At 28.1% G+C, this 212,500-nt stretch overlaps 5 protein-coding genes across 9 annotated transcripts; 3 read left to right on the forward strand and 2 right to left on the reverse strand.

Moving 5' to 3' along the window:
* The first annotated feature begins 22,722 nt into the window (after positions 1-22,722).
* Positions 22,723-30,041, forward strand: LOC136076772 (uncharacterized). Of its 2 annotated transcripts, XM_065790221.1 has the most exons (4): positions 22,745-22,835; positions 26,096-29,463; positions 29,533-29,684; positions 29,861-30,041. In XM_065790221.1, the coding sequence occupies exon 2, from the start codon at positions 27,260-27,262 to the stop codon at positions 28,133-28,135; it is 876 nt and encodes a 291-aa protein (XP_065646293.1). In that variant the 5' UTR covers positions 22,745-22,835; positions 26,096-27,259; the 3' UTR covers positions 28,136-29,463; positions 29,533-29,684; positions 29,861-30,041. The 2 variants fall into 2 exon arrangements, with proteins under 2 accessions (XP_065646294.1, XP_065646293.1); XM_065790222.1 differs by lacking the exon at positions 29,533-29,684 and having other exon boundaries at positions 22,723-22,835.
* Positions 30,042-49,858: 19,817 nt separating this feature from the next.
* On the forward strand, positions 49,859-50,509 carry LOC136075891 (uncharacterized). The gene has a single exon (XM_065789333.1). It carries the CDS (start codon positions 49,859-49,861, stop codon positions 50,507-50,509), a length of 651 nt encoding a protein of 216 aa, XP_065645405.1.
* A 2,689-nt stretch (positions 50,510-53,198) lies between these two features.
* Positions 53,199-139,879, reverse strand: LOC136076774 (NLR family CARD domain-containing protein 4-like). Of its 4 annotated transcripts, none has more exons than XM_065790225.1 (5): positions 139,702-139,879; positions 123,074-123,378; positions 100,164-100,211; positions 87,007-88,349; positions 53,199-54,086 (listed from the first exon to the last, which is right to left on the reverse strand). In XM_065790225.1, exons 4-5 carry the CDS (start codon positions 88,115-88,117, stop codon positions 53,458-53,460), a joined length of 1,740 nt encoding a protein of 579 aa, XP_065646297.1. In that variant the 5' UTR covers positions 88,118-88,349; positions 100,164-100,211; positions 123,074-123,378; positions 139,702-139,879; the 3' UTR covers positions 53,199-53,457. The 4 variants fall into 4 exon arrangements, 3 of the variants coding, with proteins under 3 accessions (XP_065646297.1, XP_065646296.1, XP_065646298.1); XM_065790224.1 differs by having other exon boundaries at positions 123,074-123,381; XM_065790226.1 differs by lacking the exon at positions 139,702-139,879 and adding an exon at positions 124,114-124,480 and having other exon boundaries at positions 123,074-123,381.
* On the reverse strand, positions 71,220-73,692 carry LOC136076773 (uncharacterized). Its single transcript, XM_065790223.1, has 2 exons — positions 73,078-73,692; positions 71,220-72,939 (listed from the first exon to the last, which is right to left on the reverse strand). The coding sequence occupies exon 2, from the start codon at positions 72,722-72,724 to the stop codon at positions 71,288-71,290; it is 1,437 nt and encodes a 478-aa protein (XP_065646295.1). The 5' UTR covers positions 72,725-72,939; positions 73,078-73,692; the 3' UTR covers positions 71,220-71,287.
* Positions 110,912-112,369, forward strand: LOC136076409 (uncharacterized). Its single transcript, XM_065789821.1, has 4 exons — positions 110,912-111,048; positions 111,330-111,466; positions 111,631-111,808; positions 111,981-112,369. Exons 2-4 carry the CDS (start codon positions 111,431-111,433, stop codon positions 112,238-112,240), a joined length of 474 nt encoding a protein of 157 aa, XP_065645893.1. The 5' UTR covers positions 110,912-111,048; positions 111,330-111,430; the 3' UTR covers positions 112,241-112,369.
* Positions 139,880-212,500: the final 72,621 nt, after the last annotated feature.

The raw sequence follows: 212,500 nt of genomic DNA on the forward strand, positions 1-212,500 counted from the left end.
AGTCCTGCATGTATCGCGTCCCTGAAAAATGATATCATATCTGCACGAAGACCAATGGGCACACCTTCAAAGAGAATGTCAGGTGCAGACTTAAAATCATCCTTGCTGATGAATGGCCACATAGTTTGATATTGTTTAAACAGGCCTCTTTCAAGTCCACTGGATGGTCCAAGAACAGCAGAGAACACATTGGCGAACACGACCTCAAACACACAATAGCCGCAAGCAATCCATACAAGTTCTATTTCCAGAGCTCTTTCAAGTAGAGTGCAGGCACCAACGTTCAATCCTGTGTTGGAAACCGTTGTATCGAAGACTAATCCTTGAATCAATGGTTTGAGTTGCCAGTCTTCTAATGTACGTAAGCAGGCACTACACTGTTCTTCGCCTGTGCCACGTCCAATCTTTGGGACAGCAAGCAATTGCTCCTTTACTTTCCCTAAAACAAGAATGTCTATTCGATCTACAAGTTCTTTACTGTTGCCGGTAATGTCTGGAAGCAATTTTCTATCCCAATGAAGTAGTAACGGATAATCCGGGTTGGCTGAGAATGATGCCTGTTGTGCAGTTGCTACTGCCTTCGGTGTGGTCATACGAGCACGTTTAATAGTACTACGAGACAAAGCCACATCATCTAACTCCACACCGAGCGCTTGTGCCACTGCCCCAACAACAAACATGGCACCTCGATCTAGAAAGTTGACTCGGTAAGTGCAGATGCCACTTCATTCGTGACGATGGATTTCTTTAATTTAGTTTTGCTCATCGGTTTCCTAGTGCTTCATTAGTAGCAGCTGCCTAAGGTGCCACTATATCATTGTTGGAAAATTATTGGCTAGCAACTCATAGCGTATACTACTAATAATCTATTAAGTTATCAATTTACAAAACTCCAATGAACTACTCAAAATGCCTATAGGTCCATTGCAAATCCAATAATGTTGGCTAGGTATAAACATAAACGATGAATGAGTCATTAAATGATTATCATAAGATGAAAAGTTTAGTATAATAGTTATTTAAAATAATTTCAAATTTAACTATTTCAAAAGAACTTTCAAATAATTTCATTATGTATATCAAAAGTAAAAATTTATTTTTATATTGTTAAATTTTAGTTTATTATTTTCTACTCTTTGAAACAATCTTTTGATGTTACACTTTGTAAGCTTAAGGTTACAAAGTGTCACTATAACCTGTTGAAACATAAACGATGAGTTTGAACACAAATAAGTTTTGAAGTTACAAAGATTTTTTGCAAACAAGAAAAAAACATTAAAGTCATAGTATATCTCATTTAAGAGTTTCAGGATGTTATAAAAACCCTAAGAAGAATTATAAAATAACATCGTTCTCTTCAGTCAAAAACATCATCTTACAAGGACATGTTAATGAGAAAGCGGGCAAGACAGTTTGTTTTTTTTTTAATTTATTTTAATTCACCTCCTCAAGACCATGAAGGCCATTACAGTTGAGGAGGCTACTATAGTTGTAGTTACAAACCTTTCTTAACTCTATAACTTCAAACACGAGGCGAGCTAAACCACTACCGCATGGTAATGTATGCAGTTACACTACCGCATGTTGATGATGCGGTTGATGATAGTGTCAGAAATTGGTGGAATTCATTAAAAACCATGCTTAAACAATTTCTTCAAATAAAAGATCCTATAAATAAAACATTAAACAAAATAGGACAACAAAAGGTTTTAGAGAAGAAATTATCAACTTTAAAAGAACAATTAGATACTTGATAACGCTAGAAACTGTAATAAAGAAGTTAAGTAAAAGTTCAGCAACTCTTTCGATTGCTAAAGATGATCGATAAGCGTTTATAAATCTTAAAAAATCGTTAAAAAAGTTTATAAATCTATGTTAGAGTGCTTAGATCTGTTACAAACAAGTTTAAGTAAAAACTTATAATAATGTATAAAAAGCGAATGAAGATTTAAACAAAATCTTTATGACATTAAAAATCATAAAATTAAAATGAAATTAAAAACAAGCAAAATATTCCATATTCTAAATTTAAAAATATAGTTTTCACATTCTAAATATAATTTATATTTTGATTATACTTCAAAATCTGCCCTCATTGCATTAGCAGTAAAAAAATTTTTAAAGGGTTCATACATCTAGTAGTAACAGTAACAGGACTAAATAAAACGAGATCAAGGAAGTTGTAGAAGAAATTGCAAGAGAAAGTGTGTTTGAAATTCAAAATGCTAATAATTTTCTGCAGCAGTAACAGCAATAACGCAGTGATTTCCTCAATTACCATGTTAAAGGTAAAAGTATCAAAATTGCTGCATTACTGAAAAAGATTTTATGCTTTAAAAAACACAAAAACAATTAATAATTTAAATATATTGTTAAACGCAATTCTAACAATAAAATCAATATTTACTGCAACTGTTTTTTAAATGCAGATCCAGCCAGAACAAAAATTTTTGAACTGGCTTGAAACTTTATTCATTCAACAAGCATTCTGATAATTTTTCAAAATACGCATTTTTAAAAATGAAATAAATTTAAATAGTATAATTGCTTTATAACTTTTTAGATTTGGATTTTTGATGAATATAAATAAAATGCGTAAGTTAAACTTAATTAGTGCATTAAAAACACCCTGTGTATTAAATTCAAATTACCATCATTTTTTAAAATTGGTTTTCTGATATCCAGATATATCCAAATGATTTGAACTTTCAGTATTCGATATGCGGATAGTCATTACTGTCGGTTAATTGCAAACCCTAGTTGCACTATTGTTGATGGTGAATAAGCTTTAAATATGTATATTATATATATATATATATATATATATATATATATATATATATATATATATATATATATATATATATATATATATATATATATATATATATATAATGAAACCAGATTGTCGACTTTTTAACTATTATTATTTCACAACAATAAGTGAAATGTCGACAATCTGGTTTCATTTATTTATTGTATATTTCAACTATTATTTTTTCAACAATATTTTCAGATTAGTATATTATTGTTGCATGAAAACATCAACAGGTCTTAATAAGAGTTTATCATAAATACCATTCCAAAAGGGTTTTTATTTTAGATCTTTATTATAAAAATATTTTATATATATATTTCAGTGTTTTTTGTTTTTTATTGCAGCTTTTTTTGTTGCCTTGCCCTATTTGCGCATGCTACATTTAGCAAACAATTAAAACTTGAAAATATAACTCAGCTGTTTTGAAAAATATCAGATTTTTTTGAGTCTCTCTAATTTTAAAACCAACAACAAGTTTATGGTCGGCTTATTGACGGTCAGCTTATTGATGGCCAGCTTATTAAGATGATTCCTACTAGTCTAACTGAAGTGAAATCTTCAATTTTCAATACAATAATTTGCCTTTTTAACTTTTTTTCTCTACTTTTTTAAACTTTTTTATTATTCGTCTCCCCAAGTCCGACTAGGCCACTACAGTGTAGGTTGCAACTTTCATGGTTAGAACCCTCTCTCAACTCTATAACTCTGAAGCACGAACCTCGACGAACAGGCTGCTGCGCGGAGAAACAAGTTGACTATCAAAATTCTTAAAGAGTAGCCAGCAAGTTCAAGGTTTTACAATATAGATAATGAAAAATTAATGAGAATAATTAGCCATACCAAAAAAAGATAACTTAATGCATCAATTTGTTATATTTTGCACAAACAAAATTAATAGAATGCTGGAGTATCTGGACAGGTAAATTCATATATCTAAAGAAAATGTAGCTATATGGTCTATTCAAATGACCGATAAAAAAAATGATAAGTCGACTAATACATACTGATTTACAGGAAGAGCTTACAAGTTGGCAGTTAAGTAAATGCCAAAAAATGGATGAAAAATAAAAATAAAAGTTAGAGTGAGAGTGAGTATTCTTTCAACAAAATTTAAAATTTCATATAAATTATCAACAAAGCAACTTGATGATTTAGATAACATAATATCAGATAAAACTTTTGGCTGATAACTTGTCGTTAATTAAATATTATTAAGTATTCCCACTCTGATGTATGAAAAACTTTATAAAAGAAAACAAGAGAGATCTCTCATATTCAAAAAAATTTAAATTTTCTCATTTCGTTGGCTTTCATTCAGAAATAAAGTTTTTTGTGTTATAACTTTTTTTTTAATTTGAAATTTTTTATTTTTATTTTTAGAATGAGGGATGGGGCAGGAAGGGGTTAAACATGCTCTCGGATAAGTTGATGTTACATTACTTAAAAAAACATAATTTTGATTTTATGTATTTTAAATTGTAAACTAAGATCACTTGATTTGATAAATATTATATTTTGATAAAAGCTTATAAGAATTAAACATTTTTAATACTCAAGTGTGTTCAATCACTACACCACATCCTCCTAAATTTCTAATATACTTTGCATGTGTTTTTAATTTGGAATAAAACTTTGGTAAATTTTGTTATTTGTCAACCAAATAAAAAACACTTTGTGGGGCGCCATCTCTGATTTTCTAAATTTCACGTATTATTATGCGCATTATAAATTTTTTACTTCCAAGTGCAATGGTTTAGAAATTATAACCTTACAAACACAACAAGGTGGCCACTCTTAATTTACAAATGACCAAAATAGACTACTTTAAAACCAAATAACATTTTTCTCACTTTCAAGGAGTCGTCGCATTGGTTTGATGCGACGAAGTTTCTCTCTTTAAAAAATTGGTTTTTACAAATTTGCAACTTATAAGAGAAAAACTATAACCTCCTTAACTTTGAAAAAAATCTAAAAATAGCAAAAATTTGTTAAAATGAAAATAACTGTGGTTTTTTTCTATTCATCCAAAAGCTTTTATAGGTAACTTTTTTGATTTGCTCCTACTGTTGTAGTTTAGAACACAAATATACTTGAGAGTATATTTTTCATTCGTCTTAAAGTTCCAATTTTTATCTATTTATCTCAAAACAATTTACAAACAGCTTTTTATATTAGATCTAGTTTAATTTCTAATAGATTAGTTAAAAATAAAAAGCAACAAATGAAAATTTTTTTAATTTTTTTTAATAAGATAAAAGTAAAACCCTCTTGTGTTTTTGAGTTTAGGCTTATATAATATCACTAACTGAATACTAATAAATATCAGGTGTTATTGAATATTTGAAATAATCGCAAGTATTTTGCAAACAGCTGACACAAACAGAATCAAATTTAAGAACTGTTATCTTTCTAGAAAAAATTCACCAAAATAATACACTAATACCCAACAAGCAATTTAGTTAATACTGATATAGATATTCATTGACTTTAGTGCAAGCAAGTACCTTTCATGTCAAAAATGTCAAATTTTCTGCTTGGCGTTATATAAGCTTTTACACAGCATGCAGCATGATTGAGAAATAATGTTAGTCCCTATATTAAATGAGCAAGTTCCTTAAACAGCAGGAACATTCTTAAACCATTAAGTACTTCATGTGAATTTATTAGCAGCTGTTTTGGCTTCAGATATAAAGAGAAATCTAAGTTTATATTTAAAAATGTATTTAACAAGATCTTGTTTTAATGAACTATTTTCTATAAAATTTTATTTGAAAAAAACTTTTTTAGCGAAATTTCCTTAACGTTTATTCTTATCAGTAACACCTACTCTTTCAAATGCACTTTTTCCGTGCAATTTTTGTAACATAACTAAAGACTGCTTCAGTCTTGTGAAGCAGATGATCAGATATAGCACAAAAAAATTTAATTTCTCGGGATAGGTTTTCTTTTCTCAGTGAGGTGAGGTGAGGTAAAGACCTCACACCTTACCTCACTTTTTTTTTTTAGACCTTTGTTAGCAAAATACACACATTTTTTTGTTTTTTTCATTATTGCAAGTATACTGGACTTTACTATTTACAAATATTTCCATGCATTCTTTGCAAATATATTAGACTCACCTGCAAAGACAGACATAAATATATAAATAGACAATATTTATTTTCTCATTAGTTTTACTTGTTTTTGATAAGATTAAATTTTACAATATGTTAGTCAATTATAGTTTTTTTTTAAATATAAACCGTAATAACTTCCTTTTTAAACTTTTATTAAGTTCAACATTTAAGATTAAAGTATTTTTTCAAATTTTATATACAGCTGAAGCTTTTAATTTTCAAATTCAAACTCATTTACATTTTTATAAATAACTGTTCAAAAATAATATGTTATTATTGTTTTATTAACTTTGTTCTACTTTACATAACTATTCATGACTGAATCCATTTCCAAACTTCAAGTAGGGAAATGGATTCAAAACTAATAATTCATTACACAAGTAACTTGTGTAATGAATTATTAGCAATTTAATCAGTGATTAATCTTATTACAGGTGATTCATAATAAAATAGAATTTTAGCAAATAATGCTTTCAATTACAATTAGTTTTAATGAATCACATTTGAATAATCATAAAGGACAGTATCGTTGCAGACAGTAGTTGCTAATTAGAAAACTTACCTGTAAAGACTTGTGGATACATAGAAAAATAACTTCACTCTGGCATATTTTTGCATTTTTCAGATTTTTTCTAAAGTAATGGAGATTATAATTTTTCTCTTATATAATATAAGTTAATAAAAACAAATTATTTAGTTCTAGAAAAAATGAGACACTTGTTGAAAGTGAGAAAAAAGTTATTAGGCTTTAGAGTAGTCTATTTTGACTATCTACAAACTGATGGAGGCCATTGTATTGTGTTTATATAGCTATAATTTCTAAACCGTTTTTTTTTTTTTTTTTAAAGTTACAAGTTTGCCGTTTAAAATAATTACAACTCTCGTATTGGTAAAATATAAACATGGCGGGGGCAAGAAGAAGACAAAATAGTCTTATCGCCAAGCTCCGAATAATCCGTAAATAATATAGCTATCAAATCTTGTCATTAAAAAAGTTATCAAATATAAAAAGAAAAAAAAAGAAAATTTTTTTTTTTTAAATTTTTTTTTAATTTTTTTTATTTTTTAAAAAAACAAAAACAAAAACAAAAACAAAAAACAAACAAACAAAAAAACAAAAAAACAAAAAAAAAAAAAAAAAAAATAGAGATAATAAATTCTAAAACTTATTTTAAAATATAATTGAACACAAAGCAAAAATGAAAAAGAAACAAACAAACAAAAATGATATTTGAAACTATATATAAATGTTTTATATTATTGCGATTAAGAATTCTTATATAGGAAATATAATGAAAAGAATTTTAACTTCTATAGCAAGACCTTTAGTTTTTCATAAAAAGAAAATAAAAAATAAAAAATAAGTTTTTTAGTGAACTAAATTTTTAAACCTTTGCAAATAAAATGAAAATATACTATACAATATTTTAAAGGCCAACAAATAAATATAGCTCTAGAAGAAGTCCTTCATGTTTTGATTAATTAAAATTATTTCTTTTAGTTTTGATTTAAAAATATTTATGTTTGCAAGCGTTTTGATGTCATTTCTAATTACTTTACTCCATAGTTGTGGGCCTCTATTTGTGATGGAAAACTTAGTGGCTTCAAAGTGATTTTTAGCTTGAACATAATTATTGTTTGCATGTCTAGTAAGGTATTTGTGCTGTATTTTTTGAAATTGCGTTTTAAAAATATTTGGCATTGTATCGTTATTGATTTTATTCATAAAAATTAAATGATGATATATATTTATTTGGTAAACATTTAAGATTTTTAGATTAATAAATAGCGGTTGTGAATGAGAGAGACGGTCTGTGTTGGATATTGTTCTTATGGCATGTTTTTGTTTGTTAAATAGTTTGTTTAGTTTTTTTTTATTGGTGTTGCACCAAGCAATTTTAGCATAATTGAGATAACAATGAATAAAAGAGAAGTAGATATATTTTAAGCAAGTTTGATTTAGATAAGGTTTTACCTTATAAAGTATGCCAATATTTTTAGAAATTTTATTTTCAATTAATTTTAAATGGGTTGTCCAGGTGATATTTTCGTCAAGAAGAACACCTAGAAACTTCATTGAGTGTTCTCTTTTTATAAATTGATTCCCGATGCTAATATTTGGGAGCTTTAGAGGAATTTCGTCTCTTTGATAAAAGTGATGAAAAAAAATATACTTAGTTTTGGTTAAGTTTAATGACAATTTATTTGTATTAAACCATTCAGTTACTTTTGACAGTTCTTCGTTGACTGTTTTAAAAGAGTTTTTATGTTATTATGGGAATAAAATAAATTGGTATCGTCAGCAAACAAAACAGAGTCTAAAATATTCGAAGCTCTGCTTAAGTCGTTAATGTAAATTAAAAACAAAAGTGGTCCTAATATGGATCCTTGAGGAACTCCACAAGTGATTGTCCTATTGTCAGTTTTACCACCATCATAAGAAACATACTGCTTTCTATTAGACAAGTAGCTTTTAAACCAAACTATATTTGCATTCTTAACTCCGTAATTTACTAGTTTTTTTACTAAGATATGGTGGTCAACAGTGTCGAAGGCTTTGCTAAGGTCTATAAAAATAACTAATGTATACTCTTTTTTATCAAAGGCTCGAAAAATATCATGAACAAGTTTAAGAATAGCATGATCAGTTGAATGACCTTTTTTGAACCCAAATTGTTTGTTGTATAAAATATTATTTGTTTCTAGAAAAGATAATAGTCTATTATACATTATTCGTTCCAGTATTTTAAGAATGGAAATAGGTTGGAAGTCTGCAACTTCAAATTTAACCTATCTACATTATGCATATAAAAATATGAATAAGTCAGGAAAATCAGAGATAATACCCAACAGGCTATTGGTTGAGATATATTAAACTGACCCATAAATAAATAAAAAAATCTATTTTAAACCTTTTTTTTTTCATTTTAAACTTTTATTTTTTAACTTTAAACTTTTATTTTTTATATTTATTTTTTAATCACCACTACTTCAACTAAATTTTTGTAAAACATAGTTTCATTTATTTTAATGCAGATAAACTTATTTTTAAAAAATAAATAATTTTAATATTAGGGCATGTTAAAAGCAGGGCTGTGGGTTGGGAGTCGCAATATATTTGCGGAGTCGGAGTCTCTAAACAAAATCGCAACTCCGACTCCTATTGTAAAACTTCTCGGTATTGCACGTGCATGTACAAAATATTCAGCCTTCAAAGAATTTCTGAACTAATTTTCTTGTTGTGGCTTTTTATTATGCTTTCGATATTTTTGGTGCAGCTGTGACTCAATTTGATGGTGTTTCGATTGAATAGTTTACTTAGGGGGTGGGATGTTGGAAAGTGTATGTCGATCAAGTTTAGGAAGATATGTCCGACATTGGTAGCAACGCTTTTACTGTACGGGGGGTTAAACCATATTTTATTTCTTTTTCTTGTCTTTTTTTCCCTTTTTCGGGGGTTATACTTTAAATTAAAATTAGTGAAGCTATTTCTTCTTAATTTATCATCGTATTCTGGTATAGATAAATTAAATATTTTTTCATTTGAGGAATTTTGTGATAATCTGTTGTTGATAGAGATGGGGATTTGCTTTATTATTTACGGAGGGTGGTTGGAATTAGAGTGGATGTAACGTAGATACTCAGTTGGTTTTTTGTAAGGTTAGTAGGAGCTTTTTTCTAAGTTAAAGGATGTATCTAAGAAGTTGACTGCGGGTAGGTTTGTTTGGATCTCTATTTTGAAACCGATCATTTTTAAAACTCTTATTATGTTTTTTCGTATTCTATAAATTTGTGATCCAGTATTTTTACAAAATACCATCAGACCATTGTCAAAATATAGTCCAACGTATTCTCTATTAATTATTTTAGATAATGAGTCTAGTTTATATAGGCGACAACAAGTCTAATATATAAAAAGTCACAACAAGAATGAGCCAGAACAAGAAAGAGTCTAATAAAAAGCCACAATAAGGAAATTCAAAAGACCAAAAGAATGCCCACCTTGCAATTGCATAAAGAAAGAAAACTGCCCTATAAAAGGAAAATGTAGAGCCTCTAATGTTATTTATAAATGTATAGTATCCCCTCCTAAAAACCTCAGAAAAAGTATATATTGGTCTAGCAGAAGGTGAATGGAAGAAAAGATGGGCTAACCACAAACACTCATTCACAAATAAAAAGATGAAAAATTCAACCACTCTTTCAAAGTATATATGGCAGATAAAAGAAAACTTAAAAATAACACCAAAATTAACTTGGTCAATAATTAAACAAGTCCCAGCCTACAGCAACGTAACAATAAAATGCTTGCTTTGCTTTCATGAAAAAATTTGCATAATATCATACAAAGGTACGCAAAAATTACTAAATAAAAAAACAGAAATTATATTTAAGTGCCGTCACGAAAACAAGTTCTTGCTTGACAACCACGAGCCCAAAGATTAAAAAACTAAACCATGCTCGCAAATAGTTATAGTTTTATAATTGCTTTTGACCGCCATGATGTTTATTGAGTATATTTTTTACGAAAAAACAATGTAATTTTTACCAGATGATTGCTAAACGCATGAAACTTTTAGTAGTAATAATCATGTAGTTGTTTTTATTACCTTAAAATATAATTATCATGTCCGTCGAAACACCGCGGACATTTTCTGTGAGTATTTTTGTATTAAAAATGTTTTCTATCAAGTAGAGAATGGTAATCTGAAACTAAACATACGAGCTAAAATAAAACAACGGAGGGTTCTATGTTAAGTAAAGATTTCCTTTCCTCTGCAATTTTTTCTATGTTATACAACAAAATTGTTATTATATATGATTAGAAAATCACTGCCAACCCTTATTTTATGAAATATTATTTTAACACATTAGTGTTTATCTATAAACACTTATGTGTTAAAATAATATTTCCTAAAATGTTCGTGACGTAATGTTTGTGTAAAAGTCCTGTAATTCTTTGTAATTGGTTTTGATACAAACTTTTTTTTCCTTATGAATCTTTTTTTAATCTATTTTAGAATTTCTCCTTTTTTTAACCTAATCTAAACTCTCGATTTCTTTCCGCACAACGGCAAAAAAATAAAATACAAAATAACATAAAACCAAAACACACAAGAAAATATAAAATGTATAAACTATATATTGTAAAACTAAAGAAAACCTGAGTTAATGTAATTTTAAAGAAAAAATTGTAAATATCTATTATTTTGTAAACAAAAAAAAAGCTATTTTTATTTAATCTTGTAAAAATCAAATATATAGCTCTGATATCATTTATTGAGCACTCTTGCTGAATATATGCTCACAGCAAAATTAAACTTATTTATATATATATATATATATATATATATATATATATTATATATATATATATATATATATATATATATATATATATATATATATATATATCTATACAATGAAAAATGTATGTCAAACAAAATCTCAACTTCAAAAAAAAATTTTTTTATATACTTTTTTAAAGGTTTGTAAGAAATTAGTACAAAATATATTTAACACTAGAGGCCTTTCAATGTTTCATCAGTAGTGTTAGTTTAAGTGCTGTTATGTACAAATTTATTTATTTTTTGTTACAAAAGTATTTTTTAATCAATTAATGTATTGTTGCTATTAGTTACCATTGTCTAATATTTTTTAAAACAGGAAGTGTTATTTAAATCATGCTTTTGTTTATGCAAATGACTTTCATAAGATAATAAATTTTTATCACTTTTAAGTTCCATAAATACAAAAAGCTGGAAAAAGGGTTCCATTATTTTTTTATTTATACGTTGGCAATCATATACATGATTGTCAAACCTGTCTGTTGAATGGCCAGTTCTGCAACTTGAAATTTGACCATTAGTGCGATTTCTCAAATTGTTTGTTTTTCCAGTATACGTTGATTGACCATTACAAGACAAACATTTTAGATAATAAATGACATTCTTGCTGTTATAAGTAATGTGACTTTTAATGTTCCAAATAGTACCGTTGGATGTTACGAAATTATTTACCTCTTGTTGGTAAAATAAACAAATTTTGCAACGACTATCATTACATTTAAAAATTCAATCAAAAACATTAAATTAAAAAAAAAAATTAAATTTAAAAAGAGCTTATTATCTCCTACTTCTATTTTTTAAATATATATTGTGTTGCATAATTTATAGATGATCCCTTACTAATGTATATTTTATGTCTGTTGTCTGGCTCTTTATAGTTATATGTATATAGAAAAAATGCCTGTTAATATTTACTGCAATGTGATCCTACAAATATTTTTTGCTATTTTCTAATGATTTGCGTAATTGTTGTGATGTTATTGATATAATGTTGATAGACAGCTTGGCTTGCCGTCCCGTTGGTGTCTATCGTTAAAAATGATTACAGGTAGTTTCACTAACTGCTTTTAATCATTCATTAAAAGCCAAGATAACATTTGACATAACTACAGTACAATTTTTGTATCTCATACTTTTTTTTATCTTAAGTGTAATTAAAAATTTTGCTCTATGAATGAGATTAGTTAAATGAGTTGGCTTTTCATTATTGGTGTTTAATTTTGAAATCATTATTTCATTCTGATTTCAAAATTGAACACCATCGTCAAAATGCTCAGGGTTAAGAAGTTTTTAAAAATCTGGTTTTTCTTTAGTTCTTTTTTAATTTTTACCAATTTACTTTTCTATAACTTCCTAATAATATGGAATCACGTAAATTTTTAAATAAATGTTTAATCATCGTCCCTATCGGTAATAATTATTTTAATAAGGTTTTCTTTACAATAGGCTATGCTTGGCTCCTCAGTCCTGTAGACGGCGGGTGATATAACTGATTTTGAAAAGTGCCTTCAAAGGTAATTGTTTTTTCAAGAAAAATGTGTTTTATATAGGTTTTTTTTTTATAAATATTTTTGATACATACTTAATTATATATCATATAAATTAATTTCTTTTAAAAAAAAAGTGAACACAAGTTTAAATATACATTTTACAACTGTTTTATATGGTTTTAACATATGTTTTATAATCTTTTCAGCTCATTATGCTGGGTGAATAAAAAAAAGCAACTGCTTTTACTCAGCGCTTTTAAACTACTTGGTCACCTTTATGTGAATACATTTATCAATTTTGCTCAAATTTGTATTCACGTAAAGCGTAATAATTACTTCAAAAATGTTGAGTAAAAGCAATTGCGTTCCTGAACAAAAGAATTTCTTTTCAAACAAGTTTACAAGTTATGTATTAATAACTTATATTAACATACAAGTTAAGGTATAATTTTTATGAATATTTAATTTTTAAGCTTCACTCATCAAAAAAATAAGAACAGTTTAAAAAAATTAGAAACTACTCAGTTAAAAGTAAAATATAAGAGGATGAAAAGGGAAAATATATTCCGGATATTTTACCTACATAATTTTCCGCAATTTTAAAATAAGACTTGGATGATCTATGCATATAATTGAAGTCATTTTTTAACATAACAACTTTGTTGTGATTTGCGCATTTAATGTTCAAACGTTGCAAAATAAATGGTTAACTATCTTTAATGAAGCTAAGATTTTAGTTTAACTAGGAAGCCAAGAAAAATAAAAGTATACAAAAATATTAATAAATTTATATTTCATTAGAGAAAATAAATAAGAATTGAATTGTTATTAGTAATTTATTTACTAATAACCCGTATTAGAGGTTGCATACTGCTAGTAGCATATGGGAGCATGACAAACTTAAATATAATATTACTATTAAACTTATCAGGAAAATATTTCGCCAAATCATTTCTTCCAATTATGCTAAGTGCCTCAACAAATGCATCATAGTTATCAACCCCAAGAATCATACGATGTTCTAAAGCTTTAAAAAAATCGGTTGGTTTTTTAATCTTTTCTAATAATAATATTTAAGATCTTCAAAATTTTTCTCCAACAACTTATCTCCAATCTTTAGCAAAGATTGGAAATAAATTGTTGGAGAATGCGGAGTCCTTTTGGGACTCCGCATTCCTGTTTAGAATTTTTTACAATATTTTAAATAAATAAAGATTTTATAATTGTATAATAATATTATTATTATTAATTTATTATAAATAATTGTTTATTAAAATTTAATATTAAATATATTGTTTATTAAAATGATAATAGTGCAATATAGCATATGATACAGGGTGCAGGGATTGATCGACACTATTGATTTTTTTGGAATCTCAAAATTAATATATATGTTTCAAGAATAATTCCTGGAAGCTATTTTAAAAATTGCAGACACAAACTCATTTTGATAACTGACCATGGACTTTCTAACAGGACTCAGCACTATCAACACAAAGCTCAGGTGAACTACGATTAAGTGCAAATGTTCCATTATCTACTTTGTTTAAACAACGGCTGTCAAACTCACCTGATACAATTCCATGGATTTCTTTATTTGGGGTAATCTAGAAGACAATGTATGTTCTAAAAAATGTAAAAGCTTGGACTCATAGAAAACAGTCCTTTGTCAGAAATGGGCTAAAATACCTTAAACTCACATCCGTCCAGCATGTGATTTATTTATTATAAGACTTGATGAAATAATTAAAGCTAAAGGGGAACATATCAAAAAATTAAATTTTATTTTTAAATTTTGACTTTTTAACAATCTAACAATGCTTAGGAAATTAATAAATATTTTTTTAATAAAAATACTTCATTTGCTGCATCCTGTACAATATGTTATTTAAAATATTAAAATATGCAATCAAAACTTTCAAGTTGAGGTTTAATAAAATGTTTACAATGTAAACATTTCATTGCAAATATTAACTAAAACATAACTGTTTTGATGAAAAATTATAGTAAATCAGTTATAAAATAATTTGTTACAAAAAATATGGTGCTTATATTATAAGCACCATATTTTTTGTATCGCAAATATAATAAATCGCTTTAATAAACAACAAAAAAGCTTTAATAAACAACATAAAAACTATTTGGTTTTAATTGTAAAATTTAAAATAAGTTTAAAGAAAATTCAAATGTGATACACACACACACACACACACACACACACAAACACTCACACACAGATTGTTGTCAAATTTAATACGAACTTAGGATTATTAACTTAAATGAATAAAAAAAAACAACAAGGAATATTATAAATTTAAAGCATTACGAAATGTTAAATATGTTTGGCACAGCTAAAAAAATAAAAAAAAACTTACATTTATATTACTTTAACATAATATCAAAAAACTTTTTTTGTGTGTGTTTTTATATTAGTATATAAAAAGTAAGATAATCATAGAAAATGTATTTTTTGCGGCAAATTTGATTTTATCACCGAGCTAATTTTGTTTATGGTTAGGGGTCATCCATAAATGATATCAGTGTTTTTTCTTAATTTTTTGACTCCCCCTCCACCCTTTGTCAAACTGTCAATTTTTTGCCAATCCCCCGTTATATATGATGTCAGTTTTTGTGTACTCCCCCTAAAAAACAATAAAAATGCTTAAAAACTATTGATTTTTTTTCTGACTAAATTATACATTTATATAATAGTAGATCTCATCTAATTATGTTATATAATAGTCGATATCTCATTAAATAATCAACTAAGAAAATAGTATTATATATCTTTAATAAAATCTTCCCATGGGTTGTTGAAGTGTTCATCGATTAAAACAATAGGTTGTGAATGCTCTCCGTACTCTAAAAAGATATCGCATTCTTGAGGTACAATCAAATTAGTTGCGTCAACTTCATTTTCATCTAACCATTCAGTAGTTTCCGAACTCTTCTGCAAAGCGATGACTGCCAAAAATTCTGTCTGACGCTTGGCAGCGATACGAACAGGTTGGACCCTTTTGATTAGAGGAAGTGTTATAGCAGAAGAATGGAATGAAGCGTGCTTTTTCAACATAGCTTGAGAGGCGAAGTAGATAATGCACTTTTTACAGATTCTATCAGCTAGGCTGGACTGAATTGATGGACAAAATGCATCATACGGCAAAATTGGAAATCTTTTGGCAGTACGAGGAAGAATACTTTCAATGTTTGATGCGATGAGCATGAAGACGGATGATGTTAACAATTCTTTTGCTCCTTCTGAGACATCTACTGCTTTGAGCCCGTCTCTCGTTTGGTTGACAGGGACAGGTGGCGGAAGAAATCTTGCTCTAATTAGAGTAAAGTAAGAGCTTCTAATAGTCCGACAACAAGAACAATTTTTCACAATTTGAGTAAAATATTGACTTGTACGAAGATGATCGGCAATCCAACGTTGATCTTGTAATAAAAGGCTCCTTGACTCTAGCTCTGATTTGTCTGGACCAAAATACTCTGCAATGGTTGGATAACCGTCAATTTGTAGATCAGACCAAATATCAGCCAAAGCTTGTCCAGCAAAACCAAAGTTCTGTTTTTCTAAATTTTTATCTATTGTCCTGCCTGATTTAAAAAGATATATGGGTTATTATAGGTTAAAAATTATATTAATATTTTTACAAATTAACTTTTGTCAATGTACCTTGAGAATCAAGATGAGTTCCGTAATGTTCGGGCGGAAGAATCACCCTAGATAATTCCTTACTTAGAGGTGCCATTCGTCGCTCAACTCTGTTGAATGCACTGCGGCCTGGGGCGTTCGTCATGATGAAAAGAGCGTCAAAGTTATTCTTCAAGAAATGGTGAATCCCGACTTCAATTTCTTTCTGGTATCTGGGATTTTCGTCGGGTCCGCCATCGACGCTAAACACAACGATAGGTTTAACCATATTAGTTTGAGGATCTCTGGTAATAGAGTCGAATTCTTTGATATCCAAGAGTCGCTGAAAGTCTAATCCATGAGCGAAGGCGGTTGAGGATGCATGATTTCTTGATCGAACAGCAATGTAGGTACGTCCATAATAAGTAACAGTATCTGTTTTTCCGAGACCATCTTTTTTGATTGTAATTCCAGCGTATACAGATGGTATAAGTTTGTGTTTAGCAGCCATGACCCAGTACTGGTCCGGGAGAGTTACTTGGTACTCCAAATACATCAACAACGGCGCCTGTTTTTTGGCTGCTGTGATTCCAATTGAAACTCTACCCTTGTCGTCTTGGCTAATGAAACACACTTCATCTGGCCCTAAAATAGAACAAACTTCTACCACATATTTTATAGCTGAACTGCAAAAGAGTCCGTGAACATATTTTAAATGAGATTCATTCTGAGGACTGATCAATCTAACAGGGACTGTTTTAACGTGCCTTTTGCCTCCTAATGTTCTGTAACTTCTCGGAAGTAGACGAGTATAGAGGGCGCTCTTGGTCATTGCAAATCCAATTTTGTTCATCTCGGATATTAATTCGTTGAGAGTTTTAATGCTCTAAATAATAAAGAAATATATTTGGCTATAATTAACTTTTTTACAGAAAACGGAATTTATTTCGTAAATTATATTCAAATCAAATCTTAAAATTAGTTGTTAACATTTCAAGAATATTTACAATAGTGCAAGTACTAATTAAAAGTAAAATTCTAACAAATACAATATTAACAAACATAGCTAAGCTTTCATTACCCAAAGAAACTCTGATGGACGTCTTTCATCAGCGGAAGAACCATGGAGAGCAGTATCCATAATCGCCTTCAAAAGAAGAGGTTGATTTACTTCTAATAACGGTCGAACAGGTTTCTTTCTGATTATTAGTTTTTTCTTTGACATCTGGATGCTTCAAGCAGATTTCCTCAATTCTAGCTTTTTTCAGTTCTCTAGTTTTCTTCTGTTGAGCTTGATCATACTTTTTTTTGGCCAGTTCTTTACATAGATGAGCTAGTTTCTTCTTTTTCTTTTTCAAATTATCTTCTTCAGCATCAGCAATGAATCCACTTCTCTTTCTAGTCTTCAGTCCAGCAACTTCACAATTTAAAGCTGCAATCTCAGAATTAAGTCAATCTTGGGCCACTGTTCTTGCATTTTTTTTGATTTTTTGTGGTCAACAAACTCAAAGTTAATGCACTTTGTTGATCATTAATAACAGATCGGTCATTGTTGGGCTCAACAAACTGTGAGGATGTGGAGTATATGTGGGGGCGGACTGTTTTGGAGTATTGGCCAAAATGATAACTGCTTGCTCTTGAACTTAATTGCCTTTTCATTTAATAAATTGATTAAATACATTACTTTGATTCAAGATCCTTATGCACCAGTTTCTCTTCTTTTAATGAGTTCCATATACTATGACTTCCTTCTGGATATTAGCCTTTTTTTTATCGGGATGAGCATTTCCATACGAGACCATCAATAAGTTAAGTAATGCGGTTTTATCCATATTTTAATATTGATTTATTAGTATTGTTTACACCACAATCAGAATAATGATTTTGCTCATCGTTAACGCAAGCTTTTTAAAAGAGTTTCTTCAATCCGCTAAGGAGAAATTAGCGTTTCGAATTTTCAATAGACTTTATGTGTTTGCATTGCATCACGTTTTACAATCAACTAGAGAGCAATTAGAGTTTTGTATTTGAAATAACAACAATTTAATTTCAAAAAATGACAAATTTATGAGTTTCATTTTATGAGTTTACTGTGAACCCCATTTTATAATCCTCTAGGGAGCGAATAACGATTGTGAATTTTATATACAAAGATTTAATATTTCTAACGTAATTTGATTCATAATCAAATGGTAATATATTAATGAAACGATATTAATTTTTATTTTACGTTAGTAGTTGTTATTTATTTAATGTCTCTGGGAAACTTATTATATTAATTTATAATATTATATTATTAATAATTTAATAAAATCTAATATCAAATTCTCCGCATTTAATATTAATTTCCCCACAAACAAAACGTCATTTCTATACTATTTAGTAGATATAAATAACCTTAAAATCTGCTCATTAAAACTAAAAAAAAAATTTAAATTGACATCATTTTGGCCTCAACACCCCCTCCCCATTGTCAATTAGTGTCAAACTCTCCAGCACTCCCTCCCCCCTCCTCTATATTTACTGACATCATTTATGGATTACCCCTTAGTGCCGATGGTGGAATCCTCTTTTATAAAAGAACAAAATTGCAGCCTGAACAAGTTGAAAAATTGTTGTACATTCAGCAAAACTACCCTAAGATCCAGATCAAAAGATGGTTTCTAACCAGTCAGGATGAAAAAGAAGAGGCTTCTACCAATGACTCTGAGAATTCAGCTGCTTCAACTCAGGGACCTTCTACTTCAACTCTTACATCAGCAGTTGAAATGGATGACTAACTTAAATTGGTTCATTGCCAAAGTGGCGTCATTAGTCTATTTCACTGCTTAGAGTTTATAAAATTTGCCATATAGTGATTTAGTGATTTCAATAAACCTTGTCTTTGAGATTAAATTTTAATATTTTTCTTATATTAAGTCACAAGCACAAACCTTAACATGTTAAACATGTGAAGCCAACAATTTATCAAGTAAAACATTGTTATTTTTTGTTTTTAGTTGTTTTTTGCTTTAGCTTAAGTCTTAAATAAATTAAAAAATCAAAATTACAATTAAAGTTTTGTTTATTTCTTTTTTTACATTAAATAGTGCACTTGTCAGTAATTTTGTTAAAGTTATTTAGGTTTTTAAAAAAATTATTTTTTTAGTCGGAAAAAGTAATATTGTAATGAACCGATAAGTATCGTTATCGTTTGAGTTACGATATGAGTTACGATATTTATGGTAATTGAACAATAAATATCGTAATGAATCGATAAAAATCAAAACTATATCGTGCAAATTTTTTGGTAACGATATTATTGTAATATAAAAAAACTTACGGTACGCACATACCGATACCTTACCGTGTCGTATCGTAATAAAAAAAGTTTCGAGACGCAGACCCTTATGGTGGACACCACCTGACTTTGCGGTATGGAAACATGCACCTATCGTAAAATACACTCAATCCGGTCAATATCCGATCCCTCAAAAAATAGGGAGGCGGAGGAGGGCATAGTTTTTTTTCGGACTAACCCACAAAATTTTCGGTAAACGCCTCTGGTCATTTAATTTAAATATGTCGACTCTTTTTGTACTATTTTTGGATTTTTCGAAATGTTTCAATTTCGACTCGCTGATAAGGCTGATTTATGCCTTCTACTTGCTCCAGCTTTTGTGACTCATTTATATTTTTTAAATTGAAAACTTTTTTAAACGGAAAAATAAAGTAAACTAACTATATTTGAAAAAAATATTTCGATTTTCAAATTTTAAGGGTTCTTTTTTTTCAAAATCAGTGAAATTTTAAATATAACTTTGATCACTTATGAATTATGCAACAACGCGTCACTAGACGATAAAAACAATTAACAAAAATGAAAACGCTATTTCAAGGTGGACAATCGGTTACTAGTTTTTTAAGAGAGTTTCCAAAGTGGATGTCACTTTAACTTTTACAAATTTGAAATAATAAAAATAATTTTGTTCAGTATTAAAATTAAAAACATTTATGAAGATTTTCAGATTTTGACGTTTAAAGAAATATTTTAATCCTTCATCGAATTTCCAATAAACGAGCATAACTGGCAGTTTAAGCGAATTTCAATAATTTTGTGCAACTGTTTATCAAAAGTAAACTGGAAATCTATATTTTTGATATTTAATTTTTAGTAAAAACATTTTTTGATTAATTTAAAAGCCGAAAAAATATTACTTAAATCTTTTGTAAACGGATTCAGGTTTTAATAGTCAGACAAAAAATCGTAACAAAAATTTTCGAAGTTATGTCTTTAAAAGGGGCTCTGAAAATTAAATAAATTTTGAAATCATTCAAGCCCTTTAATTTTTTGATTTGATTTTTCCACATTTATAATAATTTGTGTACTTATTCATAATAAGAAGATGTTGAAATGAAAGTCATTAATTCTAATAAATTTTCAATAAAATTATGCTATGTTCAGATTTTCACCTTTCCTCGTCTTTGATCAAAGAAAATTGTTTAACTTAGATCAAAAAGATTTTTCAATAAAAAATTGTAAGGTATCCTATTGAACAAAATAACGGTTTTATTTTCGGTTTATATTTAGTTAGTCCAATAATTACAAGTTCAATTATTCGAAAATTCTTTTTACAAAACACATTAATAGATACACGTTTCTACTAATATGATGCGTAAAGTTATTATTACATACGTTCACGTAACTTTTATTTACTTAAAGATTTAACAACTACAATACTTATACTTAGTTTGTCATTTAGCAAAATGAAACACCAAAACTTATATAATTGTAGAGGCAAATTAGAATCAACTTATTTTAAAGCCAACAATCAAATTAGCATCTAAAGTTAAAATGTTATACATGATGATCGACTATTTCTAATTAGGAAATCTATTTTATTTAAAATAATTTTCCAAACTTAACATTAAACTAAACAACATTAACGTCAACGGTGATGAACATGTAAAAACACTTCATGCAAAGAGTCCTTGCCATCCTATCCGGAGTGTACAAATATTGGTTTTCTTGCATTAGCATCGTACGGTTTAATAATAGCAGTAGACAATTGCTTTTTATATTGTTGTAAAGGTTTTTTAAATCTTTTCTTTCGCTAAACATGAATTGGTATTGTGGTTTATACTCCTCCGGCTAATTGCCATAACGAGGCCGCGAAAACGAGTTCAGGTCACTAAAGTGCATCATAACTTGCTTCGCATACGAAGAGGTGATATTAATAAGAAAATAAGGATAATATTGTGAAAATTTAAAGACTTTTACTCTATTCAGTTCACTTGACATGAATTGAATAATATAAAATTTTTGATAAAATATTGATTTAAATTATTTATAAAAATTTTAATTTTAAGAACAACGATAAAAACCAGACTGTACTATTAAAGAAAAAAAAACAAAGATAAAAACCAGACTGCATTATTGAAGAAAAAAGAACAAAGGAAAATTTTACTTAAACATCTTTTCGCTTATAAACTTTTAAACAACATAAATTTATTATACACCTTGTTGTCGACTAATTATATTATAAATTGTAATATTATTTGATTTCGCTTTTAAAGAACCAAGTTGCTTTTTCAATAAAAACTATTAAACATGACAGCCTTTAACTCAGCCATCATTGTGTAAACAAGCTCGGAAAGTATGTTGTAAATGATATATCTTTTTTTCGGTTTCCAAAAGCTAAGTAAAAAATTATGAATCGAATCAAATTTATTAAATAACTAATATCTTAAGAATTTAAAGAAACTTTCAAAACACTGTTTTAATTTAAATTTTGTAAAATAAAAAAAAATTTATATATAGTATGATGTAAATAATTCCACTAAATTAACTAGGTTTAACCTTTTATCTAGATGCAAGGTTTGGTTTCATAATTGTCGTCGTCAAGATCTCCATACAAAATCATATAAAGAACTTAATCTTAACTATACTATTTGAAGTGAACATCTTGATTCTTCCCAATACTATCTTGCCAATAATGGTGATAAAAGAGCACTTGCAACTGCTGTACCAACAATTTTTAACTTTCCAAATCAACCTTCTACGTTAAATTTAAATAGAAAACAGCCAACCCCAGTGAATAATAAAACCGCGTCCCACATGGGTTCCGCGTGGGTTCCGTGTGGGATTGATGGGATTTACGTGGGACGGTTTTTCCCATGTGGTATCCGTATGGAAATTTGTCACCTTAAACCCATATGGGTAATCCCACATGGGTTACATGTGGGAACCATATGGTATTTACACGCATGGGAAATCCCAAGTTAGTTTCCTGTGGGATTTGCATGGGAATTAATTTGAAAGCCGGAAACTAAAAAAAAAAATTTTTTTTAAATCTAAAAAAAAAATTTTAAATCGACATTGCATTGCGTTACGTTTATATTGTGTGAAAATATTTTATATTAATATAGAGAATGGCAAGCAAGTATGTAAGTACCACGAATAATGTTTATCTTTCTTTATAGAAATAAAATTAAGATTTGTGCAAATAGACTTATTATTAGGATAATATAATAGTTATTTGAATATAGATCTTGAGTAATTTGCAAACAACTGATCTTGAGTAATTTGCAAACAACTGATGCAAGTTGAAATGTTGTCAAAAACCAATCTTGCATGCATGGACACTGCAGTGTCCACAAAGAAATGCAGGTTTAAAAGTCAAAGAATTCTAAATTTTCTTTATTAAAAAAAGAAAAAAATAGGATGGAGATGGGTTTCTGTAACTTTTTTTATGCTCCAAAACTTTTAACTTTAGATATAATAATGTCCCTAAGACATAAGGGACTTACGAACTACATTGAGGAACAAAAACAGGATATTTACAGAAACTTTTCAATTTTTAATCTGGAGTACCACAGTGTTATTGAGAATAAAGCCTCAGGGTCCAGTTTTCAAAGTAAAATGATCTAAAGTCATTTTTAAATAAAATAATATGCTTTAAATTGCATATAGTTATACATATAACTCCTGATAGTTAACTATATGTATAACTAGTTATACATATAATTTGTTATAAAAACTTATTTTTTAAGGTTATGCTTGAACAAATTAGTACCAATTAATTCAAATTCAAGATTTAGTTAAAGTTCAAGTTAAAGTTCTTATTTATTCATTGTTTTTGTTAATTTTATATTTATTTGTTCAAATTTATCAGTTAGTTCTATTTTTTACTACAGTAAGAATGTTTATCATTGTTAAACGTGATTTTATTAGTAACTTAATTTTATTTTCAACATACTTTGACAACACCCTTTATATTTTAAATGATGAAAGCTTTACTTTTCTATTGATGTTAAATTTATTACGTTTCAATAACTCAGATTGAATCTTAACTGAATTATTGTAAGCTTTGTAAGGGTTTGTTGTATATCAAATGGTGTTGTTAATAAAGTAAAAATAATATGTATATATATATATATATATATATATATATATATATATATATATATATATATATATATATATATATATATATATATATAACATTAAAACAATAAAATTTATACAAAATTTCACTTTAAAACGAATACCATTAACACTTTGATGATAATAGCATTGGGAAAGTAGTATTTATGTATTATTATTATACTATAAATAAATAGTTTTTTAATTCATTTTATAAAATAGAGACTGACAACTGATAATTAATGGAAATAAATACAAATTATAAAAATCATGTAAACTTTATTTATTATTTCTAAATACTATATTAATGTTAGTCTACAAAGTTAAAATCAACTTAGAGCATTGTTATTAGTTCTTTTGTGATTCGCACTTCCACTTCTGTCTCTCAAATTTATAAAATAGGTGGTCAAAGCTTGCTCAATAGGTAGGTTCTCAGCATAACAATGCTTTTTTCTTACACTTTCTAAAGAGAAATATGGCAAATTGATTACTTATTTTACCTAAATCATAGGGTCATCTATGCATAATGATGTCAGATGATGACCCGGTTTATTGAACACCTTCACCCTTTATCAAACTCAGTCAATTTTTTTGCAATCTCCCATTGAAAATGATGTCAGTTTTTGTTATCATATTATGATGGTATATCTGAATTGTTAATATAATATAAGAAAGGCATATACCATCAATTTTTTTCTGGTTCAATTATACATTTATTCTCAACAGTACTAAAAGTAAAAAAAAAAAACATAAATTATTCTTTCATATAAGCAAGCTAATTTCTGAATTTAAATTGTTTTTCCTATGATCCTCTACAGTTTTAAGCAACAAAAGCAAGAAGTTTTTAGACCACATTGTTGGTGTAAATACCTCTAAAACCTGCTCATAGCTAGCATAAATTGTTTTACTTTTTTTTTTAAATAAAATATTTTACTTTTTTTTTTAATTCCATTTTTTAATTGACATTATTTTGGTCTCAACATCCCCTCCCCATTGTCAATTATTGTTAAACTCACACTGCCTCTCTATCTACTGGCATTATTTATGGATCCCATAGCCTAAATACTATATATATATATATATATATATATATATATATATATATATATATATATATATATATATATATATATATATATATATATATATATATATATATATATATATATATATATATATATATATATATATATGTATATGTATATGTATATATATATATTTATATATATATATATATATATATATATAATTTTTACTTTATTTACAACACCATTTGATATACAACAAACCCTTACAAAGCTTACAATAATTCAGTTAAAATTCAATCTGAGTTATTGAAACGTAATAAATTTAACATCAATAGAAAAGTAAAGCTGCCATCATTTAAAATATAAAGGGTGTTGTCAAAATATGTTGAAAGTAAATTTAAGTTACTAATAAAATCACGTTCAACAATGATAAATATTCTTACTGTAGTAAGAATTAGTACTAGTTAACAAGTTTGAACAAATAAATATAAAATAGTGAAAAAACAATGAACAAATAAGAACTTGAACTAAATCTTGAATTTGAATTAATTGAAACTAATTTGTTCAAGCATAACCTTAAAAAATAAGTTTATATAATAATTTTTATGTATAACTAGTTATACTTATAGTTAACTATCAGGAGTTATATGTATAACTGCATGCATTTTAAAGCATTTTTTTAAATTTATATATTACTTTAGATCGTATTACTTTGAATGCTGGACCCAGAGACTTTTTTCCCAATTACACTGTGATACTCCAGATTAAAAATTGAAAAGTTTCTGTAAATATCCTGTTTTTGTTCCTCAATGTACTTCGTTAGTCCCTTAAGTTTTATGAACCTTATTATATATAAAGTTAAAAGTTTTGGAGCCTAAAAAAAGTTACAGAAACCTCCCTATCTTCCCCCTATTTTAATATTTTTTTTTAATAAAGAAAATTTGACTTTCAAACCAGCATTTCTTTGTGGGACACTGCAGTGTCCCATGCATGCATGCTTCGTTTTTGACAACGTTTGAACTTGCATCAGTCAATTGTTTGCAGATAATATACTCAAGAACTATATTCAAATATCATATGAACATGTTAGAGAATGTTCATATGATATTTGAACATCACAAATTTAATAATATTGTTGTGATATGTTATATAAATAATACCATAATAGATTATGATATGAAAATAAGATAGGATATGAAGGTAATGATTAAAGAATAAATTTACTTTTAGAAATTTAGATGTTTGTTTATTAGTTTCAGAATATTATATTATGTGTGACCGCGGCCTTCTATAATAACAGGCCTTGACATCGCGCAACAAAGTTGTTAAACTGAAGGCCAATTCCTAATACTGTGTTTACATTTTCATCTTTTAACATTATACGAAAGTTTGTGTTCACGCTTTTTTAATAAATCTTTAAAATTTGATTGGTTTATAAATTAGATAGCGCAACTTCAAGACGATAACGTTGTAAGGTTCAAGGCGTTAACATTGTAAGGTAATAATATTGTCAAACTAACGATAAGTTTTTTTAATAATTAAAATGCCTTATAAATGCCTTTAAAATGCTGTGTATCTCTTTGCAAGTCGAACTATTTCAACTACAACAAAAATATCAATTTATACAACTACAACTACAATATCAATTGCTACTACAACAAAAATATCAAGACTCAACTACAACAAAAATATCAATTTATAAATTCCCGAAGAATCTAGAGGAGAGAAAAAGATGTAGTGAAGCTATCCCAAGAACTGGTTTTATTGTTACAGACTATACAGCAGTATGTCAACTGCATTGGCCAAATGAAGCACCTTTTGAAAGCAAATATGGGAAGCAACGACCTTTAAACCCACCATCTGTTTTTAAAAATATTCCGCCTAGTTGTTTAGCCACACCAGCAAGTAAAGTTAGAAAAACTGTAACTTCAAGCGGTTTTCGAAGCGTTTTACCAGATGAGTTAAATGATTTTCTAAAAGAGGATGAACTTATATTTGACGATATTCAATCTTTGTTAAGTGATAATAATGATGTTATTGTTTTCCAGCTTAATAAAAAAAGTTTACTCATACAATCAAAAATGTACAAACTACGTGTTCCATTATTTATTTTAGTAATTTTCAATGATTATTCATTTGTAGCTAACCATAATGGCACAACTTGTAGTATTTCAGCTTTTTTTGAAGCAGTTAGATTTTTAAAAAATAAAGAAAGTTCGCTTCAGTCAAATATTCTATTCAAACACCTTAATGCTATGAGAAAAGTTAATGTTGGTGAAGTTTTATATACTTCAGATATTATATGTAGAGCGTATGAGTATTTTGCTATGTGACGAAGTTTATATGATTGTTTGTGTATTGACTACAAGTTGCCAAGTATAAGGACTTTAACACGATTGACTTCAAAAATAAGCTCAATGGAGGACCTAATTTTCATAAATAGTATTTTTATGAATTTAAATCCATTGAAAAGAACTTCCATACTACTAATTGATGAGGTCTATGTCAAAGCTTCATTACTTTACCAAAGAGGTGCTTTGTTTGGTCAAGCAGTAAACTACCCTGAAAAGTTAGCTAAAACAATTTTATCATTTATGATTAAATGTCTTTTTGGAGGTCCAGAATTTATATGTAGAGCTCAACCTGTTTCAAGTCTTTCCTCTGAATTTCAGTTTGCTCAATGTCAACAAATTGTTGATACGATAAATAATATTGAAAATAGTAAAACACTGGTAATAATTACTGATGGTAACCGTGTAAATCAAAGATTTTTTGGAATGTTTAAAACAGTTGATAGTAAACCATGGTTATCAACATCAGGTATATATTTATTGTATGATTATGTGCATCTCTTAAAATCTATACGAAACAATTGGTTGACAAAAAAGACTGGCGAACTTCAATTTTTGAACAATAAAGAACTGGCTTTGGCTAAGTGGAGTGATTTAGAAACTTTATATAAAACTGAGTGCAATAGTCTTTTTAAACTCTCTAAACTTACAGCTAAATCAGTTTATCCAAAACCAATAGAGAGACAGTCTGTAAAGTTTTGTTTGTCTGTTTTTTGCGAAGAAACAGTAGCTGCATTAAGAACGCATCCAGAGATTGAAAATAAAGCATTTGAAGGTACTGCTGTATTTATTGAAAAAACAATTTTTTTTCGAATGTTGTTAATGTCAAAGCACCTGGTGCTGGCATTCGGTTTAGAAATGAATTATGCGGAGAAATCCACTCAGTTGGTGATCAACAGTTACAACTGCTACGAGATATTGCTGAACTGTCAAATTTTATGAAATCTACAGGTAAGCGTGTAAAACAGCCTTAAGCTAGATACTAGCAATGCAATAGCGCATTCATGTTATGGCTTTATTGATCTCGTAGAAACTTTGTTGAATAATGGAGCAAAGTATGTCTTATTAGGTTGGTTTTCAACAGATCCACTTGAAAAAGCTTTTCCTAAGCTTCAACAGGGATCTGGAGGTACTTACTTTATAAACGCTAAATCTGTAATTGAAAAAATTAATATTCAACATACTAAATTGATATTACAACTTGACATTCCTGTTGATGGTATTGATGGTCATACTTGTGACATATGTTTTAGAGCTATTTCTACTGATGAAAAAGAACTTCTGGATAATATACATGATCTTGAAAGCTCAGTTAATAAATCTACATTAGTGGCTATAGTTTACATAGCTGGCTATGTGCAAAAAAGCAAAATAAAAATTTATGATAATTCTACCAATTATTATTATAAATATGGAAGTTATCTGTATAGCCTAAACAGAGGCGGACTTGAAATTCCTTCTGATACTCTTTTCTAATGGTCAATATTTTGCTTTTTTTTTTTTTCAAGGTGCTACTGACCCTTTATGCAGAACATTTTGTGTTACTCAGTTTCAGTTCATTGCTGCTAAATATAAATTTAAAATCACAAAAAAACAATGCAGAGTATATTCTAATATTCTGCTAAAGAATTTATCACTAATTACCACTCCCAAAACACTAAAGCTATCATAATTTATGTGAAAATTAGTTTTGTAATTTATTATGCTATTTACTTGTAATGTTTTTTATTTTCTCATTAGCCTATATGCCTCTCAATATGTTTGGATTTGTAAATATTTACCCTGTTGAGATATATTGATAAAACTTTTTTTGCTTGAATCAACATTTGTTGGTGTTTTTTATTGTTGATGATTTTTATTGTTACCATTTTTAGCAAAAAAAATTAAAAATACAGTTATCTTTCTAATATATAGATATATACTTTGATATGGTTCTGCTTGTTATTGATACTATTTAATATTACATAAATATCCTTAATGAATTTGAAATACGAAAAATATGTTTATCTTTTAACAATTTTTTGGTTTTCTTTTTATATTTCCGTCTTTACTAGAGATTATTATTAGAAAACATAGACTGCCATTACACCCTACCTAATATAAAAATATATCAATATAAGTAAAAGTGAAAGTTTAATCGGCCTTCAGTTTTTACGGCATTTTGCGCGATGTCAAGGCCTGTTATTATAGAAGGCCGTGTGTGTGACGAAAAAGTAAAGATACTTTTGCATCCAGTGGCTATTGCACCCAACGTCTACATCATTGAAAAAGTAGGTTTTTAAATTTTTGTTTTTGTTTTTTTGTTTAACTACTTATCCTAATTGATCACTTTTTTTCAGGATTCACCTCATGGGTTCAAGGTCATTACGCATAATATGTGTTCAATTACCCATAATACGTTAGTCATAAATTGGGAAATAATTATTTGTGAAATATTGTAGTCATTAATGACTTCAACCTGGCTTATAATTAAAATTGCTCGACTAATAAGGTTCCTTATTAAAATTTCTCTCTCTCTCACTCTCTCTCTCTCTCTCTCACTCACTCTCTCTCTCTCTCTCTCTCTCTCTCTATTTATATATATATATATATATATATATATATATATATATATATATATATATATATATATTTATATATATTTGTTTTTATATTTTTTTTTTTTAGAAAATGTTTGAAGAAAGTTAGAAGATACTAAAAATTGGTATTATGCAAGCCGAAGCGATTTAATTAATTCAATCGACAAAAAACGGCGTGTAAATCGCAAAAGAAAAAATAATAATTTTAATATTCATTTTGGATGTATTGATTAATAGCATTTATTTTAAAATAAATTCATTTTGCAACACGTTTTTTAATTTTATAAAATTTCGTCATAATAGTTTAAGGTAAATCCCACATAGGTTATAGGTGGAAAACATCACATGTAAAAGATCAAAAATGCTACACATTTTGAATACCAAATGGGATAAAGTACCAAATACCAGATTAAGTTAAGCCTCTCTGAAAGCTTCGATGATTAATTTTAAATTACTATTTAAGTAATTTTTAAATTAAAAGAATTTTAAAAATTATCATAGAAGCATTCGGACTTTCATTTGTCTAGTATTGACTACTTTTATACCATTTGGATTAAAATATGTGGCATTTAAGATCTATAGCATGTAGTATTTTCCACCTATATCCCATGTAGGATTTACCACATAAAACCCATGTGGGATTTACCATATGAAACCCACATGGGACAAAATAATAATCCCCATATGGGTTACATATGGTAAAAACCCACGCGTATCCCATATGGGATTTACCATATGGAATCCATGTGGGATTTACCATATGAAACCCACATGGGACAAAATAATAATCCCCACATGGGTTACATATGGAAAAACTCCACGCGTATCCCATGTGCGCTTTTTCACTGGGACAAGCTGACTTCATTTACAGTAAAAAATGAAGTCTGCTTGACTTCATTTTATCCTGTAAATGAAAGTTTACTTCTACAAAAGAATGAAATCAATGATAATGTTGAATTAAATGAAATAAATAATGTTAAAAATTGTAGTACAAATAATACAACTGTCAAAACTTTTAAAAATAAGTATTTATTATCTCAAGTTGAGATTTGTCGACTTAATAAAACTCAAGAACCTAAAATTAAAGCACGAGATGTTAAAAAAGTGCGATGAATCAATGAAACATATTATTAATTTATCTAACAATTTTGAACATATTATAATTTAACTAAAAAGTCAATTACGTAAGAATAGTCGCGTTAAACAAGGAAAGCCTTGGACTGTTAAAGATAAAATTTTAGCTTTAAGAAACACGTATTGCAGTCCACAAGCTTTTAAAATATTTAGAAAAGTTTTTTTATTACCTGCTAAAAAAGCGTTATTTTAATGTTTCTTAAAAAATCTTTTGGGACCCTAGAATCTGGTTTTTTCAATAAAGTTATGGCTTTACTAAAAATGCGAGTAGATACAAAGAAAAAATTGAAACGAAACTGTAGCCTTGTTTTTGAAAAAAAAATTTTAAAGCAACATCTTGATTATGACAAAAACAATGACAAGATCATTGGAATTCAATCTAATAGCTAACCAGTAAACCAAGTACTTGTATTGATGGTCCGCGGGTTATCAACAAAATGAAAACTACTAATTGCATATTTTTACAGTAATACTACTATGTGTTCAACCAATTTAGCTAAGATAGTAGATAATGTAAGATGTCTTGCTTATGATTGAAGCTGAAGTAATATTAGAGCTCTCAAATTTTTAGGATTTTCATTATTAAATAAACAAATTTCACATCAAACTACAGAAGCAAAAGTTTATATAATATTTGATCCATCACATCTTATAAAAAATGATTTGATAAAGAAAGTCCAAGTATGTTAAATATGCGTACAAGTTCTTTCTAGTGTGACACCCTGTGGAAATAACTTATTTAATACTGATTTTTTACAAAACCTTCTTCACAAAATGGGAACTATTTTTATAACGCAAATCAAACTTTTATTAACCAAAAAAATATTAAGCAACAAATTATTAAAGTAATAAAAAACGATTGCAATTTTAAATTTTTTTACAATGAACATGTTGATCATGCTTTTCATTTAGAAGAAAGTTTAACTAGACACTATTTTATATGAGAATATTTTATTTTATAAGGTTTTAAAATCGAGATCTGGCAACACGAAACTAGACATGTAAAAAAAAGTTAGCTTACATTATTTATGCTTAATATTATTTTAGAATTCTTGAAACAAGATGTTTCTTGTTTATAACTGTTGTTTTTTCTCTCGGTATTATTAACTACATATTTAGCATCAAATTAAGAAGTATATATTTAAACTAATATGAAACGAATACTCTAATAACATGATTAAAAGACTGACGCAAAAACCTATGCCGATTTGTACCGGCCGATACCCATGCATCGTCATCAGCCCTAAATTTGTGTTTGTACTTTTTTTTTTGTTATTAACTTTTTACTAATAGGTAAATTAGGATTTTTTTATTATTGTTCTTATTATTATTTTAGGTGCTCCAAGAAGTCCTTACGGTCTTATCACAGAGCACCGCGGAAGAGCATTTGAAAGAAAGTTTACGCCTTCTTCCTTTCTTACAAGATATATTTTACTTACAAGATTTTTCTTATTTATAATTGCTGTTATTACTCTCGGTATCATAAACTACATATTTAGCATCTAATTAATAAGTATATATATGAAATGAATACTGTGATAACATGATGAAAAGACTTACGCAAAAGCCTAGTTTTTCAAAAATCAAATGTTAACGATCAATTTTATTGCTCTCTTATTTGCCTAATGCTTAGTTGCTTTACTGATTATTGAATTATTTTTTTATATAATTTTATTTCTAAAGTCTAAGATTCAAACTATATTTTAAGAATATAGTTAGAGATTATATAAAATGAAAGAAGAAGTAAATGTCTAATAAACTGTTTTAATATAAATAAAAATAAACGTTTAAAGCAATTTGTAAGTTTTGCAAAATAAAAATATCAAGAAGAAGAACATCTGGAAGAAAACTTTTTTTATCATTTTACATTACATTTTAATTTCTTGATTATAAACTTATCTTCTTGTATAGCTTAAATAATTAAGTTATATAGTTTCTCTCCTAAATTATAAAAAGAGACAAAATGCAGGGAGCTCCTGATAAAAAAACAGTATAAAATAATTAACGGTTTAGTGGTTGCAGATATGTCTATATATGATATAGTTCAGAAAAGTTATTTTTTTACTGGCTATTCATCTGACCTGTAGATTTGCAATAACTGCAAACTGCTTATCTAATAGGCGCAAGTCTTCTACTGTGTTCGAATGTCCAACGGTTTTAGCAGTCCACATTTTACTCATTTTCACATCTTCACTATTAGATAAAGATAAAACAGCATGACAATCTAAAGTCTTTCTTTTTATAATAATTCTTTTTATAATAATCTTTAAAGCTTTAAGGCTATTAAAGATAAAGTAGTAGTATTAAAGATAGTAGGCACTACATTTTCCAAAGTTAATAATGAAACTTACTTTAGAGTTCTTAAGATTCCGCCACGTCTACGACACAAGTTTGCATTGTAAGCCTATTAAAGAGATTGTATTGTTATTCTATGTATTTTATATATTGCAGGATTGTGAGGTATAGAGACATGGCATCTAAGAGATTTTAACTCAATTTGGTCTGTAAAACTAGGAAAGCTAGCAGCTGAACCCTGGTGTCACAAAACATCATTTATGAAATGAAAGTCCTTTATATATATATTTATATTAGTTTCTATTAGCAATTTTACATAACTACCACGAACATTTTTGCATAACTACCACGAACAGATGCAAATTTACGTTGTCCTGTTATTAAATTTTTTTTTTTTTAAAAGAAACAACTTTTCATCTTTTAGACTTCTACTTACTTTTTCAAATTGAGAACTTAATATGTTTAAATGCGTTTTGAAAGCTTTGTTTTAAAAACTTTATTTTAAAATGAAAAACTATCTGCATCGGCTGATTTTTTTTTTTTTTTTTTTTGTGGAGGTTGCATTTTTAAAAATGATACGTTTTTCGAAGCCTCGAAAGTTTTTTTAGCATTTTAACTTTAGACACACTTTATTAAACTTATCAATACTATACAAATCAAATCCTATTGGCAAAGTAATGTATATCATATTGATACAGTTATGTTCGTAGTACATTTATTATTGTGAAAAACTATACAATATCAATACTATACAAATCAAATTTTCGTTGTACAATTTTCAAAAAAAGAAAATATATATACAAAATTATTACATATCAGATTGATAAAAATAGAGAAGATGATAAAAAACATAATACTCTAATCAGAAAAGAAAATTGTTTGTCAGAAGAAAAGAAAACCCTAAAACAAACCAAAGAACAAAAGAAACTTATCACAAAAGATTAAAAAAGGTGGAGAATTTAAAAATTACTTGCTTAGGAATAAAAAACAATGTCAAGTAAAAGCAGCACAATTTGACTTTGACAAATCATGATAATAAAAAAAGATGATCTTGTAAACTTTTGTTTAAATAAATTTGTATGAATCTTATATATACGAGATGTGTTCAAAAAATACCGGGAATTTTCGTTTTTTCGAAAAAATATTTATTAATTCGTCTGCATTAATGTTGGCTCCTTTAAAGTTGTCCCCATTTGATACTATGCAATTGTGCCAGCGCTTCTGCCAATCCTTGAAACACTTATCAAACTCAATATTTGGGACAGCCTTTGATTCATTTAGTGATGCGCTTTTAATGTCATCTAGGCTTGTGAAAGGTCAGCCTTTTAGGGTTTTCTTTATTTTGGGAATAAAAAAAAGTCACACGGAGCCAAATCTAGTGAATATGGAGGTTGGGGAATGACTACGGTGTTGTTTTTGGTCAAAAAATTACAAACAAATAACGACGAGTGAGCAGGTGCATTATCGTGGTGCAAAAGCCATGAATTGTATTACTATAAATCTGGGCGTTTTTTTCGGATTGCTTCACGAAAACGTCGCATAACTTCAAAGTAATACTCCTTATTAACCGTACGACCTTGTGATAAGAACTCATGATGAACTACGCCATTATAATCGAATAAAACAGTAAGCAATACCATTAACATTTGATCAAACTTGACGTGCTTTTTTTCGGTTTTGGTGATTCAAGGTGCTTCCATTGCGAAAATTATGCTTTGGTTTCGACGTCATAACCGTACATCTATGTTTCATCACCAGTTATGACCCTTTTAAGCAAACTTGGATCATCGTTGACGTCATTTAGCAGCTCCTTAGCGATGTTCATGCAATTATTTTTTTGGTCGAAGTTCAGCAGTTTTGGAATGAATTTTGCTACCACTCGTTTTATGCCTAAAACATTTGAAAAAATGTTATGACATAACCCAATTGATATGCCAACGTCAATAAATTATGAAATGAACAACAATAAGTTATGAAATGACCCAATTGATATGCCAACTTCATCAGCAACTTCTCTTATTGTGACTCGGAAACGCTTATACGACTCGCAAACACGTGTTTTTTTCATAGCAGACTCACCATTGGTTTTTTGTAACATTTCCCACACTTTGTTACCCTTTATTTCATTTTTTACACAAAATTTAATACAAATTCTTTGACTCTTCAATTTTTCCATTTTTTAAAACCGTCGAGTTCATAAAAACTGTCCTACCTACTAACTTCAACTATACACATATTTATGTTAATAGTATGTAACAGGCTTATTTTCATAGATAGAAATTTGGTCATTTTTCTAATGAAAATTTATCCTAATAAAAACTATCGGGTTGTTTGCAGTTTACAAAATACTGCTTCGGCTATCGATGCGCCCGCATCTCCCCAACATTAAAATAATATTGATACATTAATATAATATTGATAAAAACTTTAATACAAAATTTGCTATAATAACTTTTATATATAATTACTTTTCCAAACTATAATACCTAAAAAAAAAATTCAAAGAAGATTTAGCATTTTCGGGTATAAAACTGCAAAAAAAATCTTTTCGCAGATTCCCTAAATAGCGCCACTTGGCGTATATCTATGTCTGTATAAAAAGTTAATTTAAGTAAGTTTATTTAAAAAATTTTGCGATTAACTTTGCAATGACTATTTCTACTATTGTTATTTTTTTTTAATAATATTTTTTTTTTCTTTTTAATTTAAAATATGCAGCTTTGCTTGTCGTTTAAACGGCAATATTCCATTTAAATGAAATATCGTGTAATGGAATAAAAAATTAAAAATTAAATATCTTTTTTAATTTAAGTCTTTTAATTTTTTTTATTTAAATTTTAATTATTTTTAATTAAAATTTAAATAAAAGTCTTTTAATTTTTGATTTTTGATGTTTTCCTATGTTTTGGGGCCTTGCGGCAGAATTGAAAAATTAGAATACTGGATTTTAATTTTTTTAAATATAGTTGTTATGGAAACTATTTAATCGCAAATTAAAACTTTGAAATAGTGATGACAAAAAAATGTCTAAAAAAAATTCGGTAGAATATTATTTTTATATTTGAACATAAAATATGAATTAAGTTTTTCCAAGTTAAAGACTTTTATATTTGTCATCGCATTAAAAAGATTGTCAATTTTACTTAAATAATGAATTGCTCTACAAGTATGGTTTTGCAAGCCTTGTTGCTTGATTAATCATGTTTTATGTGAATTAGCCGACTCTATATTAGCATATGTAAGATGAATGTGAATTAGAATAAAGTAAAGTTTTTTCTTCAGAAGAAATCAAGAAATGGGCAAGATTTATATAAAACACCTTTGCGGATGATATTTTTGACTCAATGTGCCCAATCATGGCCTACTGTTATTATACGGCCTGATTTGTTGCATTTTCCGTAAAAAAATTAAGAGGCCAGTTTTTTTACGGCAAATGTTTATTTTATTAAAATGGTCGGGTTGCGTCTAGATCATATCCCACTCGCAACGATTATTTTTATTTTACATTTTAAAAAGCAAGAGAGATAAAAGTTAAAAGAGCAAGTCAGATAAAAGCAATATTCAATCTTTATGACTTACTGTTAGCGAAAAAATTCTCCTTTGAGAACTTCGATTATTAGAAATGGATAAAAAAAACTTTTTAAAAAAAAAAGACTTTTTAGTTTTATAGTTAATAACCCAAGTATAAAATTTTTTATATTTATATTTTGAAATATTAAAGTTTTTTAAATAATTAGTTAAAATATCAAAGCGACAAAATATTACCGAAGATATTATAGAAATAAATAAAAAAAGTCTTTCTTAGATAAAAAGTCTTTTGTGTATTTGTGTCTTTAACAAAATGTGCTCCTTTTGAGTATATGCTTTTTTTTAAATATTTTAGAATATTACCGTTATTATTGTTACTTAGCCTTGGCGAGTGAGTGAGAAAAAACACCCCTGCGTCGCGAAAGGGTTCAATTCATCTATTCAAAAAAATTTTAAAGTACTTACAGTAGCTTTGATAATGGAGCTGACTTTGATAATTTTGCTTGTTAATTACACAAGTATTGGCCTGAAAAGATAATTGTAAAATAACCATCTGTTAAGATTATTTTTTCTGGTACATAATTGTACATAATATCCTGTGTATATTTTAGAAACTATAATGATTGTGAAGTGATTATAACTCGTGCAAATGTGTTTGGATTAACTTGACTAAAACAACAAAACAACGATTTTTATTTTTAAATGTAGGTGTTTATCTACATATTTAACTAAAGGACATCACTACTAGTGTTAGCATTATTTTATAAATGCTAATTATGATTATTTGTGTTCTATAAGGATGCTCTAGATAAATTAAATTGCTATGTTTACCCTAACTTGATACATTAACATTAAAAATATTTTATTTTTTTGTCCATTCTGTTTTGATAACCCAATTTATTTTCTAAATTGATAATTTTGCTAGTGAAATGTAATAAATATGTTTGTATATTGTGTTATAATTTAGCAAAACTCCAAACAACTATCATTTACAATTGTAAGGAAAGTTAAATTAGTTAATAAGCAATTATAAAATATATAAATATATAAACTAAAACCCTGCTTTATGGTAATCAATTGCACATACGTATAATTCCGTATAATATTCAATTTCATTCATCAGTTATAACAGTTAATTTCAGTATAATAGTCAAAACAGAGTAGATTATTTTGTAAAATTAGTGCAAAGGGGAGGAGGCTATTGCCCTAGCACACACTAGTCCTTAAACCCGACTTTTTTACAACGACTAACTCGTCTACCGTCCATACAATATGTTCTTAAATGACAAATAAAGTGCATGTTTGCCTAAAAAAAAAGTTTTTTTAGGCAAACATGCAAATCCAAAAAAGTAAATTTCTGCGGAAATTAGGGAGAATTTAAAATTGTAAAATATTTAGTTTATACTTTAATCCGTTTTTTTTTTAACTCTGTTAGCATTTTTATTTTATCGCTATTCGTATATATATATATATATATATATATATATATATATATATATATATATATATATATATATATATATATATATATATATATATATATATATATATATATATATATAATTCCGACACAAAATCGTGTAAATACAAACGTGTAATGCTTTATTCAAGCATACGACTAATACAGTACAAATTGCTTTCAATTTTTATTGACATCTAGAACACTTCCAACTTCTATTGACATAATTATTATTCTTGAATATACTTGTTGGTATCTTTTGGCATTTTTTATGGTACCATTCATTACAATTTGAGCATTGTGCCATGAATAGGCTTTTGTCTGTCTCGACGTCAGAATCAAAGAAACACATCCTGCATGAACAGAAAATATCTTGAAGTATCATCTTTTGTCTTCCTCGTTTAGTTCGTTTACTGAATGAAGCTTGTGGAAACTGACTCATTAAATTTAGACGAAAGCAATCAATTAGATGTGCCCGCATTTTATTTAGGTCATAATTTGAATCCACTGGATTTTTTCCAAAAAGAATATCAGTTGCATATGCTATCGCAAATAAACCACAATCTGAATCATTTTCTTGCTGTTGTGTAGGCTGTACTAAAATACGTAGCGTGGATTCGCTGCAGTTCACAACATGACAAATTTGTTTAATTGCAGTATGGTGTAGAAAATTACATGATAAGGAGTTAAAAACTTTAATATTACTGGATGTTTCAGCCGAGAATGTTATCCAATGGTTGTTGCTATAGATAATTTGTACCCTGGTCGACTTTAGTTTTGACATTTTTAACAAAGGACCTAATCCAGTCTCTTCCAAGCCTTCCGCATAAGGAAATCGTTTCTGAAGCAAAAGTTGAGCATGGTTTATTTCACTGCAGGTCAACCAATCACCAGTTTGTATTATTTTTTCCATGTTGGAGTCGAAATTTGAATTAAATCGATAAAACTTAGGTTCTGAACTCCCTCGTTTTATTTGAGTAATTGTCACATCTTTCTCTTCAGTTTCTATCTGAATTTCGGCCCGTTGTGTTTCTTCTTCGCAAAGTTCAAATGTAATATCCTCTTGATCAGAGGTGTCAGTATTAAGCTCTAGATTTGCTCTGTAACATTGCTTCATCATGTCCGCTGTCTTTCCAAACCTTCCACTAAATGGATGTTTCCTTTTTCTGGTTAATAAAGTTTCAGAATGCAAATTACTTTTTGATTTCAAAATAATTTTCGATGTTAAAGTGGTTTTCGATTTCAATTTTTTTATAGGAGAGTTTCTTGTTATTAGCCCTGTTGGTTGACTGACATTTTGCATTACTAAAGCTGTAATGGTATCTAGGTCTGTGTTCATATGATTCAAAACTTTTTCATCTTTCACAAGATATGTTAAATCCATTAGTCTTTTTAATTTAGAGCGGGAGTCAATTTGATGACATTTTGAAATCGACTTGCGTGTTTTAAAGTCGTTCACGTATTGCTTTTCAATTAATTTCTTACCCTTATCAATAGTATCAAAATTGTTGATTGGTAATTCAAAACTATTGTTGTATTCAGTAATATTATTTATTGATTCGTCTATGTTTTCTGCTAGATTTTCATTTATTGTTCGTTTTTGTTTTCTGGTAGATTTTCATTCCATTGAGTGTCTTTCTGAATTGCGTGAGCAAAAATTCCAGGATCCAGAACAGACCAATTATGAGTAAGAAACTTGGCAGTAAGATTTTCAAATGTAGACATTCCAGATTTAAAAACGGCAAAAAAGTGTCGACGATAATCTGAGCATGAACAGGAACAAAATTTATCTTCATTACCTATGCGCACAATATATTTTTTATAGTCGTTAGTTTTAAGTTCGGAACTATTGACAGCGAATGTTATCTGATCTATTCTTGTAACTGAATTCACCATTGCAGATGTTACTTTGCTGTCATTGGTCAATAAAATGTTAACGAGCTGCTTTGGGCGATTTCGGAAATATAACGGCACTCCGTCATTATATTTTTTATAAACTTCGCTGTACCGTACATTAAACTTCACGTATTTACGATAATGCTTTGGTATGAAGTGTTCGATAACGACGGTAAGCATTTCACTGAGTGAACAAGATTTATAGTTTGCAAGGTCATCGTATTTTAAGTCTTCGTTTAATCGCTCTGTGCCATTGTTGGTATTATTAAACATCATGTCGTCAGGCCTATAAGCCAAACACCATCTTTGTATTTCTGGTAACCACGTTCCATGAAACCTAGACAAAAATAGCTAATCTTAGTAATTTGCTGCTATGGGATCGCACCGGATCTTTTTTTTTTACATAATATAATACAAACATTTTTATAAAAAACTGAATTAAGCCTGAATAACCGGTTAAAAAAAATTCACAGAAAATGAGAGGGGGTTGATACATTCGTGCGAGCTGGTTCTTAGAATTTTAGCAGCTCATCAATGGCTACTCTAGTTGTGTATATAACATTTTTTTCAATGTACCACAATAAACTACATATATAATAACTTAACATTAAGAACAAAAAAAACAAAAATATAAAAATATAATGTTTAGTATCAAAAAAGTAGACATATCCTTGTAAAGACATATCTTTGTAAAAACATATGATTGTAAAAAAAACATCTTGTTATAATTTGATAGTTTAATTATATACGCAAACTTACCATTTTAGAAGTTTTCCTTTACAGAATTCCCAGGATAAGAAATCAGACGTAGCTTTTTGACAGTCTTCGATATTTTCGGAATGTGCTATACGACGCAAATATATTTTTACATATTGGGCAATATTTTGCACTCCATTATCAGACGTGGAAATCCAACGGTGCCAAGATTGCTCACGATGAAAGTCAAACAAGTACACTTTGATGTTAGGGAAAACTGACTCTAGGGAAGAAATCTCTTCTTCATCGAAATCAACCATGGCATATTTAAGATCTATATTAGGATTCCATGATTTTATGAACATCAAAGCTTTTGTGATCATGGCTTGCGTCTCTTCCTGTAACACAAAAATTGCAACGACTTGAAAATTGACATTAGTTCTTACAACCAAAAAAAACAAAGGCAAAGCATACTTTGTGGTTTTATACGTTGCATCTAAACATATGAAATGTTCTGCATATCTTCGATACAAGCGTTTCATTTTGTCCGATTGATAAACAAAAATCATTTTACCATCTGTATTATGAGTTGCTAAATTTTTTATTACTTTTTTGATTTCTTCATCACTTTGCAAATCTGTGACATTTTTTACTGTTTGATCTTCGATGCGCTTTTTCAAACCCTCAAACTTTATGTCACCCCATTTGCACCATTTATCTTTATGAGCTGTTCAACATTTATTTGGTCTACTTTAGCATATTGATTTTTCAGCTTTTCGGAATTAATAATATTTCTAATTTTCTTACGAGAAGGTGTATATAGACGTCGTTGAAAGTCAGTGTACAATACTTTGGCAAAATAACTAGATTTACATATCCTTCAGCTCTACTTTCTAAATCCCTTATACCCTTACAACCATTTCTTATTTGTTCTTGTAAAAAATCATCAACTCGTTTATCTAACGGTTCTATCAAACCAGCTGCTTCACCAATGTTATGATTTGTATGCGGCTCAGTAGGCCATTTTAGCAAATAAACAAGTTGTCCGATTTGAGGAGAATCTTTAGATCTTACTACTTTAAACTGCTTTTTTAACTGCCGTCCTGCGTTAGTTCGATTATATGTATTATTTTTTGCCAGTTTAATTTCATTAAAGATCATGATTTTTTTAACAGAAAAAGATACAGGACAATCCATTTTTTTTGTCGGTTGCGTGTATTAACGTGATTTTTTGTACACGTGATCCTTCATACGCAGAGCATTGTTTTCCATTCGGTATCGTTCCTTTTTCTTAGTATCGATATCTTTTCCTTGATGGCAATAATATATTCGCTTTCCAAGCAATATATAAGGGTGTCCACTGTACGGGATTGGTAGTCGATCGTTTGCACCACAAAATTCCCAGCATGGTTTTGGTAAATTCTTTGAGGAATTCAAATGTCACTAAGTGAAACTAAACAGAATAAATCAAAACAATAAACAAGATTGTTGGATGCGATCTATGCTGATTCCCACTCCTATACTCACTGACATACCTACGCGTCAATATGTAGTAACTTTATTTCAATCTTATGCACATTACACTTACAAAAAAAAGTTATTTATTAAAGCTTACCATCTTTGGAAAAATCTTTTGATTTCTCAGTGATGCGATACTTTGTAATTGTGTCTTCTTCGTATGTTAGTATAGCATCTGACAATGAATTGTAGCTCATAAACTGGAAAACATCTAAATAAAATAAAAAATTAAATCTGACCTAAATTATTTTTGAATTATGGAATGAGTAACTAAAAAATAGCACAATCACAAATAAGACCAAACAACGGGTTGTTTTTTTTGATATCAAAGACAATCAGTGGTGGCATTCCGCATTCCAATGTTTATTCTATAATTCAAATCATTGTCATGTCATGTAAAAATAATGTAATGTTTGCGGGTTATTAGACATAATCATCGTGATCATACGTAAACATTTGAATTCATTTTAGTATTCCTTTTATTATTTTTTAGTATCAGTATTTTTGCCTGCACTACGTTGGAAAAAACGCAATGTCAGAGACTTTGGAGCTAAGTATGTGTTCTAAATTTATTTCTAAAGTTATTTACAGAAATCAGCGCTGAATATTTTTAATAATTCAACTTGCTTAATTATTATAAATATCAAAATTTGATATTTATAATAATTAAGCAAGTTGAATTATTGCAGTCAAAAAAAGAAACAAATAAATTACTTTAATCAACTTGATGCATAAATCATAATTTTCATTTTATCATCAAATTTAATAAATATGGCATTTGCTTATATTCCTGGTCTTCAAACTAATTTTTCTTCTTGAATCTGACTTTTTACAATGTTTACCTACCTACTTGCACGTTGTGAGACTAATTTAAATTCATCTTTGAATCTCAATGTTGATGTTGGCAATCATGTCACCTTAATAGTCACATCCTTGGGCTGCTCAATAGAGCTCAGGTGTTTCTAAATCTGCAAGTATTAAAGCTCAAAATTTTTGCAATTCGTGACTGGAATCATGTCTTTGATTCAGTGCTCAATCTCTACTCATTCAATCTTAGAAAGCTCTGAATGCAGTTTGATCTAAGTAAAACTTTCTCATTTTTCTTCAATATCTCCATTCTTCCTATCACAGTACATCTTACAACAACCTTACATTTAAAAAATCACAGAAGAAGATGAAATTCCTTCATTGCAACAATAAATGTGCTCCTTTTGTAATTTTAATATACAAGCTGGCATGGATTTTCTTATTCCTTCTCGCTAATTCTATGTTAATCTTCACTTTTCTCAGTGATTTTCTTCTCATTGAGCTGTTGCTATTCCAAATTGTAATCATACTTCCATCTTCCATCTCAAACAACTCTCCTGAAAACAAATATCTCTTTAAAGGCAACAAAGAAACTAAAAGTGCTGCAAATAAATTGCAAGCACTCCTTTTAACACATAATCATTCTATCCCTGATAAGTTTTTTTTATAATAAATACTCAAACTAATGACCTTGTTCAGCTAATAAATTGTTTGTTTGTATTAGTTCAGTTAGTTAATATCGCTACCCAGCACCTTTACAAATTTGTTAACTATTAGAGAAAGCCTTATCTTGAATCTGTTAGTAAATATAATCTTTACGTTTCAAATCATTTTGCTACAAAAAGTCCATAAAATACCAATGCATAAAATGATCAAACAATCTTCCTTCTCAGTTATAATCAATTGACTCAATTGCTGACTTTAAAAACTAACTTTTTAACTATTTGTTAAAAATATACTGTTATATATATGCTATAATAACTGTTGTTATATATTATTCTAATTGTTATTATTATAATTACTATTGTTACAATTATTATTGTTATTACCATTGTTATCTTTATTGTAATGTGGTAGGTTTTTACAAGAGATTTTATTTACGTCTGCTAATTGTTAAAATATGTATAACTTGAACCTAAATTTTTAGTAATGGCAAGTTTCCTACATTTTCTTTTTCTTAAAATTTAATAAAATCTTGTATCTAAAAATTCATAAATGATAATTTCAGTACAGCTCTTCCCTACTCCAGTTTTTATGCTTTCTCAGAAAAATCACAGAGTATTGTCATAAACACACACACACACACACACACACACACACACACACACACACACACACACACACACACACACACACACACACACACACACACGCGCACACACACACACACGCACACACACATATGTATATTTATACATATAATGCATACAATATAAAATACATATAATATAAACTTATATTATTATATATATAATAATATATAAACATATATATTAAGCTTTCATATAAATAATTCTTATGTAAAAATTATGCATATATAATTATGAGCCTAATTTATATATAATTATAGTTATATTTATATGTATATAAATATATATATTTATTATATATAATTATGAGCTTAATTTATAGATAATAAAAATTATGAGCTTAAACTTACCTTTTAGAAATATTACATCCATGAATGACTAAAGTAAACCAATGTGAATGTAATAAACTAAATGAAATAAAGACAACGTAAATATGCACTTGAAATAACAAATCAAATTATGCACGTGTGTTGTTGCGGCAAAAAATTTAGATATTGTTCGGCAAAATACTGCATATAAAAATAATCGTTGCGAGTGGGATATGATCAAGACACAACCAAATGGTCGAGGAATACCTGAGATTATCATCATGTAATTACATTTTGCTATACAATATTTTTCGCTAACTGGTTCCCTGTTTCAGTATATTCCCATAACATATAAAATACTGAAATAGGCTTTCAAATAGCTATGTATTAAAATGCTACTAAAACAAACTTACATTTTGCAAAGACTACTTACAACTCTTATCAGGAAATAAAAGTTTGGAAATAAAAACAAAGGTTTGTAATTTTATATGTATTAAGGATTTGAGAAAAAATTTATTATTAGCGCTAGCTATCAGTTCTTTGTCTTTTTTAAAACTCTTTTACCTGATCTTTTCTTACAGAATCTGTAATTTCTTTTTGTAAATTATTATAAAAAGTATTAATGACAATTCGAGATCCATATTTAATTCCCCATTCTTGGTGATTCTCGCATGTAAAATCAACACTGCTATAATAAATCTTAAAAATTTGTTCTGCAAAACTTTTGATTGATAAAGAATAACTGCAGTGTTTGATTAGAATAGGAGAAATAATATCTAGAATACTAAAAAGATGACAAATAAAATCAGACAAAGATTGACTTGGACATATAATTCCACCTCTGGATAATATGAGAAGTTTGTTTGGTTAAAGTAAAATATTCACATGTTGACCAAATTTCAATCCAATTTGCAACTTCTCTATAAAATGTGGGTTTTTTATCTCCTTTTACAGCAGCATTGCCTAGCTGATTGGATGTATTAAACATCTGCTTTAAATTAAGTGTGATAAATAACTTATGAAACAATGATAAAAATTGTACTGCATCATTTCTTTCAGGAAAATAACTTAGTATCACAGCTGTAGTTGTTTCATCAAGAATTGCTAATGCAAGATTAAGATCTTGCTTATTGTTTCCAGGATGAGATTAATTTTCCTTGCTTTATTCAAGTTTCCATTTAATAATTGGCCTTTTTCATAAACTTTATGAAATAAATCCCAAGTAATAAAACCAGCTGGAACTTCAACTTTGTCTCTGAAGAAATCAAACGAAAAAGAAGGAAAAACAAATTTTTTTCCATTCAACAAGTTATTTCTAACATTTTTTATTAAATGGATTATATCATACAATAGATATGTTTTTAAAATTCCATTATAAGCTGGATGATAAATAAATAGTTTTCCATCTCCAGTATAGGATTTATGTAACTCTAACAATGCATTAACATTGGTAGAATGATTATCTGTAACAATAGCTCTTTCTTTAAAACCTGATTAGAAATTGATGAGTACATTACCTGATAGGTAATGTACTCTTCAATTTCTTTTTTCAACCATGATCCTGTTGTGCAAACTTCAGGTGATGATCTCACAACATAAGGAATAGCTTTTTGAAGCCCTACAGATGCATGAGCCGGTAGCTTAGAACTAATAATACTCTTTTGCTTAGTGAGTTAGTTTCAGTTTGCATGGCCGTCTAGAAAAAGGATTTTATTAATTTATTAAAATGATTGTAATGTAAATAGAAAAATAATATTAAAAACTCTAATAAAGTTTTTTTACTATGTATCAACATACATACACTATGTTAAGTACTTCAACATTTTTTAAAAAAAGGTAAAATAGAAACAAAACAAACTCCATAAACTAGAGCTAAACATTAACAGTTAAAAAATAACAAACTTATCGTTATATTACTATTAGTCGAAAACTTATGCAACTTTTAAATCACAAAGTTTAAGATTTTTTTTTGTATGACTTTTAAGGTTTTTAGCGATTTAATGTTTTTAAGAATCGCATTAACGTTTCCGTTCTTCTACAAAAGTGACAATAAACAAGACCGTTATTATTCGAAACTAAGAATACCAATAAAAACTATAGCTAATGGAATTTTAATGATTAGGAAACAACCCACCTTTGACATAATAATTCTGTGACCGTTTTTTTTTTTAATTTTATTTATTGGTAATACAAAAAGGGTTTTCCAGAACAATAAACCAATTTAAAAAACTAAATATCAGTCTTGAAAATTGACGAGTTGAGTCTTGAAAGTTGACAAGTGCTAAAAAATTTTTTTTTAAGTTAACTTTTTGGTGGGAGGCATATTTTTTATGTGATCAACGCTTATTATTTAAAAATATGCACACTATTAGGGTAATATAATGGTATAATTGGTTTTGTTATTAATTCAAAATAACGTTACTTTCAAAACATTTAGGATATAAATTGACCTTAATTTTTGAATCAAATTATCTCTAAAAATAAAAATCTCAAAAAAAAATTTATGGTACTATTCTTAAGCTGTGGTTCTAATTTTTGCAACAAACAAATAAAAAGTTATTGTATTTTAAGTCATCGATTGAACAATGGAAGAACAAACACCTTAAACTATTTTGTCGGCACAAAACCTCAGATCTTTTTTCTTTAGCCGTGTTTTATCGATAATCGATATTGCTCAGAAATTGAAGTGCCAAACTATGTATTATTTTTTTTTAAATTTATCAAGGTGCCCCAAGAAGTCCTTACGGTCTTATTACAGAGCACCTGTGATGAGCATTTAATTAGAAGCTCACTCCTCCTTTCAAATCGAAGTCATGAAACTTACCCGGAGGTAGGCTTTGAACCATGGATCCATTGTTTCCGAAGCAAGTGCGCTACGCCTGAGCCACCGCTGCTCTCAACATACAATATCTTTAAACCATTTCTATAAAAATAGTTAACCCAACCGGCGCAACTCCGAAACTCTGGCTTCTGTTGCCTATTAATATTCTTTTAAAACAAAAAGAATGATACGTGCAAAGAATGGTTTTAAATCCTCGAAGTTAACTATTACTATTTATCATAAACACCAATTAAAGTTACAAATTAAGTCTCAACGTTACAGAAACGTAGTATTATATTAAAATTTCCGTGAGGAATGTGGAAAAAAACACGTGTTAAACTTAAGTAAAATTGCCCGTAACATATTGGGTTGAGGAATAATTCATGAGCGTTTTTTTTAAATTTAAAAATGCACGCAGAAATAAAATGCATTGGCAAAAATGTTTTATGTTGTTTGAAAGAGAATGTTTTGCTCTACAAGATAGTGTGTTTTGATTTGTTAGTTTTTTTTATTTTTGTGTATTTTCAGATCATTAAAATGGAATGTCAAGTGGACAAAACTGAGCATTTTCGACACCATTTGCTTTTTGCATTTAATCGAGGTGTTAAGGCCGCCGAAGCTGCTCGTAAGATTTGTGCTGTGTATGGAGAAGGAGCAATGCCTGAAAGTACCGCCCGCCGTTGGTTTTCGCGCTTCAAAAATGGGAGTTTTGACCTCAAGGACGGATCACACACCGGTCGACCAATTGAGTTCGACGAAGAGCGATTGAATCAACTTCTTCACGAAAATCCACGTCAAACGACCAGAGAATTGGCGGAGCAGATGGATTGTCATCAAAAAACTGTGGTGAACCACCTTCACTCAATGGGCAAGGTTCAGAAACTTGGCGCTTGGGTGCCACACACTTTGAGCGAAAACAACAAAAATCAACGTTCCACAATCGCCGCCGGTTTGCTCGCTCGACATCGCTCAACACATGGTCACAAACAGCGTTTTCTTTACCGCATTGTCACTGGCGATGAAAAATGGTGCCTTTACGTCAATATGAAGCAGCAAAAAGAATGGCTCAGCCCCAAAAAACAAGCGACTCCGCGAGCAAAAAAAGACCTTAATCCTCGAAAGATCATGTTGTGTGTATGGTGGGATTGGGAAGGCATAATTCATTACGAACTGCTTGAGCGCAACCAAACAGTCAGTGCAGAGCTCTACGTTCAACAACTGCACCGACTCAACGAAGCAATTCAGCAAAAAAGACCAAATAGGCAAAATGGCGTTCTTCTGCAACACGACAACGCCCGTCCTCACATCGCCAATATGACCAAAGCCGCGATTTAAGAACTCGAATGGGAAGTGCTGCCTCATCCTTCATACTCTCCAGACTTGCCGCCGTCAGATTTTCATCTGTTTCGATCGCTTTCGAACGCTTTGCGCGGTGTATCGTTCAATAATGACGTGGAATTGAGGGCTTGGTTGGACGAATTCTTTGAGTCAAGACCGGGAGATTTCTATCGCCGAGGCATCGACAAACTTATTGAGCGATGGGAGGAAGTCGTAAACAACAACGGAGAGTATATTATTGATTAAATCGTTGTAGTTTTTTTGTTTAAAATAAATTTGAAAAAAACGCTCATGAATTATTCCTCAACCCAATACACGTGTTTTTGATCTAAACGGTTGTGTCAAGATCACTGATCTCTATAATAACAGGAGAGCGTATCTCCTAATAAAATTCCTAATTTTTTGAAGCCATGCGAAGTCATATTGGGAAGCTCCAGAATTTTAAATTTATGTAAGCTTTAGTTTTACGACTATGTTTGCGCTTTAAATTATCACGTTCCAGATTTCACATAACGGGTGATGTGGAAATTATCGGACAAATCCTAATTTCATTATTTGAGCATAATAATTAGTTTTAGTGGTTTTATGCGTAGGCATAAACGTTCTATAAAATATAAACTTTATTATTTGAAACACAATTATTTAAAATGAGGTTAAATGCAGCTGAACGAGAATCTTTTCGAAAGCGACTAAAAATGTTTTTTGTAAATAAACCTAATATAAAAAAAAAAAAAAAATCGTAAATCATTTTGAAAAGGAAGGATTTGCTCGAAGTACAATATATGATAACCTAAAAAGACTTGAAACTGTTTAATCGTCTTCTGATAGAAAGCACCCTGGTCGTCCGCCATCCTGGATTTGAGAAAAAAAAGCCGAATTAACGAGACTTGTCAACAATCGAAAAGGGGTCAGTCAGAGAAAAATAGGTATTAAATTCGGTGTAAATCAATCGACAATTAGTCGTCAGCTAAAAAAAATGAATATTAAATATAGAAAACGTGAAAAGACTCCAAAATACACTATAGAACAACAAATAAAGGCAAAGAAAAGAAGCAGGAAACTAGATAACCAACTCTATAACACAAAATCGCTTCTAGTCATCGATGACGAAAAATACTTTTGTTTTGCAGGGGATAACATGCCTAGAAATTCTGAATACTACACAAACAACAAAAAGACATGCCCAGAAAGTGTTCGTTTTATAGGAAAAGAGAAATTTCCAAATAAATTATTCATGTGGATAGCCATATCTGACCGTGGTATGTCCGAGCCATTGTTTCGCACTTACAAGGCTGTAGTGATCAATTCATCAATCTATATTAATGAATGTTTAGAAAAACGACTTCTTCCATTTATTCACAAGTATCATGGAGACTTTAACTATTTATTTTGGCCAGATTTAGCAAGTTCTCATTATTCTAAAGATTCTCTAAATTGGATGGACCAATATGTCTATTACGTTGATAAAGAATCCAATCCCCCAAATGTGCCTCAAGCACGATCAATTGAAAATTTTTGGGGACATTTGGCACAGAAGGTTTACGAGGGAGATTGGCAAGCTTCAACAGAGCAAGTTTTGATTGATCGCATTAAACTAAAACTACAAGAAATTCATATGCGAATGTAAACTTTTTACATTCGCATATGAAAGGCGTCAGAGCAAAATTGAGATCAATTGCAGACGGTCGTGTTTTTCATATAAAAAATAATATATTTTTATTAAAAGATAAATGCTTTATTTATAAAATTTTAATAGTAGTTTGTTTTTTTATTTATAAATAAGTTATTGACGTTTTATTTTGTCCGATAACTTCCGCATCACCCGTTATAAGTGCAATTCCACAGTTACTTTTGGGACATTTTGATTTTTCTAATTTCACATTTTTAAATCTATATTTTTTATTTTAACGTATTAGATTTTAATAAATTTATGAATCATCCCAAAATCATTTATTTGTTTTTCTATTTATTGAAATTTCGTTCAATTATTATAAGTTTAGTAATTATAGCTGATTATATGCTGTGTTTCTAACGGGACGCAAAAAAACATTGCATTAAACCTTTGCATTAAACCATTAAAGTATTGAGTCGAATATTTCAAGCCAAATATTTAACCTACATAAATTGGCTTCTTAAATTAAATTAAGTAGTTATTATTCTGCATAAAATTATTCAAAAAATTGTTTTAGCTATTTATTTATATATCTTAAATCAAATTAGTTATCGTTACTTACGGGGACAATTTTACGCTTTTATCAAAATGTGGTTTAGCTACCATATGCACAGAAAGTATGACACATGACATTAATTTGGAATTTAAAACAAAAAAAAAACACAAATAACATTATTGATCAAAATTTTAAATTTTAAAATATATGGCAACCAAATGATTACTTTGAATTTCTTTATTCATTTTATCGAAATAACTCGCTTGAGCGTGGAATTGCCCATTAAGACAAAAATATGAGTGGAATAAAAAAAGATCTTCGAGTTTCAGAATTTTCTATACATGTATATATATATATATATATATATATATATATATATATATATATATATATATATATATATATATATACATATATATATATATATATATATATATGTATATTGTCATAACTTAAAACGTTTATTTTTTAGATTTTGAACATTTTACACGTTGTATTTCAATGGCCTCACGAACCTTTCCTGTGTAATTGTTTGAAATAACAGAAAGCGTTTTAGGGTTCTCTCTGTTTATTTTACCATTACAATGTTGTGAATGTTCTACTATTCCATATGTTTCCCAGTTGGCTTTTGTAACATTATTTTTATGTTCTTGAATTCGTGTGGAAATCTTTTTTCTTATTTCACCAATACAACATGCAACACATGTGCAATTAAGTTGGTACACTCCTAAATGACTATTCAGAGGCAGTTTAGACTTGTTTTGGCAAAATATATTGATCAAGGGATTACCAAAACGGAAGGCTGTTTTAACACTAACTTTACGAAACTCTCTTCTAAGAACAAGTTGGACCCTTGGTAAAAAAACAAGGTTTTTGGCGGACAGGAATTGCACACGATGTTAGAAGGTGCAATAGTGCTTTTCATTTTTAAAATCAGCCAAGATTGCTGAAATATTCACTGAAAAACTAAAAAAGAAAATATAACAAAAACATTTGCTAAAAAATATTATCTTTTTTTTTTACTAAAAATTTTTATTTTATATGATTATTTGCATAATTTTGATTTTTATAATTTTGATAATTTAAAGAAATTTAAAAAATTTAAAACTTTTTTTAAACTGATAAAAAAGTAGAATAATAAGTAGTTTTATCAAAACAAAAGTTAAAAAAAAAAAAAATTTTCTAAAATCTTTTTTTTTACTAAAAAGTAGAAAATAAACTTTTTAATTTAAATTTAATAGTTCAGTAAACGATAGATTGACAGGTATATTTCTATATAAACCTTGTGCAGACCTGTCAATCTTTAGTTTACTAAACTATTAAATTTAAATAAAAAACTTTATTTTCTACTTTTTAGTACAAAAAAGATTATATTAATTTAGCAAATGTTTTTGTTATATTTTGTTTTCTACTTTTTATTTGGTACCTCAAGTAAAAAAAACTTTCCTTTAATCCTTTGTATAAGAAAACTCATTTTAATTGTTTATTTAAATTAGAAAAAGATATAGTTACTAAATTAATAAATGCTTTTTGTTGAAGACTATTATATATAGTTACTAAATTTATAAATGTGTTTTATTGCAATTTAATATTTAAGTATATATTTCGGTAAACAGTTATTTAATTGAAAATTCAACTTTCGAACAAAATAACTTCAAAGAAACATTCGAATATTTTTATTACGTTGACAACAAAAATCTTTCAAAGAAACAAATGGCGGAAACTTTAAAATCTAAAAATAGTTTTCATTAACATAAATTTAGATTGTGTAAATCAAAAAGGAAAGTTTTAATTTTTCATTACAAATTTATATATCTACAAAATTACATAAAAATAAATACATAAAACATTAAACAAAAAATTTTCAATATAACTTTACAAACATTTTTTTAAGTTTTAAAACCTTAGAAAAATATTTAAATAAAATCAATAAAATCTAACAAAAGTTAATCTAGTTTTTATTTATATTAATTATAATTATATATTTCACGATCAATGTAATGAACATTATAATTAATGTTAATTAAACAATAAACTTAAGAAAAAACTCAAACATCTATTTTGAAAAAATATAATATCAACGTTATTATTATTAATATTATTAAATAAAAACTATAAATATTTATAATATAAAATTATGACTAACAACGATAACAATAATAATAATAATAATAATAATAATAATAATAATAATAAAAATAGTAATAGTAAATATATTATAATAATTATAATTGTTTATTATTAATATATTTTAAGACAAATTAATTATTTCATCCTTTAATAATAAAAATTTATTAAACGTTTAAATATTATTAAAATTAATTCGTATATTTCAAAACATATTTAATAATAAAATAATATATTAAATATTTCATTAATTAATTTATAATTATTGTTTATATTTCATTTAAGATATTAAATATTTTTTTCGTGTTATAAAGTTTTTTAATTCATCGAGGTTTTGAAAAAATTTTTCACCGTACTTGATCATCAACCTCTTGACATTCGAACAACGAATCCATTCATAAATCTCATCAATGAAATCGATGTCGTTGTGAAGGTCAAGATGTAATTCTTCACAAAGATTAATCCACGGAAGAAAATTTTCTTCAAAATCTTTTTTCGTTATTAAATAACATGAGATGTCTATCCCCAACTCTTCAATGTTATCTTTCGGTTTCCATCCTTCGAATTTAATTGGACACCAAAAGTCGACTTCGCGAACATTTGTTAAACATTGAATTATAAGATTTTTTTCTTCATCACTTAAAATATTTTTATAAACATATAACCTCGATAACTTTCTTCCAGATTTAATGTAATGATTTACGAAATAATTTTCACAAGAAGTTTCGTAAGAAGTTTTTCCATCGTCAATCGAAATCAACCACTCTCGTTCATCGACGATTAATTTTATTTCATCAGTAAATGATGATTGACTTTCATAAAAACATTCAATGAATAAATTAACGTAATAAGTTTTAAGTTCAAAATCGTTTTCATTTTCACTTTGACGAGATAATTTAAGTAAACGATCTAAAGAAAAAATAAATATTATATTAAAATGAACAAATAAATAATAATATAAATAATAATCGAAATTATAAAACATAATATACATTAAAATAATCTAGATATTAATACCTATATTTATATTAAATTATAATTACCTAAAAAATTATATACAATATATTATTATTAAATACGTTACATAATAAAATTATATACATTAATATAAACATTAGGATCATAAATATAAAAAATTAAACTATACACATTAATATTATATTTTACATTAATATTAAATTAGGATCGTGTATAAAAAAAATTAAAATGATGAAACTTTCAATATAATAATTCTTTATTAAAAATTATAAAAAAACTTTTATTAGTTTGAACATAATTTTATCACATTTTTATAACAAAATAATTTCATTTTATCATAAATCTAACATACTAAAAATAATATAAAACAAAATCATATTTATAATATTAATGAAAATAAATTTAAAAATTAATTTTTGTTCAATCACATAATGTAATAAGACACCAAGAAAACAAATGTTGTTTAAACACAGATTTGGAGTGAAATGAATGATTTTATAAATCGAATTTGTAATTTTAAATTTAGAACTTCGAAAATCTCCTTCGTCAATCATTTAAATTAAGTTGTGTGAATAAATTATACAAAACTCAAAGAGTGAGAGTTTAAATATTTGTTTATTCGAATTCGACGTTGATTGGAAACTTTAAAAAAAAACGCTTTAACAGTATATACTTTATAATTTTTTTTAACTATAACAGTATATACTTTATAATTGTTGATAAATTTTATAACAAAAACACTTGATATAATATCCATACAATCGCAATAATAAACAATAATTTTATCGTTTAAGCATAGCTACAAAGCTATGGTTATCAGGTATCCGATTTTTACGTAGAAGAGCAAAGTGCCAAAGCAAAGTGCTGATTTTTACGTAGAAGTGCCAAACCTATTTTTATTTTGTTCCTAAAGGCGCTCCAAGAAGCCTTTACGGTCTTACCACTATTAAAATCAAGATTTTCACGATGCTAACCTACGTACAAACATTTATATGTTTTATAGTTGCTATAAAACATAAATGATTTTAGAAATAAAAAAGCAACAAACTTAGATAAGATAAAAATCGATAATATAATCAATCAAATTTAAAATTTCTTTTGTAAAAATATTTTTAAAACAAATATTACAAACATAAGTTTTATCAGTGAAAAAAATAAGCTATTTCACGACACTTACCATTTTATAAATATATTTATAAAATGGTATTTTTATGAACTTTAAATATTTAATATTAATTTGTATTCTTAAGCCAAAGTAATTAAGGCTCTAGGAGTATTTAAACATCTGTTGTAAGCAAAAAAAAAAATTAATGAACTTTCTGGAATAATGACTGAATTTAGATGAAATTGTACCAACTGTTAAATTAACAGTTGGTACATGTTCATTTAAATGGACAGTTCATACCAATAAAAAAAGAACAACATAAAAGAAAAAAGAAAGTCAATCAAAGATGAAAAGAAAGTCAGTGAAAAATACAGTCTGTTGAAAATACAATTAACACCCGAGTTATGTTGAAAATTATGTTTTATATCGATCTATATATATTATATTTATAATCGATATATAATATAAACTTTATAATTATTAATTTTAATTTTATTAATTAATTTCCAAAAAAAGTGAAAAACTTCAGCTTATTCATTTTATTATATTATATTAAGAAGAATAAGCTGAAGTTGTTTACTTTTTTTTGCACTTTTCTCTTGTTATTTTATAAAAAAAAAAATTTACTTTATATAAAATTTATTTTTGTTTAAATTTAGTTTCAAAACAAAACTTTTTAAAATAAAAACAAATAATTAAATATATAATGAAATATACTCACGAAGTGAAAGAAGTTTTGTAACCAATGTCAATTAATAAACAATGATAACAAAATGACATTTTAAAACTCGATCATCGAACTTTAAAAATCTTTTGACAAATTCGAACAAAACAAAGGAAATTGGCATTGCTAATAGATATTGTAGTATAATGTAACTACCGCAACCGGTAAAAAAACATTTGTGATATTTCAGGATCAAATTTTTTGATCACATTTTATAAAATGACTCTAAATCACGTTTGAAGTTTGAAAATATGTAGATTAATAATTTAGACATTTACATTGGAGAACATAAACTAATAATTTTAAAGATTTTCTATGAAATAAAATAATATAAAAACGATAAGAATTAAAAAAAAACTTTCTTTGACAACATTATCGTCATTTTAAAGTCACTAAGAGATAAGTAAAATTTTACACATTATTTTAAAAGAAAATAAATTCGCACGACTTTTTTACATTGATCAGATCCAAAATTAAAGTTTGTGTTTTTATATTGTCATTTAAACAAAATTAAATGCAATTCGCACATGACTTGTGTGAGATTTTACAAAAAAGGAATTGCCAATTACTAGGTTAAAAAAATAGGGAAAACACACGGAAAAAAGGTTTTATAGAAAATACTTTGTATATGTGACTGCTTAAGACTGGTTTTTTAGGACACTATAAGTGGTTAAAGCAAATTTTAAATTTAAGAATAATTTAAATTTATTGTTTTATGTTTGCTTAAAGTAAATATTTAAAACAACTTTGGGCGATACTAATTTGTTGATTGAACTTTTTTCGGACGCAGGTTGTAGTTTATTACAATGAAATTCCCAAAATTAGAAAAGTAAAAAATGTTAATACTAGCCGTTTACACTTTTTAAAAATAATTATTAAACCTCAAATGTTTTAAAATTTTACAAAATTTTAAAACATTTCATTCTAATACATTTTGCCTTTTTTTGTTCTCTCAGCTTAAATTAACGTGTTTTTTTGTGATATAGGGTCAAATCATTATATATCAACCAATTTGATGAAAACTTTGTGAGTCACCATCTCTGATTTTCCTGATCCTTACATATTGTTATGAGCATTATGTAGATACGTTATATTTGAAACTTCAGACTTCCAAGTAAAACGGTTCAGAAAATATAGCCTTAGAAACATGACATGGTGGCACCCCTCGATTTAAAAATGGTCAAAACAGACTACTTTAGAGCTGTATAACTTTTTTCTCACTTTCAACAAGTATCTCATTTTTTCTAGAACTATTTTCTGGATAGTTCTCTCTTTAAAAAAGCGGTTTTTTTTAACCTGTATTGAATTAGAAAAATAATTGTGACCTCCTCAACTTTGGAAAAATTCCTAAATATGTTAAAATATGCCAAAATAAAACTAACTATAGCATTTTGCTATTCATCTACAAGTCTTTACAGAAAATCTACAGATAAGTTTTCTGATTAGGTACTACTGTCTGCAATAAGTGGGCAAAATATAGGTAGCTTGTTGCAGTTTAGAACTCAAATATATCTAAAAGCAAAACATCCATTCGCCAAAAAAGTCAAATTTTCTAACACTTTGTTTTGATCGAAGATTAACAGCAAATAAGACCATTAGACCCAACTATCTGAAAATGCAAACATTATAAACTTGTCAAATTCACACTAAAAATGCATTTTTAAATAAATCTATTTTTCATTTATCAGCGGTTGAATGCGCTACTAGTGACCAGAGCCCCTCTAATCTGCCTGCTGGCCTATTTGAAGAGTGCAACTAATATTAAGTCATTTCTTAATAAAAAGAAAGATATGATTGGCTGCCCTCTCATTGATCTGGTCTTTGTAGAAGATAGGGGCACAAATAAAGAGGGCAGTAACTTTTTAGAGACCTTCATTATGGTTCAAATGAAAGTCTCTAAATTAATTTAGATATTTAGATACTTAATATCTAAATATCTAAATTAATTTTAAATTGAATTGTTATTTCTTTAAATTCTATTTTATTTAAGGTAATCAGTGGTCTGTATGCGGTATGGACCACATACAAACAACTTTTTAAAAAACTAATTTGTTGTAAAAAACTAAGGCATATATTTATTATGTTATAAGTAAAGTTATAAGTAATTAACCTAATTAAGTTAATTAAATGTCATTAATGTTATAACATAACGATTGTGGTTTCTATTTTAATAACTTTATAACTTTGTTATATTGAGAAGAAGACAAATCAACAAAAATAATTTATTTAAATTTTTTACAGATAAACATTGTTTTACTTGGTTTCTTTATTTTACTTTTTCTGAATCTAAATTTGAATTTGAAATAAATCTGAATTTAAACTTATTTTGTAATTGACAGTGATTGATTGTGCTTAAATAGGTATTTAAAAATTTTTTTTCAATAAATTTCTTCAGTTTTCATAATGGTTTGTCATTATTATAAAAAAAAACCCATCTGCCTCATATACTTTAAAAGATATTAATTCTAATTTTGCCCACTTATTGCAGACAATATTAGCTAATCAGAAAACTTATCTGTAAAGTCTTGTGGATGAATAGTAAAATGCTACAGTAAGGGGGGCCACTATGTCATGTTTCTAAGGCTATATTTTCTCAACCATTGTACTTGGAAGTCTGAAATTTCGAATTTAACCTAACTACATAATGCACATAACAATATGTAAAATTCAGGAAAATCAAAGATGGTGACCCGCAGGACATTGGTTGAAATATAATAATTTGACCCTATCATTTATCATCTATGACTCAAAATTATTCGATGAGTAAAAAAAAAACATGTCTTCCTAACGCCACCAACTATTTATTTATTTATCAAACTATTTTTAAAAGTAATAATTATATATAACTCATGAATAAAACTAAAACAGTAGAGAATTAACAAAAAAATTTCACTGATTTAAAAATATAAAAATCATCCTTTACGAATAAATTATTTACACTTTGAGTATTAAAATGTTGTAAACTGTCTAAATAAAAACAAAATAAGCAATGAATCCAACAACAACACAAGAAAACATATAACAAAAGAATTCTATCTCAATGTCCTTAAAAATCAAAGATAGATATATAATTCTTGAACACGTCACGCTATAAATGTGCATAAAATTTTGTATAAATAATCTCTCTCTCTCTATATATATTAATATATATATATATTTATATATATATATATATATGTATTAATATATATATATATATTTATATATATATATATTTATTTATATATATATATATATATACTTATATATATATATATATATATATATATATATATATATATATATATATATACATATGTTAAAAAAATAAATTTATATGATAATCTATAATAGATTAGTTTAATAGTATAATCATCTATGTATGTATAAATACATAGATGATTATACTATTAAACACTGATTATCTGCAAATATTTTTGCAGATAATCAGTGTTTTATTTAATATATGTATGTATAATCTAAAAATATATATTTTTAACATATATATATATATATATATATATATATATATATATATATATATATATATATATATATATATATATATATATATATATATATATATATATGTTAAAAAAATAAATTTATATGTATACTGATAACATATTATATATTGTCATAACAAGTATTAATCTATATATTTACTGTATAAATTTCTTTATTCAGTTTATGTTTGCTTTTTATCAGATATTTTTGCAGATATTCGGTCAGAAAAGAACTTGTATGGTTACCAATTTGCAGGGGAGGATCCAGCATTTTTTGGTCTTTGAGATTGCGATGATTGGAGCTTGGGAAAAAAAAAAATCAAAATTTTTGCCCCCACACCCCTGCCGGAAACGTGAGAGCTCACAGGCAAAATCATTGCAGTTTTTTTGCAAAGCATCCTAATTTGACATAAGTATAAACATATAAACGTTTGGAGTTTGCTCTATGTCAAGAAGTTAGCTATCTTAAAGACCAAAAAATGCTGGATCCACCCCTGCCAACTTGTTGGCAAGGGCGGATCCAGCATTTTTTGGAAGAAGAAGATTAGAGAAGAAGATGTTCGGAAACTTAAAAATATATTGTTTCAGTCATGCAATAAGATAAAACATGATAATATTATTCTTGATTACACCAAAACAGGGAAAACCAAAAATACTTAAACAACAAATGAAAAAAGTAGAAAAATTGCTACACAATACTACGTCAACCAATACCATTCAAAAATTCATGTTGGTAAGAAATTTTTCTGACAAATAATATTTCCTATTTAGGGAAAATGATTTAATGGTGGGTTACCTTGCCAATATTTATCAGGTGAATTAGCTAAGAGAACTCGTGATGGAAACAGACGAGAAACAAAAAACAATGTTAAACGAAGCCATAAGAAGTTTTATTTCAAGTCTTTGAGCTAGAGAAAGTCATTATGGTTCCAACAAATGTGTAAAACTTTATCTTCAAACATGTTCAAAATATATTAACAAGTTGTACAATATCTTTAAAAAATCACTTATGATTGATCTTTCTTTTCTTTTCTTATAAGAAACATTTTCTATTTTTTATAAGAAATATTTTTTGTTTCTTATGAAAAATATTTTTTGTTTCTTATGAAAAACATTTTGTATACAAAATATTTTACAGAGTATTTCTTGGTGAATTTAATTCATTTCTTTTCATTTGAACCGCCTGCTTCTGATACTTGCACATTTGACAATGATTAAAAATTGCATTTGTATTGGAAAGGCTGATTATTTAATTAAGCTGAAAATTCACAAGAGTTACGATACAAGAAACACTTTACTCAAGGCAAATTAGCTTCTATAATTTTGGCCTGTATGATTTGAATAGCAAATTAAACTCTTACACCTGGTTAGAGTTCCAAGCAGGTAGAGGATCAAATGATGTTGCCAGTGCAGTGTATCATTTTCTAACAATACTTATGCCAAAATCATTGCATTTCACTAATGATTTTGACACACTTCGTTTAGTTGGTAATGGTAGAGGTCAAAATAAAAACAAAATTGTGTTAGCAATGGCACAACTTTGGCTGTTTAATTCATCAAATCATATAAAGAAGGTTAAGTTTTTCCAGTGATTGAACATAATTTTTTACCATGTGATAGATTATTTGATTGGATTGAAAAGATATGAAAGCAAACAATGAAATACTAGAGCCCAGTGGTTTTGTGCAATTTTTTAAGTCATTGTAATACTATAAAACAGACTTAACTTAAAATAGTTTGTAAAAGACTGGAAAATGTCATCCATTTTGACATAAACCTTGTGTTGGATTTTTACAATTTAAAAGATTTATATTTAAGTAAAAAGTTAACAAACATAGAAAATAAAGGAAAGAAACATGCGTTCAATCCAATAAATATAATGGAAAATCGTTTTATTAGTTAAGCAAAGCTCAAAGATATACATCATTTACTACCTGGAATGAAATTCCATTTACTAAATGGAAAACATATATATAATATATAAACATGGCCCAGGAGTTTTTACATCTCTCTGTCTGATACGGGCTTTACCCTTCGTGCCAACTTAATACAAAATTTGTCATGCCATCTTAAATACTCTTTTTTCTAGCATTTTTGTCAGGTAATTTTTTTTTTGCTGCCCCCCAAACAACTTGCCACCTGCAAAAGCAGTTGCTGAACCTACCCTATTTAAATTAAACTCTTCATATTTATTATTAAAATAGTCACTAGTCAAGTTTACCTCAAAAAATTTTTTTTAATTCAGTTAGAAAATAAATTTCTAATCAAAACCAGATAAAAAAAAATTGACAAGCAAAACCAGATAGAACGTTTTTCAATTTTTCGATTAAAATGAAATAAAAAATAGCATGATTTTTAAATTTTTGTCTGAAACATTCCTTCTACTATATCTTCTGATTTTTATCAGTTTAACCCATTGAAAAACTTTTTTACTAATATATCGGAATTAAAAAGAAGTGGATTATCAGGTTTTGCAAGTACACTCCTCAAATGTTCTTAGTTGTTTACTGCAACAACAAAAAAAGTTGTCAAATAAATAACTTTAGTTTTTATCGTAAATTAACATAAGAAATGTCAACTTATAGTGTATTAAAGAAAGTATAACAAATATTCTTAGATGTTTACCACAATAACAAAAAAGGTTGTCAACCTTTTAGATCTTGATTTTAGGTATTGTATGAAATTGAAAAAACAGTGTCTTCTTAAGATTTTGATTGATTTAGATGTACTAATGTAACACAGAGTATGATAGTTTATTATCATTTAGCTTGTTAATTAAAATGGAATCTCATTATGTAAAATTATCATCCAAATGAAATTATTTATCATTAACATACAATTTTAAAAGAAGCATGAACTACACAAACTAATATTTTCTTTTTAAAGAATATATGTTTATCCAAAAACATCATTTAGCAACTGATTTAAACAAATCCTAACCAAACATTACCTTGCTGAAAATAATAACACTGTCTCTTATGTATATAGTATATATTTATAAACAGATTTCAATTTTTATCAAAACATTTTCATCATAATTTATGAGTAGATTTCATCAAAATAAATTTTGATACTCAAAAGATACAGCTATATATATTTTAGAACAGATTTCATATAATTTTAACACTTTTTTTTTTTATTGTCTTTAAATTTGTTTACAAAAGTTTCTCTTATGCATAACTAAAATCAAAAAGGTTAAAAAAAAAGAAACCTAAAATAATTAACTTTAGAGTCATTCCATATCAAATGGCTCCAGGAGAGCACCTCAGATTTGCTTTGAACTTCAACTAACCACATATTTTATGAAAAAAACAACAACAACAAAACATAATCCATAAAATTTGAACTTGATCTGCTTAAAAGTTATGAATGGATGAATGATGTTTTATAACCAAAACTTGAATATCTGAAATTTACAGTAGAATTTGTTGATCTTTGACAAACCATAACTTTATAAATAAAAGAGGTTATCACTTGAAATTTTATATTGTTATAGTATTTTACCCAAATAATCCATATCAAGTGATAATCTTTTTTATTTACAAGATAAAGTCAAAAATCTATAATGAGTTCTAGAAACTTAAATTTCTTGAAAATATAAAATACTTAGTTAATATTGATTCAAATATAACTTTTGACAGGTTGGTTAATCAAGGTAAAAATTTAAGGATTTATTTTTTTTACAAAATCTGCGATAGTTGAAATTTAAAACCATTCTGAGCAGATTTCATATGGAATGACTCTTTATCTAAAAACATCTAAAAGAGCCGGTGATTTTGAAATTGTTATTTATTCTTAACTTATGTCATCATACAAAAAACAAAAATTGGTTTAAAAAAAAAACCCAAAGTAAAAATAACTTTATCTAAAAACACCTAAAGGAGTCCATGTGATGTGATTTTAAAATCAATCTAACCAGTGAAGAACATGGAAATTGAGTAATATTTTATACAATAAAAAGTGATGCAATCATTATTATTATAACAACAATTATTATTTACTTATTATTATTAATTTTACTTTTTTTAAATGCACCAATAACATACAAGATCACACACACACTAAGGTGTAATGATAGAAATTAAAAAAATAAATTAGGGCCCTAATGACAAGTTTTTTTTTTTTGAAGTAGGGGGGGTTCTCATATTGGGTAAGCTGATCCATTAGCCAAGGCAATGGATCAACTTACCCAATATAAGAAAATGATTATGTGAGATGGATAGAGTTGTGTTACTAATGATCTGATTATTGCTTACAGTGCATATGATGGATTAAAGTCTAAACTTCATGCATAACTGATTGTGCATTAAATAAAAAAACCAAGTATTGTTCCATACTTTTTGTAATGTCATTGAAGATCTTAAGGAAACCCACAACAAAGAAGTATTCACTGTGGTAACAAATAATGAAAATAAGATGAAAAAAAAAGAAATTTATACAAATCTTTTATTATATGGGAATATATGGGTGTTTTGCACATTATTTAAATCTTTTAGAAAAGGAAGTAACACACCCAGATGTCATTAAACATGTGGTTGAAGTGCAGAAGTTCTTTCACAATACACATTAACCACAACGACAGTAAATAATATTTTGTATTTGTGGATTATTAACTTCAAGTATAAAAAATATATAAAAGTTTAAGATTAACTATTAAAAAACAAGAAGCACGCATGTACATACAAAAGAAGCATGCAAGTTACATAGTTATTGGACATGTTTTAACTATTCAAATAAAAATCTGGAAACTTATATATTGTACTAAGTTGGTTCAAAAAGATAGTTCTGAAATTGCTGAGTTAATGAAAAGAGTCGAAGAGAAATTGCAAGAACATCAAAGAACATCAAGAGAAGATTAAAATTTTGGAGATTAAATTAAGTTTAGTTAAAGTTGAAAACAATGCATTAAAGAAAAAGGTCAAGAATTTAGAAAAAAATTCTACAATGTCAGAAGAAAATCCAATATTAACTTTTAGTAGCCTTTTTAAAATGGCAAACAAACCTAATGTTCCTGCAGTTGATGTTATTAGTGCAATGACAGTTGAGCAAAATGATATACAACATAAAGAAAAAAATGTTGTTATACTGGCATAACAGAGTCAAACAAACTTGATATTAAAGAAAAAGAATTGGATAATAAAGGGGCAGTTTTAATGGTATTTGAGGAGATTGGCACTGATAGCCAGGTTTTACATAGTAGATTAGCATTAAAACTTGAAGCATAATGCTTTACATCTGTCATTGAAGTGGATAATTTTTTTTTTAACCAATGAGAAGCAAAGAGTTGTACTTGGAGAAAGTGTATCATCATGGGTGGACATAGTAAGTGGTGTACCACTATGTTCTGTGCTTGGTCCAATTTTATTTTTAATATACATCAATGACCTTCCAAGTCAACTTACAAACCAACTGGTGTTGTATGCAGATGATTTTAAAGTAATAGCTGAAGTTAATAATCAAACGGATGCACAGGCGTATTAATTTCAAATGACTTAAAATAGGAACCACAAATTAAAATTGCATGGTCTATTGCAAAATATAAATTTGGTATAATATGCAAATCATTTAAGTATAAAGATAGTGAATTTATATAATTGCTGTATTGTAGTTAAATACGCCCACATTTAGAATTTGTAATACAGGTATGGAGTCTTTATCTTGAAAAAGATATAAACATATTAGAAAAAAATCAAAAACATGTAATGAAATCTGTACCTGAGCTATATCATCTATTATACAATGAAAGACTAGAAAATATTGAAATTGACATCTTTAAAATAACGAAGAATACAAAGAGATCTCGTACAAATGTACAACTAGTATTGTATCTATATATTATTGGCAAACTTAATAAAAGTGGTGTCCCCTTGAGCATGTTTGACACGAAACCCTTGGCAGCCATTGCAACAGAGCTAATGGCAAGAAAGAGTTGTACTTATAAATATTGCATATTTTCAAATAAAATACTCTTTAAGTTTTATAGAGATTTTAAACAAAGATATATAACGATATTATAACCTTTAACAAACAAAATTTTTTTTAAAAATATTCTGAAAATATCAAAAAATGGGGGGAAGTTGCAAACCAGTTGCAAAATTAGCATCTGCTAAGGTTGCATCTCTTTATCGAGCTCGTCACTTTCTTACTTCGGATTCTATTCTATATCTCTATAAATCTCAAATCCGGCCTTGTATGGATTACTGTTGCCATATCTGGGGCGGATCTTCTAATGATGCCCTTTCTCTTTTAGACAAGGTGCAAAAACGCATTGTAAACATAGTTGGACCTGCTCTTGCAGCCAACCTCCAACCATTATCACATCGTCGTAATGTTGCTTCTCTTTCTCTTTTCTATAAATACTATAATGGGCACTGCTCTAAAGAGCTAGCGTCTCTTGTGCCATCTACTATAATTCATTCTCGTGTTACTCGTCATCCAATTAAGTGTCATCCTTTTTCTGTGACTGTTCCTAAGTGCTCCAAAAACGCTTATTTGTCTAGTTTTTTTCCTCGAACATCAGCTCTTTGGAATTCGCTTCCTTCATCTTGCTTTCCTGATTCATATAATTTGCAATCTTTTAAGTCGTCAGTCAATCGTTATCTTGCTCTACAATCTTCATCTTTTCTCTTTCAGTAACTTCCAACTTTAATTAGTGGCTGCTTGCAGCCTTGTTGGAAGCGAAGATGTTTAAAAAAAAAAAAAAAAGTTTGTTGCATATGTGTCATAATTGAGATACTTATGTCATTTTAGTTTTACATTTCACGTTTTCTACAACTAAGTTAAGTTTGTGGAAGGAAAATAAGTGTTTAACATATAAAATAAAATCTATAGAACTATAAAGTTGTCTTGTTTTGCTTTTTAAGTAACAAAAATTAAAAAATAAGCTGATGATTCGAACTTGCCACGCAGCGACCTTTACATTTTTTAAACAGTAATGGGGGTTTAAAAAATATGTTTTTTATTAAGAACATAATTGAAAATTTGAATTTTATATTTACAATACACCATTTTATTTAAATCAAAATTTTTAAAAATAATAAAAAGTCAACTCGGACGTTTTTAACTGATAATGCACGAGACACTGCAAATGAAATATCGTTCAATCTTCTATTATCATTACCATAAATAATATAATTTTTGAATATACTTTTATTTATAAATAGTATGCGCTTTTTAATATTTTAATCTGTTTTTAAAGTTTCTAAAATTTAATTTTTTAATGTTTTAATGAAGCATGTTTTGTAAGTAATGTATTAAAATTGTATCTTGACAGGCTGTTAATTATACAAAAGCTAAAGATGACCATGTTTTAAAAGTTAGCAAGCTGCTTTTTATTTTTTATTGGTTTTAAATAATTTTATGTTGGATATTTAATCATGTTTTATATGAATCTAATTACTTACAATGTTATTGTCTGATGGTGATAGTTAGATTTTATAAAGTTAAATTTACCTATAAAGAATCTTTTGAACTTACTTCTTAAAAAACTTACATATGTTTTTTTTTAGTTTCTAATTCAACATTTTGTACAAAATGTTTAAAATGGAATATTATATAACGATATTTACTTGTTATTTTAATTTTAGTAACACAGCTTATTACATATTGTTGGTTTTAATTTCTAATTTATCTTCATCTTTAAAATTAATTTTGAAAAAATTTAATATTTTCTAATATGTTATTCTGTTTTATGAGATATTTTACTAATGGTTTGATTGCTTTAAATTGTATTTAATTTTTGATTACCTGTATTTTTTTAAATATATATTTTAGCCATTTATGTTGTAACAATCTCAGCAACAATCGTTGCTGCACCACCCTTATCTGTAACTGGTAAATAAATGATTAGTAGTTTTTATAGTTAAGTATGCAACTAAAATATCATTCAGCTATTTCAGCAATCATATATAGAAATTAACCCTTATCTATATATCTATCCCACATCCTATAGTGCACACAGGGTGTGGGCCCATAATAGGGGAAAAAATTTAATTTGTTTCATTAAAGGGAAAGGGATTACCTTTACTAAGAGTAAATTGGGTGGAGTTAGAGTGGGCAGGGTAAAATATATAACTAGATCTACAAATAGAAGATGTAGGTAATGTTTTTAGTTTAATATGTATATTTTTTAAAATCTTTTTTGTTAAATTTTGTTTGTATATATATAAATTTGTAAAAAAACTACTAATTTTGTTTTCTTTTTTTTTAATATTAAGTTATGTTTATAACAAAATTTTGTTAAAAAAATATACCTTCTGTTTCTACACTAACACCATCAAAATTTTAGCAGAACATGCAAAATATTATAACGATTTACTGCTGTGACGGTGTTGATGATTCTCCATGTCAAAATAACATTTTATTGTCAGTTGAGATTTTGTGAATACTTCAAATTGCAGTTAATAATTTTCATAATAATTAACAATTATCACTGAATTAGGGGTTATCTAATAAATACTTATAATGAAAGAATTTTTTTACAGTGTATGTACTTTTGATGTGTCTTTATCTGTTCATGAAAACATTAATGTTTTTAATTAAAAGGATCCTATTTCTAATAAAAATAAACATTTTACTATATACTTTTTTTATTTATGTTTTTGTTTGTTTTTTTATATAATTTTACCTTTATTATCTCATCTTTATTATCTTTTTTAGTTTCTTTAGTTTTCCTTTTGGTGCTCTAATAACTATCGTAAATTTACTTTGTTTTATCTATGAATTATCATTATCATTAAATATCATTGCGCTAATAACTATCATAATTCTAGAAATTATCATAAATTTACTTTGTTAAAATGTTAGTATGGTTTTAACTTAGTAAACATTAATTTTTTTTTAAATTTACTATGTTGATCATTCGCTAATAGTTATATTAGCTAGAAAAATTAATATATTATTTTATAACTAATATAATAATATTATTCCAATATAATAATATAATATTAATATTTTATATAATATATTAATATATTATATTAACATATTATATTAATATATTAGGTATAAAAGTTAAAAGAAATTAGTTTGTCGCAATCAAAGTAAAAATAATTTTATTTTTGGTCAAATTACAAAATTTGTTTGCATTGATTAGAACAAACACTTATAAGAACAAACACTTATAAGCAGTGTTTGTTCTTTTGTGTCTTTGCAATAAATGTCTTTTGTTTTAGATTTTGACTATTTTTAACAATGCGCTAGAAAAAAACATTGGCAAAAGGTAAATTTGTTTGTTGTGATATGTTATATTTTTACTTTTTTAAATCATATAATTTTTTATTTATTTTAGATATCCTTTGGTGCGCTAATAATTATCATAAATTTACATTGTTTACTGTTTGTTTGTTTACTGTTTGTTTGTTTACTGTTTGTTTGTTTACTGTTTGTTTGTCTACTGTTTGTTTGTTTACTGTTTGTTTGTTTACTGTTTGTTTGTCTACTGTTTGTTTGTTTACTGTTTGTTTGTTTACTGTTTGTTTGTCTACTGTTTGTTTGTTTACTGTTTGTTTGTCTACTGTTTGTTTGTTTGCTGTTTGTTTACTGTTTGTTTGTTTACTGTTTGTTTGTCTACTGTTTGTTTGTTTACTGTTTGTTTGTTTACTGTTTGTTTGTCTACTGTTTGTTTGTTTACTGTTTGTTTGTCTACTGTATGTTTGTTTACTGTTTGTTTTTTTACTGTTTGTTTGTCTACTGTTTGTTTGTTTACTGTTTGTTTGTTTACTGTTAAAGTATGGTTTTCACTTAGTAAACTTTAATTTTTTTTTAATTTACCATGTTGATCATTAGCTAATAGTTATATATAATAGTTAAAAAGAAATTAGTTTATCGCAATCAAAGTAAAAATAATTTTTTTTGGTCAAATTACAAAATTTGTTTGCACTGATTGCTTATAAGTGTTTGTTATTTTGTGTAACTGTCTTTGCTATAAATGTCTTTTGTTTTAGATTTTGACTATTTTTAACAATGCTCTAGAAAAAAACATTGGCAAGTTTGTAGTTTGTAGTGATGATATGTTATGTTTTTACTTTTTTTAATTTTTAATTTAATTCTTTTTTCATTTTAGATAAATATTACAATGCTTTTTTAGCATATTGCAGAAAAAATAAAAAGGAGCCTATTGCCGAACAGATAAAACTACATCTCATAAGGCGTGAACTAAAATTTAAGGCAAAAGCTCAACCCTCTTTTTTTTTTTAATAGAGAGTGTGGATCCTGTAGAATGTACAATATTAGGAGAGACCTGTGAGAAAATAAGTATTTTTGTATTTGTTTAATCTAAACTGTCAATTTATGATGCAGCTGTAGTAGAATTTTTTTTGTAAACTTTTTTATATTTTTTTTGTTTTGTTATTATGAATAAATAAATTGATTTCCATGTAATGTGGTCTCTTTTTTCCTTTTTTTAACTTGATTACTTTTTTTAGATTTATCAGATGACATATTTGTTCAATATTGACTTGAATAGAATTAAAAACTATTGAAAATTGGTGTGTTTTGTTTATAAATGTGTAAATAAAACTATTTTCTATTTTACAAAGCTCTTAGGCATTTATTTTGAAACCACAATCCGTAATGATTTATATTTTGTTTATGTGAACGAAAGTCTAATATTTAAAATTTAAAATTCAAGTTAAAATTATCAAATTTTACAGAATTAACAAATTTTACTTAAAAATTTAGAAATGAGATTTTAAATTTTTCGGGAAAATTCCATATATTAAAAATATATAGAATATATTTTAAAGGGATATATTCTGATAAAGAATAAATATAGTAATTACTATATTAATTCTTTAAAACTATTTATATATTGCTTTTGTAGTAAATAAAAATAATTATCCAGGAAATAATATATCTGTAACAGTTGTATATTTTTTTGTGCACTTGTGAGCACGATAACTAAAATTAATCAAAAAATGTAAGATAATTGCAAAAGCAAACTTGACGTATTAAAGTTTATTTGCTACGAACTGACTTCACTGTTCAATTTTTGTGGCTTAACTTTTAAATAGGAGTTTTAAGGTCATAGTTTTTAATGGTTTATGATTATAGTTCTATATTATAGTACAGTGTCTGGAACAATCGTGAATTAATCTATAAAAGAAAACTTTTGAATTTTAACAACTAGAAAACTATTGCTTTAATATTACTTTTTTGCTATAAATATATAAGCAACATAAATATATAAGCAACATAAATATATAAGCAACATTAAATATATAAGCAACATAAATATATAAGCAACATAAATATATAAGCAACATTAAATATATAAGCGACATTAAATATATAAGCAACATAAATATATAAGCAACATAAATATATAAGCAACATAAATATATAAGCAACATTGAAAAAAATATAAAATTTATTACAATATGGAGAGGTCTCAAACCTACAAAAACAACATTGATGACAACGCACTATATCAATGAGCTATTAATACATAGTGGCCACAAAATTTTAAAAGTCAAATTCCAGGACATTTCCAGGACATTCCAGGACTTTTTGAAAAATTTTCCAGGACATTTTATAACCTATTAAATGAATATTATCAATTATATTTTCATTTTCATTGAACAATATTCATAGAATATTTCAACTAAATCGACTAATAACTTTTTTAAATTGACAAAAAGTAGTAGTATTAAGTTTTTAATAACATAATATTTTTAAAAAAATTTTATTTTTGAAAGTCAGTATAAAATAGAAAGAAGAATGTAAACTAATATAAATATACATATAATAGTTAAACAATCATACTCTTTAATGGAACTAAACTAAACCAAAACATATTTACAAAATAAATAAATGAAACTCAAACAATGATTGAATCTCTTTTTAAACATAAAGCTTTTTCTAAACTGTCAAGCTCTTGCAATTTTAAAAATTTATCTTTTGATAACTTTCTTAAATCATTTGAAGTGATTATAAAACTCAAATCTTTTTTTTCCTCTGCCTTTAATGCATAACTATCTGCCTCCTTTATTAAATCGTCAGCTGATGCTTGAAGTAGCTTCTTCCTTCGAACAGTGTCATCAATTTCAGCGGAAACAGCTTTTCTTTTTAAACTTACAGTTGATAACTCTTTAACTTTTTTTGCACTTTCCAACGCAACATCGTATCGCATTCTAGATGATTTGACTGATTTCATCATTTCTCTAGTAATTGGAATATCTGCAGCATTTTGTTGCTTTGATAACATGTGATCATGAACTATTCTTAATGCAATTAGAGAATCTTCACCTAAATTTTCAACTAGATAGTCCTTATTTACTTTGAACCCGCGTTCAATAGCAGCCTGGCCATGAGACAAGCAAAATAATATTATGCAGACATCCCAAAGAGATGTATATTCATTTACAGGTATATGCTGAGCAAGAAAAATATCCAACCTATCATCATATTTTTTGAATGACAAAAACTCTGTATCATGTTTACGAACAATGTTGATTATAAATTGAAAATATTCTTCATTTGCTTTGTCCCCAATTTTTGATTTTAAATATCCAGAAGCTACTAGTTGTTGCAATAATTTAGAAAACTTTAACTTATTACACTCTACTTCTCTGCTATCTGCTAATTGAATAGGATCTAGACAAGAGGAACACCTGACTAGAAGATATTTTATGGAAGATTTTTCTAACATGTGAGTTGCAAGTGAAGATAAAAATATACAAACATCTTTGTAAAATTTTGAAATTATGCTTCCTTTTGATGTTGATAATCGTTTGTATTTTTGAACTTCCATATTTGCAGACAGACCAATATCAATTGTATCTTCTCTTTTGTATAACATTGGATCTGTGAGATTTAGCTTCATTATTTTTTTAATTGTATCAGATCGTTCCATTACATCATTTAATAAAAACATACTTAGAATGCTAACTAAAATGTTTTTTAAAACATCGAATATAAATGGGACCATTGGTTTATCACATTGAAAACCCTTTAGGAATATATTTAACTTTTCAGCTATAAATTCAACAAACTTTAATTTAGCAATAAACAAAGGATCTTTAATTGTATCTTTTAAAACATTAAACCACTTTCCATGAGGTTGCTTTGATTTTGGTAAGCTTTGTAAGTGTTCAATAAACTTCAAATAGCCAGGAAAAATATTTGCTGCTCGTTCACAACAGTTTTGATTCTCACACCAACGATGGCCACAATAAGGTAAAGGGTAAACTTTGTTCTCAGCTACATTTTCATAGATTTCTCTGCGTGAAGGGCATTCATTCAGAAACTTCCACATTGCTTTTAATTTTTCACCAAGTTTCCATTCAGAGTTATTAACTGATGTTTTTAGGCTTCCATGAACTGTGTGGAGGCCACACGTGCCAATATCTAATAAGGCTGGATACTCATTAAGTTCCCAATTTTCTTTTACCAGTCTTAAAAATTTTAAATTGACATTAGGTCCATCTGAAGATATCTAAATCATTTTTTGTATGTTAAGTTGAGATACACCTTCATTAAAAGATTTTAATAACTGCTTTGAATTTGCACCTCCTAAAAATTGTGAGTCAAGATATCTTGTAAAAACTTGATTTGATTCATGGTTCCAGAATCGAACAATAATATCCTTTTGACCTTTTTGTATGCTACGATTTAATGACTCATCAAAAGATATTACAAAAACCGGTGATAACAATATTTCTTTATATAACAAATCAAGAAAATATGGTGCAATGCCAAATTTTGTAACATATCCACACTTTGTTCGACCTACCTGAAACTTTTTTGCAATGTTACTATCAGAAAACATAGATATAAATAGTGAGTTAATACCTTCACATGATCTTTGAAAAGATTTTGATAAAGCCACGTGTAATATCCATCTAATTTCAGCGGTTATTACTTGTTCATTTATAAATACCATATCCAATGTTTTAGACTTTTTAGATGGCTTTTCAATAATTTGAACAGTACCAGTTTTTAAAGGTGACAAAGTTTTTGATTCAGCAAAATAATTGCATAATGAACTTAATACTGGAGGTGATAACTCATAATGTTTTTTACTTTTGAGATGACTTTTTAAAGCATTTTCACCCATATTTCTAACATTAATGTCTTTTTTACAAAAAGAACATGATGCAATTGTCGTACTTTTTTTAATAATCCAGTTTTTGTATTCAGGTGTTTGCAACCATGCATTCGAAAAATGTGAATCTCGAGGCATTCTATATTTATACTTTACTATTTAAACTTTTTCTAAACTTAAAAATATCCAAAAAATTAAAACTATAGAAAAATTAACTACTATAATTTGATATGCATGATTTCAAACCAACAATTACTGATATAAGAAAACAAAAATCAAACAAAATTCAAAGTAATTAAAGCAATATATAAAACCTAAAAAAAACCATTCATAAAAATTAAATTACAGCGGCTTTAAATTTTTTTAATTGCATAAAAAAATTTAATTTTACTGCAATAATATTAATAATTTTAAAATATATTTAAAAAAATAAAAATTCCAGGACATTCCAGGACAATTTTGAAAAAATCAAAATTTTCCAGGACATTCCAGGACATTCCAGGACACTTGCAAAAATCCAGGACATTCCAGGACTGTGGCCACCATGTAATAATATGCATTAAGAAAAAAAACAACTTTTAAATTTCTTATAGGTTCTATGTCTGTGGAAAAGGTAACAAAGAATAGATATAGAAATGATCGGTGTGGAATAAAAAAGTATAACAATGGTTGCTTTTATAAAGAACCATATTTTGTGGGTCCTGAAAGCTAGGAAAAAGGAAAAAAGCCCATGAGCAATAGACTTACAAAGACCCATATTTTTATAGGTCCGATCAGCTAGTGATTTAGAAAAAATAACTTGTAAAATACCCCCTCAACATCCATGCTCTTTTAAATTTTCAGGTCCATCTTTATACATTCAAGGTAACAAACATCATTTATTTACAGATAAGAAATATTTAAATCGAAATCATGAGAGTTTTTTTTACAAATCGAACAGTCAAATTCTGGAACAAATTACCAATTGAAACAGTGGATGTTAAGAATCTCATCTTATTTAAAGCTAATTTTCTTGTTTCATCTGTAAAAGATTGAACATGGTGTTAAATCTCAACAGTATTGTGTATATATATATATATATATATATATATATATATATATATATATATATATATATATATATATATATATATATATATATATATATTAGGTATATGACAAAGAAACTTTTTTCAAAATTTTAATTTTCCTGATGTTGCATTTAATGAACTTTTACTAATAGATCACTGTTTTTAAGTTTATTTCATTGGATCACAAAAAACCCTCCCGCACCTAGCACCCCACCACTTTTAACATTTTTGATTTTTCACTTGATTTTGTTCCCAGTTCTTACTTCCTTATGTTTGACATTGATTTTTAAAACTGTAAATATATAATATTGTATATTGTATAGTTGTTCATATCATTCAAACAATTTTTGTTTATTTGCGGTATTAATTTGCAAGATCTGCTGTTTAGTGCTTCTTTTTGAAAATATGTCCTTTAAAAGTAAAAAGTCAAAATCAGCAATGGAAGCAGCTGGTGAAATGTGGACACAAAATTTGAAATCAAGCACGAAGCGCTGTCCTAATATACCACAGGTAAAACAGGATATGAGCAAAAAATTGTGTAAAATGCCTTCCAACAGAGATATCGTTGGAAGATTCTTGGGACTCTTTGATGAATTGAAAGGATGACATGATCGACTAACAAAAATATCAGAGGAATTGATGAATCTTTGGCAGAAGTTTAATTTTCCTGTTCTTTCCAAACAACAAGTGTTTGCTAATGTTGACAAACTTATCACATCATTTGAGAAACACAGAAAGCTTCGAAATGTAGTATTTGAAGAAAATCTTGCTTATCTGTTCGATATAACAAAACCAGATGGAAATTGGCTTTGTAGTGAGGACAAACAACTGTACAAAGTACAAATTGAATCAGATGGCAGGGTGGGATATACAACTATGAAAGTGGCTCCTATGTCATCAATCCATCCATCAAAAAGGGCCAAAAGCACATCAGAACTCTTGACAAACCAAGCGGTTATCTCCGTACCACTTTCCTGCGATAGTGAGGATTCTGAGGAAGGAAGCAGCAGTGGTGACTCGGAGGCAGTTCCAGGAGAATCTCCCAGAAAGCGTGCAACACGCCAGTCAACTAAGTCTGCTGCCAAACTAGTGTCTAGTCACTCTTTGTTAACCAGAAAAACGTCACAGGTGCTTCAAAGTCTGGCTGAGGATGGAGTTTGTGTTCCAATACCATCACAGTCTGGAGTCTGGCGTCGAACAATCAGAGATGCAGAACAAGTTAAGAACCGCCTCATGGAACTGATCTCTGAAGTGAAATTTTCTTTGAAGTGAAAGGAGTGAAAGAAGTGAAGTGAAAAACTGATCTCTGAAGTGAAATTTTCTTTGCATTTTGATGGTAAGAAAATTGACAAGACTGAGTACCAAGTTGTGTGCTTGAAAAATGATAAAAGAACATTAAAACTTGGCATTTTGGTTTGTGACAGTGGATCCTCTGCAAACATATATAAAGCACTACAGGACCTACTTGATGATTACAATGCATGGAATAGTATTCAGATGATCATCTCTGACACAACAGCTGTAAATACTGGTGGCAAGAATGGAGTTGTAGCCAAGCTTCAGAAAACATTTCGAGACAAGGGATTCGATGAACCTCAATACATCGGCTGCCAACACCACATTCTTGATCTTGTTCTATGACATGTGTTGGATTTCTTTTTTCCTATACAGTCACAGTCGCCTAACATTAATTACAAATTTATTGATGAGATTATGGAGCATTATGATGATTTAAAAAATGCCTACAAGGGCACAGCAGTGGTAGCAGAGTATGAGAACCTTGGCTGGAGAGATGACTTTAAATTTCTTTTTCAGCTTTGCGAAGCATGCAAGTTCTACAAAAATGAGGAAAAATGGCACAAGCTGCCATCACTGCACAGTGCCAGGTGACACTCAAGAGGCATTTTTGCGCTTAATGCATTTTTCATTCTTCCAAACTGGTGAGAACAGCTGAGGATAACTTGCGATTTCGTTGCAACTACATGGTCGCAGGCCTGGTTTTCAAACCAGAACTATGCAGAGGCGGCTTATGAAGACCTGCTGTCAGCAATATCCCAACTTAAGTGTTCCAAAGCTGTGAAATGCTTCTCTACCCACTGGAAGAAGGAACCATCAGTGCTTGATGTGTCTCGATCCAACATAGAAGCCGAGAGAGCTGAAAAGTTGATGGAGGACATTTGTTCTTCTTGCAGAGCAAACAAATATCTTAATTGTAAATTTATTAATACTAATACACAAATCTAAAAGATTATTAACATCACTACAAATGCTGTAGGACAGTGTAGGTACTTATTCTCATGTATTTCTCATGTGTATTGTATATAAAGCTGACATATTATAATTAATTGCCTTTGGGCCGCTATGTGTTGTATGGTTAAATATGAAACTGTCTTAGGTGTGGGAAGTTTTTTCAAGGTATGGTGAAATCAATGCCATTTCTGTGATTTATAGGGAAAAGTTCATCATTTAGAAGCCCAGGCTAATTGATTTTAAATTTATCATATACCTAATGTATATATATATATATATATATATATATATATATATATATATATATATATATATATATATATATATATATATATATATATATACATATATAAATAAATATTGCTTTATTATTTAATAGCATTGAGCACTCTTAAACGCACAAGAGTATTTGTATTATTATTTCTATACCATAATAATACTTAATCTATTCTGTATATATATATATATATATATATATATATATATATATATATATATATATATATATATATATATATATATATATATATATATACATAACTTTTCTTTTAAGGGAGCTACCAAACAATACCCGATAAAACTCTCAAATTGACTATATAGAAACATACATAAAAAACTATCCAATTTATGTAAAAATAGTAGATAATCATGATTTACCTATAAAAATTAAAACAATTATTGGAAATCGAGCAATATTTAGATAAGCTAACAGTCTATAAACCCAACTCAAAATATTTGGTATTGTTTAAGACCAAGTACTTAATTTATTTTTATTAAAGATTTTAATAATATATAAGACTTTATAGGTCTAAAGAAAAAATAATAAAAAAATTATGTTGATTAAATAAATAAAAAAATATTTTTTAGATGCAAAGTGACAGCTGTCACCTATTCAAATGTATTGAGTTGTGGCTCTCACTTCTGAACAACCCTGAACTAAGTCATTACCACACAGCTATCAAGAAGAGATATAGTGATGCTATGACAAGTATCCATTTTCTTGCATACATAACCAAAAATGGGTAAAAATAAGTTTTGCATTAAAAATCAAAAAAAATTTATTTTTACAACAATAAGCTTATCAGAATTTAATTTTATTTCATAGTTTAAAACCTGCTGATTGAAATTAAAGATGAGGCTGAATAATGGCTTTACAACCGTTACCCTGATTTTAAATTTGAAGTTGATTTTGCTTAAACTTATGGATTATGATGAGTATTCGACAAGGATGTTGTGCAATCAAGTTATATCAACAATATTGTCCAGTGATTGGCGGTCTATCATGAACCAGAGAAATGATTTCATCAGAGATGATTTCATTTCAGAAAAAATTGCCTGAAGGATTTTTAAAATTTATTTGTAAACTTCAAACATGCCCTGCTAGCTCAGGATCAATATAAATATTATTTTCTTTATTTGGTTTCATCTGGTCAAAAGTTGGAAATATATTAGGAAGTGAAAAGGCGAAAATGTTTGTGCAAATATATTGACAGTATCAAAAATAAATAGTTGATTTTGTATAAAATATATATTAAAAATGTTGTTATTCTAATCAAAGTGTATTTATTCTAAAAAAACTTATTAAATGAATCAAATTTGTTTGGTTTCAAAAAACATTGTGAACACTTTTTTATTAAAAATAATATTGTGTTTGAATAGAAGCTTTCCCTTTATAGCTTGCAACTATAATATGCTTATGTTTTCAAAAATCTCAAGAAAAAACCAGATTGCCCAGGTTTAATTGGGTTTTTCTTGGAGGGTTCTATTGAGTTTTATTGAGCAAGTTATTTAATGCCCATGCAGGTTCAAATTAAAATTTTGGCTAAAACCAATACTGAATTAGAATTTTGGCCTATCACTAGCCTTGATGTATGATGACTAAAGATAGAAGGTCATCAAAGACTAATAAATAGTATTATTCTATTGGATCTTCAAAGCTTTTTGTATCTATTTAACCTTTCCATCGCCTCTCGGACAGAAGTGACACTAAAGCCCACTACCACAGAAAGAGCTGACTGCAACCGACCAAGCAACTGACAACAGATTGAGTTTCTGTGGGCAAGTGCATAGGGAAGTGGGAGCTGCTGATAGAACCTCAGAAAATGCAGCCACCATTGCACATCAAGCTAGGCTTCACCAAGATCTTTTTCAGAAGCTATCTGAAGCTATGATTAGAGCTACTGTCTAAAATTTAAACATGCATGCATTAAATTTTAAACTCTTTAATATTCTTCAAAATAACTGCTCTTTCTTTCTGAGCTTTGACAGTCATAATTCAGGAGCAAACCCAATATTAATTTTAATGGGATTCAAATGGTTTTTTTTATTTTGCAGATCAATTTTGATAAGTTTCGAGCAATTCACAATAGTTTCAGATTTAATGAACATCTTAAGAATACTCTTAATCAACTGCACATAGGGTTGGCTAATGTCCGGTTTTTACAAAGGAGAAAAAACTATTTACAGTAAGAAAAAATTATTTACATTAAAAAAAAATTATTTATACAGATTTGGGGCTGTATTCTTGACGATAAAAGCTGTACGTCTGGCAACCCTAACTGCACAAGATTACCATTTATGTGAAGTAAAATTGGAGCATCTGTCTGATAGAGCATCAGAAACGGTTCAAAAATGTCTGAAAGAGCCTCAGAAATGATTCGCCCGGTAGCTATAGAACTGGAATCTTACAAGGGAAAAACAGCATTTACAACAAACTTATATGATTTGCAAAATGGCTGTTTACTTTTAAGCAGAGCTTCCCAATAAAAAGTAATTTTTATAATAGAAGGACAAACACAATTAATCTTTCTGCTACCTTTTTGTCTTCAACCCATCTGGTTGCACAAAATGAAAGCGGGAACACAGAACCTTTAATGATCCTGATAAAGTCACTTCATCTTGCAGGAGAATCATGAAATAAGGTTAAGTAGCATTTGAAAGTTATTTCAATATTAAATCAGTTGATTCTTCTCCTGTTTTAAAAGCACCATGAATTATTTGGAGGGAACAGCAGCCTATGTCAATAAGTTTAGATTCTATGGATTGACACTTGGTGGTCACTCCATAGAAGCATGAATAATCTTGCGGATATTAAGATCACTTACCTTATAATTAAAATGATTCAGCAAATCAAGACTGGTTCACTTAAACTTGCATTATTTCATCATTACAATATCGGATGAGTAAATCCATTTAACAAGTTTGAGTTTTCTTGTTGAGAGATTCAGCAAAGCACACAAGTCAAGGAGACAGGCTCAGTTGTTTAAGTAAAGCTTTAAAATAAGGCTAAAGACTGTGAGCAATCCTATACCCAACTTTATTTGGTCCCATCTGGAAACATTTAGCAATCTCACTGTCAGGAAACAAACCGGAACAAATTAGTTGCATCTTTGTTTGAAATTTCTATCCCTCCAGCTTCTGCATCAAAAGGGATTTGCTGCTTAGACTCTTCTACAGCTTGTGTACAGTCTTGCAGATGTGTTCTCCGGAGATGTCATCCATAATTTCAAAAATATTTAACAAGTGTTTATCGAAATCTTGTTTTCCGGCATGCTGGAAAGCAACATTTGTTATTCCTATTTTTAAAAATTCTGGAGAGCGATCTGGCTTGTCTAACAATTGTCCCACTAGTCTTCTTTCTATCATAAGCAAGGTTTATGAATCTTTAATTAACTAACACTTAATCTTTCATCTTGATTCTATAATTTACTTTCTGATCATCAATATGGATTTTGATCTTCTCGTTCTACAGCTGGTTTGCTAATATTAATAACCGATAGGTTTTATTGTGCATTAAATAGAGGTGGAGAGGCTCTCGCTCTTTACATTTCTAAAGGCTATTGCTCTTGACATTCCTAAAGCTTTTGATAATGTTTGGCATGCTGGTCTGCTCCATAAGCTTTCTTCTTACGGTTTATCAGTTAATATCTTTAAGATTATTGAACCCTTCCTTACCAATCGTAGTATAAAAGTTGCCTCAATGGACAGCACTCTTCTTCATATCATGTAACTTCAAGAGTTCCTCAAGGTTCAATCCTTGGCCCTGTATTCTTTTTAATTTACATTACCAACCTTCCAGATAATCACACATCTAAGGTGGCATTGTTTGCTGATGATACTACCAGTTATTCTTGTCATGATAAGAAGCCAACACTCTCTGATTGCTTGGAGGGGGTATTTGAGCTAGAAAATCTCAGTTCTGCTACAGCATGGGGCTCATAGTGGCTGGTGAACTTTAATTCAGATAAAACCCAATATTTTTCAGCCAATTTATCTCTATAAATCTTAAATCCGCCCTTGTATGGAATACTGTTACAATATCTGGGGCCGATCTTCTAATGATGCCCTTTCTCTTTTAGACAAGGTGTAAAACTGCATTGTAAACATAGTTAAACCTGCTCTTGTAGCCAACCTCCAACCATTATCACATCATCGTAATGTTGCTTCTCTTTCTCTTTTCTACAAATACTGTAATAGGCACTGCTCTAAACAGCTAGCGTCTCTTGTGCCATCTTGTAAAATATATCCTTATGTTACTTGTCATTCAATTGTCTTATCCTTTTTCTGTGACTGTTCCTAAGTGCTCTAAAAACTCTTATTTGTTTAGCTTTTTTCCTCGAACATCAGTTCTTTGGAAATTGCTTCCTTCATCTTGCTTTCTGACTCATAATTTGCAATCTTTTTGTCTGTCAATCGTTATCTTGCTCTACAATCTTTATTTCTTCATCTTTCTCTTCTAGTTTTCAACTTCCAACTCCTATAGTCGTTGCTTGCAACCTTGTTGGAAGCAAAAATGTAAAAAAAAAAAAAAAAAAAAAAAAAGTTAGAAAGTTTATTTAAGCAACAATTTAACGCCCTCATAATTTCTTAGAATTTGATACAATGAGTTCTAAAGATTGTTGCATTATAATGTGTCCTGTTGAGAAACTATCAATTATTTTTAAATTAGACTCACCTACTGAATTAGGTGAATTATTATTTCTATTAGCAGACGATTTAAAAAAACACATAAGAACTTGCTTACAACTTAAATGTTTTTTTCCTTTCTTATGACTTTTTAGTGCTTGAATACCCATGTTCAAAAGTTTAATTATTTTATGGCATAATTTGCATTTAAGCTGATATTATCTTTCCCTTTAATTAGCCAAAAGTCAAAATGAGGGTAAATGTCTTAGTTTAATCATTCTTTTTTTTAAAAAAAGCCCTTTTTTTTTTCTTAATTCAGTATTCTAATTCTAAAAAAAAACAGCAACAAAATATTATAAAATAAATAATATTTATGATGTCGTGCAGTGTGGCAAATTTTAATGTCTTAGTTTTTAAAAGTCATGAGGATAGTCATAGTTTTTTAGAGTCATTAAAAGTCTTTAGGATTTTGAAAAGTCATAAGGATTTTCAGAGTCATTAAAAATCATTAGGATTTTGAAAGTCATAAGGATTTTTAGAGTCATTAAAAATCATTAGGATTTTGAAAGTCATAAGGATTTTTAGAGACATTAAAAGTCATTAGGATTTTGAAAAGGATTCTAATCTAATAGTTATTGTAATGATTACAAAAAACTTTTTTCATAAAAAGTTTCAAAAGTTTTCAAAATTAGTTGAAAACTTTTATATCTAGATCAAATCTAAAGAAATTGCATTAAATTTTTAGAATGTATTATATATATATATATATATATATATATATATATATATATATATATATATATATATATATATATATATATATATATTTATACATATATATATTTATGTATATATATATATATATATATATATATATATATATATATATATATATATATATATATATATATATATATATATATATATATATATATATATACACACACACACACACATATATATATAAATATATTTATATATATGAATATATATATATATTATATATATATATATATATATATATATATATTATATATATATATATATATATATATATATATATATATATATATATATATATGTATATATATATATATATATATATATATGTATATATATATATATATATATATATATATATATATATATATATATATATATATATATATATATATATATATATATAAAAGAAACATTTATTATTGAAATAATTTTTATTTGAAATAATTTATCAATTTAAAAGTATGTACTTCCATTTTGTTCCATATCACAATTAACCAGCTCATCAATAGAAAAGTTAAAATTTAGACTAAAGATCCTAGTTTGCCAACATAAAAAGATGTATGGTATAGTGAGCAGAAGGTATACTTTCCCTCTATGCACACACATGCATGGGCGCAAATTTTTCGACTTAAGCCCCCCCCCCCCAACAAAAAAAAGAAAAAAGAGGGGCTGTAAATTTTGCATGGTCATAACTTTTGTAATTTACAATATTTTTCAACGAAATTTAAAATCTGTCAATAAATTTAAATTTAGTTTTAGATATTAAAGTTGAAAATTTTACTACATTAGTGCCCTCTCATTTGGGCAAGAAGAGAGGGGGGGGGGACAAGCGAACATACCTAAGGTGGTAGTACCCTTTAAGAGAAACAAAATTCAAAACTTGATATCATATGGGAACATTTATATTTTTCTGAAGTTTTTCTGAAGTGTTAGATTAAATCATTTCAAAAAGTAACAAAATTAATTTTTTCTACCCCCCTGCTCAATAATTATGCGCACAAATTAGCTAAATTTAGGCAAAAAAATGGACTTTTTTTTAACAAGAATATCTTGAGAACCATACATGTTCTACAAACCAAACTTTATAAGCAGTTTTATATATGTTCAAAAAATGTGCTGAATTAAAAATTATTCAATAAACAACATTTAATAACTTTAAAATCATTACATTTTATCAATAAAAAGAAAAAAGTATAAGTACAGCTTGCTAAACTTCAAATTTTAATACTTTAATATAAAAAAAAAAGTTAATTTTCTTTGGTTCAGCACATCAAAATACACTCAAGAATAATTGCTAAAAATTTGAAAAAATTCCAATGAGAGGTTAAAAAGTTATCTTTGTTAAGAAATTAAAAGATGCACAAAAAGTGAATCCTAAAAAAACCCAATTTAAAAAATACTAAAGTTTTTTACACAATAAAACCTACTAAAAACCAGCACTGTTGTATGTAACACTTTCTGCTTTGTTATGTTGGTCAATACAGCTTTTTTTAATAGCTCTTAGCTATTAAAAAAAGCAATTTCAACAACTGTTCTTTACACATGTATTCTTTTGGGTGCGAGAGTCCAAACCATCCCATTAAGCGATTCGTTGACATTTTGAGTTTGGCCATGTAAACATTTCTTAAGCAATTCGTCACTGCCAAGATCTTTGTAAGAAAAAATTGGTTTAATGAGCTCAAATATAGTTTTTGGAATACACTTTGATTTGTAATTTTCCTGGTCGGAATGATACTTACACCATGAATTTGAACCTTAATGGCAAAACTGGTGTTGTTGCTCTAAGTTGTCAGATTGTGCGTAGTGCACAATCTGACACTTTTTTGCCAGTGCACTCTGCTTTTTCAACACTAGTTTTGCCAATGCACTCTGCTTTTTCAATAACTTCTCCTGGGTATGGATTTGCATCACAAACTTGCATATAAGACTTGGTATCTCTATCTCCAATGTATGTTACGTACTTGAGTATAAGCTCCATGACAGATCGCTTGAATATTTGTACAGTGCCTACAGACTCCATACTTCCTGAGCTACCCTTATGATTGATCTTGCAGGTATGTGTGATCTTCCGGTTTTTGTGAGCCAGAGAACTTTTTCTTTTTGACCATATCTTGAAGGGGTAACAACTTTTTGTCTGGACAGCAATGCACTTTCCATGAGATATTGCTGTGACTATACCATTGGTTGAGGAGTATCCTCTATGCTGCCATGAACCATTTAAACTAACAGCAATATTGATAATTGATGATTCACCGTAATTTTCACCAAGTTTTTCTCTACGAATGTCCTTTGAGGCTATTTTTGTACTCTCTAGAGGTTTCAATGTAAGCAAGATGAAGTTTGTAATTAATGTTATGGTAACTATGTTTAGTCATACCAGGAGACATATTTATTAAACAACAAAAAGTATTAATTGCTGTGTATCTTTGCCCCATTTCTCGAAAAGCTAAACCAGTACGTAAGTTTTTTCATTTCTTTCATTTTTTTTACCTTTGATTATTTCATTTTTATTTTCTATTGATCTTGAAGTTAAAAAGTTCATCGTCCAGGTATAATCAAGACAAGAAATTAGAATTAAGTGTGAGAAGACCCTCTTTTTTATGTCGTGTACAATATTGATTGATAAATAAAATTCTGGGCATCTTCCAATCGTTTTCAACAAACTTAAAAATAAATTTGAGTTCACAATTATATTACACTTTTTTTCTATATAATCAAAGTTATCTACATCTAAAAGAGACAAGATTATTTTTTTTCCTGATGCCAATACACTTACATTACTTTGTGAATGTGGAGACAAAACAGTTTGTTGTAAAGCATTGGAATTATTTAGAGAATCTTTTTCTAATTTATAAAACTTTCTTTTCTTTACTCTTGTTTTAGCATATTATTTTTTTGAACCCATTTGTCAGACAACTAATCAAAAACTTCCATCAATCAAAGAAAATTTTGTAAAAAGGTAATTATCTATATCTTACAGAAACGAATATGAGGCTTCAATTTATAGATATTAGATCAAAAACCAACAACAGTTCTTAAGGAACAATTTAGTCATAAGCACACAAAAAAAAAAAAAAAAAAATTGGACTTGTATTTTTCAAGATATAGAAGAAAATGTCTAATTTTTTTAAATCTCTAAGTTTTTTGGGGTACTACCACCTTAAGTTTAGACTTTGCACAATGTGTGAAAGTATCCTATCTAGAACATAAATAATCATGCAGGCGCCCATGCACACATGCCACCCGTTATATACTGGCCCTAAGTAAGGTGTATTTTGTATTAAATCAACTATACTTAATACTAAGGTGTATTAAGTATAGTTTACTTTTATTTGATTCATTATTTGATTTTATTTGATTCATTAAAAAAAAAAAAGTATAACAGGACATTACCAGGAATTGGTCTCCGTCGACTAAGTACTTAACATTAACCTCTCGGTGAAGTGAACATATTGATAAATTTATATATATTTGAAGACCTTTTTTAAATTGGGATCCTGTGCTGCAAACAAAGGGCTTTGAGGTCGTATAAAGTATCTAAGATAACTCCTTCACTTTTTTTTTTCAATAAACTTTTTAAATGAAAAAAAAAATTCAGGGGGGAAGGTTTTTGAAAAACATACCTACTTTTTGAGAAGGGTGGGGACTTAAAAGTAGGCATGGCAACAGGGTGGAGGTGGTTATGGACGACCCCTAAGTTTACAGAAGGTGCACTCAGCATAACTACCCACAATAAACATTCAGTGAGAGGCAAAATCAGCAGAAAAAAATTACAGAAGAATGTTTCTGAAAAACAAACAACTAAGACATTTTCCTAAAACATACATCCTTACTGTATTTTTTTTGGCCTTTTAAATAATGACTTTTAAAGACATAATAGTTGTTAAAGGAATGCCTTAAACTTGTCTTTCAAGGCAATTGGTTACTTTATTAAATATTATTTCATGTTATGATGAAAATCAATATTTTATTCATGATATATATAAGCATTTTATTCATGCTTCATTTTATACTCCAAACTTTATGAGAAATATTTAAAGAAACAGTATATGCAGATATAGACTTATAGACAAAAAACTTAGGTATTTTTAGATATTTTATTTCCTAAAAAAAAATCTTCTAAAAAACTATAAATTATAAAAAAACTAATCATATTTGATTATACCAAAAAAAGAATAGTCTATTATTTTGAGAAATCCAAATATTGTTAAACATACTAAATATAAAAGAATAGAGTCAATCATTTAGAGAAATAATGATAAAACAAATTGTGTGTCAAAAACTTATCTAAATAATGTTAGATGAACTTTTGATTTAAATAAATTCAACCTTTTAATGAAATTTTAAATTTATTAAACTAGGAAAATAAAATTTTATTAATAGAAAATACTTTTAATATAATTTCTATATTATTTATATACTTTAAACACCTGTATCTTTATTTAAAATGACTTATAATAATGCAATGAAGCACTAAGGACTTACCTAAAATAAAAAACAAAAATAAAGATTCTTGAGATTGCTTTGAAGGAATCAGATTAACAAGAAATTTTATTAAACTATTTTGGTTTTTATTGGTTAATCCACAAATCATTGATAAACAACTCTCCAACCTTTTATCAGCCAAAATCTCTTCACTACTTAAACAATTATATGCATATACAGATGCACAAAACTCCATTATTGTTAGATGCGCAAATTGATAGTAAAAACCTAGATTCGTTTCAATCCTTTCTATAAATCCAAAAAAATTGTCATTATTTTCATCAAAGTCAATGATAAAAGTTTGAATATCTTCTTTAGAAAAAATTACTTTATTTTCAACAAACAATTGATATGCAATTTTACAAATATTTAAAACATATTTTTTGTTGGAATCGTTTTTCATTATCTGATAAATCAATTCATTATTTTTGAAGATGTGCTTTTGCAAAAAGTATAAAAAAATATTTGCATATATATCTGTCATTGTTAAAAAAGAATTTAAATCTACATTTTTTGAGTCACTAATAATCTTACACATAGAAGATAAATAAAATGGAACAGATGACATGGACTTTGCGATTGCAGATTCCTTAAATGTTGCTTTCACAACATCTTTTCTTTCTTCTAAAACATTATTTTCTATGTAATTATTTATTCCATTTTCATTAAATCCCATTATTTGAATGGTTAACTTGTCACTATGCTCTGTAGATATACTTTGGTATTGATCAATTGCATAAACTCTACCAGCAATTACATATTTGTATTTTTGAATTTCTTTCAAAGCATTAACAACTGGATAAGTACAACTCGAACTGTGATTTATTAATTCATTTAAATATTTAAACTCATCTAATCCATCTATTATAAACAGTACAGTATGATTACTAATAGCAAAATCATTTATAATATCTTTGTAAAAAGCATTTAGCAACTCATTAATATTAGAAATATTTTGATATTGATTGAGCCTCCTGCATTCCAAATAAAACACAAGTTTAACATTTTTCCAAATTTGATCATTTGACCAATCAAGCAAACATTTTCTAAGCAACCATGTTTTCCCAATACCAGCTATTCCAGATATTAATGTTACAGATTTTTCTTTCATAAATATTTCATTATATGGAATGGGTGTATAACGCAATTCTCCAGAAATTTCTTTCGTTCAACAATATATATAGTATCTCTTTGAGTATTAACTGCATCAATGATACATAGATCAACAAATTTATTCATTAGATTAACATTTGCGGGTGATTTTAATGGTGGTTGAATTTCATTAATATTCCCATAATTTGTAAGATAATAACTTTTAAGCGCTGTGCATATTTCAGATATATCTAAAAATAATAATTTAAATCATCATCATCATAACTATATCATCATTATGATCATCATAATCACAGCCCTCCGAATTAGGAAAAATGAGGTTGGCAATAATTTGCCGACATTAATCTGTTAGAAGTCAGCATCAAGTCGGAAAAAGAAATTTGATAAAAAGTTTTACCATAAAACATAAAAGCAAGGTCAGCAACTATTTTGCTGACCTCAAACACTTCTAGGTTGACAGTTGGCATTGTAGAATGTTGACCCTAACTCCGAGAGCTGTCATCATCGTCATCATCATAATTAATAATTACATCATCATCATTAGAATAATATAATAACATCATCATCATTAATATAATATAAATAACAGTTAAAAAATAATGTACTTGAGTGGGACAAAAACAAAATGTATGGTACTAATCATTAGGAAATTATGCATTGCTAGGCCACTGTGTTGAGAAAAGTTAGGCAAGGTACTTTCCAGTGGAAATCAAGTTTATTGTTTTTGTTGTTTCTTTAACTTGCTATTTTAATTTCCATGTTTACAAAGCTAAAGCACCACTATACCATTTAATTGCATATTTAATTACATGAGACAACAAAAACATTTAATTTAAGCTTTTTTTTACAGAGTTAAAGAAATCTTCAATTAAATGCTGTTAGTTAAAAGGTTCAATTAAAAATTAAAAAAAGAATTAAAAAGTTCTATTATTTATTTTTATAAAAAAATCATATTTAACATAAATTTAACATACAACAAAGATGTAGCACTATATTTTAAAATGTTAAAGCATAATTTCTTTAATGAAATTTATAAAAACTCATTACATGGAAATACTGTAACACACATTCTTTTGCTAAATCACAGCGATATAAAAACTTTTTTGTGACAAGAAAATATTAAATTACGAATAAAAAATTACCCATTGCTTTTTTAAATAAGCAATAAACCAGTTCAAATAACCAAAAACTTTTTTTAAAATAACCAATAGTATAACTTTACATAAATACAAAATTGATGTTAGTAACTGGGAAGATGGGTAGGAGTGAGCCACAAGTAGGAGCAAATCATTTATGCCATAGGTAGATATTACATTGGTAGAGGCCCCACCCCCAGCTCCAGCTAAAAATGAGACTTTTCAAAAAACCCAACTCTGGCAAAATTATAAGATTTAGCAAGGGCTGATTGCCGGAGCTAGAAAAAAAATTATAATTTTTTAAATATTATAATTGTTTACTTACATTTACTATTTATTAAATATTGGCATATATTTATATATTTTTAAACTCTAATTTACTTCCAACAAGGTTGCAAGCAACTTCAAGCAAGGTTGCAATTAAGTTATGAGTTATTTTAAAATAGAGGACAGGTTAAAATGCTAGGAAACGATTAGCTGAAGACTTAAAAAGTTGTAGGTTAAATAAAAAAGCAACACATGAAGATGGGTAAGAGTTATATGGGTTTTATGATGTGCAAGGAAAAAAAAATTGATTAACAAAAGTTTGCAAAGCATGAAGAGACAGATACAGTAAAAGGATGCAACTTTTTGAATAAGAAGCCAAGCAAAAATTAGTTTAGGTTTATCGCAATAGAGACGATAGTTTGTTTAAGCATTGACCATGATTAGAGAAACAGCATAAAAGAGGAAAGCTAAAGCCTGATGATGATGATGACGATGATTATGTTGATCATAATGATGTTTATATATGCATATACAATAAAAATATAACATGAATTTTAAATTAAAAAAACACTTTAGGATGTATAACTGTTTATGCATATTCTATCACAAACCCAAGCCAGGCTATACTTTATCAAACCCGGCTGTGGCCCCGGTCAGTTATCAACCCTGGTTGCTTACTATAGGTAGAATGTGCTAAGAAAAAGATGCCAAACTTTCACCAAGTAATTACAAGCAAACTTGTGTTAAGATTATCCAAATTTTTACTGGTTCTTGGTGTCTATGATAGCGGTCTTATTCTCACTAGTGCAATATTTTAATCCAGTTGCACAGTTTAGGGAAGAACGAACCATTTCTTCATAGATAGAAGTGAAACTCAGCTCTCTCTTAAAACATGAAATTGAAAAAAATCAAAAAGAAAAATCTTTTCAAGAAGATTTAAAATTTATTTTTTAAAAATTCTATTTTTATTTTAAATTTATTTTTTATAAAATTAATTTTTTACAAATTTCTTTAATTTTTTATAAAGTTAAGAAATTAATGAGTATAAAAAGAATATACTTTTAGTTTTAAAATTTTTCTTAAAAATTCTTCTAAAATTGTACATTATTGGTGATGGTGCCGATTAATTTCTGTATAACTGTTATTGTCATTTTCTTGCTTGGTTAAATTTACCTTCAGCAATTCTTGTACTGAATTAATAGTTAGTTAATAGCCTGTTTTAGGCAAATACCTTTTGCCAATACCCCAATATTTTTTGATGGGCTGCAATAGTAGGTAATTTAGTGGATTGAGCTGTTTTGATACAAAATTAACCTTTCTCAATTTATACTACTCCAAATTTTTTTTTAGCGCAGTGGCACAAAGCAAAGTCAGGCCAAAACAAACAAGGTCTAGCATATGATCGAATGAGTGGTAAAAGTTGCTTTTGAAGGCACACTTGAATATAAATTATGAATGTCAAAGTTGATGACATCACAAAAGCTCTACTCTTTTTTTCCACAACTACAAATGTTTGTCATAAGCGCAATTTTTTTGCCATATTTGTCCATAAGCTTGTATTTATACTTGTTGCTTCCACATACACCAACAACTGAGGTATAATATTTGTCACCAGGAAGTTGACTAAAGTTACATTTTATGTAAGCCTTGTCATCCATCAAAATGAAGTCATTCAATTTTGCTAATCTAACAGCCAATCTAACTGCCGACCTAAAAATGTTCGAGTTGGCAAATAAATGTGGACATTAATTACAAGTTTTATGGTAATCTCTTTTATGGTAAACTCCAAATTTAAGTATGTTTATGCTTATGTCAAATAATGTGTCAAATTTTTTTGCCGAACTGATGCAAACTTCTAACAGAGGTTTGTGTCAACATTTTTTGCCAACCTCATTTTTTTTAATTCTGTAGATTGATGAATGTGCAAGATTTTTTTCCAATTTTCATATAGCTTCAATTACATTTTAATAAATTATAATTTAAATCTGCCAATGAATATAAATTTAGTATAAAATAGTAAAAAAAAAAAAATAAAAATTTGTTAACTCTTCTTTCACATTTGGAGTAAATGACCATTTTGGGGTATTTCTGTTTCAAGGCCCCAATCACAGTTATTTTTTTGCTAAACGATTTTGTTTGAAATTAACAAATTTAATTAAGTTTGGAGTTTGTACAACACCTGAAAGTCTATCAGTCACTATAAATCTGTAGATTACAATAGTGTGTCAAATCTAGTTACTGTTTTGCAACAATGGCAATTATATGTGATTGGTGTGCTACACAGTGGCGAAATATGGAATTTTTGGGGTTGTATGTATTATACTTTCAGGCATTGTGCAAACTTCAAATTTAAGTATGTTTATGCTCATGTCAAATAGTAATGTTTGCAAAAAGTAATTGGAGCCTGAAAAGAAAATATGCCCTTTAACCTTTAACAAATTAGCCCTTTAGCTTCAAAGGTTAATAAGTGCAAAGAGTTAATAAGATTTTGTTTTTTTTATCAATTTATACGAAATTTAACTAAATTGGCAGGTTTTTATTTTAATGGAGTAATCTTTTAGAGTTAAAAACTTCAAGTCATTTAAAAGTAACAACCCCTTAATTTGAGAAATGTAGAAACTAAGGGGACCAAATATTGGGGTATTTTTGTTTGCAGGCTCTAATTACAGAAATTATTTGCAAAACATTTTCATTTGACATAATATACTTATATTTATTGATAGCACAACACCTGAAAGTGTCTGCAACACCAAAAAATCCATTTGCACCCCTATATAGCGTGCCAATCGGAGTGGTCAAAACTCAATTTTGATGTCAGATATATATTCCCTGACCCCAAAAATATGAAAATATATGAATAATATGACTATATGTAGAACTTTTGGTAACATTTGTTTCCATCCCATTGCGCATTGTTATAGTTCAGAAGTATATTAATTAACAAAATAATATTTATATTATTCGAAAAGAACCATTACTATTAAAAAAAATATTACAAATAGTTTTCAAGCAGATTTTCTCTGTGTTAAATTATTTAAGCTGTTTTTAAGTAAATTGAATAAATTTTTGTACTTGTTAAATGTTAAGCTTTTTTATTAGTTAAATAGGTCAAGAAAACAGCACATATACCAAATATTTTTAATTTTTAAATGGGTCAAGAAAATACAAAAATTATACATTTTTTCATTTGTTACATGAGTCAAAGATATAGCAAATTTATAAAATTATTTTACTTGTTTAATGATTTAAGAAATAGCCGACTAATTAAAATATTTAATTATTAAATAAATAGCCAAATAATTAAAATATTTAATAATTAAATAGTTGAGAAAATAGTAAATTTATTAAATTATATTACTTGTTAAATAGGTCAAGAAAATAACAAAATTAATAATTTTTTTTCACTTGTTAAATGAATCAAGGAAATTACAAACTAATTAAAATTTTTACTTTTAAATGGGTCAAAATAATAGCAAACTCAATATTTTTTAATCTTTTTTATTTTAGTTATAAATTTAGTCTTTTTTCTTGTTAAATAAGTCAAGAAAATAGCAAATTAAGAAAATAATTTTATTTGTTAAATTGGTCAAGAAAATAGCAAATTTAATAAATTTATTTACTTGTCAAATGTGCCAAATTGTCAAATATAAAAAACATAATAACTTTTTATTTGTTAAATGGTTTTGAAAAAAAGAGCAAACTTATTAAATTTTTTATTTTGTTAAATAAACTAAAAAATATTTTTTTCTTTAATAAACGAGTCAAGGAAATGAGAACTTATTAAATCTTTGCATTATTAAATGAGTCAACAAAATTGCAAATTTAATGAACTTTGTTTCTTGTTAAATGCAAACTTATTAAATTTCTTTTCTAGTTAAAAGGGTAAAAAAAATAGACAAGTTACATTGATTATTTTTTTGTTATATGGGTAATAATAATAGAAAACTTAATAAATTTCATTACTTGCTAAATTTGTCAACAAAGTAGCAAATTTATAAAATTTTTAATCCGATTAAATAAATCAACAAAATAGCAAATTTTTTTTTTTAGATAAACAAATCAAAAAAAGGTAAGCCTAATATATTTTTGCATTGTTAAACAAGTCAAAAAAATAAGGAATTCAATAAATTTTAGCACTGTTAAACAAATGAAATAATTTTTGCATTGTTAAATGAAAAAATAGCAAACTTAATAAATCTTTGAATTGTTAGTGTCAAAAAAAAAGTAAACAAAATAAATCTTTGCATTGTTAAATGAGTCAAAAAGTCAGCAAACATAATAAATTTTTACATTGTTAAATGAGTCAAAAAAATAGCAAACTTAATGAACTTCTTCACTTAATGAACTTTAAAAAATTTAATGAACTCACAATGATATGAAAAAACCTAATTTTAAATTGTTAAATGAGTCAAAAAAATTATTAACTAAATAAATTTTTGCATTGTTAAACAAGTCAAAAAATAGTAAACTTAATAATTTTTTGCATTGTTAAATGAGTCGAAAAATAGCAAACTTTATAAATTTTTACATTGTTAAACAAATGAAAAAACAGTAAACTTAATGAACTTTCGCATTGCTAAATGAGTCAATAAACTAGCGATCATAATAAATTTTTGGATTGTTAAATGGGTCAAAAAAATAATAAATTTTTGCACTGTTAAATGAGTCGAAAAACAGCAAACTTAATACATTTTTGCATTGTTAAAAAATAATTAAATCTTTGCATCGTTAAACGAGTCAAAAAAATAATTAACTTAAATTGTTAAATGAGTGAAGAAATAGTAAACTTAATAAAGTTTTGCATTGTTAAATGAGTCAAAAAATTAAAAATTTTTTTTTTTGTTAAATGAGAAAAAAAACAGCCAATCAAACAAATTGTTTTAACTGTTACAATAGGTCAAGAGAAAAGCGAATAAAAAAATTTTTTTATTTAACTCACTACCAGTTATTTAAACAAAAATCTTTTCGCTGTGAACGCATTTTTTTTTAATAAAATTTAGATGGCCTAACATTGACAACAAGTTAAAATTCAAGTAGTAAGTCTCTTTAAAAGTATAACAAACTATATATCAATAGAAAGCTAAACAAATGAATTTTTTAATATGGGTACCATTTCGCTTTTGTCATGCATATATTGAATAAATTAAAACAAAGGATTTTGGGATTGAAATGCGACTAAACAACTCAAAATATGTATAACAACAGCAATACAAGTTATTTTCAATTGAAACTCTCAATAACTTTTTGAATTCTTATTTAGTGTTTGTGAATTTTTTAAGAGCTGATTAAAATAAAAGTTTCCATTTATTTAGTTTAAAGTTGAAACTTTAAAGTCTAATTACCTAAAGTTTTATCTTTATCAGTAGATAGTTTTCTTGTGCAATAAGTGAAATTTAATTAACGAATGAATTTAATAAATTTTAATACACTCAGGGTGGGTATATTTTCCAAAAGTTAACTAATTACCATTCCTTCGTATTAGGCACCTGAGAGCAAACGCCCAAAAAATAAAAAATTGACAAGTTCAGAAAAATATTAGCCAGCTCTCGCACTTCTTCACTTTGTTTAAACTCTCACATTCCTTAAGCTGAAGTATGAAAGTTGATAATTTGCTGGTCGAAGAATGTCATAAAAGCAGATAATGGAAATTCATTAAAGTGATAAAATTATATTTTTCATGTTCATATAATATAATACAGAACTAAATGATACAAAAAATCAACAATAAAATCACGGCTATTTCAAGTATTAAAATCAATAATGCTGCATTCTGTATTTATATCAGAACTAATAAAGAGTTTACAAATTTCTTTGTTATGATGATTATACATTTTATTTGCATCTATGTAAATATTATTTTCATTATTTTCAACAAGAAAATTTACAAGATGTAAACGTTTTACTTATACACTTCTTCAAACTAAGTTTTACTTATACACTTCTACATGTTAAGTTTTACTTATACACTTCTACAAACTAAATTTTACTTATACACTTCTACAAACTAAGTTTTACTTATACACTTCTACAAACTAAGTTTTACTTATACACTTCTACATGTTAAGTTTTACTTATACACTTATACAAACTAAGTTTTACTTATACACTTCTACAAACTAAGTTTTACTTATACACTTCTACAGCCTAAGTTTTACTTATACACTTCTACAACCTAAGTTTTACTTATACACTTCTACATGTTAAGTTTTACTTATACACTTATACAACCTAAGTTTTACTTATACACTTCTACATGTTAAGTTTTACTTATACACTTCTACATGTTAAGTTTTACTAATACAAGTTAAGTTTTACATGTTAACGTTGCATTATTTTAGAACTTATATTAAAAAAAATTTTTTTTTTTAATCGAGGATTACTCAAGATTTTTAAACTTTGTTAAATGATAACTTTTTATAATTACACAATTTGTCTCTTATTTGTTCTTGATTATGTAGAGAATTATTATACCTTAAGAACAAACAAATCATATAAGTCTAGAATGAAAACTTATGTACAAAACAAGATAAATTGTGAAGCATACTCAAAAGCTGCTACCAGTAGCTTATGTTCAAAATTTTAAAAAACCAAATGCTGTTTTAATGTGCTTGCGGTAGTGAAAGAGTTAATGAGTTTAGAAAAAGTTTATCAAGTTTTTACTTGTTAAATGGATAAAAAAAATTACAAATTTAATTAAAAAAATTACTTGTTAAATGGAACAAGAAAACTAAAAACTTATTAAATTTTTTTCTTGTTTAATGGATCAAAAAAGTAGCAAATTTGATAAATTTTTTTACTTGTTAAATAGGTTAAGAAAAAAGCACATTTAATAATTTTTTTACTTGTTAAATGGGTAAAGAAAAATGCAAATTTATTAAATTTTTTTAATCATTAAATTTAAATTAAATATTTTACTTATTAATAGCAAAAGCAAATTTTATAGTTTTTTTATTTCTTATTAAAAGGGTAATAAAAACATTGACAAATTATTTTACAAGTAAAATGGGTAAAGAAAAAAGCAAATTTAATAAATTTTTCACTTGTTTGATAGGCAAAAAAATGAATAAATGATAAATAATGGATGAATGGAATCAACGTCTCCAAAAGGATAAATTAGTCTGTAGACAGTTATTTGAAGAGAATCCACTGGTTTGTTGATTAACTAAAAAACCATGTTTGACATAGGCCATGAAAAAAAAGCAACTGCCATGTGCTAGAAAATAACTATTGATAAATATAGGTTGAGATGTACCGGAATTGCGGCCAGCATTTGGGACTTTTAGGTCATTCCAGTTCTGGCTAGAATGCCAGAATTTACTTTTTAATTACAAAATCATTGTTCTAAAAATTATTGTTCTAAAGGGTAATGAAGAACTAGAGGTAAACCTAGGTAAAAAATGCAAAATTCTTGACAAACACAATATAATTATATTTGCAGTAATCAATTATGTCAGGATTTCAAGAAGTTTAGAAATATTGTGTTGCAAAAAGAGCTGCTATCCAGTTTTGGGTAACAAACTAGCTCTTTTTTTATCAAAAATGTTACCTGCCAAACAGGTTGATCTATTGCTCGAAATTTGTATCACTCCAGCTTCTGTATCTAAAGTGAATTCCTGCTTAGACTCTTCTACAGCTTATGGTCCACACAACATACCAGGGGCGTGGTGGCTCTAAAAAGCCCATGCGGGATTTTTATTAAAAGGCCTATATATGCGGTATTTTACCATATATGCTTGATGTAAAGGCCCATACAAAAAAAAAGATGTAAATATATATTCAGTCATTTAGACTCTTCTACAGCTTATGGTCCACACAACATACCAGGGGCATGGTGGCTTTAAAAAGCCCATGCGGGATTTTTATTAAAAGGCCTATATATGCGGTATTTTACCATATATGCTTGATGCAAAGGCCCATACGAAAAAAAGATGTAAATATATATATATATATATATATATATATATATATATATATATATATATATATATATATATATATATATATATATATATATATATAATAACTGACCTAATTCTAATAAATCATCAATACAAACTAGCAAGTTGAGATAACGCTTGTAATTATTAATATTGTTTGTAATACATTTTTAATTATTGATATTGTAATTATTAATTATTGTAATTGTAATTTGTAATTATTAATATTGTTTGTAATACTTCAAAATAAAAATGGTAACAATACGATGCAGCGACCACGTTTTTGTTCTAATTTTCTAACACAATTTACTGCAAGCAAATACGATTAGTATTTTATTGTTTGAAGAACATAGCCTAACAAAAAATCAAAAATTTCAATTTTTCTATTACTATATAATGATATATATTTTATTGTATAATAATATAAATTTTATTAAAAATATATATAGTTTTTTTTCTAAAATAAATATTGAAAATCTTCATAAATTAGAAATTCTTTTTATAGATAGTTTATGCTTTTGTTTATTCGGTGTTTTAACTTTTTTAACATTTTCGTATAAACTCACAACAGCAAAAATGCCGCTCTAAAAATGGTGCCGTTATTGACATAATTTAAACATAAAAGTTTTTATAACGTAGTTTCATTTAGCAGTTACTTAATTGAAAGTATTTCATATTTTTTCCAAAAATGCTATTTTATTGTTTTTTCATTTCAAAAATAAAACAAAATTAAAACAATGAAAATAAAAAAATTTAAAGTTATGGAATCTATATAACTTATTTTAAACTTACCTATAATTAATAGTAATGAAAATGTGTCGTAAATAAGTAAATTGTTAAGGTGTAGTATGAAATTGTATTTGAAAATATTTGCGGTATTCCAACACCTCAATTAAAATAAATTTGTTAGATAATATGGTTTTACGCTATTTTTAAAAGGTTTTATTTGTGTATTTATATAGTTCATAATTCAAAGTTTGCATAAAACAAATCTTCTTTAAATGTACTTTATGCACAGCCATCATCCTTTTTTTAATCTGTCTGAGGACAGGATATTACGGAGTAATTTGTTTATTTACATACAATAATATAAACTGTATAAAAATAAAAAACTTTATTTATTATAAAACAAGTTTATATCTGTTTCGAAACGCTACAAAAATGCAAAACATGAGTTCGATACTTATTTGTATAAAACTTAATTTAAAATTTAACACCAAAACATTTTTCTTAAATAAATTAAAACGCAATACAATTACTATATAGTAATTGTATTGCGTATTAATTCATTTAAAAAAATATTTTGGGGTTAAAGTTTAAATTAAATTAATTTAAGTCCAACAATAATAATATGGGGGTCTGCAGACTTTTTTAAATTTATTTTATCAACATTGCGATCGTTAAAATCTGTTTATGGGTTCATAATTTTTCTTATGAAAAAAATATCATAATACATCTTAAAATATCTACTTTGTTTTCAAAGCAATATTACTATTATGCAAAATACTAATATAATTGCGCTCAAAGTTGAAGACTTAAAATCTAGGGATTAATAAAATTTAATTTGTGCAAACATAAATATTGTAAATAATTGTGGAATTTCTTTAAAATGTAGAAAAATTAAAATTTGCCAAAAGGCCCATATTTAGATAAAAAAGTGAAAAGCCCATGCGGGAATCTCACATAACCTCTGGGGCTACCACACCTCTGCAACATACCTGTTGTAATCTTGCACAAGTGTTCCCCAGAGCTCTTGTCTATACTTTCAAAACTATTTAACAAGTGCTTATCGGAGTCTTGTTTTCCAGCCTGCTGGAAAGCAGCATTCAATTAGGTCTCATCCTTTTTCTGTGACTACTCCTAAGAGGTCCAAAAACTCTTATTTGTCTAGTTTTTCTCATTCCAACAAACATCAGTTTGTTGGAATTCGCTTGCTTTCGTGATTCATACAATTTGCAATCTTTTAAGTTGTCTGTCAATCCTTATTTTGCTCTATAAACTTCATATTTTCTCTTCCAGTAACTTCCAGCTCTAATAACATTTGCTTGCAGCCTTGTTGGAAGCGAAAACTTCAAAAAAAATGTAATGTTTTTACAAATTTTTGTACTAATTTTTAAAACTATAATCATTTTTAAGTTGAAAAAGATTTTGTTTGGATGAAAACAAAGAGAAGAAATTTTTATAACTAAACTTATAAAACAAAATGTAATCTTCTATGGAACAAAATGTAATCTGTTTTGTTAACACAACCCTCTCTGAAAGCTATCGCTCCAAAATAAAAACTCAAGAAACTCAAAAAACGGCCTCTGGATGGATAAACAAGTTGAACAAGGATGCAGTGGGGTCTTGGTCCAAATTTTCAGTTTTAAACAAGATTCAAACAACTTCAAACTTTTGTTTTATAATACGCTTATAAAAAAAATCAAAATTATGAAACATTGATAAATATTTATAAAAAAAATTAAAACAAGTTATCACTTATAAATGAATATTACAAATTTGTGATTGTAACACTATTAAAAAAGCAACCAAACAAAGCTAACAAGATGCTTAACTTGATGTATAATATTCTTCTGCAATGCAATAAAAGTAATACTAACAACAACCACTGAAATAAAATCTGTCGCCATTTTTACTATACTTTTTAAACAAACAAAGCACACTTGATTCTGATTGTTAATGTTAAATAAACCATTATAATTACCTTTCTTAGCAGAACATTTTGTAGAACTTTCTGATGGATTTGAAGTTTCTAAAATAAAATCTAAAGTTAAAATAAATACTTCTAACAAAAAAAACTTTTACAATATATACAGATAATGAGCTAAAAAAAGTCTTTCAACGCTTTTTGTAAAATTTAAGCAACATCAACGATTAAGCAACATTAAAATGTCGTTTAAAAGTTTAAACAATTGAAAAAATAGGGAAGTACAATAACTTTTATAATTCTTTAAAAAAGCGCAATAAATATGACTTGAAAGTTTTTAATTCAATGTTGATTTTATTTTTATTTTTTTAATGTTTTTTAATATTTTGAAAACATACGAGGAGAGTTGCTACATCAACTGACAAATAGGTAAAATATGCTAGGAGTGTTTCTTTTTTACTGTAAAACATTTTTAGAGTGTTTTGGAGTGTTGCCTAATAAACTATCTTAGAGCTTGCTGCTGCAAGGGAGTACTGCTACTTCAACTTGAAAAATTCTCTAAAGTTAAATTTTGCACGTTAAAAGATAATGAATTTTGAAATTACTATTAAATTCTGGTTCTTTTGAGATCCAGGGTTGATATACCTTTTGAAGAAAAAAAGTTTACTGATATATGGGAGCCAGTGTGTAATCAAGGGTCATGGTGGGTGACCTTTTTCAAAAACCTAATAAAACCAATGACCTTCAGTTACTTTTAAACCAAAGTTCATCTGTTTTTTATATTGGAAACTGAAGATAATAAAAAGTCAACACCCTAATATACACTACAAAACCTATTTTTATATTTCAATGAAATACACACTCTAATTCACAAAAATCTGTCAACTGATCATCACCGACATTACTCTGAGTATCAATTATGAACTCTTCATCACTAGAGTTAATTTCTGCATCTATATCAAAAGTGATACTAACTGAAGCTTCTAAACTGCTTTTGCTAGACAAAAAAAAACATAAAACTGTCTCTCAAATGCTTTGGCTAATATAAAAGTACTTTCCTTATCTAAAGAACCAACAACCATATTTCTTCAATTTCTTTAGTCCATTGAAAATTCATGCTTAAGTACTGGCACTTTTGACTTGCTCAAGCATGTGCAATTACTTAAATTAAGGCAATGACATGTCATACAAGACTTTTTATCTTAGCAACTGATACTGCTGAAGTCTTTGATTCACCTTTTATTTTAAGAATCTATAAAGATAAATTATTTGGTATTTATATTGGATATTGGTAATCTTTATAATATTAATTATATTATTTATTAAAAAATTATTGTTCTAAAGGGCATTGAACTATAGGTAAACCTAGGTAAAAAATACAAAATTCTTAACAAACATAATGTAATTTTATTTGCAGAAATCAATTATGTAAGGATTTCTAGAAGTTTAGAAATATTGTGGTGCAAAAAGAGCTGCTATCCAGTTCATCAAAAATGTTACCTGCCTCTGAGAATAGTCTAACTTTAAATGTTACTTAAATTTTAAATAATTAAAAAGTTTAGGATACCCAATACTATAAATATTTCAATTTTAACCTAAATGGAAAATTTATTTCTTTCCGAAAATTAAGCTCTTGTGACTTCTGGAGAATCTTTAACAGTATCAATAATAAGGGCAAATCTGTTATTCCACCTCTCTTGTAAGGTTCAGACTTACCTAAAGACACCTAAAGACAAAGCTGAATAGTTTGCTATGAACTTTTTATCAATGTCATTTCTTGATTTCACTAGTTGCGTTTTACCTGATATAGCTGACAAACGTGTTGATCTATTGCTCGACATTTGTATCACTCCAGCTTCTGTAAATAAAGTGATTACCTACTTAAACTCTTTTACAGCTTGTGGTCCAGACAACATACCTTTTGTAGTCTTGCACAAGTGATTTCCAGAGCTGTTGGCTATACTTTCAAAACTATTTAACAAGTGCTTATTGGAGTCTTGTTTTAAGGCCTGCTGGAAAGCGGCATTAAATTAGGTCTCATCCTTTTTCTGTGACTTCTCCTAGGTGGTCCAAAAACTCTTACTTGTCTAGTTTTTCTCTTCGAACATCAGTTCGTTGGAATTCGCTTCTTTTATCTTGCTTTCCTAATTTGTATAATTTGCAATCTTTAAAGTTGTCTGTCAGTCGTTATTTTGCTCTAAAAACTTCATCTTTTCTCTTTCAGTAACTTTCAACTCTAATAGTATTTGCTTACAGCCTTGTTGGAAGCGAGAATGTTGAAAAAAAAACAACAAATTTTTGTACTAATTTTTAAAATTAAAATCATTTTTAAGCTGAAAAAGATATTGTTTGGGTGAAAACAAAAAGAAGAAATCACTAAAACTTATCTTTTATAAAACAAGATGTAATCTGTTTTGTTAATACAACCCTCTCTAAAAGCTATTGCTCCAAAACATAAACTCAAGAAACTCAAAAAATGGCCTCTGGATGGATAAACAAGTTGAACAAGATACTAACAAGGATGCAGTGGGGTCTTGGTCCAAATTTTCAGTTTTAAACAAGATTCAAACAACATAAAATTTTTGTTTTATATTACGCTTATAAAAATAATCAAAATTATGAAACATTGATAAATATTTATATGAGAAATCAAAATAAGCTATCACTCGATAAATGAATATTACAAATTTGTGTTATTAACAGTAATATATTAAGTAAAGATCACTGACATTACTCTGAGTGTCATTTATGAACTCTTCATCACTAGAGTTAATTTCCCCATCTATATCAAAAACGAAACTAACTGATGCTTTTATACTACTTTTGCTAGATGAAAAAAAAATCATAGAACTGTCTCTCAATGTTCAAATGCTCAAATGCAAAGGTACTTTCCTTATCTAAACAACCAACAACCATATTTCTTTGATTTCTTTAGTCAATTGAAAATTCATGCTTAAGTACTGGCACCTTTGACTTGCTCGAGCATGTGCAATTACTTAAAATAAGACAATGACATGTCAAACAAAACTTTTTATCTTAGCAACTGATACTGCCGAAGTCTTTGGTTCACCTTTTATTTTAAGAATCTATAAAGATAAATTATTTGGTATTTATTTTGGATATTGGTAATCTTTATAATATTAATTATATTATTTCTTTATAATATTAACTATATTATTAGTTCTTTATTTTTGTTTTGACATCTGTCAAAATATATTTTGTTCGAAAAATAATTCTCCTTAATTCTAATGTATTTCATTTCTTCCCTCAGGTGTTCACTGCCGTGTGAGACCATTCGACAAACTTTATATTTTCACATTACAACTACACACCCTAAGGCACACACAGTCTGTTTACATCATTTGCATGCTTTTTGTTCTTTTATTAGATAAACTATCTTTGTTTGAACTCATTCTTATTTAGGTAATATTTTTTTTTAATAAATAGTATGTGGTTGGAATGTAGATGCAGATTTGTATGTTATATATATGTGGTTATCATGTGTGATTGAGCTTTGATTTTAGGGTTCATATAAATATATATAAGAGTGATTCTTTTAAATTAGCGACTTTTGACATGTTTTATTGATGCATGACTTTTCGTTGTTGTTTTGTTATGGTCTCAAAATAACATTTAATTCGGGCTGTGGAAAAAATTTTACTTTTTGGAAATTTCAATTTAGATATGGTGTCAAAGTTACTTATATATAATGATTATTATACTAGTAGTATAATAATCATTACTAATAACTTATTTTAAAATATATAATAATACTTTTATAAAGTGCTAGTTAAAATCACTACAATTTTTATACTAATAAATAGTAAATTACTAAGTAATATAACAAGGATTAAAAATGCTTAAAAGTGTCTAAAATAAACAGAAGACAATAGTTTTGCTTGATAGAATAACTACAAATAAAATGCAACTAGAAAAATTGTTAGAATCTGCATCTTAATTACTTGTTCACTAAATAGATAATTAGAAAGTGGTTTATAAAATCATAGTTTATAAAATCATAAACTAAAATTAAAAGCAATTTAATAAAGATAAAAAAAAACAAAAATAAAGATAAAAATGCACAAATATGGTAAAATAAGGTCCATTAACCAACAAATGAACACAAAAAAAGTTTAAATTTTTTTAAAACTTATTTCACTGAGGAGCAACAACTTACACTATTCTAAGTTAAATTTTATAACCAAATTACTGAGTATTTAATAATGATATAAAGAATAAAAATTTTTTCCATCTACTTTATATTATCAAGGAGCAACAACTTATTACCATTTAAAATCAAATTTTTTTTAATGATCTACCCTAGTACTTATATCTTTCTTTAGCTTATATATAGCTTTATTTTTCAAATCATTTAGCTCCAACAAGACATATGTTGATATATATCCCGGTTATTTCTAAAACTGTTTCTAAGCAAACAAGTACACAACTTGAAAAGAATCAAATTAATGACAACGCTCAGCATTCAGAAAAGCCACCAATCATGATTTCAACCTGACATGACATATGAAACTAAAATAAATTGCCAACAACAAAATATTGACAAAAATAGCCTTTGATAGAAATTCCTGCACCCCTCTTTACCTAGCACATTGTGTGTAGGGGAGACCATGAATTATAGCCATGACTGGGAGAGGGGGCCCAGGAGGGTGCATGTGCCCCTGGCCCCCCGGTGGCAACAACTATGAGTAAAAAACAAATTAAATTTACTTTGATGAAGTTTTTTTTAAAACTAAGTACACACTAATGCATGTATGGTAAATTGAATATATTGTATTATGCATATTTTTGCATGTCCAAAACTATAAATATAATTATAAATATATTTTTTTAATATAAGCATATGATAAGCTACAAATATATTTTTACTATAAGTATATGATAAACTATAAATATATTTTTACTATAAGTAAAAATGTAAACTTTTACATAGGTAAAATTATGTGCAAAGCTATTTGCAAAATTAAAATAATTTATTCGAACATAGAAGTCTAACTGTTTAAATGGAAAATTCAATTTCGAAGAACTATATGCAAGAATTGTTTAATTTTCAAAATAAAAACCAGGCTTCTCATATATAGAACAATCTATATGAAAATGACACAAAAAAATATTTTGGCAAAAAAATAATTTAGTCATATACCATACATATATAGTTTATAGTCATTTAAGATACAATGAGGATGGAAGGAAAGGAAGGAAAAAAACTTCTGATTATTTGCTTATGTACAAAATTTTATGAAAAAATAATTCAATAATTCTCACAACTCCTGGAGCAAAAACTGAGTAAATTTGCATTTGTGGTTTATTTGTTCTTAAACTCACTACATTTTTTTTCCTAAGTATCTTTTTTTGATGTACACACAAGTTTATAATTTGCTTCATTTTTGAAAGTTATCTCAATCGGAAGAAAAACTAACGCAATTTCAGAAATTTTTTATGGACCAACTAAATATGCTAACATTTTAAAAATGATAATGCGAAATCATAATTATTTTAATAAAAATAATAAAATAATTCCTTTAATTTAATAACTCAAAAATGATAAGAAATAAAAAATTATTATTGCCATTGCCATTTGTCAAGAAAAGTTTTGCAATCAATTAGCGACGATGTTTTAAAATCTAAGTATTATGGATTATCAGTAGACTCAACACCTGATGCGAGTCACAAAGATCAACTATGTGTGATCATTGATCAAATTTCTAATGAGCCTATTGAAAGATTTGTCAACTTCATTCACATCGATAATCACACCGGGGAAAATTTAGCAAATATAACCGTGGACTTTTTAAACATAAAATTGAACTTGGAAATCCGCAACTGCAGAAGCCAGTCTTATGATAACTCAAGCAATATGACTGGAAAATATAAAAGAATGAAAACTAGAATTTTGGAGTTCAATAAATGTTTAACTATCTAATATTGTTGCTGATAAGATAAAACTTTGAACAAATGGTGAGGGGCTGCTAATATTAGAGATATTTTTTTCCTTAAACAAAACATCCTTTCGGAAAACATAAGAGTAAACTTTATTTGGTGAAAAATCGCTATGTGGCATGACGGTTTCAGATGGTACATATATTGAAGCAACTAGATCACTAGCTAAAATGTTGCTCTGGTCATCTAAAATCTCTAGACTTTTTTAGCAATTTAAATTTAAATTGAATTTAAAGCAGGCTTGCATAGATTTAAATTATATCTTGACAGTAATCTTCTACAAAATTTATAAACTTTTATTGGAATTTTTGGACTTCTGATTTTGGACTTTTTAAAAATTGAAAATTTTATTAACTAAAGATTTTTTTGCATTTTTACAAATTTTTAAAATAAACAAAAAAAAACTATTCTATTTTGTAAACAGTTTTCTAAAAATTATAAAAGATATAATGAGACAATGGCAATGCTTAAAATGATCTAAAAGACTGAAGACAAAACTGAAACGCTTTACTAAAAAAGAAACATTGCACTAAAAAACTATTTTAGTTCTAAAAAATGAAAACAGGCGATAAAAATTAGAAAAATAAAAACAACCAACAACAAACAAACGATTATTTAAATTTTTATTAAATAACTTATTAATGACTGAAAACTAGAGCATGTTCTGTTAGGAAAAAAGCTCCAAAAATGGTTATTCTAGCTTTCATGTAGACAACATATTCAAGTATTAGAGATATTAAAAATTAGATGTTAAAATACCTTTTGCTTTATGAGCTATTAATTTATATTTTGTAAAAAAGTGGGGCAGGAATTGAACCCGGTACATTATTTCACGGTATGTTATTTATCACAACACCTTTTATTTTCCTTTATTTCAACAATGAAACGGCAAAGTGTTTTGGGTGATTTTTTAATAAAAAAAAAAAATTAGACCTCAGAAATGTTAGATAAGAGACTAAAAATATTAAAAAATATATATAAGGTATTCTTAAATTAAATAAAACATCATCAAAACGCATTTGAAGTTTTGGAGTGGTGATTGTAAAAATTAGTAAAAAGTTTCTGAAGAGATTTTTATGTTAAAATTAAGGCTTCTTATAACAGTTTTCTATAAAAATAAAAAAAGTGTATTTTCTAGTTATTAAATGATTTCCAAGAAACCTCTTTTAGGTATGATTATATGGATATGGTAAAACCATATGCAAAAATGAAAAATATTTAAAGATGTTTACATAGCTATTCAAAATTTAATACTTTGATAGAAAGTATCTTTAACCAAATTTTAACCAGAGTTATTTTTTAACACCAAATGTTATAAGATGATAGGAATAAATGTAGAGCAATCAAAAATTACCATCTATTGACAGTTTTTCTAATTATTTAAAAGTTGATTTATAATTATTCATAAATTTATTTTAACAAAGAAACTTCAAAACTTTTATATTGTTATTTAAACAAAATTGTGACATCACTACGTATATGAAAGTTAAACTACAAAGTGAATTCACAACTTTTTTTTGTATTTACCAATCCAATCCCTAACTCCTTCTCCACCCAACTACCACCATCACCTCAAGATCAAGGTGGCTACTACAGTAAAGAATAATTACTCTAAGAACACTACTTTTTATTATTGATGAATAATTCAATAACAACAATTCATCCAATTTTTTTATGATATAATATATATATGATATATATATGATATGATATTATATGATATATATATATATATATATATATATATATATATACATATATATATAATTATATATATATATATATATATATCACATAATATCACATAATATCACATATGATATATAAAAATAACAAACATATCACATGATATATGATTATAACAAATTTTATTTAAATTTTTTTAAAGAAACCAATATTAATGTATTAAAACATTTGTAAAAATGATAAAACATTAAACCTAACTAAGCATATAAAAATGTATATATTATGAAAAAAGAAAATTATTTTTTTAATGAAACTAAATTAACATAAAAATAAATACATAATGAAAAAAGTTGAACATGAAGTTTTAAAGCGCATTTCTATTTAAAAGAACATGAAAAAAAAATAGCCTTAATCATTTATCTAAACTTTTTAAAAGATTAAGGTATTCATATGGAACGCCAAAGCTGCCTTAAGTGCGTTAAGTTCATTATGCGATGTCCTCACTACGTTATTTGCTGTGATTATTGCATTATACGTTGTGGTGATTACATTATATGCTGCGCCAACTACATTATACGCTGCGTTAACTACATTATACACTGCACTGACTACATTATACGCTGTGCTAACTACAATATACGCTGTGCGTACTACATTATATGATGTGCTAACTACATTATACGCTGTGCTGACTACATTATATGATGTGCTAATGCATTATATGATGTGCTACTAGATTATATGATGCGTTCATTACATTATATGATGTAGTACTGCATTATATGAAGTGCTTCTACATTGTGGGTTATGCTCACTCTATTATATGATGCGCTCATTGCTTTATATGATGTGCTCACTTCATTATGTGGTCATTCTTTATACGGAGGAGATTTAAAGGAGGGTGAAATCTAGAAAAGAGGGGTTTTTATGGAATGTATTTAAATTTTAAACATGGCATACTTTGTCGCAGATAATGAGATAGTTGATGTTTTAACAAATATTGGTTTACAAAATCTCATTAACGGATTTAAAACAGAAAGATTTGATATTTTGTCAGTTTTAGCTGCATCTGATGAGGAGCTATCTAGACTTGGAGTTATCACACTTGGTGATAAAATCAGACTTAGAGATTCTTGTAGAAACAAGCAGCAACAACAAGCAAGAAAATGTACCTTGTCATCGACAGACGATGTAAATCAAAATGAAAATTTCACTTTTTCACCAGCATTAAATCTCGGAAAATTTCAAGCAAGGGTATCTGAAAGAGATCGTTTGTTCAGAGGAAGAAGAATGAGAGGGAATAAAGGTATTTTTCAAGAATATTAAGTTAAAACTATGTAGAATTTGTAACTAGTTACATATAGTTACTTTAGTTAACTATAAATTAACAAAAAAATAAATTAGTTTAATAAAAGTTATTATTTAACAAATTAATTGAATTTTTAAATTGGCTAACACTGACAGCGTCTATTGCAATAGACACTGTTTACAATATTGTTAATAATAACATTAATGTATTGTTAACATTTTGAATAATCAAAAACAAGTAACATGTTACTTGTTTTTGATTATTTAAATTGTTAACTGTGACTTGTTTTTGATTAATCAAATTATCCATTTTTCAAGTTCTTTTGGTAAATTTACTTGTAATATTTAAAAATTTTGCAATTAATATTTTTTCATGTTAAATTTCGAAAATCAATAAGAATAACCTCTTAAAAAAAAAATACAATAAGAATACAATACAATAGAAAATACAAAACAAAAGAAAAAATACAATAAGAATAACCTCTTAAAAAAAAAAAAAAAAAAAAACTTTAACTATAAAGTTTTATTATTAGAATTCAAAATTGTCTATAAAAGCTACAAACATTGTGTTTTAACAAATTATTATAGATTCTTAGTTTTTTAATTAACATCTAATTGTCAAATATTTATTCTACACTTGTGTAATGATTTTGAGATTATATTTTATGTTTTTGATTATAACTATACACAGTTAGTAGAAGAAACCTGAAAAAATATTTCTAATATATTAAGATGCTCGTCTCAAAGCAGAAGAAGAAAGGAGAAGAACTTGGACTGTTAATTTTATGTGTATGGCAAATATGTATGCTACTAAAATTCCTACTACTGACCAAAAAATAGTTTTACAAAAAGCAGGCCTTGGGTATAAAAAAATTAAGCTTGAAATAAATGACAATGAAGAAGCTGTTTACAGTAAAATTGTTGAAAATTTTCCACAAGTTAAAGAATCTGGTGGAATTGAGTTAATGGCTTGTTTAGCGAATTCTCGAGATTTAGTATTATTAAACTGTAGTCTTGCTGCAAAAGAAATTAAATTAAGTATGGGCGGAGGCCAAGGAAAAGTGTATATTAGACCAATACAAAAGTCTTTGTCGACTATATCAATAAATGAAGAGCTTATAGTTACTTTAAAGAACAAGTGTTTGAGTTGTGGGAAAGATTTCCTCTTAAATGAGTTAAGAAGTCACATACAGATTTGCTTTAATGTTAGCAGTGACGAAAATGATGATGTTTTTGAACTTCCTCTGTTTTCTCCATTCAAAGACAATGACAATTGTAATAATTTAAATAATAATTTTACGCAACAAAATTGTTTTTCAATGCAACCTTTACCCCAGTATGAGCAGCCAGAATATGAATCACCAAATATGAATTTGTTTTTACCCATTTTGGAATCTAAACAAGACATAAATGAGAGTGATCTATCTATTTCTTCAATAAACAGTGATAAAAATGTAGATTTTTTTAAAGAAGATTTAGATACAAAGATAGAGAACATTATCCAATACTGTCATGAGAAAAATATTTCAGAAAATCCTGTTGAAATATTGCGATATATGCAAAAAAAGTTGATCACTGGAAGGCCTCTTGAAATCACAGACCTTGCTGTTTGTCCAGATGGAAAGACATCTTTTATTCTTGTTGATCGTTCAAATATATTGGCGACTGCGTTCGAAGAGTTGCTGGATATTAAAAATAAATTGATTACTCTGGAAGTACAATTTTATAATGAGGTAACTCTTATAGCATTAATTATATCATTAAAAATTATTTCATTTGTATAATAAAAAAGTTTTTGATGATTTATTTTTGATATAATAATTAGAAGAACAATTTTTTAAACATTCATAAAATAAGGATGCTAAAGATTTTGGAGGTCCCAGGAAAGAGTTCTTTGAAATTATTTTACGAAAGATTAGGGAAAAATATTTTGACAATGGAATACTCGATTCATTCCCTGAAGATTATTATGCAGTTGGTTTAGTATTTGGTACGACTTTAATTATTCTAGCATTGTTTATTTGTTTATGTAAAAATTTATGTATAAACTATGCATGTGTAACATGCATTTAAATTTTTTATAAAACTAAGAAAAATATATTCATAAATATTTTTTTCTACAACTTTAGAATTACTTGCGTGCATATACACATTTAAATGAGTTATATAACAGTTATATAGTTTGAATTATATAGATATATAACATTTAACTATTTTGAATTGTTAAAAAAAGATGTTGTATAACTTTTTTGTATTATTTTTTCATCACAGGTTTTTCTATATTGCAGAATGGTAAACTTCCAAAATTTCTATGCAAAGTCAGATTAGATGAGATTTTTTATGCCACTGCGCCGAAACCCTGCTATAATGAAATGCGATCTGCCTTTAAAGAGTTTGGAATATACCAAGTAAGAAACTGCTGTGTTACTGATTGTTTTGCTATAGCAAAACAATCAGTAACATTGCTGTTTAATATTATGATGTTTTACATTGTCTAATAATATCCCAAATGTTTTTATTGCACTTAATTTTTTTTTATACATTTATTGTAGTTGTTCGATTTGGTTTATAGATTGCTCATTCTCTACCAGCCATCTTGCAGCTTTTTAATTCCTGTGATGTAGAAAAACTGACATTCAAGCGATTGTCAACACTTTTAAAGCCATCATTCGCAGAAATAGGATCAAATGATTACGTGTTTCAATCTAAAATATATGCTAAGTTTAACAAGTACCTTCGAGAAGCTGCTTGTAAGTATTTTAGTATATGTTGGTTATTATATTAATATCGATTAGTTTATGCTGGTAAGTATATTAGTATACATTTTTAATACCAGTTTTAAATAGTTTCTTAATTATGTAATTCATTATTATTTATTCATTGTGCAAATTACACTTCATTTATTTAAAAATTTTTTTAAAGCTGGTAGAAGAAACGGCGTTACTTTAGAAAGGGTTTTACAATTTGTGACTGGGGCAGAAGCAGAACCTGTGTTAGGATATGAACTCCATCCATCCATTTCATTTATTGGTGCTGAAAATGGTTGGATTCCGACTTCAAATACATGTTCCAGTGTATTAAATCTACCAAGGCCTTCCATCGAAAATAAGATACCTTTAGAAGAAAAATTATTTAGACTTTATGACTATGCATTCAATAATGCCTTTTTTGGCATTTTGTAAACTTTTTTACCAAAAATGTTTTAAGTGTTAATGTTTTTCTTTGTTGAGCTTTATAACTTTAAATTGTTTTGAAAAAATTAAAATTGTTATGTAGATTTCTTAGTGAAATTAAATTTAAAAAAATTAAAATTGTTATGTAGTTTTCATAGCGAAATTAAATTTGAAAAATAGTTCAATTTTGTTATGTAAATTTTCAAATTGGTCGGCCATCAAAAAGTGGGGTTAATAGTTCTCCACCTTTGGTAAAAATATTCACAAAAATCATTAAAAAGTATTTGATTAGGTTTAACATAATTAGTTATAAAATAGTTTAACTATATCTCTAGCTCTTGTATACATAGTTATACCAGAATCAACGTCAAATAAAGATTTAGGGACTTTATCTAGTTCCAAGTATAACAGTGCTTGGCCTATATCGGGTGCTTCAAATATCGGACGTTGATCAGAATTGAAATATTCATGAAGAACTCCTTCCATGCCGTAGTTTTCAAACTCGTTATTGTTAAGTTCAATACTCATTGGATTATTGAATTGTCCACTCACCCAAAGTTTTAAGGGTGATGTCTTAATCGTCCGCATACAATGGTTTGCCCAAGCGCGTCTCCATATATCAAGTTTATCATTAATTTTTTCAAGAAAAACGTAGTGTAATGCGAACAAATCTTCTGCATTGGAAGAATCGAGTATGTAACAATCTTCCATGTAATAAAATAGCTCATAATAGTAGCTTAATACACCAGAAAAAACGTCTCTCCACAATCTTTCTATTCTTTGATTATGAGTACTCTTACCGGTTAGCATACTTCCTCTACATTCTCCACGATTTGCAATCATGTAATCTGCAATACGTACATTTTCCATACCTTTGTCTGATCTTACTCTACTTGGCAAGCCAAATTCATTAACACCTTTTAAAAAGCAATTAAATACGGTGTTAGCTTTGTTGTTGGTTGAACACCCAAGGGCAACTGGCAAACAACTAAAACCATCTATAACTCCTGTTATTACAAAATACCAACGTACTAACTTATGATTTGTATCAACGTGCCATAGATGATTTGGCCCTTTTACATTGTAGATTCTGCGATGAAGACTTTTTTTCTTTCGCTCTTGGTTTCCTAAATTGTCTACTCTTAATATTGATTTTCGCAATACCGATCTTCGGACACTTATGCCTTGACCTTTTAATATTTGGTTAAGCATTCTTTCTCCACATTTTGGAAACTCGTTCGTTAATAAAGCTACTCGCAAATCAAGATCATCGTTTGTAATATTAGAAAAATTATACTTTTTGAGATTGTAATCGTACATTCGACGGTAAACAGTTCTCTCAGCAACATTTAGAAGTCTAGAAATGTCTTTAATTGTAAAATCTTCTTCTAAGAGATTCTCTAACACATGACAAGGTATTTCAAACTTTGAAGGTCCTCCACGTTCACTTGGATACTTATTAAGTAGTTTCGTATTATAGATTGAACATTTAACTTTTAATTCCATTACTTTTTGCTTGTTTGATACACCTAATACTTCAAAGTCTCTCATAGACAACTTTAAAATCAGATCAATAGTTATCTTTTCCCGTTGAAAGTTTGTAATCAGATGAGAAAGTCCAAGATCTTGCATTACTCTCTTTAGCTGATGGTCTGCCATTTTATTAATTATACGTGTAATCTATAAAGTATCAAAACTTTATAAAATAGTGATCACATCATATCATGATGTAAGTACGTTATATAATGTAGGGCGCACATTATATAATGTAATAGCACATCATATAATGTAGTGAGCACATCATATAATGTAGTGAGCACATCATATAAAGTAGTACGCACATTATGTAATGTAGAAGTACATCATATAATGCATTAGCACATCATATAATGTTGTGAGCACATCGTATAATGTCGTGAGCAGGTCGTATACTGTAGTAAGCACAGCGTATAATGTAGTTAGCGCAGCGTATAATGTAGTTAGCGCAGCGTATAATGTAGTTAGCGCAGCGTATAATGTATTTAGCGCAGCGCATAATGTAGTTAGCGCAGCGTATAATGTAGTTAGCGTAGCGTATAATGTAATCACCATATCGTATAATGCAACGAGCGCATTATATAATGTAGTCACCACACCGTATAATGCAATAAACACAGCAAATAATGCAGTGAGCACATCACATAATGAACGGAACGCACTTAAGGCAGCTTTGGCGTTCCATATATTCATGGTTTATATTTATTTAAAAGAACATGAAAAAAATAATAAATTTGAGGTATAGTATTTTACATCGTAGTAAAAGTCATAATAACAATGAATAATCACTGAGATAAATCTGACACCATTTTTACTTTTTAAGCAAACAAAGCACACTGAAACTCAATTGTTAACAATTATTTTGGAAATTAGTTAATGTTAAGTTTTTTAAATAAAATAAACACGGAAAAACTGGTAGAACTTTCTGGTAAAATTGAAACTTCTAAATTATAAATGTAAGTAATTACCTAGCAAATAATAACTTTCACAAAGTAAAAAATATAAAAAAAACAGAGACTGTTAGCGGTGCTTATAAGGCACTGTGCTCTCCTAAGACCGCAAGGGCAAATTTTGGTTTACTCTAATTTTTTTTTTGTTTAATTATTAATATTGTGTTTAAGCAAGTGTTTTAAAATAATTTTTAAAATCTAAACTTACTTTTAAACATATCTTTTTTGTAATATGCGGAGGGTGGGAATTTTTTTCAAAACTAATAAGGTATTACACCTCTAAAGCAATTTTTGTTAAAAGAAAACAACTTTGAATTGAGATCTTTTATGATTAAACTGAGATAAATTCCAGAGTTAACAATATAACGTCAATGCAATAAATGTAATATGAAATATTGAAATTCCTTATAAAATAATTCAATTGTTTCAAATTTCACAATAATTAAAAATTTTAAAAAAGGAGAGAAAAGGACTATTTGAAACTGTTTATACCAAACTCAATCACACTTTTCTTAAATTGTTTTGCATAAGCATTGTGTTCCAAGCAACGCTTGTATTGTTTCCATCCTTGATAGTGATAGTGGTGAGCACTTTCTCCTGCCTGCTTGGCGTATACACCAAGCCCAAACTGACTATGCTGAAGAAAAGGAACAAGATGACATTCTAAAATATGAACTTTCCAGCTAAATGGTTGCGGTTAAACTTTTCCAGAAGATGAAGCTGCAGATTTTCGAAAGCTTTTTTAAAATCTAAAACTGATTCAGCAATAGATTCTCCAATAAACATGCTAAAACCTTTTATTTTAATAAATGAAAAATTTTAGACAGCTAACTACAGGTTGGAGAAATATCATATTTGGTAACATAGAGGCTGCACTTAGAAGGTTAACTTCTAAATTATCTAATTTATCTAAAAGTCTCTGTGAATTGTTACCATCCAAACCAGTTCGTGGTAACCTCTGAAGATTATATAATTCGACTTTAGCCACAAATCAAAATCAGGCCACAGTGTAATTAATATTTTTACAGACATGGAGTAATACCAATAAGAATGTATAACTCTGGTGGAGGAATGAGATGTTCTACTAAAGTTTCTAGAGGTTCATCAAGATACACAACTCTAGGAAAAATACAGTTTTTAAATTCCATCATTTTTTTTTGCATCTAGAGAGCTACTTGTTGTAGTTAATCTTGAGAGTAGAAAAAAAAGAAGCTAAGGTTCTATTTTTTCCGCTCTCAAGAGTAATTTCCCCTTCACACCAGAGACATGCATACTTGTTGCTGTGAATGCATAAACCAAATAATTTACCACATTTTAGATCAAATGCTATTGAATATTTATCACTCAGAGCTAGTGGTTTCAATAGTTTGCTAAGATTACCATTATGTTCTGAAACATCTTCAACTAAAGCTAAAATCAATGATCTTTTTACACTTGAATCATCAAACTTTCTGAAATTGTATGTTTACATAGTGGATCAAAAACATTTATAATGCATTTAAGACCTGTCCATTATCAATGGAAATCCTAGCAATAGTGCAATAAGTATTCAAACCTTTTTCATTAATCATACAAAGAATTAAATCAGAAGTATCTTTTCTAAATACCAAACTGTGACTTATCTCTTCATCCCCTGAAATAAATGATTCAGTTTTGACATCATAAAAATTTGAAAAAAAACCTTATGCAGCTCCTCTATCTGCGTTGATATATTAGGTTCTAACATTTTCTTCCATAAGATGTTTTTCTGAAAATAAAAATGAAACTGAAGGGCTCAAATTATTAGTATCGCAATTGCCATTCATGATTGCTTTTGGCATCTTTACAATTAGTTTTGTTTTATTTTATATTTTTGCAATTTTTGGTTTTTTTATTCTTTTTTAACTAAGCGTATTTTTTGACCTTTCTTAACACTTTTAAAAAGGGCCAAATAAAATGCTAAAATTAGAAATGAACTTTTAATATAAGTAGAGAATATTTTTATCTAAGGTTTTTATTAGGGATCATCCATAAAGTACATCACGCTAATTTAACTTTTTAATAGAAGTGTGATCATTTGCTCCCTTACACAGAGATTTTCAATCAACAAAACACTTTTGAATTTTAATTATTCTTGGAATTTGATTAATCTCTTCCTGGAAGCATATAACATTCCACTTTTATTTAAAAGGTAAATTTAATTTATAAAATACAATACTTTTTTTGTTAATTCACCTCCCCCAAAGCCGAGAAGGTCACTACAGACGAGGAGGCTACTTAATTGTGGTTATAATCCTCTCTCAACTCTATAACTCCGAAACATGAACCTTGAGCACGGTACCACCAAGTATGTGGTGGGGATCGAACTTGGAATCTCTCGCTTATAAAGCGAGTGCTCTACCACAACACCACTACCACATTTTCTTCACTTATGCAGTTTACGATTTTTAAGTCTCAATCGTTTTCTTGTTATTTAACTTTCTTCTTTGTTTTCTGTTAATTACCAACTTATATGATTGCAGCTTTATTAAAAGTGAATTTGTTATTAAAAATTTGTTATTGAAAATATATATTAAAATGTATAATTTTGGCTTCAAAAAAAAAGTATCATAATGCAGGATTAAATTCTTTTTTAAAAGCAATTGGTTAGAAAATAAGTGAATCAATAAACTAAAATCCTTCCTACTTTTTTTTAATTTGATTCACTTAAAAATAATAACTGAAGCATCATTTCACAATGTTTGAAAAAAATAGAACCTTGAATCCCATGATCGATAGAAAAGTGACAGATAAAGTGAAGATTTATTGAAAACACCAAAACTAATTGAAATCAGGCTATATAAGTTGCAAAAAGATGAAATAAAAATAGGTGACACTGTTGAAATCTTAAAAAAAAACTGATAACGAAAAATGAAAAAAAATATATTGGAAACTTTCAGATGAATTAGATATTCAGAAACTTTCAGTGATGAGTTTTTTTATCAAGACATACCTAGCCTTTAATCAACTAAGAGCCAAATGTATAAATATATAAACTATATAAAGCCTAATATACAAAATCAATTCACAAATATTGCCATCTTAAGTAGTTATAATAATCACTTATGGGTGTGCTGCTCATATGGGAAATCTTTTAGCTAATAATCTTGACATTGAAAATATGAGCCAGCATGTTACACAAATGATAAAATATATGCAAAATAATCATCAAGGTTATAGAGAAAATAGAGGAACAAATAAATATGTAAATATATATATATATATATATATATATATATATATATATATATATATATATATATATATATATATATATATATATAATTATAACAACAAATTATAGTCCACTTTCTACTAAAATTTGATTCACTTAAAAATATTAACTAAAGCATCATTTCACAATGTTTGAAAAAAATAGAGACTTGAATCCCAAGAACAATAGAAAAGTGACATCAGTGACAACGAAAGACAAAGTGAAGATTATTATACTATTATTATTATGTATTTCGCCATAAAGAAAATATTTACAAAATTAGACTTGAATAAAATGTATACACACGACTGGGGCAAAAAGAAGACAAATTCAGTCTTATCGCCAAGTCCCTTTAATATTGAAAACATTAAAACTAATTGGAATCAGCTTATATAAGTTGCAAAAAGATAAAACAAAAATAGGTGACACTGTTGAAATTTTTAAAAAGCTGATAACGAAAAATAAAAACAAAAATTATTGGAAACTTTCAGTGTGCTCGTTTTTCACAATCCGTTTTTCTGAAAATAAAAATGAGTCTGCAGGGCTCAAAGTAATAGTATCGCAAAATCCACTCGTGACTGCTTTTGGCACCTTTGCCAAATTAGTTGTCTTTTTTTGTTTTTTTTAATATTTTTGTGATTTTTTGTTTTTTTACTCTAACTTTTTTCTAACTTAGCATATTTTTTGGCCTTTTTTCACACTTTTATGAAGAGCCAAATAAAATGCTATATTAGAAATGAACTTTTAATATAAGAATAGAACATTTTTGTCTAAAGGTCATCCATAAAGTTTTTATTAGGGGTCATCCATAAAGTGCATCACGCTAATGTAACCTTTAAATAAAAGTGTGATCGTTTGCACTCTTACACAAATTTTCAATCAACACAACACTTTTGAATTTTAATTATTCTTGGAAATTATTTAATCTCTCCGTGGAAGCAAATAACATCCAACTTTTATTTAAAAGGTCTCTAAAATGTTAGGACTGCAACATTATAATTGATATTGAAGGTTCATTAAATGCATAAGCTTCTAGTGCTGGAATAAAAAGAATTTTTCAGCTTTCTGGCTTATTCATTCTAAGTTAAGAAACAAAATGGTTGTAGAAAAAAAAAAAAAAAAGGCAAAGCTTGTTTTTATATACAGAACATTAAATAATGATGTATTGGTTGATGAATTTTAGCAGTAATATTGATAGAAAACATAATTTACTCAAGTAAAATGCCTGATAATTTTTTAAAAGGAACTTTAAAAGGTCATACAACCTTCAACTCATGATTTTAAAAAGTAACAACTTTTATCACTGATAATGTTAATAATACTAATAATAATAATAATAATAATAATAATAATAATAATAATAATACTAATGCTCACAATATTAAAGTAAAAGTGCTTAGATTATCTTAGCAATGCAATTTAAAGGTGTGCAGTTCTCAGCAAATTTTCAGCTCATTCACCAACTTATAAAAAATTTTTTTTTTAAATAAAATAACTGATCATCGGCAAAGGCCAATTGAAGCTAATGATAGGGTTTAATGTATGTATATAAAAGTAATATCTTAATATTAGGTATGCAATTTGCATAGATAAGGTGTGCCTATGCACCAGTTTGGTTTGGCTTATTACCCAATGCCAATGCATCGGCCAATGCCAAATAATCAACTGATACCATCGGCTGGTTCATCAACCAATGGTTAAGCCGATTAATTCGTTGCTGATCACCAAAGCATAGGCTAGTAGGTCAAATCACTTCTGATGAATAGGTACATGTTAAATATGTAATTTAAATCCTTACTGTTATTATAATACCCTTAAATAAATACATTAAACCTATTATTAGCCACAATCAGCATTTGCCATTGGTGCATCACTAAAAGCAAAATTTCAGTTGTTTGTACAATGTACTTAAGAGTCATTTTTTGAGCAAATTAAGCAAAAGTACTGTTGGCTCATAAGTGATATCCTTCAATAATGCTAAATTTTTTATATAGTAATGATGATAGAGTAAGAAAGACGCCTGTAAACTGTTTTTTTCTAAATATTTGTTGTTCCAGAAATATGGTCGCTTAATTTCATTACCTTTTAACATTTAAAAAGTTGTTATTGGAATTTTATAATTTTAAAACTAAATTTAAAGGCAATAAAACACCTGTATCCTGTAAGTTTTTTTTTATATTAGGGTAAAGGTAGAACTTAAAAAAAAAATTAAATTTTTTAAATTATTAAAAATAAAGGGTTTATCTCTTAAACCAGGGTAAACCAATTCTTAGTTTAAAACTTGTAACTGAAATTTCACATTTTTGAATTTTTTGTATACTTTAAATACATATTTATCTAAAAACATAAAAATTTCCTGCAAGATATCTTATTGTTTTTGGAAAGGGTAATCCATTGTAATTTTGATGGTTTAAAAAAAGGGGGTGCATCAAAAAATTAAGGGGGTACGTCAAAAAATGTTTCAAATTCCTTAAATCTGCAAATAATTTGTATTGACAGTCAAGCTAATAAAAGAGAACACTCATAAAAATTTCAAGGCGTATTATTTTACGAAAACGTAACTTGGAGAGATCATATACATTCTCAAGTAAAATATTTTTTTAAATAAAGTCTTAAGAAATATATATATATTTTTAAAAATTCATCGACATTTTATTTTTTTCTATTTTGTAACTTTTTGTTTTACTTTTTAAAAGAAAAGTTGTAACGTATAAATTTTATTGCAAGTTATATGTAAAAAAACACTAAGAAAAAAAACACTAAAAAAAAAATTTCATTTTTTAAATTATTAAAAATAAAGGGTTTATCTCTTAAGGTCTTATTTTTTTCAGAAAAACTTTTTTTTTTTTTAAATGAGGTAAACCCTTTCTTAGTTTAAAACTCATTAGCTGTTGTGATTCCTAGTGTTTATATTATTGTTTTTGAACTATTTGTGTTATGTATATATTTAAACTCTTATATCTTTAGATTAGTACATTATTGTTGAATAAAGCCTTTATCAAGAGGTTTATGTTTTTATTGGGTTCATCACATTAGCTGAAATTTCACATTTTTGAATTTTTGGTATACTTTAAATACATTTATCTAAAAACATAAAAATTTCCTGAAAGATATCTTTTTGGTTTTGGAAAGGGTAATCCATTGTAATTTTGATGGTTTAAAAAAAGGGGTGCATCAAAAAATTAAGGGGGTCAAAAAATGTTTTAAGTAGCATTGATAATTCAACCACTATGAGAAATAGGAAAGGTCTTAAGTTTGAATGCATAGATTTTCTATTACTTGATCATACACAGCAAGGTCTTAAGATGGAGTGGATAGATTTTCTATTACCCTATTGCATAACAAGTTACAAAATTTTGACCCACGATTTGAATAACATTTTGGTAAAGTGTTATGCAACATCTTGGAGAAAGCTGCTGTTAAATATGAAAACAAGAATACATTCTGCCTTTTCTGGATCTATTATATTTTGCTTAAATTCTTATTCAACATAAATAAGTTCCATCTTCATTGTTTGTATTCGATCTATCTTGTATTTGAAGCATCTAAAAAATTTTCAACATCATGTTCAACCAAAGACCGAACAATATTTTTACCAATAAAGTTATTTTCTTCATAAATTTCAACCAATTTTTTTAGGTACCCTATATTTGTCTGAAGTTACCAAAGATTTATTTGACACATTTTCAATTAAATTTTCACTCTGATCAGGGAAACCAGCTTAAAGGAACCTTTTTTTAAACAGTCTTTCACTCTTTCAAATCTTTAAATAAATTTTTTTTCCATTTCTGACATTTAAAAATTTTTTATATTGAAAAGGACTGATTGGGAATACTTCTGTTAAGTTTTTACAAGTAGATGTAGCTCCTTTAACATTTTGTTTAGATAGTAAAATTTCTAATGGCTCAAAATCAAAATCCGTTGTGTTTTCAAATAAATCTTTGATAGTTACAGTAATTGTTTTAGTTTGAATTACATAGCATAATTAATTTTGCTAACTAATTCAAACTACCGATTTTTAATTACTTCAAATTACCAATTTTTTAATGCTATAAAATTAAAAAATTAAAAAAATATCAGTAATATCACATTGTTGATATAACATTAAGCAAAATAATGCTAAATCTGAATTTTTTTAAATTTATATGACATTTATAAAGTAGATTTTGTTTTGAATATTATTTAATTTTATGATAGAAAAATTATTATTCACTATTTCTTTTTTCAACCTCATGTATTTATATAAATAAATAAAAAGTCAAAACAGACTATTTATAAAAAAAAAAAAAATTAAAAATAGAAATCTATTATAACTTATAACCTGAATTTTTTTTAAAAATTCAATTTTTTTAAAAATATTCAGAATTAAGTTTTTAATTAACATGAAAAGTTGTCAATGAACCACCATGCCCATGGTTCCCAGGCTCCAAGAAGCGTTTCTAATACGCCTCAGTGATTAGACTAATTTATGCTTTCTTCTTGCTCCAGCCATTTATATACTTTTTTACATTTTTGTACATTGTAAATATTTTTAAACGGGTCCCTTGCACACTCTTTTGAGCCAAAATCCTCTAAATATCTCAATATCTTGCTTTCTTGAACTTTTTTCCCAGTGCCCTGAACTGTAAATGTATTTAAAGTAGGCCCCAAATTCAAAAATGTGTGATTTCAGCTTATGATTTTGAGACTAAGAAAGGGTATATCTCAGTTTTTAAATTTTTTTTTCAAAGTCCTACCTTTACTTCCCAAATAAAGAAAAACAACTGAGGATGCAGGTGCTTCATTGCCTTTATATTTAGTCTAAAAAACAAAAAATTCCAATGACTTTTTAAGTAATAAAAAAAGAGTTTAATCAACCATAACTCAAGAACTATAAATAATTGAAAAAAAAAAATCACAGGCTTCTTTTTTACCCTATCAGCATTACTATATAAAAAAATTGGGTGTGATTGAAGTTTAACACCTTTGAGTATTGCCTGGTTTCTTAGAAAAAGGCTCTTAAAAAGAAAAAATTTATTTTAAATTATCTTATAAAGATTATAATAAATATGAAAAACCTCAGCAAGCATCCAAATTAATTTGCATCAAAATATTATTAATTTAAAGTGATTTAAAAATAACTACTTGTTAATTCATCTATTTTTCTTATTAGATCCATTCTCCTCATGTTCCTTAAAGCTGTTTTTAACCCCTCAAGTGTTGGATTTTCATTAATTTGCATCCACTTTGTTAACATTGAATAAGCTTTTTCATTAGTTCCAGTAATATCGTGATCAATAATGTCAATACAGTTTTCTTCGATATTTAAATAACGTCCAAGAATTCTCCAATCTACTCCAACGCTTTCACTAAATTTTAACTTGAACACTTGACTATGAAGAATGTTATTTTTCTTTGGATAAGAAATAAACTGTTCCATTTTGATGTTTCTACTAAAAAGACATACATGCTTATAAACATATATATATATATATATATATATATATATATATATATATATATATATATATATATATATATATATATATATATATATATATACATGTATATAAATAAATACATGTATATATATATACGAATATATATATATATATATATATATACAAGTATACTAAATTTATATAAATATACATAAATTTATATATATATATATAAACATATACATGTATATACATATATATATATTGAAGAAAAAAAAACTTTTTTCTAAGGTACTTAAAGTTTCATCCCTATACGGTAATCATCAGCCATTGAATACAAAATCAAAAACAAAAAAACCCGCTAAAAATTAAAAAACACTGTGATCTTTACGTCACTAAAAAATGACATAATTAATAGCACCAAAGAAAAAATAAAAGATTAGCTAATCACCGGTGTCAAAAAAAGATAAAAGGAATTTATTCTTGTGCCTGCATTTTGAAATCAACTCATTTCGTTAAATAAATGATTTAAGTTATCACCTGTATATGTTAAAATAAAGGAATTTTTTGTATAAGCAAAGATTGCAAATTTTTGATAAGAAGTAACAAAGATCGCAACATTTCACAATTTTCCACTTAATTAAGGGCGTAAACATTTTCTCTTTTATGTCCCAAATTTCTTTAGACAACTCGGTATCAATTTTAAATTTATTAATGTTAAAAGATTTTAGGTGATTAGCATACCGAATTTAAATGGAGTTTCACATTAGCCAAGTTATACTTTTTCTTTGTAGTCAGGTTTATTTGACAACACAGTGGCTTGATAAACAATGTTCTTCAACAAGCTTTGATTGTTCATGGGGCAGATGGAATTCCATGTTTTTCCCTCATCTTTACCTTGGTTATGTAATATCCTGTGAATGTGCGAATTAATGATGGACTTGATGTTTGGCATACATGAGTAGCTTATTTTAATGGTATTTCAATAAAATATCTAATGCAGTTTGAGACCAAATCGAAAGTGCAGGTCAACCATGTTCAAAAAGCGACTGCCTATTTTTGTTCCAACATTGGTACTGAAAGGTGGGTTGAACCATATTATGTTTCACTTGTGATTTTTGAATGAGATTAGTTTGTTGTTTCTTCATTATTATATATATATATATATATATATATATATATATATATATATATATATATATATATATATATATATATATATATATATATATATATATATATATATATATATATATATATATATATATATATATATATATATATATATATATATATATATATATATATATATATATATATATATATATATATATATGGCAATTCCGCAAGAAAAACGAATTAAAAAAAAAAATTTATTAAAACACATACTAAACCAGTGATATTTTCATTAATGTGAAGTATAAATAGAAGTAAAGTTTAATTGATTTGGCTAAACGTGAATAAAAACTAAAATTAGGAATTATCTGAAAAACGAAAGCTGAAATAGAATTGAATATAAGTATCAAAAAACGAAAATAGGAATAGGATTAGGAAGTATTACCGAACAAAAATTATTGAATATTATAAAAGTTTTGATACAAAAATTTTTTTTTTTGACAATTAATTTACAAATTTTACAAACTTGCCTTAAAATTAACGAACATGTTTGACCATAATGATGATATTTGGAATAATTATAGAATGTATCATTGGACCATAAAACTTTGACAATTAATTTACAAATTTTACAAACTTGCCTTAAAATTAACGAACATGTTTGACCATAACGATGATATTTGGAATAATTATAGAATGTATCATTGGACCATAAAACTGGTCACGTGCTTGTCATTACATTAAGTATAAATTCAATGCATTCAATTATTTGTTATAAAATAAAATAAACATTTAAAGATTCTTAAGAGTTGTAAATCAATCACTAACAGAATAATGAGTTTATCAAGGTTGTTGCCTGGTAGGAAACCTGACAGTCCCGTATGGAAATTCTTTGTTTACGATAAAAAAACTGACAAACCTGTGTGTCTAGTACAGGACATAAATAATGAGGGCTTGTGTTGCGCAACTCTTGGCAGAAAAAATTCCAGTAACTTGGTAGCGCATATTCAGAGAATACATAAAGACACACAAATGTTACATGGATGAAAAGAAAAAACAAAATGCAGAAAAAATATTTTTGAAACATAAATTGATGAAATCAATTCTACATCTTCCCAAAATAGTGGAAAGACAAAAACAGAGACAATAAGAAAGTGCTTTGAACACTGAATCACCGCATGGCCAACGGAATCAAGTGAATATCAAGTTAGTCAGGATAGCATGATTGAAATGATTGTTAATACCAGATATCCAATGGTATTGCTTGATCAGCTTTTGTTTCTAAAGATGATAAAAATACTTGACCCAAAATTTAAATTGCCAGGTAATAATTAACAAAACTAAATTTTTAAATTATTGTTTTAAATTCATTCAATCCTAAATAAATTTTTAATGTTTACCTGTATTTATAGTGTCATTAATAAGGCTGTCAACAGGTACCCGGGCAACCAGGTACCCGCCCGTTGGTTACTGCCCGGGCAGCATTTTCAAATGACGGATAACCGCTGTCCATGCAAAAAAACAAAATGTTTCAATTTACAAATTATGAATTCTAATTTTTTTTTAAGTTTTCAATCATTAATTGAAATAAAACAATTTAACAATATGAAATTGGTATGTAAAATAAGATTTGAAGAAATAGTTCCGATTTCTTTATTACCATTTCTGAAAAATTGAACAAAAACGTTAGAAAATTTGAGTTTCTGATTCGAATACCCACCTTTTATTATTAACTTAAAGTACAATGTTTTTTTTTACATAAATCAAAACTCCTCTAACTTATTATTATTATTAGTATGTCTCTAGGACAAAATTTTATGAAAGTTGAAGAGTAGAAGATGGAGAGTAGAATTATCTTGAAGATCTTTCAAAGAAACCCAAGTTTCAGTTAAGGAAATTATACATTAAATTAAAATGTTTTCAGTTTCTTATTATAAAGGTATAAAGTTTTCGAAAAATAATAATTTTTTATAAAAAGATGTTTTTTTAAGTGCGCGTTGTAAGTTTATTGTAAATAAATAAAATGTTTTAATAAAATTTCATCAATTTATAACCAATTAAAGTTTTGTAAAAGCTAGTTGTTGTTCTTTCTTCTTTATGCTTTACTTTTAAAAACATGTTAAGTTTTATAAAAACTTTTATAAGAAATAATGTATATGAACGGGTACCCGCCCGTTCGTTCAATGGGTATCCGGGCAAGCATTTTTGCGATTTTTGACAGCCTTAGTCATTAATGCAATACTATAGTAACAAACAACACTAACTGATGTGCATTAAATTTTAACAGATTTAAAACTTATATTGCAGGGTCTGCAACACTGAACAAGCGGATAAATGAATGTTTCCTCTACAATCTGCACAACTGAAAGACTTGATGAATCGCACACGCAAAGTAACAATTTGTCTTGATGGTTGGACAAAGAAGGGTCTCACAGCATCGTTCCTTGGAATATCTGCTTGTTTCTATGACACCACCATTGATATAATACGACATGCTTTCCTAAATTTGATGGAACTCCAACATCCCCACACGGGTGAGATTTTTGCTGAACGTTTAAAGAAATGTCTTGACCAGTGGAGTATTATGAAACTGATGAGGAAGAGATCCAGTATAAGTCAGAACAAACTGATTCATCCCTGCCAGATCATATTCCGTATTGTCGAGGGCCCTGTATGGCTCACACAATCCAGCTTCTCATAAAATTAGTTTATGAACATTATAGTGCAACCATCTTAGAAATGAGACAAGTTGTATCAAGAATTAGGAAACCAAGTGTGGCAATTGAGAAACTTATTGACAAGTCTGGTAAGTCTGTGATTACTGACTGCACCTCAAGATGGAACAGCACATATCAGATGATTGACCGGCTGTTGAAAAGAAAGATATCGGTGAGTGAAGTTCTTACAGAAATTGGTACATATTATTTTATTATTTATATTATTAGTATATATGAATTATTTTCGGAAATTTATTAAATCTACAAAATTGCATCTTACCTTATTTAAACTAAAAAAACGAAAATGGTAATAAGTTGTAAGAAGTTCATTAGTCATTACCATTAAAAAACAAGATAGGGTATATAGTTTTTAAATTAGGTTTACTAATAACACGGAAAGACTATATCCTGCCTTTTAAATCACATCACAACAGCTTGGAAAAAAGAGACATACATCAATGACAATTATTAGCTATTACAATTGTTATTAGTAAACTTTAATTTCAGATGGTTTACTTAAATTTAGGAATCGACACATTCAAAGCAAGTGAATGGATTCGTCTTCAAAACATTTCTTCACTTTTGAAACCCTTTGCAGTACAAACAGATATACTTCAAATGGATGCCCAGTCTCTTTCACAGGTTCTACCATCTTTACTCAATTTGGAATGCCATCTACAAGAATACCCTACTAACAAGTCTTTGATAGCGAATCTTCTTGGAAATCTATGTCAACGGTTTCAATCAATTCTACAGCCGGACTCAGATACATTTAATTGTCTTCCGTCTGCTGCATGTTTGTTAGATCCAACAGTTGCTGTCTTTATCCTCACATCGGAAATGGGTGCCTTGTTCAATGCAGCAAAGATGTATATAATAAGTATTGGTGGAGTAGAGCCAGAATTACAAGCTGCTGCTGAGTCAAATGGATCTGAATGTGAATCTGCTGCCATAATATGCTTTAAGTTCTAGTCAAATAAAATCTTTTCAAAAGAAGGAAAAATTTATAACCAAGACAATCTCACTGTTGCAAGTCAGCTGTCAAGGTATTTGGTAGACATAAGCAGTGTTAAAAGCGCTGCCAAGTAACGGCCTACTCTTTTGGAAACAAAACAAAAGCAAGTATATAAAGATTGCAATTTTATCTGAAGATTTTCTTTCCGCCCCAGCATCACAGGCGTTTGGAGAAAAGAATTTTTATGAAACAGAACAAAAACTTGTAATTATAATTCAACCAAATATTTTTTTTTAACTTTGAAAAAAAAACTTATTATAACTCAATTGAATCATTGAATATTTTATGACTATTTGTATGCTTATTTAGATTGTTTGATACTAAGTATATGTTTGATAGTAAGTTTTCTTGAAACTTATGTATTACATTATTTCTTGAAATAATGATAGGGGAAACCGGGGCTTGTTGGCAGCAAGGGTAAGTTGACAAATTGCAATTGTCTGCAATTGAGATTTCTGAGTCTTTTATCAAGAAGTCTCAGAAATCTCAAGGAACTTTCCTAATTGACCATTTCATCTTGGGTCCTATGAAAAAAAAACTTAATTTTTATTTGTAACAACATTGAAAAAATTTATTTTTTACAAAAAAAATATTATTGAACTTATTTTTTTAGAGGATTTTGTTACCAGGAACAAAGGTGGGGTATTGTTTTGGCTTCATAATCAAACTACTTATTGCTACCAGCGTTACTAATCATTCTTATGATTGTTAACGATGATACCCAGGGTGGGGTAAAAATTTTTTTTTTTTTATGGCCCCTGAAGGTGCCATAAGACAATTTTTTTTTGAATGCAACTAGTACAAGTTAAACAAATTCATACACTTCAAGACAACTAATTGCTGTAAAATTTGATAGAAGTAAAATATGAACTGAATTAGTAACTGAAATAAGAATTAAAAAGATTGAAATCATAAGAACTGAAAAAAAATCATATTATCATATCATAGTATGGTTTTAAAGTTGTAAGAGTTGTATAATTATGTTTTTTTTTTTTTTTTTTTTTTTTTTTTTTTAATTCACCTCCCCAAAGCCAAGAAGGCCACTACAGATGAGGAGGCTACTTGTGGTTGTAACCCTCTCCCAACTCTATAACTCCAAAACATGAACCTTGACGAACAAGGTGGCTATGTGGAGAAACAAGTGAGGCGCGGTACTACCAGGGACATGGTTGGAATCGAACTCGGAACCTCTTGCTTATGAAGCGAGCGCTATACCACTACACCACTACCACATGTTTTGACGTTTATTTACAGTCCTGTTGTTTAGCGTTAAAAAACGTATCATAAAACTTTAATGATGTTATAAGGCATTTTTTTAACATAATTTACATGGTTTTTAATAATCATTTATGAAATTTTTTCCTAAATTATTTATCGCAACTTATAATTTGTGATTTTTTGATATTGGATTTTTTATTACGACCGCCATGGTTATGACTGTCATGACTAGAGATGTAAGTCACTTTTTTGGTTCTTGTTTTTTGGCAAAAAAACTAACAGCGTGGTTTTTTGGTTCTTTTTTTTTTTAAATAACACTTTTTCTTATTTCATATACGAAAATAATTTTAAAAATATGTTTTTAGGTGATATTTATAAGAGGAGAGTTTTCATTCTTTTATTTAAGATATGATTTTATTAGTAATGCCTTTAAAGTAGCAGAGTCAGTTTTATAGTCAATTTTAATGAAGAACTTAACAGAGATTAGTTATATGAAAACTGTTCTTGTAATTTAATTTAGTTTTTTAAATAACTTTAGTGCATCACCATTTTTTAGACTTACCAACTATATACAACAAAGAAAGGCCTCAGAATGAAAAAAAAACCATTAATGCTAATGTGTAAACATAACTTGTGTAGTGATTAAATAATAAACATCTCCTCAGAGTCGCATCTATTATTACTGGCGTTTCGATGAGGATCAGCACTTATAACTAGTTTATCCCGTCAGAAAAATGTTATTGCCATTTCAGCTTTACCCCGCAACTTCATATAGCCTATTCCATACTGCAGTAAAAAAGGGATTCACTACCAATGGCCAAAAACCAAACATACCCAAATTTCTAAAACGCTAATATTTTTTTGAAGATATGATATAAAAAGTGTTGATCTACTGCACAATATAAATAAAAATAATTAAATAAATCACTTACCATACCACCGGTAGAAAAAACTAAGCACATTAAATTAAAATTCAAATAAAAACGCCAGAAACAAAACTAAAACAACTAAAGTGTGCAAACGGAAAATACTTATAAATTTTCCCCTAAGACCATTTAAACACATAGGTAGTTCCAGCACAAATAAACCAAAAACAATCAAATGGCAATATACCCTATTAAAAACCCTTTTAAAATTAAATAAAACACAATAGAGTCTTCCAAAAACTCTAACACTGTAATAGATACTTCATTCGAATTTTGTTAACCGATCTAAAGTGTAAGAAAAAGAAACAACCTGCGCAACTTAAAATCATAACTAAAAATCAAGTAATATATAAAAGTAGAAAATATACATATATTGCCTGTAAAAATGTAAAGATTTAAACATGTAGTGAAGGATATAAGAAATTCTCTGGATAATAATAAAAGACGAAAATTGTGCATGTGAAAATTAAAATGAAGCTGAGTAATGAATGTAAGATATTATAGCATAAAAAATCCTTGATATTAGTAATAATATGAAAATCAGCAAATAAATCATATATTAAAAAATATTGTAATAAGATTAACTAAATACTAAAATAAGACCAGATAAATTTTAGCCAAATAAGTGGTTAAAAAATTATTTTGGGTGATGTAACAATAATGTAAGTCGTGGTATAAAAAACAATGTACGAAGCGGGAAAAAATATTGTTTAGAAGTAAAGTTTTCTCTACGGTCCGAATTAAAGGTAACTTTGAGACCATATATAAATCGAAATTTTCGAAAAAGTAAAGTTTTCTCTATGGTCTGAATTAAACGTAATTTTGAGACCATAACAAAACAACAACAAAAAAACGTCCATCAACATAACATGTCAAAAGCCACTAGTCAAAAAGAATCGCTCTTATATATATATATACATATATACACATATACACATACATATATATATATATAAACATACACACACATATATATACATATACACATACACACACAAATATATATACATATATATATATATATATATATATATATATATATATATATATATATATATATATATATATATATATATATATATATATATATATATATATATATATATATATATATATAAACTACAATACAAAATACATGATAACCACATGTACATAACATAAAAATCTATATCTACATTTCAACCACGTACTATCTATTAAAAGAAAATATTACCTAAATAAGAATGAGTTCAAACAAAAATATTTTATCTAATAAAAGAACAAAAAGCATGCCAACTATGTAAACAGGCTATATGTGCATAAGGGTGTATAGGTGTAATGCGTAAGTCCAGGCTGTTTATGGCGTAAAAGAATTGTCTCTTAACAACACCGAGCCAGCCCAGTCATACTCCAGAAAACCATTATGGATTAAACACCTATGCATGGATTTATAACTGACTTATGATTAAAAAACTAGCCCATGCATCTTCCAGAGACAAACAACTACTTTCGCGGTGACAGTAATTGTGATTTGGAAAATAGTTGTGCTCGATGACCTTAACACTAAACCTTATGGGCTAGGCCCAATATTATTTAAAAACTTTGGCATATATATAATTCTGGCATATATAAAATTCGTCGAATGATATATATATTTTTTTTACTTTCATATATTACTTGATTTTTAGTAATGATTTTAAGTTGTGCAAGTTGTTTCATTTTCTTACACTTTAGATTGGTTAACTAAATTCGAATGAAGTATCTATGACAGCGTTAGATTTTTTGATTTATTTGTGCTGAAACTACCTATGTGGCTTAAATGGTCTAAGGGGAAAATTTATTAGTAATTTCTGTTTGCACACTTTAGTTGTTTTAGTTTTGTTTCTGGCGTTTTTATTTGAATTTTAATTTATTGTGCTTAATTTTTTCTACCGGTGGTATGGTAAGTGATTTATTTAATTATTTTTATTTATATTGTGCAGTAGATCAACACTTTTTATATCATATCATCAAAAAAATATTAGTGTTTTACAAATTTGGGTATAGTTGGGTTTTGGCTGTTTGTAGTGAATCCTTTTTTTACTGCAGTATGGAATAGGCGTAAGTCATAAAGCATAAGTGGCGTAAGTGGTGATGACATTTGTCTGACAGGATAAACTAGTTATTAGTGCTGATCCTCATCGAAACGCCAGTAATAATAGACGCAACTCTGAGAGATGTTTATTACTTAATCACTACACAAATTATGTTTACACATAGCATTAATGTTTTTTTTCCATTCTGAGGCCTTTCTTTGTTGTATGCATACTTTTTTTTTTTTTTTGTTATCAATTATTTAATTTATTTTGTATTTTTTATTTTTTTGTTTGGTAACATATTTTTTGTGTATTTTTGTTCACATTAGTGTTTATAAAACAATTTATTGTTTATTATTATTGTTAGTACTGTTAGGTGCATTGTCTGTCTTATTATATTTTTAAATGTTCCTCTAATTTTGTCTTGACAACTGTCAAAATATGCTTTGCTCGAAAAACAATTCTCCTTTATTCTAATATACTTCATTTCTTCCCTTAGGCGTTCACTGCTCGTGTGTGACCATTCAGCGAATTTTATTTATGCCAGAATTATATATATGCCAAAGTTCTTAAATAATTAAAATAGATTAATTTTAATATAATCTAAAATACTCAAACAGAACTAAATAGAAACATTTTAGATAAGTTGAAAACATTAAAAAAAGTTAAAAGTAACTAAACAAGAACACTAAAGGGATCTGCAAAAGCAAAAAAAAAAAAACTCTAAAAAACCAACAAAAAAAAACTTTTTTTGGGTGAAAAAAAAAAGTTTTTTTGCATCTCTAGTCGTGACCTAAATTACAAAAAAATGTTTGTAAAAATAGTAAGTCATAAAAATGTTTGTAAAAATTGTAGAAAACCACTTTACAAAAGCTTTTCATTAAACACTGTTTTTCATCAATAAAGACTCATCAGAAATGAATGATTAAATTATTAAAACTTCATTTTATACCAAAAGTTAATTTTCAGGAAGTGGTAAATGTCTTTACTGTATATTTTTACATATTTGTGAAATATGCTGACACTATTATAAAAAGAATTCTTTAGAATTACTGTTATTTTTTTTTTTTTTTGTAAAAACTGCTCACTGTTTTTTAGTTTTTTGTAAGAGAAATTTATTTGCATGCCTGCATTTAGAAATCAATTCTGATTTTTTGTTTAATAAAAATTTTTGGCTTGCATGTGTAATTATTTCAAATTTTTCTTGTAAAAATAGTATGCATTTATCGGAAATATTGTTATAGGTGCTGTTTTAAGGATGAACCAATTAAGTATAATATCATCAATATTTTTATCTTTTAATTCCCATATGTATTTTGACAGCATGGTGTGTTTTGCATACTTTATATGTTTAAAGTATTGCTTATGATTAGCAAGACGTTTTTTTATTAACCCTCTATTAAGCCAATATATTGTTTATCAGGTACATTCTTAGAGGAAACATCACAGGGTCATTCCATATCAAATCACCTAATGGTCCCCAGGGTACCACCTCTAATTTGCTTCAAATTTTGACCACCCACAGCTTTTATGAAAAAAACACAATCCTGAAAATTTCAGCTTAATTGACCAAACCGTTCAATAGTTATAATTGAATTAATATTGACCAAAATCTGAAAAATTTGAGAATCTGGAGCTTACAGTAGATTTTTTTGATTTTTACAAGATCATAACTTTTTAAATAAAGTAGATGATCACTTGAAATTTTTTAGGGTAATAGTTTTTCACCCAAATTATCTATTTTTGTAAGTGTTTTTGACTGATTTTAAACAGTTTTTGAGTTCTTGTACCTCATAAATATTAATACATGCTAAATAATACTAATAATATTAATACATGCTAAATATTAATACATGCTAAATAACACAATATTAGAAAAAATTTTGGAAACTTTAATGTGCTACAGTCCATTACAAACAGAAAAGCTATGCTAATTTTTTGTTGCTTTTGTGTACTTAGAGTAACCACTTGCGGAAAAAATTAAAGTTATGTGTTAAAAGTTATTTTAGCACTTGCAGCAGCCTGTTAAAATTTCACTTTTTTAAATACGATAAATTACATTAACTTTGTAGGCATAGAAAGTTGCATAGACAGTTAAAATAAATTATGAAACTTTTTACTGGCAAAGTTCTATATATAGACAGTCACCAAAAAAAAAAATAAAGACCTATACTCTATCTTATCACATGATTGTAGCCCTATGAATTAAGTGTATATTTGATTTTTTCCCTAAATAAATATAATCAGTTTTTCATAAAATAAAATTATCAGTGTCTTAACCTAATTTATTTGATGCTATTTTATAATATATATTTGTTAAATTTTATGCATATAATATAATTATAATGATATTTTCACATACTTATAATTTGAGTGTAAAATACTTCAATTGTTTCAAGACTTTGTATTAAAATCTAAATCTGTGCAGTATTTTCTGGATTTTTTTATTTTAGTTTTTAATATTGCAAGAACCAAAAAGTAAAAGTTTTGTGTATGCAGAAATAGTTATATATAGAAATAGTTTATTGGTTGCATTTTAGACAGTTTTAATCGCATTTATACTTGAGATTTCATTTTTACGATTTTATTACAGGAAAAATATAAAAAAGTTTATTTTTAGATAATGTTACATGTTTAACTTTAATATTTTTAGATTAGTAAAAAATGTCAGAGAAATGTTGTGTGGGAAGAGTTTTAAATGAATATTGTGATAAAATGTCATATTGTAGAATGGTAGGAAGAATAAGACTAAAAGATACTGATATTGAAGTTTTAATGCAAAGGATAGAATACACTTTCAAACCAAATGAGGAGATATGTATTCACCATGAAAAAGCCTAAATTTCTAGATATGAAGCACTTCAAAAATACTGTTGTGATCCATTTAAAGTCCACAAGAAAAAAATTATCAAGGGATTGTGTAAAATTAACATATCAATAGCAAATCAACTTAAGATCAAACCTGGTCAAAAAGTTTTTACTAACTGTATGAATGAATTCAAACTTGAAAAAATTACAGAAAGTAGTCAAGATGAAGCTACTGAAGAAGACTTGAGTTGTTCAGACTTTGATAAGACAATTCTTGATAAGAGTGTGTCTTTATTGAAAATATCTCCACTCAAAAATGTAAGAAGACGCAAAAAATTAAGATATGGAAAGCAAAAAGCTAAAAAGTTTGCAACAAGTATGACAAACCTAGTAGTGTCAGCATTGGATATAGACCCAAATGATAAAGTATCAGAAAAAGAGCAAAAATGTATAAACAGTAATGATTTAGACCAACTGTTAGATGCAATAAAAAATAAAATGAAAATAAGTTTGAAGGAAGAAAAAGTTCAACTACTAACACTAACTACTGATAGTTGGTCAATTGAAAAAACTTGCAAAATATTTTTAGAACATCTTTAAAAAAGCTCAAAAGTTGAAAAAATGAAAAAGAAATACTTGCTAAACCTAAGGCTAAAATAGGACAGCCTTAGGAAGATATTGTTAAACAAAAAGTCATTGAAATTTATGAACCCAAAAAGTTCACAAGACAATGTCCAGGAAAAAAAGACTTTGTTTCTGTACGTATAAGTAATGTAAGAGTTCATAAACAAAAACGTTTAATATTAGTTCAATTAAAGGAACTTTTTCTTGAGTTTAAGAAGTTATACCCTAAACACAAATTTGGATTCAGCAAGTTCTGTGAACTAAGACCAAAGTGTACATTACATTTGACAGTAGTGGAAGTAGCTCAGTTTGCGTATGTTTTTATCATCAAAAAACTAAGTTGATGTGCGCTGCTTTACCAAAGAGCCATTTAATATATTACAAAGATTTGATGAAAGTATGTGTTTGTAATATATATAGTCGAAGCTGCATATTCCATCTATGTTTCAATTCCCCTGGTAATGTGAATTTAAAGACTTACTTGGAAAATGTGTTTGAAAATAATAAATTTGATTTTGATGATCATATCATATACAAATAATGGGTGTCCAAACAAGCATTATTGAGTTTATTGAAACTCTAAGTGAAACTTTGTATAATCTTTGTCACCACCACTTTATCAAAGAAGCAGAATCCTCCTACTTATCAGAGGCAAAAAGAACATTAAATCAACACATGTACCATCTTGAAGATCACAATATAAATGCTAAGCACCACTTCTTTGCTACATCCCATAACAAAAGTCTATGTGATGGAATAGGAGGAACTATAAAAAGAGAAGCAGCAAAAGCAAGTCTACAAGCAGCAAATTCTCACACAAAATGAACTGTTTACATGGGCTGAAAAAAACATTAAAGGTGTTGAATAATTTTACATTTCAAGTGGTAATATCAATAATCATGAAACTTATTTTAGCCCAAAGAAACGATATGAAGAGATGAGCACAGTCCCAGGCTTAAAAGCTATCACAGTTTTTACCAGGTGGAGAGAAATTATTTTTATGGAGAATATTTAGCGATACTGTCTATGATACCCATTTGCTGAATAATATTAACTTGGCAAAAAAGATCCTTTAAACTTTCAACCTGGTAAAAACATTGCATGCTTTTACGATGATGAATGGTACGTAGGGCTTGTACTTGAGATTAGTAGTGTAAACCAAGATGTTAATGTAAAATTCATACATAGAAACAAATTAAATTTAAAATGGACTAATGATGCAAGATCAAGTCAATGTTGGGTTCCATTTGACAAAGTTATATGTCAAATAAGTGCCCCATCCAATAAGGGTAGAAGTGCTTGTGACTACAAACTTGCTAATAATGATTATGAAAGTATTATGAGTTTATTAAATCAGATATAAAAAAAGTAGTGTACTTGTGTTTCATGTGTATATAAACTTCTTCTTTCCGCATTTTTTATTTTTTTGAAGTATAATATAACTTGCGCTAATTGGTATCTTTTTAAACTAAAAAAGCATTGCACTCAAAATGCTAAAATCATGTCATAAGATAGAGTATGGGTCTTTAATTTTTTTTCAGTGATTGCCTATATATAGAACTTTGCCAGTAAAAAGTTTCATAATTTATTTTAACTGTCTACGCTACTTTCTATGTCTACAAAGTTAATGTAATTTATTGTATTTTTTAAAAAAAGTGAAATTTTAACAGGCTGCTGCAAGTGCTAAAATAACTTTTAACACATAACTTTAATTTTTTCCACAAGTGGTTACTCTAAGTACACAAAAGCAACAAAAAATTGGCACAGCTTGTCTGTTGGTATTGAACTGTAGCACATTAAAATTTCCAAAATTTTTTCTAGTATTGTGTTATTTAGCAACTTTGAGGTACAAGAACTCAAAAACTTTTTAAAATCAGTCAAAAACACTTACAAAAATAGATAATTTGGGTGAAAAACTATTACCCTAAAAAATTTCAGGTGATCAACTATTTTATTTAAAAAGTTATGATCTGGTAAAAATCAAAAAAATCTACGGTAAGCTCCAGATACTCAAATTTTTCCAATTTTGGTCAAAATTAATTCAATTATAACTTTTGAACGATTGGTCAATCAAGCTGAAATTTTCGGGATTGTGTTTTTTCATAAAAGCTGTGGGTGGTCAAAATTTGAAGCAAATTTGAGGTGGTACCCTGGGGCACTTTTGAAAAACTAGGTGATTTCATATGGAATAACCCCACATTTATATACCACATTTTTTGATAAACAATTTCCACTCATTGGACAATAGTTATATTGTTTACAATTACAATTTTCTGTCATGTCTTCATTTAGGATTTCTTTTTTGTTAATACATTAGTTAAATCATTAGTTACTTTATTTAAAAGTAACTAATGTTACTTTATTTAAAATTAACTAATGATACTTTATTTAAAAGTAACTTTATTTATACAAAATAATATTATTAAATAATATTCTTGTTTTATAAATAAACTTTTAATTTGAATATTTATTTCTTATGATGAGACACAATATTTAGATGACGAGACACAATATTTAGTCAGAATTCTTCTTCAGTTTTTTTTGCAGCCTAATAACTGTCAGTAACAGTTTTAAGTTATCTTTGTTAACTTGTATAATTTTTACTATCAACTTACAATGCTGGTGTTTAACTATATTGCTTTCATTTATACCTTTTGATGGACTTATCAAGAAGCTTCTGCTTGTCTTATTGCAGTAGAAGATGTCTTAAATCTTTAATATGAGAGATATTTCACCCTTTTAATTCCTGACACACTAAAGGAAGAGACAGCAAGTTCAATGCTTCACAATATAGATAGTGAAGAGTTAATGGGTATTATTAGTGATGCCAAAGGAAGATGGCCTAATGCAACAATGGGTTATATATCATGCAAATTAATATAAAAAAATAGAACTTTAGATTATCTTGATAGCCTAAATAATTTATCTAAGAAAAGTTACTTATGTGGTCGATTCACATAGCTTGCAAAAAAAGAAAGATAAATCAACTGAACCATACTGCATTGAGAGCAGAAATTTCAGAAAGACAGACATGCAAAAGGCAAAAAATAGATGTAAAAAAAAAAAGAAATTTAGAGATTATTATCTTTAAATGAAATAAAGAGATTTTATTAACACTTAGATGATTTAGAATGATCTGACTAATATGGTTTGACTTTACTGATGATCTGACTTGAATTATTTACTTTCTGAATTAATTGTTGGTAGAAAACTCTGCCATAAATGGTTTGATTCTGATAATACCAAGTCAGTCGTGTATGAATTTGTATTCATGTATATGGGAGAGTAGAAAAAGTAAAAAAAAGAAAAGCAGATTTATTCCATTTCTTACTGGAAAATAGATCTGACTATGACAATAATGTGCTTTAAGTGTTACTCGTGTAATAGTAAATTAAGTACTGTGTGTAAATTGGATAAAGCAATATTTTTATTAAATTAAAAAATAAAGTTATATGGTATATAAAAGTAGATTATTTCGCACACACACACAAACACAATGATATATATATATAATATATATATATATATATATATATATATATATATATATATATATATATATATATATATATATATATATATGTGTATATATATATATATATATATATATATATATATATATATATGTATATATATATATATATATATATATGTGTATATATATATATTTATATATATATATATATATATATATATATATTATTTAAAATATCCAATACTTTGTTTGAAAACAGTTTTAGTATATTCTTTAATTTCTACACAAATTAAACACTTAGTGTATTGTTTGTTAACATTAAATGAAAACTTAGAATTATTCAAAATTCATATTCATTAAATTAAAAAAAAAGACATACTTGTTTAACTCATCTTTCTGCTGGTATCAGATGCAAAAAAAGATATCTTAAATAAGGCTGAAAGTCTCTAATACTTTATTCTAAATCACTACAGTTATTCGACTTTATTAGACACCCATTTATTGACATGCTGCGATTTATGTCCGGATATCTTACTGTAAGTCCGGACTGTTATGCAGAACCTAGTAAGAGAGAAACGTCCGGAACTTGTTATGAGATATTTGACGATTCTGGATATTGTAAAGTTTGTTAATAATACAATTGCATTTCTTGATCTGTTTAAACATAAACTAACACTATTGCTTTTAATAGTGTTAGTTTATATTTTAATCAAAGATTATTTCTAATTTATTTATGAAGTGGTTATTCCTGGCAGAGCCGTGTTATATTAAACGAAATGTGTTATATAAACGAAAGTATTATACGTAGTATAATACTTTCGTTTCCTCCACCCCCCTTCCTTCCTCCGTTTTTCTCTCCTTCCTACCCCATTCCTTACTTTTGAAAAAAACTTATTTTTTCTGAAGGCCATTTTTTTGTTTTTTATTTTTTTCGAAGATATAGAGATATTTTTAGATACAGAGGACTTTTTTTAGAAATTGACAACTGTGCCCATCCACTTTAAAACCTGATTAGACGTATAAAATACTCAGTATTTTAGTATTTTATACAAAAGAAAGTTAAAGGCATTAATATTAACAAAGTGTAGCCTTTAATAAAAATAACCTTTATAATAATTTATATTTTTTTAACTGTCAAAGAAAAAGAAACCTTGTTAAAAATACTTTTTTTTTTTTTTTTAAAAAAAAGTTCCTAAAATTCTTGAATTTAAGACTATTATTGTTTTTTGAATAGTTTATACGGTAAATATATACTTTATAAAGTATATATTTACCATATAAACTGTTATTGAGGTACGTGCTTTTTTAGCTTTATGGCACCAATTTTAAAGTTGAAATCTGTGACCATTTTTTTGTTGTCCTTTTTTTTTTTTTTTTCAAGTTTAGATCAACTTAGACTTTATTTCAAAAGTAGAGTGTTTTAAGTTTGTTTTATTTGTGATTTTTTCACAAGTCTCAACGTTTTTAATGATTTTATTGGTATTGAAAACTTCGCTACTGTTTTTGAAGCGCATTTGTGTTGAAGGCATGTTGATTTATTTTTGTGACATTTTATTTAATTTTATATAACAATATCTTAAGTAGCTGACAAATTTCATTAAAAAATATTGTCACGCTCATGCCCTGTTTTGTCACGCAATGGATGGTACCAAAAACTTTGTTTACGGAGGCTTGGGTTTGAATCATAATTATAATGAGCACAAAATTACTATATTTAATATATACTTAATATAGAGTTATATATTATTTATAGAATATAGTTGTATATTATGATATTATTTGATATAATATTAGCGAATATATAGTAACTATGATAACAATATAATAAATAAATCATAAATATTATTAAAGTTTTGTTTTATTTTTTTTTTACTATTTTTCAAAAAAATAAAATTGATTATGAGATAATCTATTTGAATAATTGTAGATACTTTTTTTAGTACATCATGAGCCCCAAAAGAGTCACAGTGTATTTTATCGTAAAGCTAAAAATTATTTGCTTGCAACTACCAATTGCCTGTTCAATTAAACAATGACTTTAGAAAAGGGTATGTATTGTATATAATCATAACCAACAGTGAACTGTTTAAAATAACTGCTAAACCTGTCAATAACCTTTTCAACTTTAAAGTTTGTCAAAATCAGATCATGCATCAATAGTCAATATATTCAAATTGTCTGCACATAATTTTTCAAGAGATTCTAAACATTTGATTGATATTTGCAACCAGTTCTTTATATTCCAAACAAAAAAATCTGCTTCAACAGTTTCAATGCAGTTAACCACAACTTCAACTAACACAGTTTCGTGTTTTTTATTTTCATCTTCTCTACTTGTCCGGCTCTACTGACCTCTTCTGATGAACCAAAACCATCCAGGTTGAGATCATACCAGTTGAGTCCTAGAAAAAATGTTTTGAGAAATAGGTCAGCCATTTTGGTAAATAAAATGGCTATTAAGAAACGAAAACATAATGAGAAAAATTTAGGAGATAAAGCACAACCATATAGATTCAAATATGTTAATCAAGTTATTGTTCGCAGGTATAAGACGATCTCTCAGCTTTGAAAAAAACTAAAAGAAAAGCACTAAAATCTATAATTAAAAAAACTTCAAAACGAAATTTTTTGTTTAAAGCAACAGTTAACATTTGCGCAGACCAATTTATCCTATCAAGAATTTATGTTATGTCAACAGCTTGCTGATAAAAATAGACGGAACAAATGCAATTTTAAAATTCAAAAATTTTAAACAAATTAATTTTAATTTTTTAAATACATTTTCTGGTGAAAACGTACGTCACTTTTTAAAGAACATTGATCCTGACGTAAACATTCTTGACTATTATTCTTTAGAAGCTAACTATTCTAAAGGTCATGAGGTTACAAGTATTCTAAATATGTCACTATATTACATGTCATTACTAAATATAAATACTAGAAGCATGAACAAAAACATTGAAAATCTAAAATTAATGCTAAATAATATAAATTTTAAATTCAGTATAATCTGTCTTATAGAATCCTGATGTCAGAGTAAAGATATCAGTAACTCTAATTTGCACTTCAAAAGTTACTTCTCATTCCGTTTTATGATAATCTCAAAGTTTTATAAAATAGTCCTCAAAGAACTTTCAGCAGTTATTACTGCATTTTTTTTCACAGAATCTTCTAAATCTTCAAATATGGAATTTTCAACAAAAGATATATTCTTTATGGTGAAAGACAGTTTAAAAAATGAATATAAATTCATCATTGATGTTTTGACAAATGCAATTTTCAAAAAAACGGAACATGTGATACAAGTAGGCGAGGATGAATTGTCATTATCACGGTTATTTTCAAATTTTCGATCGAGATGGAGAGCAGCAGGAAGATGGGAAGATTTTTTTCTGAAAAAAAATGAAGAATGGTTGAAGGGCACCGTACAATTTTCAAAATTATCCAATACTGAATGCACAACACCTGAGAAGATTGTGAAGAGTGATAATAAAAAAGGAACATGTGGGCGACCTTCGCAATCCTTTGCTTCATCTAGTGAAAGATCAAAGAGGTGAAAGACTCAAGAAGTACGTTCTACTTTTTCTACAGAAGAATTGGCATATGCTGCTCAAATGAGTTTAAGGACTTCTGATCAAGTACATGCTGCTCAAGTTGTTAAAGATGTCACATTAACAACCCCAGCAAGAGCCTCAAAATATATATCCGCTGTTAGTTCACAAAATGAAGTATCTTTAACCCCAGATGAAGCACTTTCTTTAATGATCGAGAAAGGAGAATCAAAGTACTCTTATCAACTATCAAGAAATGTAGCTAGAGCACATAAATGCAAATTATACCCATTATACCTTGAAGTAGAAAAAGCAAAAAAACGTTGTTATCCATCAGTTGTGTACACAACTGTTAGTGAGTTGTGCGCACAGATTTAACTACAGGCTTTACTTGATCATACCACATCTAGAATTATACAACTTTAGGCTGATGTCATTGATACTCTAAATCCGGAAATTCTGCAAAAATTAGTACTTTACTGTAAATGGGGATGTGATGGAAGCAGTGATCAAAGTGTTTATAAACAAAAACTTCTTTTGTACTTCTCTTGTACCTTTACAATTAATACACAACAACCACGAGACGGGTGAAGCAACTATTGTGTGGAAAAATCCTAGACCATCATCTCCGTGATTCTGCAGACCAATACAATTGCAGTTTGTACATGAAGATGTACAGTCAACATTGAAAGAAGTTACTGACATTGAACTGCAGATTGAGGGTCTTGCACCATATGCTAATGAACAAAATGTAAAATCCATTTCAGTAACTTATTGTATGTCATTTACGATGATAGACGGTAAAGTCTGTAATGCAGTAACTGGTACCACTTCTACACAACGCTGCTTCCTGTGCAAAGCTTCCTCTAAAGAATTTAATGACATCAACAACATTATAAAAATGGACATTACAACTGATAATTTAAGATTTGGCATATCTACATTGCATGCATGGATTCGTTTTTTCGAGTGCTGTTTGCATCTGTCGTATAAGCTAACAACTGAAAAGTGGCGAGCTCGTCGAGAGGAAGATAAAAAAAAGTGAAAATACGTAAGGAAGAAATACAGACTCAATTTAGGATAAAACTGGGGTTTATCGTTGATCGACCAAAGCCAGGATATGGAACCCTAACGATGGAAATACAGCGCGCCGCTTTTTTTAAAATGCTGCTATATCTGCTAAAATAACAGGAGTCGATGAAAAATTAATTCACCAAGTTCATGTTATTTTGCAGGTAATTTCGAGCAAGTTTGATATAGATAATGAAAAATTCAAAGACTATTGTGTAAATACCGCCTATTTATTTGTTGCTTTATATCCGTGGTATTACATGCCTACATCTGTACATAAATTGCTGATCCATGGAGCAGAAATTGTAAAGTATGCCTTTTTACCGATTGGACAACTTTCTGAAGATGCCCAAGAGTCACGCAATAAGGACATTAAAAACTTGAGATTACATCATTCAAGAAAATGCTCAAGAGAATCGAATATGAGAGACATTTTTAATAGGCTCTTATTAACATCATATCCATTTCTCTCGAGCATCAGGAAATTGCCCCAGAGACCGGTAAAATCTCTACATCAAGAAGCTAAACAATTGTTAAAACAACCTGAAGTCACCAGACAAGAGACAAGAAACGATTTCAATTTAGATACAAGTGGTTCAACATCAGATTCCGAATCGAATGATTCGAACATTGATGAATATGACATACGTGATTTTTGTTACTAGGATTAAAGAAACAATTTTTTTACATATATGTGAGTTAATCTTTTACCAATTTAAAAAAAAAAAAAAAAATTAAAATGACAAATTTCTGTTTTTTTATTAATAGTATAAATTTGAAAATAATTTTGCAATGTTTTTGCTCTAATTTAACTCCTGAATCATTAGCAATGACCTTGAAAACCAAACTACATGAGATTTCATATTTTCAACGTATGAACAGTTTTGGCCGCCATATTGGAGCCGCCATTTTGAATTTTTTAAATCTGACCTCAGATTCCTAATCAGCGACCTCGAAAACCCTTATGTAGGTAATTTAGGAATTTTTGCCACAAAATCTGGATTTCGTCCCACTGTGCGATGCGTGTAACTCGAAAAACGGCATCTATCATAGATAATATTATCTATGATAGATGCCGTTTATTATCACTAATAATATTATCACTAATAACGGGTGATGCGGAAGTTATCGGACAAAATAAAAACGTCAATAACTTATTTATAAATAAAAAAAAACAAACTACTATTATATTTTTTTTAATAAAGCATTTATCTTTTAATAAAAATATATCATTTTTTATATGAAAAAACACCACCATCTGCAAATGATCTCAATTTTGCTCTGACGCCTTTCATATGCGAATGTAAAAAGTTTAAATCAATTTCTTGTTGTTTTAGTTAAATGCGATCAATCAAAACTTGCTCTGTTGAAGCTTGCCAATCTCTCTCATAAACCTTCTGTGCCAAATGTCCCCAAAAATTTTCAGTTGGTCGTGCTTGAGGCACATTTGGGGGATTGGATTCCTTATCAACGTAATAGACATATTGGTCCATCGAATTTAGAGAATCTTTAGAATAATGAGAACTTGCTAAATCTGGCCAAAATAAATAGTTAAAGTCTCCATGATACTTGTGAATAAATGGAGGAAGTCGTTTTTCTAAACATTCATTAATGTAGATTGATGAATTGATTGCTACAGCCTTGGAAGTGCGAAACAATGGCTCGGACATACCACGGTCAGATATGGCTACCCACATTATTAATTTTTTTGGAAATTTCTCTTTTCCTATAAAACGAACACATTCTGGGCATGTCTTTTTGTTGTTTGTGTAGTATCCAGAATTTCCAGGCATGTTGTCCCCTGCAAAACAAAAGTATTTTTGTCATTGATGACTAGAAGCGATTTTGTATTATATAGTTGGTTAAATAGTTTCCTGATTCTTTTCTTTGCCTTTGTTTGATGTTCTATAGTGTATTTTGGAGTCTTTTCACGTTTTCTATATTTAATATTCATTTTTTTTAACTGACGACCAATTGTCGATTGATTTACACCGAATTTAATACCTATTTTTCTCTGACTGACCCTTTTTCGATTGTTGACAAGTCTCGTTAATTCGGCTTTCTTTTCTCTAGTCCAGGATGTTGGACAACCAGGGTGCTTTCTATCAGAAAACGATTGAACAGTTTCAAGTCTTTTAGGTTATCATATATTGTACTTCGAGCAAATCCTTCCTTTTCAAAATGATTTACGATTTTTTTTTTTTTTATATTAGGTTTATTTACGAAAAACATTTTTAGTCGCTTTCGAAAAGATTCTCGTTCAGCTGCATTTAACCTCATTTTAAATAATTGTGTTTCAAATAATAAAGTTTATATTTTATAGAACGTTTATGCCTATGCATAAAACCACAAAAACTTATTATTATGCTCAAATAATGAAATTAGGATTTGTCCGATAACTTCCGCATCACCCGTTAATTATAGTAACTCGACAATTACCAGTTGTATAATAAAAACGTTTTCCATGTTTCCTGTTTTTCTAACAACAAATACTATTAATATATTAAAGGTTTTTTAAAATCATTAAAAAAATGCTATACGAAAAACTTTTAAAAAACTATGAATACTAAATATAAAAAGTACAAAAATTATTTCGAAAAAATAAAAAAGCAATCTAAAAAAAACTTCTATTCTGGTCTTCTCCAGAAATCATTTGGAAGCGCTAAAAAAACTTCGACTATAATACAAAAAATAACAGGGAAAACAACAATTACATCTAGCAACCTCCCAAATTGATTGAAATCTGATAAAGGTGAAATTTTTAATTATTAAAAAAAATTGCTGAGAGACGGAATAATTTTTTTATAAAAAATTATTTATAATATTCCGTTTAATAAATATATATTCCATAAATTTACAATTAAGTTAATGGCCGGAGCAAGAAGAAGGCATCGATTTGCATTATCGTCGAGCACCGTGTTACAATTTATAATTTTTACAAAGTTGTTTCAAGAATATATAGTTTAAAAGAAAAACTGAACGAATGTTTACAAAAAATATATAAAATATGAAGTAAGATATCGTTTAATACATATTATCATAAGTGAATATATAATAACTTTATATATATATAATATATATACACACAAAAAATAAAAAGCGAGAAAATGTGATTTTTGATAATGGTTATTGTTAAAAAATTTTAACCTTTTTTAATGATTGCAAGGAATAATTACCTTGTTTTTCAGTATTTAAATTATATATCTGATCTATTTTCAAAAGAAAGACTTAATCGTATAAATCAAAATCTGTGTTTAATAAAAACTGTTTTGAATCAGTTTTGAACTGATGTAGAGACTTTTTTTTTCCGGAAACAATGCTTGGGAATCTTTTCCACAAAAGTGGTCCGCGATTCTGAATTGAATAAGAATTTTGTTTAGAATAAGATTTTGGTATACGGAAGCTGTTTACGGAAAATCTTGTGGTATATTTATGGTGTATTTCTTTAAAATAAGTTTCAAATATTTTGAGGGAGAGTCCATATTTTGTTTTATACATGAACTGTAGAACAAGATGGATATTAAGTTTGAAAATATTCAGGGCACCAATTATACGTAAAAGAGGCTCAGAAGGAATCGCTCTACTAGCTCTAAATATGATTCTAACAGTATGTTTTTGCTTGCTATAAAGTTTTTTCAGCTAGGTGTGATTAGTACTTGCCCACATGATGTTGCCGTAAGTTAAGTAACTATGTATAAAGGAAAAATATAAACATTTTAAGGACTTAAAATTTAAGAGTGACTTAACTCTATAGAACATGCTAATGTTTTTTGAGATTTTTTTTTCTATAGAATTTATATCAACTTTCCAAGATAGATTTTCATCAAAGTTCACACCTAAAAAATTTACAGATATTTGCCATTTGATGTAGACACACATACCTATCTTTATATATGTGTTTATGTTTATACACACACACGTATACAAATGTTTATATATCTGTGTGTGGTCACATACAGAAACAATGTGTATGTATGTGTGACTTACTGTTTATACAAATGATATTTTAATTTTTATTCATAATAATATTATATATGATACATGTATGACAAAAGAATTTTTAAAGTTGTTTTATGTTTTTTACTATATATGTAGTGGGGTTTCTTTGAATCTTATTCAAACTTACCGCATATGCGAAATAATGTATACGATAAAGTATGTTATGCTATAGCAATGGAACATAAATATAGTAGACTAACAAACTTCTTTAGATTTTATATGCTTTATAAATTTATAAACAAAAATTATGCAACTTAGACAACAAGCTGCTACACTAGCTGAGGCAGTGTACAAAGTATTCTGACTAATTTTTTTGAGAAAAATATTTGAAATATTTAATTCATTTTTTAAGGAACAATAAAAACCAATAAACAAAGTAAAACTTTAAACAATCAAAATATAAACTATTTTTAACACTTTGATGATTAAGGTTTGAACAGATTCATATAAGTTCATGCCATAATTGCAATTGAAAAAACTAGATTTGTATTCACAAAGTTACCCCGCTATTCAAAGTACGGTACTAATTATTTTTACGGTAGCCATTTACGGTACTAATTACGGTATTTTTTAAGGTAGCCTTTTACGGTACTAATTATTTTTGTCAAGGGGGAAACCCCCTCAAATTTTACCCAAATTTTATAAAAAATGTTTTTTATTTATTTATGCATTTTAATGTATGCAGAATTCAAAATTATTTGTTTATTTACTGATTTTAATCATTAAATCCTTGAAGTTTAGCATTTTTTTAAGGTACCTTAAAATTTATACTATAGCAACGCCCATAGCAACGGTGTAGCACCTCATTAAAAATTCTAATAACTTATGTGTATTTTTGAATAGCTGCAGTAAAATGCTTGGTTTGGCTTCTTTACTTATCCAGCGAGCGAAAAAGTCTGGTTTATCAAGTCAGATTACATTTTTCTGTTATACGGAAGCTTTTAAAGCTGACAATTTTCTTAATTTTTTAAAAAAATGGGTAAAGCGTGTAGAATAAAATCAAGAACAATAATTAAAAAAAGGGGGAGAGTTTCCTTAGGGAAGAATTTAACAGTCTTGACAAAGAAAATATTGAAATGGAGTTAAATGATAATCCTTCTGTAACAATTTTGATTGATTCAAATAATACAACTGTCAATAATAACTCTGTAAATAACGAATCTGGATTAAATTTATTTTCTACATCTGTATCTGCGAAGAAGGTAAAGCCAATTGAATGTTCCAGAGCTTTTACAAGAATGAAACTATCTGGATATAGGATTATAGATTGCTCTATATTATCTGATATATTTAGTGCTTTAGCATGCCCTCAATGTGGCGAGTGTTCATCCTTGTCATTGTCCGAAAAAATGCAAGACAAAAAAGGACTTGCCTCAAAGTTACTTATCAAGTGCTTTAACTGCAAATATGAAAATGAGTTTTATACTTCAAAACAATGTAACAGAGGATATGATATTAATTGTAGAACAGTATACGCAATGCGTGCACTTGGACAGAGACATTCTGGTATAAAAATATTCACCACTTTAATGAATATGCCACAATGAATGACTCAAAATAATTATGATAAGTTAGCTGTGAAAATAGGTGCTGTCACACAAAAAGTTGCTGAAGATACCATGTTTGATGCAGTAGCAGAATTGCGTAACATGTTGCTAATAATGAAGTTTTTGATATTGGTGTATCGTGTGATGGTACTTGGCAGAGAAGAGGCTTTTATCTTTAAACGGTGTCTTTTCTGCATTATCAATGGACACTGGAAAGGTTTTGTATGTCGAACCAATGTGCAGGTTCTGCAAAGGATGCTTTTTAAAGAAAAATCTTTTAAAAACAAACCCACAGCCTATACCCAATGGAGGAACTCTCACATTTGTAAAATCAATTACAAAGGATCTGCAAGCGGTATTGAGACCACTGGTGCAAAACGTTGACAAAGCAAATAAAAACAACACTTACAAAGCGGGTCCAGGTCTTCCAATGAACAAAATTTTGAAAATTAGACCTATTTTTGAGGATCTTAGCAAAGATTCAGAACTAAAAAAATGTTTACATGGGAAAACTTAAAACGCAAATGAATCGTTCAACAGTATGATTTGGGACCTATTACCGAAGACCAGATATGTGTTACTCGATAATTTGAAATTTGGTGTATACGATGCGGTAGCAAATTTTAATATTGGTATGAAAGCTTCAGTGTTAGTTTTTGAACAATTAAATATGTTACCAGGTGCTTTCATGGTTAAAGGTTCCAATAAAATAAATAAAAGAATAAAAAAATCTAATTATAGAATGAATGAAAAGAATAAGTTGAGGCGACAGTTAAATAGAGCAAAAAAAATTTTTATAAAAATGACAATAATTTGGAAAAAGAGGGCATAACTTATGAACCAGGAGGATTTTAAATACTGTTTTTTAGATTTAATGAGTTTAATGATTGCTTTTTTATACATTTTTTGGTGTTATTTAATAAAAAAAATTATTAATTTGTTTTTTTCTCAGTATGAAGTATTTAAGACGCCGGCCAACATTGATCGCCAACCATTCAAGAGCCGTTTCTAAAATTTTAAGCGGTTGTTTATTAACTGGTATAGAGTGTTTTAAGTTGAATAGCTTTTTTTTTTTTTTTTTTACACCTGCTGTTTATGCTGTTTTAGTACCATATTATTGAATATTGGACTTTGACTTCAAAATACCTAATTTTATATTTGTAAAAAAAAATTCTGTTTAACTTAAAACACTCTTCTACTCTATATAAACACCATATAAAAATTTCAACTTTGGTTATTTTGCTCCCTGCCCACAATATTGGCCGGCGTGAAACCTGTTTTGCTGTTTTTTGGTAATTTTTTATGGTTTCCATAGCAACATGTTACCTTTTTATTTTTTTTTGTACTTTTTCTTATTTTTTTTTATATATGCTATTGATCTGACAAATTTTTTTTTTCTAAAAATTGATTTTAAAATTAGAGGGGGTTTCTCCCTTAATTATGTTTTAAAAATGGGATCACATATTTTTATTTGGATTAATATTATTAACTCAAATGAGAGTGTAAATCAATTAACTTAAATTTAAAATTTTGGTATTGAGGTTTATTCTCCTCCGGCTAGTTGCCACACAGAGACCACCATACCAAGGCACGCAAAGACAAGTTTAGCCCCCCAAGAAGGAGTGTCATAACCGCTTTACGGCCAAGAGTAAAGTGAGTTTTGGAAGAACAAAGATATGTTAGAATGAAAGATAGAAGAAGTCGGGTTAGAAAGATAGCATAAAGAAAAGCGGACAGAAATTGCACACGATGTTAGAGGGTGCAATCGGTGGAAAACTTAAATTTAAAATTTTAGATTATACTGGAATTGTTCTTTACCACGGTAACACATTTGCTTAACAGAACGTTTAATCACTTTATCATTAGTAACGGTTTTATGTTTTGATGTCATATGTTTTATTTTTCAGTTTGGAATTAAATTCCATAGGCGCGGTTCTCAGAATAAGATAGAAAAGTCTTTTTTTTTTTTTTTTTAAATCATCTTATTTTTTAAATTGTATTTAATTGAATATATGTGATCAATTACAAAAAATTGCTTTTCAAAATATTTTAAAAGCGTGCCATTTTTTTATTTTTAAATCATCAAACATTAATCGTAAGTTTTGAAAATGGTTTAATACTAGAGCATCAAATACTTCAACTTGCATGAATAACGGTGTGGCGTATTTATCAAAATTGTATACTCTACCACACGCTTGCTTTTATAATATGTATATTCTATAGGGCTAATAAGCATGTGCTTACTTAACTGTTATTAAAATAGGTAGTGTAACAGTGAATGAACAAATAATCAATAAATTTTAGATAAGTTTTGACGTGTGTGCTTTATGAATCGATTGTCTTGAAGATTTTATTTTTAACAAGTAAAACGAATCTTTTGCATAAACAACTGCTTTATTAACTAGTTGAAACCTATTCTCTGTTGAAATTAATTTTAGAACATCTAGTTCAGTGTTTCCCAACCTTTTTAATGCCATGCCCACCAAAGCTCATAAAAACATAAATGTTCCCCATGTTACATATGAATAACTTTTGATACTATAAATTTTTCATAAGAAGCATAAATAATTTACTGCAGAAAGAAATCACAAAAAAGTTATTTATTAAACAAAAAAATTCAAGTAAACAAAATATAGTAAACAATATATAAGTAAATAAAATAAAATACATCAGGTTTTCAAGTCATTAATAAAATAAATGAAATTTAGTGAGAACTTTGTGCTTGATGCTGGTTACAAAGAAAATTTATATTGCGTTCCAATTTTGTTAGCTTCATACTTAGATCTCCCCGTTGTGTTATATCCAAACGATTTCTTTTTTTTAAGTAACAAATCAGTTATGGCACTAAATCCGCATTCAGCTAAATATGAAGAAGGAAACGGTTATAACAGTTTTCTTGCACATTCTGTTGTGCTTGGATATTTAATTTTGGTCTCTTCAAAAAACCATGCTATCGATCTTTTTATATTAAATAAAGTTTTAAATGACTCGTCATTCTGCATTTCTGCTGATTCTTCTTGGTACTGCATATTTGAAATATGAGATATATTAACTAACATTGGCTGCATCAACCAAGTTGGAAAATCAATTTCTTTCAAATCGGAAAATCTTTTAAATCAGCTGATAAGTTTTTTAAATGCTCGACAATATTAAGTATAGCGGTATCACTGCCAATGAAACTTTTCAAATTGTTTTTGATAAACGTCTTTTTTAAATAGCTCAATAGGCGTAATAAAACAAAATATTTTCGCTTTTGCATCGACAAGAGTTTTATTTGTTTTTTGAAGTTCTTTATTCAATATATTTAGTTTTTCAAAAATATCGGTTAAATAACTCAAATATGCCTTAGAATAGATCGTTAACAGATATTGCATTTCAGTTTTGTTGTCTAAAAAATCACCAAGAGTATCAAACAGTTCCAGAAATCTTTTTAAACAGTTCCCTTTCGAAAGTCATCTTACCTCAGTGTGAAGTAAAAGTTATACATGAGCTTCGTTGTTTTCTTCACAAAATAAATTAAAACGCGCGCTTGTTTTGCACTTGCTTTAATAGAATTGGACCGTTTGTTTTGAAAGTGATGTAAGTCCATTTTTTCTGCTTTCGAGATATTTAAAGGTTAGTTTTAGTCGATTAAAAAATATGCATAAATTGTACTAAGTTTGGCAATGTCTCTACGAATTTAGAAATGTGTAATTTGATTACATAAATGACTTGCATGTGAATTTAACTAAAATAACATATTCTTTCAGGGTCATAAATGGACTTACACCAATTTCATAATTATTGAATTCTAAAAATCAATAAATTTCAATAATTAAAAATTAATTTTCACTTGAAATACATTGTTTTGTTCTGATTTTCTTTATTAAAAAAATAATAACAAGAAATAAAATAGTGTCTTTTTAATTCTCAACGTTAAACGAGCTTAACATTAGTTACTGGTTTTTATGTAGGCTCATTATGCGGAAGTGTTTTGAAATATTTATGATGCACAGAAGGTATATAAGGTAATAACTGCATCATATCCTTATATTTTTTGTATGTAATAGGTCTGGCATTTATATACAAAGACTTTAGCGCGATTCTTTCAAATTTTGGTGGTCTCCCACGAACGGTTGGTGATAAGTCTGAAGTCTTAAATTCCGTATCCTCCATCGTTTTTTATGAAATAGTATATGGTGTACTTTTACAAAACCTCAGCCAACATATTTTCAGCCATTTTACGTTTTCTCCTTCAGTATTTTTTTTTCTTTTTTGAATTGTATTTTCTAGATATTATGTAGAAATAAATCTCTCACGTTTTATTTTGTACAAATTAAACTTATTATTTCGTCGACATTGTTTTATAATCTCATAATAATCCTCAGGAGTGTGCAAAAAATATTTTAAATACGGTCAATACGAATGCCCAGAAAGCAAAAATTTATGGTCGATGATTTCAATGTTATTTTCCGAGGATTGGACAACTGAACCCGTCATTTCGAAAAGGGCGCAAGTTACACTTTTTTCAAATTTCACTTTTTAATGCCATTTTTTTTATTAAAGTGTTTTACATATTTACTTTGAAGGAGACACATTTTCATATACCACAAGTCAACTTTAAATGAAAATGAAAATTAAAATCTGATCGAAAATGGCACAAGTTCCGGACTTATGTCTTTTTCAAGTGAAACGAAGCGCAATGAAGTGACGTAATCTCACTTTATTTGTTACAAAAATGGAAAATTGTGAGCTTGCTGAAAATGCATATACGTCTAGAAAAAGAGTGTCTGGTATAAGGAATAGTGAAAATTACAAACATGAAAAAATAAAAAAAGCCAAAATTGCTGGAGAAGCTTATAAAAACCACAAAGGAAATGATGTGGCACCAAGACAGACGGGTGCTTCTTGCAGGTTAGTTTTTTGTTCCATAATATATAATATATACTGTATTTGTTCTCAAATTTTTGTTTATTTACTCATGTTTTACCACCAATGATTGGAGGTAAAACATCTTGATATTTAATTATTGTAATATTACCTCAATAATTTTCTTTATTTACAGATGTAGTTCAAAATGTATGGAGCTTGTATCTGAAGAAGTTATGAAAAGTACAATTCAGTTTGTTAATAAATTTGATAGTAAAAATGCCCAAGACACGTACTTGCAGTCATTGATTGAAAAGAAAGAAATAGAGAGAAGACGGTTTAGATCTGAAAAACCTAAGAAAAAAGAATTTTCCTTTATTTATCACACTAACATTGAAGGTGTGAGAAAAAAAGTATGCAAGAAAGCTTTTTGCAGTATGCATGGAATTTCTATGAAACAAGTTAGACGTTTATGCATTTGCTTAAAAAAAAAAGAGCAGCCTATGGATCACAGAGGTAAATCCCAGGGATCACGATGCAAAGCATTACCTGGTGATACATTAACAAAAGTACGTGAGCATATCGAATCCTTTCCTGTTAAATATGTGCACTACTATAGTAAAGATGCATCATCTTATTATTTGGATGAAAAACTCAATGTGAAAATTATGCACACATTATACGAACAAAAATATCCAGATCATCCTGTTAAATATAAGTTTTACCTTAAATATTTCCAAGAAAATTTTAGTTTATCCTTTGGTAGAAAGCAAGTTGATGTTTGTGGACTGTGTGAAGAGTTAAAAATTAAACTAAAAAACCCACACCTTAATGACAATGCAAAAAGAATCTATCAAGCAAATATTGAGATCCACAAAAGACAAGCAAACAAATTTTACAAAAAAATACAGGAAGTTGAAACTAAGTGCAAAAATAATCCAAATGTGTATGGGATTGCATTTGATTTTATGTAAAATTTGCCACTTCCACATATCCCTGTCCAGGAAATATTTTACCTACGTCAACTATGGCTGTATGAGTTTTGCATATACGATTTTAAAACTGGTAAATCAGTATTTTATTCATATTGCGAAGGAGTTGCTAACAAAGGTCCCAACGAAGTATGTACCTTTGTGCTGGATTATATTAAAAAAAACATTGTCAACGAAGCCAAAGAACTACACCTATTTTCTGATGGTTGTGCAGGCCAAAATAGAAATCATGCAATGATTCGCATACTTTTATCACTGGTAGCTGAACTAGGTAGCAATATAAATGAGATACAATATTACATACCAAAAAGAGGTCACTCATTCTTGCCAAACGATAGAATGTTTGGAACAGCAAAGCGACATATTCGAAAAAATGACCGGATTTACACACCAACAGAGTATGAAAATCTTATAGCTGCGGCAAATGAAAAATTTGAAATTAGAAGGCCTAAAACTGAAGATATTATTGATGTAAAAAAATGGTGGCCAAATTATTATAAGAAAGTTGTGTTATCTGTAGATTCCTATGGAAGAGGAGTAGCCAAGGACAAAAAAGTAACATTTGGTATTTCAAAAGTGTCACATTTCACGTTCTCTAAGACCACACCAGGTTTAGTGATAACACGTGAATCCATAGATTCCTTAGTCAGTTATGATTTCCAGCTATTACAAAGGATGGGTACAAGACCGACCTTACCATTAAGTAGTACTCCTGCATATGCTGGAAAATTGCCAATCAATGAAAAAAAAATATCAGATTTGAAAAAAATAGAAAAATATATTCCATATTCAATAGAAGAGTATAAAAACTTCTATACAGAGCTTTTTGCATGGCCAACAACTTCGACAAACAATGAATTCCAGGAAATAAGTGATGATTAACTAACAATAATTGTTTTAATGTAATAATAAATCATTACTATCTTGATAATCTTGTGATTTTTATATATAACAAAGTGTTCATTTTGAAAAAGGCATAAGTCCATAAATTTAAATTAAAGATATATGTATTATATGTTGGTTTTTTATAATAAATAAAACTCTGAAAATTTGTGTATGCTTTTTTTTTATCTACTCATATATTTAGTTTCTTTAGCACCATAGACTTTTTCTCTAAAAAACTTATTTTTGTTGATCCTGAAAAGTTTGAATAAATGGACTTGTGCCCTTTTCGAAATGACGGGTTCAACTCTTAACCAAGTCAATGCCATTTGAATATTTCGATTTGGCCTAGTTCACATATCACTGTAAGCTATAACATGATTTTGGGCCGTTACATTTTGAAAATGTCTATATAAAAACTATACCGTCGTGAAAATTATGGAATCCCTCGTTTAAAACATACTTATTGCGCTTATAATATGCGATCGAAACGGATAATTTTGGATGTAGTAGGGCTTTTTGTAAATCGAAAGAAAAGACAAAATACCTTTCTGGATTTTCATTTGCTAGATTTTTATCTTCTTGTAAAGCTTTTTTTGCTAATTCGGCATTTTTTAATGAACATCAAGTCTTTGTACACGACTTGATGTTCACTTAAAAAAGTGTCGCCTTTTCTTCGTCACTGTTGTCTGAATTTTCATGTTAAAGAAATTACATCTTTTACACGTGTCTTTGGGTGGTTGATGGAAATATAACTTAAAATCTCTTTTAAAGATTTTCCTGTATGTCCATTCATTAACTGCAATTTCATTAATTTCCGCACATTTTTCTAAGTATAAATTAAACATTTTGTTTATGTTTAATTCAGGGTTCAAATGCTTTTGTTCTGGATTTTGGGATCGAGTGTAATGACTCTCAAAACCGGAAAACCTTTTATGTGTTCTCTAACAAATTTTATCGCGAGTTCACTAGATCTCCTGCAAGAACTATCAATTCTCCCACGCATACTAAAATGTTTTCACGAGGAGTGCTCAAGTGAAATTTATACACATTAGTCCTCAAAGTTCCTGCATAATTTCTTGGCCTTCTTATTTTTACAGTATAACTATGAACACTTTCATATAGAAATAAGTTTTGTTTATCAAAGTCGCTCATATTCCAAAATTGTTGAAAAAATATTTTACGTTCTGCTTCATTAATACGTTCTACACATTTTATCGAACAGTTACAATTTTTATTTTCAAATCTTTTTTCTGGAATAATTTTACCGTTTTTTGTACAATATTCTTGTCCAGAATTTCGCTCAATTTTACTTATTCTTTGGGCATATTGTCCTTTTTTTTCTTTTGCAGAATCAAAGTTTTGGCTACATGAAACATCATCCTCATCTGATGTACATTCTACCTCTATAATTCTTCTTCTTTTTGTAATTTTCTTTAAGCATGTGTTTTTATTAGTGGAATAATCCTCTTCCTCCGATTGTAAGACTTCTTTTGTTTATATTCATGGGCTTTATTTCTGTGTGATTTTATATTTACAGTAGAATAAAATAAATATCTTAAACTATAGTAAAATAATGATTTATTATTACTTCCTTCCTTCCTTCCTTCCTAGTAAAATAATGATTTATTATTACTTCCTCTGATGTAAACATGAAATTATGCATTTTTTATAGAATGAAAATAAATAATTGTAAAAAATATATTAAATTTAAATATCGGGACTACGCTTCGATACTGTCAAACTAATACTGATAACAATGCATTTTAGAAAAACAACTTGCTGATTTGCAATTACGCCAAATCTCGGGACATGTTAAATTATGCAATATTAGGCACTTCCGTGGCTAACGGTTTTTTTATTCCATCCTTTCTGTCAAATTATGCTTTTGCGTAATTTGACGGATAAACTTTTTATAAGTGCTTAAGAGTCATTTTTTGTAAGAATCAGGCAGTCAATGGAAGTGACCTCCTCCAAATTGCTTGAATTTTTTATATATTGATCAGAATATAGAAAAAACCTGTTGGGGAAAAAAAAAAATTTCAAAAATGTTTCGTTCACTCGGAATCTGGGCTTAAATTTTTGAGATTTTTTAAAAATTTTTAGAAATTTAGTTTTTGCCACCTTTGAACCCATTTTTTTGGCAAGGCAAAAAGTTGCACATAGCTTTTGTAGTTAATATCAGACGTAACCCAAAAGCTCTCTCCAAAAAATATAAAAAAGTTGCGTGACACTGTGCGGTTGGCTAATTATCATAGTTCAAAAGTACAAAATCAATCAGTTTTGTCAACTTTTAATCGGAGTTAATTCTAGCGGCGAAGTGTTGCACACAATTTTTCTTTTAGGATTTGAAATTATCAAAGGTATTGAGTCTAAAAATGCAAAGAAAGTTATGTGATACCTAAGGCCTATTAATATATTAAGGCTTGAAATTGGAAAAAAATGTTTTAGTATACTTACAAAATGAACCATTACGGCAGAGGCGCTTAGTTTTGTAAAAATGTAAACATATCCAACTGTCAATACAAAAAGGTCCTAACATAATAATAAAAAAAATTCGTGTGATCTTTAGATATTAAGTTAAAAATAAAGGTACAAATTGTTAAAAATGATTAAGTACGAAGAGATATTTTTTTGGACACACAGATGAGGTTTTCGCTCACAATAAAATTTCTATCATCCAAAATTAGCATTTAGCATTACACAAAACATTGCACGTAATGTTAAGAAAAAATTTAAGCGTTTCTGACTACGATATAGAAATCATAACAATTGAAATAAATAATAATAAAAAAAAAGACATGATCAGAAGTGAATTATTTAAATTTACGTCATAACCAAATAACATGTGGTGATCGAATGGAAGAAGAATCGCTGATATCACGATTGTGGAGAAACAAGTTAGTGGGCGGTTGTTTACTTTACCATAAAAATGTCTTAACTTTATTTTAACGATCTTTAAAATTTGCATAAATAGAGTAGATATTTTATCATTGCTATTGAGAAATAGGTACTGCATAAATAGAACTTGTTTTTAGTTGAGTATGAAACAAAACAAATATTTTTATGAAAACTGTTGTTGCTTTTCAAAAGGAAATTGTGGATCATTCAAAAATCATAAAATTATAAACAAAATGTCTACATTCATCAGCTGGGAGATGTTGATGTTAAGAAACAACTCATCAACTTAAAGGTAATTATGTATTTTAAATTTACGCAGACTGTAATATAATTTTTATAATTACATACTTTATAACTTCTCTGCAATAAGATTTTGAGACAAAGTTCTTTAAACAAAAAAAAAATAGCTCTTTTAATTAATTCCTCACTCTTTTAATAAATAATCACTAAATTAATCACACTCTTGCAATATTGTATTTTAATAATAACAACAATATATTTCAAACTTGTAAACATTTTTCGTGAAGAGTCAGATTATAAACAATGCTTTAAATGACACACTTAATAATTGTTTAAAAAATTGTTTTTAGGTCATGCGATTAAACGATAATAATATTTGGGAAGAAAATGGACTTATTGCAAATAGACTTAAAAGAAATCTTGAAAAGGATGAACAAATATGTGCTTTTCACCGGTACACGTTTGGTATTGCATGGAGTCCTCCAAAAACATGCTTTCATCCTCACCATCTAAATATAAAAGGAAAAAAATCTCCCGCTTTAAGGGCGTCACCAATACATGTCGTCATATCAATGTCAAAGCGATACAATGAAGTATTTTCAGTTGGTGCAATGCTGTGTTTTACCCATTTAAAGCAAGAAACTGCTTTATCTAGAGTCAACGAAAACACCAATTTATGTACAGAAACACAAACACAACAAAAACAAACATATATGACACCTGCTACTCCAGATAAAGAATTTGATCCCGGTGAAATTAATGTTTCACAGGAGATTTTGGACGAATCTCTAAGAAGCCGTGAGAGTGTAACTGAGGTTCTTAATGCAAGTCCAATAAAATTTAGATTAAAAAGGAAGTTCGAATATCTGGAAGATACTACTAAAGATAAGTTAAAACGCAAGTATGTTCGCCTAGAAAACTTATTAAAGAAAAAATTTGCGGAAGCTGTTGCTCCTGGACAAGAGGAAATACTTATAGATTTTCTTAACAGTAAAAATGTTGATGAAATAAATAGCCCTCTCCCAATTGAAATTATTCGTGCTCAGAAAGTATATAAGCAAAGTGATTCCATGGGAAAGTTAGTTATCCTCTCATTATTAGACCATACCAAGTATACCAAAAAGTTTATAATGAACACATTTGAGTGTACCAAACATCGTATAGAAACAGCAAGAAAATGGCATGCATCTCATAAAGGGTTGGCATTTCCAGAGAAGAAAGTATTCGTCCGATCTAGTCTTGATCAAACAAAGTGTGAACATTTCTTAGACTTTATATTTACAAGCGGTATTTTGCATGATGTTGCTTATGGAATAACCAAATTAAAATACGACAGCGGTGAAGAACAAAAGATAGTGCATGCAATACTGACGACAAAATATAACCACGCTATCATGTTCTATCGAAAAAGTTGTAGTGAAAACAATTATATACCATTATCTGATTCAAGTTTGTGGAAAGTATTGCATGCAATAAAACCTTCAAGTCGAAAAATCTTAGCTGGATTAGATGATGTTACTGCTTCAGGCATGAATGGTTTTCAAACATTACAAAAATTGGCACAAAGATTTAGTTCTAAATCTCTCAAAGCTGCCCTTGAAAAAGGAAAAAGGTATTTGAAAACAAGTTATCAAACCAATTGTAGTGTCAATGACTCAAACATTTCTTCTCATAGCTCAAAACATGCCTTATCAGATCCATCTGAAAAATATCTTCAATCCAACACAGAGATATCAGAAGTGGTATGTGCCGATTGCTATTATTTGTGCAAAGCTATCGAGATGATCAAAGAACTAACAATTCAAAAATCTGACGATGCTGATTCTATTTATGATTTGGAAATTGCTGTAAAGGATGTATTCAACTACATAAAACACCTGATGAGAGATTCTCAACAGAAAAAGGCAAAAATCGAAGCTTTTAAGCAATTAAACGATGAAACTGCTTTCTGGCTAAAAGATTTTTGTCAAAAAATTCTTCCGGTTCGATACAGAGAGGGCCAAAGAGAGTATTTTGGCAAGAAAGGAATGAGTTTACATGTGGATATATTCTTCATAAAAATAGCAGGAAAGTTATTCAAACGTGTTTACTTTACTTCAATGTATAGGTGTGATCAGGGAATAGGTGATGTTGTTTCGTTAGCCACTGCAGTTTTAGACCAATTCAGAATTGATCAACCGCATATCAAGAAAATGTTTACCAAATCTGATTATGCCGGCTGCTATCAGGGAAATCTTTCAGCTGAAGCAATCTACAATGTATGCAAAGAGAGAGATATAAAGTTGCTGAGATATGATTATAATGAACCCTGTTGTGGAAAAGATCAATGTGACAGGGAGAGTGCAGTTGTAAAGACAATTTTAAGGAGTTACGTTGACTCTGGTAATAATCTTTTGACTGCTGAAGATATACACAAGGCTATGCATTATAGTTTTGGCGCTAAAGATGCAAAAGTAGCAGTTGCTCAAATTAGCAATGATAAAACTGTAGTTACTGGACCAAAGATTAAGAACATTAGCAACTATCACTCATTTGAGTTTGGTGAGAAAAGTATGAAGATGTGGCGTTATTTCAATATCGGTGAGGGAATTGAACAAGAGTATGGAAATCTTAAAATTCAACCCTCGATTAAGTTGTTGTTGCCATATAGCAAAACAGATAATTCAATTAAGCGTAACAAGTCACTTAAGGAAAAACAGAAAAGAAGTGACAGGCAATTATATTCATTAAGATTTTGCACTGAAATGAATTGTACTTTATCAATTGAAAGCGATGCTGAGTTAGAAGAACACATGCTATCCGGTCTTCATACAGTTCCGAAATCATTAACATCATTGGATAAAGTTCGCAACTCGTTTGTTCATAAGATGAAAATTACTTCACAACTAAATATGCCAATTTCTTCACCCTCTAACATTGCTTCCGTAAAAGACAAACCACATTGCATGAACATTTTTCTATTGCAAGGTTGGGCATTACCAGTTCGAAGTTCTTTTAGATTTTCAAATCAGCAGAAAGAACTGTTGTATAAATACTTTATTCGTGGAGAAGAATCAGGTAATAAAATGAGCCCTGAGCAGGTTCACATGCAGCTGAGGAGAGAACTTCCGCCTGATCAATATGTAACTAGCCAACAGATAAGATCTTTATTTTCAAGGTAGGCATTGTTGCTATCAAAACTTTTGCAAATTAGATTATGTTTCTGACTGTTAAATAGTTCTTTTACAAATATGAAATTAAAATTTAGGTGAAAGTTATAATTTTGTGTGTTTGTTTACATATGTTTAAAAATATGTATAATTGATATTGTTATAGATTTAGCAACCTGAAAAGAAAAGGTAAGCTGGTAGAACCGACAACAGAAAATAATGAAAATAGTCAGGTTAACGATAACAAAGAAGTTTATGGCAAAAATGATGACTTTAATCTGGCAGGAGACAATGAAGATGATAATAAATATGAGGAAGACATCGCCAATCTTGCAAAAGAAATTTGTCTTGTATGGAAAGTGAATGATTGGGTTGCTGTTGCATATGAAAAACAATGGAATATTGGATATATTGTGGAGGTAATAATATTCAAAGTATATATTAGTTTCAAGTTTTTATTTTGTTTTACAAAACAGTGCTCTAAAATAAAAGGAATATAAATAAAATGTAAAAATAATTTCAGAATGACATTATATAAGACTTTACAAGTTTTATTGAATGTAAGCAAAATTAAACAAATCATAAACTCTTTATTATATTATTTTAAATGTTGCGCTAATACTTTTAGGTATCTATAACTGGGATCAGAGTTAATTGTATGATTAACGGGCAAGAGAAGAATACTTTTCGCTGGCCAGTTACTACCGAGGAGATAAATAACCAAACTGATAAAATTATCTGTTTAGTAAATGCTCCTTTTCTAATCAGTGGTTGTGGCGATTATTCATTATCCGAAGAAGACTATAATACAGTCATATCATTATTCTTAGAGAAACTTACTGCAGCAGAGTAGAAATTATGTGTGATGTGGTGGATAATGTGTGTAAATGACTCTATTAATAAATGAAAAACTAATTTTTAAATGGAAAAACATTTAAATGTTTGATTTATGTTTTATTTAATTAGCAATATAGTTATCTTGATGTTAGATTTTTGTTCAGTTTTTAATTCATGTTATATCATGCGTGTGATAAAATCACACGAATTTTTTTTATTATTATGTTAGGACCTTTTTGTATTGACAGTTGGATATGTTTACATTTTTACAAAACTAAGCACCTCTGCCGTAATGGTTCATTTTGTAAGTATACTAAAACATTTTTTTCCAATTTCAAGCCTTAATATATTAATAGGCCTTAGGTATCACATAACTTTCTTTGCATTTTTAGACTCAATACCTTTGATAATTTCAAATCCTAAAAGAAAAATTGTGTGCAACACTTCGCCGCTAGAATTAACTCCGATTAAAAGTTGACAAAACTGATTGATTTTGTACTTTTGAACTATGATAATTAGCCAACCGCACAGTGTCGCGCAACTTTTTTATATTTTTTGGAGAGAGCTTTTGGGTTACGTCTGATATTAACTACAAAAGCTATGTGCAACTTTTTGCCTTGCCAAAAAAATGGGTTCAAAGGTGGCAAAAACTAAATTTCTAAAAATTTTTAAAAAAATCTCAAAAATTTAAGCCCAGATTCCGAGTGAACGAAACATTTTTGAAAATTTTTTTTTCCCCAACAGGTTTTCTCTATATTCTGATCAATATATAAAAAATTCAAGCAATTTGGAGAAGGTCACTTCCACAGTTTCAGGAATTTGCCTGATTCTTAGAAAAAACGGCTCTTAATGAGTAATTGTAAAGAAAATGGACTTACATCATTTTCATAATCAATTGTTATGCATTTCATTTATAAACAAATTTTAAATTGATCAAAGCATATGGATATGTTTAAATGCTAATTGTAAATTGTTTATAAATAAAATGTGCACACTAAGTTAAATGTAAGTTATGTGATTTATAACTTTTTTTGAAAAACGGACTTACACCACATTCAAAATTAGCGGTCCAATTAATGAATTTTACAACTAAGTTCATTTTTTTATTTTGAATAGGAGAAAGATTTTTAGCTAACAAGTTTTCCTTGTGAATAACACAGTGCACAAGAAGCATACCTGGATTTTCATCTTTTATCAGTTTTAAGCAACCATTTTTTTTGCCCATCATATTAGGAGCACCATCAGCAGCACATGATGTTTTAGTTTTCATCGGTATTTTATTTGTATCTTGTTAACTTTTTAGAGTACTATATATATCTTTAGTGGTAGTGGTGCTTTTTAATAATTTGCAAAATAACATTTCTTAAGCAAAATCATTATTATAAATGTATCTGACATACGTAAGTAATACTGCCTCGCCGTCTCTTAATGTTGATTCGTCTATTTGCAGCGAAAAAAGTCTTGTTTTTAATTTTTCGATAGGTTGTATTTCAACACCTTTATTCATTTCGTCCATTCTTCTGCTGACAGTATTGTTACTTAGTGGCATGGTTTTCACGTCCTGGTCATCATCTCCAAAAACAGTTTTAACAAATGTTGATATTGAAGGCTTGATTAACAGCTCTATTATTGCATGATTTTTCCCAGATTTAGCGATGAGTAATGAAATTTGATAGCTAGCCTCAAGAGTGCGATTAATATTAACATTATGAGCAGTAAAGAGAGACTTGCTCTTTTTTCATAATTTTTTTTTTAAATTTGAAAATAATTCAAGTTTGAATTAATTTGATCTTTATGTTTTGCCTTCAAATGTGCTTCAAGACGACCTGGTTTCATTGATTCATTGCTCAAGCATTGTTGGCATAATAGGCAAAAAGGTAACCGTGCAACACGGACAGCAGGTATGAAACTAAATTTTAAATGCTCTTCCGAGTACTGCTGAATTTTTTTCTGGCAAGCACTACTCATGGGCTAAAAAATGAGTTTTAAAATCAATTAGGAAATTAAAAATATATATTTTGTAATGTTCCGTATTCTTATTTATTATTGAAAGAGAATCCACGTTTCGTATTGTATTTATTTCTATATTTGAATATTAAATTATAAACAACTAGTTATATATAAACAGCGCTAAGGCTTTTAAGTGGTTAGAATTTCTCGTGCGGAATTAGTCTTTCAAGGGAAAACTTTCGCAATAAGTTTTCGTGCAATTCTCCAAAGAGGATTGCTTATTCCGCAATCGCTATTCGTTATTCCGAACTAGCGTTTGAAATGATTGTCTTGAGGGAATTGTTTTCGTAACAATCATTACATATTTTTTTATTTTTCTATGAGGCATCTAAATTCTAAATAATTAATTAAATATATTTACAATTATATTTACTTACCAATTATATTTAAATATCACTTATATTTATTTACAAAATGTATTAAAAATTTGAAAACAAAGATAAATTCTAACAAGCTTTTATTTCTAGTAAGCACATCACTGCTTTTGTAAGCACAGCACTACTTTTACTTCAAATTAACGGTAACTCATATTGTCAGGACGATACAAGCTGACAACTGACAATCCTAGTCCTAATTCTAGTTTTCCGTATCAAATCCTAGTTTTCCGAATCCTAGTTTGCCGAAGCAAATCTTAGTTTTCCGAATGCATTCCAGCAAAAAAATTTAGCATGATGCACTTCGTAATGGACGTTTCCTGGAGATTCGACTAAGTGGTTAAATTAAGACTGAAAAAGTCCATTTTTTTTCCAATGCCCCTGAACAATCAAATTGCCCCCTGAAAATTTCCTACGCCCCACCAGTGGGCAAAACATCTAGTTTGATATCGCATCAACTCTTTTGTTTAAGGTATGTGTGTGTACTATTTATTTCCTGACGGACCGATTCTGACTCTCACAACCCAAGAAAACGCAAAAACAAAAATGATTGCAATGCAACTAACGTACCTCAGCATTTGACCTAGTACATCTGTTTTCTGTTTTCGTTTTCTCTGGTTGTGGGAGTCATCCTGAATTCAAAGACCCGATAAAACCCAAAAACTAAAATAATTGCAAAACAACCAACGTACCTCAGCATTTGACCTAGTACATCTGTTTTTTTTCATAAGTTTTTTTTTTTCATTAATTGCTCCTTAGCTTATAGGATTTTTGAGTCCCCTCCTCCCCTTGCACTATATTATGTTTCCATTATGCGCTAAACAGCGACAGAAGTCAAAACATCCTAGCATGGATTGAGGAAAAACGTATAAGTGAAACTGCTCCATAGTTCCAAATAAATGTAACAGAATTCACAGCAGTTGATGAAGTTTATATAACCTTTTTTTTTTTTAAAAAAAACAACCTTTTCTTGTAAATTAATAAGTTAACGTAAACTCGAGTGGCTTTGGTCGATTTTACACTTTAACGTCTTGTGCATGAAAACCACAAATGTTATTTCCTCAAATACCGAGCACCGTTAGAAGAGCATAGGTATGATAATTAAAACTACCTTTCTCATAATTAACCACTTTAAGTATTTTTTAGAGGGTTTAAGTGGTGGGCAAAACTCACTCCGCATGTTAAAGTGACTTTGCCATAACCCAGTAAAAGGAACCAAATGATGCATTGAATCTATGAAAATAGAAATGTTATGGTAAAAAAAAAAAAAAAAAAAAAAAAAACTTAGTAAGAAATTTACTAAGTTTTTTTAATCAAAAATTTACGAAAAGGTTTTAAGATAGATTTTAAGACAAAACTTACATAAAAAGTATGAAGATACAAATTCAACAAGTCATGATTTTGTCTAAATATTATTTTGCTATACGATTCCACAAAAAAGCCGTGGAGTTATTTATATCAACAAAATACATTTTAACTAGTTATCATACTTTTTGAGATATGCGTGTTTAACTTTATCTTTGATGCCGATATGGATATTTTGTATTTTGAAGCTGGTTGTTCTTGATTTAATAAACAGTTTTTAAATTTTTAATGCATTATGGTGTACCTGTTATAAAGTACAGGTTACAGACTTTCTGCTTACAAGTTTTTTTTATAAATTCTTGACATATTCAAACTAAGAACTGATATAGTTTTACAATTATACGGATTTAGTATTGTACTTCTAATACAAATTATGAATTTTTATTATGACAACACATAAACTATCCTAATCAAAAAAAATTTGCTGCCTCTAAAATAGTGCCGCCTGGGCAGCCCGCCCAACCACTCCACCTTTGCCAGGCCACTGATTTTATCTTATGTTTGTTAGTTTTTAATTTAGATGATATTAATTTGTAATTTCTACGTTTGAATTGATTCTATATATTTGTCAGAATACTCTTAAACTGCTTTCCTAATGATTTTATGAGAAAGAGATTAAAAGTATGACATCGAATTTTAAGTACCAAGATCTTGCTAAGAAACTCGATATAATGTTTTAGCTTCTCTATGTTGCTATCTACATTTCTTATGATTATATATTGTATAATATTTTATATATTTTGTATAATATTTTTTATATTTTGTATAATATTTTTTATATATTGTATAATATTTTTTATATATTGTATAATATTTTTTTATATTTTGTATAATATTTTATTTTTTGTTGCTTGTTTGATTGTTTGTTCTTTATTACATTTTATAATATTTCGTTAATTTTTCATAAAACTTTAAAGCTAAAATATAATAAGAAAAATAATTACAAGTGAAAATATTAGACTTATTTAAAAAAAAACGAAAAAGAAAGAAATAATTTACCGTTAAGTTTTTTTTTTAAGGTACAACTACCTTTAAATACTAAAATAACACATATAACAGAAATAACACATATAACTAAAATAAAAAACTAAACAGCAAATATTATACTGACATTAAAAATAAAAAAGATTTATGTAAAATGGTAGCTAGGTAACAAATGAAAACTGCTTCTTGCTTGCTTATTTTTTATTATTATCATACTTTGATGATAATAACAAAAAATAAATAATCAAGAAGTTAATGATAATAGTTGTAGTAATCATAAATAAAAAAATAAGAGTACATTTAAATATAAAGTGAAAATTATGTTAATAAGTTAAAACAAAATTGTTCTCAGAATTTTTTTAAATTTAATGAGCAACGAAGTAATGTAACTTTGCAAAACTGCTCCAAATGTGTAAGTTTAAATTATCGCCTTTTGATAAATGTTGAAATCGTAAAAACCTAAAAACTTTCATGTCTTAAAAAGTGACATTTTTACCTATTTTTGTATTATTAAAAGTTTCTTGTTTATAAGTAAAACCAGCTAAAGTAAAATGTTCTGGTGCCATTTTAAGTTTTGAATAAATTTAAACTACAGGCTATATTCCAATATAAATAATGCGGTTTCAATAAACACTCAAATAAGATTTTCTATAATAAAGATTTAATAACTTGCATAAAAATCGTCTGCATATAAAAAAAAACATAATATTAGGTGGCAAATAGTATATAAATCCTAATTTCTTTTTGAAACAGTAATTCTGAAAAATCACACAAAATGTACATACTCTATATTAGTTAAAAAAAGCTATATTAGTTAAAAAAAATTATTTTTTGAAAAGTTAAGAATTCAGTCTGTCTGTCTAATTTGCTTTTAAAAGTCTCGTTTTCAAAAAAATCTTGTAAGATGTGGAATAAATTGGATAGATGTTTCTGCATTACTTAAGAGTTTTCCTAATTCATAAATGAAAACAGCATCTTTTCTTAAATCATTAGTCTCGACATAAATCACCTAATAAAATGTTGGATGAGCTAACGGTATTTAAATTAACTCGATTGTTTTCATCTTGATTTTCTATAGCACCTGTTTCCACATTTGTATCATTTTCCTTGTCTTCGCTCTGTTTCACAAGTTTTGTATCCTTGCTTTCGTTTCACTCCTATTGAAGGTGTAATTAGCCCCTAGAGATCTTTCAAGTTTCTTGGGCTTGGGTTAAGCATCAGGTTTTTTCGAAATTTGATTTGCCTTAGTTGGAGAAGCTTGAAGCTTTTCTCCCACTAAGGCAAAAACCCTTTCCGAAACAAGATAATCCTCGGTTCCGTCGAAAGCATTGGTTACCCACAGTGCCTTAAATTGACTAGTTTTGTTCCAATTCTTGGAATTTAACTTTTAAAGGCCTGTGAAAATCTGTATCGTTAATTTGGACATCTCCTGTAATACCACCACCTATAACAACATAAATATTGCCTTTCTTCAGTTAGACAGCTTTGATTTCTGGCATAATGTGCACACTATAACCATCTAGCACATAAGTCCCGTAATTTTGATGTGTATAAATATTGTGCCTATTTGATAAATTAGCTATTGTACTCAGCATATGTTTCAATCGATAGGAACCTTTAGGTGCCTATTGAAACTTTACATCTTAAAGAGGATTAAGTTTTACCCAAACAACTTTGCCTTTAAACAGAAATTCTGGTTTAAGTGAGACTTTAAGGACACTGCAAACCTGAGTGTAAACAGTAGTTCGTTCTCCTGAAAGAGAATAATTTTCTTTGACGTATGTGCCCAAACCAGTGAAGTTCAAGGTCTTTTGGCTAGAACTTTCATTCCGGTGGAGTGGCATTTGGTCACCATTCAGCACAGGTGGATTAACTCCAAAATTTTCAATAAAGTATTTACGTATAGTTCAAATATTTTTCAGGTACTCAAAGATTCTTTCTTCACGGTCGGCCTGCATTATTTGAAAGCGTTTGTTAGGATGGTACAGACTGACACCATGCTCACTCATCCACTCATTTACCCAATTGTTGAAGAAAATAATTTTATTCTCTGGCACCTCTTCTGGTTGTTGGGCAAGCCACTGTTCATAAAAAACTTTGCATTGCGCTGTAAACATTCTCCTGGGTAAACGAGCTTTAACGGTTCCACGGATGTCTACAAACCACTCAAATAAAAGTTGTCCGACATCTGGATGATTAATTATCGTCCACCACCTGCTTGACGACACTTTGATTTGCTTGTCTCGTTTCATCTGTCTCGACTTGGTTTAGACATCTTCTCTCAAGTTTTAGGGCTTATTTTAAGGTGGGGTTATCATGTTTCATGTCTTTAAGGTCAGAATAAAACTCTCTCACAGCTCTTGCAAGGTAACCTTCGTGTGGCTATGTATTAACGTGTTTCCTTCTTTTTTCACTGAAGTTTACTAATAGAAAGTTTTTAGCAACCGATAAATTGTACTCTTTTTTGTAACTTTTACAAAGCTTTCCCAAAGCATTTTTTTCTTCTAAACTGTATTTACATCGGCCGGTTCTTGAAAATTTCTGATCTGACGCCATTTTACAACATAAATATTTTTTATAAAAAGTTTTAACTTTTAAATCCGAACCAATATTTTTTACAAAACACGCATAAAACTATTTTAACGTGGCTTGCGGTCAAATGCGCATTTTTCAACTGCTGTTTTATCATAATTTCAAATGGATTTAATAATATTAAATCCAAAAACATATTATGCTTATATAAGTTTTATACTTCGCAAAAACTTATATTCAGCATATTAAATCCTATTAAAACCAAAGCTTTGCAAATCTATGGAATTATGGAGTTTAAACCAAAAAAACCAAAAAAAAAATTAAAAAAGAGTAAAATCAAAGTTTTGTTGAAAAATAAACTAAAAGTTCATTTTTTAGCAAATTGAGATTTCTTAAGTCGACAATTTTTAAAGCCAGTTTACACTGAAAGTTTTTGTTTTTATCGGTGACTGAAATTATTTTCTAATGTTATGGCCAATTTTCACTGAATTTTTTTTTTTTTTTGTCTTTGAGATATAAATTTTTTGTTGATAATAAGTAAAAATTATCAAACGGGGAGAACGAGGGTCTTAATAAGCTTAGGGTGGGTGGGAAAAATATCCAATAACTAATAAACGGGTGGGGACGTTTATTAAGGACTCGAGAGTATAACTGTGAATATTTTTAATACGCATAATTAATTGTATAAAATTAATTAACAGAACATTTTTGTACAAAAAAGTACAGAAATTTCTTCACGAATTAATTAATAACTCCACAATACGCTTAGGATTTTATTAATTACGCTTAAGAGAACGACTAAACAACGTAAAACGTAATTTTTAATTTTATCTTTGATAAAATTATAAAACTCATACGGCTATTTTATACAGTTCGAGTTAAACGGCGTGCAACAGTTCTATATAGTAGATTTTTGACCTTTGATCTATGACGGAAATTTATTACATACGCTCTTACAAACGAATTAATTAGGTTAATTTATCAAGTAATCTAGCAAAAAAGAACTTAGACTAAACAGAATGCGGCTAAAGCGAAAAAAGCATTTGTATAAAATGCCAGAGGTCCCTGAGTTAAATGAGGCAACTTTTATTCGATTCAGTTTTGATTCAGGTTCAGATTAAAAAAAAAAAAAAAAAGTAGTTAACTTAATTTTATTTCTTATAAATATTAATAATAAAAAAAGTCTTTGTAATAAAATGTTATTAATATTGCATATAAGTCTGGGAGGACATTAATCACTGTGCACCAGAGAGACCGCCAGATTTTGTGTCGTGTCACTCAAATAAAACCTTTTTTATTCATAAGTATTTGTATTAAAACAATAAAAAAAATGATTTTAAAAATCGGAACAAATTGCTAAAGGTCATAAATGGGGCAAAAAGGTAAATACAAGGGGGTATAAGCTCATTTAGGTATGCTAGTTGCACGTTACAAAAAAAAAGTTTTTTATTCAAAAGTATTTGTTTATTAAAAATAGAAAAATCTTTTTTTTTTAAACAAAAAAAAGTCAAGGGTCGTAAATGAGGCAAAGGGTAAAATTGAGGGGCCCTACGCCCATTTCAACATTTTAGATGTCTGTTACAACAATTTTTTAAAGATAAATGTCAAATATTTTAAACAAAGTTTAAACAAACAAAACAAATTCAAATAATTTATAATATTTATGAAAATATTGTACATAATTCAACAAATTATGAACAATTCTTCTTGCTCCAGAGAAATATGTCAAAGATACAGATAAATTTAACTCTTCTTCAATTAAAAATAACTATTGAGTCGATACACATATTAAGTGTTTTAGTCTACACATCCAAAACTATTTCATGTATGCTCAAATTTGAAACAAACTATCCACAAAACAAACAAACTATATAAATAATTTTTTAAACAAAATCGAAATCTTTTTGCTCCAAAATCAACTATTACTGATATTAGTCTGTCACCATATTCAGAATGCTCTTTTTGCCTCTTAAACCTTTTCCATGTTGGTTTAAACTTTGCATGAATACTTTCTCCACATTGTTCAGCAAAGTTACCCAATCCTTTGTTATGGTGTTCCACATAAGGCTGAACATGACACAATAGAATGTGGACTTTCCATGTTGTATTTATTTGTTTATTTAAATTTATTGCAACTTCTTGTGCGGAAAGAAATGAGTTTTTTAAATTTGTTATTGCTTCTTTGAAGCCAGTTTGTAAATTGGTGGAAAAGCAACAATTTTTTACATTTCTAAAATCTCTCAAACACTGTGCAATTGGAATCAAATAAGTAAATGTTTCTAAGATTTGTTTCAAGAGAATCCAGATTTTCTAAAATTTTATTAGAATTGTTTCCGTTCCAGCCTCTGCCTTGGTACCCTCGCTGAATAACATTTTTTGACTTTAGCCAATCATCAAATCCTGGCCAGACCTCTAACAAAAAATTTCCAATCAGTAAAACAAAACCAATTAACAAATGAAGTTCAGGTGGAGGAACGAGTTGTTCAATTAAAGTATTCGGATCCAAAGTAATATACAAAATTTGAGGATTAATGCAGTTCATAAACTCTTGCATGGATGATTTTACAGAGTTATTTTCTAAATATTTATTGTACCAATAATCGATACTGCCAAGAGTTCGTTTTGTCCCTAAATTTAATGTAGATATTCCTTCACACCATAAACAAGCTTGTTTCCCAGAATGTCCTGATAAACCAAACAGCGCGTTTCCACATTTCAAGTCAAAAGCAACATAAAAACTGACATCTTGCAAATTTAATTTTTCTATAACAAGCCTCAAATTATAGTTAGATTCAGGAATATCTTCAACAATAGTTAAAAATTGAGACCATTGAACGTCACTATTTAAGTACTTGTCTGACTCGTTATCTTTTTGACAATCAAAGACATTGATGATTACTTTAAAAAATGAACCTCCACCATCCAATGAAATCCTTACAAAGGCTGAAGTTGGGTCTAAACCACGTAATTTTAACAAGTCAAGTACAAAATCTGGTGTGTTTTGAACATATACCTTTGCGTAAAGTAGAAAGCATCTCTTTTGTTTTTCTATTTAAAAGTTCTAACACAATTTGTAATTGCTTTATTATTTCAATGGAAAGCTACTGAATAGAAAATTTTTTTGATTTGTTTTCTGGTGTGCCAACTGTGACTTTGAGCGGATTTCCTCCTGTAAATAAACAAAATGTTGATCCGTCAATCAAACTTTGTGTAGCCATTTTATTTTTTATAATTCCAGAAGCAACCTAAGTAAAATTTTCACAAAATGAAATTTGAAAATAAAACTAAAAACTTATAAAACTTATATAAAAAAATATAGTTTTTTTACCTGTTAAGCTTGAAGAGAACCTAGATAAAATGATAGTGTAATGATATTAGCCACAGCACTGGTAGGTTTACAGTTATGAGAATAACCAGGTGCAGGTAATGTATAGCAAAAGGAACATATTCTTGACTCAGTTGTCAGTAAATTAGTTATCTCATTTGAAAGAGTTAGAGCTATTTCTCAAAAGAGTTTTCCACTCTACCTAAATAAATGTACAATAATAAATAAACAAAAGAAAAAACAAAAACAATAAATGGAACTTAAAAATCATTAATTATACCTTGGTAACCTTAGCTCCCCATTCACCACGAGGTGAGTCTCCCTTTTTGAGTCTGTAAAGATTTCTTCGGCAACCAACTGATGGATAGCAACCGACAAACAACTGATGGATAGCAACCGTTGTTCATCGAATATCCTGAAAAGATAAACAGTTGAATTTGTTCTTCTAAGTTTTTATTCATTTTTTTCAATGATTTTGATCTATCTCCATACTTTTCCCAGCAACAGCAACAAGTAGAATTCATATTTATATGAATGAAATACATCTCCTAAATAACACAACTGTCCACAATATGAAAATTTACTTGATACCATTTTTTATATCTCGGAAATTTTTTTGATTAATTAGTACAGGGGGTAATCAAATTTATATATCCGTCTAATATGAGATTACAGTATAATTAATGCAATAAATAGCTAATTCTAAGTTAAATATATATATCAAATTATTTTATAAACATTTATAATTTTATTTTAAATTATTCTATTAAATAATATATTTTTCAAAATAAATTATGTTACCTCCATTAAAAAAATATCTAATAGTGGTTTCCAGGGATAAAAACAATTTTTTTTAACACTTTTTTAAGTTAAATCCGGCGAAAAATTAAGAATTTTTATTACAATTTTATAATATATTTATAATCAGAAAAGGTATGAGAACAATGCGTTTCGATTTCAGTAAATATATTTTCTAAAACAATATATATAATACTTTCTTTTTATTATAAGGACTTTGTATGAGTGCCACGACAAAAAACCTGGCGGTCTCTCTGGTGCACAGTGTAATAACATTATTAACTATAGTTGGCTATCTGTTTCAAATGGTTAGTAATTTATTAATAACAAATAAAGTGTGAAATATATAATACAAAAGATGCTAATACTTTATTATTACTTGAATAACGAGGCTATATATAACCCCTTGAAATATTGTAATTTAATATAAAGAAATTTATAAGGATAAGTTTACATACCAAATGTTTCAACCTAATTAAATTATATAAAAACTTATCTAAGATATTAACTTGTAAAAACAAGCTAATGTAATTTTATTTATTTGTGCTTTTATATGTAGGTAATAACGTTAAAACTTTATCTTATAAATCAAAAAAAAAAAAAAATTATAGCAGCAGACACCATGACAAAGTGCGCCCAAAAACAACCTAAATAAATAAAAAACATTTTTTAATTCTGATAACTTGTATTTGGCATCATAATATATTACCTATTACTTATCAAAGCATTAAAGTATACTTATTATTTTAGAAGTAATAATTACAAAGTATTCCTTACATTGCTAGATATCTTTCATTTACACAAACATTTTTTTTATTATTACAAATACTTTCTAACATTACTAATATTATTTTTTTTTAATATAAATAATATAACTAATATTAATAAGTATTAAGTACATTTTATTTAATGATTTTACTTCTTATTTACAATTTCTTCTTATTTATTCTGAGTTACAAAATAAACTATATGAGTTGCATAAAAAATTTAATATTTGTAAAGTTTATATATATTACACAGAAAAGTTGTTAATTTTGCTTAATAACTTAATAATGATACTTTTTTAGCGACATATATGTAATAATATTGGGCATCCGGAAAATTTAGGTATTAACACAATACACAGTAAAAATAAGAAAGACACTCGTTAAAAAACTAGTGCAAAAATATGTATAGTTTATAATTTATTCTATACAGCTGTTTATAGTTTATACTATACAGTTTATACTGTATGGTATATAGTTTGTACTATACAGCTCATACTGTATGGTATATAGTTTATATTATACAGCTCATAATGTATGGTATATAGTTTATACTATACAGCTTATACTGTATGGTATATAGTTTGTACTATACAGCTCATACTGTATGGTATATAGTTTATACTATACAGCTCATACTGTATGGTATATAGTTTATACTATACAGCTTATACTATATGGTATATAGTTTGTACTATACAGCTCATATTGTATGGTATATAGTTTATACTATACAGCTTATACTGTATGGTATATAGTTTGTACTATACAGCTCATACTGTATGGTATATAGTTTATATTATACAGCTCATAATGTATGGTATATAGTTTATACTATACAGCTTATACTGTATGGTATATAGTTTATACTATACAGCTCATACTGTATGGTATATAGTTTACACTATACAGCTTATACTATATGGTATATAGTTTATACTATCAGCTTATACTGTATGGTATATAGGCAACAAATTTATATCAACATTGTTATGGCAAGATTTGATAACTTAATTATAATACCATTTGATTAATAAGTTGTGATTATACAAATTTAAAAAAATTAGAAACCAAAAATAAACTTTTATTTACACTAACAACCAACATCCCAAATAACAAAGTACAAAAAATTAGTTAATATAATCATTTTGGGCTAAAACTAAATCTGGTTTTTTCCAGTACTACAAGATGAACAAAAAAAAAAGTTTAACAAGCGAGATTTTTTTTTAAAAGTTGCTTGCAAAGAAACATCAATAAAAATTACTTTTTTAAATTAAGCTTAACTGAATACTAAACCAAAACCATTAGACTAATAACTATAATGTATAGCAAAACTCATAGTTTAACACATTCATCAGGCTCTTTTTGTATTTCAGGCTCTTTAGTAGGTATATAAAAATCAAGTCATGTTTTATGCAAAACACTTATTGAAATTTATTGAAATTCTTACTCGAACCCTGAACCCAACAAAGAAGTTTTTTTATATTGAAAGCCATACCTTAACTAAACCCTGAGCCTAACCCTAAGGGGCAGGGTTTTAACAACATATGTTTCATTTAAGACTTCTTTAGAGACTTACTAAACGCCTGAAATACAGATCTGACATTAGTTATAATAAGTCAAAAAAATTTTGTAGCTAAAATACTGAAGCACTAGTAATTTTGTTTACAGTATTAAATAGTCAAATCTTTTTAAATGCCTAATAATAAAAATATTGACCAATTCTCAGAGTGTTTGCTGATACTTAAGAATAATTTGATTATCTTTTACATGATCTTCCTGAATAAAGTTACTAAAACTCAACTTCTGAAAATATGCTTTTAGATTATTTTTAAAATATGCAATTTAATTGCATATTTGGTAATCCTACAGTTAAGCTACCTAAAATAATTTTATTTTTTGACTTGTTGCACGATAAAAAATACTCATAAAGTAAAACAGTAAGTTTAGTAATGCTTGCAAACTAATTATAGTTTTACAAATGAATACAATCCGATATCAAATTTTATGTATTTTTCTAGGTTTCAATTAAAATACTTAAAAGATTATGTTTTATCTGTGGTAAATCATTTCAAAGACTTTCAATACATTGCAAAAAAACACAAACTAATAAATCCTTACTGATAAATCAAAAGAAGGATTAAGTCTAAATTTCAAAACTGAAATTTTGCAAGTAATTAGAGATGATCTTATTGATCCATTACTGCAAAGAGTGACCAAATAACTTTGATGATTGGGTCACTACTTTACGAGAAAGTGAAAAGAAAACTTAGCACAAAAAGTGAAGTTCAAAATTCTGTTCGAAATGACATAAGACGATTAAGCCATCAATACCCACATTTTAAAAATTATGAAGTAAAACCAATTTATTGCAATGCATCCGATATGTTTCATCGACAAAACTTTAGCTCTTTGAAGCTTGCAATTGAAGTATATATAGATACGTATTCTAAAAATCAAAAATCAGAGTTAAAAGCTGCCTTATATTATTTAATTTCTAGCAGTGCAAAAAAAAGTATCATAAACTTTTTGGCTCAAGATTATGATGATTCAGCTAAATCAATCTCTGATTTTTTAGTTCTTCTACAACTTCATGAAAATGAGATATTTGGGGATGCAATGTATGATATAAATGAACGCATAAACATGAGTTAAAAGAAACCATCAAAATTACCATTTGAATCAGATATTTAAATGAAACATGATTATTCCATATCTGTTATGAAAAAGTACAAAGAGGATAACTTTGCCTTATGGGATCTTCACGCTTACGTTGAATTGCGTAATGCTACAAGTACAAGCCTTGTTTTATTTAATTTTTTTTTTTTTATTTAGGTGCCCCAAGAAGTCCTAACGGTCTTGTCACAGAGCACCGCGGTAGTGCATTTAACCAGGAAGTTCACGCCTCCTTCCTTACCGTGACGCGAAAATTTAATGGTAGGCGAGGCGGTGAGCCTGCCCGTCTTTGGTTACGCGAGTAGTTTGAAGCAACGTAGGATGCATGGTTAGAGGAACAACGTGCTGAAGATTTAACAAAAATAAATGAAACAAAGATGAAAATAACTTACTAAAGTGGCAAAGGTTTAAATCATCTTGTCCCTGCTTTAATTCCTGAAGCTACTGTCCGGGCTACGGAAATTTTATTCGATCCAGTTGTTAGAAGCGATGTGGGAGTTCTGGAATCAAATGTTTACGCATTTCCTAGTTGTCGAAATTCAGAAAAGCATTGTTCTGGCTGGCATAGCTTAACTAATGTTTATGATAAACTGCCTATTGTAAATAAGTCTAGATTAACTGGTACTACAAATAGGCGTAGATTAAGCTCGCTTATGGCTGCAATAACCCTAAGTGATTCAGAAAAAAATTTAGTTTTTAAACATTTTGGTCATAGCAAAAATATAAATAAAAATATTTATATAGCACCAGACGCCCACCAACAAATTTTGTCAACAGATAAAAACTTGTAGGCTATCAATGCAGGTATAAAGTAGTTTTTGTTTCATTAGAGTATAACTAAACAATTATAAGATATAGTTTTTAAGATATTCATATACTTTATAATAGAATTTAATATATAATACTTGAAAAGTAAGTTATGTTTTTACATTAAAAAAATAGGTTATCTGCGCACAAATTATAACAATCTAAATTAAAAATTTTAAAAATAAATGTTTAAAAATCTTTCATGCGATATTTTTTACTAAATCAAAAATTTCTAAATCAACAAGACTTCGCAGTCTTGTTAATTTAGAAATAATTACTTACTTCACTTGAACAACTTGTAATTTCATTTATTGAATTAGATTCAAGAAAATAAATGCTATAAAATTTAAAGAAGGATGCCTCAGGGGGTCCGGACGGCTTGCTCCTAAAGGACGTGAAAAAGACGAGCCCACGCCAAATGTGTATCATCTTTAATATGTGGTACTTGCATGGAATCCCTTTAGTGGAAAATAGGTGCCAAACTATACTCTTGCATAAAAGTGGCGAGAAGCATCTAACGTCGAACTACCGACCTGTGACGATTGGCAATATGCTGAATAGGGTGTACGCTAAGATCTTGGACAGTCGGATCAGAAAAAACCTGCAACTTCATGTGAAACAGAAAGCATTCGTCCCGCTGGATGGGTGCTTTGAAAATGTAAAAACCATCTAAAGCATTCTCCAGTCTTACAGTAGGAGCAGGTGGGAACAGAATGTTGTATTTGTCGATCTTGCAAAAACGTTTGATACGATTTTTTACGACTCGATAGAGAAAGCATTGTTAAGGAAAGCAGTACCGCAAAGTGTGGTAAAAGTGGTGGACAGCTTATTAGCGGGAGCTGTCACGAGCATTACGGTTGGGAAAACGATGACTCGACTCGATGTATATCTACCTTGCTGTTCAATCTAGTAATAGATGAACTAGCTGAGAGATTAGAAGTAACTGGCTGCGGTCTTGAGCTAGAAGGTCGCGTCATTTATTCCATAGCTTTTGCTGATGACAACGTGTTGTTGGTAAAGGACTCAGTTGAAATGAATGTGTTAATGAACGTGTGCAATACGTTCTTCGAGGAGAAGGATTTAGCTGTAAACCCAGCAAAGTGTTAGTCGTTAGGCATTTTGCCTGTAAAAGGCAAACGGTCCATGAAAGTCCTTATGAGGACGCACAGATGTTGGAAAGTTAATAACCAGAATGTTGAAATCCCATCTATGACATACAAAAGTGTTGGAAAATATCTTGGGGTAATGATTGATCCAGCTGGTAAGATTGCTCTTCCGATTGAGAAACGGAAACTTTGGCTAACCAGGCTAAGGGAGTGTAAGCTCAAACCTGATCAAAAAGTGAAGGTGCTGAAAGAGGCAGTTTGTGCCCAAGCAAACTATGTTCTCCGGATGTCCGGGTGCGAAATCTGTGAGCTCCGTAAGTGGTCACGATTTGTGAGGGGATGGGTGAAATCCATCATTCACTTCCCCGAATGGTGCAATAGTGAATGGATGTATTCGAGCAAAGGCTTAGGAATTCCTGATGTAGTGTCAGGAATCGTCATACAACGTATGAGGGCTGCGGAAAAAATGGATAAGTCAACGGACGGAGTAGTCGGAGTTGTCAAGGCCCGCATTGTGCAGTTAAAAAGACTTTTGTGGAAAAGAGCCGAATTAACAGGCATAAAGCTGAATGCCGCCAGGAAGTACTGTGAGGTTAAGAGGGTGAACAAAATTGGTAATCAAACCAATGGAGGCGCCCTTAAGACTATAGCAGAGTCCTCGGTGAACCGGCACTGGTTATTGGAAAAGAATCTAAGACCTGGTAACAAAATTCTAGTTTGGAAGGCAAAGGCAAAAATGATTTCAACAAAGATCAATCTGTCAAGCGGCATAGCCGACCAGACTCTCAAAAGATGTCGGTGCTGTAGTTTAACAGCAGAAACTGATCGTCACATCTTGGCTGGATGTCATACCATCTGGGATGGATACTCAAAACGTCATAACTTGCTTTATGATAAAAGACTCAATTGTGGGCTAAGCAGGCGGGTTTGGCGCGAGAGGATGTGTCTCTCTGGAAACGGCAGGCGTAATAAGCCCGATATTGTTGTAAAAGATAACGGCGTAATAACTGTCATCGAAATGGCATGTCCGTACGAGAAATCGCAAAAACACTAAGTCAATGTGAAGATGCAAAAGTCGCTAAATACGACCCACTTAGGCTTGATAGGAGTTGGACTCAAGAACTTGAGTGGAATAACGGCAGAGGCGCTGAGGAGATAACGGTTGTAGGTATTGCAGTAGAGGCGATTGGAACAAAAACGTGTAAAACCCAGTGGATACTTAGCAAGTTAAAACTGGCCAAGGTCGGAAGACCATTACAAACAATTGCATGTAATGAAAGCGCCCAAATTATAAGGCAACATCTTTCGGGAACGAAACTTAGAAATTTGCGGTGAATGCCCGAGTTAGCTTGGATAACGATACACAAGCTCGTGGTACGAGCTGTATTTCCAAACGACTTACGCGGATTCGTGTGCGGTGGATACAACACCTGGTATAACATGTGAAGGGTTCCATCTAGTACAGGGATTTGCAATCCAAGGGAGTAAATTGATTAGTTGGAGGTAATCCGACGCCGCTGTTGAGTCAAATTTTTAACCGCCCGTCTACTCTTGGCTTATCGTCTTCAGCAAGCCTTGGACCGCCTTGCGCCGGCCAACAGTTTGCTGACGACCAACATGATGATTTGCGAGAGAAACCCACGTTTTGTCACTTATGTGAGGATAAAATCCTTTTTTTTACTGAGAAACTATTGCTGCTTCGGATAGAACCGTTAATCAACTTGACCTAACTGCGGACATGCTCAATCAAGCGAAATTGTTGGGAAAATATTCTAAATCATTTGAATCAATATTTCTCCTGACCATTTTGTATAAGACATTGCAAAATATTGATGGTGTTAGTTGATGTCTCCAGACGGAGTCAATCACCATTGAAAAAGAAGTTATCCTCATTCAACAACTTCTAGATGACCTTGGTCGCATTCGTTCGTCGTGGAATTGTATTTTGACTGAAGCAAAGCTAGTGGCTGGAAACCTAGGCTTTGATACAGAATTTAAAGTGAAACGCACAAGAGGAGCGAAAAAATTTCACGAGGAACCATCAAATACAGTCCACTACCTCGACGATACAGAAAAGAATTTTGGACCACATGGCATTGGACCACATAATTCTACAAAAAGGTGAAAAAAGTTTCTTCTCAGTTTTCCATTATCTGGCTTCAGTCTAAAGACCCTTTTTCACAAGATGACAAAGCTAGTTAACTTGCGAAATTCTATTCAAATGACGTTAAAGAAGATAATCTTGTTGAGGAAATCTGTCACTTTGACCGGTTGAAAGCGTCTTCCTTGTTCTATAGGGGTAACTCTCTCAATATTTTAAATCAAATTTATTTCAAAGGATTACAGCCAATTTTCCCGTCGATATGCATACTTTTGCGCATCTTTCACACAATGCCAATATCCTTTGCAGAGGGTGATAGATCTTTTAGTAAACTTAAGATTATAAAAAACCACTTCAGAGCCACCATAGAATAAGAGCGACTTTCAAATCTTATGATGTTGTCTATTGAAAATGATCTCGCGAAATCATTGTTATATGATGAAGTAATTTATAATTTTGCCGCGAAAAAAGCTCGAAAATTTTATTTAAATTAGGAATTGTTTATGCTGTGGTTAGTTAGCGAAAAATGAAATAAAGTTTAAAGTAGCTATAAAGGCATAATGTATTTTTTTTCTTCTATGCTAAGTATATATATGAAGCGAAATCTAAAAGGGCGTCAAAAAAGGTTTGTCCCGGGCGGCTTAAAGGCTCTCGGCGGCCCTGATAATTGGAGAATGAATAGTGTTGTTAAGCCTTTTCGCTTTTTTGTGATCACCCCCAGAGGCAGAGAAAGCTTCAAAGTTTTTCTTGACAGAACCAAAGGTTCGAAGAGTTCCACAGCTTGCAAGATTCATTGCATCAATGTCACACCATGTACAAGGATGTGAACTAGCATGTGACTAAATTCTACAAATAATGTTTGCAATTTCATATCACAAGACAAGAAGAAACTTTTTTGGTGCACTTGGACGAGTTCTAAGATTGTTTTCACATTCTCATAGAAGAAGTGTTCTAGTGACATGTTGTGGGGTTTTTTGCAAATTAATAACACCAAACTGACTTTGAGAAAGCCTACTCCCCCATCTATATCCATTTTCACGAGGTGGTTTTGAGAAATATTTCTCAAGAAGAGACTTTGCACTAATGCAATGTGCAACTACTTTTGGTTCTGCTGATTTGCTTTCTGATAAAAACAGAACCTCAGTGTGAGTAAATTCAGGTGCAAGTTGTCGCCCAAAAGACTGAAAGTTAGTTGCAAAACTTTTTTCTACAATGCGGGTCTGTGACACATTGTTCAAGGTTGAAACCAGTTTCTGCACTCCAGAGTTAGAAAGACCAGTATTCATTTATACTTTTCTCCAGCACCAAGGACTTCTTTTTCTGGAAATAGGCATTTGGGTTGTGATGAACCTGAAAATAAATTACAAAATGTTGTCAAGATTCTCAACTATTATATAAACCAATTATATTCCTTAATCACATTATTGACATTATTTACCTTGAAGGATTGCCTCCTTGTGCTTGTTTAAGACGAATTGTTCCATGTGAAGATGCTTCAGATGAAGAAATGACTGACACTGCAACTGTTTCAGCAGCAAGTCTGTCCTTTGATGAGACTTTAACCAAGCTCTTGTGTAGAGTACTCTTTGTACATACATGAGCAAAACCACGGCCAATGACTGAGTTATTTTGCAGTTGAGCAAAACTTGCAATCACAGGTTGAAGTTCTGGTCAGTGTTTCTAGACTGATTGAATTAAAGTTGTGAAGTTCTGGCAAAGTGACCTTCTAACCTTCATCACATCTTCTAAGTAATGATCTACAGGCCTCACATACACCAAGAGGGACTCTTGGGTTTTGAAAATCAATCTTTTTCTGTAAAATAACCTGTGATCTGTGTTTCGTATTGTCAGTCAGTGCTCTAGAAGCCTTTTTGAAATAAAGAAAGCAGATACATTTTTGGTTTTCTTCATGAGTCTTTGCCCTACTAGGCATTTTGTAATGAAAAACTATGTTTTTCATTACAAAATGCCTGTTTTAAATAAACAGAAATCTAAAAAACACAAATGTAAACAAACATTTACACGTCTTTTCCCGAAATTTTACGCGACTTTTAGGTTTGTGTTGCGCTACAAAACTCCGAAGGCTTTGTTTGCTTAACTCCAGAAAAAAAATTTAAAAAGATTTTTTGTTTTTTTTTTGTTGACAGTGAATTTAACTGCATTGTTTTTTATGTATGTAGAGTTACTTTTATTTAATACAGAAATTTTTTTTAATACAACTGATTTTATTTTCTTTGAACCTTTTCATTTATAGCATAAACTTTAAATGCAATTTTCTCTCTTGGACGCCAATCAGTGATTTTGAGTTTAATATTTTTTTGAACCTCCAGGTACGTACTATCATCCCTCAAGAGGGTTTCTCTGGGTCAGAAGGTTTGGGTGGTAAGCCTTTTTTTGGAATAGTGTATTAAATAAATCGAACATTTAAAATGTTTGATTTATTTAATAAAGATTATTAAAAAAGCTAAACATTTAAAATGTCAATATAGCCATAAGTATAAAAAAATAATAATAACTTTGAGATCTTACACAAAAACGGTTTAATTATTGCCTTTATTGATTATTTAGATTGTAATAAATTTTGATTATTTAGATTGTAATAAAATTTTATTAGCATATTATTTAAATGTTAATTGATGTTTCATTATTAAAAAAAATAAAACATTAAATCACGAGAACCTCTTGAAGTTTATTTCTTATAAGGAACCTTTTAAAATTCTTTGTAGATTAATAAATATAGCTTATTTCTTTAATTTTTATAATTTAAAAAAAGAGAAAGATAATATAAAAAATCTTTTTTTATTCTGTAAAACAACAACAACTAGAGATAATTGAATCAAAATTGAAATTCGTCAATGAATAGAATTTAAGTTTAAAATTGAAAAAAAAAAAAATCTGACTCAATGCCCACCTATGTGGGGCTGGGGGGGGGGGACTAATGTTTTGGGTTTTGTTGTTCCCAGTCTCCAATCACCGCAATTTTTTGCATAGCATGCACGTTCCTCATATATATGAACATACTTAAATATGAAGTTTTCTTCATGTTTCAAAGCTCAAACATCAAAATAAGTTGTCTCCGGCCTTGAAATGTTTGTTTTTGATAAAACTCAAGATTGTAAGTTAATGTTCGTATAGCCAATGTTTACCCCATCAAGTGAGACTAAAGCAGAGCGTTCTGCATCCCATGTAAAATTCAAGTTTTTACGTTTGTAATGTAAACTTATTTGAGGGGTATCGTACAATTTTATAACTTTCTATAAACTGTAAGAAGGAACTCTGTTTTATCGCACTGCCTCGTAAATTAACTAAATATAAAGAGTACAGCATAACATATCGAGGACCTAAGATATGGATCAGTTTTAAAAATAACAGTTTCAATATGGTGAAATCAGTAAACTCATTTAAGTTACATATAAAAAGAGAAATTTTGAAATCAAATGGAAGCTTTGAAATTTGATATAAAAATCTTTATTGATAAATTTTTTGTTAAACTTAATTTCTTATATTATAGTTTATTTTTCATATTGCTTGATTTATATTTATATGATTTTATTCCATTTATTGTTTTCGACTCTATATATGGAGTAAAATGGGATAATTTTGCTATTAATTCTTTCAATATAAATAACTTGGTAATTAAAAATGAAAATTTAATTATTATTTATATATATATATTATATATATATATATATATGTATATATATATATATGTATATATATATATATATATATATATATATATATATATATATATATATATATATATATATATATATATATATATATATACTTATTTATTATTGTTTATTTTTATTTTTATATATATTATATATATATATATATATATATATATATATATATATATATATATATATATATTACCCAGACCACTTGGTAATATGAATTATTCTCGCTTGTCTAGCCAACAAAGTAAGTTCGACGCTTCTTTGACTGAGTAGTGGCAACATATTTTTTCATTATGAATATAAAAAACATAAGTTTACTTTTACTTTTGTTAAGAAGACATAAACTTAAATAAGATTCTGAAATAGAAAATCAGTGGATCGTACCAACGGAAAAGCTTTATTAAGTTTGAAAACATTTATTCAAATTGTTCAATTGTCAAGTGCAATTATGGCTCTTCAACATTTCAACCAGCACCCCGAGCTCGATGATTTATTATCTTAAAAACGTTGAAAATCATTTATAAATTTATTTAATTATAAAATTATAAAACTTTTGGAGGTAAAGAAACAAAAATCAGTTAAGAAAAACAGTTGTCAGACTTCAATTACTGCTGTTGTCTTGGAAATAAGATTGATTAACCTAAGATTGTTTTTGCCAGACTTGTTACAGTTGATCTAATTCCAACTTTTAAATTAGAGAAAAGTATTGATATTAAAAATGGTTGGACAGCACAAAACTTAAAAACTCCAAGTATTAGACATGGAATGAAAAGTATGCTTTTGAAATATCGCAAAAAAGTCAAGTCCAATTTAGCTGATGACTTTGAATTCTAGAAAAAAGCAGACACTGGTTTTTCATTATCTTTAGATAAATGGACATCAAAGAGTAACCATCGGTATATATGTTTAAATTTGCATTTTTTGAAAGGACGGGTTCAATCTCCTGGATTAATGGTTCTATGACAGCAGAGAAAGAATTTGAAATGATTATAAAAAAGATGAAAGATTTTAATTTAAATCTTGATCAGATATTCTTTGTATCTTTGGTATACCTACTAAATAGACTGATACTGCTGTGTTAAAAAGAATCAACGAAAATAGAAACCTTGCTATTAGTGGACTTAAATGATATTTAGACAATCCAAATTGTTATAATAAAATTAAGGAAACTCAATCCTTTAATATCCAAAAAAGAAGGATCTTCCAAAGATTGTAAAAGATCTACACAAAAGACTTTTTTTGAAACATATAATCTCAATTGAAAATAGCCCATCAATTGATTCAAAAAACAAGAGTGCTACTCTAGAATCTAAATAATTTTTGGCAAAGAAGAGGAAAATTTATGAACTTTATGAATATTTATCTGACACTGTTGTGGCTTCACCAACTAAAAATATGTTATTATTTAATTAAAATTAGTTTGCATTGTTTAAAGCGTCTAATAATCGACCAAAAGGTTTGAAAAAGTTAAATTCAGCCCTTTCTACTTTGCCGCCTTTATCTGTGGAAGCTGAAAGATGCTCAAGCGCTGCTGGCTTATTTATTAACAAGTTTAGAACATCACTAAGTGATGAAATGATTAACACATATTTTTTAAGGTCATATTTAACCAGAAATAAACAGTTTTCATATCTTTGGGAAGATATTAGCCCATAAAAGGATGTCCTTGGTTTTTAACATGAACCAATTTACTTTGTAATAAAAACAAATATTTATAATGATTCCATAATTATTTGAACTTTATATATATTATTTGAATTATATTAATAATTTTCCTAAAATTATTCATTTAAATAATTTAAATTGTCCATTATTTGATCAGCCCTAAATATGGGTACTTTAAATTAGCTCAAAAAAAATTACATTATTTAAGTAAAAAATTATTATCCTGACAATTAAAACTAATTTGTGGAATATAAAATGATTCGTTATTAACAAAACTTAATATTAGAAGATCAAGTTTTATACCGCTTTTAATGAAACAATACTACAATGTTTTATGCAAAAAAAATTAGTTCGTTATTTTTTCAATTTTATTAACTCAAACCTTTGAACAATAAAATGAGAAATTTTTTGAGTTTAAATTACAGAAAGGTATCATAAAAATATGAAATTTTTGTTACTGTGTTTTGTTTTTATACAAAAAGAAAATAAAACCATTGCAATTTCACAATTTTAAAATAGGCAATTTTAATAAAAAATATTGGTTAATTTGCAAAGCTGGAAAGTAACGAATTACATTTATTCACGTTACTGTAATTGAGTAGTTATTTTGTGAATTTCAACTTTTTAAGTATTTTTTTAAATGTGTACTTTTACTTTTACTTAAGTATTTTTTTTTCTAAAGTATTGTACTTCGCTACATTTGAAATCATATGCGTTACTGAGTAAAAGAATTTATTATGTATTGTTTAATTTCACAAATACTATAATTTAATTTTTTAGTTGATAAAAAAAAGCGCATGTTTTATAACTAATTTCCTTATATTTTTCATTAATGTTTTAAATGAAGTTATGAAGACATCAAAAACATAAAACGCTGACGTTTCGAATTTATAATCGTTCATTAATCGTTCTTATTAAAATTTTTAAATAAAATTGAAATCGAGGTTTTACTATGTTTACATTTTATACAACGAACAATATGTAATGTAAAGTAAAAGTAGTATAAAAAAACATGGAAACAAGAAGTTGTTATTTTCAATTAGTTATATAATTATGCCTTATTTTAGCAAAATGGAAGAAATAACATGTTTTAACTGATAAAATGAGTATTATATAATGACATATTTTAAACATGTATAATTTGTAATAATAAACGCACACTTAAAAATATCAGTTAAGTATAATAATTCTACATATTTATAGTTTTGTTTTTTTATTTTTTTGAGTTTTGCTCTTTTTAATAAAGATGACACTTAAAAATTGTTTTAAAAAATTGTTGAGCGCGCTCATGACGATTTTTAACTGCTTTAACTTGGTTTCTTTTAACTTTTTACAATCAAAAAACAATGACACATAAAAAAGGCTATCACGAGCTGCCTTTGGGAAATGCCAAGCAACGTGGAACAAGACAGGTTGGTCATATTTGGCAGCAGAAACTGTAAAAAAGAAATGCAAGCTCCAGCTCATCAGGCCAAATCAGACTAGGTTCGTCCTTATGTTAATATTATATGTCTTAAATTAATTTACTTCTCTTTAATTCATTGTTTTATCAGTTATGCCAATACTACATGGGGCAGCACGCAAACAACTAAACTTAAAAAAATACTTAGTGTTCAAAAACATGCGTGTAGAATTATATACGGAAAAAAAAGAAGGGAGCACACGAAACCCTTAATGCTTGACATGAAAATCATGAATATTTATGAAATAAATATTTATCAACACCTAATTTTATGTATAAGTTTACAAATAACCTAACTCCAGTAAATTTTAATTGTAAGTTTAAAAAAAATATAAATGAAAAGTATTTCCTTAGAACAAACCAATCAAATTTCTTTAAAATGCCTAAGAAACTAAACAAGTTTACAGAGTGTTCAATAGCATTTCGCGGACCAAAAATATGGAACTATTTTAAAAAAAAAGAAGCTAAAAAAGATAATATGGTAAAATCATTAAACTCATTTAAGTTGCTAGCAAAAAAACACATTTTTAATTCGGAGGAATTACAAGAACTCCGTTAAGTTTTATCAAGATAGTTTTACTTTTTTATTTTTTGAAAAATTAATTGCACATATTTTTTGTAGTTATTTATGCAATGGTGTATATATTTTAAATCCTTGAGTATTTAAATTTGAAGTTTTTACATCTAACTTTTATCTGCAGTCTATTTGAACATTTTGACGACATTTTATTTTTTCAAGGGGCTCTATGAAAAGATTGTGGTGGTATTGTATCACCCATATCTTCTTTGAGTCCCGGTCTGTTTTTTAAATTGTCTTATTTGTTTATATATTTTATTACGTGATAATCTTATGTAACTTATTTTATTAAACAGCAAAATATATTCTAAACTAAAAAAAAAAAAACTAGGTGGAACTCGATATACAAGTAAAATGCCCTGAAGCTATCAGAAATGTGCGTAGAGAATTCAAAGTAAAAAGGTAAGCTTATTTATATAATTTAATCAGTGTAACCAAGTAAGTGTAAAATAATACTGATAAAAATAATTGCTTGAAGTTTCTCTTCTCATATTATTTAAATATTTATTCCACACCTCTTTGTGCAAGAAATGTCTATAAACTTGCATTTGTTATGGGTCCTACAGGTTGAATCCAGTGGAAAATGTTTTCCTGACGGAATATTGCGCTTGTATGAAACCTGTTTGTAAAGCAATGGACATTCTTCTGTCTGAGACTAACACACATATGGGATAACTCCTGCCAGTGATCTTTCAGTTACAAACAAAATTCAGCTGCCTTGAGAAATCCTCCAAAATGTGTCTGCCTCTTATTTGTGAATTACTTTATACAATTAGAATTAAGTTCAAATGGCAAGAAATATGTCTTTTAGCTAGCATTTAAATTGATACCTAAACGTATGTTATCTTAAATTTTATTGAAAACTTTATATTCATCGTTAAATAAACTATTTAAATCTAAATTTGTTTGCTTATATTACGTGATGCAAATTTATTTTTTTAAATAATAAATGCAAAGTGGCCAGAAATAGGTTACTTTTACCAACACTAAAAGACAAAAGTAGATATTTCAAGATTTGATACTTGCTTTTACCAATTGTTGCATGTATTTATTTGTTGCATGAATATATTGGTTTTATATAATATATAATATATTTTTTACAATATAATAAATTAATTGTTGCAAGTATATATTCTAAATTAATCTTATACTGCTAAAATTGTCAAGAGGTATGAGAGTTTTCCAGAATATTCTTGAAGATTTAAGAAACTTTTAGAACTTTTAAGAATCTTCCGCAACTTGCTAAAATGTTCTTGGACTGTCCAAAAAGCACTGGTGACTCGAATGAACATTTCTGTTCGTATTTTTGGTGAATAAGAAATAAGAACTTGTGTTTAAAGGGTAATTGATTAATTTGAATGTCATTAAAATGTTGCTAGAATTCAGCAGGCGCATTTTGCTTTGTGTGTGAAAAATTTATAAAGGCAAGATTGAAAAAGTATTTAGTGTAAGCAAGTAGTGAAATGTTAGAATTCTAAAAGATATACATTGGCATGCTTTTTGAAAATCATGACAAGTCCTGGGCACCATTGTTCACATGCGGACATTGTAAAAGAACTTTTAAATAATTAACTCTTTCTTAGATGTGTTTCTTTTGTAGAATTTCAATTATTAAGATGTATTTAGTTTATTTTAAGAATTTGCAGTTCACAAAGTTACCATTTCACAAAGTTACCATTTTTAGTTGGGCCGCAAAGTAAGTTGACAACAGTAAATTAAGGATGTTGCGCCTATACAGGCTCAGAATAGGCAGAAATATGAGCAATCTGATTCGCTAATTTTGAAAGAGAGGCAAGTGCGCTTGTGTTGAAAAATATAATTAAAATCAAAATAAGCAGGTTTTTGAAATAAATTTCAAAGTAATGTTTAACTAAGTTTATCAATACTCATCTTGTGTTACTATCAACACAGGACGGGAAATTATTTTTATTTCAGTTTTCTTCAGAGCATTTAACAGGTATCAAAATACAAGAAAATTTTCACTCGTAAAAATCTCAAAATGTATATAAAGTTTATTTTGGTGATGGGGATTTTACCTGTTTTTAATTTAAAGAAATGGAAAAAAAATTCGTTAAAGTAAATTCGAAAAGATCTATAAATGTGTTTCTCGTAAAATATAATGTCCTTGGCTTTAAAGCATACTCAAACACAAAGTTTATATGCCGTTCATATGCAGTTGTACGAGACTACTGGTGAAGAACTTTATTTATAAATTGATTTATATGTTAATTACAAAGAGTTAAACATTAAAGTTTTTAAAAAAGAAAATTTGTACTGATTGCAAAACTAGCGTACATGTTTCATGTCAATATATGAACTCTAATGAGATTTTGTTTTTTATGTTTTGTTTCAACCTAAGTTTTGAGGAAACTGATTTCTTTTTTTATTACATAACTCTAATAAAACTTTGTGCTGAAACCATTAAACACTTTTTGAAGGTTTAGAATGAGTTCGGAAGACTACATTAACTTATATATAAAAGATGGCTATTGAATATTAATACTCTATTTGAAATTTTTAACAAAAAAAGAAAAATTTATGTTTGTCTAGTGAACAGTAATTTTTTGTGCTGTTACATATAAACACTGACATTACAAACAAGAAAAAGTATTGAAGTCAAATAATTTAACCAATAAAAGTGGATTGTGGCATCAAAAAAATGCAAATGATTGTGGCATTTGTTTTTATTGTAATAACTGAAAAAAAAAAAAATTCGTGGTAAAAATTAAACATATAAAGGAAAAGCAGTATTCAAGAAAAGAAAAGAAAGCTTTTAGAAAAAAAAGTCAGTTGTCATGCTATGCGTTTTTGTTATTATAAAATGTTTTTGTATGAACTCTTGAAATATTGAACGCAAATTTCCATGTTTCCTTTCTGTAATTTAAATTCATTTACCGTTCTGTAATTTAAATTTAAAAAAGTTTTAATTTTATTGTTTAAAGGTTTGAGTTAATAAAAATGAAAAAATAACGAACAAATTTTTTTTGTTGCATAAAACATAGAAGTATTGTTTCAATAAAACATAGAAGTATTGTTTCAATAAAACATAGAAGTATTGTTTCAATAAAACATAGAAGTATTGTTTCAATAAAACATAGAAGTATTGTTTCAATAAAACATAGAAGTATTGTTTCAATAAAACATAGAAGTATTGTTTCAATAAAACATAGAAGTATTGTTTCAATAAAACATAGAAGTATTGTTTCATTAAAAGCGGTATAAAACTTGATCTTCTAATATTAAGTTTTGTAAATAACGAATCATTATATTCCACAAATTAGTTATAATTGTCGGAATAATAATTTTTTACTTAAATAATGTTATTTTTTTCAGTTAATTCAAATTTTCGTGTTTCTTTTTTCTATCTCTTTACCTTGGTTCTCCATTAAGATGTGGTGCAACATTTTGTAATCTGTTAATTACTAGATAACCCTGCGTTTAAAGCTGAATTGTAAATGTGAAAAGATTTCTAAATGTGCTTTTTGTCAAATGGAATGTCCCTATTCTATGAAGCATACTCAATGCAAAGTTATATGCAATTTGAAAATTTAACAAAAGAAGTAATATTTGTTTTTCACCGGATTAGTTTTTTTGTACAGTTACATATAAGCTTTACCAATTATAAAATAAAATATTTTTTACCAATTATAAAATAAAAAAACCAATTTTTTTTTCAGGTTAACAGCTAAATATCAAGAAATATGTTTTATTTGTATTGAATATTGAAATTGAAATAAACTACAACATGTAGTTTTCTTGTTTCTACCTTTTACACTTTGTTCTTCATAAAAGTGTGGTAAGTTAAGAGTTATTCTTTTTTAGTAATCAATTAACTATATCAAAACACACTTGTAAACATCAAGTTATTTTTTCTTATGGATTATTATGTTACAATGCTTTGTAATCTTTCATTACTAAAATACCTAAGGCAATTCAAATCAGCGCAAAATTCTCTCTTTCAAAATCAGTCAGTCAGATTGAGCCTATTCTGAGCCTGTATAATGTTTCGAAATATGCTTACGGAGGTGACTTTATCGGAGCCGGAGAGAGAACCGAAAGTTTTATATTTAATTTATCGAAGTTGGAGTCGGAACCGAAGTTGGAATCAAAGGTAGAGTACAAAAAAGAATTGCTTTCACAAGGCTCATATAATAATAAAAAAATAATTCAGCAATATCTATTTTTTCTAGTCAAGTATAAATAACAATTTTAAAATAATTTACGAGATCCTAAAAGTAGCAAATTGTTTTAAAAGTAGCAAATTGTTTTAAAAGTAGCAAATTGTTTTAAAAGTAGCAAATTGTTTTAAAAGTAGCAAATTGTTTTAAAAGTAGCAAACTGTTTTAAAAGTAGCAAATTGTTTTAAAAGTAGCAAATTGTTTTAAAAGTAGCAAATTGCTACTTTTAAAACTAAAGCTTAGCAACTTTTTTCCCACCATAATTTCTCAGTGGATCATATACGTATTAGGCCTGCGCCGCTAAAAAGTTGCCAACTTGCCACTGGGCCTTGTGGACACGACAGATGTTGGCAACCGAATACAGTGTTTTAAGGTGGTAGTACCCCAAAAAACAGGCTAAAATTTTTTTTTTTCAAAACTTTAATTTTAACAATTTTCATTCATTTATCATGTCTACTCTTATAATAATTTAAAAAAATTAAAAAAAAATATTCAAAAGGCCTAAATTATTCTAATAGATTTGGTACTGGAAAATTAATCGCCTTAGCAATGGCCCTTAGAGATACATTTCTTGCTATATCTTGAAAAATACAAGTCCACTGTATAAACTTTTTTTGTGTGCTTATCACTAAATTGTTCCTTAATAACTCTTGTTGGTTTTTGCTCTAATATCCATAAATTGAAACCTCATATTCGTTTCTGCAAGGTCTAGATAATTACCCTTTATGAAAATTACTTTGATTGATGGATATTTTTGATTAGTTGATAAATGGGTTCAAAAAAAAAGATATGCTAAAACAAGAGCAAAGAAAAGAAAGTTTCATAAATTAGAAAAAGATTCTCTAAATAATTCAAATGCTTTACAACAAACTGTTTTGTCTCAACATTCACCAAGTAATTTAAGTGGATCGACATCTGGAAAAAAAATAAACTTGTCTTATTTAGATGTAAAAAACTTTGATTGTATAGAAAAAGAGTGTAATATAATTATGAACTCAAATTTATTTTCAAGTTTGTTGAAAACAATTGGAAGATGCTCAGAATGTTATTCGTCAATCAATATTGTACACGACATTAATAAAAAAGAGGGTCTTTCTCACACCTTTCTAATTTCTTGTCAAGATTGTACATGGATGATGAACTTTTTAACTTCAAAATCAATAGAAAATAAAAATGAAGTAATCAAAGGTAAAAAAATGAAAGAAGTTAGCCTACGTACTGTGTTAACTTTTCAAAAAATGGGGCAAGGATACACAGCAATTAATACTTTTTGTCGTTTAATTAATATGCCTCCTGGTATGACTAAACGTGGTTACCATAATATTAATAACAAACTTCACCCTGCTTACATTGAAACCTCTAGAGAGAGTACAAAAAAAGCCTCAGAGAACATACGTAAGGAAAAACCTGGTGAAAATTATGATGAATCATTAATTGTAAATGTTGCTGTTAGTTTAGATGGTTCATGGCAGCGCAGAGGATACTCCTCAATGAATGGTATAGTCACAGCAATATCTCATGGAAAGTGTATTTATGCTGCTGTCCAGACAAAAAGTTATTACCCCTGCAAGATATGGTCAAGAAGAAAAGGTACTCCGGCTTACGAGAACTGGAAGATCACACATAACTGCAAGATCAATCATAAGGGTAGCTCAGGAAGTATGGAATCTGTAGGCGCTGTACAAATATTCAAGCGATCTGTCAAGGAGCTTAAACTCAAGTACCTCGCATACATTGGAGATGGAGATACCAAGTCTTATATGCAAGTTTGTGATGCAAATCCATACCCAGAAGAAATTATTGAGAAAGCAGAGTGCATTGGACATGTTCAGAAGAGAGTTGGTGCAAAACTATGAATTTTGGTTATACATTATCAGATGGAAAATATATCAGTGGGAAAAGAAGATTAACTGATAAATGGATAAATTCTCTTCAAAACTATTATGGTATAGCAATTTACGCCAAGTAAACTTACCAATTTAAATTTAACATGTTTTATATTTACTTTGTTAAATAACGAGGATCTAAATATGTGGTAATTAAAAAATAATTGCTAAAATAAAGGTTCGCAAATCTTGAATTTAGTTGTTCAATGATTTTATTACTTTCTTTCAATTATATTTATTACTTTTTTTCAATTGTAATGAGTGTTTTAGAGTGCATATTAGTGGAATTGCTGACACTGTGAACCATAGAGACCGCCAGGTTTTATGCCGTGGCACTCAAACCAAATCCTTACTATGTAATAGTATTATCCATATTGTTTCAAAAAAAATTATTTCTGAAATCAAAATGCGTTGCTATCATACAACTTTAGATATAACTATATTCTAATATTGTAATAAAACTTTTTAATTTTTTGCCGAATCTCAAACTTAAAAAATTAAATAAAAAATTTTCTTTATCACTGGAAACCGCTAAAAAGAATTTTAATAAAGGAGGTTTTATAATTTATTTTATAACATTTATTTTTTAATAAATGCATCTAAATTTATACATCTTTAATAATTATATAATAAAAACTTTAATAAAAAATAAATTTTCTTTTTAATTTTTATTTTAACTAATACTAATGCAGTTATTAGATAAAATTTTATCTAATTTACCCCCTATTTTAACTAAACTAATATATTTCCTCGATTAGAAAATAGTTCAGTTCGGTAGTTTTAAATTTCGGAAGGTTCAATTGCCTAATCTAATTGCAATTAGTTTTTTTATTCAATAACTATGAATTCTAAATCATTAATCATATTTAGGTTGAGTAGAAAACTCTTTTGAGGAGTTCTTGCCAATGTCACTCTTCAAGATGAGACAATCAGTTTACCTAAATCTGAATCAAGCTTATGTTCTTTTTGTTATACATATCTTGCACCTGGTTATCCTCATAACAGTAAACCTTCCAGTGCAGTGACTAATATTATTTCATTAGCATTCCTACTAGGTTCTCTTCAAGTTGAGCAGGTAAAAAAAAGTTATTGGTGATAGCACATAAATATTAACTACAAAAGTTATATTTTAGTACAAATTATATTTAGGTTGCTTCTGGAATCATAAAAAGTAAAATGGCTTCAGAAAATTTGATTGATGGATCTACTTTTTGTTTATCTACAGGAGGAAATCCTTTTACAGTCACAATCGGCACACCAGAAAATAAAACAAAAGGAAGTTCTATCCAATAGGTTTCCCTTAAATTAATTAAGCAGGTTGTGCTAGAGCTGTCAAATAGAAAAACAAAAAAGATGGTTGCTACCTTTGCGTAGGTTTAGGAAGTAAACTATCCATAGAGCCTAATATTTTTGGTCATCTTTCTGAATTAGAAGATTATATTTCTAATTACTACTATGTACAGAAGTGTGCATTTGTTGACAGTATAGGCCATGTAATTTCAAGAGATCTTGTATATGTTCAAAATACATCAGATTTTGTGCTAGATTTGTTAAAATTACGTGGTTAGACCCAACTTCAGCCTTTATAAGCTTTGAAAATTTAAAAATACAATTGGATACAATTAAACACGATTTTAAAATTATTTGTCTGACAGAAACTTGGTGTAAAGGCGGTGAAACAAATTATGAATTTGAACTAATTAATTACACATCAATTCATCAAGCACGTGAAGTAAATGCAGGTGGGGGCATTTGTATTTATATCTATATAATTATATTTAAATTTTGTCTTACGTAACGATCTCTGCGTCAATAAAACAGATTTTGAGTCTTTGTGCATTGAATTAGGAAATAATGCTGAAAGAAACACAATTATAAATACTACTTATAGACCGCCATCTGGAAACTTAAAAAAATTTAAAACTCATCTTAAAACATTTCTAAACAAAATTATAAATAAAAAAAAACATATTTATATGGTCGGAGATTTTAACATCAACCTGATTAACTATGGCACAAATATTAATGCTAAGAATTTTATAAACACTCTTCTACAAAATAACCTTATCCCAACAATAAACAAATCTACAAGAATAACAAATAGGTCTTCTACTCTTGTTGATAACATCATAACTAACAACTTTCATAATAACCCTCTTTACACAGGTATAATACAGACCGATATTTCGGATCATTTTCCTACACTCTTAGCTACAAATAACCTTTTAATAAACAATATTTCCACAAAATCCACCTCAGTTCGGCAACAGATCAATGAAAACTCCTTAAAAAAATTTAAAAACTATTTGCAAAATTGTGTTGATTGGGATCTAGTACTGCAATCAAATGATGCTATTAATGCATATGAATTGTTTTTTAATCAATTTTACAAACAATATGAAATAGCGTTTCCAGAAATAAAAAAAATTATAAATAATAAGTCGCTCCAAACTCCCTGGATGTCTAAAGGTTTACTAAAATCTTCAAAAAAGTAAGAAAAACTATATATAAAATATCTTTAAAAAAATCTTATAAAAATGAAATAATTTATAAAAATTATAAAAATATATTTGAAAAAACCAAAAAATACTCAAAAAAACATTATTATGCTCAGTTATTAGAAAAAAACAAAGGAAACACTAAAAAAATATGGAATATAATTAAGGATTTAATTGGAAAAAATAATTACAACAAAAGCACGCTGCCAAAAAATCTTTTAATTAATGGAAAGTTAGTTATGAAAAATCAATTATAGCTGAAGAACTAAACAACTACTTTGCTTATATTGGCCCAAATCTGGCCTCTAAAATTCCCAACAATTCCATTCCATTCGATTCATACTTAAAAATTTATAATAAATTTATGGATGAAACTGATTTAAAACTGCGTGAGTTGAGAACTGCTTTAAGGCAGTCTCAAAAGTAAAAAAAGTGAAGGTTTTGATAAAATTAGTATTGTAAAATCAGTATTTGACGTCATCGAACCTTCTTTATTTCACATTTTCAATCTCTCATTAAAGTCAGGTATTGTTCCTGATAAGTTAAAAATTGCCCGTATTGCACCAATTTTTAAATCTGGAGATAAGTCAAATATTTTAAATTACAGGCCTATATCAATATTACCATGTTTCTCAAAATTGCTAGAGAGAACAATGTATCACAGACTTTATAATCATCTAACTGAGAATGATATTGCAAACAATGTATTGCAAACAATTTGGCTTTAAAAATAAACATTCTACTGAACACGCAGTAGTTGAAATTTCCAATCAAATATCTAACGCCTTAGGTAATGACTGTTTTACTTTAGGAGTATTCATTGATCTGTCCAAAGCTTTTGATACCGTAAATTACTATATTCTAATAACAAAACTCGAAAACTACGGAGTCAAAAATAAAAACTTATTTTGGTTCAAAGATTAGCTGACCAAACAGAAAGCAATTTTTATACTATGATCAAACAAATACAATTCCATACTCCATAACTTGCGGGGTTCTTAAGGGATCTATCTTAGGACCCATTTTATTCCTGTTGTACATAAACGACTTATACATATCAACAAATCTTTTAGGCCTAATTTTGTTTGCTGATGATTCTAATCTTTTTTTTCTCACAGAGATGTTAAATCGCTTTTTAAAACAGTTAACGAAAAGCTATGTAAAGTTAGTGAGCGGTTTGAAAGTAATAAACTTTCACTAAATGCGGATAAAACAAAATGTTTACTTTTTCATAAAGTAAGTAATTCTGAAAATATTCCTCTTAAATTACCAGATCTCAAAATTAATAACACTTTTATTAAAAGAGAATCATTCATAAATTTTTTAAGAGTAAAATTGGATGAATATTTACAGTGGTATTCACACATAAATAGTATTGAAAAAAAATCTCAAAAAATATTGCAATGATGTTTAGGGCAAAACCTTTTCTAAATATATCATCCCTGAAAAAATTGTATTCTGCCTTCATCCATAGATATTTGTCTTATTGTAATATTGTGTGGGGTAATACTAGCCATACAAAGCTAAAGAAACTCTACAACAAACAAAAACATGCGTGCAAAATAGTATTTCGAGCCGACAGAAGTGTTCCTTGCGAACCACTTCTACGTGTGCTCGGTGTTTTAAATGTGGATAAACTTAATTTACACCAAGTTTTATTGTTTATGTTTAAAACAAAAAATGTATTATCTCCAAAAATATTTCAATCTTATTTTAATAAAATTAACCATAAATACTCAACAAAGTTTTCAGATAACAATTTTATTGTTCCAAAATATAAATTAAAATTAACTTCCTATTCAATTAAATACCGCGGACCGAATCTGTGGAAAAAGTTTCCAGATATTGTTAACAATAAACAGACTACATTAGAGCAATTTAAGGACGAATCAAAATGATTATTATTATTCATGGATATATCTATCTTTAAATGTTTATTTTAAACTAAAAACAATCATATAAAAAAATAGATTTAATTGCATCAGTGATTAATATAAATTAATACAAAATATTTAAAATAAAAAAAAATGTATATAAAATATCGCTGATGATATAAATAATTTATCTAGTGATTATATTAATTATGAAATTTCATTTCTTGATGTCTTTTATCCTCAAGAAATTTTATCTTTTTGTTTTTATTATTTTTTATTAATATATTTTTTAGACATTTTAGCAATTGCTTTCAACACTTCTTAAAAATAAAAAAATAAAAAATAAAAACTATTTTTTATTTCTAATTATATTAGTTATTTTCGGTTTTCATTTCTATTTGTTATTTTATATATATTTTTACGTTACGGTAATGTAGAGTTTATTGCAATTTTTAAATGGGGCTCGGCGATAAGGCTGAATACGCCTTCTTCTTGCTCCACTCAATAGTTTATATAAATGTATTTGCAATGTAAACGTTTTTAAACGGCAAAATAAATAATTACAAAAAAAAAAAAATAATAAGAATTTCATTGGATGGCGGTGGTTCATTTCTTAAAGTGATTATTGATATCTTTGATTGTCATAAGAATAGTGATGATTCAGATGAGTTTTTGAATAGTGGTGTACAACGATCACAATTTCAAGCTATTGTTGAAGATATTCCTGAATCTAATTATAATTTGAGGCAAATTATAGAAAAGTTAAATTTGCAATGTGTCAGCTTTTATGCTGCTTTTGACCTAAAATGTGGAAATTTGTTATTTGGCTTATCTGGGCATTCTGGAAAAAGAGCATGTTTATGGTGTGAGGAAATATCCACATTAGATTCAGGGACAAAACGAACTTTTGGCAGTATTGATTAATTTACTGAACAATGTGGGGAAAGTACTCATGCAAAGTTTTAACCAACATGGACTAGATTTAAGAGACAAAAAGAGCATCCAGATCATGGCGACAGGCTACTATCAGCAGTAGTGGATTTTGGAGCAAAAAGAATTTAAATTTGAATATATTTATGTGTATGTTTGTAATAATATATATATATATATATATATATATATATATATATATATATATATATATATATATATATATATATATATATATATATATATATATATATATATATATATATATATATATTTATATATATATATACATATATATATATATATATATATATATATATATATATATATATATATATATATATATATATATATATATATATATATATATATATATATATATATATATATATATATATTATTACAAGCATACAAATTAGACCCCCTCAGGCTTACCTTTTTGCCCCGTTTTTGAAATTTAATTTGTATTTCCCCATAAGAACACTGAATTAATAAAAAAAAAAAATTAAAAACGTAACAGTAATTTTTCCTTCTACAAAAGATATCAAAAAAAGAATTTCTAGGCCCAATAGAATTCTGCTTGCATAAAGCATGGATTATAAAAAAGAATTTTTTTTTGATTTACTAGTTCATGATTTACATCTCCCGTGTGTTGACCATTAAATGGCCGGCACTTTAAAATAAGTTTAATTTATTCAAAATCTTTATCGATGCGCATGCGCTATCAAACTTAATAAGGAAACATTGGAGTTAGGTTCAATCCAAATATTGGTAGTAAATGAAATTGTTGTTAATTTTTTTATTAAATCAACTTGCTGTCCAATTTAAGATATAATTCATTACAAATGAATGAAGTAAAAAAATGTCTTCCTCTTAGCTGATATTTCTGCACAATAAACTATAAAAAGTTGTCTAAATCCGATACCTTCAACAAAGTTGAAAGATAGGTCCTGCAGAGTATTGTTTGAGAAATTAAATTATCTATCCTCGTTGATTTAAATTTAGAAGAAGCTCATTTTTGATTCCTAAGCAAAGCATCTTTGAAAGTGATTTGTGTTTTTGCCTCTTGAAAAGGACTTGAAGTAGGGAGATGTTTTTTCTTCTGCTTCTAGATTAATAAATTTAAAGTCTTTACATGGAAGTGAATTCTTTGTATTCACTTCCATGTAAAGACTTTAAATAACATTTTAACGACGTAATTGTACCTCCTTTTTTTGAATACGTTTTCCCACAAACTTTGCAATTTGCCGTATTAGCGTCAACTTCATTGAAATACTTTCATATAAAACTTATTTTTGGCTTTATCGTTTAGTCTTTAAATAAAGTTATCAAGTCAATAATGATAAATACTGCACTCATCCACTGCTAAGATTTTCAATTCACAAGTAAAACAACTTAAATAAATATTTTGCTTTAACTACTTTTATTATAAAAATTAACTGTTTCGAAGTACAACAATCAAGTTCGATAGAAAGCGCTGCGTTCTAAGTTTAAATCTTCGTTAAAGTTTCAGTTTAAAATTATCGGAGCCGGAGTCGGAGTCGGAGGTGGAAGTCATTTGGAAGGTTATTTATTATTTTTTTGTCTTATCAATATTTTACAAGTTGATCAGAAATCAAGTTAACAAAAATAATTTCTATTTAACTTTTAGAACTTTTATTTTAAATTATCCGATGTATAGTTGTGAAAACATTTGGTTACTTTAAATTTAAATTCTGAGCAAATTTTTTTATCAGAATATATTTTATAATCAGATAACTATTCTAGAATGCAGGAAGTTGAGTTAACACCTTACCAGTAACAAATAATTTCTGAGCGAATACAAATCAAAGAAACATCGAAATTTATTGTCAATGTATTTCATATTTTCAGACATTGAATGAATAGAGAATATAAAAAAATTTCTAGTTCCTAGTTATGCTAGACCACAGAACCAGTCTTTTTAAATTTTACAAGAGTGCATACTTAAATGGGTTTGAAGACTTCAATTTGTACTTACAACTTTGAAATTGCAAGCCGAAATTAGTTTAACTCCATTTGCATTAACTAGTGATCATATTTGTTCAATGTTAGAGTGAGTTTCTGCCAAATCTTCTGATACCGCAACAAGGATTATATTTCTTATCTCCAGTGTATTTGCCAGTCCTTTAAGTAAGAGGTTATTTTTGAGGCGGTGAGGTGGTATCAATCCTAAACGCAGTATCGACAATTCTTAGACACAATTTGAGAAAACCTTTACCACTATCAATTCAAGCTTAACAAAACATCCATCAGAAATTTTGAGAGATTGAATAACATGATTTACATGCCTTGATAAATCATTGCAGTAAGCAACAACCCAAACTGTACCAGAATCTCCTTTTCCCGTCGGTAATTTTTAGATCACTGCAGCTGAAGAAATCACTTAAGTATTGACCTGCTCTTAAGAAAATTTTTGTAAAAATTTGGCTCTATCTCTTGCTGCTTGATATTTGGTCTAAAGTTCTAACCAGTTTATTTAATGCTATGCTTGATAGCCCTGTATTTAACTGTAAATTTACAAGAGATAGATTAGGCAATTGTGGAGCGCTTGGTAGTGGTCGGACGGTACTTTGATCTGAAAACAAAACATATAAATTAACCGGCCCGTTAGATACTTTAGCAAATCAAATAATTTTTTCAGGGGGTAATTTTTTAATGGAAATAACTCAAGATGCAATTGTGTGTCTCCTTAGGCATCTTTTGCTGCTAGAAGCATGCGCTGCATAACGTAAATTTGGTTCTTTCTATATGGTGGTTTGTTCTTCAAGAGGGTGTTTTTCTTGCAGCTTTAAACGACCAATTTGGAAGATTAAGCTGTAACACATCGTTCCTCTTCTTTTATATGTTATTTATATTAAATTGAAATTAAACAAAGGAGGCAGTATAAGTTTTTTTCGATCACGTTTCATGCACAAAGTCGCTCTACGCAATTCACTGAATCCATATGGTATCCGAGAATCACCGATATTGATCTTTGTCTCGTTCAGATGGCATACTCAATCTGCTTGGGAAGCAGTTAGCTGTTTTGAACATTTTTTCAGACAAAGCGAGCACACAAATTTTCGATTTTCATAGTGAACCTTTGCTTGATTTGGCTTTTTGGCAAATCACTAAATCCAACATTGCTAAATCAAACAATCCCTTTTACAAATTTTACCTGAATTTATAATGGATAACAATCCATTATAAATTTTTATATATAATATTTGTAGGTATGTTCCTTACAAATATTATAAATTACACACAATTAAAATTATGAAAATAAATACATAAATTACAACGAATTAATTCTTGCATATTTTTTTCTTTTTAAGGAAATAAGTTTTTAAACAAATGACACTCGTCACACTTATTGATAATTTAAATGAGATTTTATTTGAAGACACATTCCTGCATAAGATTTATATTGCCCTTCAAAGGACTATCCTTCCTTTCTTAAATTGTATAATTTTTTCTGACCTCCAAACTTTTTATTTGGCAATTATTTTATTTAAGTTTTATTATTTTTTTATGTAGGTATTTTTATAAAAGCTAGATTGGCATTATCAGGGTTCGTGCTGGCCGTGAATTGTAATTCAACTTTTTTTTTATTTAAGTACAAATATGAACTTTGACGTTAATATAAAAGCTATCTAGTTTTAACAAGCAACTGTTCAAAAAAGTCAACGACATCTAAGTTTGGAGGATAACTATATAATTACACCCTTGCTAATTTGACAAGTACCTATTAATCCGCCAACGCGCTATGTCTCGGAATGATCAATAAACGGCAAAAACTCAACAAGTTTTGAAAAACGATGTAAAGAAAATTGTTTTAAGTTGAAAAAATAGTTTTTTGGGTCAAAGAGTTTTAACTTGTTAATAAAAATATTATTCATGCCCAGCCTTCAATAGAAACAGATGAGTATGGCGAAAATGGTCATTCTACAGCGAACAATGCGGCAGCAGTCTTAGCAAGTGGAGTATATGGTATCATGAGTGTTATATATCTTCAAAGATGTGCTGTCCACACTTTATAGCTAGCCGTGAATGATGCGTTGAAGAGTCCCACAATAAAAAATTTCAATAGTCATGCAAGAAAAGTTGTCAAAACTGCAAGAAATTCTAAGTGGATTGACTTTAGAGACCAAGCTCCTCATTTCGTTCCAATTTTAGATCAGGCTACCCGTTGGTCTAGCCAGTTTAATGTCATTGAGAGGTTTATTAAAGTAAATTATAAAAAAGTTTGAAATAAAGTTTATAAAACAATTTTTAGCTTCTTTTTTCCACCGGTATAATATAAATCCAATTATTTCAATATTAATGACACTAATTGCTTAATAATTTTTAAATTTACTTTTTGCAAATATTTTTTTAATAATCCTCTTTATTTAAGTAGTTAATAACGTCGAACATATATTTAATGAATTCTTATGTTTTTCTAGATTCGACCAGTAATTCAAAATTTGAATATGCAAAAAAAAGCGCCTAAAGAATTGATTGTGCACCCATATATTTGGAGGATGTGGGAGTAATTAAGATGTACTGCATATGGCACGCAATCTTAAAGTTCGTCTTCAGCCTGAAAATATCACTGCAGGGGAATTTCATTTTGATTGGAAATCAATAAAGTGTGAACGAGACGCGAAGGACAGTGACTTAGCCAAAGATTTCCAAAATGGAACGGATAATAGAGAGAAAGCGCAACGCGAAAATTTTTTCCAGCTGTTTACGTGGATATTAGGCATTGCTATATGCTGACAGCGACTAAAGACGAGGTTGTTTTTTTTAATAAAGTTTTATTTATATATGTATTGTTTTAATCTAAAAAGTACATATATAATAAACTATGAATATTTTTATAGATAGCTGGAGCTGATGGAAAATTAATTACAAACTGATTCAACCAGCTAATAAAAAATAAGAATGATGAACTCAACAAAGCCAAAAATATAATTATACAAAAATAGATACTGAGAAACTTAACACATTATAGATATTAATTTTTATGTATAAGTATAAAAACAATCTTCTATCAAGCATTTTTTCAGATAATTTCTGGATATCATTTTCTGAAAATATAATGTTTGTTTTCAGATTTTTAAATATTTATTTTCTCTTAATGTATTTTTCTTTTTTATTTGTTTTAAAACCTTTTGTTTTCAAATTTTCACACGAAAATTCTTTTATTGAAGTTTTATTTTACTATAAAAATTAAAGTGTTTTTTTTTAATGAGTGATTAAAGAAGCTCAATGAGTGATGAAAAGGTTGTAATGATAAACGCAATATTCTTACCTTCTTTGATTCCCTGACTGATTTTAACAGTATATATATATATATATATATATATATATATATATATATATATATATATATATATATATATATATATATATATATATATATTTATATAAATTATGTCAGTGTATTTTACAAATAAAGTGCTCAATGTTCTTAAAGAACAGAGCAATAATAAATTAGTAAAAATACTTATCTAACTTTTATCTTCGACAGCACGTTTCGTCATATGTAGGCTCATCAGGAAGAATGTCTAAATATCAAAAAGTTCAAATTATAGAAAAATTGTTTCACAGGAAGTTGGGAATTGATATAATTAATTATGTAATAACTGTAGTAATGTGCAACCAGGAAGTTGCATCAACTACATTAGATAATTAAAAAGACATAAAAAGAATTCTTAAGAGTTAGGGTAATTTTAGACTGGTCATTTGTTTTATAATTTTTTAAAAGAAACTTATTTTCATGTCTGCATTTAGAAATTAATTCAGTTTTTTTGTTCAGTAAATTTTCTTGATCTAAATGTGTAATAATTTCAAATTTTTCTTGTAGACATAGTATACATTTTTTGGAAATGTTATTATAGGCAGGCGCAGTTTTTAGGATAGACCAGGTTAATTTAAAATTAATATTTTTTTTTTTTAGTTGCCATATATATTTAGACAGCATAGTCTCTTTTGAGTATTTTTTATGTTTAAAAGATTGTTTGTGGTTGGCATTACGTTTTTTCCATTTGCCCTCGGTTAAGCCAACATATTGTTTTTCAGGGTTGTTTTGCGAGGAAACAATGCATATGTAAATAATATTTTTTGATAAGCAATTGCCATTCATTGCCCCAGATAATCACTATAAATTACTGCGCGATAATATTTCTAATAATTACGCAAAAGCCCCAAAAAACTTGGAAAATTCAATTAATTTAGAAGGCCAAAACATTGCGAAAACAATTAATTTAGAAGCTAGAATTGAATCAGTCGCACCAGCGCAAGCGTTTATCACACTAAAAGATCACAAACCAAATGTTCAAAATAAACTTCCTTGTAGGCTACTAGTACCTTAAAAAAGCGAACTCGGGCACATTTATAAAATTAAATTAGATGAAATAAATAATATTATTCGAAAAAAATTAAATTTGCAACAGTGGAAAAATACCACTGATGTTATAAATTGGTTTTCTAAATTTGCTAATAAAAATGAATGCACATTTATACAATTTGATATTAATGATTTTTACCCCTGAATTATGGCCGAAATTTTAGACAAACCAAAAGAATTTGGAAAAATCCACAATGAAATTACAGACGACACTATTCGTCTAATTAAACATTGCAGAAAAACCTTACTCTATTTTAATAACGAAACGTGGAAGAAAAAAACCACGCACGAGTGCTTTGATGTAACAATGGAAAGTTACGACGGAGCAGAAATTTGCGAATTTGTAGGCTTGTATATTTTAAATTCCCTAGCTAAAATAGTTCATTTTAATCAATTAGGCTTGTATTGCGATGATGGTTTAATTATTATGCAAAAAAAATCAGGGCCTTAACTTGACAAAATCAGAAAAAATATTATACAAATTTTCAAAAACATTGCCTTCCAAATTGAAATTAACATTAATTTAAAAATTGTGAATTTTCTTGATGTCACATTTAACCTCTCGGAAAATGCTTATAAGCCTTATAAAAAACCTAATGAATTATTGTATATTAATATAAATTCGAATCATCCCCCTCAAACCCTAAAACAAATTCCTATTTCAATTAACAATAGACTAAATCAAAACTTTTCTAATGAAAATATTTTTAACTCTTCCAAACGCGTGTATAAAGACGCTCTTAATAAAAGAGGATTTAAAAATTTCGAGCTAAAATTTGAACCAAAAATTGCAAAAAACCGAAATAGAAATAGAAATATAATTTGGTTCAACCCTCCGTACAGCAAAAATGTTTCAACAAATATTGGAAAAGCGTTTTTAAAATTAGTCGACATACATTTCCCTCCCTCTAATAAATTACACAAAATTTTTAACAGAAACACTATTAAGGTAAGCTATAGCTGTACGAAAAATATTGAAAGATTTATAAAAGGCCATAATTTTGCATTGATTAATAAAAATGAATTTCCCAAAGAAAAAAATACTAAAAATTGTAACTGCAAGCAAAAAATTGACTGCCCTATAAATGGCAGTCAATTTAAACCAATGGCAAAAATTTGAATATTTATAACGTTTATGAAATGTTTTATGAAATAAGTTTTGTCAACCAATCATTAAATATTTTTTCCAATTTAAAAAGAAGTTATATTTTATTTAGTAATGTTACACAAAAGCTTTTTATATTGTCTTTAGGTTGCAAAATGCATGTAGAGCAAAATCATTTTTTATTTGAAGACTGAGGTATTGTAATAAAAGCACATTTGTAATGATACCATTTGACTGGACAGTGAAGATTAATACACTCTGTCAAAGAAAGAAGTTTTGAACATTTACATATGCAGAGTAGCTGTAGTTGATTTAAATTCAATTTTTTTGTTATAATTTTTGTCAATGTAACTTTTTCAAAAATTGTTTTAAGCTTATCTTTAAACATATAACAAAATTTCTCAGATACAGAGTTTATCATCTGTCATGTTTCCATTACTCTAACAGACAATATTTTGTTTTGGTTACCATTGTTTGTTGTTGTATTTGATAGTAATACTGCTGATTAGTTTTAATTAGACCATCTTTATTAAGTGGATAATTTTGATCATCTTTCGACAACTCTAAACTGTTTCTATATTTATTGAGAATTTCATTTAAAAAATACCCATTACATGACAATTTCATTTTTCAATTCCATCTGGACTTGCACTTAGGATACACAGCAAAATCCATGATTCTTGTTTTAAGCAAAAAAAGTCTTAAAACAAAACAAAAAAAAGACCGCCACGTAAGAACTTTTTTTCTTGTTTTAAGAATTTTTTTTCTTAAATATATTATTTTTCTTGTTTCAAGAATTTTTATTCTTAAATCAAGAATGTTTTTTTTTATTTCAAGAATTTTTATTCTTGTTTCAAGATTATTTTTGCTCAAATAAAGATTTTTTTCTTGTTTTAAGATTTATTTTTATCATTGAGAATTTTTTTCTTATTTTAAGGACATTTTTGCTTAAAATAAGATTCTATTATCTTGTTTCGATAATATTTTCTTTGAACGGTAAAACAATATTACAAGAGCATTTTTTCTATGAAAAAAATGAAACATTTTGAAATTAGGATGGTTTAAAATAAGAATATTCAAAAAGTATTTATACATTTGAATAAATCTCAGCGTTGAAATAAAACTTGTTGTTCTTTGAATGTCCAGTTATAGGTAATGCTTGTAGCGGCAATACTCCTCCCAAAGGCTATTCATCTGACTCAAACGAGTTTCTGTTGAGCTTTTATCTTTAAATAAAATATAATTTAAGTGTAAAATATAATGTTAATTGTGTATGCCGTCATGACATGGGCGTCAAAATCCATGTCCATTACATAGTGTATTCCAATAAGTCCAATCACGGCGTCAGAAAATGAAATACTTCGTAAAATAATTTTTTCGCCATGCATAACGATTGCCTCGTCTCCATCGTCTGTTATGATAAGGATTTATTTTATCTAAAAATAAATTTAACAAACTCAAATCTAAAATTTAATATTAACATCTTTTCATTTGTTGAAATTTTAGAAATTCTTACTTTGATATATATATATATATATATATATATATATATATATAAATATTATATATATATATATATATATATATATATATATATATATATATATATATATATATGTATATATATATATATATATATGTAAATATATATATGTAAATATATATATATATATATATATATATATATATATATATATATATATATATATATATATATATATATATATATATATATATATATATATATATATATATATATATATATACTGATTTAGGTGAGCAGTGTGACATTTTACTCAAATAGCCTGCTGCTGGGGGCTTCAGTACATACATTGACTGACAAATACCCTGACTAGCAGTGGAATGATGCTACATTGATTGAGGTTTTGGCATGGGGCAGCAATCTTTTCATTCATTATTCTTCGTTTTTTCCTTTTTTTCCCCAAAAAAGCCATATCGATTTAGATAAGCAAAAAAAGTGAGCAAATGCTTACATTATTTTCCAGGCTTAATTTATCAATTAGGATTAATGGGTAACTACATCTTTTAACATGGTGATAACCCTAAACATACTGTCAAAACAACAAATAAACTTTTCGAAGAAAATCACAAGTTCGTTGCCATGGCCATGTCAGAGCTCTGATGTTTTACTGATGTTTTACTTTTACTCTGATAATTTAATTTTCTGTAAATCAAAATAATAATAATAATAATAATAATAAAATTCTAAAACCAAAATGTGTAAAAGAAAATAATTTTTATTCAAAAATTTAATACATTTATAAATCTATTATATGCGAAGTTTGTGTCCTCATTCTTTTTGTACTTTTTCCAATCTAATGCCGATAGTTTGTCTTCAAATTTTTGAATATAAATTTATTTTTTACAAATTTTGGTTTTAGAATTTTATTAATTTTTATATCTTAATTTATTGAAGAATATTTTAGAATTTTATTTATTTTTATATCTTAATTTATTGAAAAGTAAATTGAGAAGCGAACCGAAATATTAGTTTTAACTATATCTTCTCTGACAAACTCATCTCTATACCTTGAGAGAGGTATAGAGATGAGTTAGTCAAAATTTTATCTATAACAGAAATTGTTCCACGATGATATCTAAAAAAACAGAATACAATTGTCATTAAAAAAAAGAATACATTGCCGAGTTATATAAATAAACTCTACATGACCGGGGCTAAAAGAAGACAATATTTGCCTTATCATCATATTATGCTTTCATCAGCAAGTGTGTACAAAAAGTGTCCCAAAAAAAAGAAAAAAACTATAAAAAGGACTGTACCCTCAAGTGTTTGGGATTTGGTCTGAAGAATAAGAAAATACCCATACGTTATGGTTCATTTAGTCGACAAGATGTATATTTTGCTACTTTCGCTTTTGAAATAAATGTCATGAAAAAGCATTGCTGATTAAATCAAACAGAAAGATTTATTAGATAAGCTTAAGAATGTTTATAAATTTTTCTAATAGATTTACTTCATAAATAATTTTAACTAGTGCAGAAGTGTTCACAATATCAACTTTTATTTTTTTTAAACATAAAATGTTCGAAAATGAAAATAAAGCAAGGTGCAAAGAGAAAATACAACTGCCCTATTAGTCGTAGAAGAACTGTTTACCTTTTTAATTATCCTTTAAAAAATTGCCAATAAACCAACCTGTTCACAACAAACGGTTTCAGATAATTTAGTCCACAGGGAACCTTCTAAGAAAGCAAATAGTTGATTTACTACAAGGTAAAAGACTAGCTCAACAATTTGACACTAAACTAGTTAGAAAATTTCAGAAGACCTTCAAATATCTGTTGTTTATTACAGAATGGCTTCGAGTGTTAGTTCTCCAGATGCTCGAGATTACGTCGATATATTGCTTGGGATTTTTCAATTAAAAAATGGACTGGAGCATATTGGGCAATTGAACTAATAAAATTATTAGAATATTTCGAGTGTGTTAATCAACTGTTTGCTTGCTGCTGCGATACAACCAGAAGTAACACGGGGAAATATGCTGGAGCAATTCAATTGCTGAGCGTAAAACTTAAAATCCCATTAACATGGTTGTTATGCAGGCATCACATATATGAACTGCATATGTCTCACTTCATGGAAGTACTCACAGGAAAGACAAAAGGTCTCCACAGAGCATTATGTTCAAAGTTAAAAAAAGTGAAACAAAGTTTGTACAGAAAAGAACATTCTAAATAATATTGTAAAAGTGTGTTGGGATAACCTAGAATTTGATTCAGCGTTGTACACTCTTGCAAAAGATGCCCTTACTTTATGTTCAAAAGCTCTGCTCAAAAATACTTTTGCAAGAGGTGATTATAAAAACTTTTGCCAGCTTGTTGTTTTTTATCTTGGTAAAAATGTAACTAATTTTAAATTCCATCAACATGGCGCTTGTCATTACGCACGTTTTATCGCAGATGGACTTTACCTCCTTACATTGGAAATGACAAAAAATGTTGTTAAAATAATGACAGAAAAGAAAAAATACGAGGTACAGAAGGGAAATTTTTTTACCGCTATTCTTTATGCACCGTGG

Source organism: Hydra vulgaris, chromosome 02 (assembly GCF_038396675.1).
Source record: "Hydra vulgaris chromosome 02, alternate assembly HydraT2T_AEP".
In the NCBI taxonomy this organism is placed as follows: Eukaryota; Metazoa; Cnidaria; class Hydrozoa; order Anthoathecata; family Hydridae; genus Hydra; species Hydra vulgaris.

What these genes read in the sequence shown, in the direction of transcription:
- LOC136076409 (XM_065789821.1), top strand. Translation starts at nt 111,431, where the DNA reads ATGCGATCTGCCTTTAAAGAGTTTGGAATATACCAA. An exon ending in AAGAGTTTGGAATATACCAA is followed by an intron (nt 111,467 to 111,630) that starts GTAAGAAACTGC and finishes TTTGGTTTATAG; the next exon opens with ATTGCTCATTCTCTACCAGC. An exon ending in GTACCTTCGAGAAGCTGCTT is followed by an intron (nt 111,809 to 111,980) that starts GTAAGTATTTTA and finishes ATTTTTTTAAAG; the next exon opens with CTGGTAGAAGAAACGGCGTT.
- LOC136075891 (XM_065789333.1), top strand. Translation starts at nt 49,859, where the DNA reads ATGAATATTAAATATAGAAAACGTGAAAAGACTCCAAAATACACTATA.
- LOC136076773 (XM_065790223.1), bottom strand. Translation starts at nt 72,724, where the DNA reads ATGTGGAAGTTTCTGAATGAATGCCCTTCACGCAGAGAAATCTATGAA.
- LOC136076774 (XM_065790225.1), bottom strand. Translation starts at nt 88,117, where the DNA reads ATGAAAGAAAAATCTGTAACATTAATATCTGGAATAGCTGGTATTGGG. An exon ending in ATTTTTGTTTTTTATTTTAG is followed by an intron (nt 54,087 to 87,006) that starts GTAAGTCCTTAG and finishes TTTTTTCTTTAG; the next exon opens with ATCGTTTACTTAAATTATCT.
- LOC136076772 (XM_065790222.1), top strand. Translation starts at nt 27,260, where the DNA reads ATGGAGGACCTAATTTTCATAAATAGTATTTTTATGAATTTAAATCCA.